This window comes from Falco punctatus, assembly GCF_963210335.1.
Source record: "Falco punctatus genome assembly, chromosome: 3".
Lineage (NCBI taxonomy): Eukaryota > Metazoa > Chordata > Aves > Falconiformes > Falconidae > Falco > Falco punctatus.
In genome coordinates this window covers 115,691,463-115,973,442 of record NC_137582.1, presented here as the reverse complement: position 1 = coordinate 115,973,442, position 281,980 = coordinate 115,691,463, and the positions used below count along the sequence as shown (strand labels likewise).

Here is a 281,980-nt window from a genome sequence, read left to right as displayed (position 1 = left end):
GTTTGTTGTTTGCTTATTTTGAATGTTACGCTTGCGTTGGGAGAGAAGCAAAGTTTTGGTACCACTTGGCATTACAGTGTAAATGCATTTGACCTTTTTTGGCCCTCATTGATCACTTTGGTTTTGGCTTAGGTAAACGGACCTTAATGAAAGCCACAGTTTGGTGCTACACCTTAAATTTTAAACAATTTTTCATTCAGTTCTGTGATGTAAAAGTAGCTTTGCCTTGGGTTCCTGATGGGCTAAGATTATTTTTTTTTTAATTAGAATAAACAAAACTGCCTTCTGAATTTGATTTTGGTTTATTTCAGTGGCAATTTCAAAACCTTCCACTAGAAATAATAAAGCTTCATGGTGGAATTATATTGTATGAAAGAAGGCGTGTGGTTTAATCCAATACCCTAGCTTTCTTTCAGACTGTATTGTTGTTGCAGTTGATGGATCCCGGGAAGTCTGTCTGATATAAACATGTTTAACATCTGTCATTAACATTAATTTTTTTTTCCTGTGCCCTTGGAACTTTGCTGGTGAAGGGTCACTACTTTTCCCTATCACATTGACAGGTGGCAAAACCTGGGCAGCCTTGATGTTATAACTAACTCCTGAGTTCAGGAAGAACCCTGAAGTTTTGTAATAACAAATCTTCATATTTGGTTCTGTCTGCAAAGAGTTTATTTTGTGCATAGGGGAACCATTTTGCTTTTTCATCTGATGCTATCACAGAAAGTATTTTGGTTCTCTGCTTCTGAGTAATGTCTTACTTTCTGTATCTGGTGATGGATCATAGATCTTAAAAGCTCTTGATCAGCCCTCTGCAGTGAATTTTTTAATTCACAACTCACAAAGGAACAGCGACTTGTAAGAACTAGTTGTCTTCCAGATGCATGCCTATTTTACATTAGGACACTATTCATGCATTTTCAAATATTGGCTTGAAATTAGTGGAGCTGACTAGGTCTTATCTAACTTAATATTCCCCTCAGGCAATGTCTCCATTATGTTTGTTGATGTTATGGTACTGAAGCTAAGCCTCTGGACTTCATTTGGTGCTGAGGATCATCTGTACGTTTGGCAGGCAGTTACATCCCAATGATTCTTTCTTTATTATTTATTATTTATATTATTTATTATGATTACATGCCTTTATTTTTTTCTATTTAAAGGTTTCCTTAGTCTGTATCAGATGAGATCTCTGGCAATGTATGTCATATGGCTTCAGCTCTGGCCCCTGGTTTTGCGGTCAGAAGTGCTAAATAAAAGGTGAAGAGAGAGGAGAGCTGATTAGGTCATGTACTGACTCCTGGAAGCATGGCTTGTGCGAGCAAACAGGCTGAGGACCTGCTGAGTGTGCCAGCTGGTGGCAGCTCCAGAGTCGCTGGGGAACAGCAGTGTGAACAGTACCAGTGAGGTGCCTCAGGGCTTTATGCTCTTAGGGTGTTGCACTTCGGCGAATGCCCACATTCTTCCTCTTACATCATAGTAAATGTGTGGGAGCTTTTCCATCCGAGGAAGTGAGGTAAAGCTTAACTGAATGGGGACATGCATGCCTGTGCCATTACTGCGCCGTAACTCATGTGCTTTGGTTTAAGTAGCATTGTTGAAGTTGCCATAAAACTTGAAGACTGAGGTCAGTTCTGAATCAAAGAATTGTTTCCGCTTCAGAGTGTGAATTAGCCCAGGCAGTACAACACGTATTTTCCTTAGATGGAATGAAGTGTTGTTTTTTTCAATATTGTTTTTTCAAAGGTCGGTAAGATCTTGCATGTAGTAAAAAAAACCCCAACCAACCACCAAACCAAAAGAAAAAGTAGATAGATGACTATAAATCTACATTGGCATAATTTACCTGCAGGAAATGTTTGTTCCAGTGTAAACACAGTGATGTAACTATAGTGGAAAATTCTAAAATATACATTGCTATCTGGAGGGATGGCATTGCAGTTAAATATTAACATCCATAAAAGCATACAGCTATTGGGAATAGACTGCAGAGTGAAGTCTTTCCTTATGTGAGCATCTTGTGAGGTAGGAACACATCAATCCATATAGTAGCTAGAATCCTTACAGCACAATAGAAAATTGTGGACTGAGCTAGTATAAATTACAATGCCTAGAGTAACCAAACTGACTGTTTTATCCTTTTTATAGCTGCTTTTAGAATTTAGTCTCCTGACCACTTGAGAAGTCACATGTCAGTTTTTAAGTCAATCTAGTATCATTAATCCACTGCAAGTTTTACGTTCCTTTCCAAGGACAGAGGTTGCATTTTGAAATTCATGGCAGAAAGACAACTTCTTTTTTCTTTCGGATCTTTGTTAATGACACTAATAAAGGTTTGAAGAAAAAAGTCTTATTCTCCACAGCAAAGTATTCAGAAGAATAGTCAGCTCTGACAGGAGGGATATTTGTAGAAATGAGACCGTAACCTTGAGGCAACATAGATCAATTTATGAATACTCATTTTCTGGTATTCATTGACAGCTATTAAGGAAATCAGCCTTATCTGCAGAAGCACCGTGAGTTTTTAAAAAAGAAGTTTCTGAATTTAACACAGTTTCATGGAAAATCTTTCTGTTTTCCTGGTTTTTGAAAATCCTGCTGTTAGAAAATCCTACTGTTACTCTTCTTAACTTGCAAACTTCATTCTCCTCATTGTGGTTCCCAATCCGTGTGTGGCTGGGAACTGGCAGAGAACTGAAGAAAAAATGGAAGAAAAAGTAGTTCCTTTGCCTGAGTGTCTAGGCCTTTCTCTGGTTCTGGTCCTAAAGCTTAGTTCTTGTAAACTCTTACCAACCAGATACTTATAAATAGTCTGTGCTTAGTGAACATAATTGTTTTCTGTCATTTCTCTGAGGAGTACAGCCAGCATATCCTACAATATGTTTTAAAATGGCCTAGGGAATGGGTAATAGTAATGATAGAAGAATTAGCAAGGCTTTGAGAATTGTACTGATAAAAATTATTCCTGGAAGTACTCTAATAAATAAAATGCTTTGAAACTTGCCTAATGTAGAGTACATGTCAAGATAATCTGACATACGTGGCTGTTTTAACTAGTGAACCGGTTTTCTTTTCAGAGGATTGAATTTTATAACAAGATTCAATGTTTTGCATGTCTAATTCTAGCCTAAAAACTAAGATTTTCCAACTCAGCAATACATACTTCATTGTCAGAGCAATCATGAGATGCATGCCATCACTGGGAGCTCTGGAGCGGCTTACTGTTGCTATGTATGGACCTTTGTTGTGGTAGGACAAAGACTTATTGATAAATTGCCTATAAAAAGTGGCTTTGGAATATAACTTTATTGTCAGTGAAGTCTCTATGTACTTACAGTTAATGTCTTTCCTTACAACACCTGCAATACAATAAAGATTCATAGTTCCTGGTTGCAGTTGGCTCACTGTAGCACTACACAGCAAGAGATACAAGCAATAAACTGGAAGATGACTATGTTTAATTAGCTATGCTTTATAGAAGGAAAAAGAATAGTAAAGAACAAAGAACAACATTGACATTGGAAAACTGCCATCAAAAGGTGGGGCTGCTCAGATGGGTACGATTAGCTGCCCTTTCTTGACTATTAAGAGCGGTTGGATCATCTTCAGTGTGAAAGATAACTTTGTCTGAAATGTTGTTTTGCTACATTTTCTGAGCAGCTGTTGGAAGACATGACAAATAGGTTAGTTGACTTCATAAATATGCAGACTTCACTGTAATAAAATCCTCATTGTCTGTAGCAAAAAATAATTAGAAGGTGCAAGTATTAAAAAAAACCAAAACAAAACACTGCAGAAGTCTGTGCATACCTTGAAGAGTATTTCAGTATTCTGAGGATGTTCATCATTGTGCATTATATGGAGATACCTTCAGGATATCTGGTCTAGATGTGTCAGCTGGACTTTGAGAGCAAAGGAGTGTTCCTGCAAGGTGATACTAGGTTTGGCTATAAGCTTCTTAGGTCTTCAGAAGAGTTAGTGATGTGAAGGCTGTACAGGCAGTAAAACCCATGGTCTGTTACTGAGTCTGAGTCTGTCTTTAAAGATCTTTCAGTAATTGTAAGCATGTGTAGGTGGCACAGTCCTGCCTTCTAATTAATGATCTGTTCTCTTCTGCAGGCTGGCAGTGATGGTGAAAGCATAGGAAACTGTCCTTTTTCTCAGAGGCTGTTCATGATTCTTTGGCTGAAGGGAGTGGTGTTTAGTGTCACAACGGTTGACCTAAAGAGGTAAGAAATACCTAGTTTATCTGACAAGCAAGAGCACATGGCACACTTGGTGTAACAAATGTTTGTCTGGGGCTTTTCAAACTTGCGTGGCTTATTTTCTGAAATTGAAAAGAAAATCTGTCCTCATAAATACTAAGAGGCAACCTTGATGTAAATGGGGCATTCATTGATGGTTGTTTACAAGTATCTGTAACCAAAACGAATGGGTCTGATAAATTCTCTTGAACTTGTTAAATACCTGTACGGTTATTTAATTCCTGTAAAACTAATAGCTGACATGAAGTCCAATAACTGAATACTGACTTACTAACTTCACACCGAGATCCCACAGGTGAAGACTGCTAGATCATCCAATCTTTGATCAAATCTCCAATGAATATTGGATAACTGTCGCAACTAATGTACAGCCTATTCATCTTGAAAGATTTTAAGATATTGATTATTATGCAATAAGAATAAAAAGTGTGAAAACATCTGTCCATGAGGTAAATATGAATGAGACAGAAGTGAAAAGGGTAGGAATAAAATCTAAAATATTCTCCCTTTGTGTAGTGTTAGCCAGATATGTCACAATGCTGTGTGTCACCTAAATTGGAACTTCTCCATCTAAGAAATGAATATCTTGGTGGCTAAGAAGGGTGAGATGTTAATCCATGAGTCTTAATTTCCTAAATTGGGTATACTTTTATTAGAAGTGGTAATGCTAAATTCAGCAGAGGCCTTGTATTTGTTTTTTTGTGTGAAGTAATGTTTTCACAGTGCTAATGTAATGTTAGTTACTGAACTCTGGAGAGAGGAGAGACTGCCAGTGCTTACAAACTTCATTTTCAGAAATAAAGCCAACAGAAATATACAGTGCTCTCCAGTGAACCAAGCGTAAAACGTGTTAAGAAAGAAATCACCCTGCTAGACTTAACCTTTTCTTGTAATTTTTTTGAAGGAGGTGACTTGTTCCAATTTTTAAAAATCACTGAAGTTGCTGCTTCAGTGCTGGCAACTAGTTTTAAATACTTCCATGTGTAGTAAGGCTGAGGCAGTCCACTCAAACGGAGAGGGAGAAAGCAGCTTTTGTCAACTGTGTATGCATTTGTAGCAGCTTAAAGATCTTCTCTGGCCCATGTGGGATTTTACTGCAAATACAGTTGTTGCTGCCGGCGTGCACAAACCAAATATATCATATCTTCCATTTAGCACTGCATGTGGTGTGTGGAAACCTCAGGAGTAAAACTTGTGCTTGCGTACTGTTTGTAGTTTTGGACTTCCGTTAATTTTAATGATGGTGTTATTTAACCTATTGCAGTTATTGGGGGGGTGGGGGTGTGAGAAGAAGGTTGAAAGAGACATTTTCTGCTTGGAAGCATTTTTACTGCTGAATAGTCTGAGAGATACCATTAAAATGCCAAAGATGCCTGATGAATTGGTTTTATTTGTGTCCCTTCGGCAACTTTGAGTTAATTGGTTGGGGGCATGGGATGTAAGACTGACTTTTAGAACTTAAATTAGTTGCAGATGTTTTAAATTGTCCTTTCTTACACAAGGAAAGCTAGCTTTTCTTTTTTTTTGTATTGAGGAGGGGAAAACACAAAATAAGTACAAAATTAACAAACTTCATGGGAATAGGTCAAATAAACTCTTTTGTTGTATACTGAATGTATTTTCGGGTGAAGGACTGCTGAAGCTAATTCAGATTTGAATAGATGTTGATACAAACTTAATTTCTTTTAGACTTTATTTAAAGCTTCATAAATACAAATCCAACCTTCTGGATTGTCTTAATACCTCCTTGTAGTGTTGTTTGTAGAATATCCAGTTCAGCCAACTGCTCAAGTGGAAATGCTTTATACCAGATGGTGTTTCTTTCACCTGTTAGGATTAACAGAATGATAAAGGTACTAGGTGTTGCCTTATACTTCTAATAGTGTCACAAGGAACTGCTTTTACAAGTACATTATTCAATCCAATTGCCCTCTCTTCTTTTTGTTCCTGTTAAAGACACAAACTTGTGGAAGAGCTGGATATTGATGGTTTTAAGCATCTGAATTTATTTTGCTAGCCAAAAAAAAAGAAAATGAGCTTACTTGGAAACCATGCTTCTGCCTTATAACGTAATTTCTACACAACAGTAAGGCAAGCTGTGTGAGGCTTAAGGTCATGGTTGGGTACAAAAGTTCACAAGCAAGTAACTTGGGCACAGGAAAAACTGATTCTGTGGCATGTATTTTCCCCATCTATAATTGCATTGGACATCATACTGTGCTAACAAAAGAACATTTTGCAGTTCTCAGTTCTACTCTTAAGACGCAAAAATATGCACATAGGCAAACGAAGTGGGATGTACCGCCCTTTCAAAGAAATCAGGCATTTCTTGCTTCTGTTTAGTCAGACAGAAGCTTTATTCTTTCCCTGTTCAGAAGGAGCATTTCAGTGCTCAGAGATTTGACTTGTTCTGGTGACTAGAACAGAGTTGCAGTACATAAATCATTTGTTGGGCTTGTTACAATATTCAAGGCCAGGCTTGCATTCAGTTAAGTTTTGAAATCCCATTTTAAACATATTGATTGTGTGGTTTCACAATTATGTTGACAGCCAAAGATTAAACAAAGAGATTAGTAAATACCAAAGACTGTCCAGAGGTGAATACAACTTGAGCAGTATAAAATACTGCTTAGGAACTGGCAACGGTTGTTTTTTATTGCTGGCATTTCACACACACACACACACACACACGCCCCATGTTATTCTTCAGACACTCATTGGAGTACTTGTGTAATTTATAAATCACTCTAGAGCATGTTACGTTTGGGAGCTGGCTTTTATCTGATCTTCAAGATAGGATTTGAATGCTAGTTGCTCTTCTGGTTTGTGGTAAAGCCATGAAATATTTATACCTTAACTCTGGTGTTAAAGAGCCTGCCCACTTAATTAATGGTAGTCAGATATTTAAGTATGTGGCCCTGCCTTCAAATACTCCAGTAAACTTTGGGGCAGGTACTAGTTATGGAATTGTTTTGAGTGGTTAGGGAATATTCTTTTTTTAAACAAAGCTGTCCAGCTTTATCTCTGAAGTAAACTTCACCATAAAATTTTTAATTGCCTTCCTGTTTGACTGTTAAGGGAAGCTGTACTCTTAGCCTTTTAAGGCTATTCCTGTGTACTCCTGGTACTCCAAAGACTGTGGCTTGTTATGTGGTAAACCAGGGTTTGTTTATGATCTACTGGCAGCAGCAGCAAACTGGAAGTCAAACCCTGTATTATGTTTGGGCTTTGGCTGTGGGCTGTTAATCTCTACTTTCTTTTTCTTGAAAGACACAGGTGGTCTAAGTGAAGTGTCAAGAGGGGTTAATAAAATGCTCTGGGATCCTTGAGATGAACTCTGATTCTTTGGGAAACTTTTGGTTAGTTCATTAGTCTGTTTCTGAAATAAAATCTTTTCTTTGATAGTATTAGTGCAAATCTGGTAGTCTTGCCTGTGTTTGTTTTTAAAATAACATTCCTTTTGAGGAATTTTATCTAGCCAACATGCGAAATTGGAAGTGAGCCACGATGACTTCCTGTAATTGTTGTGCGTTACAACACTCTATTTAAATGAAGAGTTTAAATTACTTAAAGCATTAACTGATGGCAGACTTTAAATCCTAAAAGTAAGAGGTTGATGGCAACTATTAGTGAGAAATAACTTCTTAGAAGCTTATTGAAAATGATAAAATTCTTGTATTAATAATAATTCTTGTTGCCTGGCCAAAAGCAGGTGTTTAACACTGTTACATACGAGATTCAGTTTAACATATGCTGCCAAGTGCTCCTATCTGTTGTTGGTACACTTTGGCACTATAGGCTGTTGCTGTTTTTCCTGCCAGTGGGCAGAACATGAAATTCTGGCAGGGGTTTCTTAATTTTGTAAGAAATGGAGCATTTCTACAAGATCAACTTGTAAACTGTGCTTAGTTTATGGAGCCTATGAGTGCTATCCCTGAAAAGACTGCTTTCTCATGCTACCCCAACTGACCATGTTTGTGCTTATTACTCATCTAGTTTCCCTGTCCGGTACAGTCAGGAGGCTTTCTTGAACTGTAGTTCCAGTGTCCAGTAAATCCAGTTTCTGGATGCCTGATGCTGGCTGACAAATGTGGCTACGTTGTACAAAGCACAAACCCAGCTCAAAGGTTACGGTCTGGTTTGGATTTGTTCAAACAGTAACAGAGGGGCAACTTCCACCCTGGCAAACTTTCTGCAGGAGCTGATATCTTTTGTTGTTCCTCACCCAGTGTAATGTTAGCAAAAGGTGGCGGTCATCCTGTAGTGTGTGCTCTGGTCAGCTTGACAGAAATGTAATTGTACAATCGTGCCTCACCTGGATCGTGTGTACTGTCGGATGTTAGGACACAGGGGTGGCTGGGGGAACTAGGAATTGCAAACTGTCCTCTAAAACGTGGAGAGGTTCTTGGAGAAGTCAGACAGGCTGTGTCCTTCTGAGTAGTCATCCTGGACTGCAGTTAATAGCTTCATCAGAGGGAGATTTTAAGTGCTGCTACTGAAGAAGTGCCAAGCAGTACTGTAATTTTATTTCTGCTTGCACTGAGGCAGTTGCACTAGCATGGGACTAATACCATGATGATGTACTGGGGAGAAATTGGCTGCAGTTTTTTTAGATGGTGCTTTAGATTTTGTAGCTTGTAATAGATCCTCATCTCATTATTGACTTCAGCTTTGAATCTGAATCTGCTGAGGCAGCAGATGTGAGAGCTTAACATTAAAGAGTAAGTTAGGCATTTTGGGATGAAGGAGTAGGTAGGTGTATACGCGCAGCTAACACGTAGGCTCCTAGATAAATGCCTACAGTGTTGTTCCTTGTCACTACAGCATCAAGACACAACTAGAGAAGAGAAGCCAATTGCTTATAAAATAGACTGGCTTAGCTTGCTAAGTATGAGAGAGGAACTGGAGTGAACAACGAGAGGTATTGCGAAAACTGACTTAAGATTCAGAAACGTATGAGTATTTTAGCTTGATTCTGTTTCTCTTGCATCTAGTCATACTAACGTCGAGGATTCCCCTTTGCCCAGGTATGCTGCTCTTATTTGTCAATAGCTTTTTTTCACTGGAGGAAGCTTTAAGCATCATTTTTAAATGCTTAATTTTAAGCATCTTGTCACCTTGTCTAGAACCAGATTCTGTGTGCACATAATAAATGGCTTATACATAGTGCTCTGTATCAGACTTGCTTATTTCCAGAGAAGCTCTGTGTAAAGGGGGAGGATTATCACTGAGTGCAGATTATGCTATATATAAACTGTACTACAGATCTTGGGAGTGTGTTTGTGTGGTATGTGTATCCTCCCCCCCCCCCCCCCCCCCCCAGTCAACAGTAAATTGACTTGAGAAAACATATAGCCAGAGATAAGAGGAAGCAGTTGTTTTTAAGTGTTTGAAATTAATTGTTATCAAGTATATATTGAAAATGCTAATCAAGCTGTAAAGTCGCTTTTTAAATAGAAAACTGGTGATATCTTTTTTAAAACTGCAAGTATGTGAAAACCTCAGGCAGTGCTTTTGTGATGGTAGCAATGAAAGCTAGGGTTGTGGAAGTCCCATGCTTACTTTTGCATTGGTTTGTATTTCACCCTAGAAAACCAGCAGACCTTCAAAATTTGGCTCCAGGCACTCATCCGCCCTTCATAACTTACAATGGTGAAGTGAAAACAGATGTGAATAAGATTGAAGAGTTCCTGGAAGATGTTTTGGCTCCACCCAAGTAAGTGTTAAAATGATGATTTGTCACCTTAGATTTAAACAGAGTGTTCTCTCAGGGGTTTTCTGCACTAATTAAGATGTTCTTCAGCATCAATAAACTGAAGATAAGACATTGAAAATAGCTTGGAGTCCTTGCTTGTCATACCCTTTCTCCCTCTAGCTCCCTCATCTTTATGTTAAAAATTTTCTTGTAAAGATTATTGTAAAATTGGCCTTTGTAGAGTTCTGTCATTCTTCCTGCAGTTTTCAGAGTAAATGACTTTTCCTTTTGATGACTGGGGCAGGCTATTCTGATGGTGTGTCTACGTAATATAAATCAAGGTGAGCGTGCTAGGTGAAACTTAGGCCTAACTCCATAATAAACTGTTGTGGGAATCTGTTTTAAGGAGATATGTGGTGTCCTTTTGGAGACTTGTATTTGCGGTCATTCTCCTAGAAGTAAGGAGTTACTTAAGTCTTCAAGAATTTGGCGTGTTCTCACCAGGAATATCAGTGAACTTTGTATTTAATGTTACATTATTTTTTTAACTCCTTCCAGCTTTCTATAAGCAGAGGGGCAGTTGATGATTGTACAGAACCAGTGATTACTAAATGCAACTTGGAAATAATTTTTTTAAAAATTAATTCCTTCATACTAGGAATAGTGATGAGTCCTGGAGATTGATTATGTAGTTTTTGGAAATTATGGTAGAATACTGAATACTTTTTAAAATAATTAGATCACACAGCACAAGCGTGAGAAATGTGTTCAAGCTTTCTCTAAACTGTTGGCTTTCTTCTTCAGCTGGCAAGCAGTTGCAAAATGTGGACACTGCCTTTAGCAGACTGAACTGTTTTGTCTTTTTAGTGTGGCAAGACTCCAGTTTTTTTCTTAAAAGATTTGGAGCCTGTGATATTCTGGGAGAGCTGATATTAATTTAAATGAAAAAAAAATCTCCAGTGAACAGAGGATGGACAAGAGTATTTAATTTGTTACGTGTTTGGTCCCTAACTATATTTTTGTTTACAGAACTGTGATGAGTCCCCTTGGCAGCACTGCTGTGCTAAAGGGAGCTTGCTCCTGTGACCCTGGGCTGTTTCAGACCCTCTGTGCTTGAAACAAATGCCTGATTCAGAAAGCAGAAACATGCTTTGGTATTCCTCTGAAAAGTGATTGAAAAGTGCTGGGCTTAAAAAAATCTTAAATAGAAGTCTATGATACTACACTTAAAAACTGAGTCTGAAATGGATAAATTGGTAAATACGTAATGTAGAATATTTTTATTTTTAAAAAGGGCCTTTTTGTGCTAGTTATTATATTGATGAACATCATTCTGCTAAATGTGCTGTAGATCTATTCCTTTCTACTTTTTAGGTACCTAAAACTTTCACCAAAGCATCCAGAGTCAAACACTGCTGGAATGGATATATTTGCCAAATTTTCTGCATTTATCAAAAATTCTAGACCAGAAGCTAATGAAGGTGAGTTGCCTGGGGGCTGATAGCTGTGCACACGTTGTTTCATTATTTTGTGTTTTTCAGAGCAGCTTTACCATGAAGTGTCTCCCTGGCAAATTTTGCTGCCTGTTGATGGACACTTGAGGAAGTGTCATGAATTAGACCTGTGGTTTAAAGTTAGTGGTCAGAGACAAAGATTTCAACGCTTCCCAAGAGAACTTCAGTTAGCGTTCAGTTTCTGATATGGGAGATAGCCAGCATAACAAACATGCAGGCTAATAATTGTGTCATAGTTCTGTTTCCACATCTTTTTATACCCATTTCTCAGCTCTTGTCTCAGATAATTTTGGGACAGGGTCTGTATTTTCTGTGCTTGTTAGAAGAGCACTGGCCATTGCAGAATTCCAACTAGTGTATCTGTGCTTTATTTAGCGTATGTCCCATGTTTCACACTCAAGTCTCAGTCCTTTGATCTTCCTAGCTACATACATGTTATTTATCACCTGAGATCCCACTCTGGGGTTGTGTTGGAAGGGTAGGAGCCTAAATGGTTCTCTTGTGAAAAAAAATATGCTAAATTTACTAAAATCCTTTTTAGTAGGGTATGCATGGTTTGTAAATATTCCTGGCATTGAAACTTAGGCAACAGCCACTCAAAACTCTTGAACTAAGTAGAAATTATTTTAATGTCCAGAGCCAAATCCCACGCAGAATTTGTGTCATGCCCCAGCAGTTGAGTTTCCATGCATTTGCTGCGAGGCCTTTCTGCACATTTGATTATTTGACCTTTCTAGGACTGAGGGCTCCCATTCAGAACCCTGACATAAGCTTAGTTCATGTCACTTTCTTTAAAGGATTAAGACCTTTCTGTGTGGAGACCACATAGTAGATGGATGTTGGGACATCAAGGAGAGAGAAAGGATGCACAATTAGACTTTGAAATAGTTGAGTACAAACCTTTTGTCCTCAGTGTACTTGCAGGGCAAACTTAAGTCAGGGAATCGAATGTCTTTCTGCTGTATTTCAAATGGGGAGATGCAAAATACTTGTAAAAATTCGAGAAATGCTTTTGCCATTTTGTGGGGTGTGCTGCCCTCTGCCGCTGTATTCCATAAACCTCCTTGGTAGTCCGCCTGTTTAGTTGTGGCTGTTAGCTGAGCATGTGACATTAAACAGATTATGTTTAAATTAATATAAACCCTAGCATAGCTTAATTCTAATTAGTTTAAGCCAGTTAGGAATAGTCTTAAGAAACTGACATAAGCCACTTTTAAAACCAAAAATAAACACTTGTGGACAGTCTTAGAGTATATTAAATTAGTGCAAACTCATGTATAAACCAGATTTTAAATGACTTGCATCTGTGTGATACTTAAAGGGATTCTAGTTCAGTTTCAGTGTTACTAGTGTCCATGAAGGCAGCTCCAGCAGGAGTGTTGCCACAAAAATTATACAAGGGTTAAAAATCCTTCAGTATATGGTCTGTTCTGGGCCGTACAGTGATGCGGATTTTTTAATATTTTTTTCCAGATCTGTTACTAATATCTAATTGTAATTGTACACTAATATGTAATTGGCTCTGAAAGTTGTGTGCTGTGGTTTGGCTTTCTTTTTGGTTCTTAAAAGTGTTCCTTCCTCTGTAGCCTTAGAACGTGGCCTCTTGAAAACCCTCCAGAAACTGGACGAGTATCTGAACTCTCCTCTTCCCGATGAGATAGATGAAAATAGTATGGAGGATATTACAGTTTCTACCCGCAAGTTTCTGGATGGCAATGAGATGACATTAGCAGACTGCAACCTGCTACCCAAACTACACATTGTCAAGGTAAATGCCTAGTATATCGCATAACGTGATAATGAAGGACAAAATGTTTATGGTTTATGACATTCTGGAGTCCAGCTAATTTCAGCTGTTTGTAAGCTGCCATGTAAATTTAACAACAGTATTAACAGTCCATGAAATGACAGAAGATTTGGGTAGTTCACAAGGGCTTTAGTTTGGGGATAGAGCAGCTGAGTTCAGTGAAGGTGTGAACCAGTGGACAAGTTGGGCAGCAGATGATAAAACGGCACAAGCCAAAACCCATTTTATTGCACTGACGAATGTGGTCACAGGAAGTTGCAAAGCTTAAAAGAATGAGGGCGAAGAAGGAAAGTGAAAATCGTGTGACCAGGAAATGTTTGAAGCAGATGTCTTCTCACATCTGTCTGTTAATGACAAAGTAAATGACACAATGTGAAATACTGAGATTGCATTATTTTTTTTTTTAAAAAAAAGTAGTCTGAAGTCTAGAAAGAGGTAGCCACCTAGAATAGCTACAGGAGTGATGTGCCTATATAATCGTGGTTTGATTTCTTTTCACTGTCTCCGATGATCTTTGTCAGTTTTGTACTGCAGATGGAGCCACAGATTAAGTTTCTGCCTGGGTGCAGAAGTAATTAGTTTGGTGAGGACAGTAATACAAATGAAGCAAGGCAGTGTGCTGCCAGGTCCGGGATATCCCAGAGGGGCAGGCAACTACTGACTTTAGAAGTGACTCTTGAGTGTACGTGTTGGAAGGATAACTTAGCGGGAGTGTGACAAGGACTGGAAAAGTGGTTTAAGCTGATTAATGTAAATTCATAATATATTTCTTTTTTTCTAGGTGGTGGCCAAAAAGTACCGCAACTTTGAGATTCCCAAGGAAATGACAGGGATTTGGAGATACCTGACAAATGCTTATAGCAGGGATGAATTCACCAATACCTGTCCTGGAGACAAAGAAATTGAAATTGCTTACAGCGATGTAGCCAAGAGACTCACCAAGTAAACACCTGCAAAAGAGATGACTTCTTGCATATTCCATAACAATGCTTCTAACAGACTGCTCTTTTCATATAAGATAGCAATTTTTTTTGCATGAACTTGCAGTTATTCAAAGTTATGGTGGATAGACCAGGTACAGTAATTACCTAAAGTTTTCAGACTTAATTATAGGCTTGTTTTTCCTTACCTCCTTTCACAGCAAGTTTGAATATCATTAATGCAGTTATGTTAATATTGCACTGGGGTAACCCTTCAGTATGAAGGGTTATCTTGCCCCTACTGCTTTCCTTTGCAAACATTTGGTCCCTGTCTACGAATTGGTTTAGGATGCTGTCTTGCTATATGGTACAAGGAATATTTATGTATTTTGGAATTTATTGCTTTTCCAGAAGATCTGTAGACAATTGTCATATCCATGACACGTTGAACTGTACCTGCTTGTCTATCCTATTTACATATAGAAGGGAACTTATTATCCAAAAGAGCCATTTGCAGAATATTTGGCAATGTTTTTTTTTAAAAAAAATACTCTCTTGGATTTGAAATCACAGTAATGGTTGAGAATGGACTCAAATGTAAAGCTTGGATTTGAATGACCTCAGACATCAGGAAAGTTTGAATCTAGGCTTTAGTACTATAGCAGGCAGCTTGCAGTTCAGAGTTAGTGTTTAGTTGTGTCTTCAAGAGCTTGATGAGATTAAGAAAAACAACCAATTTTAAAAAAAATTGGCAATCTATGTTTGTCCCCAGTTCTGAGTTGCAGCAGATGTATAATTGTCAGGATGCCCTTTACCATCATGAAATCAGAAGAACTGGATGCTTGCCATCTGTTCACCTTAAAAATTGCAAGTGGCTTCCTTTTTGGTAGTTAAGAGCCTTTATTTTGTATAGGTCTTTCCGGTGATATTTACTTACAGAATCCGTGCTGTCATAAAGTACATGTAAACATTAGTGTCCTAGTTGATAAATAGCTACTGTATATGGTGAATAGCAGTGCAATGATTAGTGATGCAAGACTGAACGCTGATAGCAATTGAAGTGGGAGTCTTTCTGGGAACTTTTTTAAGCTGTTTCTTTCCTGAAGAAAGCTAAAGTGACCTTCAAAGATAACATTTGCCTTAAATTATAGTATGCATTTTTTCCTGAAAGGAAATCTATTAATTACCGTTGTAAAGAAATGGTGTGTGAAATCCAGTCTTTTATGTTGAATTTTTCCTAATTGCTTGTCTGTGCACCTGGAATTTTGCATAATCGTAATCATTGCACTACTATCATCTTTTTACAGCAACACTGAGGAATAGCACTACAATCTTTTTAAAAGCAATTTTCAAATATTTCTAAACCAGGGAATAGTTTTCTTGTTTAAAATCATTGATTTTGATGCATGAAATAAACTACTAGGTTATTTTTAAAAGACCATCATAAACAACTCCAAAGAATGCTAGACCTTATATGCCTATTTTTTTGTAAAGATACTTTTATATTTAACTGATTTTAGAAGCTGGAAAGTGCTATTCCTGGTAGGTTGTTCTTGGAATATTTAACATTCTGCAATAACATGGAAATGCTCACGTAAACACTTTTATACACTAATTAATTTTTTTTGTAAGCACTGGCTTTATGAAAACCAGCCTGACTTTTCTAAGCATCCTGCTTTTGCTACTTTATATACCCGTGAAGTTAGTTTGACATAGAAGAGGTACAGTACAAGATCCATATTTGTATAACATGGCTTGTGGTGCCTTGTCTTGCCTTCCTAGAGCTAGAATTCCAATATAAAGGCAGTTAGCAATCCTGTTACGTGTCTTTTGAAGACAACCATAGATACACTTAGACCCTATTATGATTTATTACAGGGGTGGTAGGGCACAGAAAGAAAATTCTGCAGAGCGACCTGGTTAGGAAAAACTTAAATGTAGCCTTTTAATAATTACTGTATTCTAATGTCACGTTCTCATCCTGAATAAAGTTTCTCAGCCATAATAATCCTCTGTAGGGGTTCAGTCTTTGCTGCAACGTGACATCTAGAAGAAGGAACAACTTCTGCTTTTTTTGTTAGATAACAGCATTTTTAATGACACAAAGTGAAAAACTCCAGCCCTCATTGCTTTGGTGCTCTTTGCCATTGTACAGTTAACCTTTTTTTTTTTTCTTAAAAAAAAAAAAAAAAAAAGGAAGCAATGTGATTGTGGGCATATCTTTAAGTTTTTAATTCTACTTTAAAACCTAGATCAGGATGGCCCTTGGAAGTTGTCTGAGGTTGTGATAATTGCGCCTCATTCCTTTTAAAAGCAAATTAGCCATTGCGTGCACACTTTAGTACACCAGGTGATTATGTGCATGTGAGCATGAAAACACTTTCATGCAGTTTTCTAGTGTGTGCGCTGCCTGCATATCAATGCACACAAACACTTAACTTGTTAAAATACCAGGCTTGTTGTCTTTTATAGATAATATATTCTCTCTACTTTTTAGGCAATCTTCAAACAATTGTAATACATTATATTCAGCATTAAGTATTTTAATGATTGTGTCTGAAAGCTTGTAAACAAAGTTAAAGCTCTCGCTGGAACTAATGTATTTCTTATCTCAGTACGATGGAGTATTGAGCGTCGGAGGCTTTCCCTTATGGGTGTAATTCAAATGAGGACCAGGTTAGCAATTTCTGAGGCGGTTACCATATGATAGCTGTTAACTGTCCTGTGTGAAAGGAGTTGGTATCTCTTAGGCTTCCTATAGCACAGTTCTGTTGTGTTGTGGCAGAAGCTGGCCAGCCTCTCGCTGGCTTCAGCAGGGGCCAGGAATCTAATGGAGAACGAGCGGCTTTCACCTCTGTAGGTGATCCCTTCAGAGCAGCAGAGTCGAGCTAGGGTGGTGTGTAAAAGGCTTAGCGTCTGGTGTGGGTAGAGCACTTTCATCTGGCCCCAATCACCAGCGTTACGTTAATTAAAAAAGCCCTTTCATAACTATGTAAATTTTTGACTTCTGTCAACTTGTTTACAATCTGATCTTTAAATGCATTTTTAATTTCATCAAACAGCAATTAATCTACCCCCTGTTTAAATTTAAAATGATGCTTCTAGCCCCTTCTACAATTTAAAAACAGCAGTTACCCTTTCAAGTAGGCATTCCAGTTTGCAAGTTGGTTGCATGTATTAGCATGCTGAATAACTTACTTTATTCTCAAGCTGAAATATGCTTAAATTCCCATTAAAACAGGTGACTTGTGTATTTCCTGAACATAAAGGGAAAACCCATCATCTTCACCCAGTTTTTGTGTGGGAGAAGAGATTATAGTATATGCATGATTATTTTTTTTTCCCTCCTTAACAAAGCTTTCCTTCTTGATGAGATTCCTTACACATAAGAGCTGCCTGTTGAACAAGAGGCATGTGAACTCCTGAAACAATTTCATGCACTCCAGAGCTTTCCCGTCCGTCTACTGTTCGCTGCTGGTCTGTGTAAATATCCCACACGGACAGTCACAGCCATGTAGCTTGTACGTTTGCATTTTCCCATAAAATTGGTGTTTTTTCCGCAATGGGCATGTCTAAACTGATTGAGAGTTGCATGCAGTTCCATGATAAGAAGAGAGATGTAATCAAGTTTTTATGCTAAAATAGCAAATTAGCATTTCGTATCAAAGGAACACAGACATGAATAAATTGAAGATGCTTGAGCCAAACCCACTGATGCCTATCTCAATGTAGAACAAAAAGTGGTGAAGTACAGTCAACTTTTTTTTACTCTTTGCCACTCAGAGTACTATCTGAATACATCCAATTAATATTTTCAGAAGAAGGCTTTATCCCAAGTGAAAAATATTTAATCTGCCTCAGAACCTGTGCCACCAACATTTTATTTCTGGAGGGGGTGGGGGGGGATGGGAGAATAGTGGAGCAGAACAGGATATCGAAACTCCCATGACAGGACATCAAGAATTGGAGCGTTGTTTGCAGAAATACTTGAAGAGTTCATACAATTTATTGTAGTTTGCTTATGTCTTTCACTCTCTGGAACATCTTTTACAGATATACCAGTATACTGCTGGCAGCTATTGTTAAAAATAAAATTATATTTTCACTACCAAGCAGATCTTTCTCTTATTTCTGAAGACTACGGTTCTCTCATGTGTAAGTTACGACTCGAATGTGGTGTGCTAAACTACAGAACAAAACTTCTTAGTAGTAATTATATTTTCAATTTTTGGCCTTTTGTTTTTTCAGTGGTGTCATGATTTGAGGCAAATACTTGTTGTTTCTAGTAATACAGCAAACTGTTGTGCCCCTGAAAGTTAAGAACGAGTTGAGAAATAATGACTTCTCCCTCCTACAGAAATTATGAAAAGTGGGTTTTTTCAGATTTTAAGTGGAAACTCTTAAGAACATTAATTTTGGTAGCTGTTTTTTCTGTGGAATACTAGGTTTTCGGAGTTTAACTGTGAAAATTGATTAAAAAGACATCAGAAAAATTCTCATGTTTGGTTCAACTTGTTTCCACCCAGGTAATCCACTCAATCGCCATTTCAAGAGTCAAGACTGAATTGGTCCCATCTCCAGGTTTTAGGGATTTCAGACTCGGCGCCTTTATTCTGAGTTTCAGCCACGTTTCCCTACTGTCTTTTGCTTTCAAATATGTCTCAACTAGCCATGGTAAACACCATACACCCTTGCTTTTAATATGAGTATGTTAACTAGGTACTAGGTCTTCAGAGCAAAGACCACCAGCCACTACTGGAAGTTTTCTTTAAAACTTCCTAAGCATTATCATGTCAATCTCTTGTCTGTCTTAGGAGTGTTTGAGGTGTATCTGGGGTCTGACTTTTGTTTTTGAAAGGAAATTTGTGGAATCCAGGAGACATTCCTGGAGCTTGTAATCAGGGATGCCATCGTCTGAGTTTGAGAATGTGCAGGAAAGTAACAGACGTGCTTGTGGTAGTAGAAATCCAGCAATTAAGCTCTTGGTAAGCGTACATACTTGCAGCAGTATATTATTTTATTGACTGCGAGGCTTGTGATCGGAGGTGGGTTTTGCAATAAGATTTGCAGTCAGTTTGTATGAGTGTGGTCACATACTTCCATGAAATGCAACGGGGTAGACCAGAAGGTAACGTAACACGCTCTTCGGGTGAAGAGCATGCTGAGAGGGAGTAGTCTTGAGCTGTGAAGATGATGCTTGTCCTGCCTGGCAAAGGCAATAGTCTTAGGATATGCGAGAAGTATTTTATATAATGGCAATTTGCTGCAACAGCTGCTTTTGACTAGGTAATCACTTTTATATTTTTTGCTAGATCATGTTTTTAAGACATCTCAAGTGACTTCCAAGTCTGGTGTGGAAGTTTCCTCCTGAAAGTCCTAGTGAGAAACAGCTGGATTTTGACTTCAGTGAAAGTTACGGAACCCCCTCCCAAACAGTTCCGTTGAGCTGCTGACTGTGAGCAATGGAAAGAATGTAAGAGCTTGAGGGAAGCTAGGTGAGGCTGAACGTTTCGTACTTGTTTCTGACCTCTGCCATTCGCCCTGTTCTCAGGGACAGCGCTGATCCAAATAATTTTGAGCTTGGCTTGATTCCAGGTTTCATAGTTTTGGCTTACCTCTCCAAAAATGTTGCCACATTCCCAAGGAAAACTGATCTAGATACTTGTAATGAACTTCAGTGGTTTAGGATCTGGACCACCTAAACTCTGATAAGTAGTAATTATGAAAATAGTTGATACCTGTTCACCTCAGTTGTAAGGACTGCGAGCAGCGCAGTGTGAGAATTGCAGTGACTACTGTGAAGTGTTGTGCCACCCTTCTCCCTCCTCCCAAATCAAAAGCTTTAGCTAGATCACAATTATATTTAAGGGATCATTTTCCTTTTGTTTGTACTCTGCCCTCTGCCCTGTTCTCAGCGTAATGATACATTGCAAATTGCTGTCAGGCTCTGGTACCGAGGGGGGGGGGAGGGCGGCGGCGGCGATTTAGTGATGCTGAGTGGCTGATTCACCTTGAGATGTGTTTTTAATGGCACTAGGTTTGAGGTATCGGCACTGTGTTTGGAAATACCGTCTTAGATCCTTAGATACTTATCAACTTATTTTTGTGATGTTTCACTAACAAGATCCTAGAAATTAACTAGCATTTTGTTAGCATAGTTCCATATTTTACATAGGGTATTACACACATTTCAGAAGATTGATCTGATTTCTTTTGGTTCATTCCTTTAGCAATTGGTACACTTTATCAGAACTCCAGTTTTCTTATTGCAAAGAGGCTGAAACATACTATTTGCCAAAAGCTTCAGTAGTGTTAATTGTGCTGTGGAAATTCCAGAAACTATTTTCTAATTGCTTCCTCAACTCAGTTTTCATATAAACAGCAGCAAAATACCATTGCTAAAAGGGTGAGGAGACCCTGGAAGTATCGCTGAGTACTCACTGGTGTAGGAATAAATCAATTTGTCAGAGAGTAGCTGAGATTTTTATGGAAGGAAAAAGAAACCTGGACAAACCTTTGTATTCAGTGGGATAGAAAAGGAACTCATTTGACGTGGTTGCCCGAGGGCTTTTGGACACTTGCTACAGTGGAAGCTAAGTATGAGCTGAATGTCTAAACATTTTTGCTGTCTCTGAAAGTCTCCAGGAGAAAGGGTGGATGTAGTGACTCATGAATCAAGAATAAGTTTAACTGTAGTGGTTCCCAAACCCTTCTGAGTGCATCACAGGTGGTCCAGGAGGCCAAGGAGCGCCTTTGATGGGCTTACATGAAGCCGGGGATAGTGTTAACAGGCTGAATGGTTGAACTTCTCAACATGAGAGGTTGACTGACCTTTTAATCACAAGCGTTTAGAATTGTTGCTTGAGGGCTTTACTTTCTTCGTTGAATTCATTCTGCAAAAGCAAGATTCACCTTAAACTGGTGAATAGTTCACACCCGAATGCTTGGTTTTGCGGTGGTCTCCAGAAGTCAGTAGGCATAGCGGTGAGGCTTAAAGCAGTTTAATCTCTGATGAAAAAAATGCAGGAGCACTGGCAATAACAAAGCTCTTTAGTCTGGGTTAGTATTTTTCCAAGACTGCCAAAGATGTGTGGTGGCTGAGCAACTTAGGGTTGCAGTCACAGCGTTCAAATGTAACCAGAGATCGGGGGAGGTAAGTTAGTCAAGTGTCCTAATTTCTGAAAAGTATTAGCTCAAGATGACATAAAGAACCTAGCTTTTAACCGAGAGAGAAATGAAAAGTCTGGAGGTAAGCAACCCTTCTCCCTGTGGATCCTACTGCACTTGGTCTTGCTGAATTTCTGATGAGCTCTCAAAGCTGGTGCTGGATGGTTTCCAGAGCTAGAAAAAGAGAACTCATGATTCTTTGACTCAAGAGAAGAACTTCTGTGTTCTTACCACTGGACAGAGAGATGAAAACAGTTGCTAAACAAAGATCAAACGTGAACTTTATAAATAAACAAACAAAATTGATGCTAAGGGACGTCTCAACTCCTTTGCCTACGGCAAAGGGCTTGGCAGGACCTAGAGAATGACTTTGTCAGTTTGCACATGGAATTCTTATTTTAAAATGAGTCTGATTAAAGTGATACTGCTGCTCTTGATGAGTTTGAAGGTTATGCTGGTTAAAATGGCATTCGCTGTCCACACGCTGCTGAATGCAGGTTAGAGGAGAAAGTATTTACAGTGCTGAGCTCTCTCAATGTTGAATGTGGCAAAAATTTAAATGTGTGATTTAAAAAAGCTGATTGTGAGAAGCTACACTCAAAGGCAGCAGGTTTGATAGTGTGCCGAAAAGGAAGCTTAGTCATCTGCACAAGGCGCCAGTAAGGCAGAGCTCGGCAGCGGAGCGGTTTGTGATGTGCATTTCAAGCCTCCTGTTCTAGTCCTTCCCCATAGGAAAATGGGACTGTGGGTCGCAGAAACGGGTTGGCTCAGCGACTTGTAAGAAGTGGTGGTTGGAGTGGGAGCAGAACTCAGAAGCAGATAGCCATTATTTTTACCTTTTTTCCTTCTCAAGTTTGAAGAGTGACGTGAACTGGGAACAGGAAGCTTGGTCAGACTCTTGCCTGGCATACAGACCTAACAGTCTTGACTCCCCTTCCTGATCCTGGCAGTATCTTCCATCCTTGACAGCTTCTGCTCCTGTTTCTCCTTTGGTTCAATAACCCTACTGCCTGCCACAGCCTTTGCTGTGTGATGCTTTCATCTGGATGTGGAGCACAGCTGCAGCTGGCTCCTGTTTTTAATTCAGAGCAGCCCGCTCCAGCCAGCTGCAGGCAGCCCAGCGCCCGGTAGCTCCCAACACAGCCTTCTCCCAGAGGCCCCGCTGCTCTGTACATGTCACGCTGTGTGCACACAGCTTTCTGAGGCAAACTTGAAACTCCTGGATACTCCTGCAGTTGTTGTGGGATGCTGGGCAAAAGACGAAGATGCCGGTCGTCTTCCCCAACAATTTACTGCCCGAGGCTTGAGTCTCATTACAGACTTACTGCCTTTAAACAGAAAGCAGTAGAGCTGGGCCCTGTGAGCAGCTGACAAGTCCAGCTGTTGCTCTGTAGCTGTACAGCCATTGGAGGTTGTTTCTGGGGTGAAGTTCTTGTTGGGAAGAGTCTTGAGAAGGGTGGCCCTGACTCCAGGGGCCGTGAATTCATTTCTTGTCTGTTGGGCAAGCTGTTCCCATTTGTAGTGTCTCAGTTTTGCTTTCTTGAAAGGCAGATGATTTCCTTTAAAAGATTTTGATAGTGTTTTCCATCTGTAGTTACCAACAAGGAAACTGAAAGACGACAGTATCGTGGACTATCTAAACGAAGACCCTTTGGAGGACAGAGCTCAGCTGATGTGCTCGCTCTCTGGCAGCAGGGCTGGCCTGAGCACACGTGCAGCTCCAGACAAGTCACGGCGCTGCTGCGCCGTGCCTGGTGTCAGGAGGCTCATGGGGTGAAGAGGGGAGCTGAGGTTGCTGTAGTGGAGAGGGGTGCTTGTGGACAAGGACATGTGGCCCTAAGGAAATTGGCTTTTATTAGCTCTGCTGGTCGCAGTGACTTCTGTTTATCTACTTTGCTGGCTCAGGGGGAATGAAGTTACATCGGTGTAACAAAGCTACGTTAGCGTTCATACCGATTCTGTGGCTTGTAGCTGTATTTTCTCATTTGATCTCGATGGACTGATCTGTATCCATGGGCTCCTGCTGTGGATATGTTTGAAACCAAACTGAATGATGAAGCTGGTGCTTTTCTTCTTGTCATTCAGGGCACTCGGACAAATTAAATTGCTGTTGGCTTGCTGGGTGGCATTACCTGTGACAAACAAGCAAGTGAAGCCAGGATGCACCAAGTAAGGGCATCGGGTAGGAAAATTATGAGCAGCTCCTACTCGTGTATGTTGGTTTAAGGTATAGGCAGGCATATGCTGCTTCAGCTACTTCATAGTTTTAATTTCCTCAGGCAATATTTCTTATAGGGACTGGGAGTTCCTATAGTTTGTGTTTTCTTGTTTGTGTTTTCTGGTGGGTTTTTTTTTTTTCTTTAAAGCAGCGGTTGGCTCTTCATCTTGCTGCACCCTCTCGCCTAAGAATCAGATATACAACAGCACATGCACATTTACTGCAGGCATCATGCAAGAGGTTGGTGGATTTGAAATGTTCTGTGTGATATTTCTTCAAGGGGGTCTGACTAATTTCAGAGTGTGTTGTGGACTTGGAGCCGCAATGCAGTACAACTTGCCATGGGAAGGAGCGTGAAATAATGCTGCTCTGGCCATTGGGTGAATTCTTCGCTGCTGTGTTGCTTAGGGAGAGAAATTTTGCACACTCAAAGGCAACTGACAGGATGGAGGTTGTCCTGGGTCCCAGCTGCCCGCCCTCCAGGCATACAGTCTGTGACAGACCAGTTCAGTTAGTCTGAGATCCTTTTGTACTAGTGGGCAGTGAAAGATGCACATGAGCAAACTTTCTCACAGTGTGACTAGCCCACAGGGCAATGCAATCCACAGATATTAGTGTGCAAAATCCCGTCTCAGGCTCCCTCTGTCCTTCCTCTCCAGATGAGACTTTCCTTATGGCTAGTTACTCGTTAGATCAGAACTTGCTCAGCTTTCCCATGAAACTTCCTGGTGCAGGCTGAGTTTTGTAGTGGCTACTGCATCGGTCTGAGCCAGCCGGCGTCTCATAGCGTCTTTGGGAGTGAAGGATTTGGGGAAGTCTGGGGTAAGGAGGAAGGTGCTGCTGTGTAACGTGCTGTAGGTGAGGAGAAACCTGCTGGGAGCAGCTGAACGGGGGCTCCTCAGGGCAGAGCCCTGCCTGTGCGCCTCGAGAGCGGAGACGCAGGTGCTTGACTATGGATCCCAACGGTTAAGCCTGTGCTTAAGGAGGGAGAGGCTCCTGAAAATGTTGGATGGTTGTAAGAGAAGGATCCTGAGTATCATAGTGCGACTCAATGTATTGGAAGTCTTTGAAGTCTTCTCCTGACATCCATCCCGTACCAGCATCTTTCATCCTTCGCCAGCGCTTCCCCAGCTGAAGCTATTAAAGGGAAACTACAGAAGCCATAAATCCTGGCTGTTAACATCTCCAGTGGTAAGATTTCACAATGAGCCCAAGTTGCTGCAAAAGATAAGAGAAGGCCTTGAAACCAAGGCAAGTTGTGACTGGTTCCAAGAATAGCTGAGCTTCACAGCTTCGTTGGGGGTCCCTCCAGGTTACTGGCTTCTGGGTGCAGTAGCTGGCTCTGCTGCTGACTCTCTGGGTGCCCTTGTGTGAGTCACCCAGTGCGCGTCTACGCTGTGCAGCGCAGCCTGGAGGAGAGATCCCCAGCTCTGACCTGACCTGAAGGGGTAAAGCTGTGTCTGGGGTGCTGTATCTAGGTTAAACCACCCAGCTGCAGCGCTGTCCTGCTGTGGTTACGCCGCTTCCAAGGATTGATTTTTATCACATCCACAGGGAGCTGAGCTTATGCGCACCCGTTTCAATGGAGCGTGGGCACATACCATCCCCCCCTCCCTCTCTGCATGCAGAGGGTGGAGTACCTCTCCCAGAGTTTGCAGAAGGGCCAAGAAGGAATTCAGGAGTCCTGATTCCCCAGGATCCCTGCTTTGGCCACACCGTCTGGTTGGAAGAGGCAGTGAAAGGCGAGGTCTCTTTGTATCTTTACGCTGCGATAGTAGCCGGAAGGCTCCCTGCTTTATCGGGAGCGTTGCTTCCACAGGGGGAGAAAAACGCAGCCTGAGCTGCCAGACAGCAAATAGGAGTGATTCCTGGGAACGTTTCCTTGAGTGAATGGGAACGTTGTTAGTGGGCAAACTGGAATCAATGTTACACTCATAATTTTATTTACACCCTTGCTGTGATCCTGATCTCTGCCCAGCCTAGAGTGTGTATCTGTACAGAGTTCACTTCAGTATAAACACTTGGCTCTGCAGAACGTGTCAGTACATCAAATTGTCTGCCAGGCGCCTTCCTGAATGATTCTTTTTATGGGAGACTTTTTTTCTCATGTCTTCTTCACAGCACTAGTCTAGCAAGTCTCCTCTTTCTAGCAGCAGGCCAGGAAGGAGCGATGGGTCTGAAGGGCAAAAAGTCCAGCTACCCACATGAGAGGGCTGGTGGCATCGTGGCAGAACGGTCAGAAGGTCTTTGACCTCTCCATGGCAGAGGCACTGTTTTCCCATTGGCATTGCTTGTTCCAGCGGTTCCCACCCGCAGCGGCGTCGGGAGAGAGAAGAACCTGCCTCTTGACGTGCCGAATGTTGTGCTGTGGACGCAGCTGCTCCTAAGCCTCCAGAGGAAGGTGGTTGTTACCATCTTGGTGAAACAGCTTTGGCTGGGTAGCTGTGAGGGACCCTGCCACAGCATCCGTGCTGGAGCACAGGGCTCAGCAAGACCGCAAAGGCTTGGGCTGGACTCGGAGGGAAAGCAGTGGCATGGGGGGACACACGCAGAGCAGCTCATGTCACATCTGGCCAACGTCCTCATATAAACGTCTCAGACCTGCAAGCCACTCGCTTGGTCCTGCCAGCTTCGTTGGCTTTGCTCTGCTCGCTCTCCTCCTCCAGGCATTAAAATGAGCCTAATAATCATCCTTTTGATTTTCTGGCTCTGAAGTCTTCCCCAGCATCACCGCCTTAAAACTACCCTTCTTGTGGGGAAATTGCCCGCTGTTCCGGCCACGCACTGCTCCTTGGGGTCATGCTCTCCTGTTCCTGTCACATGCTGTGCTCTGGGGGAGCTGGTGGCTGCTGCTGTGTGCGGAGAGCAAAGCAGATCCACTCGGAAGCCGGAGAGCTCTTGTGTTTGGCGCTAACACCCAGACAAACCCAAGGCTTTGAGGAGGCAAATGCTGCGTCTAGGAATTCAGATCAGCAGCTGTTAGTGAAAACCTCAGTCAGGCCAGAGGCTTTGGAGCTGCTGTTGCCCTCCAGGGATGACTTTGCTCTGTGTCAGGGCATTCGCGTTGCTCACTCAGACCTGCTTGGAAAAGGAAGCCTCAATATCAGCTACACTGATGAGATACTTCGTTTTTTTGTTGTTTTCTGAGCTGAAACCCAAATCCTCAAGTGTTTGCTGCCCTACTGATTAACTGGAGATAGGATAAGCCCTTCCAGGCGCTGTGTTAGTGCAGAGGTGCAAACAGTCCCTGCCTGTTGTTGCCTGTTTCGAGTGGATGATGTGGATCTTGGGGAATCGGGACTCCTGGGTCTCCTCCTGGCCCTGAAGTACTGCTTTATCTTCTGCGTGCAGAAGGGGTCCTCAGGGCTCTGGAAAGCCCTGTTAGACCAAAAGCTTAATGAACTGCTGTGAACTTTCCTTTTCTGTAGCACCCATGCCTCTTACAACCTCTTAATTTCTGCAACAAGGCAAGGCAGCAGTAGTGGGGACGCGCAGGAAGAAGCCCTGGCTATATTGGGAAGATGGAGAGGAGAAACAAGCCCTGGAGCTCCTGCATCCTGAGCTGGCAGCGTCCCTACAGAGCCATCCTTGCTGGGACATGGGGCAGACAGTCCCACATCCCAGAGGTGCTCGCTGCTTGGTAACATCGGGTTGGTTTTGGTGGGGAAAGGGCCCTGTTTCTGTGTGCACGGATAGGAAATATTTTCCTGGTTCTCCTGGTCCAGAGGAAGAGCTGTTATGATCCAGCTGGCCTGTGGAGGTCAGCCTCAGCTCAGGGAATCTCTCTGGCAGCTCCCAGGGACCAGTAGGGTGGCCCAGCTCCTGCCCCTCTGCACCCTGCCAAAGTTGGGGGCCATCTCTGAGGCTGCACCTTTCCCCCCACCCAGGGTTCGGTGGCTCTCGCTGCCCTCCTGCGACATCCCGCTGCTTTTTCTTGGTGGTCTAGGCAGGACAATACAGAGACACTGGGGAGTGTTTCTGGAGAATGGATTGAGAGCGGCCCTGAGGAGGACTTGGGGGAGCTGGTGGATGAGAAGCTCAGCCTGGCCCGGCAGCGTGGGCTGGAAGCCCAGCAAGCCACCCGTGCCCTGGGCTGCATCCCCAGCGGCGTGGCCGGCAGCTGGAGGGAGGGGATTCTGCCCCTCTGCCCCGCTCTGGTAAGACCCCCCTGCAGCGCTGGGTCCAGCTCTGGGCCCCAGCATAAGGACACGGAGCCGCTGGAGCGGGGCCAGAGGCCATGAGGATGCTCAGAGGGCTGGAGCATCGCTCCTGTGCGGGCGGGCTGGGAGTGGGGCTGTCCAGCCTGGGGCGGGGAAACCTCCGGGGAGACCCTCGATTGACCTTTCGATACCTCAAGGGGGTTTGTAAGGAAGATGGGACAGATTTGAGTAGAGCCTGTAGCAACAGGACAAGAGGGAATGGTTTTAAACTGAAAAAGGGTGGATTCAGATGAGACACTAAGGATAAATTCTTTGCTGTGAAGGGGATGAGACCCTGGCCCAGGCTGCCCCGAGCAGCTGTGGGTGCCCCGTCCCTGGCAGTGCCCAAGGCCAGGCTGGACGGGGCTTGGAGCACCCTGGGCTGATGAGGGGTGTCCCTGCCCACAGGAGGGGGCTGGATGGGCTTTAAGATCCCTTCCAACCCAAACCCTTCTGTGGTTCTATGATTGGCTTCTGGAGAGATGGAGAAGACAGGCAATGAAACAGCCGTAACGCTCTGTGCTGACCCCGTTTTAACAGTGTGAGTGCATTTGGGTTTGACTTAAACATTTGTCCCCGTGTTGTAGGATCTGTGCTGCATCTCCAGTGACTTCTGAGGGTGCAGGTCAGAGACAGCCACAGATGGACATCAGGACTCTTGGTGTTTTCCTGCACTTCTGGTGTTTTTCAAGGTCCCTCTTCATCCAACAAGCGAAGAACACTGGGCACAGATGAGTGTTTGCTGTTGTAAGAGTCCCCGTTCTTAAAATGCCACAAACCACTCAGCTCTGTAGCCAGGACAAAACAGTTCTAGATGTGGGATAGTTTTTGAAGGACCCTTGGGAGCTGAAGGCTGTGTGATGCCTCACCCCAAAGCCTACCCAGCAGGCCAGTGGGACAAGCGCCTCTTCTTATGGCATTTTAAGACTATCTCTTTCCCACAAGGCATTTCCTTGGCCCACCCCTAATGGATCCCCACTGAGGATCCTGAAGTATGGTTGGATACTTGGGTGGTTCTTGCTTGTGCTGTCTGTGCGGTGCCCGGTGTTAATTAGCAGAGCTGAGTTTAGGCTCCTGAAATGACCTCTGCTGCTGGGCTCCAGTCCTGCCCACGGGATGTGGCTTTTGTGCCACTTTAGGCACTAATGACAACGATTGTGGTCATTACGGGAATTGGGTTGCCGGAGCTCTGAAGCAAAGGTCCCTGTTGCAGGTGTGCAGCGAGGCTTTAAGGGCAATGGAGAACCGATGGAAAAGTACCTCTCACTCCTTGATCTTTCCCGTGGCGCCTGTCAGCCCCTCCTAGGAAGGCTGTAACAGCGAGATCTGAAGGTTTCATGTCTGTTTGCCTGGCAGTAGATGGGACAGGTACTAAACCCAGCTTGAGCTGGCACCTGATGCTGCACCACAAGCCTGTGCTGCCTCCTCCACCTCACAAGGGCCATATGGGAGCCTCATCCATGCAGAAACACATACTTTATTTATTTTTTTTAGATGTTGTATTAGCCTTATCTATGGCGATACACAATTATCTGACATGTCAAGTTTGGAAAAACCAAAGACAAGGAGTCTATCAAGCCTTTCTCTGATTGTGTTCAATGCTGGACATTGATGGTGCCCTTCAGCATCATATCGTGGAGGATAAGAGCCCAGTGTAGGACGGTGTTGACAGTCCTGGCTGGCCCATGCAGCAGTGGTTGCTGTCGATGCCCTTTGCTCTGGCCCCAGCGATGATTAGGGATACCAGGTTTTCCTCTGGGTGTGTAGTGAATTCCCCTGGTGAAGGTCCAGGAGTTTCCCTGGAACTGGGCACTCCGGTGTTATCGAAGCAATAATTTTTCCCACTTCCCACCTAATCAAGCAAGGAGAGCTTATAGGATGTGGGTGCTGTCAGTAACTACAGCAGATGCTCCAAGACTCCGCTGCTCTCCGGCTGGGTGACTGTCCTCACTTGGTGCTCCCCGGGCTCCATCACAGCCATTAATACATGGAGAAGTTGGATTCACGTTTTAGACGAGCTCATATTCTTTGCTATTAGCAGGTTTCTATAGATGCCACAGAAAGCATGTTATTAAGGCAGATGAAAGGCCAAGGAACGCGTTTGCTGTGCTTGTGCATGCCCACGGGGTAAGCTTTCTGCCCCTCCCCCATTTTTTTGATTGTATCCATCCTGCATCAAAGTCGCTCGGAGAAGCGAGCGAGCTCCCCAGAAAGGCCCTGCCGTGGTGGTAATGGAGCAAAACCACAAAGCGTTTTCGCTGCTTGTGAAGCACCAGACTGATCGCCGGGCTGAGCCAAGCTGACAGGTTGATCTTTTGCTTCCTGCAGCCTGTTGTTCCACCAAGAAAAAAAAAAAAATAGGCAGCCCCCCCTCCTTCCTGGAGACTCCTCCACCTGCCCTGCTCCTTTGCTGACTTGTGCATTCCTCCTTCCACATGTTATAAAGATTAATCGCGCCAGTTGGAGCTTGGTGCGACTGGGCAAGGCGAGACATTCCTCTGTTGACATCGCTGCTTTTGGCTAAGGGAGGCCAGGGGGTCTGGGCTCACCCCGGCCAGTTGGTGTGTGGGCAAGCTCCTGGTGGGGTTTGGCCGCTCCTTGTCTCGGGCACAAAGGGAAAGGAGCCCCCCAGGATGCACCCGGTCCCTGGTGGGAGGGGGTTCTCTATGCAGGATGCGCAGCTGCCTGTTGCTGTTGCAGGTCCCGTGGTTTTTGCTCTGGAGAAGGAAGGGGCAGCCGGGCCCTGAGCTGGGGGGCAGCGGTCTGGGAAGGTCTAGAGATAAATGTGACTCTTCCTGCGTCAGGAGTGGGCAAGTGTGGCTGTGCCGTGGGGCAGGAGCAGCTGCATTTGGGCAGCAGGTAAAGCAACATTTCCGTAGAGCAGCGGGGAGCCTTGGTGAAACCATGGCCGAGGGTCTTGGGTCTGCTGCTGCGGCGGTGGCCTGTCCCCGTCCCCCGTGATGGTTTGTGCTGGCTTTGTAAGTGCTGGAGGCTCTTGTGCAGGCTGAGCATCGCTGCTGCAGCTCCCCCGCACCTGAGAGCTTTGAGAGCTTTTGGCTGAACCTCTCTCCAGACCCAAATCAAGCTCACGGCTACACTGGATCTTCTTTCAGATCCATCCATTAGGATCTCCAGCCCTAAAGAGAGGAATGTGGCTCCTGGGAAGAGATGGGAGCAGCTGTGCTGGAGCTTTGGGAGAGCGGAGCCTTTCCCCAGGGTTTTCGCTGCCTCGCACTATCCTGCCCTGTGCACATCTGCCCCAAGCTAGGAAGTCAGCTGGAGGCTGCAAGGTCAAACCTCAGAGGTAAGTGGCTACTTCTGGAATTTCATAGAAGAGAGAGCAGGAGCCTAGAGTGGGATGCACAAAGATGCACGTCATCTAGAGAAACAAGGACCGGGAAGAGGCGCAAATCTCCCCCACACAGCTGGAAGCCACAGAGGCGAACTGCTCTCCGGGAGAGGAAACCTGAGGTGCAAATCCAGGTTAGATGTTAGGAAAAATCTCCCGTCATCTCGGCAGGCTGGGGAACCGCCACCACGGAGGGTGAAGGACATGTTAGAGCACTCCAGACAGATGTTTGTCTATGTAAACACCAGCGTGCCTTGGGCGAGGGAACAGGTTCCGCGGCTCCCTGGGCTCCAGCCCTGTTTCTCTGGGATTTGTATGCACATAGTCGCTTGTGAGCCTGTGTGCTTGTCCCACCATAAACACGCGTTTTGGATCTGGAACAAAAGTTCACATACATATTGCTTTTGTTGCGTTTTGTCATCTATTTCTAGTCTCGTTGAGTGCTGCAAAAACAGCTTCTGGGTATGAGAAGGATTATACAAATGAAGCTGTTGTAGGACTGTAATTTCAGAGATTTTTTTTTTTCTTACCATTAGATTTTTTTCTTTCCTTTTCCCTTTACTAAAAAAACCTTCTTTTGTGCACTTTGGACTGAGCTTGTCATATTTCTTAGAGTCTCCAGTGACTCCTTCATAGTACAGACTTTCTGGAGTCCTCCTTGTTAGACCAAGAACTGCATGATTCATTGTGTGCTGGAGATTTAATACTGCACGTAAAACATTCCCGGTTCAAATTTGTTTTCTTTCTTTCCCCCCTCCCCTCTTTTTTTTTTTCTTTCTTTTTTTTTTTTTTTTTCTCTTGGCTTCTCACTTACATCCTGGATTTTTTTTTTCATGAGATATAAAATAAATACCTTCCCAAATATGTCCAGTAGGAAACAATCCACTTGGATTTTTCAGCTGCTGTTTTAAGGCCTTTAAACCAATTTGGTGCTGTTCAGCTTTCTCAAGGGATGGGTGTCTGTGGGGAAGCCCATCTCCCACCTCTCGTGCCCCTCTGAAGATGCACGTCATGTCGTGAGCAGCTCGGCCTCTACGTGCAGCCGGGCTCCTGCGTTTGGAGGTGTGTTTTGATTACTGAAGACTTTTGGGATTGTTTTTCCAATGGTGAGATGTAGATTTTTAGTGCCAAAAGGGATCTTCTTGGTTATTCAACCCGGCTGAATCCTGTCCTTTCAGGTCACCAGCCCTGTGGTGGCATGTCCCATGGTGGCGTTAATCAGCAGGTGGTTTGCTGGGTCTGTCTGATGTCACCTGTGTGCCCAACGCCATTCCAAGAGCGGTGGCTGGGATCAGCTTCTTCCAAGGACAAAGTCCTCTGATGGGCGGTTTAGTGATGACCTGAACCTGGGAAGAATTAGTTAAACCCTTTAATTACAGGATGCCTTAAGCTTGCCTGTAGTGAGGTGTATTTGTCCTGCCCAGGCTCCTCTTCATCTGCATTTTTGAAATGTATGGTAATGAATTCAAGTCCCTCTCAGCCATGACCTGAGAATCAATTTTTCGAAGGAGCCCAAGGGCGAGTTTCCCAGGACTTGGTGCTGACCATGGGCTCTTGGAGTCGCTCTTGGCCCTTCCCAAAGCACTCGAGAAGCCTGATTTCCAAAGGGCCCTCAGCACCCCAGCAGTTCCCATCACCCTTGCTGTCCAAGGTGCACGTCCCCAGGGCACAGCATGCTTGAAACAAAGTCCTGCTCGCTTCGCTGCCCAAGGACGTGCTGCCTGGAGCAGTGCTTGCAGCAGTGATGGAGCCAGATCCCCTCTGGCTGGGGCAGGTTAGCTGGGTGGAGCAGCACATGAAGACACTCTGACTTCTTGCAGGCCAGGAGCACCCCTGGTTCTGCACCGTGCCCTGGGGACGCGTTAGCCCGCTGGGTGCCGATGATCTTCTGCTCTTTCCTGGTAGGCGCTTGCCTCCATCCCGCTCGTTTCCCAATGGAGCGCTAGTTTGCATCGCAGTTTGGTCTCGGGATGTAAATCCCATGAGACTTCCCTTTAACGTGGCGATTTGGGCCCATGGCGGAGCTGTTGTCTCTGTGCTTGGGTGACTTGAGCAGCTCCTCCGTGTGTGTGGAGATATTTGTACGGCCAGGCAGCGTTCCTGCTTCTATGCCTTGTGTAAACACCTCAGGGGTCTAATGCAATTCCTGGCTGCCATCGTTTCTCTGCTCGAGGAACTGCCTGGAAAGGCAGTGATAATTGTGCAGGTTTTGCTTGACTGATGTGTGCTGGGACAGGCTCAGCTTGGAAACCAGGGCTGTCTGAGCCAGCTCACAGTAGGATCACAGGGGATGCTGCCATCAGCCCCACATCAGGCACCGTCCCAGGTCCTGGGCCAGCTGGCACCCAAAACCGCCTTTGCAATGTGGATGTCTTTCCATCCAGGAACTCCTCTCCTGGCTCTCCTTCTCCAGGTGACCCCAAACAAGGCCTTTGCAGCACCTCAACCTTAGAGAAGCGGGTTGCCATCCCTCTCCGAAGGGCTTTCGGCCACCCTGTGTGACCCCTGACACCCCTGTGCTGGAAAGCCCTAGCTCCTGGTCCCACACCAGGCTCCGGACACCTAGGGAAAGGGGGGTCCTGCCCCACGGTGCAACCCAAACCTGCAAAAACCAGGGGAAGGAAGGGAAGGTGATGAGCGGAGACGTGGTTTGTACCAGGTCAGTGACGGACCAGAGGCGGTAGGTGCCGTTCCACTTTTTTCTTTAGCTTTATCTGGGGTCTCGGCTTCTCGTTAGCCGAGGACAGGGTGATCTCAGGGCCAGGGCCACCCTCAGTACAGCCAAGAGGTCATGGCCCAGCGTGGTCCTTCTGCAGGTGCATCAGCTGCATCCCTGCTGGCCTCACTGCCTTCTCCCGCGCCGGCGGGACCTGGGGGCTGCAAACCCCGCCGGCCGCCAGCGCAATCAGCCAGCCATCGCGCCGTGGAGCCTGTGGATGCGGCGGTTCGCGGGCTGGCTGGGTGCAGGAACCCAGCGCCGCTTTCATTCACCAGCCTGTAAACACGGTGGTTCAGGCGTTGCTTCAAGTGTGGTTCAGGCATCGCCGCTGTGGGGGCTGCAGCTTCCCGGCTGGGGTGGGGCCGGCAGCTGGGGGCTGTAATTGCTTCAGCCACCCCACTTCAATCCAGCCCTGCTCGTGAGTCAGTGCCCCGAGGGGCTCGGGGTAAGAGCCTGGGCTCACTATATATAGTTGGTGGGGCTGCTGGGAGGCGATTTGGGAACCTGTCCCTCCCCCCCCGCCCCCCATTCCCGAAGTAGGGAGAGATACCCCAAGACGGGGAGTTACACAAACCTGTTTTCCTCACCACCAGCCCCAGACAAGGAGCCCGTCTGTGGTCACTTGTTGCTGTTCAGCCGTGGCTGAGGCAACTTCTCAACCCACTTGAATTCGCACTGAAGACGGCGTCTGCCGGCGCTGTCTCGTGGTGCGCGGCTCGCGCGTTTTGTCCTCCCACCCCCGAGGTTCACGCTCTGGTGCCAAGCTGGGGGGGCTGCCTGTGTCCCCCCGCTTCCTGCAGCCACGTGGCTGTTCCCGTGGCCCCACAGCAGTGCTGGTGTGGGGGACTGGGTGTCCCCATCATCCCCTGCCGTCACAGCTGCTCTTCATCCCCTGCCATTCCCACTTGCAGAGGGCAAATATTGGAGCTCCTCCACCAGCCGTGGCTCCTGCAGGGCCATCGCCGCCCCAGGTACTGCTGCCCTTTAGGGCTGGAGCTCCTGAGCACCAGCAGGGAGGACCCAAACCTCCACCCCACCAAGGTGATGGAGAAGGTGGCTTTAAACCGGGGCTGCCCCTGTGCCCGGCTTTGCTGCGTTGGTTAGCATGCCTGGCTGATGGGAGCGATGTAGCAACTCCCCAGCACACATGTTAGTGGTTTTGAGGGCTAAATTGGACCTTGAGAATTAGCAGCCTTGTAAGTCAACAACAACATGTCCTAATGAATGCAAGATGTCCCTAGGAAATGAAGGCCCCTCCGCTCGACTGGGATCCTGTGACTGGGAGAGGACCAGTAAACAAGAAGGAATGCTTCAATGGGAGATGAGCAGGAGATACAAACTCGACATCTCGATATTTCCAACACGCCCCACATGTGGGTGGCGGCGAGGGGAGCGCAAGCCATGTTTAGTTGTGAAACACAGCGGTGTCTGCCGCCCGGCCGGCCCCTGCGTCTCCCTCAGGTGGGGTGGGCTCCCCAGCCCGGGTGGGAGATGCCAGATCGCTCCTCCTGCCCCTCACCGTCCCTGTGCGGAGGGGATGAGCCCCAGCAGCCCCCTGCCCTCCTGCGCAAGGGCCGCCTCTCCTGCTGCCCCTCTCCTGAACCTGCCTTCGGAAACAGCCATGGCCACCGTGCCCGTCCTCGGGTCCGTGGGTGATGGGGCAGCCCTGGACGCGGCTGGTGCCATACGAGAGGGCTGCGAGTGGCCGCTGTGGCGAAGGGGAGGGGTTTGTGTTTGGGGATGGAGTTGCAGGGGTCTGGGCATGCTGGGGGGAGGGGGCTGGGGTGCGGATGCTGTGGTCGCTGCCCTGCTGGCATGGGAGGGAGCGGTGGGTGAGCTCTGTGGGGGGGCACAGCCTGCAGCAAGGTTTGGGGGCTGCTCCTGGGCCATCTTCCCCCCACCCTGCTGCTGGGGGCGGGGGGACAGGGGTGGTGACCAGGGCAGAGCATTGGAAGCAGCGGGCTCAGCTCAGCCCTCCCCTGCTGCAGGCTGTCCCCACTGGGGACAAGAAGCTGCCAGCTGCTGCCTGTCACCCTCAGCACCCCCCCGAGCTTGTCTGGCCGTTCCGAACCCTCCCACCCCCAGCCCCGACACCGTTTTCCCCATTTAACTGCCCCACATGGGAGCGCTTCCCCCTCCGCAGGTTTGCAGCCTCCCTGGTGCTGGTGCTGCTCTGGATTAGGGCTTTAATCCTCCCACCGCCTCGGCAGAACATTTTGTCGGTCGCCCGATGGCACATGCCCCGGACCCGGGGCTCTGCTGTGTTGGGAAGCAGCAGGGGTGTCTATCTGTGGCTCTGGGCCTTGGAGCGTTTGCTGCCCCCGGCACCCCCCGCTGTAACGCGTCCCAAGTGTGCCCTGCATGAGGGCCAGCGTGTGCTGGCGTCCTCGTGGCGCGACGATGCTCGCAGGCATGCCAGCTCGCTGGGGTTTGAGCCTTGCTTGCAAGCACAGGCGATGCTCAGGGGTGACCCCGTGCCTCGAAGGAACGGGCGCCCTCCCCCCGCACCCCCCAGGGCAGTGGCAGTGGGGTTTTGGGGTGTGGGTGGCCCCGAGCTGCCTGGGAGCGCTGGGGTTCATGCTCTGCACGTGCGGCCGGGGCGAGCAGGTTGCAGCAGCCCAGGCTGTGCCGCCTCTCCGCGTGTCGGCCTGGGCCAACCGCCCCAGCCTGCCCGGCCAGTCGGTGAAGCGGCGACGTGGGGCTCTGCTGGTAAAACCGCTCCAGGAGAAGATCGAGGAAAAGGCCAGCTTGGTTTCACCGCCATCTCCTCCTCCTTGCCGTGAAGTCACTGTAGTTTCAGGTGGGTTTAACAGGTGATTTATATTCACCACCCATTGAAGGCAGCAGTTGCTGCTCCGTCCTGCAGGCTAAGCTGCCTCGCAAACCCCCGTGGGTGAGTGCACGCTGCAGGGAATTGCTTGTTGACCCCAAACTTTCCTCTGCTAAATGCTCCCGGTTGGCTTGCAGGTTGCAGAGGCGCTCGTCCCCCTGAATGCCCACCCGCCCTGGTGCCCAGGGTGGGCTCCTGGCCACTGTTGGCTCACGCCAACCCTGAAGCTGGTTGGGAAGAAAAAAAGCTCTGAGTTCCTAATGCCTCCCTTGGTGCGGGCAGGCACCGACCGGCCCAGAGCAGCCGGTGCCGAGTGCCCCGCTCTGGCTCATGGAGCGTGGCCAGCGGTCGCCCCGCACCAGCAGGTGACTTTCTGCTGTGGCCATTGGCGTGAGCAGCTTGTGGTCCCTGTGCCGACCGCGTGGCCGGAGCAAGCAGCTGGACCTGAGAGGTTCCCCTGGGAGATGGGACCTCTTGGGTCTCATCCCTCAAACCAACTCTTTTCCCAAAACCCGCAGGAGCCTAACACCTTCAGGACCTCACCCAGCTCCACCAAACCTGGAAATGGGCTGAAATTGTCCCATCGCTTGGTGTTTCCCATCCCGATGCCTCAGGATGGTCGTGGGGGTGAAACCTGGGAGACCCAAGAGCCGGCAGCGGGTCGGGATGCTGCCGCCGTGCAGCCCATGAGCGGGAGCAGGGAAAGGAACATGGGAACGGCGGCGTTGCCCAATCCACGCGCATGGAAATGAACTGCTTTGTGTGCAAAAAAAAGTCATCGTTTTGCAGAGGTGCTGGGTGTGTGCGCGTGTGGGTGTTCAGACTCTGCAGAAGCAACCTTGGATGCCTGGAAAAATCTTCTTTATGCATTTAATTAGTGGTAAATCCGATTTACATGTGAGATGCCTCTTGGTCTGAATCTGCTCGTTGATTAGCAATTGCAGCCAATTTATATTGTGGACTTTGTTTGCCTTAGACCACAACAGCACTACCTGAACGTAACAGATCTTTTTGCCTTTGCATTTCAAAGCCAGGCTGGGACCGGGGTGTTCTTGCACAATCTGCTCGAGCTGCCCCGGGCTGGGCCATGTGCCCGGGCGGGTTGGCCCGTGCTCCCCCCACTGCCGGTTTTGCCCCCCTGTTTTTCCGAGTTGGGGTCGGTGCAGCCACTCGGTGACAGCTCAGCTCCCTGGTCTGATGGGTGGTGGGTCTGGCCAAGGAGACCCAGACCACAGGGCTGTGGGCATCAGCAGTGAGAGGGGATGAATGGGGACGGATGGGGACGGATCGGGATGGCTGGGGACGCTGGGGACGGATGGGGATGCTGGGGACCACGCTGCTCCCTGGGTGCCAGCTGATGTCTCACGCAGACGTGCCACTGTGCTGTGGCCCTCAAACCGCGCTGGTTTTGCTGTGAAATGGTGGTGCTGGGGGTAGTGGGGGCTTCTCCGAGTAGAAGAAGTCTTGCTGAATTCTGGTGTGTGCAGAGGGGATGCCAAATCATCAGTGCTGGGACTGCATGGTTGGAGAGAGGAGGGGAACGAGGATGCTCCACGGCCGGGTGTACGTGGGCACAGCTGGAGCGGTGGTGCTGGGGTCGGTGCATCCCTCCTGTCTTCCCACTGGGATCTCCGCATCCCTCCTGCCTTCCCGCTGTGCCTTCCTTGACGGTGCCAACCCTTCCTTGGCCACAAGCTGGGCTGGGCTGGGACCCCCTGCGGCTTCTGCCCATCTCGCCTGCCCGAGCGCTGCCGGCGTGGTGGTAATGGCCCTGCAGAAGCTGCCTGGACGTGTGTGTTATTTCCTGTGGTCAATGCAAACCATTCCCAGAAACCAGCAGCGTGTGGTTTTTGGTTCAGGTTCCTTTTTTCATCCTCTCTCCCCTCCAGTGCCTGCGCTTATAAGCTGGGTCCTGACCCCAGGTCACGGGGGGGCAAGGGGGGGAGATGGGCTGCCCTTTCCTCTTTTCCTGGCAAACACCAGCAAGTTGTTGGGGACACCTGGGGACAACCTGGCCACTCTCCATCTGCCCCATCCACGTCTGGGTGGTGGGGATGGGTCCCTGCGCTGGGAGGTGGGGGTGGGCGAAGCATGGCTGGTGTGGACCGAGGTGCAAATGTGAGCCCCCAGGCGCAAACCCCTGGGGTTTAGGGCCCAAAGGGTTCTGCTCTGCCACCAGCTCCTCGTTCCACTCCTTGATGTAGCCGGCAGGGTTCTGCAACTGTTTCTCCATCCCTTGGAGCTGGAGCGAGGAGGGGGCTGATGGTCAGCAAAGGAGCCAAGGAGCTCCCCTTTGATGCCCGGTTTTCCTCCTGCTGCTGAAAAGCCAGAGTCAGGATCAATTCTGTATTTCCACCTTCTTTTAGAGGAAACAGGGTTTTTTTGGGGTGGTCCCAGAGCTGCGCAGTGAATAGATGTGGTGTTTTGGGATGTCCGAGCCCAGTGGCTACTGGGTCTAATGGGACCTGGAGCAGCTCAGCCTGGCCACCAGCCCTACGAGGACCTGGGTGACAGCGCGTGCTCCAGCCCACTCAGCATCCAAACAGGCGAGGAGGAGAGAGGGGAGCGTTTAACCCAGTTCTGCAGAGACAGAGTGAGATGAAAGCAGTTGCCTGAGGTCATTCCAGAAATCTGGGGCAGAGCTCAGATCCCAGCGTGCACCTTCCCCATCCTTCCCCCAGCCCCAGCATGGCCAGTCTGGGGCAGGTTTGTGTCTGCTCATCCTCTCCCTTGGTCTTGTCCATCGCTTTGAAACACTCGTGGGCGCTTTCATCTGCACCGTGCCAGCTCTCGTCGCTCCAGGCCAGCATCTCCTCCGCTCCCAGGAGCTGGGCCGGTGGGCATGAGCCCTGCCTGTCCTGGCAAGGGCCACCAGCTCCTTCCAGCCACGGGAGGGGTCAGCCCGCACCTGAGCCAAATCCTGCAGTGCTCTTTGGGAATGGGTGGGAAAGGCGAGTCCTTGTCGCCTCAGTTAAAGGGGTGCCCGAGGTGGGTGGGGGGCAGCCCAGGCCCTTTTGCTGAGCTGCAGAATGACGGGGCTTTCTCTGGCCCCGGTGTTCGAGCGCTTCAGGCACTTCTTGGGGACATGGCGGGGGGGTGGGGTGTCAGCACCTTGTTTGGCTCCTGTTAATTGCCCCTGCTAGGCTGAGTGGGGCGATGGCTCACGAGTAGATGTGCCCCTCTCTGCCCTGAGCCCACATCCCCTGCAGGGAGAGGTGGGCACCGACAGGGAGATACCGGGCTCCCTGTACCCCCCGAGGGTGATGATGCTCAGGGTGGGCACCGACAGGGAGATGCCGGGCTCCCTGTGCCCTCCCGAGGGTGGCGATGCTCGGGGTGGGCACCAACAGGGAGATGCCGGGCTCCCTGTACCCCCCTGAGGGTGGTGATGTTTGGGGTGGGCCCCATGTCCCCAGCTTCAGCGCAGTGCCTGCACCCGAGCGGATTGTCCAGCCTCCCATCACCACCACGATTCTCACTAGACGTGGATATTCCCGTCGGCTGGGAGCTGCTGCCTGCCTCCTCCAGTGGAGCGGGTGCCGGTGCGCGGTGCTGACCCTTGCCCATCTCAGCACAGCTCTGCTCGGCAGCGATGCCCCACTGGCTCCCTCCGTGCCAAAGCCACGGGAACCGGCTGCATCCTGCCTGCCTGACTCAGCGAGGTCCCAGCTGGCCCCTGCCAGGCAAACATCCCTCCCTGGTGGGAGGGAAGACTGGGGCAGGGGAGGGAAAGAAGCCTTCCTCCCCCGGGAGCTGCAAACCCGGTGGAGATGAGTAATCCCCTCCCTCACCAGCTGTCCCCAGTCTCGGCGTGCTGGGAAATGGCTTCTCTGCCAGGCTGGTGGCCCTGGGGTCAAAGGGACCAGCAAAGCCACCGTGGTCCAGAGAGGATCCCTGCTCCTGACTCCACATCCCTACTGGCTTCATTCCCGTGGGAGGTTTGGATGCTCCTGCTCCTCTGGGAAGGTGGTTTGGACCTCCACGACACGCATCCGTCCCTCAGCAACGTCCTGGCTGACAGATGCAGATGTCCAAGTCCTGTCAGTGTTTCTGTCCATCGCTCAGGCGAGGCCAAGGCTGCTGTCTGGGCTTGAAGGGGAAAAAAAAGAGACGAAATGGCTGGTCCCAGCCCCACCATCCTGGCACGGATGTGTCCTTCCTGGTCAGCCGAGCCTCTGCAGGGCAGGTTTCTTACCAGCATCTTGCTGGGCACCTCCAGCATCCTCCTGCAGTGGCAACCAGCGCAGAGGGGCTGGAATTTTCTCCTCCTTCTGGGTCCAGGAGGTTGGTTCCAGGTACAGGGATGATGCTGGCTCAGATTTGGCCCCTACCAAAGGAGCAGGGCTGCGACAGTTGGTTTTTTTTTTCCTTCCCCCCACTTTTTCTTGTTTTAAACAGATATTTATTTCCCTTGTGGTTTTGGCAACCCAAGCGTTATTGTACCGAGCTCGCTGAAGCCTGGCTGACCCAGGAGGGAAAGGCAGAGCCAAGCGAGCCAGAATCTCCTGGGCATCAAACGGTGGCTTTTTGGGGCAGGGGCTGAGCCGGTGTCTTGGTCCATCACCCATGCACTGTGGCTACGTGGTCCCCGAGCATGGCTTGTAGCCGAATACATCGCGACGTGTAACGTGGGAAGCGAACCCAAGACTCTGATTTCGGTGACAGCAGCGGGGTGGGAACAGGAGCGAGTTTTGTCTCTTGCGAAGCTCCTCATGCCAACACAAGGGTAAAAAAATTCTTCATGTGCGCCAGAGCTGGGCTGTTGCGCAGCAAAAAGCTTGTCCTAAAAACCTGCAGCCTAAGCAGGTAGGACGGGGAGGGCTGTGTGCTGCCTTTGCACTCCCGGGGAGGGAGAGCCTTGTCCAAGCCCTGCGGGAGGTGGCTGCGGAGCCAGAGCTGCCTTCTGCCTTCGCCGAGGATCCGAGGATCCAGGGAACGTGGTTGATCCCTGCCTGCCCCTGCCCTGCCTGCGGGCAGCACCTGAATCCCGGGGTCGTGGGGCAGAAGAAAACCAGAGACCCCCTTGTACCTGCAGCTCCCGGGGTCCCCTTTGAGCAAAAAGCCTGGCTGGCATTTTTAATACATTGTTTTGATTTATATTTTTTTCCAATTACTATTATTTTATTTGCATTTATTTTGCTCTCCAGACAAGCTTCACTCAGTGGGGTCACTGGTATTTGTAGGCTGCTCTGGTGGAAATGAAACTGGACTTTTGGTGTCTGGCTTTTCCTTGCCAAAGCGCTGGCTCTGGGCAGCACAGATTCCTCCCCGACGCCTCACCTGGGGCTTCGGGCTGCATTTCCTTCCAGCCGCTCATTTTTCATCTCCAGAGCTGAAGCTCTTAGTACTTTTGTTGGCAAATGCAAAAAAAAAAAAAAAAAAAAGAGAGAGGAAAAAAAATGAGTCCTGTAAAAACAGCTGATTCAGATCCGTAGTATCTTGATGTGGCAGAAAGAAATTAGTTCTTGCATGTGGGCTAAGAAAGGCTGTTTGTCCAGGAGAACGGGGGCGGGGAACGGCTTCCTTGATTCCTTTTTTTAAAATTTTTTTTATTTTATTTAAATGATTGAAATCTCCCTGCTCACTCGATGGGCAGGAGTTGTTTCCTTTAGCAAGGAGACGGTGCTGGGGAAATGTGCTGGGACAACTGTGCTGGCAGCTTCTCCCGACCATCATCGTCCCTGGCCCCCCCCAGCCCCGCTCTGTCCCTGGGCACCCATGGGTGGGCTTGCCCTTCCCCCCCAGCCCCTTTGGTCTGAGAGTGGAGAGAAGCCAGCACCAAGAGCCCCAGCGGTTTTGGAAGAGCCCTGGCAGCATCCGAGTGATGGATGGAAAGGAAATAACCAGGAAATATTAGGATTAGTTATAATATATAATAAAATATAATCTAATAGGTCCAAGCCTCGCAGTCCCGCAGGGATGCAGGTGCTGGCTTGGGGCGGGGGAGGGTCCCGGCCAGGCTGGCACCTGGTGGGCATGACCCTGCCAGGCCACTTGTCACAGCCAGCGGCTGGGGGCACCTCGGACACAAGCACCTCGCTGAGAGCGAAGCTCTGCCCCACGGAGAAAGGGGTCGGATGGTTCCCTGGGGAGTTTATCCTTCTCCAAAAGTCAGAGGCGGTTTGGTGCAGTGCCCTGGGCAGGTCAGGCCCGTGGGGACGGGGCAGGACGGGGTCTGCCCACCAAGGACCACCGGCACTGGCGGATGCCTCCCCATCCTTGGGCTTGGGAGAGGTTCAAGCCCAGCATCCCATAAATTATTATTATTACCCCCCCTTTTTTTTTTTTTTGAAACCAAGAATAAAAATTCCTTTGCAATTGTGAAGCAAGAGCCTTGCAGGGCTTCTGCAAATGTGAGTTAAAGTGACCCCAGCTGCTGCCGGCGGCGAGAGGCCGTTCCGTGAGCAGGCAAACCGAGTCACCCAGCGAAGCAGGGAGTCTCTGTCCCCTCCGTCCCGCTTGTCCCCAAATCCTGCGCAGCGGGAAGCTGGGGCTGAGCCTGATTTCCAGCTTTTTCCTTTAGGCTCAATTCTTATTTCTCCCTCAGCCCATCCCGGAGCGGGGATTTGGTCCACAGCCTGGACCACCAGTCCCTTCCCAAGCAGCCCCAAGCTCTGCGTTAGAGCAGCAACTTTGACTCGGAGGGTGAGGTTGGGGAGCAAAGAGTTAAAATTTATTCCATCCACCTGTATATTTTCACAAGCCTTCAGATAGCAATCAAGAATGCAGGAAACGGTGTATTTAAGGGGTCTGAATTTGCCAAAACTGTGCCACAAGTCAAATTTTTAAAGCAAAGTTTATTTGTAAAGTTACAGAAGGCTGAAGTATCTCCTGTGAAGGGGTAAGTCTCTTCAAAGCTATGCTTTTTTTTTTTTTTTTTTTTTTTTTTTTTTTTTCCATCTCTGCTTCTTAAAATGATTGGGCTCAGGAAGAGGGAGAGGATTCATGAAGAGGGGCTTGGTTTTAATCTAATAAGTATTTTTTTCCCCCCCTCTGTAGGCAAGTGCTAGAGCTCATCAGATCAGCCCTGCGCCGGGTTATAGAGGGGCCTTTGACTTTGACTTTGACCCGTTTCAGCTTGTTGGAGCCACGCAAGGGACCCGCTGGGGCTCCAAGATGCCCCAGCCCCAGGGGGGCCCAGATCAGCATCCCCCTCCGCTGGCTGGCCAGTGGGATGCTGCTGGGTGCAGGGCCAGCACATGTGCAAAGGCTTTGGTGATTAACCCTGCGTGCTAATTAACAGGGAGCCTCGCATCTGTGAAGGCTCCGCAAGGGTGTTTTACAATCTCTTTACGTGCAGCGTTGAAGTGGCAGCCACAGAGGCAGTAACTGTGCTCCTAGTGCAAGGGTAACACGTTACAACTTCATTATATGTATAAAAAAAATTAATTATGTTTGTATTTCTTGTGGTAGGTAGGAGCTGGGCAGTTTTTATTTGGCCGCTTGTTGCCCGGGGGCTCTCTGGGGGCGGGTGGGGGGGGGTGGGGTGGCTGTCAGCATTCACATCTTACAACGAGGAGCAGCCACGTCGCCGTTTGACGATGCCTTTGGCTCCCAGCACTGCCCATGGTGCAAGGGAAGGTATCCGTCCTCTCCCGCTCCGGAGAGGAGGCAGCCGAGGTCGGCGGCACCTTCTGCCTACGTGAGCTCCGGCAGGCAGGCACGCCTGAGCCCGGCTCCCCCCCCGCAGCCCCAGCACCCTGGGCAGGGCGCTGGGATGGGCAGGGACCACCACCCCCCTGGGCAGGGGCTGGGGGAGCTGGGGACAGCCCGGGGAGGGGGTGGGGGGCAAGGTGAAGCTTTAACTCCATGGTGCTTCCCACCCTTTGATGCGCTGCAGCCTGGCAGCTGCCTGCAGGCAGAGCGGGCTTGTCCCTGCCTGCAGAAGAGCCGGCAGAGCCCCGTGGCCAGGCGAGGGGCCCACATCGCCGCCCCCCCCGGACTGCTGATCGGCCGGACCCGCCGGCTGTGTAGGGATGCGACTGGGGGAGCACCTACAAAACCAGCCACAGCTGCTTTTCCAAAGGCGTCGGGTCAGCGTGGCAGGGCTGGAGTGACGATGTCCTCGGGGTTTGGCATCCATCGCCCGCGCGGCGGCGTGTGCACGGCTCCCTCGGGTTTATTCAAATCCCTCGGCTCCCTCTAATCCCTCTGGAAGGAACGGCTGATAAACACGGGCCGGGAGCGCTGCAGGTGATCCCTCGGCGCGAGGCAGCGGGGCCGGGCACCCGCGGTGGCACCCTGCCACCACAGACTGGGTGGCCCTTTCTTGGGTGGTGGCTAATGACTCTGGTAATTGAGATGAGGCTTTAATGCACACCAGCAGGTGAGCTGACATAAGGGGATGAGGAGGGGGGAAGAAGCAGCGATAGGGGTGAACGCGGCGTGTCTGGGTGCAGCGGGCGCTGCTCAGCCAGCCCGACCAGTTGAACCAGCCCGTGCCGGGGCGCCGCGTTTCGGCACAAGCCACCCAGGGCTGGGCTCGCACCTCCCTGCTGCCGCGTGCCCTAACGTGGCACCGGGATGCTAAGGTGCGTGGAAGCTTTGGGGGTTTCTTTCCCGCAAGAGAAAGCACGAAGCCACCTGAAATGCCAGCTTGGCTGGGGTTTGCATGGGGACGGTGGTGCCAGCTCCCGGCGAGGATGCTGTGACGTGGCCCGGCTTGGCCGCAGCCAGCACCGCGGCACAGCCCCCGAGGACCCGGCTGGCTGAACCGCTGGAAAAAAGCTCTTTGCAGAGAACAATGTGAGCAGCCAGGCCCCGGGGATGCGGGGCACAATGGGGCTGCGCTCAGCGGGGACAAGCCCTGGCTCTGGAGGGGACACGTGGCCGTCCCAGCCCAGCACCGGGGTGGGAGCGCGGCATCACAGGGCTTCGTGGGCATCGCTGCGATGGGAGGGGGCATCTCCCTACGGCTGCCTCCAGCCCGTTAAACCTCACCTTCCAAAATGCAAAGGCCAGAAACTGACTTTACAGTCAGTGCAAAAGAATTAAAACAAAAGGCTGATGCCACGTAAAGGGGAGTTTAGAAAAGCCACCAGCTGGTGCGTCCAGGAGCAGTGATGTAACGCAGCAATAAAATAATCTCTTTCGGCAAAGACAATGATCTCCACGAAGCCAGCGATGACTTAGAGGGTTGGAAATGCCTCTGTGCTCCCTAACGATGGTGCTTGGGGAGGTACGTGGGTGCCTGCAAGTGCTGAGTGACCCTGCTTTCTCTCAATGAAAAAAGATAAAAAAAATAAAAAAATCCCCCTTTAAGAAAATTCCTGCAGCGTTTTCCACACATTTCTCTTCCCCGCCCCCCTCCCCGTGGATTATCTCCTCTGATTCCAAAGCCACAAGAAAATATCATCATATTTCTAAAATGAAACCTCAAGGTAAATAAAGGCAAGGGTTTGCATCTGCACTCAATGCTCACCACTTCTATCGCCCGGGCGGGGGGAAACGCCAGCGCAGTTTTCTGCCGATATAAGATAGAAAGGTGGAGAACATTTTTTAAATGTTCTGAAAACATTCCATCATCTATAGGAATCAAAGCCCCATTGAAAGCTACAGAACCCCTCACATTCAAGGTTTTTAATGAAAACCAAATTTTTTTTCATGCTCTGTGTTTTTCTTTGCGAGGACTTCCAGGGGAATACAACTGAAGCGGGGGGCAGACTTGGGGAACTTGGCTGGATTCTCTCCTGACCCAATAGGGCTTTCTCTGTGGTATTTTTTTTTTTTCTTTTTAAAATGGTTTAAAGATAATATGGCCTTCGTACTTTTGGACTTGTCAGAGTGCTCTCTCTTGCCCTGGATCAGGGCTGGGTCATTTTTCACTGGAAAATAAATGATGGAGCAGGGGCAGGAGGGGAGATGAGGGTCTCGGTCGCTTGCTGGGAGAGGAGGGCTCCCAAGGTCAGGCTGCCGGGCTACGGGCAGGAAAACAAAGACCAAATTTTGGGTTTACTGTTTAATGGTGTGGAGCTGGGCGAATCCTGCCGCGGTGAGAACGGCCAGGCAGCGCCCGCCTTCCAAACCTGGGGAAAACATCCCACATGCTGTGAACTGGCCAGCCCTGGGAGCAGCAACCTCCCCAGAAAGTAGCGGGGTTCTGTGTCCCCCCCAAAAAAATTCCAAGTAGGAGCCCAGTCACTTTGGGTCAGCCAAAAGGCTACTGTTAAGAAACACCTTCTTTTTGATTTGGGTGGGTTTTCCCCATTTGCTTTTAGTCTAATGCCACTGGAAGCGAGCCCTCCTCGTGCTGAGGATGCTGGTGAAGAGGGGCCGGCAGAGCTGCCCCGACACCCCCATCCCTCAGCAAGCACCTTCCCTTGGGTCTCCCCTTGGCCACAGGCACGCCAAAACCCCTCCAGTGCCGCTCTGTGCCCTCAGTGGGGTGCGGGGAAGGCGAGCGGGCGCGGCGTGGCTGCCCACCCAGGCAGAGATGCTGGTGGCTTGGCCGGGGGCCGCGGGCGCTGGACCACACAGCTCCGCAGCCGTGGGAGGGGGGGGCACGGGGAGCCCTAAAAGCACCCGGCAGCAGGCAGGGCCAGCCTGGGGACCCCCAGGTTTCGCAGAAACATTTAATCCCCTCGTTAACGTCCCCCATTAGAACAATCCATTCTTTCACTCTGGCTTAAACACCCAACTTTACTTTACAGCTCATTTCATTTATGACTGAGAAATGAAATTACTGTATCGATTTCATGGCAGACAGTGAAAAAAAACCTGGGTGTTCCCAGTCGTAATAAACCCACTGGCTGCAAAGACAAACAGCAAAACCTGCCAAGGGAGCGGGACGGGGCTGCAGCCACCCCAGGGACGGCCCCAGGACCAGCACCTCCAAGTCCCCTCTCTGCAGCCAAACCCAGGTCTGCTACGGTTATTTTCCTCCCCATCTTAAAAAATTAGCTATATACGTTTGCAGGGACCCGAGGGGCTTTGCAAGTCGCTAGAATGGAAAGGAAATCTGCTGCCTGGTAGCACCGGTGTGAAATATCCCTCCTGGAGCTCAGCCAGAGCCCAGGCGGGGGCTGGGGAAGGGGTTCACCGGATCACCGGAGGGGAATCACCAATGTGTAGTGATGGAGAGCCTGACCTGGTCCTTGGCCACCCACCTGCCCGGCATCACCATGTGGGCAGAGCCAGAATTTGGGTAATCCAGCCCCAAAATGTCCCTGGTGGTTTATTGTCACTCCTGCGTCGCTGTGGGGAGGGGGGATGCAGGCAGCCCCATGCCGCGGGCAGGAGTTCAGGGCAGCATCCCGGTGCTTTTGCTGCTCTCCCCATGACCGCTTTGCTCTCCCTGGTGCCATCCCAGCGTTGGTTTGGTTGCCCACCTGAGAGATCGGTGGGATTCCCAGCCCCGTGCTCCTTGGAGTGAGGTGTCAGGCCGGAGGTGACTGGTGCTGCTTGCCAGGAGCCTGGGGCAAGTTGTAAATGTTTAAAAGCAGCACCCATCGAAGCACCGGCAGGACTGACCCCGCAGGGGCTGGAGCAGCGGCGGTTGATGCTCCTGACCCGCTCCCAAGGCCAGATCCTGCTCTGCAGGACCACAGCATCCCCAGGACAGCAGCACATCCCCGCGGGGGTCCGGCCGGCTGGAGATGCCTGAGTGGGGCTGGTGGGAGGGGGTGGGTGCCGCTGGGTGCCGCCGGGCACGCGTCCCCCCGCCACGCCGACATGCCTGGTCACGCGTGTGCACGCTGCCCACGCAGGCAGGTGCACGCCCAGGGGCGCTCACCTGGGGGGGGGGTGCGCCGAAACGGCACCGCGCACACACACGTGCTCCCGCCGGGATGCAGCCTCGGCTCCCCTGCCTGCCTCGGCTGACCTAATTAAAGCCCGCTATCGCCCCAATCTAACGCAATTCCAAGGTTAATGAGTCCTCACTCTCCATCCTCCTCTGCCCTGGCCCTTTGAAGTCGAGGTGCTTTCATTGCCCGGTGTCTGACGGCGGCGGGAGGTGCTCGGTGGAGCGAGCCGGGATCCCAGCACCGTGTCGCTACCATCGTTTTTAGCCTCTGTGGGTTAAGCCAAGAATAAAGACTCACCGGGCATGAACCTATTTTAATTTAAACTCTTCTGATCTCCCAGCCCAGCCCAACCTCTGCACAAGACAACACCTTCCCTGCATCTCAGCCTGCTGCTGTCAGGGAATTAACAGTTATACACGCAACTTTGCTTGCATGGCTTAAATAAAAAATAGTGCAGGTTATTAAGCCTCGTGCAGAATGGCACGTCAAGTGCTTGGGGGGGGGGGTTTGAGATGTTGCTGCTGCTCTGGGTGCAGCTGCTGCCCCGTGGTGCAGCCAGCACTGGCGTGTGGGTGCCGTCAGGATGCTGTGCCCAGTGACATCCCTGCAGGACGGGAGGGATTCAAGGAGGCTGATGGGGATCCAGGGAACCGGGTTGAACTCTGGCACTGGGAAGACTCCTGACCTGTGCAGAAGTATTTGGGTGCTGAATTCCCACCAGCTTTTTTGCCTGTTTTAGCCCCAAGCACAACCTCCATCCCAAACCGGCTTTAGGGAGCCATTTCCAAGGCGGGTACCATGGCATGGCAGAGGTGCCCCAGCCCCACCACAAATAAACCCTAACTCTTCCAACTGGACCATTCCCCAGCCAGGAGAGCCACGGTGCACCCCGGGATGGGGATTATCCCTCGGAGCCCCAGCTCCCCTTGCAGCCCTGGCCTCAGCTGCCCCTTCCTCCCCACAACCCAGTGTCTGAAGCCGTGCCGTGCCATGCCATGGGGCCAGCTCTTACCTACAGCCATGCCCCAGCCTTGTTCCCTGCGTATGGGCTAGGAGCAAGCAGGCGCCGGGGAACACAGGCGTCCTGGCACGAGCCGAGCAGCGAGGGTTTGTTGTTGGAGTCCTATTTATGGGAAAACACAGCCTGCCTTTTTTTTCTTTTCTTCACACCCACCCACCCACCCCCCCACCCCCACCCCCCTTTTTTATTTTTTGGAATTGGAGAGTCTCCTCTGTAATACATGGAAAGATTTGGGGTTGACTTTAGCTGAACAAGCTGTGGTTCAGGGCTGGATGGTGGCACCGGGACTGGCCGAAGCTGGGAAGAAAGAGGAGCTATAGCAGATCTGAAAAACGAAACATCCTGGCTGCAGCCGAACAAAACAGCTCTTGTGACCCCAGTGAAAAAACCCCAGACCGATGTTTTTATTGGGTTGTTTTTGTATTGCACCAAACTTGAGAAATTCTGAGCGATCAGGAATGAAGGATTGTTTTTTTCGGGTTTTATAGTTTGGGCATGGACCCAGCCCTCCACCCTGCCTGCTCTTCTCCCAGCTCCCATCCTCGCCAAGCCTCTTGCCAGCCAGCACCGAAGCAGCAGCCAGCCGGGGCTCGCTGCCAGCAGGTCCTGGCGTGGCTGCGTGTTTGCCCTTTACGGGCCTGGGTTTAACTGCTCCCACCTTTTCCATGCGGGTGGGAACGGCAGCGGCCACCTCGCAGAGATGCTGAGCAGCAGGGCTGGCACCGGAGCGGTGGGATGGGGACAGTGCTCAGCCAGGCCAAGTCAAACGGGGCAGCTCCGCTTTGGGGGGGGGGGGGGGGGGGAATTCTGAAGATTGAGAAGCAAAAGGGGTCACTTTAGTACCTGTCTGGGAATTGAATGGAGAGAAACCCCCCAAAAAACTCCTATATATAAAATATATATATAAATACATATCTCCCCCAAGGCGCGAGGTCCCGCTGAGTAAGTAGATGTGAATGACATGTAACCTAACACTTTCCCAGACACCCTAATGAATTTTCCATGTTTTCCTCCATTTAGCTTCTAAATAGGCAGTATTCAAACAAACAAAAAAAAAAAAAAAAAAAAAAAGCCCAAACCCAACAAACCACCCATCCTTTCCAGCAGGACAGCCCTGCGGCAGGATTAACCCCCCCGTGGGTGCCCAGGCGAGGGTGCCAAACTGGGAGCCGGTGGTTCTGTTTCACGCTGGTCCAGGTGATGGGTGTCCACCGGGGTTGTTTGCAGGTTCAAGGGGTCCTGGGTGGTGCGGGAAGGGTGCTGAGCACCTCACAGAGCCATTTGGCCCCACTGTTTCATAGGAACATAGCCTTAATGATGCTGGTGGCTCATTTGTGCAAGGTTCATTAAGGGCTTGATGACGGATAGGGCAAGGTGAGACCCTGCGACGGCAAGGCAGGCTCCTTCCCCTATGTCCCATGTAGCTTAGAAACTTTTTGCAAATTAAAAGTTTATTTACTAAGACAGGCAGTTTGGACACAGCACAGTCGTTAAAACAGAGGCTGGGATTTAGAGTTTGGTCTGGAAAGAGAATGTAGTAAGATTTTTGCTGAGACTTTTGTTAGCTCTGTTCTCAAAGGAAATATTCTTCATTTTTCCTAGGAGCTTTTTTAGCCCAAACTCCACTCAATTTAATATCTGAAAAAAAAAAAGAAAAAAAAAAGTCATCCAAGCTCCAGTGATGTTTTTTTTTTTCCCCTTTCAGTTTTCATTTGCGAAAGAATCCCCAAACATTTCTGCTCTGAGTGCCCCACACCACTGCCTTCAGCCCTGTTTTACAATGGTCCCCTGGACCAGCGGGAGCCCTCGGGTACTTGGCTTTGCTGTCTGGCACCCAGGGCCGGCATCTGTGGCTGCTCTCAGGTCCCAAAGGGCCTGTGGGAGGAGCTGATGCACCCCACATCCCACGCTGGGCTCTGGCTTTCCCGTTTAAATTCATTAAACTGGTGCAAAAATTGTGTATCAGCAAGATGCAACCCCAGCATCCCCTGCATCCTGTGCTTGGTAGGTGCCCATATAAAAATAATGCCCATATAAATAAAAATAACACCCATATAAATAAAAATAATGCCCATCTGGCCCTCAGGTGTTGGGTACATTTAACACCATCGGCTCGCTGAGCTACCTGGGCCTCCCAGTTACATTTTAGCCGCTGTCGTGGTCCCCCCCGGCACTGGCTTGGTCCAGCATCGCCTTGACTGGCAGCGCCTGCCCCATCCCCAGCCTCACTGCCCCGACCAGCATCACCCAAACCCACTTTGCAGAGGGGCTGCACCCCTCAAAAGCCCTTTTTCCATGGGCAACCCAGTGCCTGTCGGTAAAACAAATCCCGTTTTATTTGTCTTTTTCCTTTTCTTCTCCTCCTCTCTTTTCATTGCAGGCCACGGGTAAAGCGCGGATCAGTTTGGAATGGAAAGTTCCTGTAAATAAAAGCTACACCTCGGGGGTGTTTCCTCTCCCAGGAGCTGTGAAGAAAAGGCGGGTATGTCTAGGGTTTGACTTGAAACATATTTCCGTTGGCCAGGGCTGGGGAATTAGCATTTATTGTGGTTTTGTCTGGGCTTTTCCTTTTTTTTTTTTTTTTCCTTCTCCTTTTTTTTTTCCTCTTTTCTGCGCTTACGGAGATGCTGCAAAGAAAAGGAGAAGCACCAGCTCCAGCGTGCCTACCCGTCTCCATGGGCAAGGCGCTGGCATCAGCTCGGCACGCTGCGGCTGCTGCCTTTTCCAGGCTCATGAATAACGCCTGCGTTGAGTGCCTTGGCTCCTTGGGAGCCCCCAGCCTACAGTGCACTGGCATCAGGCGCTATTGTAGGCTGGGCTATTTTTTTTTTTTAATTTATTTTTATTTTATTTTCTGCTTTTCAGCTGTCATTTGGGTTCTGGAGGCGAGTGGTGAGTGCTAAGGGGTTTGGGCTCGCACCAGCTGGGAATTTGGGTCCTGTTTAATATTTGTCTCAGAGTTTTTGTGTCTCGGGAAGCAGCGCAGCGATGACAGGAGGCGGTCGGGGTGTCGGATGCTTGGCTGGGGATGCAGGGATCACCTTGTCAGGTCTAGCCCAGCGCAGCGTTTGTGGCTCAGACTCACCCTGCCACCCTTGGAGAAGCCTAAAGAGGTTTTCTCAGAGCCTGGGTCGTGCGTCTCCATCGTCTCCCTGCATCCCACTGCCTGCCGTCCTCCCCAGACAGCCCCGCAATGCCTGCTCAGGCCAAACTGTGGGCGAGAGCAGCTGTGAGCTCCCCCACACATGGGGTGAAGGCACCGGGATGAGCCCCTGGTGAAGGAGCAGCGTGATGAATCTTCTCATGTACCAGGGCACAGACCTGCTCCCCCCCCGGCGAGAAGTGAGCAGGCGGGAGGCACCGGACAGACTTGTAACCGTATGTTTATTATTCCACATGGAAAGTCATTAAAATGATTACACGGAGGCCTGACGATATAATCACGTACATTGGATAAGAACATCGACACCGATAAGAGAAAAGCAGAACTGACCACTTTGCTGTGGCTTCGTACCAACACGATTTCCAGCCGCTCACCAGGGAGCCCAACTCTGTTCTCACTGAAGCCAGCGCAGCAGAGACCCCTCCAGTGAGAGCTTCTTCCAATGACTTCAACAGGAGCAGACCCTCCTCTTCCTCTCCCTCCTTCCCCGCCTCCCCCCTCCCCAGTGACAAGTGCTACAGGTTAAAAAGATGGGCTACATATTAAATATAGGGCATTACCTTCAAGTAGGGCTGGTATATTACACAAATAACCACATTATTTGGTATCACTAGCATTTTTTTTTAATGTCCATCATCAGACACCATTAAAAAATCAACAACTTTAGCCTTCTTTATCTACAAAGATCTTTGTTCTCACCTCCTTGGTTGTTTGTTGTTATTTTACCCTGCACATACAAGTATTAGAAGCATTATTAAGAATCGGATCCTTCAACACATTTAAGAATTATATTATTATAACAAATAAGACCAAAAATTAGATTTTATAGTTAAATATTCTGTGAGCCAGACAAAGGGGTTTTACTGTACAAGCGATTGTGCATTTTTTTAAAAAAGCAAATTATAGTGCAAAGCAAAAAACGTTGGCCTGTCTCGTGACCATTTGCATACAATAGAGGTGCATATATTTACACCTTCACATGACAATATGTCATAAAAATAACATCGTTGCCATTCTTTTTATTATTATTTTTTTAAAATTCACTACAAACAGTCTTAAATTAACCTAGTACTACGAATGCCTTGTCTTCTTTGTGCTTTCAATCAGTGGCGCGATCGGATGATAAACGTAAATGCATCAAAACACAGGCTGCCGTGGTCCAGTTTCTACAGCTGGCGAGCACCAGAGAGGTGCTCGCTGTTGCTAAGGCAAGTAAAGATTGCAGTTTTGCTGGGGTAGGGCTTTTTTTTTTTATTTATTATTATTATTATTTAAAAGAGTTGTTCTTCTCGTTGCTTATGTAACTCATGAGTGGTCATTGCAGCTTTCCAACTAAAGCCAGGATGTCTTGCTCCAGTCTTGACGTGGTAGTGCAATTACAACGCTCTGTACCTCAACCGAGTGCTGACAAGCTGCCAACTGAGATTTGGTGATAGGCGGCGCGGCTGTGATGGTGTAACTTAGACAGAGGGGCCGGGAGGGCAGCTGTGGGGGTTCCATTTTCTTATGTTCATGCAGAAAAAAAAAAAAAAAAAAAAGAAAAAGAAAAAGAAAAAAGGTTTGGTTACTGGTGGCACTGGGGGCTGGGGACCGTCCGCGTCCCCTTGCTGCAGGGCAGGCTCCAGAAGGCAGTGAGTACTGCAGTTACACGCTCCCTGCAGACCTGCCCATGCACCCTCAGTCCTGCCAGCACAAGGAATCCCGAATCCTGCCCGAATTCCCACGCCAGCAGAAAGCACAGCCGGCTTGCGGGAGGCGACATAACCCTGCAGTGTGTGTCAGAGCCAGGCGGCTAACCCAGCCTCGGGGGAGCCCCTGTGCCTCTCCTGCTGCCTGCGAGCTCCCGGCACGGTCCCGCTCAGGTTGCAATCTCTTTGGTATCAGCTACGAGGGCGTGTGGTGCCTGGGAGACCCGGTTCCTCCAAATGCCACATGATGCAACTGGCTACCGATGGGTTGGCAGGACCTTGAGTGCCCCTTCTTCAGCTTAGTCATCTACAGCAAGATACCCGTGCTCTGGGTCACTTGGGGGAAAGGAAAGGGGGTGAGGGGCCAGAAAAGGCTAGATAACATTGCTTCACCATATTCCCACCACCAAGGGACTGAGTAGAAATTGCTCCTTTCTCCAAATCTCAGTTAGAGCTTTCAGTATGAACTGACAAGTGTAAGTTGTTTCTTAGTAAAAAAAAAAAAAAAAAAAAAAAGTCATCGTGTCAATCCACTCTGGGTGAAAACATGGGAAAGAATCAGAAATATGATGCTTTGCCACCAGCTGCGTGTGTTGCCACTCAGAGAGGATGAATGGAAGAACCAGAGAGCGGTGGCAGGGTCATGCCAAAGGCTCCCGAGTCCCTTTTGCAGCTAACGCGCTTGGAAGTGCATCTTGGATTGTCCTGAACGCCGCCTTCACTTCAGCCACCATCACTGAGATTTGCTAAGAGGAGCAAAGAATTGAATGGTGAGGTCAGGACAAAAGAGCAAACAAAACAAAACAAAACACGTCTCATAAAAAGTACATCTCATATGTAAACATACAGGAAAGGGGGATCTGTCAGGCACGGGATCAACCACGTTACTGTTTTAAAAATGACGACAATGACAAAAATGAAGAATACAACCTCTGTCGTCAACAACAAATAACAACAATCACATCACAGCTCTTGTTCACATGGCTGATGCCGGCTGAGCCACGAGGAGCACGCAGCCCCCGCGCGTGCCCGAGTCCCCGCGGTTGTGCTGTAAACCAGACTCTCACGTGCCGCATGTGGCTCTGGCGTCGTCCCGGAGCTCTTTGGTGGTCAGGGACCCTACACTGGTGGGGAGGGAAGGAGACGAGACGATGTTTTTTTTTTTCTTTTTCTTTTTTTCCTTTTTTTTATAAGTTCAGTCTTCCTGCATTGACAGAGAGGTGGCTTGGACAACTCCCTGGTCTTTTCTCTTCTCTGAAACATTTTGCAGAAGAAGGGTGAGCTTTTTGTAACGTTTGAATGCTTTGTGTGAGGAAGAGGAGTGAGATGACTGAGAAGTGTTCTGTAAGAAACAAACATCTGATTCCACTCGTCCTTTTGTTTTTCCCTATGTACAATCCACATACTTAAAAACGTACAAAAGGAACCACATCAAGCGACAAATTCAAGCCTCGTGGATGTTCATCTTGAAATGTAACGTAGGTCCTGGTCCGTCTTCGCTTGATGTTTGCCCACGCTTGCATGCAGAAGATCCTGGTTTGCTTTTGGTTTGGGAGACTTTGGTTTACCTTTTCCCTAGGCATCATTTTGCTTTATTCACTACGAAAAGGAGTAACGTAACAGTGGCTGATTAAGTTAAAGATACCGGTGCCCCTTTGAGTTCCTCCTAGTAGGGTCTCCAGACCGACTCATCCATTCTCCCAGTAGTCGTCATGGTCGTTGGCGAGTTACTGTGGCTCCCGTCTGCATCCACCCCGTCGTTCTGATTGCCCAGGTTGGGATTCATTAAGTTGTTCCCCGCTGAGGCACTTGTACAGGAAGAGAGCATCCGGGTGGGCGAGCGCTCGCCGCCCGCCACCATGGAGAACTGGTAGGAGCCCGAAGACGTGCCATAGTACAAATGGTAGGGAGAGGGGTTGGCCTGGAAGGGTCCACTTTGGTTTTGCGTGGAGCCGGGGTAAGGGGGTGGCAGGTAAGTGTGGTGGAAGCGCGTCGTGGTGGGCATGCTGGTCATGCTGATGCCCCCGATGCCCGTGGCGGAGGGTGTCGCAGTGTAAGGGAAGGCAGCGGACATGGCACCGGGGTAATGCATCCGCGGGTCGGAGAACCTGGTCTCGGTGAGAGCTGGCAGCGTCGGGAAGGAGCGATCGAACTGCCGGGGGTCAGAGAAGGGGCTCAGATCTGACGTGCCTGTGGGGTGGAGGAAGAAAGTGGGTGGTTAGAGCTCTATCCTCGAGGCTTGGCGAGTTTGTCGTATAGCCTGGGCCATCCCCTGCCCAAAGAATTAAAGTCAGAGGGTAAAGCATCTCTTGATCTGCCAAGGAAGAGAGCTGGGGAACTTAAATACAAAAATCCTAAACCCATTTGTTTAAGTTGGTCCCATTTCCTGTTCTAAAATTTGTTGTTTCCTATCCAAGAAGGGACATGACTAAGCTGACTTCTCTAGGGGTCTATTAATCTCTGGCAGATTAAAAAAACACACCCCATAAACACAGAAAAAAAATGTTTAGCCATTACATCAGCTGTGTAGTAAATAAATGGATGCAGGCCCCAGACGGCCGGTCCCTGGGATAGTCGGTGGTGTATATACACACACACGGAGACAGAGAGGAAAAGCTGGAGTCCAGACCAGCCTGCTAAGCCTTCTTGTGGGTGGCCTGCTCATGCTGATACCATCAGGGGATGGAGCTGATAAACACACGGCTGAAAACTCCCAAGCTAGGAGCCACAATATCCCTCTGCTTGATTTCTCTGTGTATTTTTCTCCTTCCAAGAGGATAAAGAGAGTGAGAAATCCAGGCTTTCTTCTGCTGGGGGAAGGGAGGTTTGGGTCAGCATGGTGGGGATGTTACCCAGCTCCCTCGAATGCTGGACCCCCCCAGTGCCTTTTCTTGGGGGGGAGGGGGTGGTGTCTAAACCCACAGGGGGTTGCAGCCAGCTTGTAACTGCAGAGGGATCTCTGCCCGGCGCTGCCGAACCCCAACCTCCTGCAGAAAGCCCAGGTTAGAGATAAGAATCCGCACCAGCAGATCCTTTGAGGACCTCAGGGCTTTTCAATGGCTCTCTCAGCTGTCCTGAGGCTGGTGCCGTTTCCTTACAGAGCCCAGCACACCTCTGGCCTGGGCACATCAGAGATGGAGAGGAATGAGTTTTGCTCTCCAAGGAGAGATACGAAACCTCTGTTCTTGAGACCTCAGCCCCACATCAAGCTCTGGTGCTGGTTATGCTGGAGGGCGCGGCTAGAAACGCTGTGACTGCGCCTTTCTCAGCCTTTTAACACCCCTCATGAGATAGATGTCTCTAGAAACAACAGTTCTAGATCAAAGTGCCTGGCTGGGGGACCAAGCTCAAAGCCTCGGCTAGCTGGAGGTGGCTCCTCATCCTTTCCGTTTACTCCCAAGACCTTTTTTGTTCCCTTGTCAGGAGCAGGGGGATTGCACCCTTCTGCTTTGGCGGTGGGATGCCACCTGGCCTCAGTGACTTCTTTTTGTCACATCGGCTGGATTTTGAATCGACTCAGAGCAAGAAAATGTGAGGTGAGTGTGATAAACACTTGGGGGTTTTTAGATAAAAACTAAAAGCTTGTTGCTTTTAGATACGCACATATATATATATATATACACGGACACACTCATTTGATTGTATATTTGCTATGCGTGCACAGGGATGTGTGTTTTATATATATTTATTATGATGAAGCATTTTTTAACATCTCAGGGCGGGTGTTCCAGGCCTTACAGCGTTTCCCCAGGAAAAAATACTTGAGCTAATCCCTTCCAGCTAACTAGTGGCAAGGGCATGCTCTGGAGGAGCAGATAGGGAGGGGGGTTGATCTGAACCCTCTTTCTCATCCCAGGTGAGTCCTGCAGCCATCAGCCGCTGGAAGGAGAAGGGCAGGGGAGGCTCCTCCCTCCCCTCCAGCCATTTTGCGGGCAATCGGCAGCGCCTGCCTTCCCACGCAGGCTCCACGGAGGAGAAAGGTGGGGGAGCACCTGGTTTGTGAACGTGGCTGCGGCTTTGGTGTGAGATAAGAGAGGAGCTGCTCAAAGCCGTCACGAACCACACTGCTCTGCACACACCCGGGGCTGGATGCAGCCGAGCCCAGCGTGGAAGCGGCTGCCGGGCCACAGGGCCTTCCCGGTTGCATGCTGTGCAAAGGGGTAGCGTGCTTGGGTTGGCTAGAATAAGCACAGCGCTGTGAAAAATGCTCACAACTGACCAAGCCAACCTGATTTCACACCGCAACCTGCCAGCAGGACGCTCTGCCCCATCCCAAAGCCACGCTACTGCAAAAGCAGCACCACAACTCCAAACCACAGCATCGCAGGCGCTGTGAGCTGAGGTCTGGAGACCAGCTCTGCAAGCAGCAGCTTGACCGGAGCCTGTAGTTTTAGCAATCCAGCAGCATCACAGCATAAGGTAGGATCATGGGACAAAAATCCTGGCTGACCCTGGACTGGAGAGGAACAGTGCTATTTTCTGAATGCCTCCTCCTTACACGCACGCAGCCCTGCCACTGCAGCCCCAGCAGCTGGACTGTTTTGCCATACACTGAGAGAAAGCAGTCTTGAATTCCCTCCCAGCCCCCAGAAAACACAGCTCGCTGCTCACTACCTTCCCAAAAGCAGATGACAATCTCCGGCGATCAGACCGCGCTCCTTCATTAGCTTTCACATGCCCATAAATAATATTCCATAAAATGCAAATCGAAATGAAACGTAAGTGCTCAGGGCACACTTCCCTTTTCCTCTATAACACACTCAAAGGAGTTCTTTTTTTTTTAGAGGCCACGTTTTATTGGCTTGAACTTGCAACGTTTGGCAGTGGGTCCCTGCTCCTAATTTAGACACAAGTGTGTAAGAGTGTTAATTACAGGCTGCGTGCGTGGCGAGCAAAGCAGAGCGATGCTGGCGGGTCCAGAGACACTCCAGCTGTGCGGGCAGTGGGCAAGCTCTCCCGGTGCCAGGCCACATCTCTCTGCAGGGCTGGGCTCCTGTAAATCGGAGAGTGTGGGGGTGCGGATGGATCCCTTGGAAAGCAAATCCCTTCCAAAGCCGATCCCTCGGCTGTGCCGGAGCGCATGGGGCATCCCAGCGACTGGCACCGACTCGCTTTCATCTTCCCTGGGCCCTGGGCTTAAAGTCTGGGCCGGAATAAAGCTCCAGCTTTCCCCCACCGGTCTGCGGCTAAACCAAAGCCCCAGACAGCCCCAAAACCACATGTGTGCTTTGCCTCTGTGTTATCTGAGGGGGTTCAGCCTCCCCGGGCTGTGTGGGCTGCCCCGCCGTGTAATGTCGGCCCCCGGCTCCTCGGGGCCCTCAGCAGCCCGGGGAGGGGCAGCCCGTCCCTGCCCGCTGCCCGCCGCCACCCCCGGGGCCAGAGCCGCCCTGGCCGGCCGGGCACGGGCACAGGCACCGAGCTGCCGGCCGGAGAGCGGCTCCCGTCGGGGCCCGCAGGTTACGCGCCGCCACGTTGCCCAAGGCCGGCGGGGCGCGGAGGGGCCCCGGCTCCCCGCAGGGCCCAGGCCGGGGCAGGGGCCTGTCCCGCCGCCAGCAGCGCCCGGGCCCGCGGCGGGAGGCGGCCGCTAGAGGGAGCCGCGGCCGCGCCGGCCTCGCTGCAGCCCGCGCTCGGCGTGGGGAGCCGCCAGGCGGGGACCGGGACCGGCACCGGCCCAGCGCCCGCACCGCGGGGAGCGTCCTGCGCCTCAGCCCAGCGCTGCGGGGCCGCCCCTCCGCCCCGGCTCCTGCATCTCAGGGCCGCCCCTCCGCCCCGGCTCCTGCACCTCAGCGCTGCCCGTCTATCGCAGCCCCTGCCTCAGGGCTGTCCATCCTGTCTCCTTCACCTCACAGCTGTTCCTCCATACCAGCTGCCTCACCTCAGGGCTGCCCTTCCATCTTGGCCCCCTCACCTCAGGGTGCCCCTCCATCTTGGCCCCTTTGCTTCAGGGCTGCTCCACCACCTCAGCGCCCTCGCCTCACGGCTGCCCTTCCATCTTCGCCCTCGCCTCAGCGTTTCTGCTCCATCCCATCTCCCTCACCTCACAGCTGCCCCTCCGTCTCAGCTCCCTCGCCTCAGGGCTGCCCCTCCACCTGATGGATCCCCACAGGTCAGAGCCTCATGTCTGCCGCCGCAGCCAGGGCCATCAGCCCTCCTGCCCTGCGTCCAAGGAGATCTCTGCTGAAACAGCTCCAGCAAGGTCCAAATAAACCATCGCCATCAATACCCTCCATAAGCACCTAACTCCGCAGCAAAGCGACCCTCCATCACACTCAGCCAGCCATCAAACAGCAACCTGGAGCAAGAAACGTGCTAAGCAAACACCGAGGAAATAGGAGCGGGTGAAGCAGTGCCCTCGGGCCCCACGCTCCCATCGAAATCACGGCTGACAACGGGCTTTAAAAATCACCTCTCTGTCCCCTTCCCCAGCGCATCTCACACACACATCTGCGTGGTGGTGCTGCCTCCGAGGATTTACTACGGTTTGCCTCGCTTACTTGCCGTCCAGCCCCCATTTGCTTTTTTGGACCCTGGCAATCTGAGCTTGAGTATTTCAGTTGTCCAGTTGCCAATCAAAATATTTGAAGGAAATGTTTATTTTCTTCTCGAAATCACACCAGCTGCTGCACTAACTGAATAAGCCCATTTAGCTGTAAGAATTTAACCATTGTAAGAGTGAATTGAGTCCCCCAACTACTCCAAAATCTGACCCAATCTATCAGCGGAAATGTCAATGTTTTGGATGGGAGTTTGGGGAAGTGTGGAATGTGTATTAAATAAAAGCCATGTAAAGGTCAAAGCCCTGATTAGTAATGCCACTGTCTCCTCGTTAGGGCTGTGCTGCCCAGGGGACCGCGGAGGCTGGGACACACCCCGTTATTTAATTGTGCAGCTGCAATTTGCACCTTTTGAGGACCCCCAAGCCCCCCCCACCCCGCATGTGGAGCTGGATAGAAACAGGCTTTCAAAGCCGCTCAGCCCCTTTCCAGATAAAACAACCGTGCTCAAGTGACACAGCAGCTTTCTTTTTGCCTTGGAGACAATATGGGTCTTTTCTTGGGTGGACGGCAAGGAGATAAATGCAAAGAGCCGCCTCTGAGCGCCTGCGCGGCGATGGATGGGAGCTAAACCTCGGCTGGTTTGCGGCAGAGCCAGGCAGGGTGGCGAGGGCTGGTCGTGAGCATGGAGGTGGGGAGGCTGGTTTGCGAGGCTGCCGACCACAGAGGTTTCTCTGGGTGTGTTCAGCCGCCTCCCTTAAGACCATGGATGGAGTAAAACTGGTCCCTGCGCCCTTGCCGGGCCAGGGCTGGGTGGATCTGCTCACTGGAAGCCTTTGTGAAGCCACGGCAATGGACCCTGCAAGAGGTTTTAGGGACTACGAGCACTGATGTGCATCCATCCCAGCAAAGCAGTGGGGGCTTCCACTGCCTCCTAACCCAGGAAAATATCTGCTCTGCCTGGAGAGAGGCAAGGGCAGCAAAAGCGACATCAGGACGTCTTCAGTGCTGCAGCACAGAAAGAGCTTTGAGGGACAACTGAACAACAAGCTCACCTAGGGCTTGTGTGCAGAGCACAGCACTGGGGCTCAACGTACATCAGGAGGAAAAGATCATCGGATCATCTGGGGCTGTGCAGTGATGTATGGAACCTGAACAATTCCACAGCACCCATGATATTGCTCTCTGGTCCCTGTTTTAGAAACTTGGGGAACATGCAATGGCTTATTAAGTCAAAACCCAAGCATGTGTGTACATTACACAACATGCACAAATACTCACAGTGTGTGGTACATGCAAAGAGAATAAAGGAAATTTAAAGGGAACCTGATAATGTGGCACTCTCCAAGTGTACAGAATACATAAATATCTTCAGCCTGGCCATATATCACCATTTTATTTATATGCATATACGTGTCTTGCAAAATTGTCATGAAAAATCTAGCCTGGGGGGGAAAAACCCTCCTTTCCTGTCTTATGCCACGATGATTGATGACATTGTAAACACTAATGATACTTTATGCTTATGTATATAATACGCATGCATGTGCGAGGCAGAGCAGGGACAGAAATTCTCGCTGTGTATATACCTATGGCTATTTTTTCTCTACTAGTTTCTGTGATGCTTGGACCTCCAAGTTGTCTTTCAGCATTTTTCTGACCTCTCTTCCTCTCTGCTTCCTTCCCCTGGTCATAATGGCTCCATCTGGGAGCACGGTGAGGCAGGTGGCCAAAGATGGAGAGAATCTGCTCTGTACGGGAAGGTGCACGAGATTCATTTGATCTCTGAAGACCCGGCTCATCTCTAGAGTAAGCACCGCTCTCCACCCCACCCACGCATGCAGGCACGCTCTCACGCCTCTGTCACACATGTTAACAAGTTTGTTCCTTTCCAAGTCAGAGCCAACTAAAAAAGAAAACAGCCCCTTCCTCCCACCCCACAAAAAATAGAGCAAAATTTATTTTGGGGGAGGAGGGGAGGTGTTGAAAAAAAATGAGGGTGTGAACAGCATCCGTTGTTACACGCCCATGGTGCAATTGTTCTGTATCTGATATAACCAGCTCACAAACTGGGTGCAAGTACTTCCTCTGCAGTTTTTTTTTTAAAAAAAACTAAAACCAAATCAAAACACAACAACACACACACACACACACACACACACACACACGTCGCTTATCACAGCATCGCTAGGCACCACCTCAAGATTGTCGAGCATGTTTGCTGCTCAGTTTTCTAATACTCTTCAAATACCATGTGCTGCCGTGCAGACACACACTCAGCCCGCAGACCTGCCCCACTGAGCATCACAAATCTCAACTCCACTCGCCGGGGTCCTCTCCCAGCACCTTCAATCAGATATGCTGGGCAACAGCCTCCCTGTCTATACAGGCAGGGAAATTCCCAGATATTCCCAGCTCAGTGAATCATGCACCGCATCTCACCCTCCCCTGCAAACCCTTCCAGGTCCATTGGGATGCTCCTAGCCATTTGTTGGATCCATCCTGCCCTTCTGGGCAGGACCCTGCTTCCAACATCCAGTCTGGATTTATTCAGGGCCAGTTCAGCCCCATCTCCTGTGCCAGCACTGTCCTTCATAGCTTACATTAGCTCCTCTCCCTCCCTGATGTTTACCCCCTGGATGTATTTATACAGAGCAATCAGCTTCACCCCCAGCCTGCCTTTTGCCTTTTGCTAGACTAAACAAGCCAGGCTCTCCCAGCTTCCTCTCCCGTGACAGCCTCTCTCTTCCCCGCACCATCCCCAGAGCCCTCCTCTGCCCGGCTGGTACCGCATCAGGCTCAATCCCCACCGATCCATCCCACAAAGCTAATGAATAAGCTAACGGTGCTAATTGGAGCAGGTGGGTGGGCTGAACGGGAAACGCTCCCTTGATTGCAGACACTCCCTCTGGCCTGCCTGCGCTTTGCTCTTTACCTGTATTCAAAGGGTATTAAAAAAAATTAACAAGCCCTGACTACATAAAAGGAAGTTGCTGAATTTACAACCCAGCCTGCAGCTAGACCACCTTGCCTGCCGAGCAGGTTTGGACCAGGCCAAGTCTGCCATGGGAAACCCACTGCGGAGTGGCAGGCTGACAGGGGTGGCCGATGGGGCGAGAGCAGAGGGCTCCAGCCCTGCTCTGCCGCAGCCCAGCAGCCTGGCAATGCCAGCAGTGCCCTCCTGCAGCGGGACCCCGGGCTGGAGGCTCCCCAGCGGCACTCTGGATCTGGCAGAGCGAATCCCAGCACATTTGATAATCCCAAGTCAAAGGCAGGATGGCATCCCTGGAGCCTCAGGCAAATTCAGCCGGGCTTGTTGCAAGCTCGTCTGCAATTTCGCTCGTCTGCTGTTTCGTCGGAACTGCAGCGCTTCGGCCCCCCGAGCTGTGGCTGGGAGACGGAGGCGGCTGCACGTCAGTGGCAAAAGCAGCGGTCGTGGGTGCTTGGACTCTGGCTTGGGGGATGCTCCCATCCAGCACTGGCCTGCGGTTCCTCTTTGATGGTTACAAGCCAAATTCATTTAAGGGACATCCAGTGTGCAGCGGGCAAATGTAATTGAGAGGAGCAGAAAAGCAGTTTAAAGATAGGCACAGCAGCCTGCGGAGCCGGAGAGCAGGCAGGAAACCCATCTCAAGCGTGTTCCTTCCTTTGAGGCTGAAGCTGAATCCCACAATATGTTTTCTTCCCACTAATGCTTGCCTAGCTTCCTTTGGAAACAATTTAGTCTCTGCCCATGGTAGAATGTTTTTATCCATTAAGAAACGGATATTTTAAAGAAACCATAAGTCAATCTGGACAGGGATTAGGAAGCAGCAATTCAGTGTATTTGCTGGGCCCATAATTCAGGACTTAACCTCAGAGCAGCCACGTTGCATTTCGGAAACAATAGGGCACTCACTGCTTATGCCAAGAGGCTTCTTAAAAGTAATGTAATACTTTAAAAATGTATATTTAAAAAGAAAGAGAGAGTGATATTTTGCTTTAAATGCGTATGGTGAAGCATTCTGCTGATGACTGGCCTACATTAAAAATGCTGCACTGGCTTTAAATAGTGGACTGGAAATCAAGCTGGTTAAAGCTGAGCAGTTTCCAGATCAGGAGATCTGAAAGCTCTTCACCAGCAAAGACAACGTCTCCCAGACCATTTAGCAGACACTAAGGGCAGGAGAGGCAGGATGGAGTTTGCAAAAGGATCCAGCATTTACTGTTCTCCCTGTGAAGTCAGGGGAATTCGGTTTCGCTGGAGCAATATGAAGAGTGTGCAAGGGGATGTTAAGTGCATTAATCAAAACAACTTGCTCTGTTACTGAGTAGATCAAATTTAAAATCACTTTGCAATTGTCCTCGTGCACACAAGGCCCCTACATGTTGCCGGACAATGCACACAATTGCTTTTGAGTGGTTGAAGATGTTTCCACCACAAAGCTAGAATGCAGGAGCCGGCTGCGTGGGGGGTCCCCTTCTCTGTTGCAACGGGAATAAAATGGTTCAGCATGAATCGCTGCTGAAACACGGGCAAGGGCAAAGCGTCGCGTGGAGAATTGGGGGTTGCTAGGACCATCCTGGTTCTCCCCAGGAAGACGTGTGTCTGTCACCATCCCATTTTCCCAGAGTAAGGGGGCCCCGAGAAGCAGCCAAAGGTGGGCAGAGGCAAGTTCCTTTAACATCTTGCTTCACTTTTGAGAGCTACTTGATTTTTTTTAAGCTAGGAGACAAAACTTGAAGCAAGCACGCAAGGCTCTGGCTTCGCGTGCCCCGTAATAAGGAACCATTTCAAGCCATCCTAATGACAGCTTGGTGTCTCGCTGTGGAGACGGGAGAGCCGGGATTTCAAAACCTCAGATTTTCCAGACCTCGCTGGAGAAGTATTGGGCCAAATCCTCAACGGCAGCAAACAGCTCGGTTCTGCTGAAGCCAGGGAAGCAGTGCTGGCAGAGGCGAGACGAGGGTCTGCCTGTCCTACCTGCCTGGCTACCAGGCCAGATTGTCACCACCGCTACACTGAGGTGAACCCAGAATTACCCTGTTTTCCCCGCAAAGAGGTGTAATTGGGAAGGAAATGGGGTGTGTGGAGGATTGCAAATGCCCATCCATTTGTGGACAGCCAAGGGAAGGGATTGATTCTCTGCCCGTCTGCATGGGGTAAGGCAAGACCGAAGCCACTGAAATGCACTGACACTGGGCAGTGGGAAACCAGGGAGAGAGCAGGATCTGACCCGCTCAGCCACGGTGCTGAGCACGCTCTTCTCCCATGTTTCCTGGCATGCCCTTCAGAAACGATCAGTTTTCTCTTACCGGGAGGTTTTTGGTTTGAGACCATTTAACCTCAGGATGATCGTTTTACACAGGGGCTATTTATAACCTCGAGGGGCTGCTTTACTGAAAGTCTTCTGCAAATGGCTAAGGGCCAGATTCTTCTCCCATTTACACCAGCGTCCTTGCTGTGATCTCCACTGTGGCCACAGCCTTCGCTCCGAGGAGGAAAGGTTGGACTGGGCCAGAGCAAACACATCTCCAGAGGACTGCAATTCCTCCCAAAGATAAATGCTGTCTCCTACGTGCCTGTCTGCTTCAAAGTCCCAGCTCCACGTGCTGCATTCAGGAATCTGAGGTGCCTGAATCCCCCCCTCGGTGGCCGAGGCTGTTTCTGAGTGTCTCAGCTCCCCAGCCTGGTTTTGCCAGAAGTGGATTAGGAAGCGTTTATGCAAACTGCTCAGTCAGCAGAACTGGGAGGCCAACCACCTCCAGCACACGAGCGGAGGGATGCCGGGCGTAGGTGACCGTGGAGGGAAAACTTGCCTCTCTGCCTATGACTGGCCCCCTTTTAATCCCTGCACAGGGATGCGAGGATGCTAAAAACATTTGGGAAGCACCTAGGTAAAGGATAGCGGGGACCGGATGAACTCCAGCCTACCCCGTTCGTCCCTCCTAACCGATATCTCGTTATGCTTTTTGCTAATCGTCTTGTGTGTGTTACCTAAGAACGTGCCAAGTCGTGAGAATTACAGGCCTGTTAACTCCTGTGTTATTCTTGGCACAGACCAGGCTCCACTTGCTTGGGTAAAAATTATGATCTTTGTGAATAAGCCATGTGTGTGTGAGAGAAAGAATATATTTTTAAAAATTATTATCATTATTATGATTATGATTGGTTATAGTCAGTGTTGTGTCAAAAGGACGGGGCTGAGATTAAAATTACTGAGCTGATTCTGCTCCCAGTTACGCTGGTAAGAACCCACAGTAATTTTAAGACAGTGCCTCCGACTTGGGAACAAGGAAGCCAAGAGCAGAGCGTGCATGAACTGCCTTTTGCAGCATTCCTGGTACTTTGGATTTACTCCGCAGGAATGATTTTAGATGGCTAATTTTGTGTGTCTCCACTCCTGCTGTCACTTGACATTTGGGAATTTGGCACGGACAGCAGATTGTGGCCAGTTTCATTTTTTTTCTTGTTGAATTTGTGTCATCACCTGATTCTTTGCTCCAAACAGCCGCTCTTTGGGTTTCTGGCACTACAGGGGACTGAGCTAATTTAAAATACGCATCTTTTTTTCTTCTCCCAAGAATCTCTTTCTTTATTATGCAGCCAATGGGGTGAGCCTATAAAACTCTTTCTCTCCCTCTTGATTCTTTTAAACAAAAATCAAATGATAATCCTACACAAAATGCCCGGGTTCTTCTCATAAACTGTGCTAATATCAATGAAAATTCCAAGCATGCAGATTTGCATTTCAATGAGAAATAAATTAAATTTTCACTGTAATTTGGGGTTGGGAGGAGTGGGGCAGCTTTTACAGTTCAGGTAACGTTTTCAAACATGTTTTTGCACCTGAGACACCCTCTTTGCCAATGACACTGAGGTTTTCAAACATCTACAGCACTTCTGAAAATGCAACCCAAAAGCTTTTCGACCTTTTCATACGCAGCCTTCCAAGAAGGGCCACTTCTCACCAAAACTCAAAAAGCAAACAGCTTAAATACTAACCCCTAAATCCCCGTTAGTAATTCTGCTGATTTTCAAAGAAAAACACCACTGAGATTACAAATGCATGGAAAGGGAGCACCTCGCACGCATGGACAGGAGAATGGTCTCCGACTATATCCTTGTGGCGTCTGGCTGGGCTGAGAAGCGTAGGAAGCAAGTGCACGGCACTGGGTATTTTCAAACGCAATGCTTAGTGTGGGGCTGGAATTCAGGTGACTGACCTCTCTTGGATAGCTCCGGTGGCAATTCCTACCTCTTTCCTGGCAACAAGCTACAATGCAGATTCCCAGGGAATGCCCGAGGGCTCAGCTATGCCGATAGCAAATACGGGAAGAGCAAAGCCTCTGTGTGTGTGTGTGTGTGCGCGCACGCGTGCGCCCATGCAGGTGTGCATACGTGTGGGGAATTATGCTGCAGTTGGGTGATGGATCACCAGACTTGGCATAAACACAATGCAACAAGATAAGAAACCATTTGGATTAGCATGTAAAGTATAATACACCCTTTCTAGTTGATGCTTAACCGTCTACGCGGGTGCCTTCATGTCAAAGAAGCTACTGGATTCAAAGTATGTTGCTCTGATCTCCCTCGCGTTCCTGCTGAAACGGCTCGGTTTTTCCTAAGACCCTGTATCTAATGGTGCACAAAGCGAAATGGCCTGGGTTTACGATTCAGCAGCCATCTGATGATTTAGTAGGAGCAAAAAGGCTTCCAGGGTCAAGAAACTCAAGCAAACCTCTCGCTGGCTTGTCCCCCAGGCAGGGCTCTTCACCCAGGGGAGAGCTGGACTCCAGCCCTAACACACGCCCCGGGGGGGAGCTCGCTCTGCTGGGACGACTCCAGTCCCAGCCCAGCTGTGTGGGGAGCACAAGGGTTCAGGGTGCGACGCCAGGCTGGGACACCCAGCCAGTTACCTTGTATTGGAGTTTGAGCCTGGGACCCGAAGTGGCTTGGGGTGCTGAGGGATCCACGGGGGTTGGGTGTTGTTGGGGTGACTCTCATGGACTGGCGCAGCCGTTCCAGCTCCCCGTAGCGGTCGGTGAAGGGTTTGGCTTGGTCTTCTAGCTTTTGTCTGTGCCCTGGAACACGATAAGAGAGTCTGATATCTAATCAGTTACCCTTTGGCTAGAGCACCCTGGTTACACACAAAGTCAGCACAGCCTCTGTATTCGTGGTTTGCTATTATTCGCACAGGGGTAATGCGTGGCGGCACCGGCAGAGCTCGGCTCCCTGCGGGGCTTTGCACGGCACACACACGTGGGAAGACCTCGGGGTTCAGACAGATGAAGCCTGCCAAAGAAGGGACACAGACTGACCCAGTGCAGGAGGCCCCAGATCATCTGGCAAGTCAGTATCCGATCACGGAGCGGGACGTGGGGGCCAGCGTCAGGATGCCCCGTGCCGTGCCCAAGCGACCAGCCTGCACCAGCCCTCACTCACTCTGAACAAGGAGGGGAGACAGGTGCGAGGCAGGAGAAACCCCATCTCCTGACAGAGGCAAAAGAAACACTGAATTTTAAGTCTTTTCTACAGCATTTGCTCAATACACAAAGAAGAAACGCTCGTCCTACTCCAGTCCCCTCCCCAGCTCTGCCCACCTAACAGGGTCAAGGCCAGGCAGGGCTGGAGAAGGCACAGGAGGAGGGATGGGAGCAGCCCGCCCTGGTACCACACCTTGGCCATCTCACTGCTGCTTTCTGTTCCTCTTTTCCTACCCATAAAACGGGGAGACTATTCACCTACCTCCCCCAGGCAGGGTAGCAACTAATAAGCATTTGTAAAGCACTCCCAGCTCCTTAGGTAGCAGCTGCTGGCACAGGGCAATAATTATTAAATTTATGCTAATTGTCCCGAGGCAAGAGGCGCATGAAATACACTTGATACATAACTTTTGCATTTTACTATATTAATCATCGCCAAACGGCTTCACTCTCTCTGGGCCGGATTCCAGTCTCAGTTACACCCGCACAAAGCTGGAGGGACTCCAGAGAAGCTGGAGCTGCTTCGGTTTTACACCCGTGCTGGGTTCAGACCTTGGATTCTCCTTGCTCTTTACCTGCCGCAGCCAGACAGCCGTGCAACACCCCCAGCTCTTTGCACCTGCCATGAAAGGACCTTCCCAAGGTGGCAAATGCCTTATCCCGGCAGAATCGAGAGCAGAGCTCGGGGGCACTGGAGGTGTGCAGGCATGCCGAGGAGATAGGAGAGGAGCTGGGAAGAAACCCTTCTGCAGCTCTTTTGAGAGCTGGGCCTTATCAGATCCAGCCTGACGGCCTAACATCCACCAAGTCAAGTTCAGCTCTTGGTGGCTTTTAAGGAGAAAAGTGACACATTTAAAAAGGCGAAAAATGCAGCCACCTCTTGCTCGCACCCTCTCTTCCCTCCCCCCTCACATCTGCGTAGCGTGAGCTCGGTGTCAATTTATAGCGAAGTCACAGAAAGTCCCCAGACTTCCCCCTCTTTAAATCTGATGTCTGGTATCTTCTGATCTCGCATTCGCTTGGCTCATCGCTCTCAGGCTGCCCTTGCCAGGCTGTCTGTGGAGACGCTGGACGGCTCAGACGGGAGACGGGAGCCCTGACTCAGGAGGGGATCTCGTGCTCCCCACTGAGCTCCCTACCACAGCGTCGCTCCATGGGTACCCCAACAGCAAAGTGCCCCCAGCCACAGTTTTTGAGGGGCTTCTACCCTTCTCTGGGACTTCCACATCCAGGTGAGCCCCACCATCCCCCTCAAACTCTACAGTCCCCCAGCTCCCAGGTGTGTAAAAGCCCAAACGTGCTGACGCCAGAGAGCAAAACTCGGTAAGGACGAACTCCCAGCAGAAAGCAAAACCCAGCGGTATTTTGAAAATATATTTTCCCTGCTGTGTGAAGTAAACCAAGAAAACCTCAAGTTGACACCATAAACAATCTCTTTGAATCTCTGTGTGTCCCTAGACCTCTGGCATCTCTGCGTTATCTGAGGGCCTTCGGAGATGCAAGCGGCATCTGTCACACAGTATTTGTGCTTTCCCCAGGGGGGAAAGCATGTGCAGTGAGGTATCTTGTTTTGGTCCACATTTTGTTATTTCAGTACACGTTTGAGCACAGAAAAAGAAAAATAGGTTCATGGTTTACCTTTAACCAGTTTTCTCAGGCAAAGCTTAGCAGAGGAGCCAGAAGAACTTCAAAGACCAAGTTCCACAGAAATTTAATGGCAGTGAAATCCTCTATCTCAGCTGAAATCCTATCCTGCAGTAGTATCTGGCATGTGACAGAGAAAATCCTGAAAACTATATCAAATGATGCCTATGCTGATAATGTTTTTAAAGATTATTCAGCTGTACGACTTAACTGAGGGCTTCATGTGGCTGCATCATGCTGCGCTGTGGTTGCCCTGGTCCTCACGCTGTCTGAACGCAGGCACAGCCCCATGGGGTTTTTAAGCCTCAAGTAAATAGCAGTGCTGTACTTACACCCTCTAGAAGGGGCTGGTTTGCAGGGAGACCCAGGAAAAGCCCTCAAATCCTAAAACTATCCCGATAAAAAGAAAGTAGAAAACTTGAGGCAAATATAAAGTCAAGGCAAATGCATTTAGAAGTGAAAACTCAGGAAAGCAGTGGTGGGATCAGGACCCTTCCCATACTTCCCAGCCCAGTATCCCACCCCATCTCCACGGGTGGGACCTGGCAGTGCTAAATCATACGAAACAAGGCAGCGAATGAGTTAAAACCCAGCAACTTGGGCTGCCAACCCTCTTTAGCACAGGCTGTCTCCCCAGAACTTCCTGCCACTTGTCACTTAGAGCTAGAGACGTCAGACTTTGTCACGCAAGAGAGAATTGCTATTAATGGGTTTCTTTCATCAGAACAACCTGAGCTTTTTAATTTCTGCAGCGGTTGGCTTCATTAAAAGCCCTTCCCCATCTACCCACAGCTGTCACGGAGAGGAAACCAATGCCGTCAAGTGAACAATAGCTCATACCTTAGAGAAGAGGAAGGTGGTTTCTAGCTTAACCCAAGGACTGACTCAAAGCCTCCCGAAGCCAGTGGGTGGATTTTCAATCAACTTCAAACAGCTCCAGACCTTATCCCAAGAAATCTGGCTGAGAAGTCTTTTCATCGCCTTGACCTGTGAATTTCGGGGCATGAAACCTGCTGTGGGCTTGGAGATCCTGCACTGCAATTCCAGCTGTGCTAGCACTGGCTTGCAGGTCAATATTTATGGAAACAACAGCCCTTAGTACTATAAAACGATGGCAGCTAGTGACCTGAGGCACTTCTTGTCAACAGCGCAAGGGTTTTAACGCTGGATCGGGTTTCTGCATCAGTTAAGTCCGATATTGAACATGACATGATGTAAACGTTGACAGATCACCTACGATCCTGATGCAATAACAAGATCTGTATCAGCATATCAAAGGAACGATCCCATTGAACACTTCCCAGCTAGACGAGCCGATGTGAATTTGAGACTTTAGGCCAGTAATAAGAAGCATACTGGAAGTTTTGGGTGTTTCCTTGGAATGCAGACAGCGAAACAGTGTGCACCGCACTGAGGCTTAGGCCCTCAAAGCTATGATTTAAAGACATGTTTTCTGCATTAAAACATTTCAAAGACCAAAAAGACCCTGCTCTTCCTTCTAGGAGTGTGCAACCTGATGTGGCTTCCAGAGCTGGGACCCTGGATGGGGTTTCCAGGCAGTGGGGGGGTGTGTGTGTCTATGGTGTTCACCAAAAGCAGCTTATTTCTCCACATTACTGGGATGCAGAATATAAAGTTGATCAAAGGTAGAAAGGGGCTGCAGGAATTTAATGGCTTGAGTGATACCAAAATCTCAGAGCTGGCAGATTTGATTTGAAAAAACACTCCCTGGGGTGCCCGGGGGTCCCAGTCCCCTGATTTATCTGTGTTTAGGTGTAGCTGAGGTTACAGTCAGGAGAGCCAAGGAGCTGCACAGCCTGCTCTCTGACCTCGGCGGGCTTGGATTTGGGTGTCACGTCTGCCTCCGTCCCCCACCACAGCACCGTGCTACCAAAGGACGGGCGAGCAGATGTGGGAAGTGGCTTGGCTCTCCCCAGGCGTCTTGCTGCGAAACGCTGGCGGCAAGCTGGAGTGAAGGAAACGCGGAGCGTTTCAGCTCGGGCGGGATGTTCATTAACACACACATTTGCAGATCATTTCCTCAGCTCCGCTGAGGGGACGATGAGAACCAGGAGATGGTAGTGTGGGCTGGGGCAGCAGCTCGAGCAGAGCTGTCAGCGGCCACAGAGGCCTCCATTTGTCCACCTTCAAAGCAACCCACCGGCAAGCTCCCCCCATCCTCCACCCGAGACTCTGCTCAAATAGTAACAGCCAAACTCCACGGCTTCACCACGAAGGAGCTCACCAGGAGCAGCCCGCGCAGCCACGCTGCGTGCAACCCAGCGGCTCAGTCTCTACACGTCTATGAGAACGGACCACAAGAAAGCAATCAGCAGTGGATAAAACTCCATCTCAATGCACAAAAACACCTTTCAAATCCCTCTTGTAGCCCTCAAAATAGGTACTTCAGAGAGACGCGCCAATCCTCTACAGAGGGTTGAATTTTTTCCCAGTCTGAGAATCGGCGAGACTATCAAGTCCCAGCATGTGCTCCAGAAACAAGCCACATGTGAAACGCCCACGTTATGGGAACAGCAGGTCTGTCCCTTACAGCAGATGTTGGGGTGGTTTCATCTTTGCATACCTATAACACAACACATGAGCATCCCTCAGGTCTTCCCTGGAAACCCACCTCTGGCTCGAGACTCGCCATAGGGCATTCCCAGCCGAGAAGAACTTGGTGGAGCCCCATGGCCAGTGGAAGAGGGAGGGGAGGACAGCGTGGAGATGGGAACTGGGCTGTCCACAGCTGGAAGGAACTCAAACATGATGTCTCCACAGAGGATGGTGGAGATCTCCACCGAGCTCCAGTGAGCAGCAGCAGCCAGCCAGTGCCAACGCTACTTCAGCCGGCTTCGAAACGCTGAAGCCCAGAAGTTCACAGGAGGAAAACATTAGAAGGAACTGTCTCTTCTGCTGCCGAACAAAGTCAAGCACAGATAACTCGTTATTCACATGTTTGAAGTTGGCCTGCTTACGCCATTTGGAAAGAGAATCAGTCACGGCGAGGCTTTGCTTTGGTTTCCTCTGGCTTTCGTGAGACACTACCGCTACTGTCTTTCTCCAGCTTGGAGAGAAAGGGGAGTGTGTCGCAATGCGCCTCGGCTCGCATGTCCTGGCAGAGGATTTACACCGACTTGAACAACGAAAGGAAAATAATATTTAAGGGGGTGGGGGAGAGAATTACCAAAAAAAAAAAAAAAAAAAAATGCAAGCTGCTAATTTATAAAGCTTTTTTAGCTGGTGGTGGTCTGAGATGAATTGGCTGCCTCTAAAAGGATGAAAATAAATATCCCTCTTTTTGAAGGAAATAGGCTGGCTCCCAGCCAGCTGGCAGGAAGCACAGAGATATGTTGCATTTACAGTAGGTTTTTTACTGTCTGAAGCTCCAGCAGCGGCAGAGATGCTCGCTCTAGGCAGCCTGGTATTGATTAGCTGCCTTTGCAAGCCCCTAATCTCCTCTCGCTTCTGGGTTAGTCCCTTGACTTTGCCTCTGCCTCTCTCCCTGCCCACCCTGCCACGGGAGCCCTTGCAAGTGGGGCAGCTCCTGCTAAATCCTGTTGTGGTCCTTTATTGCACTGGGACACCCCAAAACTAAGCCCTCGGGAAGGAAAACAAAGCAGGGCATTAATTCAGTTATTTAAACAGAAATCTAGGGTAGCAGTTCCAAAAGCTCCTGGGATGCGAGAGCTGTGGCCCATGTTCAAATCAAAAGGAACATCACGCCCAAATTTCCAATCACCTTCGGCACAAATTCCTGAAGGACACGGCTCCCCATTCCCAGGGTTTCAGAAGGGAGACGGAGTCTTTCTAGATATGCAAAGATACCTAAAACACTTTACAGCACAGGGAAAGCTGGGGGCACTCTCGGCGATACACTCGGTAAAATTTGTCAGGTTTAAGCATTTAGCCCACTCATGCCTTGCAGAAAAACCCCTGCAAGTGCTTTCCTGCATCCTTCCATCCTTAAAGACCTCTGAAAGCCTGACGCTGAGACAAGAGAGTGAATTAGGTGGGTTTTAAAAGTTTTGATTTGCAGACCTGAAAATCTCACGTCGGGTGTCACAAACCAGGAGATTGGTGCAGATCTGTGGGAAATACAGCAGCTTTCATACCAGGGTGCAAAAACCACCAACCTCGCTGACTTCTCTGCAGTTGCTCCCATTTCCAGGAAGCAAAATTCATTTATGGGCTGTGGTCCAGTTCTCATGGAATTAGGCAAAACCCCCCGATTCAAAGATTTCAAAGCTGGGTGCTTGGGAGAAAGGAGACGGATCTCAAGTACATCCATCTGGTATTGCCTCAGTCACGTCTGAGATCAGATTTTCAACTGCATGTATTAGCTGTCACTACCTAGATCAGTGGAGTGATGCCAATTTACAGTGAGTTAATGCCTGCTATCTAACAACTTGAAATGGGACCTGCGTGGTACCAGTATAGCTGGTTTTTCCCAGTTAATAACCTGTTCCATTAGGGCAAGCACATCAAATTCCTTCGGGTGACACTGGCTAAGGATACTCTGCCCAGGATGGGGAGGACCATCTGCTGGGTTCAGACCTGTGCAAGGAATGTGGTACAGCTAATGGGTATGAGCTGTACCTGACGCCGCGAGGCTGCCGGGCAGCCAGCTGGCTATGGCAGCTCTCAGTAACCCAGATCAGACCCAAACTTTCTCAGGGTCTGAGGATCTCGAGTGCTGGGTTTCCCCTTCACCCTAGGACAGAGCTGGAGCTGAGCCCTGACATTTGAATGCTAATATCCCCCGATCCCAGGATTAAGCTCCAAGCTCCATCTCCAGAGACTGGCTGGTATGTCCGATAATTACGGCTCCTGCCGAGCTTTGCCAGCATGCACAGCACAACGGTGGAAGCAAGAGCCCAAGAGCAACGTGACCTGCACAGCACCCTTCATCCTTTCTGCAACACCGCTCTTCCAAAGCCAAAAAAGCGGAGCTGTGCATGAGCTAACTGCAGGCAGAGGGGCTGTGCCAGGCTCCGGGGCTGCCGAGCTGTTGCCGGCTCCTGCACGCAATTTCGGGATGTGCTCAGCTGGGAACCTCCGTGCGGGGAGGCACAGCAGCACGGGGCTGAGCTGCTCAGCACCTTCCTGCTGCCATCGCCTTTGGTGCAAGGGCTCAGAGGATGAGACAGGCACCGGGGATGCTCTCTGCTTGCTCGGTCCCTCTTCTTCCTCCCCTGTCCCCTCCTCTCACACTACAGCGCGTAGATTCACTGGAAAGAGTAAAATAAAATAATGCAAAATCATGTCTAAGCACCTTCCGCTGCAGGATATGATTTATCTCTGGCTGATTGTAGAACAGGTGACTGGTCTCCGGCAGCGGAAGAGAAGGGTCTTAGGAACTACATTTCGTCTCACTCTGAGTCAAATCCTCTTCCTCCCTCTGCCACATCATTAAAGTGATTGGTTGTGCTGATAAGCCCTTTCGAGAGGGAGAAACAAGATGTGTCCTGCCCTGACATCTGATGTGATCTTGTGGTTTTGTTTGATAGTTCTGGTCCTTTAGCTGTTGTCTTCCCTGAAATGAAACTTGCCTTTTAGCACTGACTTCCCCCCCCCCCCCCCCCCGCCCTTTTCCAATCTGTGACCCTTCGCACCGTCTCTCCGAGCTTGCAAATCCCACCCGAGGGAAGCAGGGCTGCACTTCATTGATAACCCTGCCGCATGCAGCCTCAGCTACAGCATGATAAATTCTCACTGACAACAACCTCCACACACATGCAGTGCTCCTGCATCACCTGTTGCCCACCAAATTATTAGATCTGCTTTACAAACGGGTAAACTGAGGCACGGGGTAAAACATTGCCCCTTTGCAAAGGAGCGAAGCTCACCAACATCCTTGCCGCAGTGCTTACAAATACTGTACTAAAATACAAATTTTAGTGCTGACGTGTCCCATCACTTGCAAGCCATCCCAGCCCATCTGCCCCTTTGCACAGCTCCCTTTGGGCCGTACCGCTGGACCCAGCGGGAATTTCTTTTGCTATTTATTTGTACAACACCTGGCACAACTCACCCTTGTGCCCAGCATCGAAACACCACCGACATCCTTCTGGAAGAAGCCTTCAGTGAAATTTAATTCTCCAGACATTCCCCATCTACCACAGGATCCTTTTGCTCCATTTTAACCTCTTCCAAATACACTATCAATGCCCACTTCTTCAATTCTGATTTATTTTCAAAGCCAGAGCAGAGGCAGGTATGCTTCTTCCACCCCAGCTGAGAATTGTGCCCTGGGGTTTTCCCGAAGCTTTCAAAAGCGGGAGGTGTTGCAACCAATTTCAACAAAGATTTCTTTGTACAATGCAAGCAAAAATAATTTCCCCATTCTGACTCCCAATAGCGTTTCACTTAGAAAATACTGGTCATTTTTAAGTGAAATGATCTTGAAGTTATTATGCACCAAGTGATTATAAAAGGAGAGGTGGAATTTACTATATGGGGCAAATAAAATAATTAGAGGAGTGAATTTACCGGAGCCCATATAATTTTGGTTGCTCTATTAATACTTCTTTTGAGGCCGGGATGACAGCCTGGAGCTGTAACACCAAAGGCTCAGGTGATGCACACCCATTGCTTTGAGCACTGTCGGGCAACCTTTGTCCCTGCTCTGCTTTCCCCAGGGAATGCTGTGCAAGCCCCTGGCACCTGAGCATCCCCTGGGGCTCCCCGAGCCCTGCCAAGGGGCGAGCGGGTCCCGCATGACGCTGGGGGGTCTTGCAAGGCCCGACCCACACAAACCCAGTGCTGGGCTGCTTTTCTCTCGGGGGGATATTTATCCACCCACCCCTAGAGCCCCAATTCCCCCTCGCCTTGTCTTTGCAGGACTGGACCCCGAAGGGGTTAACTGGATAGCAGTGCCTATAAGAAATTAGAGGAGGAGGTAGTTTAACATAATTGCTTTCGATGCATGTATCAACAGCGTCCGAACTGCCTCTGCAAGAAAACAATGCCCTGGACGTCTCGGCAGATACACCAACGTCTCGGCAGATACCAAAGGGTGCAAATTTCCCCGCTGGGATCAAAACACATTAGCGATGGGAATACAAACAGAGAAACCCTCCTTCGCAGCAAGTACCGATTTGCAAGGGCTCCTGCACCAACGCAGAGCCCCGAGCCTCGCGCCGGCACCTCCTCATCGCTCCCCACCCTGGGCCAGCTGCTGCCCCACCACCTCTGGGCCTCCTCCGTGCTCCAGGAGATGCGGGTTCAACCCTGTCCTCTGCCTCCTGCCCAGCCGCTCACTGCCAGGGCCCCGGTTCACGGGGTGTTACGGAGGTTTTTCAGGGATCTGGCAGATGGGGGATGAGAGCAGGCAGCGCACCGTGCCCCCCTCAAGCTGCCTGGTGGGGTGCGCAGTGGTGGCACCGATGCCGTGCCACCCTCCCAGCCCGCCCACGTTTGCTTTTCATTTGTCTCCATCCAAAACGCAAACGGGACAGGGAAAGGTGAGATGGAGCTGAACAGTCCCCGTGCAGGAGGGACGGAGCGGCCGGGGCTCGTGGGCACCGTCCATGCAAGTGCCCCATCCCGGGCGCCAACAACCCTAATGGCAGCTGAAGGGATAACACAAAAAACAGTGATAAAATTAAAATATTACAATCCCTGGCATTCTCACTGAGAATTTCCTGTGCCTGCCTGGTTTCAGCACACCCCCAAAAAGCCTATGGCCCATCCAGAGCCCGTTGCTCTTCCAGGTAGGGCCCCCCACAGGGCTGGAACAACGTGGGGAGAAGCAGAGACCCACAGGCTCCATCTGGCAAAACTAAAGGCTGGAGCACGGCTGGGATTAGCCTGGTATCCCCACGGATATCACGCCTGGGCCACGGCGGGGAAGCACCATGGCAGGTCGCCCACCAGCCCCCAGGAGTGATGCCGAAGCCCCCAGGCAGTTGTACGGAGCCCCCCGGGTTTCTTCAAACACCCACCTCAGACGGCTGCAGCACATCCAGGGCAGAGAGTTCACGAGGAAGTGAGAAAGTGTCGCTCAGGATTTCCTCCTCTTCCTCCCCAGGGAAGAGGACTGATCTCCAGAAGTGGGAAATCAGCGTATTTTAAGCACCGCATTTTAAATTAGAACAAATTATAGTAATTTTACATCGACAAATAACTGTCCAGGAAGTGGTGAGGACATTTATTTATTTAAATGATCTTGTTGGTTTGATTGATTTAGCTGTATTTTTTTTCCTTTTTTTTTTTTCCCCCTTGTATTTTTCCTTTTTCGTCACCATTTTCCCCCCCTCCTCTTTTTTTTTTACTAATTCCCGGACAAACTGGGAAATGTCTGTGTATTTATATCTAGCTAAGGACAAGCAGGGGAATAAAACAAAAGACCCTAATAATACCCAAAACTATCACCCCACGGGAGCACTTCAGCACTGAGCCTGCTTTTAATTACAGAAACTTCTCAAGTTCAAGTTTTATGTATCCCCACAAGGAAGCCTTTTTGCCAAGATAAAGATCTGAAGTCGTACAATACTGGCACAACGCAGCCCCCGTCCTGGGTCTCTATTTGAGCTTCTGAGAAGCACAAGACCCTCTAATAATTTATTCTCCCTTCTCCAAGCACTTGCCAAAGCCGTATCAAATCTCTGAGGGTAAAAGGCGCAGCAAAAACAGGATGTCAGTGCCCTAGGCACACCACAGCCTGGGGGGGGGGGTGTCTCAAAATTGCCTGTAGGACCACGGCAGCAGGGGATCATTTTGCCCTTGCTCCTCTTTGGCTCCCATCCCATAATCCCACCCACCTGCCCCACTCCCTCTTCTTCATCCTCAGCTATTTTAGACTGTCCTTCACTGACTCGCACCTGCGGCTGCTGCTTGGTAGATCCTGATTTCCCCGTGTCCCTGGAATGGGAGAGCTACAGATTTTACTTTATTTCTCCAGATTCATGAAGCTGGCATCCTGGAAAGCCACGATGCATTGCCCCACACCTTCCCACACCCCACCGAGCTCTTCCAGGTCCCCGTCTCCTCTCAGAGTTGTTTCAAATCATAACAAAACTGTAAGACAGCCTTTTTTATCCCCCTCCTCCCCTGCCCTGCGGAGGAAGCACGGTGTGGATTTACACAAACCTACAAGATTTACGCAGGTCCACGCAACAAAGCATCCTGAGACGGGTCGGACAAAACCCCCACCAGGCTGCGGGGGCAACCGACAGCTTTGCCGTGGGGTTCCCGGCATCGGCCCTGCTCCTCCCCGAGAGCGGCTCGGTCTTTACCAAAAGTGCCACAATTTCCCCTCCGTGAAGCACAACGGCAGGGCCAGGATGGGAACTAATGGATCAGTCACTTTCCTCAAAGGTAACGGGCATGTTTCTGCTCCATCTTTCTTTTTCCCCCCCTCAAAACGGTGCAAACGAGAGAAGCCCTAAAGAGATGCTCTCAGTTACAAGCAATTACCAAGGAGGCACAAATCTCCCCAGAATCCATCAGTGCTTTTAAAGACATTGCAACCCCAAAGTGAGCAAGGAAATAACCACTGCTGCAATATATTAAACACATCATTTTATACTTTTGATGGCATTTAAGCCACGAAGGCATGAAAATACGATACTGCTAAAGGAATCCAGTTTGCTGTATCCCAGGAAAAACAAACAGGAGCACAGAAGTCCATGCCACGGGGAAGCCCCCACCTCTGAAACCCCCCAAATCTGAACCCTGCCACAGCGAGAGGGGCCGACTCTGCTCTTCAGCCTCCCCCAGCCACAGCACAGCCTCCGCTCTGGGCAAGCTGCCTTCGCCTCCCAATAAACACCCCTGCCACGCTTGGGGGCTGCGGAGCAGAGCAGAGCTGGTTTGGGGGTCGAGCCCGGTGCTGAGATGGTGTTGAGGAGTGACCGCTGACCGCGTGGATCAGTTCCACACGAGCTGACCAATTCCACATGTGCAACTGTCCCGATTAAAGCATTGAAGCATCCCAGCACATCCCACAGCAAATGCAAAACCCAGGTGCTTGGCCCCACACCTCCGTGCCCCAAATCTGCAGATTATATTTGGCAGGATGGGAGGCTCAAACTAGGGCAGCATCATCTTACAGGGGATGCCTGGTGATTTCTGGTTGTCAGCAGCATAGTGGGGTCTCTGCAGAGCTTATTCTGATGAACGGGGTGAAATATTGCACCTCTTTTCCCTTCCCTAAGTAAAACGGGGTTTCAGTTTTTGCTGTTTCTGGTAGTAAATCTCAGACTCATCTACAGCCACGAGAGATGGGGAAAGCAGCGGGGGGACCACTTGCCTTGCTAGCACGGTCCTGCGCACCATTTTTCTCTCTAGCCTCAAACCGGAGCATCCACTAGGAGTAAAAGGAAGAAAAAAACCAAAACACCAAACCCACCGCACAGACTCCTCTGAGCTCAAGAAAAATGAATTCAGATACACCTTAAATAAATTAAAAAAAAAAAAAAAAAGTGAGGGAGGCTTTTCAGGGTGGTTGGCAGATGCACCTGGATGCGGGGAGCTGGGGCCAGCGAGGCGCTGGGCGTGGGATGAGAACAGAGATGGAGGCAGCGAGATAGGGGTGTGTGGGCAGCGGTGCCGAGGTGTGTCCGGGCTGGCGGGTCCGACACAGGACCGGGTGGTTCAGGGTGCTGCTTTTATCAGCACGGCCTCGAGATGGATAGAGAAGCCACAGCAAGGTATGTGTCATCCCCAGTAAGTGCTGATACAACGCTTTCTCCTCCCTGATTGCCACCTGGGCAGTGCAAGCGCTGCTGGAAGAAATGCCGTTGCAGCAGGTGCCCCAGCTCTGGGTGCCCCCTCCTCCCGCAGCCACCCCAGGATGCTGCTGTTGAGTGACAAAGCTATTTTCAGGCTGGATTTACGGACAGGACTTTCCCCTGTACAGTCAATCTTTCTTCCAGGTTTGTTTTTGTTTGTTTTTTTTTTTTACCCCATACTTGAAGCCAAGACCCCCAATGCATAAGGCACTCAAGGGCAGCCAGCACCCAAGCCAAAGCCTCGCACCCACTGCCTGCCAGCACCCTGGGGACACAGATATCACAAACACCTTGCACAGGCACCGACAAGGGAGTTTCCACCCTTTGCAAATCCCAAACTCTTAATTTCCCAGCCGAGAGCATGGGGCCAGGCTGCAGCTCAGGCTGATGTCACATGCGGGGGTCAGGTGGGGAGGGAAACCCTCACCCAGCTGAGGCTCTCAAAAATATGAAAGCAAAAAGCAGCGGTTCTTGGAAACGACTCAGAGCCGTGGGAGGTGAGAAGCCTTTCTACCCACTGGCTACGTGCCGCGCGAGGTGGCAGTGGGTGCTCAGGGCCACGCTGGGAGCAGTGGCCGCTGGAGTGTCCCCTGTGGGGTGGCACCGCTCCTGGCATTGGCCCCATTGCTCCCTCCCCAGGGACATGGAGGGGAGGAAACCTACTGGGGAGGGAAGAGCAGCACGGAGGGGATTTGTGCCTGTGGAGGATGGGGACCCACCAGAAAAACCCTGCAGGGACAACACGGTGGGAGAAGGGATACGAAATGCTCTTGCCTGGCTGGTGGTAGCCCAGCCACAAGCCCCCTCCATCCTGCTGCCCGAGCCAGCAGATGCTGCAGGGTGGGGACACACCGCTGGTCCTGTCACACCAAGCGAGGACACGACTGAAAGCACCAAATCTGGGACACACACCTGAAACAAGCAGGGCAGGAAGAGACCAAAACCCAGCACCGCCACAAGCATTCGCGCTGCTGCTGTGGCCAAGTGGGTGACAAGGGGGGGATACACAGGGACCCTACTGCCCCATGCTCTTCAGACAGGGAAACCCAGGCTACAGCCCTCCCTTCCTCACACCTGTTTCATCATTCAGGACAGGACAGGAGAAAATTAAACCGCAACGTAAGAGCGGGGAGGTCCGTGGTGCCAGGCAAGGGCTGCAGCACCCAGTGCCTCGCTCCAGCATCCCGCTCCCTCCTCCACTCTCCTTCTTTGCTGGCCAGGGGAAGAAAACCAGCTCTGTTCACACAAACTTCGGCAGCACTGAACCTCAGAAAGCAATTTTAAACTCAATGTGGTCCAAGCCCTCACCGTGTAAGCAGAAAAGACTCTGCATATCCTAGCGCTGCTGCCTTGCACCCCTTCCCACCACACCGGCATCGGCACACAGGGCTCGGTGCATGCTCGCAGCCAGAGGGATGCGTTTAGCCCAAACGAGTGCGGCTGAGTATAGATGTGCTTCCCCACAAGGGTTATGGTGAGTGATCAAGTCCTCCTGCTCTGCCCTTCCTCCTCAACACAGCGGCCAGGACAGCAGGGATGGGATAGAAATCAGAAACAAGGGGTTAAGGGAAGAAGAGATTTCGGAAGGAGGGAGAGAGGTTAAGGAAGATGGAATGGCAGAAAAAAAAAAAGAAAAAAAAAAAAAAAAAAGAGTCAAGGATGGGGGGAAAGGCATTTAAAGAGAGGAAAAAAAAAATTAAGAGAAAGAGACTTTGCACAAGAGTTCCCAGGAGATGGGCAGAAAGGGGCTGGTGCTGCAAAGGGGAGCCGGGAGGAGGAGAGCAGAAGTGACAGCAGAGAGAAGGCGAGAGCAGTGGGAAGGGAAGGAAAGGGAAAGGGAAGGCAGCCAGCAGGTGGGTGTGATGGGGGAGGCCCTGGAGATGCTCCCATTTACCCAGGAACAGACTAAACATCCCTGTATAGCTTCCAGCTATTCATTTTTCCATGTTCTGCTTCTTGTGGATTATTTTGCAAGCAGCTGTGGATGCGAGAGGGCTTTGCACCAGGGCTGCAGCTCGGCTGAGTTGGGTTCTTGCTAAATAAAGAACTGCAGAGAAAGGGGAAAAAAAAAGAAGGAAATTCCACAGGAAGTTCAAATATTTTATTACTTCCTGTTTGTACAAAGTATGTCAACACTTGGCACCCGCTGCGCTATTTGTTTAGAGCTAAGGTGCCAACTTGACAGAATGTCCTTTTTCTCTCCAGATCTAACCCAGAAAGAGCTTGAGCATGCAAAAAAAAAAAAAAAATTATATCTGGGAGGGAGCAGGACTCTGGGAGGGAGCTGCTTGATGGCTTGGGGATGCTCAGGGACTGCGGCAGCGCAGCCGAGAGCGGCTCGGCCAAAGCCACCACTTTATCAGCCCTGGCACTGCTCCTCGCTTGGCCGTGGGTCCTTCAAAGGAATGTGCTTGGGGGTCCTCAACACCATGGTCCAGCTCTCCTGGTCCCCGCCCCCCCGGCTTCATCCCCCAGCCCCACAAGGGGCTCTGGTTGTTCTCCGCTTCCCTGCGATTTCTCCCCCATCTCAACTCAATTTAAACTCCTCAGAAGTTTTTCTGGGTGCAGCTTTAGTTAAAAGACTTGCTCAAGGGCTGAGATGAAGCGATGGGACAGGAGTGGAAGATGAATGGGATGCTCAGAGGTGGGGCGTGGAGCCCAGCCGCCTTTCTGGCCCAAAAACCCCACAAGAACGTTTGCTGGAGGAATTTCACTGCATCTGAGAAGACGATGCCCAGGGCTTTCCCAGGATACCAAGACAAATGGCCAATTCTTTCCACATTAAGGGTGCTTCTCTGCCCACTCACGCCAGCCCCACATCCAGCCTCCAGTCCCAGCCAGCACTGATCCTGCTCAACAGGAGCCAACACACACTGTGTCCCACTCATTTGAACACTACAGCCGAGAAGGGTGAAAAAAAACACATATATTTTTATGCACACACATATACATGCAGATATATACACACATACGTATGCATTTACATACGTATATGCTTAAAAGTGTATACAACATATATATACACACACATAAAAATTGCAGTTCTTCCTGGCAGCTCTCGCCTCTCAAAGCCAAGCAGGGGATGGCAGCGCGAGCCATGGTGTTTGGCCAAAGGTGGTTATTACTGGTTATTACTGGGCTCTATCGGCTCCCATTGCTGGCACCCACCGGCGCACCAAGGGGTGCTATGCCGGAGAGCCACCCAGTGGCAGGATAACCAGGAAAACCACGGTGGTTTTCCATGAAGGAGCCCAGGTCATCTTGCAGCCGGTATTTCCACACCAAGGGTTTCTGCAGAGGACTGCAGAGAGGGAAGGGCAAAGGGCATTATGTAATTATATGTTTTAAAATTTCATGTTCATTAGAAAACGCAAACCAAACTGTGGCACCAAAAAAAAAAAAAAAAAAAAGACTGTTTTAAATTATTTTTTTTTTTCATCCGGTGCAAGACACTGCATTTTCATCAATCACATAGTCAAGCCCCAGGGACAAACTAAAAGTCAAAATATGACCTTCACTGCCAACAAGTCTATGATCATCTGAAAAAATACAAAAAGCCCCACAACTTGGGTCTAAACTCCTTCAATCAGCAATTTATGGGCTGTAGGGATGGGGGAAGAGATCAACCTTTGGTGTCCACACAAGCTAAGGGCATAAGCAGCAACTAACCACCACACAGTCCTCCTCAAGGTGCCTACAACCCCAGCACAAACATTTTGAGGTCCACAAATCAGAGAAAAAAAAAAAAAAAAAAAAAAGAAAAAGAAAGCAGTAAACTGCTGACCTTGCAGGGCAGGACGGCATCCCAGGGAGGGCATCCCTCAGGCACACCGAGGCAGAGGCAGGGCAAGCTGCTCCATCCTCCAGTTTTGCTTAATTATGCCAAACAGAGGCATGGCCCCAACCCAAAGAGCAGAGGGTGAGCATGCCCACGGCTCAGCCCCCCAGCTCCCCGTCTGGCTGGGAAGCCGTCGCCTCTGTATCAGAAAATGTAAATGAAAGATCGGGAGCGATCAGCCGAGCTGTTGAAATTCAGGAGGAGCAGGTATGATTCAGCAGGGGTTTGGCGAGCACTGGCTATTGGTGAAGTCAGAGCAAACCAAACGCTCAGAGTAGCGACTATCTTACCTTGTATTATTATTTATGTATTCCTGATTATTATTATTATTAGAAAGGCGATCTGATGCAGCAGATAAAGGGCTGAGCCAAGAGTCAGGAGACCTGGTTTCTATTCCTGACCTGGAAGAGTTGTGAAACTCCCTGCCCAACCCTTCCCTGCTTTCCCCTCCCAGCCCCAGGCTGAGCCCATTCCTGGTGGCTGCAGCACCCACCACGACCCACGTTTGCCTGTTGCCACAGCCCCACAACAGGGACCTGCCTTGTGTTTCTGGCTTAAAAGAAAAACCAACAGCACAGCATCGCCTGGATTCCAGCTTTGCAAATCCAGCCCGGCGGCTCGACAGGCTCCTGTAAAGCTTTTCACGCTCCAAAATAAAAATCAAGGGGGAAGAAAAATCCAACAAACCCCGAAGCAAATAAAACTCCCTCACCGAGGTAACAACCTCCACCTGGCCTGACATCAAGGGGCACCGATGGCCCAACGACAGCATCAACAGAAAATATTTTCTAAAGCATATTTAGAACGATCAAACAGTTTCCCTTCAATTTGGGCACTGACAGCTTTACACGCAAAGGGAACAAACTCTGCTTTATAGTCCCCAGGGTGGTGCTGAGCGAGCAGGAAGGCAAAGTGGGAGCAAGAAGCCGGAGACTGAGGCCCTGGGGACAAGGCCCCACCACACAGGAGGTTCCATAGAGCAAATCCTACTTGTGACAAAAGGAAAGCTCCCTCACTGATGCCACCGGAGCCTTTCCTTGCACTCCTCGGATCACGGGCGATGCCAAGGTGAGCTCCAACCAGCCCGATGCCAAAAACCAACCCAGCGAGGGCAATTCACAGCCGCTTTCACCAAGAGCCACCCTCAGCCAGGAGGCACCGTCCTGCACCCAGGAGCACCTACTCGATCAAAACAGAAAGACATCTCTGCGGTTGACTCGTCTCTTTGGTTTTCTCAAGCAGCGCAGCCCCCGGCCGCGGGCACTGCCGGTCAGAGCCTTTGACAACCCAAAAACGAAACCACCGCTAACCAAAAGGGGAAGGTGCTCTCCTGGGCCCGTGCGGACAGACAGGCAAATACAAGCACAGGACGGAGGAAACCTGCAAACATTTTTAGCTTAAGAATCAGCAAACCAGCCTCCAAAGCCAGGCACAGCACCTCTGGCTTTGCATCCTCGCCAGCGATGCCCTGCACGCCACCAGGTGCAAGCTCTTTGTATTTTTGCTGTTGAAGCCCGAAGCGTTTTCCCTACATCCCACATCCCACCCGTTTATAGCAGACTGGACCTATAAAACCATCCCTCCACGATGGGATACGGAGTGCAACAAGAGCAGGCAGCAGGCAGGGACCCACGCCATGCTCTGCCATGCAGAGAAAATAAAAGGAGCCGAGTCACACGGGCTCTCTCGGCCACGCCAATGCCAGCTCATTAGCCCTGCACGCTGCAAACGATGCCTGCCCTGCCTGGCTTTGCCTGGCTGCAGGGGCATCCTGCATCCTTTGGCCACAGAGAGCTCAGCCCCCTGCACGCCCCCTTCGCTGCTCAGCGGCTGCCAAATAAAACACATCACTTACTTCGTGGCTCCCGGGGTCCATCTACGGTCACTTTAATGGCTCGGTGATAGGTAGCGACTTGGGTGGGGTTGGTGAAGACGGTGATCGTCAGGGTAAAGCTTTTTCCTAAGGAGGGCGAAGGGGGGAAAAAAATAAAAACACAAATCAACGAGAGAAATGAGGGTATTCATGTGGGTTCAGCCCTTGTGGGAGCGAAAGGCTCCTGCTGGAGCAAGCTCAGACACAAATATCCACATCCACCGAACTCCAACACACACATCATTTAATTTTATGAGACATTATTGCCGAGACACAAAGCTCGGCCGGCTCCCGCTGGGGTTCAGCTGGCTGCAGCAGAGACAGGCTTGGACCCGGTTCAGAGCGGGAGCCAAGACCTTCCTGGATGGAAAAGTCACTTGTGTCCCCAGTCCCCCCTGCCCTGTCCCCATATCGACCCCTCCACCCACAGCAGCTTCCTGGTGCTTTCCCGGATGCTTCCCCTTTTCCCATGGGAATCCGACACACAATGCTGGATGCTGGACCCTCTCTGCAGGGGACTGATTTGGGTCCTGGCACCCATGGGATGGTCCTGCAGGAGCAAGCTGGTGAGATGGCATTGGTCTGCAGGTGATGGGTGCTGGCATCCGCAGGGGAATCCTGGTGGCTTTGGCCCTGTGGCTGCACCCACCCTGGGGACGTTTGGTGGGGAGCTGCGCCGCGGTCACATGGGCACCCACAACCCATGTACGGGGGCCAGAAATTGGAAACAACAAAACCAGAATAGAGCCAGCCAGCTTTGGCCACCAAAGTGGCCACCAGAGAGGTGGTCCCGCTGGCTGCGGGGACCATCCCCTGCTCCCAGCCCTGACGAGAGAGCAGGAACCTACTGCTGGGAAAGAGTTCAGATGCCATCATGGGGGCTTTTGGAGATGCTTTTGAAGCACCGAGCTTGTAATCTTTTTTTTTTTTTTTAAATAAAAAAAAATATAAAAAAATGGTAGAGCAGCTAAAGGCTCTTGGGAGCCCAGTTTTGCAAGAACACAACAGTGACCCCAGTTTTGCAAGAACACAACAGTGACCCCTTGCCTCAGCAGAACAAGTTTCCACCCGCAGCCTGAACACAGTTTTGGCACTGGAGGGTGTTATCACACCTGCACCCTGGTACCACCCTGCTTTCCTCTCCCAGCACCCACCCCGACCCCAAACCCATTCACCTCCTGCGGCCTCAGCACCCCCACCCCAGACCCTCTGCCCTCTCCTTGCCCATCATCGGCTGCCATCGCCTGCTCGATGCCTCTGCTCTCCCGCAGCCTCCAAGGTTCAGGAATCCCTTGGTAAAGTAAAGGGTAAAGGGGGAAGGTTGCAAACGCCAGGGAGCAAACCACTCTAACCAGCCCCCCAAGAGCAACCACTGTGGGATTTCAAAGGTATCTAGTATTTCAGAGGTATAAACCCCAGAAGGAATCCGGCTGGAAATGCCCGTGCAATAGCCCTCAACTCCTCCAGCCTTTATTTCACAAATATATGCAGGAAGAAACCACCTCCTTTCCCTTTTCCCTAAAGGGATTAGGGGTTTTCAGATCCTGACCATCACCTATCTACAGAGTTGAACCTGAGAATACCCATAGCAAAACAAAATCGTATTTATACAGCTAGAAGGAAAAAAAGAATACACATAAAAAATGAAATTATCTCCGCTGGAGAACATCCTGCAATTATCCCAGGTGGGAGAGTCATGGGGAAGGGAGTAAAACAGCAAAAATCGAGCTTTAAAGGAGAGAGCAAGCATCAATCCCTCCCTAGCCTCAGCATTTAAACCAGGACTAAACAGCGCACAAACCTTCAGCTCATTTTTCTGCACAAAAATGACTTTTCTTTTTTTAACCTTCCCAAATACAATTTTAATCCCCACTGTCACGCTGACAACCTGCACGGAAGAGCCGTGCTGCCACAGCCTGCGGAGCACGAAGTCTCCCAGGCGCCTGCACGGCCACATAAAACCCAACCAACACGAAGTATTTGTTGGCAAAACGTTTGCAGAACCAGAGCACAGGGATGAGGATTATTAGGAGCAATTATTTAGGAAATTCCGCGGGAGGAGAGGCAAGGGAAGGAGCCCCTTTGCATGCGAGGGAGCAGGCAGCGTGCAGGCAAGCCCAGCGTGAGACACAGAACACGGAGCCCAGCAGCTCTGTGCCCGGCTCCCCTACTTGCTGCTGCATCTGATTTTTTTTTTTTAATTTAATTTTTTCATCCTCCACGTGAAATAATTTCCCTGCATTTCTGTTCCCCACCCCTGCTCGCTGCAGACAGGAATCCCTCTCCAGGGAGGACGGCCGCTCCGTGGAGCCAGCCAGGCCGTTTCTGTGTCTCTGAACAGCTCTCAAAAAAATCCTCCCACGAATCGAAAATGACAATTATTACTTAGCATCATTTTTACTCATTTCCCGCCTTCTCGGGAAGCTGGGCTGAAGTTACTCATTCCCACCCTGCCCCGGCCGCAGTTCGCTGGCTGCGTGGGGCTGGATCCCAGCTCCTGGGTGGGTTTGGGAGGACGCACGACTCTACGGGATGCTCCGGGGGGGTGGGGTGGGGGTGTGTGTGAGGTTATTCCAGCTGGGAGAGCAGGTGGTGGGGTGCAGCAGCATCACAGCACCCCGCTGGCCTTGGCTTTCATTTTACACAGTACAATGAGCAGAAAAGGGGGGTTAATTTTTTTTTTTTTTTTTTTTTTTTGTGAAGCCAGGGGGGAACTGGTCCTTCTTCCCTCCCTTTGTCTTCCACATGGAGATGGTAATTTTAGGGGTGGGGGGGTAGGGCGTAAGGACTTGTTCTTCCCAGCTCACAGTGCCGGGGAACAATCCCAGACACGTTACTACTAAAAAATACCCAAATCTGAACTATTTCAAGTCCTGTTTTCAAAACGAGAGCCTCGCTGCTTCCAATTTTCCAGGGCTCCTGCAGCTCAGGCACACGTACGGGCTGCTCACGGCGGGCAGACCGCATGTGTTTACAGATGCACACGTCCACACATCGGATTTACACAAACATTTCTACCCAGACACACAGAGCTCTGCTCCACCAAAACATTTTGCAACGAAGCCACATTTCTGCCAGAATAAATTCAACCAGCACCAGGCTTTCAGAGATTAAACCAAACAGGGGAAAGCAAGTGTGACACCCAGAATAAAAATTCAATAAAAACGATTTTTCACACTAAATCGGTTTGAAAGAGCCCGTTCTGGGCCAGCACGGCCGTACGCGGGGAGCTAAGCACACGCTTCACGCTGCGAGAAAACCCCACTGCGCCGCCTTCACGCCAGCCCCAGGGAGCCCTGACAAGGTTATGCCTTCGCAAATATTACACAGCCTCATCCCACAAGAATATGTATATATAGATATATAAAAAAAATATTCAACTCAGCACTTGAGTTACGCTCCCCACGCCAAAGCCTGTTAGCGGCAGCGGAGGTTTTCCACTGCTGTAATGAGTATTTGCCCGGACTCTGCCCGAGGAAGGAGACTCTTCACCCAAGTGCTTTCCAAAACTGTAAACTACTGTTAATTCAGAGCTTGGGAATGCAAAGGAATTAAGTTAATAATGAATTCAAGAATCAAGCTGAGATTGGGTTGCATTCAGTTTGGAAATTTGTGTAAGGAGGATGAAAAAAAAAAACCAAAAAACCAACCCAACACACACACAGAGAAAGAAAAGAGTCTAAGAGAATAATTGATTACAGAAATGAAAGCTTAATTCATAAAAGAAAAACATTTTCCATCCATCAACCTGCAACCAGTTAAGTGCAGAGTTTTAAAGAAACTGCAACATGGAGAAGGAGCCAACAGGAAAAAGGAAATGTATGAAAGAATGTAAACTATTCAAGTTTCATAAAGAGGAACAAGTAAACAGTTATTACATGCAAATAATTCCTAACATCACTGCTTTTAATTAATGCAGAGAAGTCAAAATATATCTGACATTGTGCGTGTATGTTCGAAGCCGTTGAGAAAATGCTGCCACATGGTCACTGAAACACAGTATTCTTATTTTGGTTTAAATGAACAATTAAGTGCTTCGAGCTGCAGCGTTTATAAGGCCGATGAAACGCTGAAATTCTATTGATACTCATTGAAATTCAGGTCTGCGAGGGACCAGTCAGGAGGGAAGGGCACCCCGACACCCATTGGCGTTCAGCATTTTGGGGATTTATTTCCCTCTCCCCCGATGGCACAGCCCGATCCCCTTGACGGTTTGTTTTGAAAAACCCAGCAGTGTGACCCGTTCAAAGCTGGATGATAGAGCCAACCTCTACAGCCCCAAAGCTCCGTTTCTGTCCCACTTCTCCATGCAACAAGCGTGGAGAAAACGAGTGAAACTGCCCTGCGCCCGCATCTCCCGACCGACCGAGCCTCTCCGCACCCTGCCCACGGCATGCCCCTCATGCCAAGCACCAGGCTATTATTTTACTTGAAAAAAAGTGAAAATCAAATTAAAAAAAAAAATAGAAAACAACCAAAACCCACCGAGCTGCCCAGGTGGGTTATTGCCCCTGAGCACATTCACCTGCGGAGGGGACACACCGAGCACACACCGCCTCCTTTTACCTCGCTGAGGAGAGAAATTCGGCAGAATTTGAGTTTGGGCTGCCTCGCCCCACCGCCGAGGTTTTATTAATAAGGGGGTTTTAAGTTTTTTTTCCCCCGCACCACGGCAGCAGACGAAGCGCCGCTCCCGCATCCCTCCCGCATCCCGCGCGGTTCCTCCCTACACAAGCCCAATCCGCAACAACGAAACCACCCGCCCTTAAAATAAAACAAAACAAAACTCAATATTGGTTTTCTTTTCCAAAAAGGCAAATAATAAAAAAAAGCAACCATTTCCTGGCCGGTACCTACCCCTGCCGCTTCTCCCAACAAATCTGAGGTCGTTAAATCTTGCTACTTGGTTTTTCATCACGGCGGAGGCGTTGCGGAGCTCTGCCGAGTAATTTTCATCGTTCCCTGCCATCACCGTGACCACGGTCCCATCGGGCACATCTCCGAGGGCTACGACCTAGGGCAGGACGAAAGAATTTTAGGCTAAAATTAACTGCGGGCAGAACTAACCTGCCCTACGGTGTGCGTGTCTCCCCCCCAGCCCCGTCTAAAACCTCCCCCTCAAAAACCAAAGCAAAACCAAAAGCAAGCCGAACCCCCGAGAAAGGCTGAAAACTCGGAGGGGAACGGGGAAAACGAGTTAAAAAAGGGGTTAAAGGGAGAGAGGGGCTTCCGCGGGAGAGGGCGGGGGGGTCAGGCCGCGTTCGGCCCCGCTGGGGGTGTTTGTGCTTTTATTTTTGTTTGATTTTTTGGGGAAAAAGCGCTGCCAAGCGCGGAGCTGCGCGCCCAGCCCGGCCGCGGCGGGGAGCGCGGAACCCGCGGGTGAGGGGGTGGGAAAGCCCTCACCCCCTACCCCCCCCCCCCCCCGGCCCGGGGAGCAGCCCCGAGCCCCCGGCACCAGGACCCGGTGGGCAACCCCCACCTCCGCAGCCCTGCCGGGCTTCCCGGGCCCCCGCTGCCGGCCTGCCCGGCTCCCCCCACCGCTGGGTTTCGGCTTCGCTCCCCCCAGCCCCGCTGCCCCCAGCCCAGCCCCGGCAGCGCCCGGCGCGGGGGCGCCCCGTCGGGTCACGCCGTCCCGCGGGAGCGGAGCCGGGGAGCCCGGGCAGCGCAGCCCGGTGCCGACGCTTCAGCTCTTCGCTTTCTTTTTTTTTGCAGATTAGATCTGCCTTCCCTGCCTCTCTCCCTCTCCCAGAAAGGTAATTAACCTCCACTCTCATTAAACTTCAAAGTTGCCTGAGAGCTCCTAACTGTACGGAATATCTAAGATGCTGTGACCGCGGGGCAATGCGGAGACGATTAAAAATAATAAACCGAGCTCCCTTGAAGGTGATGTCAGGAGCGAGCTGAAGCGAAAGGGGTGGAGGGAAAGAGGCGAGTGGGTCGGGGCAGAGGGCAAGCACAGAGCCGGTCCCTGCGAGCCACCGGGGCCACCCGCCCGGCAGCAACTCGCCCCGGAGCTCCCGGCTTACCTTGAAGGCGACGGGCAGAGTCTTGTTGCACCTCCAGTGGGACGGCAGCACCGAGCACAAGAAGTTGGGGCTGTCGGTGCGCACCAGCTCGCCGGCGTGGTCGGCCAGTACATCCACGACGGAGCGGACCTCGGGGCGGGCCCGGGCTCCCGGGGCGGGCGCCCCCAGCGCCCCGCTGTTCTCGCCCATCTTACCGCAGGGGAAGGCCGTGGAGGGGGGTGTGAAGCGCCTGCTGGTGCTCGGGTCTACGGGAATACGCATCACAACGGCGGGCGTCAGGGAGCCGCCGCGGCCGGGGGGGACGAGGAGGGACCCGGCGGGGCCCGGTGCCCACCGCTCGGCAGCGGCGCGGCTCGGCGGGGGGGCGCGGCGGGGGCAGCGGCGGCCGGGCCCCGCGCTGCCTCGCTCCGTCCCGGCAGATCGCCGTCCTCGGCGGGGCGGCTCGGGGAAAGCGGGGCGGGGTGTCCGCTCCCGCCCGGCTCCGGGCTTCGCTCCCGGTGGTTTCGCTGCGGTCCCGTCCGCCCCGCCCGGGGAAAGGCGGCGCGGAGCCCCGGCAGAGCCACGTCGCGGCCGGGCGCCCTCGGCTGCAAGCGGGTCCCCTCCTCCGGGCGGCCCCGAAACCAGCTCCCAAGTGTCAGCCGCGCCGCCCGGTACCGTATTTACTGCCGGCCCCGGGGGGGCGGGCCGCGCCCTGACGGACGGGGCGCCACGCCAATGGAGGGGCCGCGGGGGGCCTTCTCCCCGCCCACCACCCTGCTCCTGAGGGGCGAAGGGGCGGGGAAATGCGGGGAGGGGCGTGGTCTCCTCGAAAGGGGCGTGACCAAAGGGACCCACGCCCTCCCCCTGAGCTGGACCGGCGGGGCGGGCGCACGTCGGGGCCCCGGTGGCTTCTAGCCGCCGCCGCCGGAGGGCTGTGGGGCGCGATGGGGCCGGTTTGGGGCCGAGGCCGAGAGCGGCCGGGGATGCAGCGCGGCCCCACCGCCTCCCCGCCGCGGAGCGCTCCTGCTGCCGCCTCCCGCGGGGGCTCGACCGTGGCGGGACGGAGCGTGGGGGGATCGGGGGCCGTTGGGGCAGGCACTGGGGACCACCGGCACACGCGTGCCCGACGGAGGGGGAGGGGGGGCGGCAGGCCCCATGGCCTGCGCTGAAAACCGCTGCTCCCCAGCTTGCCCCCCCCTAAAAAAACCCCAACCGTCTCCATCCCCGGCCGTCCCGGGGCGCCCGCAGCGCCCAGCGCCTCCGGCAGCTCCACCGGGGCTGCGGCTGCGGGCAGGGCCGGCGGTTCCGGCCGGAATCGTTGGCGAGAAAATTCGTGGCGAAGCCACCGGTTCTGCGGGAAGAGAACGAAAGCGGCGGTTCGCTCCGCTCCGCGGCTGCCCGCGGAGCCCCGGCCGCGGCACCGCCGAACCAAGGGGCGGGCGGGGGCAGAATCGGGGGGGTGAGGCGGGGGCAGAGCCGGGGGGGCCCCGCTGCCCGGTTGCTCCCGGCGGGGCTGAGCTCCGCCCGCCCCTGCCGTTCAGCGACCGGGACGGCCCCGTCTGAGCGGAGCCGGCCGGGCTGCAGCGTTCCCGGCTGCGCGGTGTGAAACGCAGTTTTCCTTAAAACAAGGAAAAAAAACCCCAAAACCCTAAAACCAAACCCCAAACCCCAAAACCCCAACAGCAAAAATATCCCCCTTTTTCCTGAATTCCCTCCACAAACTAATGAAGCGTTTTCCTCCGCAAGCCGCAGTGCCCGGAGGGGCCAGCCCGGCCCGCGCTCCGCGTCCCGCTGCTCGCCAGACCCTGAAAAAACTCGGTTTTGTAAAAAAAAAAAAAAAAAAAAAAAGGTAGATATATCTATATATTACTATTATTTTTACCCAAGAGGAGGGGAGATTCTCTGGCTGCGCCCCCCCCGGGAGCAGCCGGGCCCCCGCGGAGCCGCGCCGGGCGAGGCGGCTCCGTCGAGCCGGTGCCGGGGGCAGCGCCGAGAGCAGGCGGCCCCGAGGGGGCGGGGGCCGCGGCTGCCAGCCCCGCACGTCGGGCGGCCCCCGCGGTTACCGGCGCTGGATCCTGCCCTTTTTAGGTGAAAGCGGCCTCGGGTTTGGTTCTATTTTTCGCCCCCCTTTCAGCAGCGGGACGGGGGCACACAAAACCTAGAGCCTCGGGCGGGGAGAACCGACCCATGGTCCCACGGCGGGCTTTGCCGCCGGTTCGGCACGTCCCTATCCCGGTGTGTCCCCCCACCCCGCGCCGGTGTCCCCCTCCCCCCGAGGGAGGGGACGGGGAGCAGCACCGCACATGCGCGGCGAGGGTGTAGTGCGGAGGCGCAGCCGCTAGTTGGCGCCAGGGGTCTGCGACGGGGCGGCCCGGGCGCTGCTGATCCCCCCACGGGCTCAGCTGAGCCCCCCACGGGCGCTGCTGACCCCCCAACAGGCACTGATGACCCCCCCACGGGCTCTGCTGAGCCCCTCACGGGCGCTTCTGACCCCCCCACGGGCGCTACTGCCCCCACCCACCACGGGCTCTGCCCGCCCCCCCCCCCCCCCCCCCGCCGGCCTCTGAACCGACCGCCCTTGCCCCAGCTGCCCCCCTGGGCAGCCCCAGGGGTGTCACCCACTCCTCCCCCCCCCCCCCCCCGAGATGCAGCCCTGGGGTGGTACAGAGTGGGGGGACGACGCTGGCTGCCCACCCTGTCCTGCAAGCATCCATGGGGTGGTTTCGGGCTCGGTCCCAGCAGCGCAGCTGTCTCCCTGCAGTATGATGGTTGCTTCCAGGTTTAAATTCCCTCCTTCTCCTGCTTCGGTGGCTTTGTCCATTCCATGTTCACTCACAGCCCTGCTGTCTACAAATCTCTCTAACCCATTTTTTATACTGGGAGCAACCTGTTGGAAAGGGCCCCTCATTACATCGCCTCGGGGTCCTCGAAGCAACATAGCACTCCCTGCCAAAGTACCCTGGCTGAGGATGCTCCTGCATCCCCAAGTACCCACGCAATCCCAGGTGTGCAGGGTACCGCATCCCGCTCTATCCAAAAGCCGCCCTCTCCAGCAACCTCTGGCCTCCCACCCCTGCTGCTTCTTGACTTCAGGGTGCTGGGATGCAGACTTACCCCCATAACCTGCTGCACAGCCCCCTGCTTCCCTGTCGTGTCGGTGCAAAGCCAGTTGCCAGCTGGCAGCGATATAAAACAAGACGCCAACCACACCGAGCAGTGGCAAACTGGGCTTCCCCCAGCCCCAAACTGGGTGGTGACCCCCAGAGGTGCAGAGCTTGCTTCTGCAAGGAGGGGTTGAGGTGAGCAAAGCTACCCCAGAGCCACGGGCACCCATCCTGCTGTGCCCTCATGGGAATTAGCTTTCCTTCAGATCATCCTTTCCAGCAGAGCTGGAGTCAGAGACTCGGGCAGGGGGCAAACGTCACACCGCTCTGGTCCTCCACAAACTAGGAGACATCGACACATGGGGATTATTCCTCTGCTACCCTCCCCGTGCTCCAGGGGAGGTTAGTAAGAGGATAAGACCCAGGATTTGTATGGGCCTCTTTGCAAATACTTAAAAGCTACTGTTCGCATTGCGGGGAGGTCAGCGGCTCTTTAAATCATTACTCACTGGGACTGCTTCCCTTACAGGCTCCTCTGGAGTTTTTAATTCATTTGAGCTGCTCTTTAGCAGCAGAGCCACTCGTTTCGACGGCAAGGAAGTGAGCGCAGAGGCTTAGAGGAAGCTTTCTATTAAAAATTCATCGCAAACCCTGCCTCAGAGCTCTCAGGAGCACAGCGCTCAGTAGGGCCATGCGGGTGTCTGGATCTGTTTTGTAGCGAAGGGAAGGGGATCTGAGAGCAGCACGCAGGGAGGGAGCGTGCTAGTCATTCATAAATCAAACAACAGATGCTGGGTCCAATGGGGTGCACCATGGTGACAATTTTTAACCCCTGAGCGTCGCCGCTAAAACGGGCTCCCATGGGGCAATTATGGGCGCCGCAGGCAGAGGTTCCTGCGGGAGGAAGCTGTGGGGCTCAAGGGAAGAAATAAAGGGAAACGGGGGAGGGGGGGAGAAAAGGCAGTGGCTGCCCCAGACATAAATCAGGGGAAGCCTGGGCTCGGGCGAGCCACCAGCAGCGGGAGCAGCCTGTTGACGACTCCAGCAGGGCTGCACCGGGCTCTGCTCAGCACTGCTGGCCCCGGGGTTGGGTGATGCCCGTGGTGGGGGAACCCATCCCAGCACCCACTCCCAAGGCCAGGGCTGCAGCATGACATCAAATCCTGAGCCGGGACATCCATTAACCCCACGGGAGCTGCGGCTGCCAGGTTCCACCTTGCTGTCTGCCTACGCAGCCCCAGCATCCAGGATCCTTGCTTGAGGCAGCAAGAGGAGGAGGAGAAGCAAGACTTTAGCAAGAGTTTCAGATCCTGGCATGAAATGCTGTCACTGGGGAAGATCAATGTTAGATTCCCACCTGGTTGCCCGGGGCCGAGTTTCATTCAGCTTTGTTTGAATGACTAGAAAAGGCCATCTCAGGAGAAGTGCCCGTTGACTCTTCTTACAGCTTTGGGGCTTGCCTGTCCTTCCAGTTCTCCCCATTTTATACCAGTGTACTTTATTACCAACCCTCATTTCCATCAGCGTCCCCAGTGGGACACTCCACGTGTGTTGCACCTGCACCCGCATCCTTGGCCACGCAGGGACTGGAGCGGTGAGCCCCAGGCACAGGCGCTGGAGTGGACCAGGAGCGATGCTGCTGCTCTGGGGGGATTTATCCTCCCTCCCACAGCGTGCCCAGGGAGCTGGGACCCACACTGTCCCGGCACCAGCCTTTGGCTGGCACCCTGTGCTCTGGGTGCAGAGCAAATACTCGAGCGTGTGCGGCACCGACGGGATGAGACGGCGTTTTCACAAGCTGCAAAGTGACTTAGGAGCACGAGTGCAATTGACGTGAATCCTGCGGTTCTGAGGTCACCAAAGTGCCATTCTTCATTGTTCAGGACGGCGATTCTCCTCTCCCCACACCGGCCCGACAATGAGGACCATGCTCAGGGCTCACATCCTCTGTGCTATTGATAGCATGGACGAGCTTTTTGGAGCGTGGGTCCCATCTGCCACTTCCACTCCTTTTTAAAAGATCCTAATGACTGTCAGATCCTTTTAGTTCTTAATTAATTTCAGAGTTCAACTGCAAATAGGAAACAAGGCAGCTTTTGCCCTTACGCATATGAATATTACTGTTCCATTTAATGTGGTTACTGGTGGAATGCTGTTATTCATTCCTGCCTGCAATAAAAGCCACATGTTTTTAAAACTTTGCACTTGAAAAAACTTTTAGGAAAGAAATCAAGTATGTTTTGTATGCATGGCATGAGATAAAAACTAGTCATAAATATTCAAAGAACAGTTAGAGCTTTATGCTTGATTTAAACAAGTGAACAGAGAAGTACAACGGTTGGAGTAAGTGGAGAATGAAAGCCCAATGCTCCTTTAAGAATGTGCTTATGCAGAGAAAAGGAACTATTCATGCAAAGGTTATGGAGCACCTAAGGACATCCCATCTCCTCCAAAAATGCCCAAAGGTGGATAGAACAACTGGAAACACTGGGCTTTGTTCAGAGCTGTTCAAGTTCATGGGAGTTTTTCTCTCTTCGGGGGTTTCAGAGGGGTTTTAAGGGGGCACGACACCTCCTACCAGACCCTACGGGCAATGAGGACTCTTCTTGCATCGAGACATCTCCAGCGTGTCCGTTCCCTATGCTGGAAAGCAGATGGTTGAAGTCATGGTGAGCATTTTGTGGGGCTCCTGGGACCCCTGGACAGCCCCTTCCCCAGAGCCCCTGGAGCCCAGCCCAGCCAAAACCAGGAGGGAAGGGACTGAGCACCGGGGCCAGCGGTCGCAGCCATCCCAGGGCGGTGCCCAGCCTTTCAAAACCCAAAACGCGACAGGGGGAGAAATAAAAAAAATTCCAAAGGAAAGAAAAAGGGGAAACGTCTGGATGGTGGAAAGAGGAACCGAAAGGCACATGACGACGAGAAAAGTACAACGGGGTGGATGCAGGAAAACACGATATAATTTCTAATTGCAAGGAGAGACGTTCACAGGAGTTGCTGTCACGGAAGGGGTTCCGAGCAGAGCGCAGAGAGCCAGGGCACAGGGAAATCCTCCTGCACGTGCTGAGCAAAGCACTCTTGCGACACGAAAGAGGCTGCAGAAAGCCGTTTCTTGCCTCGGAAAATCACTGTGCGTTCACTAAACTGCCCCATCGCTTGTCCCCATCGCCAGTGGGGTGGGAAAACTGACCTCCCGTCCCCGTGCAGCGGCTGAACATCCAATGGTGTTTCCCTAAGAGCATTTTTCAATGCTGTTCCCTACAGCCTGGCCCAAAATGTTGGGGTGATGGTGGGTATCAAAGGGGTGCTCAGCGCTCCCTGAGGTTTGCAGGACAGCAGGGAGCATGCAGGGACTCTGGGGAAGGGTCTTGCATCCACACACAGAAACAGTGGCTGGGATACGTGCTTGAGCCCTGACGGGGTGAAGCGAGGCTGCACCGGGCACCGGCTGCCGACGGGTCCCTTTGGGGATGTCAGACATGACTAGAGAAAGCAAAGCTGGGGAACCCCTCACGTTCCCACACGCCCACCTGCCACCCTGCGAAGGGCACCCAGCTGTGGGCAGATCTCGGCCGAAGGTGTAGCTGCTTCAGGGCTGCAGCGTCAGCAAATTCCTCTTGGATGTGGGGACAGAAACGGGGCAGGAGGGGGCTGGCAGCTGCCTGCGACCGCCGCTGGCATCAGACAGGGAACTTGTTTCCTTTTGGGGTCAGGTCTGATAGAGCATCTTAGGGTCACGTCTCAGCAAAAAGCAGCTTTACAGGCAAGTGCGAACACACCGTAGCTGTTTAACTTCCCTGTTGGCCATCAGCACTGCAAAGAGAACCAGCCTGGTCACCCCGAGGGCACCCCACTGATTCCAGACCACACCGGACACCCCTTTAACCAGGCAGACCATAGATGTGCTTTCTGTAGTAGCCTCGTGCATCATTTGCATCTTGCTCTGGACAGGATGACGGGGTTGTGCCGCCTCACGCTGACCGGCCACAGGGCAACGGAGATGCCTCACGGCAGCTTTGCTGAATTTCCCAAACCCTCCCTGGAATGCCTTCTTGCTGGAGGTGGAGAGTTTCCCCCCAAACCTCAGCCTGTGACACCTTGCTGGGAGAGCTGCTGGCATGCCTGTGGTGGCTCTTGGTGACACCAGGGCATCTCCTCCCCACCTGCCTCAGCCCCAACACTCTCCCCATCTTCCCCCCAAGGTGGTCACCCCATTTCTTTTCCCTGGGATGGGTTGAGCCCTGACAGTGGCAAAGCCGGTGGGTTGGGAGGAACGCAGATCACAGGAGGTGCCTTATAAATGAGCCGTTTATAAACGTGCCTAATCCCGCAGCTTCCATCCGCACGAGGGTTTTCCCCACCTGTCTGCAGGCAGATGAGCTTTGCAGAGTGGTGCCAGCACAGGATGGCTGCTAGTTGTTCTCCAGCAAAAGAGTGGTTTGGAAAAGCCCCCCAAAACTGCTATTTAAAGGGAGGGGTCAGACATGAGAAGAATGGGACCGACTGGAGCAAGGGAGTGCGATGCAGCTGCGGGGTCTGCACCAAGCGGCATCGCATACAGCTGGAGAAACGCAAACAGGAGTGCCAGGACTGCACCTCCAAATTTACAAATTGTCCTTCAGGCCTGCACCATTTCTTCCAGGTTCACGTGCTTTTTGCAATTATTCAATACTTTCACGTCTATGAATAACTCTGGGTGATGCTGTTTCGCAGCAGGGCTGCTGTTGGGCTGCTTTGACCAGCTGGGCTCTGAGTTGCGTTCCTTCTGCTCCCTCCTCAGACTATTTTCTCCAGTGAAAACATTTTCTTTCATAAAGACTCTCATCGATGTGAGTTTGCCTGACACTCCCCACTAACAAGTCTGGCGGTTGTAGAGTTGCTCCAGAAAACAAGCCCCCAAGAGGGTTCAGCCTGCAAATTCACCCGGCATTTACGCATCCCTCTAGGCACAGAACAAATCCTCGACTCGGAGGAATTAGTCAGAGGCCAAAATCGACGCAGAAGGTACTTTTCTGGTTTCTGGCGATGAACTCAGACAAATCAAACGCAACATTATTTAGGGACTGCTGTTAAATCACTGCTCCTCATCCATCTCCAGCAGCCTGGAATGGGAACTGCGCCTGCTTGCCTCCATCAACCCCCCAGCCCTGCGCTCACTGAGCTCATTTTTTGTCTTTTTTTTTTTTTTTTTCAGAAGATTCTTATAAAAGTTCATATGCGAGCAGGAGGTGCTTGTTGCCTGGGTCAGCTGGCTGACACCACCAGCAGGCTCCTCGCCCCAGCCCAGACAGCAGCCCATGAAGCTGGAGCAGTTTGACAGCAGGCTGGGGCTGGAGACGAGAGAAATGGAGAACTTGCCCAGACAAAACGGTAGCGGCTTTCAGCCTCGCAGGAGCAGCCAGCTCTGTGCGGAGAGAGGGGATCTTATCTGCAAAACACAGCCTCAGCCATGTCCTGGGCTCTAAGCCACTCTGTGCCTGCCTGACCCTCCGAAACTGGTGGGTTTGGAGGATGTTTTTCTGTTTTCTCCTCCCACCAAGCAGCAGCCCCCCGCTGGCAGAAGGGTGGGCTCTGGGAGAAGGAAGTGGGGCAAGCGAGACGTCTGGGTTCAAGCTGCAGCTCTGCCTCTGCCTTCCCCAAGGACCCCAGCCGCGCTGCGGCAAGTGCTTTGGGTCCCCCATCTGCCCCCCACCAGCCGTGGCAAACCCCCCGCACCAGGCCCTGCCACACAACGTGGTCCCAGCACTGTGTGTGCATCCCAGCTCCAGCAGTGAGGAGCCCCTGCTTTCAACCAGCCCCCCAAGACGTGACGATAGCCCGAGGAAAGCCCTGCAAGCCCTGGCAGGCTGGCACTCGCATCCTCGGCATCTCAAAATCCAATGGGAACGAGCCCATCCTGCTGTAGCCGGCACTCCCTGCGTCCGTTGCCGTCGGTGGGATTCAGGTGGGGTGGATCTAGGATCGGGGTCTTCTCATCTCCCAGCAGCGAGGGTCGGCTTTGCTCACCCGCCGAACTGCAGGAGACGGACCCCAGAGGTGGTTGGGGGCGGGAGGTGGGATCTCTCCGGTGAAAGTTTGGGGAGATAAGCTGTGAATTCCCCAACTCAGGAGCATATTCCCATGCCCCTGCTCTTGTTGGATGTGTTAAGGGTATTTCATCTCCTCCAGCACAGGGTGGGATGGTCAGACCACCCGCCTGAGCAATGATTTCTGCAGTGTGTTGGGTTAGTGCCTGCTGGCTGTCGAGGTAGAAGGAGGTTTGAAATGACTAAAAGGTGCCACCTTCAGGGCTTGGCTAGTCTACCTCCTACACCAAAGCCTGTGTTGACTTTCCAGGTGGGACAGGAGGAATCCCAGCACTGCCAGTCCCATTTAACTCCCCCCTGCAAGGGGTGTTCTGCTCCTGGTGCAGCCAGGATGGAGGTGCTGGCAGCTGGCATCACAGGTGACCTGCTTGTCCCATCATGGACCCAGGGCTCTGACTTTGTGGGTCCCAATCCCTCCCACCATCACAGATACAACTTTTTTTGTGGGCTCCTTTCATCACCGTTAACCAACCCCAATTGTCTTCCACCTGGCCAGATCCGACCACAGCATGTAGAGCCACATTTCTCAGGGCTAACACCCCTATCAAGGCTAGCAGCCCCTCTGGCATGGACTAGTTGGGCAAAACAAGCCCAGAGGCTGGATGGAGAGGAGAGGAAAACCCCAGGAAGGCCAGAGCTGCTCCCAGACCAGGGATCATCACTGGCAAAAGCTCTCACAGGATAGGGAGCAGATGAGGACACTGCTGGAAGCCGTGTGCTCTACAAGGTTGCTGCACATGAGGGACATTTGTGGTCTTCCCATAAAAACCTAACCCCCTTCTAATAAACATGACCAGTGTTTTTATATGTTGCTAATATCTTATGTTTAAATAATATCCTATACTGCTGTCTCGGAGTAAAGGAAGAACTGCAGTGCCACAGCAGGAATGAGCCCCTGCAAAGGACAGAACAGCGTCGGTGGTGCTGGCTAGCACAGTTTGGGCTCAAAAGAGTTAACCAAAGCAGGGCCTGATCCGGAGCTCTGTCTTTTTGCATCTGTTATCCCACCGACCTCCATTTGAGGGAGGAAGGTGCTGGGCAGAGTTACAGGATGGAGGACTCAGGACCCAACACCCAGCCCCAGCTCCCAGCAGCACCCTGATGCCCACTGAGGTCCCGCCAGTACCCGCTCCACCAGGTGACAGCTCCGTCACCCCCGCCCAGGCTCAGCCCTTCCTGCAACAGACCAAAAGTCCCCAAATGGACAAGGGCAAGCGAGCGGGGATGGGGTTCAGCAGCCCTTGGGCTTGCTGGTGACCTCAGGGCTGCCACGCTTGCTGCAAGCAGAGCTAAGGAAGCCACGGAAGCTCTGTGCCCAGCTCGAGCGTAAAAGCAAACACATGACACTAATACGGAGGAAATTTGGGTCTGAAAGGCTTTGCCACTCAGAGGTCCCTGCTAGCTGCAGGGGTGGGGAGGTTTAAAGCACGTGTGTGGGATCCCAGCCCCACCGGAATGCGGCTGAGACACGGGTGGGTGTCCCACCGTCCCGCTCGGGGCTGGGGCTGCTCCTCCCAGCCTAGCAGTTTTGCTGAGTTTTATGGAAAAAAAAAATAAAAAAAAATGGTAGGCTCATTCATTCGAGGAGATTTTTTCCAAACCAACCCAGGGCTAATAAAAAAAGGTGTTTAATTACAGGGTTCAAGGTAATTGGGCACAAAAGTGGCCAGTAAAATGCAGCGCGGTGCAAAGGAGCTGCAGAACAAGGGCTTAATTTTGGAACAGCACATCTGATTTAGTCTTTACATTCTCTGGCCGGCACGTTCTCTCTCCTAATGAGGGGAAAATGGCACGACCTTTTGCAAATCCCCACTAAAGCAGTTTATTCCCCACTTCAAGTCAACTGAAATCACAGCACCGTGCTCTGTCCTTAAATTATCTCCATGCATATGCTTCCAGTTTAAAGGGAAAGAGCGCAGCCCGTGTCTGGCATTTAATGCCTGCCAGGCTGTGAGGGAGCAGCCACCCTGGCTTCTCCGTGCACCTCATCGCTGCGCGGCCCCGCTCCCAGCCCCAGCATCTCCTTGCCACTCACTTGCACCCACCGGCACCGAGCACGGGATGCAGGGAGCAATAGTCTTTTCAATATTTTGTAAGCAATACGACCAGGCATGGAAATAGGCAATTTTTGCAGGAGATTTTAGTATTTGTAATTTGTAGCTTCCTCCTGGGTTTTTTGGCTTCTCGTTGGGGGAGGGATTGAGCTACAGCTGGGGATATTCCTGTAACAGCCCCGCTAGTGGCAGCGGCTGGACGGGAGGCGTGCGCGGGCTGCGATGCTGGTTAGGAAACGTGCCGCTTCTGGGAATAACCCACGTGCTTGCTCCAGAGATCAGAAAGCCACCGCCTCAGTCGCTCGCTGAGGTTTTCCTCCAAGAAACCTCCCCTCCAGCCGCCAGAGAAGCACTGTGTCACCAGCACCCATCTAAGGGACACGTGGACCCTGTGCTGGTGGCCCCATCCCGGGATGCTGGTGCTGCACCTGAAGCCACATGCGAAACCTGTTGCAAAGCCCTGACCAAGGTTCTTTAAGACAATAACTAGCTTTTAACGACCAGCTCACCCTGCCCTGCAATCGCAGGCACTGGCGGGCTCTCCATCAGTTCGCAGGGGGTTTGCAGCACCCTTTGTCTGTCTGCCTGTCCCCGTGCCAGACTGAGCCCTGGCCAGGACCCAGGAGGCACAGAGGGTGTGAGAAGCCAGGGCAGACTTTGGTCCAGGGTTGTGCCGCTAACATCATTCCTACCATTTTGTTTTGATTTTTTTAGAAGCTATTTTAACAAAAAACATGCCGCCTTGTGAAATCACATCCCAATATAGCTGCCATACACACACACACACAGAGACACACACACACAGAGTGACTGAAAAATAGTAAAAAAAGCAGCCCCAGAGCCTAAAATCCCATCATTACCAGGAGAAAAGACCCTTGGAAGGTGTCTCCTTGCAGTCAGGATCCTTGTGGAGCTTCCCTGCGCCAACAGCTTGCGGCTACAAGGTCAAACCCCACCATGATGCCAAAGGCACTGGTGGAGCCCCAGCGAGGGCAGTCGGGGCCCCGGGTGGGCTGGGGGGAGCGTGGCCGGTGCTGGCGATGATTTGGGGCACCCATGGGCCCCGAATTGTGGCTGTGGAACTGGTGGCACCTCAGGGATGCAAATCCCTCGTGGGATTCTCCTCGCTGGGGAGATGGAGCATCCAGGGTGGTCCCTTCTCAGCTGTCCCTTCCATCTCCCCAAGCGCAAATACAAACCCAGGAGCCTCTTATCCCTCCATCCAGGATCAGGTCCCCATGGGCTCTCCTGCACGACAGAGATTGTTGAACCCCCCCCCATTTTTCAGTGTCTCCCTTCCCAGCTGAGGGCTTTTTTTCTTTTTTAATCTCTCCCTTCTCCTCCTATTTTGGTTGTTTTTATATTTTATTTTACAATAGCTTGAGTAATATGTTCCTCATGTTCCAAACGCACTCGCTGCTTCCAGTGGGAATGGAAAATCATTGTTTCTTTTTATTTTCCCTTTTCTTTTTCTTTTTCTTTTTGCTATGTTTATGTTATGGAAAATACCCCCAGATTGCAGACGCGTCGGCTGTCCTGCTTTCTTGAAAAAAAAAAATTAAAAAAATTAAAGCAGTTTTAGAAAGACAAGAGCCAAGGAGGAGGATAATGCTGCGGTCGGAGGCTGTGCCTGGCACCCCCCAGACGGCTGTCGGGGCCAGTCTGAGTGTTGCTTTATGCTGTCAGTGAGTTGCAGCATCACGATGGTCCCTACAGCACCCAGCGTGCTGGGGCCGCATCCTGCCCTCCCACAAGCAGCCGAGTGCCCTGCGTGGGAGGTGCGTGCTCTCCGTTCCCCCCTTTCCCATGCACCCTTCTCTGCTGGGGTGCCCAGGAGGGAGCTGCCCCCCAGGGATGCTTCTGCAAAGGGCTTTGCTGTCCCTACCAGTTGGGAAACCACATTTGCCACCAGCACAGCAGCTGCCCCATCGAGGTCAAAGCAGCAAAAGGAAGACACAGAAATGGGTGGAAATGGAGAGAAATTTTCCCAGACAAGGCACAGAGCAGCAGCAGGTCTGGACAGTGGAGGAGGGTTTGTGTTTGCAACCAAAAAGGCTGAAGCATCCGTGGTTTTAGTCAGTGCTGGAGATGCTGCCCCGTGGTGCAGCAAATGTCCATCACCGGCGTATAACCGGGGACAACACCAGATCTGTGGCCGGTCTTCACTCATTTCTCCTTCCCACCCTGCACCACCACCGTTGGCACCCACCAGCCGGGTGCACTCCAAGACCCTCACAACACAGGCACATCCCCCCCAAAAAGCAGCTCTTCCTCCACCTCCCGCTCCCTGCAGCTTCCCCCGCAGCCGCGCATCACAAATCCGTCTCCAGCAGGACACTCAGCCGCGGTTTTGGAGCGGTGTCAGCAGAAGCCGACCGGTGGCATGGGCTCTCCCCTTGCCCACGGTCACGGGGGGGGGGGGGAGTCCGCAGAGCCCCCACGGCTGTTCACCGTGGATCACTCCTTTTGCCAGGGCAAGGGTGACAGGTTTTTTTGGCCAAGAATTGAAGCTAAAGGCTGCCAGGATCTCCGGGATGAAAGGGCTGGGAGCGCAGGTTCAGCCCCAGCCGTTGCACTGGCTCGGCCCCTGGCACGTCAGGGATGAAGCACCGGAGCTGAGGAAAAGGAGGGAGCGATGGGAAGCCCTGGGGGAGAGCTCAGCCCTCGGCACCCTGCGCCACTCGCCCAGCCGGTGGCCATCACCCACCCCTGCATCAGCAGTTTCTTCACACCCTGGCCATACCCACGAGAAAACCCAGGTGCAAACGCACCGTGCAGCAGGAGGGAGGGGACACGTGCACCCGTGGGGCTGAGCCCCAAGCCCCCCGCCCCCCCCCAGCACCGCTGGAGCCCTCCTGGCAGGTTGCTCACTGTTCTCCCCTCCACCGCTCAGCCTTGCTCGGGGAGCATTTACGGTGCAGCCCGTGGTTCGGGCTCATCCCTTTGGATGCGAAATCACATTCTTGCTCCTAATGCCAACCATGTGTGGATCGGAGCCGGCAAACATACAGCTCATTGTTTGTTTCCCAAACCGTACGCGGCCAAAACAGTGGACCACAAACACTGACGACATATCGGAGGAGATCAAGTCTAAGAAATCATCATGAATTAAAGTGCTCAGCAAAGGGGAATGCCACTGTCTCTCTGCCCCTATTAGATCATAACAAGGTGATGAGAGACAATGGATTTATACTCGTTCACACAGACACACACACACACACACACAAATATTAAAAAAATAAAAATAAAAAAAGACATGCCACCAGTCAGCGGGGTTTCCTTGGAAAAGGCAAAGCCACTGACAGTCAATCAGAAGCCGATGAGCTCCGAGTGCACAAGCCTTCCCCGGGAGGGGAGGATGAATGGAGGAAAACCAGATTTTGTGGCCATGTGGTGCTGTGCACCAGGGCCCCGGCACGTGGGCAAGTGCGTGGGCTGGGGCGGCACTGGGGCTCCCCATGGCCTCCACCCCCAGGGAGCTGGGGGGGCAGGCAGAGGGTTTGCACAAGGGTAGGGGGGTGAAGGGACAGGGGCTGCTGGGTGGAAGTAGGGTCTGGCTGCGTGGCTATAGGGGAGCTCCTGGGTATGCAGTGCTCAGGGGTGTGCAACGCTCAGGGGTATGCAAACATCTGCAGGCATTGCAACGCTCATGGGCATACGAACATCTGCAGGCATTGCAACGCTCATGGGCATGCAAACATCTGCAGGCATTGCAACGCTCATGGGCGTGCAAACATCTGCAGGCATTGCAACGCTCATGGGCATGCAAACATCTGCAGGCATTGCAATGCTCATAGGTGTGCAAACATCTGAAGGCATTGCAATGCTCATGGGCATGCAAACACCTGCAGGCATTGCAGTGCTCACAGGTGTGCAAACATCCATTGGGAGTGCAATGCTGATGGGTGGGTAAAGCAACCATGGGGACTGCAGTGCTCATAAGCACACAAACACCTGCAGGTATTGCAGTGCTCACAGGTGTGCAAACATCTGTGGGTATCACAATGCTCATGGGCATGCAGGCATCCTTAGGGAGTGCAATGCTCATCCCTCCTCTCCCCAGCACGCAGACTCTGCCTTGCTTTTCCCTGCAGACACAGGTAACATATCTGGCCATGGGCAGGCATGGTCCATACGCTTGTCTCTCCCACCTCAGCACCCGATCACAGCAGACCCCTGGTGCGATGCACTGTCATCATGCCGGTGGGGGGCTTAGCTATCCATATGTTAAAACAAAACCACAAAAATCCCAAAAATAAATTACATAAGACAAAACACTTCAGGGAAACACGATGGCAAAGCTTGGTGATGCCGTTACACGCGCATGGTGTTACCCAGTGGCGGCTCACCCAGCCTCAGCTTGCCGTGGTTAGGAAGAAACACAGAAATCCATTAAAAGGAAGTTTGCTGAGCAGGAATCCTGTGGTGGCCAGTTATGGGAAGGGTGGAAAAAGAAAGCTCTGCTTGGGGTGAGCCGAAGCCATCACCTGCACCCCACAGGTAGGAGAAGCCACTGGTGACTTGGGGGTGCAGCGAGGAGAGGCAGGGTGTCGGCTTCCCTGCACCCCAGGATGTGCCAGCCCCAGAGCACAGCCCCCGGTGCAGGAACAGTGCAACTCTGACAAATGTGGCAAGTGGGGAGAGGCGCGGGTGCAGCGACCTTCCAGAGAAGAAGTGGTAGCCACTCACCACACCAGGGCAGTCAGCATCACCCGCTTTCAGCGGCCAAAGGCCACTGGCACCACAGGGTTTCATCCTGATCTTTCTCCAGCATCTGCTGGGGCAGCTCCAGGGCCAGGACAAGCCAGTTTGTCCATCCAAGCTGCCATGTTTCGGGGATGTGGTGGGTTCCCCATGGGATGATGGCTCAGGGGGATTTCAGATCCCCCAGCAAGGCTGCCCGACGCAGACCCCACTGCCTTTCCTGGGGGCAAAACAGCTCTGCAGGGACCCTCCAAGCCCTGACGCCTTCCCCTTTAGGCAGAATGCCTTGTTCATTAGGCTAATGAGGCCATGGGGGACCCCCAGGCTCCCCACACCCACATGGACTGCCTGCTCCCTTTAGCAAACCAGAGAAGAAGGTGCAAAGACAGGAGGAAATTTGCCACCATCACCTGGCGGTGAGGACTGGAGAGCCCAGGAGAAGCCACAAATGGGGGCTAAACCCCAGGCTCAGTCCCAGCAAATCTAGCACAGCACCGAGTGCTGCGTCACGGCCAGACAGGGCTGAAAGCCTGCCTACACCCCTGCGACTGCAAAAGAAACAGTAAAATTCCCTCCTTGGATGCCAGGGATGAGGCTCAGTGCCCTTCGCCTCCCGTGCAAGGACATGAAGCCACCTGGGGAAGGCAGGGGAGGGGGGGTGAAGGCAGCTGCCCATGAGGACACCAACAGGATGGAGAAAGGCAAACCCAGTGATACAGCAGCGTTTCATTTTCACCGGGGAGCATGGATGGACGGTGAATTTATGAACAGTTCCTGCATGTTTTCAGATTTATGGAAACCAAGGAAAAAATGTTGAACACCAGCATCCTGAGCTTGGAAAAGGCAAAGAAGCCCAGCATGGACACCCCGCGCAGAGGAGCCAGCTGGTGCCACCAGCCCACTTTTGCAGGGCTCCCCCTGAGGCAAAATAACTCCCAACCCTCAGCCAAAAAATCTGAGAGCATCTGAGCTGCCAACATCTTGCTCCTCCCTCGGTGGACCCACGGAGCATCACACCCCAAGTCTGTCCCCACAGAGCATCACAACTCCTGGCTGTCTCCATAGAGCATCACACCCCATAGCCATCCTCATGGAGCATCACACCCCATGGCCGTCCCCATGAAGCATCGCACCCCATGGCCGTCCCTGTGGATTTCCACTGAAGACACAGCGGTGGCTGTTGAGAAACCAGCCCCATGGCTGACGCCTTCCCGTCCCGATAGCCATCGGTAATGAAGAACTGACTCACGGATGTGACATTTGTGGTTTGATGATTTAGAGGCAACCAGCTGCCACCAGGATGGTGGCTCCAGAGGTCTCAGGAGAGCATGGCCAGACCCAGGAGCCAAGCCACAGGGTACTCGAATGGAGCAGAAAAAAGATGCAGTTATTTTTTTTCCTTGCAAAAAGGGGATAGAAAGCATTCGGCAGCCCCACAGAGGAGCGTGGCCATGGCTCGGACCAGTCCCATGTGTTGTGCTGGGCACTGGGGACGTGGGGTTGGGCCATGGGGAGCAGCAGTGGAGAGTCTCCCTTAGCTCAGCCCAGTTTATACTACAACTCAGCCCAGTTTATCCTACAACTTCTGGCTAGGCTCTGGGAGAAGCCAGGAGACACAAAGACAGCCCCCAGGCTGCGCCAGCGCTGGGCACCAAAACTGGGGTTTATACCCCCAAACCCATTGACTGGAGGCAAATTTATTTCAGCCCCCACCAGACATTTTACTCTGATATGAATCCGACAGGCGAGCGGGGATTGGTGCCATTCTCCCACGTGGGGTTCCTTCGCCCGCCCCATTGGAAAGCTGAAAAATCCCTTTTCCATTAAAAACAAAACAAAAAAACCCCAAACATCTCCAGATTAACTAGTGAATACCTTCGGGATTTTTTGTTTCATTCCTTAAATATTTGTGCAAACAAACACCCATTTTCATGGATGTGCCCAGAAAAGCAAACAAAAACTATAAATGCCGTTGAAGCCCCCAAAGCCATGAGGAATTTAAATGAACGTTCGTGAATATTTTGCAGTGCTCACCCAAATCTAGCCGGGCAGGAGAAGACACACTGAGCTCCTTAAAGAAAAACAAGGATTTCTTGTCCTAACACTAAACAAATGTTTCACCATTTGGCCATATTCCATCCTTGGTGCAATCATTTAATTCTCCCCCATTTAATAAAAAATTATGTCTGAAACAAAGATGTTTATTGCTTTTATGAGTTCCTATTTGTATGGAAATTGCATACAAGACGTGATATTTCTGTTGCTCGTTCTCTTTTATTTTTAAATGAGCAAGCCCAGTTAAAGCCCAACATTTCTTCATCTGGCTTGTGGAGGGAGAAGTATAGATTAAAAAGAACCGTGCAAATGTTTTTTATAAACTTCTCCCATTTCTTTGCCATGGGACTGCCTTTAATTAGCTGCACGGAGTACAAAGGACACATTTATCATGCCACCCTCTCTGAGCGGAGGGCATTAAGATGAACGTGGCTATTCTGCCCTTTTGCCCTGGGTGTATCTGTGATGGGGCTGGGGTAAGTCAGTATGGATTTACCCCCCATCCCATCTCCATCCCATCCCCATCCCTTTCTGCTGCCTCTCCCACACCCGCTGCTCAGAAGACAACTCAAAGCCACGGTGGTGTCGTGATGCAGGGTGACAGAACTGACCTGCCTCAAAAGGACACGTAACCTTCTGTGTTCTCAAACCCAGGCCAAACCCTGGTCTGCAGCGGTGTGTTTCGGGGTGACCCACTGCATTTTGCCCCTTGGGTTGAGGCTTTGGGTTCCCTTCCCTGATTTGCTCACGTTCAGAGCCACATGCCGAGCCATCGCGCAGGACCTGGCTCCTCACGGCCGCGATCAGCTCAAGCTTTTGCTCCTGAACTGCACCAGGAAGGGGAAAGGCAGCGGTCTGCAGAGCTCTGCCTGACGCCTTAGCCAGCACCCAGCTCCTTCCCAAAAAGATCTCGGCACACGCCTGGGATCCATGGTCCCAGCAGCTCCAGCCTGCCCAGGTCACCCCCAGCCGCCTGGCTGCAGAGGAATTCCGACGAGTGGACGGCAGTTGTGAAACGAAGGTGGGTTCAATTCTGGGGACACAAGACCCTGCTGGGAGCTGGGAGCGAGCGCAGGAGAAATTTGGGGAGACACGGCCCCTTCTGAGGGGCAGTTTGCCCATCCCAAGGCAGCCGGGTGGGATGGGAGCGGCGTGTCCTGGGGTGTGCAGAGAGGCCGGGAAGAGCAGATTGAAAAATTCATCACCCAACGGAGCTATATATTTAGCCAAGCACTATATAAAGTCACTGCATTTTCATATTTAGATTATTAAATATAAGTAAACATATAAAATGGTAAACTTTCAAGCAGCCCTTATCTCCCCCAGCTCTTCTCCCCTTGCAGACCAGTTTCTCTTCAGAAATAATTTACATTTCTGCAGATTTTTGCTCCCTCCACGAGGCATCTCCAGCTGCACACACCCAGCACCCAGCTAATGACGAGGACAAACACATCAATTAATCCCAGCATCACCATTGCATGGGAAAAGGGGGAAAAAAAATCCCTGGGAGCAAATGTGCCACCAGAGCTGGGCAAACACCGTCGCAGGGCTGGCAGCGGCGAGGAGCGAGGTGCCAGAAAAACTGTATCCCAGCCTGCTGCTGCTTTGCAAAAATAAATAAATAAATAAATAAAATAAACACAAACCCCAATGACGTTTCCTGCTGCCGAGGAACAAAAAAGCTCGGTCTGTACTCACCACGCAGGAAAGCGGAGGAGTAGGTGGTGAAGGAGTCAAAGATGCTGTTGGATGCCATCCCCCTCATCCCGTATCCTGGCTCCCGGCAGGAGGAGGAAGAGGAGGGATGGGAGAAGTGACAGCGAGGGGGAGGAAGAGGAAAACCCCACCGGTGGCACAGGTAGCCTCGGGCTGGCTGGTGGTTCTGTGGTTGGCACGGCAGAGCCGCCGGCTCGGCATCCGCTGGGTGGGAGAGCGGCGTCACCTGATCCATGGCGTCAACGGGCCGGTGACGGCGCTGCGGCTTTGGGGTGCTGGGGTTGGTGTGGGTTTGGGTTTCCCCTCTGTATTTTTATTTGTTTGTTTGTTTAACTTGTAATTTTATGGTTTGTAGTTGGTGGTTCATGGAAGGCTCGCTCGGACTTGCGGCTTAGTGACAGACAGGAGCAGGGGAGACATTTCTCTTTAATTAATTATATTGTTGCCTTAGAAGAAAACGAAGGCGAGAGCCCATAGATCCCTAATTGGGTGAAGGAAGTCATAACCCATTTACATGCCGTGGTTTTCTCCTTTTAACTGCCTTTTCTCCCACATTCACCACTTGTCTGTATCCCAATTCTGGGCTGTACGCAGCTTTCCAACCCCCAGCCGGCTACAGGACTGCGTGCCGAGACTGCTTCCATGTGTGTAGATGGGTGGTTCTTCTTCACGAGGATTTTATGTGAATTAGTATTAAGCAAAAATATGAAGCACATGGGGCTGAATAAACAGTGCTGGCTGCGGAGGGGGGACTGGGGAAGGCGGAGAGGGCTGGCGAGCAGGAGGAAGGCAATGGGTACGGCTGACCTCCTGCTTTGCTAAATTGATAGCAGATTAAAAAAAAAAAATTAAGTAATAAAGCCAATCCAGAGATACAGGCACAGCAAATTTCCAGGAGCACCTAAAGATGCAGTTTCTGCTGGGCTAGGGAAATGCCGGCACCCAACGGGTGCTTGCGCCTGGAATGGGAGCCACCATCAGACCCTGCCTTGCCTGGGGCTGATGGGTTTTCTCATAGAAAATTGCTATTATCACTCTGGGAAACGAATTTTCCCTAAATGGGAAGAAATGTAGAAATGAAACATGAGATGATATTTGTCCTTTTTTCTTTTTTCCTCCTTGTAAGAAAAAGCAAGAGGAGCTCTCTGATGGAGTAAAGCAAATACAAACTAAGCCTAAGCGACCAAAACCCACCGGTGAATGGGACCCCAGGCAGAAGACACCAGCCATCGGGGCACACGGGCACCATTCCAAGGCGTTCAGCGAGGTGGGCATTCATCGTGCCTTGCTGTCATCCTCAGTTGAGTTTTTCATCCCATGGATGTTATCGGCGGAGATGCTACAGATTCCTGCAGCATTATTAGAGACTGGAAAAAAAGAGCTGCTTGTGTTTTACTGCAGCTGCAAATGGCTTGTTTGCTGCTTTTAAGCAAAGAGGAGGGGGGAAAAAAGTGGCTTCAGAGCAGCGAAAGGGGCAGAGGTTGTGAAAATGCTGGCACAAAAGGGAAGGGAAAAGCAGCCCAGCCTAGAAAACACCCGCTGCTGCCCGGAGCGGGGTCTGTGACACCCACCAGCATCGCCTTGGCTCGCTTGCCAGACACCCACCGCAACCACAGCCCCAACACAGGACGTGAGGCCACAGGCACTGAGGTGGCTTCTACCAGAGCAGTGGCATCACTGCCCTCCGGCTCCCCAGCAGTGGGGGGATGTGGTCCCCTGGCCCCCGCCATGGTCCTGAGGGGAGCGGGGTGGCTCAGCCTGGCAGCATCCCACATGCCACCCCTGCCCACTTCAGCCTTACAAACCTCTCGGGCAATATTCAGGTTTTTCAGGCTATTTTTAGAGTTCATGACGCCTTCTCTGCAGAAACAGGGGGAAAAATCTCAGCCCTCACCTGGCTTAGGTCCTGCTGGGGTTGGTAAGGAGAAAAGTCAGGATGAAGAAGAGGAGAAGGAAGAGAAGGGGAAGGTGCTTTTAAGGCGTCTTCCCACTCCCCACATTGTTAGTGCCAGGCGGGAGCTCTGGTTCAGCTGCCCTGATTTACACACTGACCACATCCTTCAGCAGCACTAATCAGAGGAGGCTTGGGGTGGGGCTTTTCTTCTCCATCACCCTCCCACCACCCCTTTTACCTAAATCAGGGCTGTACCACCCCACAGACGTGGTCCTGAGCCCCTTTGGCACAGCCATGGCTTCTCATCCTGGTCATCATCCTCGTGTGATCCACACAAATCAACCTTTACCATAAAATTTTTTCCTCCTGCCCCTTTAAATCCTGTTTTTTTTCCTCAGGTGGAGCTTTACATTGAAATGTTCCCAATTGCTCCTGCAGCCAGATGTAAGGGGCCTTATGGGGCTACAACCTGCTGGGCATTCCATACGTTATCTGGGCACCTATGGGGTGCTGGCACTGCTTGTCAGGGAGCTTTAATGACCAGCACGGATGTCGTACTTAATTACAGACATTTATTTGCATCTAGGTAAGAGTCACAGGCATCCCCAATGATAGTGTTTGCTGATGCTCGTGGAGATGCAAAATTCTTCCCCAAAGCACCAAGAGTGATTTGAGGACCAAATCCATGTTAAATTCTTGCCCTTTTGCACCCATTTCCAAACCTGGGTCCTTTTCAGCAGCGGTGTCACCGCAGGGGCTGCAAAACGGAGCCAGGATGTGGCGAGACACCTACCCTGCAGAAAGCACAGGGGAATAGAAACTGCTCAAGGGAGCTCCTGGGATTAAAGACGCTGTTCTATTTGTGCTTGCAAACCACGGCTGGGGAGTGGGCATGTTTGAAAAATAACTGATTAACAGCTGTCGTGCAATTAATCCGCTTGTGAGATGATCCCCCTTGCTCAGAGCCTGGTGCACAGTTCTCCCCCCGCAGCTGCAGTGTGGGGTCTGCTTTTGGGTGGGTTTGTTCCCTGCGTGTCCAGGGAGAGCTCCGTGACAGCTAGAGGCATGTTGCAGGGGATGAATATTTCCTGCCAATAATTATATTGTTAGGAAAAAAAATTAAAATATTAGAGACCCTAGGGTGACCCCAAATCTTCCGCCTTGCTCCCACCACCCCGAAGCTCTGGGTTCATTTTGTGGGTGTTGCTGCGAGTGAGGGGTAAACCTAAAAATCCCCCGAGCCTTAATGTTCCCCTGCAAGCAGAGCCCCAGCCTGGAGCTGCAGCTGCACGCTCCCAACCAAAGCACAGGCACGGCAACCAGCGCCTGCACCCCACTGCCTGCACCCCACCGCCTGCACCCCGTGCAAGCCGCAGACCCACCCAGGCAATTCTGGTTTTAGCAAACCCACCAGTTTTACCCCCAGCAAAGAGCTGCTTCTAAGAAAGATGTACCAGTGCCTGCAGCTCGTGGGTGGCTGTATGTGCAGCCGGCGCAACGCTGCCATGGCAGGGGGGCTTCACACTTCAGCCGCTTCCTCCATGGCTCAGCCGAAACCACGGCTTGGTGCAACCTCCTGTCTCACCCCACGCCGACAGCTCTCACCGCTGGGAATGGGGTGGCCAAATTCAGCTCCTGAACATGCAGGCAGCAGGGCCGGCAGTGCCATGCACACACACACGTGCACCCACCCTGTGCAGCCCAAGCGTCAGCACCCAGACACGGAGAAATGCAAAAATAAGGGGCTTCAGCACCCACAGGGCTGCTCTGCAGGGAGAGCGGCTGCAGCACTCAGTGCTTCCCAGACAGCTTGGCTATGTGCAAGGCAGGGAGGCGAGATGGGGATTCCCATCACTTGAGAGATGGGAATCAGAAGCATGGGGCGATGGGGACTAAACCGTCCATTCATCTGGGGAGATGACTGAGCGCAGATAAGCCATGCCCTTCGTGGCACACAGCCTGGCAGGGCTGCGCCACGTGGCATCGTTTCAGCACGCAGCATGTTAGCCAGCCCAGCCGTCAGCATCTCACCCAGCCACCCCAAAACAGGGGGGCTGCTTGTGACCCTCATGACCACCCTGGGCTGATGGCAGTGCCCAGCTGAGCCTGGCTGGGGCAGGACTCGCTCGCCTGAGCCGTTAGGCCACCACGGCACATCCTTGCTCCACCATTAACCCCAGCACCCAGTCCCACGCTGCCTCTGCCCGAAGCCATGGGAAAGGAGGCATGTGATCAGCTCCATAAAAACTGTCGTGACCCAGGAACAACTCAGGGTTGTGTCCGAACTTCACCCTGACCCTTCCTCGCTGGCGCCAGGATGCTCTGGGAATGCCCACGGTCAGTGCGCAGCACCCGGCTGTGCGGAGCCACGCGGGCACACATGCGTGGCGAGCGGCACAATGCCAGCGTTGTAACCCCAACGCCGGTGGAGCCATGCCTCCCGACCCCGGAGCAGGGACCGGCCACGGGATCTTTCCTATCACGGCTGCCTTGTTTTCCCTGTGCATCCCAGGGATGCCAGCCTGGGAGCTGTGTGTGCCTCTGTGGTGGTCCAGGGCGCTGGTGCTGAGCTGCTGGCGGTGCTGGAGCTGGGGAGCAGGTGAAGCTGATGCGGTGGAGCTGGTGGTCTGGTGGAGCTGGTGGTCTGGTGGAGCTGGTGGTCTGATGGAGCTGGCAGTCTGGTGGAGCTGGTGGTCTGATGGAGCTGGTGGTCTGGCGGAGCTGGTGGTCTGGTGGAGCTGGCGGTCTGATGGAGCTGGTGGTCTGATGGAGCTGGTGGTCTGGTGGAGCTGGTGGTCTGGTGGAGCTGGTGGTCTGGCGGAGCTGCCGACCAGTGCCCGCAGGAGCAGGAGAGGCAGTCTGCAGCGGGTCTGGGTGGTTGCTCACAGAGGTGACCACAGCCCTGGGTCAAGGCAAAAAAAAAAACCAGAGAAATGAATAAACAAATTTAGGAGGGGACCAAGTGTCCGAGGCAACTCAGTGGTGCCCTTGGGCACAAACCCCAGCGCCAGCCTGGACACCAGAGCCTGGAGGGGCTTTGGGGACAGAGGTGTTGGCAGGGCAAGAGGGTCAGGACAGGCTGACTGTGTTGCTCCCCGCTCCCCCAGGCCCCCCAGACTGCCGGGGAGGGGGGGCAATGCCAGCAGCCCCGTGGGATGATGAGCAGCACCTTGAATCAGTTTGCAACACCCATCGGCGCCCCAGCCGAGCCGTGGGTGACCCTCTGCCCCCAGAGCGCAGAGACCTGCCGGGTCCAGGGGCGCTTGGTGGGGCAAGGGACATGCAGCCCTTGGAGACCTCAGCCAAGCAGAGACATTTCTGCACGAAGGAACCCAAAGGGAAAACCCCGCAAGGGTTGCACCACGCCGGCTCACACAGCAGTCACACGCTGGTCACACCAGCACCTTGGTCTGACCCTGGTGACAGCCCTGTCCTCCTGCAGGCACTCACAGCCAGCCCCGCAGGGGGAGAGAAGGTCCGAAAATCCCCCAGACCTCAATTTTTCCCTGGAAGACAAGGAAATCCACTTTCTTTTTTTGGGTTTAAATACATCTGCCCATTCTGAAACACCTCAGGGACCGTACGGTGATCACCTGCCCATTTTAACCCGCCGCTCTCGCAAAGAGGAAGGCAAAACCAAACAATTTGTGGCAAAGAATGTGGATTTTTGTGTCTGGTCTGTGGTCTTGGAGCATACGTTCTCCAAGAGTTTCCTGCAGAAGCCGATGAAGCCAGGATGGTCGCTGGTGGGTTCTCACTTGACACGTCTCCCACCAGGGATGACCCCGTCAGGAGTCAATCCAGGTCTGCCAGCACAGAGGAGCCCAGGAGCAGCCTGAGGGTCGTTCCCATCGTGCTCGGTGCTGCGGTCCCACCACGACCCCACCGCACTCAGTGCTGTGGTCCCACCATGACCCCACCATGCTCAGTGCTGCAATCCCACCATGACCCCACTGCGCTCGGTGCTGCAGTCCCACCATGACCCCACCGCACTCAGCGCTGTGGTCCCACCACGACCTCACCGTGCTTGGCGCTGCGGTCCCACCATGACCCCACTGTGCTCAGTGCTGCAGTCCCACCATGACCCCACCACACTCAGTGCTGCGGTCCCACCACGACCCCACCGTGCTCAGTGCTGCAATCCCACCATGACCCCACCGTGCTTGGCGCTGTGGTCCCACCATGACCCCACCACACTCAGCGCTGCGGTCCCACCACGACTTGCACCAAGAGCAGGGTGGTCCTTGGAGCCCGTGGAGGGAGGCCCCAGGTGTTTCTTTTTAAGAACGTATTTTGCAAGATCGGGCATCAATAAGGAAAACCCACCAATTCACAGAGGCTGGGAGGAACTGCCGTCACCCTGCAGCTTCCCCACCTCCCCTCCCAGGAGACAGGGTTGGATTTACTTCGTTAAACAGAAGCAATAATTCACATTTCAAGGGGCACCTGAAGCAACTGGGTTGTGAGCAGGTGGGGGAGGCTGGGGCTCGTTCTGGGGCAGCGATGAGGATGGGGGTTCCCAGGAGGGTCAGGATCCCACTTTGCCCCCCATGAAGGACCCTCTGCCCTTCGTGGGATGCGCTGGGTTTGCATTTCGCGGCCGGCTGCTGCATCTCTCCCCGCTGGCGAGCAGGCAGCGCGAGGGCACGCGTGGGCTGCAGCTCGTTATCAGGGAGCTTTTGAAGTGGTTAGAAAAATGAGTATTATCTCCACAGCCTGTGGGCAGAAGTGGATTTGGAGATGGTTTCCACCTTGAAAAAAAAAATAAAGAAAAAGAAAGACAAGAAAAGAAAAGAAAAGAAAAGAAAAGAAAAGAATAAAATAAAATAAATAAAGAAAAAATAATAGAAAAGAAAAAAATAAACCCAAATCAAGATGCAGGGACTTTGCCACCCACAGGGGAGCTTGACAGAGCTGCTGGGCTGACACGGCCTCGGTGGGTACCGAGCATCCGTCCATAGGTGATAGAAACTGCCCCGCACGCCCCGCACTGCCTGGAGAGAGGAGGATCGTGTAAAATACTGAAATAATTAGTCTGGACTTCAGGGAAAAGGTGGAAATTGCAATCCCTGAACACTCAGTAAATCAAGGAGGCAGTGGAAGGGGGACCCCTAAACATGCACATATAGATACACACACACACGTGTACATATATATATATATATATGTTTGTCCCAGTGCCCCCCATGCTCCTGCTGTAAGGATCAGATTTATCAGGCTTGTTCTTTCCAGTTTTAAGGTCCACGACTAAATCATAAGGCAAAGATGTGCTGGGAAAATTTTTGATGGATGGTCACAAAATAGTAGAAAATACTGGGATATTGATATAGGCATGGAATTGTGGAAAAGGGGACCTTGGGGAGTCACCCAGCTCCTTCTGATAGTGCATATTTATATATATATATATATATGTACACACACATGTGCATATGCATGTGCACATATCCATCTATCTATGTATAGGGTTGGTTTTTTTTAATTTCCACAGATTATATAAGTAAGCCAATTGGAATTATTACCTGGCCTTTATAGAGTGTTTCATAACGAAGGGTATCTCCATAAATAAGATTCCCATCTTTCTTCATTACAAACTTTTAGCTGAAAATGGCTCATTTAAAAAAAAAAAAAAAAAAAAAAAAAAAGCACAAGTTGTAGTTTGGCTGAGATTTGGGTTTTTCTACAAAAACCTCACCACCACCACCACCACCACCACTCCCTTTTTTTTTTCGCTTGTAAGTAGAAAGTTTCACCTTTGTAAACTGAAAACTGAAGTTATTTTTCGTTGGTCTGAGAAAGTCAATTAGCTATCCCTCAAGTCATTAAGGAAACCAAGCCCCCCCCCCGCAGGAGGACACCCCTCCCCCCGGGGGTGCTGCCTCCTGCATTTGCAAGCCCAGCCCAAGGCAGAGGGGCTGCAGAGCCCCCAGCTCACCAAGCTGGGGAGGGGGGGGGGGTGGGCAGATACAAATCTGGCTTTATGGGTAAACCTAACAGAGAAACCTGCCCCCGACCAAGGTGCTTTGGAGGGGGGGCACAGGTCTGCCCCCCCTAACTGCCCAGGGAAATCCACCGGCGCCTGCAGGAGTCCCCTGGGGTTTGGGCAAAACATTGCTCCTGCTTTTTGTGGTGGGAACAACCCGGGAGCAGAGACATCCCAGTGTGCAGAAGAGGCGCAGCTGGGAGGAACCCCAGGTTTTCCTGTTCCGTGGGGTGATGCCTCCCCGGGCAGGGTGTGCAGAAGGGCTGGAACAACCCGACTCTGCTCCTGACAACAGGAATCACGGTCAGGCTGGATCCCCATCCCAAATCCAGGCACGCCACAAGTACTGGTACCGCACCGCGGGGAATGCAGCCCCCCCGAGATACCCAATGCGGTGGACTTGGTGTCACCTCAGTTTTACTATCTCCAGGTTTATGGGTACTCCAGTAAAACCAGTATAGGAGGCAAGCACGCTGGGAGAAGTGCCCGGGCTAAGCCACGAGGATCCTTTGGGATCCTACATTGCACATCACGCTCTTGGCTCACCAAAGGGGCTGTCCACCAGATAGTGCCGTTATTTTGCCTTCCAAAATACGGCTCAGCCCAGTGATGCCAAGGGAGGAGAGCGCGGTGGGGCAGGGAGGTCCTCAGCTGCCCTTCGCCGTTGGAGTGCAGGGGTCTCTGCTTTTAAGCTTAAATCGGGGAGTTTGGGAGGTTTTCTCCTGACCTGCTTCAAAAGCAAACCAGGGTGAGCTGTTATCAGGGTGGTGGGCAGGGATTCAAGGAACTGGGGTCTGACACCCAGCCCAGCCGTGACCTCGGGCATCTGCTCACAGAAATAAGATCCTCTTCCAACCCAGCCTGCAGAAAGCAACAGTGGACGGGGACCGGGATGGGGTCAAAGCCCTGAGTCTCAGGGGGGGTTGACCATGACCAGCTCCGAAATCCCAGTATGAGCCTCCACCACAGCAACTGGCTGTGCCGGGGGTAGGAAAAGACCCCGACCCCTCCTGGGTGGGGGTAAAAGCTACTGCAATGCCAATAACACATGTAATTTATTACCAGCTGGTCACCGATTCTCTCCTGCCATCCATATTGCAAGTACTGTGTTTTATTTTAGAGACAAAAATCTTTATTAGGATTACTACTGAGTTACTTACTTTCCTCCAGAGAGAAGAGATTCAAACCAGAAGAGCTAATGGCTTAAAGACCAGGGATGAATTTAAATGGCTTCGTTGTGTTCTGTTCCCATTCACGCGACACCCCTTTTGCTAAACAAAATAACATTGCCTCTGTTTCTTACTTTTTTTTTCCTTTTCTTGTCCTTCTTTTGCTTCCCCCCCCCCCCCCGAGGCAGCTGTTTCTCTTGATTACATCTGTAGCAAATCTGCACTTAATCTCCCACTGACAGTGCAGATGGAAAAATTGAGGGGCTGATCCCAGCGCCCGGGATGTGGCAGGGAGGGAGGGAAGGGCCGTAACAGGAGCAGGAGGCTCCAGCCGGGGTGGGTTCCCAGGAGCGATCCCCACTCCGGACCCCGTCTCCCCCCACTCCATCCTGCCCTGACTCCCAATCTGCGGAGCGGTGGGATCCAGCTCCCCCTGCCTCAGGGAGCCCCGGGGCCCCAGCTGGATGCTCCGAGAGATGCAGCTCGAGGTATTTACTCACTGCTTTCATTTTATTTTCCTTTATTCCACCTTTGGAATGGTTTTCCACTGGGCCATGCCAAACACAGGTGGGCAAGAGGTCCCCCTGCACCTCTTCGCCACAGTGGGAGGTGACGTCCTGGAGGTGATGGAGAGCCACCGCTGCCCAGAGGAGGCACCCTGGGGTGACCCACGCTGCACCCCAGCCCTCAGCCCTCTGGGGCACCCCCACATCCCACCGCTCCGTGGTGATTGCTGCATCACCTCGGGCAGGGTTGGGTGGGAATGTAGTGCCTGGGGCTGGTGACCCAGCGGTGGTGGTGGGGGTCCTGGGTGCTCTTTGCTGGGTGGCTTCTGCAGAGACCTGTTCGCTTGGCACCGGGAAAGCATCGGTCAAAGCTGCCTTTCCCTTGCGCCAGTGCAAAGTGGCCGTAACGGTGCTGGAGGTGACAGGGACCTGCTGGCACAGGCAAAGGTGACTCCAACCCAAAAAGCATCTTTTGACCACAGAAAATAAAAATCAAGGACTGAGTCTGTCTGCTTAGAGGATGCCAAAGCGTGCACGGCCAGGGTAAGGAGCTACAGCGGGGGCAGCCCCCGGGGGGTGCAGGGATGGCGGATTTCACTGGCTCCTGCCAGCCCCCAGGGATCTGCCCAGAGCATCCCTGCCAGGGAGCAGCCAGGACGCAGTGACACCAGGAGCGGAGACCTGTTTGCAGCGGGACTTTGGCACTTCATCACTGTCTGCCCAGTTCTGCAAAATTTCTCCCTCTGTAAATACATGTAAAGTAGTTTGTGGCCCAAGTTGTGATTTTTATTATTGTTATTGTTGGCATCTCGCTGTAGCCAGCGCATGGAAGGTTTAACACTTCAGCTGCAGCATCCCAAGATGTGGGCACAGGTAACACCCCAAGACCCCCCAGTCCTTCCCCCACGACATGGGGGGTTTGCATCCACACCACGGCACGTGGGGCAAAGGGCCTTGGAAGGGGCCGGGGTACCCGGGGAGGGCTGGGAGTCCCCACGAAGGGCTGAGGCCCCTGGGAAGGGCTGGGGGTCCCTGTGGAGGACTTGAAGGTCCCCATGAAGGGCTGGGGTCCCCAAAGAGATCTAAGGTCCCTGGGAAGGGCTGGGGGTCCCTGTGGAGGACTGAGGGTCCCCACAAAGATCTGAGGTCCCTAGGAAGACCTGGGGGTTCCCATGAAGGGCTGAGGGTCCCCGTGAAGGGCTGGGGGTCCCCACAGAGATTTGAGGTCCCTGGGAAGGGCTGGGGGTCCCCATGAAGGGCTGAGGGTCCCTGGGAAGCACTGGGGGTCCCCGGGAAGCACTGGGGGTCCCCAGCACCCATTGGGGGAACATCCAAATTTTACCTTTCATGCCCAAAGAGCTTCAGAAGAAGAAACGGTGATGTCGGGGGGGCTGTTCACTGGCAGGAGGGGGCACAGCCACCCCCACCTCCCATCACTTGATTTCCCCACCGGCAGCTGCTTTCACAGAAACCCTCCAGCCCCCGGGTGCCCCCTCCGCCTCCCCCAGCACCACAGGCTTCTCAGAAGGGCCCATCGCCCCCCTTTGCTCACCGCTCTTGCTTACTGGAAAGAGGTGCGGAGAGGGCCCCTGGCACGCTCTTTCCTTTCTCACCGCTTTTTTTTTTTTTTTATGGCTTGCTTTTTTTCTTTCTTTTTTTTTTTTTCTTAACTTTTCGAGCAAGAGCTCAGCGGTGTCATGAGCGAGCCCCTGGCGGAAGCAGCACCGCAGGGTGCTTGTCACGAAGGCAGTGGCAGGTGATGGGGATGCAGGCAGCGCTGCAGGCAGGATTTGACTGGGGATGGCTGCTGAGCACCGGGGCTCGGCCACCAACTTGGGCTGGAAACCTCTGGGCAGCACCGCCTGGTCCCCAGGGGGCTTCAGGGCACCCCTGAGGGTTTGGGGATGAGGCAGTGGTGGGTTTGCACCAGGAAAAATTCCCCCATGGGGTGTTTTGGGGGTGATGGGGAGAAAGGGGAAGGCATGTGGGAGAGGAAGAGGATGGGGGAAGCGATGCTCGAGCACCGTCGTGGTCCAGCCACGGCTTGCGGCAGATATTTCAAGAGCAGACCGTGGGAAACTTCTTCAGACGTGCGGTTTCTCTAAATGGAGGGACTTGTGTCTTCAGTGCCGCTGGGTGAGTCACAGTCAGAGCAAGAGAGAAGCAGGGGGGGAAGAAGGAAAAAAAAAAAAAAAGAAAAAGAAAAAGAAAAAAAGACCAACCCCAGCCCCCAGCAGTGGCAATTAGTGCCGCTGCCTTGGAGGACTGGCAGAACAATTATCTCCCAAGCAGCAGATCAAGGTCAGATCTTTTAAGAAAAGGAAGCTCCAAAAAGGCTTTCCCCCCCCCCCCCCCCTCTTCAAACAGGAAAACTGTCCCTGCCTCAAAAAAAACAAAAAAAAGAAACCCCAAACTCCTTATCTGAAAATGTATCACAAGGGGGGTGGGGGGTGGGCGGGCAGGAGGGATGCTAAGGGCACCTCTATCCTGGAGGGAACCCCTGGGGGGACCCTGGATGTTTCTGGCACCCTGGGCAGCTGCAGAGGTCGAGCATCCCCATCACCAACCCCCCCCCTCCCCCCCATCCCCATCGAGGTTCCCTGGAGGTCCTGGCCACCAGTGTGGGGCTGCATCAACTCCCTGAGCCGGGAGGCCCCCAGGTGTCCCTGGAGAAGCCCCAGACCCTCCGGGAGCCGAGCAGGGGCAGGGGGGATGTGCACCCAGATTCATAAAGGCCTTTTGCTCTTTCCTTCAGAAGTTGCACACTTCCCCGCAGAGGGTTTCAGCTGCCGGCTTATAATAAGGGAAACTGAGGCATGACCCGACTCACGTTCCCAGTTCATCACGGATTAGCAGCAGCTTTAGAAACCCGGGGTGACTTTAAGCCGGGGTGATCCGGGCATATTTCTGGGTGAAAAATACACATTTCTGGCTCCCTTGATGCCATCCCATGTGTAATGTGAGATGTCTGGAGCTCTGGAGCCTGGGAGCAGGATCAAGCAGGTGGCTTTGACCAGCGAGGACCATGGCAGGAGCTGGGAGGTGGCTTTTCCTGGGGACAATGTCAGCACAGAGACACCCACAGCATCCCCGGGGCTTCAGCAGATGCTGCTGACACACGGGGGGGGGGACAGACACAGGCAGTGCTGGGGGGGCTCCCACCTCCCCCCAGGCATCGCCAAGTCCCCTCCTGAAACCACAGGGCGCTGAGATTGAAGTTTTGAATTCTTGTAATTTGAATCATTTTGGAACGGCCTCTGCAGGTGACTCAACCTGGGGGGGAAAAACCTAAAATCAATCACAAAGTCACATTCATCCATGTTTGGGAGGTGCCAAGGGAAGAAGGCCAGGGCACAGGCGGTGGCAGCAACGGGTGACGGTCACCCCAGCGTTGCGCCAGGGCAGCAAACTGGCGCTGGTTTTTCCCCAGCCGCTCTAGGTACAAGAATACACCCAAAATACGTTTTTTTTTTCCCAGTTCCTGAGCAATTTTAGGAACTGCAGAAAATATTGAGGGTCCAAAACCAACAAAGCAGATCAGAAAGGGAGAAAAAAAAAAAGACAGCAAGGTTTGCATTTGGGCTGGGGAGGAAATGCTGCATTTCAGGCACCAGTTTTTCTAAGGTTTTAATTTAGAAAGTAACAAGTTTTAGTGTTAAAGCTACTTCTCCAGACTGTCCCACCAGGCTAAAGGGAAATCCAGCCCCTCACTGCAAGCCCGTGGGGCTCGACCTGCGCATCCCACTTGGCACCGGCAGCTGAGCCACCCCAAGGTGCCACAGGGCGCTGGGGGGACACACTGGGGACAGTGGCACGGCAAAGAGCAGGCGTTGTGTGGGGACAGGGACGGTGGCTCCAGCTCTGCGCTGCTTGGACAGATTCAAAACCCAGTGGCCGCAGATGCTGCTGAACTTTGCAGGAACCCTGCGGTGACACAAAGTCATGGGCCAAGAGTCACCGTAGCCGTGACCCAGATAACTGATGTGAAACCAGCCTGGTGCAGGGGCCGTGCAGCCATGCAGCCCCCCGCAGCCATGCAGCCCCCTGCAGCCATGCAGCCCCCCAGCAGCCGTGCAGCCCCCTGCAGCCATGCAGCCCCCCCAGCAGCCATGCAGCCCCCCAGCAGCCATGCAGCCTCCCGTAGCCATGCAGTCCCCCCGCAGCCATGCAGCCCCCCACAGCCATGCAGTCCCCCCGCAGCCATGCAGCCCCCCACAGCCATGCAGCCCCCCAGCTGTGCAGCCCCTCTGCAGCCGTGCAGCCCCCCTGCAGCCATGCAGCTCCCCCGGCTGCAGGCACACTCCCTGCAATAGAAAAGGGTTGTGGGAACCCCAGCCCTCACCCAGGGTGTCCCTCTGGGGTGACACAGGTGCCACAGAACCAGTGAGGAGGTGGCTTTGCACCATTTCTGCCCCAAAACCACCAGGGGTTTTGCTCTGGGGACCACAGAGAGGAGGTGAAGGGGATGGGGGAGCACCCCAGAACGGCGGCACGCAGGACCCCAAGGCTGAGCATCACCCCCCGCCCCAAGTGACCTGTCACCCGCTGTCCTCACGGCCGGGAGGGAAGCGGAGGAGGGTGTCTCCCACCCCCCTCCAGCAGACAGAGCTGCTACATGAAATCATGAAATGGCCTTTTTTTCTCAGCCGTGCAGCAGACACAACACGCAGCAGCTTCCGGCAGCGGGGGGGCCATGGCGCAGCAGCTCATGCACCCCGGCTGCCCGCCGCGCTCCCCAAGCAGAAGTCTGCACCACGCTGGGGAAGTGGCCAGTGGCCAGTGGCCCAGGGTGGTTTGCAGCCCCCCAACGTGTCGGGGCAGCCGCGTGGGAGAGGATGCTGCTGGGGTGGTGGTGGGGGGGGGGTGGTGAGAGGGAAGGAGACGTGGCTTCCAGTGACCCCCGCTGCCACCTGCAGCTCTCTGGGGCTTGAAGAAAAAGCCGGCATTGCAAACCCCACGGGGGATTTTTCTTTCTAGCGAGGATTTGTGCTGAATTACCGGCTTTCAGCACTTTGCTTCTCTCTTCCCCAGCGCGTGGTGGGGGCCAGTGGTTGCTGTGTGTGTGGGGGGATGCCAGCCCACTGCCCTTGCTGGCCAGGTGGATGCGGTGTTGTAGCCCCATGGCACTTGGGGTGGCCCTTCCCAACCACTGCAGGTCCAGAGCTTTGGGCTGGCTGAGAAGTAGGGAGGGAGGAACAAAACCCCATGCAGCATTGGCTTTGCAGGAAAAAGCAAAAGGAAAAAAAAAAATCACAAAATAACCCCCACCACCACTAAAACCAACAAAACAACAATAAAAAGAAGCCCAAACAAAGTGAAATAACAGTTTCTGATGGTTTCCAAACCCAAGAAATACAGCAAGCCTGGGCGTTCTGCTCCTCCTGTGCTACCCAGGAGCATCCTGGCGCTGCATCCCCATCACCAGAGATGGCAGGAGCCAGGGTCCTCGGGGTGGGCGCTGGGGCTGGCTCCGCTGTGGCAGTGAGGACAAACCCACAGCTTTTTTAGCCCAAAGCACAACCGATCCCAGTCAGCTCCAGTCCCCGTGTCCTCTCTTCGGACAGATCCCCAGTCAGGCGACACGGATCGTGGGTGAGGAGTTTTTCCGCCTCGGCACAAGCATCCAGCCCAGCCCGCCCCTGCACCACAGCTGCAGCCACAGCAGCACGCCAACACCGTAGGAGTAATTCACTGAGAACGTCATCAACGCTTGCAACCATGGTCAGTGCATTTCCTTGGTTACCAGCCCCAAACTTTTCATTAGAAATTACTTATTAAACAGGGATCTAACCTTTCTCCCAGCTGGCAGGGGATAATGAGTGTTTTATTAAGTCGTCAAGAGCAAGCGGCAGCTAATGCAAGTTGCATCCGCTGCATCCGCAGGCCTCTGTACTTCATTAGCCACAGATTATTATGCCATTTATAATTAAACGTTCAATGCTTTAAATTACGGTGTAGCAAACAGTGGCGGTAGCCACCGATCAGGCGGAAGGGTTGGGGAAGGCTCCTGTAAATGGCGTGTGCCGCGCTGCCGAAAACACCTTCCCGTGGCTTTGGCTGCTGGGCAATGTGACTGATTCTCCAGTTTTTCCAGCTTTTCCTCAGCAGCCAGGGAGTCTCTGGAGATGCAAGGCCCACGGGCTTCTCCAAAGACCATGGCCGTGAACTCAGCGGCCAAATCCCCGCTGGCTGCTGCGGCAGCGGGCGGTGGGACGACACGGAGCGAAGCCCCAGCCTTCCTCGCCCGCTGCACCAAGGGCTTCGCCCCCAAACCCATGGAGCAGCCGCTCTCCGGCAGCACCATTCCCACCACGCAGCCGTTCCACAGCAGCGACCCCCTCCAGAGCAGCCTGATGGTTTCGCTTGATTTTAGCCCCAAAGAAATGTCTCACGGCTGACATAACTGGAAGCACGTTTCCCAGGGCAAGAACAGCCTTCTCTGCCCCACCACAAAAAGACAAACTGTCTGGACAAGCCGATGGCTCATCCCGCTCCAGATTTTGCCAAGCCCTCGGCGCTGTTATTTTGACCTAGAAGTAGCTCGGTGCTCGTGCCCAGGGACACTGCCAAGGGTGAGGACAGCCCAAGGCCAAACCCAACCTTTCCCTTGACGTGGGTCCTCGCTGTCCTGGCAGCTGGCTTCACATTTGGGGCTGAAAGTTGCATCTGGACCAGCATTTGTGGACACTAGACCCTTCCCAAGCAGTGGGCAGAGCAGCAGCGGCCACAGGGACAGTCCCGGCACGTTCGAGAGCAGCAGCAGCTTAAGAAGAAACAATGAGGAAGGGGAACTGGGGTAGGCAACAGGCTGAGTTTTTCTCTTGCCTGGGAGTAATCCCAGAAATTTCAGCTGGGTGGATTAAGTGCAAATTGATGCTCAACTTGTTACCCAGCTCCAGTGTTTCAGTCTTGTGAAGAAAGAGGGTATGTGAGAACAGAGGAGGGATTTCATGATTTTAAGGCAGGGAAGGGAACGAACGCTTCCCTGGTGGAAGCTGAGCTGCAACACGTCAGCACTCACCACGGCACAGAAACGAACCCAAACCAAACCCAGACTCATCCTGGTGCATCCCAGACCGGGGCAAAACCTCTCGGAGGAGCCGCTCACCCCAAAGGAAGAAACCTCTAATGAAAAGCCCAATTAATAGAAGACTTTATCCCTACGCCAGTAATTTAAACCTGACGAGCGAGGAAAGAAAAACCACACTCCCATTATTTCAGCCTCGCTAAGTTTGGTCAGTTGTGTTGTGCTTTTTCATTAGGCGCTCTCTTGCAATAAGTAATTTTCCTTAATGCCTCGAATCACTCTTGATACCGCTGTGGTGTGCCTGTGGCCAGCGTGAAGTATGAGGAGGTCACAGCTGATGTGTCTTCGTTGGGATGGGGTTTCATTAAATGTGAGTGACCACAGAATTTAACGGTGGAGCCCGGCAACACTGCCCACTAATTGCTTTAGTGTGCTTCTGGTACCACCACAATTTCCCCTCCTCGGTATTGGGATTTGTCTACTTAATCCAATGCCCTTCGCCAGGATTATAGGGAGATGTGGCCTCATTATGTAAATATGGCTTTTCCTGAGTCTCCCATATTTCTTTGGTGTTGGGAAGAGGGAGACAGCCCTGCGCAGGGAACGTCTTGGTGCCAGACGAGCATCAGTGCCTGGAGGACCTCCAGTACTTTGAAGTAACCTGCCGGTGATGCCGCTCGAAAGCGTAACCCATCGCCAAGTGTCACTGAGCCCATTTCACAGATGGGGAAACTGAGGCACTTGGCAGGGAATCACCCGAGGTCACCCCACAGCCCGAGGGGTGTCTGGGAAAAGGCAAAAGCCAAGGAAGCACACCAAAAATTGGGGCATCTTCTGGGTGCTGGCAGCACTTGCAGAAAAGCAAACGCCTTGCAGGTGAGCGGAGCTGAACACCCCGCAGCATCCCCCCGAAGCAGCAGGGACACCAAGCAAAGCCCCATCACAGCCAGGAAAGGGGCGACCGAACTGGGGAGCGAACCCACCCCCCTGTCCCGCATCTCCAGCGGCTTCAGCCCTGCTAGCGGCTGCTTGGAGTTGTCTCTATTGAGCGGCGTTACGGCTTGTTTTCCTTTAACTAAGTAAAATCCATCTGCTCTATTGTGCTATTTCTATTCCTAAACCTTGCATTACATTGAAGGTCTTTTAAACCGTCTGCACAAGAGACTCTATGCGGTTTCTAGGGCATTTTCTGTTTAACTTGCATTAAAGTGTACCAAAGAGTTACAAGTGCATTAGTGGTCCTGCTCCCAAATTGCTGTTATAACCTTTGCCCCCGGCCAATCAATCTTGCTGACACCCATTAAAATGAGCTCATGGTGCCGTTTTTATGGCCGGATTAAGTGGTATATCTGTAGCTCAGGCGGTTCGGTAAGGGCGTCACACTGCTAATGATTTCTTTATTGATCTTTAATGATTTCCTACATTAGTACAAGCAACATTAGCCTCAACAACATGCTCCAGGACAGATTGACTAAATAATTCACTGCAGCAAACTGTGATCACATAACTGCAGCTTCCTCCTTTGTGTTAAGGAACAGGGGGTGGAAAGCACATAATTATATTCTCTGAGATAAGACAGAAAGCCGTTGCCTCCTCCCAGATTTATCCCAGCCACCCCCTGTGGTGCTGACCCACCAGGAGAAGAAACTTTCCCATCAGGGGCCAGTGATTTGCCCCAAATCACTTACCAGGAGAAGAAACATCAGGGTGGTCGAGGCTTCCTTGAGCTTCTGCCCGAGGAAACGCCGCGCCTGGGGGGCTCTGGTGGGTCTCGGCATCGGGGCTTAAGGAGCTGCCACTTCTCCGGCCGTACCCTTCCCCACAGGACACCCCATGGTGGGCGTTTAATGGGCAACTAGTGTTGAATCTTAAATATTAAGATCCCAAACCCCAGGGCTTGGTTTGCATCCCATGCGGGTACTCAGCAGCTGGGAGAACATCACGCCGTGGCTGCCTGCCAGGGCAGGACCTGCCAGACCCTGTGGAGGCAGAGCTGTCCCTGCCTGCTCCGCTTCACCTCCGAGCATGCCTGGAACAGCAAATGGGACAAGAGATCCTCAGTTTTAAAATCTCTGGGATGAGTCTGATGTCCATCATTACCTGGAGGATGGATGGATGGATGGGTGGATGGATGGGTGGATGGACGGATGGACGGATGGATGGATGGAGGTCTACCTGTGCCACCAGCACACACAGGGTGGATGGGATGGTTTGAAGGAAACCTCTTATGGAGCCCAGCCATGGAGGAAAGCCTGGGGCCATGGCCAGCACGGGCATCACCTCAGGCAGAGCACTCTGCCCTGCGGCCAGGAGCAAGAGCAGTGCCAGGGCCGTGGCAGAGCCCTGGCACTGGAGGATGTGTGGAGCTGCCACAGGGCTGGGAGCTGCGCAGCACCAGCCACACTCCTCTCCATCCACCTCCCAGCTGCTAAACCCCGGGGAAGCCCTTCAAAAGCTGATTTTGCAGCATCACTTCATTATTTCCTTGGTTCATCCTAGCCGGGAGCTCCTCCCTTTAACGGCACGCAGAGGACAGAGGACAGGACGGGGACGGCTGCTCCCTGCCAGCCACCGGCCACGAAAGCAGCCTGCGTGGCTCAGGATGCGTCAGAGGTCTCAGGTGCCGCAAGAAACTTGTCTGCAGCCTACAGCCTCTTCCAGCTGGGAGGGAACGGGGAAGCGCCGGTCCCGCTGCCGCACTGTTTAATTGGGGAAAGCACTCAGTGGCGTGGGTCAAATTCTCCACGGGTGCTGGCGTGGAGCCAGATGAGGCTGGGCATGCCACAGTCTTCATTAGCGTAACTGGTTGCAAACCACAGCTCTTGACCTGCAAATAGAAATGATTTCTTCATTAATGGAGATGTCAACAGTGGGGAGAACCTGTGGTTTCTAATGACACAGCCATTTTCATCAAGTGTACAAACAAACTGTGAAGAAAAGAGAAAACCAGAGCCTTCTCCCCTCTCCCCCAACTCCGCGTGGGAATTTTTTCCTTGAAATGCGAGGTGATGCTGCCGAGGTCTCGCAGCGCAGGAGCTCTCTCCTACAGAGAGGCTGAGCTGAGCATCACCATGACCGACTGGAGTCAGCTGGAAAACCCCTCCCTGTTATCACCAGCATGTCGGCAACAGGAAAGACTTCTGGGTGGCACCTGCAGATGTCACAGCTTGGCAGTCCCGTAGAACAAGAGCAGAGGGGCACGAGGACATGGCATAGTCAATTTGGGCTGCTTTGGGGGACCTTGGGCTGTGGCTAATGAAGTGTCTTAATGATGCTCCTAGCCCCACTGCCCCAGAGAGGTGCTGGGGGAACCACCTGTGTGTGCTGCAGGGACCTGGGGCTCTCATGAGGCTTTTCTAAGTGCCCGAAAAACTCAGAGCTGGCAGCAAGTGCTGGGGTACCGGTGCTGGAGCAGCCGCCACAGCCTGTGTCCTCCCCAGCCAGCACTTGCCTGGCACTGAGCCCACAGGAGCTGATGGCTTCGCTGGGTGATCTCAGCGCCTAGGAAAAACGTCCCAGAAAAAAGATTTTTTTTCAAGCCTTGGTACAGATGGGCCATCTAAACAAATGAGGCTGCTCATACGAGTCCAAATTAGAAGCCAGAAAAAGACAGACTGTGGCTCTAAACAAATAAACAAACTAAAGCAAGAGCTCGTTTGCATCCCTCAGCCCCCAAACAAACCGCAGAGGATATTCTCGGCTGAAACGCAGAGAACAGCATCCAACACCTGGACCGAACCCTGCCATCAGGGTGCCCCACGCTCCCACACCCACCACCCCAAAAATCTTGCTGAGGGCCATTTCCACCTCTCCTGCCTGGATGCCGTGGCACGAAGGACGTGCTCGTTGCTCTAATTATTATTTGCAGGAGTGAAGCCCCATCAGCAGTGCTTGGTTTCCGTCATGCCAAGCAGAGCGTCTGCGACCTGGTGCTGCAGGCGGTGGAGCAGGATTTTGCTGTGGAGCCAGAGCAGAGCATCACCTGAGCATCTTAACAGCAGTTCAGAAATAAGAGCCGGATTCTGGCTTTGTGGTCATGGGCAAAGAGTGGAAAAAGGAAGGGAAAAGCCTCAGCTGTGCTAAGGAGAACAGCCTCTGCTTGTTTCATTTATTCTGTTTTTTCTGGGTGATTTTTTTTTCTTTTAAGGCCAGCCTGGGTGGCTGGGCGTGCAGGGTGGCAACGCTGCGGCCTCAGGAAGAGAAAGTGGGTTTTCTACGGAGCAGAAATAGAGCAAAAGGCAAGAAAACAAAGCGACCCCAGTGAGACAGAGACAGAGACAGGCATGGGACGGGCTCAACCCGAATCCAATGCTACCAGCCCTCAACCCCAAAGAGATTCACATGGAGAGCTCAGAACAGAGACATGACCCTGATTTCACGGGGTGCAGCTCCAGACATCCCTGGTCCCTCCGGGAGCCTTTTCCTGATGGTATCCCGGCCCCCCCCGGATCAGAAAATGGGCTCTCAGGAGCTGGCTCTGCTCCTTCCCAGCCCAAAACACATGTGGAGCTGAGCCCTGCCCGTGGCTTCTGGCAGTGGATGTCCCCGCAGACACGATTCACGCCTTGGACCTGCATAAAACGGGCTGCCGGCACGCACCGCCCGGTGAGCTCATCAGCAGGAAGATGTAAAGGATCTCGTTAAAGGATCCAGCCGGCAGCCAAGGCCTCCGCTGGGAGGAATCAGCATCCCCCCCGCCTTGAAGTCAAAGCAAGCGATGTCCAGTGTGGCTCACTGAAGCTCTGGATTTACACACATGCTTAGGGGGGGCCAGGAGCGCTGCGGTTGGGAATGCCACCTCCTTGAGGAATTCCAGATTGGGCTTTGGAGTTGTTGGGGTTTTTTTGTGGGGGGAGACACACAGAGTACAGAAATAATGACAATTGCATTTAATCGCATGATCTACGCACAAGCAAACCAAGCGCCGGGTAGGTGGGCAGCCTCGCTGCGCCGGGGGGAGGTGATGGGTGGAGATGGAGTACAGCAAAAAATCAAATATTTTTGTTCTCACCCATAGCCATTGCATTTATTCGGAAAAAAATATACTCTGGAAGAAGAGCATCCCCTTGGCAGAGCAGTCATAAACCATCGCTAGGGGACAACCTGCTGCCAAGGGACTGTCCCATGGGCTGAGCAGAAACCCAATGTGTGTGTTTTCAGCCCTGTAGATCCCAGGAGAACCTCACTGGTGTGCGGGCAGGACGGGCAGGGTGGGCAGGCAGGGATCTGTGGCCTGGGGGAGCAAGGATGGCTCTGGTGGCTGTGGGAGCCCCAACCGCGCTTCCCATGTGGCTTCAGAGCCCTGAGCCACTGCCGGCCACGGCCAGCGTCTCCCACGGCGAAGCCACCAACGGCCCCATCTCCCAGCCCCTAAAGCCTATTGACTGGGAGCCCCGTGAGGTGCCACCGTGGTTGGGGACATCAATCGCCATTGCAGCAGAGCAGCAGTCAATGCTGTGCAGGGCAGTACGGAGAGCACAGCCCAGCACCAGCACCGCAGTCTGGGCACCAGCACCACAGCCCAGCACCACAGCCCAGGCACCAGCACTGCAGCCCAGCACCAGCACCGCAGCCTGGCACCAGCACTGCAGCCTGGGCACCAGCACCGCAGCCTGGGCACCAGCACCACAGCCCAGCACCGCAGCCCAGGCACCAGCACCACAGCCCAGCACCGCAGCCCAGGCACCAGCACCGCAGCCCGGCACCAGCACCGCAGCCTGGGCACCAGCACCGCAGCCTGGGCACCAGCACCGCAGCCCGGCACCAGCACTGTGGGGTAAAGCTGTGTGCCATCACGAGTCCTGCCAGGGGACCATGGCAGCGGGTGCTACACCGTCCCTGTCCCCAAAGGTGTGAAGAGGCCAGGCCCAGCTCACCCACAAATCCAGACCCGAGTCCTTGAGGAGCTCCCGGCCCCAGGCAGGAGCATCCTCGGTGTATCCATCACCAGGTGTTTCATTACTGGCGTAAGCCCCAGCAGCGCTCGCCATGTGTCTGCGGCAGCAGGACTGGGGGTCCCACCCCATGGGGCACCCCGTCCCACCGCGCACCCAGCGGAGCGTGGGGCTTTGTCTCCCTCTAGTGCACATCGCTCCGGAGCAGCTCAGCAATGGGACACGATGGCCAGTGCACCCCTGGATGTGACCAGTGCCCCAGGGCCAAGGCTTGCCCACCGGCTGGCCACCGCACCCATGCTGGTTGCGTCCCGCGGCACCAGCCGGCAACGCCGCTTCCCCAGAGCGGCGCTTGCAGCAGCGTAACAGCAGCATTCATGGGCCACCCACTGTGTCCCACTGGTCCTGACGCAGGGGAATGCATCCCAGCAGTGGCTGCCATCCTCTCAGGGCACAGCTTGGACACAGGACCCCAAGAAATCGCCTGCCTGAAGCAGCAGCTGGGGTTTGTTGCCTAGAGTGACGCAACCGGGAGAGTTTTATCATGTCCCCACGCACCTTCTGCATTGACTTTCCCAGTTTGTTCAGTTAAACAAATAATCTGGCGGGGTACAGGGTGACTTACTATCCCTGCATTGCAATATCTAATCCACTGATATATCTATTATTCATTTATTTTTCTATTATTCATTTATTCACTGGGAATTTAGAGGCAATCAAAAAGGCACTCTTGGTCATTTTGCTATAAAAGCATTTTTGATCCTCCTCTCTGCCAACGCAAACTTGTCTCTCTCGCTTAAAATACATTAATGACCCATTACAGGGATGGGATCTGATGCCCTGCTTATATATAGGAACGTCTTCGGAGATTTTGAAATTGATATAAATAAACAGGGGCTTGTTGTTAATGCGTTCATTAAGCAAGGGGTGGGCTGGGATGAGGAACACAATATTTTCCACTCCGAGCTCCCCGGGGGCTCTGCGATAGGAGATGTTAATGTCTAAACCCAAGCGACAAGCCAGGCTTTGCTGCCCTGACCAGATCAGTGCCGGGGAACACCACAATCCCTTCAAACCCCCAGGAATCACTCACTGGGTGCTGGGGACCATATCCAGCATGCCTGGAGGATGAAGTGATCACCCAAGTGAGCAGGAAGGTCCAATCCTGCTGCTGTCCTGTCCATCTGGGACCGGCAGCCATGGTGGTGCTGCAGCTCAACTTTCAAGTGCATAATTACAATGACACAGGTAACTAGCAAGGGTTTCTCGCCAGAGAGTCCAAACTTTACTTACCCAAAAAAAAAAAAAAAAAAAAAGAAGCCAAAATTCACAAGGTAAAATTAACAACCACTGATGATCTAGCCAGTGTAGCTCTGCCCCAAGTGCTGAGCGCTGCTCCATGCTGGAACCCTGCCTGGTTGTACTGGGACCAGTACCTTATGGTGGGTTGTCTGCCAGGGCAGATGTGCCGGCTGGCACCGTCCCCGCCGCCGGTAAGCAGGGGATCTTGCCATGGGGGAGCCTGTCTTCAGCACCTGGGGAAGCTGCAGCCACGTGGGAAGGTAGAGAAGCACCTTATGAAGAACCAGCCTCAATATTATTCTAATTACAGAGTGAAATTGTGTGCAACAGCACGAAGTACGAGTGCCAGCCTGTTTGTACCGGCTGAGAATCATCTTTATTCACCGGCACGGAGAGCAGGCAGAGCCCATCCTCTTCTGAAAGCCATGCACAGCCACGGCCACCGCTTTCTGCCCCCCCTTCAAGGATCACACATCCCTCCAGGGTCCACATCGTGCCCTTTTCCCAAGAGCTGGAGGCCCTTTTGGATAATTAGGGGTCGGATGTGAAATGGCATCACCTGCTGCTGCACGGATGCCCATCTGCAGAGGGCAGGGCCGGGTGCACATTGTCACCAGGTTTGGAGTCGTAGGGACTTGTAGGGGAAACATCAGCCAGGAAAAGCCAACGGCAATGGGAGAGTGAAGAAGAAGAACCAAATTAAACAAGGACTGTCTCTGCTTCTGTGCCACTGCTCCTATTGCCTGTCCCCAGCGGTGCAGGGTTCCTTCCCCAGGGCTGGGAGAAGTCACCAGGATCACCGAGCTGGACCAAAGGCTGCCCTCAGCCCTGGGAAACCATGGGAAAGAGCGTCAGTGCCCACCTGGCACCAACCCAGCCTTGCCACCACACTGCTCCTGGGAAGGGCTGGCCACAGCCACGGCCACTGAGCTGTCCCAAACCCCATGCCCCGTTTGCTGGAGCAGGGAAAGCACCGGCACGGGGACTGGGTCCCAGCAACCCTCACAGCCATGCAATGGCCCCTCACTTCTGTTTTCCTGTTCCCAGTAGTGGTCACCCCATGGGGTGGCTTCTCCCCCCTTCCACCTTCACTCCTGGCCTGAGATGATGCCGGTCCCCAGCTCCACAGGTGCCATGACCTGACGGCTTCCCTGCTCCCAGCAGCTCCTTCCGCACGGGCGAAGGGTGAGTGCCGATGGCAGGGCACCCTCTGCAAAGGGCTTGTCTCCTCCCTTTGCAGAGCTCCCTCCTCGGAGCTGGCCCTGAGCATCACCCAAGGCAGCTCAGCAGGGCAAGGGCACAACGGGGCCACTGCGAACCCAAAACCTGTCCTTGACCACCAATGCGACTTCCCTCGGCTCCGCGGCTGAGCACACGGCGTAGAGGGTCACCATCGCCCACTGCACAGCCATCCCTTGGGGCCGCGCTGTGAGATGAAGCCAGACGAGGTGGTTTGCCAACATCCTACTTCTTCTTTAGCGTCTCAGCTCTTCTCCCACTTCCATAAGCAGCCTCCTCTCTGCTCACAAGGAGAAGAGGCTCGGTGAGCGCCTCGACCCACCATCTGGTCCATCTTCTGGGAGAGCAGCAGGTCACATCTGAACATCCCTGTGTCTGGGAGGAGCCCCCCTCCCAGGAGGAAAAATAGAAGCAGGGAACAGGTTGAAAATGAGGGCTTGACCCAAGCCCCTGACATCAGCTGGAGGTTTTCCATCTCTTCCAAACGGTGCCGGATCAGGTGTCCCCACGCCGTTGCCATCACCCGGTCACAAGCTCTGGCAGTACCAAGCCAGTGGTGGAGCTGAGAGCAGCTGAGCACCATGCCGGGGGACTGCCCAGGTTGCGCACCCTCCTGTGAGCCCACGGGATTTTGAGATGAAAAGAAGCAATAAAACCCCAAAGAGAGAAAAAGCGGCCGGGTGAGAGCCAGGACAGGCGGCTCCCTCTCATCCCAGCTATTAAACGGATGCAGAGCCCTTGCAAAGGGCAAGTCCTCCGTGGCACAAAGGGCCCAGTATGGATCAGGGACAGGAACAGCTTGATCCTGCAGGCTTCCCAGGGACACTGAGCTTTCCCCAGGTACTGCATGCTGACCCCAGCAAGCCCAAACCTGTTCTGCCCACAGCGCCGTGCCACGCTGCAGACGATGCTGCTGCAGAGCATCCCAGGGGGCTACCCACGGTGTAGCTGGCGGCACAACATCCCCACCAGCATTTCGATGGCAGCTCCCAGCAACTGCAAACCCCAAAACACCTGACATCTTGTCTTTACTCTTTTCCATATAATCATTTATCACCCTCCTCTGAAGCCGCTGAAGGGCACAAAGGCTACAGCAGCAAATCCCTGCAGCAGGCACAAAGCCTCTGGGCCACAGGCAGGGCCAGGCAGAAGATGTTAATTACAACATTAGCGAAACACATTTAAAACAAAATCACCACCAACAAAAAAACAGACCATCACCAAAACCCCTCAACCAAAAATGAAAACAAGCCCAAACCCCCACCAAACAAGTGGCACCGGCATTATGGAAAAAATAAAGTTATTACTGGCTGCAAACGTTCAGGCTCCTAAGCAAGGTCTTTCATAGGTAATTTCTGTTCTAATTAAAATCTCTGGGGTTAATGGATCTGAGTTTCAGGGGATAAAGAGCCGCATTGTTAACAGTCTGTGCTCCTGGCTGCGTCCATCCAGGCTGGGGCTGGACCGACCAGGAAATCTCTCCTTTCATCTGCCATTAGCATCAACCTAGCTGTTATACCCAGGAAATTAAAACTATTCACTGCAGTAAAGTTTTAACGTCCGTGGTTTTATTTGACATCCCATGACTTATGGGCTGGACTGGATCCCCCTGCTCTGATCTCTTGGATTTACGAGTCTGAAAAAAGCACCAAGCGATGGCCCCCGGCACTGAGCCACCAGGCAGGGAGTGACACGCGGCCCTGAGGTGCTCCATGGCTCCTGGCTTGGCAAACGTGGGGCCGGAGGCAGCTCGGTTTGCAGCTCAGCTGCTCGGTGCTGTCTCTGTCCTCAGGAAACCTCCCCGCTGCTGGCCACGCACCGGCTGGGGCGATGCTCGGCTGCAATCGCCTTTCACATCCATCAGCACTTCTGTGCAGGGCAGCTGACTCAGAGCAGAGCATCGTGGGGACACATGGGAGAGGGGACAGGGATGCCTGGGGAGAAAGGATGGGGATGCCCTGGGGACAAGGGACAGGTTGGGGACAGCCCACTGCCAGAGAGAAAACCCCGTCATGGAGCTCATCCCTGTCTCCAACTGTCCCGTGTGTCTTGCAGCCTCCTGGTCACAGGTACCTCCCCGCAAATTTCCCTGCTGCTCCATCCATCAGCGATTTGCACGTTTGGGAATAGAGGGAACAGGCAGGACCCTGCACCAGCCTCCACCGACCAGCGTTTTCACTGCCAGCAAATCAATACTGCATCCGAAACCTGGGGGAGGATTACACTCAGTACCCGCTCTCCTCCCACAGGGACAATGAGCTTCAAGCTGCCGGCGGGGAACATGCGGTTCGGGAGAGCCGGAGCAGCTGCTCGGTGCTGCTGGCCACGCCGTGAGAGCCGCTGCAACGGGAGGCTGGAGCTACTGCAGCAGCATCCTGGATTTCAGCAGGCAAAGAAATGCTTAACGGATGGATTTTGCATCCATCCTTGTGGCTCCTAGAATACCTTCATAAGCCACAATGTGCCCTTAATCCCACAACAAAATCAAGTCAAAGAGCAATTAATATTCTGATACCTGTGGCTAGCTGAAGTGATATAGAGCTGAAGATTTCTTTTTCCATTTCACTCCAACTGTGGTTTTGTTTTTTTCCAGCCATTCTCTGGTCAGTGGTTTTAGGGGCACCAAGGTTCACTTTTGTGGGTAACCTCCACTGTTAGCTGTTGATTTAATTAACTCAGGCTCCTCTGCCTTCTTGACCATACCAACCCCAGCAGGCTGGATTTCAAATACAAGTCCTGAGTATTTCTCAAGGCTTAAAAAAAAAAAAAGCCCTGAGAAATTAAAAAAGGCGACTGAACGACTGGGCTCTGCAGTTCCAGGGTAGTAATGTTGGTTGCTTAGTCCTAAACCCAATTAGCAACAAGCATTTGTGACTTGTTTAGCTTAAACTTGAACCAAGAGTTAATGAAAATGTTCAGCAGCTAAAAGTCAAGGCACAACCACGGGGATGCTCGCGGCATCTCCTGGAGGCAGCACTGAAGGGCAGCTCCTGCTGCTGTGCAGAGACCTCTGATTACACTCCAAAAAAATAAATAAAATGAGGAAGATAAGAGTTTCTGGGCAGGTCAGGCAAAGAGACAACCCCAGAGCCTGGGGAGGGACCCGTATTGCCCCAGCACAGCCCCACATCTGCAGGTCCAAGCCCAGGTGAGGTCTGCAGGAGGAGAAGCTTCTGAGACCTCTGGGTTTGGAGCAATGGGATTTTCTTTTTTTTTTTTTTTTTATGTAGTTATTATAAAATTACTACAACAGTATTTATCAAAGTCACCAATCTGGATGCCAGTGAGAAACCTGGTCCGCAGCCTCCGGGGAGGGGTCAGCACCAAGAAACCACCAGCAAGACCCAGGGATGTCCTGCATCCCTTGCTGAGCCTCCCCGACCTTCGCCAGCAGCTGAAACCCCGGCTGAGCGATTGGCCCAGGCAGGTGCTGCCTTGTTTTTAGCAACCTTGTTGAAATCTAAATTGATTTGTTATTTATCCAACTGACAACAAAGAGAGAAAAAAAAAGTCCTAACTCTGTGCGCGGGGGAGATTGGATTCCTGTATCACTGTCAGCTGCATTAACTTACTTCCTGGACCTAAATTCAATTAGGGCAGCATTCCCTAGCATTAATAAATCAATACCAATGCCATTTTGATATATTTTGAATGTCTTTCATTATATATTTCAGGGCAGGGATTAGTGCTGAATTCGAAGTTAATGGGACGTGACAAGGCAAATCGAGTTGGGGAGGTAAAGCCTTCGAGCCGTTAGCTGTAATTGCTTTCTGTTGCAAAAGATTGTGGCGGCGAAACAAAGAGCTGCTCAACTTTTCTTGCCGGGGAGCGATCCCAGCCCGGGACTGTCTCTCCCTGCAAGGGGGAAGAGGAGTTAAACACCAGCAGAAAGTCCCTGGTGGGGTTTGTGCTGAGCATTAGGGCTCATTTAATAACATGTAACATATAATAATGTGTATTGCATTAGGGGTACGGCATCGCATCCCTCCCGCAGCAGCTTTTGGGATGGATTTGCACCTCGTGCCTCTGCCTGGAGCTCCGGCTGCAGCACCCCCGGCTACGGCACCCTAGGCTGGGTTTTAATTGAGAGGGTTGTGGGCAAATCAAACTGGTTTCAAAGGCTCAGTTAAGAAGGGTGAGACAATGGTGCCGCAGTAAAGAATGTGTCCCCCAGCCCCTCTGAAGCAGTCCTTCGAAAAATCAACGTGAAAATCCAGCGCCCGGGCACGAGCCCAGCCCTTGGGTCTGTGCGTGCACCCCAGCCCGCTCGCCCCAGCATTTTTCATGGCAACAGGGCACTGAAAATGCACTTAGTGGCTACCACAGAGACTCGTTGCAAAGCAAAGCGGAGATCGTAGAGGCGATGGAAAAGCCTTTACCTGGGGCAGGGAGAGCTGATGGGCAGCAGGAAGAGCACAAGCAACAGGTAAGCACAGCGGCGCTGCTGGCGCGGCTAAAGACATAGCAGAGCATCCTTAAGCTTAAATATAAAAGGCAAAAATCCAGCTCCTCAGCTGGGATTAACCTCACCGACTCCCGCAGACAACCTGGCCCTGGTTTTGGCAGCTCCGGGCAATAATCCCTCCGTAGCTGCTGCAGCGATGGTAAATACCCACATCTCCTTCTTGCTGCACATGAACCCACTGCCTCTCAAATTGATCAGGACAGTCCTGATTGCAGATTAAGTGACTGCCTATCAGTGACTTGAATCCTGTCCATCAATCACTCAGTTCGGTCCCTTGCAAAACATTAGTGAAGTAATTTCTCAGAGCGACTCTTTCAGACAATAAACCAGGCACCTTGCAAAATGGAGTTTGCGACTGTTAAAGGTCTTAAAAGCATTTGCCAATTATGAATGGCCTGAAGGGAGCCATTCTTGCTGTATCTGGGGATGAATAAAGATGGAAAATAATAGTATATCAATGGTATTGCAACTTTGCTGTATTAATCTTTTAAGAATTAAAGTTGCTTGGCCCTTCAAAACAGGAATGGCGCAGGATACCTCTGGATTTCGGTGCATCGAAAGTGGGAAAATGTATAGTCTGAGATGACTTCTGACCTGTCCCCACTGAGATTGTTGCGGTTGTGTCCCTGAAAAGATGCTGCAGCTTGTACAGGGGACAGAGACACGCAGGGAAGGGCCCTGGCTCCTCCACCAAAAACTTCCCTAACTCAGACTTCAAAGCATCAGAAAAACCCAGCATTTCCTTTGCCAAGCAAGCAAGCCCCCAAGTTGCATTACCCTGTCCATAAAATCAAAATATGCTATTAAGAGAAATTAAGAGTCAGGATTGCCCTTTGAAACCAGGTGTTTCCACTTTCAGGGGCACCATAAGCTGCAAGAATAGGGGATTTATATAGATTTTCCATAGCTGACTTGGAAAATAAAATAAAAATGGAAGGAGCCCACTAAAGTGCAGTCCTGAGAAGGCAGGTACAGTCGCATCCTTTTGCAATTCATTAGACCCTTCATCCTCCGGAGGCAGGTGCTGATCTCCCCCGCGGGTCGACCGAGGGAAGGAGGTATAAAAAAATGCCGTGTTGTTGATCAAAACCATTTAGCCCCAACAAAAAACCAAGGAGCTCTTTTGCTAAGTGGGCTCCAAAGCCTCATAAAAAGGCACTGAAAGTGTAATGACCTTATAAACCTCAACCCCAAGTGCAGTTTGGCTTGGACTGTGTCATCCGAGGTGGTACCCAAAATGGCTTTACCCCTCAAAATCAGCAAATGCCACCCTCCAGGTGATGCAAAAACCCAGATCAGGCTTGACCCCAGCAGGGGATCCAGGTCCAGAGGCAGGATCCAGCCAGGGTGGTTTCCCAAATGCCTCCGACAGGGCTGGGCTGCCCCGAGGTGCTTTCGGCTGGTGGGGGCTGGCTTGGTGGAAAGCTGAATGGAGACGTTTTGGCCACATCTGCGGCTTGCCAAATTAAACAGGGCAGTTTCTGCCCACTTCTGAGCGACTGTAACGTGGGTTTATAACTCCTGCAGGGCGTGGAAAGTCGGCTATCGCAGGCTTTTATTTAACTTGGCCATGGAAACTAAAAATACCAAAATAGATGTTCAGTTAACAGAAGGATCAGTGAGGATTTTTCCACGTTGGTCACAGGCAGCACACCCTCCTGGACGGGCTCCACTTGTCAATTTGACGGTAGTAACTAAATCTAGACAACACGGATCCATAACAAGATGCAGACGTTTCTAGCATCATAGCATCACACCCCCCCGGCTCCCCAGCAAGGAAAGCTGAGCGGGTGGCGGGTGACGTGCCACCCTCGCCCACCCTGCAAGGATTTATTCTCCCACTCCAGCCTTCAACTCTTTTTTTCAGGCTCCAAACCTTTCGCAGCCACGTACCAAGCAGCCTGCAGCACTCGCAGCCAGCGCTGCCTCTCTCCGTACAGCCCCGTCCTGGCTCTACCTGCCTCCCCCATCTTCGTGCCAGGTGAGACCCCAAAAGCCACTACCAGCTGGGCTGGTTTCCCCCGACTTCCTCATCCCACCCCAGTGTTTAACCCACTCCAGGGAGAAGAAGAAGAAGCATCAAGAATGGCTTTGCCCAGATGCATTGCACAACCTTTCAAAAAGCAGAAGCCTCACTTGCAAAGAAAAATGCTTTGAGCAGCCCAGACAAGCCCCAAACCTCTCTGCCCACAATCTTGAGCAATAATTTATCCCAGCCACGATGGGGATCTTCTCTCCCCACGCTGCAGCCAGCCGAGCACAGCCCGGCCCCGGGGATGGCTCCCGGTTTGCTGGTGCATCCCACTGCTACCGTCTTGTTAAGGAAGCCTTCATCCTGCAAACAGGGCGTGATGCTGCCGGCTTGCTCCTGACCCAGGGGAAGGGAGGAAGAGATGCAAAATGGGGGTTGGAAATCTGGAAAAGCCCCACATCTGCCTTAGAGATGTTTGGTTTTTCCTATTTTTCATCAATTAAACATGTAAAGTGAACAGCAAAGAGAGCCGGGGCTGCCAACACCCAGCACAAGCGCGAAATCCCACGTAGGAATGTGAAAATTAGACAAGGTGTTTGATGACCTAAGGGGGGAGGGAAATAAAAATTATATACATATATATATATAAAAAAATACATATTTCAAACATTCCAGAAATAACACGGGCAGTTCCTGAATTACCACCGCGTTAATGGAGACTGCTCTGCTGGCAAGCCACCGAAATCTGCCGTAATCCCACAAAAATCAATGTAGCGAGAACACTGCCAGCCTGCCATCACGGCCGCATCTCCTGGGACTCCCGAGCAGCGTTCCTTCGAGGATGCCGGTGCCGAGGGGGGTCTGCGTGCTCACCTCTCAGCCCACCCCTCCGGCCGCCACCACCAGTAGATGCTTAAAATCAAGCTAAGAGCGTTAACTGCATCAAGAACCATGGGATCCAGGACGGAATCCAGCAGGAGGAATCTGGCAACCTGCAATCCAACCGCTAACTCTCCTTTTTCTCCCAAAGAAAGCTCTTATTTCCCTCCCTGGAGAAATTTTGGAGCCTCCCTTTCAGCAGGGTTCGAGCCCGGCAGGACGACGGCAGGACTCATTTCACGGACAAGCCCATCTCCCTCTACTTCTTGCCTTTACTTCAGACATGACCTTTTGATTTCTCGGGTAGAGTGTAAATTACATGTCGCCAGCATAAAATATTAAATCCAATTTATATTTAATTATTGATGTTATTATGTATTCCATAGTAATGGCAGCAGGGAAAAAAAAAAAAATCCACCCCACCATTAAATAGCTCGGTTGCATTAGCAGCTTCTTGAGGTTAGATATCTTCCTCCGTTCCTTCTTAACGGTAAGATTGATGGGTATGGGGGATTTTGTAAATAGTCTTCCAGAAATATTTTATCTGATTATTGTACCTATAAAAGGGAGCGGGGAGGGGGAGAAAGGGCCTTTTTAAACCGCTACTAATTATTTGTTCAGCTAAAGGGCAAACAGCTCGGTGAGCTGCGTGCGTCTAATGCTCTCCAGCAACCCCGCTGGAGGTCGGCAGCTCCAATAGCCCCTGTAGGCAGAGACGAGGCCATGGAAACCAGCCTGGGTTTAAGAAAAAAAAGCCGGTGGAGAACCACAGTGGTTTTTTCCAGCTGAGATTTAACCAGTATGTTAAACTTGAGTTTGACGTTTTGACTAAAATATTAATCAATTCTGTTTTGACTTGATTAAGCCAGTTTTCTCCCCATATATATATTTCATGCCAAAGCCACCCAAGGTGTGCAGGGCTTCGTTGGGTTGGGTTTGCTGCTGTGGTCCTCACACGGGATGAAAGGGATTTATGGACATCCAGCACAGTCCGGGCTCCCAGCAGGGAAAAGCTCATCCCACCACCCCAAAGCGCCCCAAGGCTGAACCACCCCAATCACCTTCACCCCCCGCCACAGCAGCTTCACGTTCCCCATTACACAATAATAATTCAATTTATTTCTGCAGCGCCCACGCCCCCCACCAGCGTCCTCAGCTCCCTGCTCAGCACAATAAAAACAACATTATCCCCCTCACTTTAAAATTCAAATCAATAGACCAAATGGAGAGAATCCGACTCAAGAAAACTAAAGAGAAGTAATTCATCTGGGGACTGATGGCAGGCCACTAAGTGCTCGAGTGTCACCGCGCTGGGTGACAACCTTTGGGACCGGCCAAGCTTGAAGGCAAGGGGGAAAGTTTCTCTAGCCCAAGTAAATCACGGAGCTGCTCCCGTAAAAGAGCCTCATTCAAACAGATAAGGGGGTTCCTTGATATTCACCCCCTCCTCAGCTGGAGGTTTGGCAGAGCCAGGGATGCTGCTCCGCACAGCCCTGCACGCCGGCTACGGGTGCTGCTCGGACAGGAGCTGCTGGGCTGAACCTGTCATTTGGTGGCATCCCAGCACTCTGAGGTTCTCTCCATCTCCTGAGCTATTGTCTTAAAAGTCATCAGGCATGTTATGTCAGCATCGCAAACTAAAACGCTCCCAATTTTTGATGGAAAAGGCTTTTTTTTTTTTGCTTAGAAACACTCCTCAGCAGCCTCATAAAGCAGCCCAGAAACCTTCTCCACCCAGCCCAAAAGAAAACTTTTTTTCTTTCAGTTGGCTGAAGAGCTTTGCAGGTGCTTCCAGGGAGCCAAACACGAGGTTAGCTGCTGGCCACCCCCTCCAGCATTGTGCAGAGACCCCCGAAAGCTGCTGGAGCAGAGACCACAGAGAGGGACCCGATCCTTCCCCTGGTCCCAGCACCCAGCCCGGGCCAGGGCAGCCCAGACGTCACCTCTCGCCGCCATCCAGCCCTCGCTTTTCCCAGGGCTTCCACACACAGGGACCCCGAGTGTACCACCAGGTATTTCAGCATCACGAAAGCTCCAAGGAACAGCAACAGCTTTTCAAGACTCACGTGTGCCAAAGCAGCCCCCACGGTTTGCAGCACGGGAGCAGGTGAAAGCCCCTCCACCAGCTCCCTGGAGAGATGCTGGTGTGCAGCACAGCCAGGATCCTCAGCAGCCATCGCCTCCCCTCCTTCCCTCCCACCGGCTGCAGCTGATTAATCCTTAATTGCCTCCACCCTGTCCTGCTGCAGCTGCCTTGCAGGGCAGCTCAGGTGCCAGGCATTGGACCCTGCCTCTTGTCACCCCCTAGACTGTGCCAGCTCCAAACTGCAGGTTGGTTTAGGCTTCATTTCTGAACGCACAGGACCCCAGGGGGGGTGTAAGAAGGGGCCAGACTGCAGGACACTGCTGGCTTTACACCCTTCCTACCCTGCCGTGATGCATGAGAAAGGAAAATTTACGCCAAAGGGATCAAAGGGTTGAAGCTGCCTCGTGCAAGCCCAGGGATGTGGTGGCTCCTGGAGCACTGGAGCATCCACCCATGCCAGGTGGCTCTGCAGGGGCTGCAGGGTCCCAGTGCTGTGGTGGGGCTAGAACCAAGGGAGAAAACAAGAATGTTGCCTCTTTACATTTATTTAAATGCTCGTAACTGGGCTTTTCCCAGGTTTTCATCAGCATGGAGCAGCTGGGAATTTCAGGGTTGTGTGTCCCAGCATCCAGATGCTCCCACCAGCGGCCCCTTCCCTTCAGCAGCTCCTTATTTCAAACACAGGTTATCCCCCTCTCCCGGGGAGCCCAGCCGAGCCCCCCACCGGGGGATGCAGCTCTGCCTGCCCTGGGCTGAGCCACCAGCGATGTGCCCGGCTGCGGGAAGGCGACCGATCAAGCATCTTCCTCCTGCCCCGCACCATCGGCAGGGTCTGCCCAGCTCCTTGCACAGCGCATCCTGGATCCAACCCCTTCGTGCTGCTCATCACAAGCATCCACTCATTGTGCTTTTACTTTCCCCACCCCACACCCCTTTTTTTCTTTTTTTTTTTGCTATTTTTTCTCCCCCTTGGAGCCCAGCAGCAGCAAATCCTCCACTACCCCATCACCCAGCCCCACTTTGGTACCTCCAGTGCCGAAACCCTCCCGTCCTGCTCGGCCAAGCGGTTGGTTGTGTTATTAATTAAAACAAGCTGTCACACCCAGATTTATTTTCTTGGCCATATCTTTAGCAGTAAATGCCACTCAGAGAGCTCAGAAGATCATGTCAGATGGAATCAGCTTCCGAACAGGCTTGGTTTGTTCCTTGTCCCCCTCGATTCTGACCCATCCCTCTTTTCCATTCCCAGGAAGGAAGCAAGTGCTGTGCTCTGCCCGCGCCGCTCCCGCTCCCACCACCACCCCTGCACCCTCAGCACCACGATGCCCCCCAGGCACCAGCCTGGGCACCATGTGCCTTTAATTACCACCACCCTGCTAACAAGCACGGACTTTTTATCCTATTCACTTACTCCCTGTGATGCCTAAACCAGTTCCAGTAGAGCTCTCTGCCCGGACCTCTGATCTGGCAGCATCGATTTCCTAATCGTGCTTGTCCATGTCCTAATTTCTATATTTACTTTAATGGACATTTATACATATAAATAACAGCACAGCCCATGATGTTTCTCAGAAATACTCGGAGATCCCCACAGCAAATGCCGCACACTGGCAACAGGGACCAGCACAGCCCCACGTTGGGGACCCGCAGGGATTTCTACACCTGAAAATATACAGCCTGGATTATTTTCTTCATTTCATTTTTTTCCTGAAGGCCCAAATCCAAGCTGCGTCCATACGTGCCACAGGCACACACAGACCAACCCCTGCTCAGTTGTTGCCCAGGGACGGCCAGCCGCCTGCGGGGATGCAGGGGGGAGCCCACTGCCGATGGCACGGCGGAGCAGCGGGCACAAGCGCGGTAACAAATGCTGGCTGAACCGACTGATGCCTCCTGCCAAGAGGCCGTTTGTAAACAGCAAGTGAAATAACTGCCCCGGGGGGCTGAGCCCTCCCTGGCATCCCTGTCCCCCCCCCCCCCCCCCCCGGCATGGGCTCCCCCCACCCCAGGAACACGGGGGTCCAGGAGAGGTGGATGTGGACGCACGGCTCCTTCCAGGAGCATCCATCAACAAAGGGATCAAGCTCGGGGGGAGCAGCCAGGGAACTGCCACAGCTCCGAGGGGAGCAGAAGACAACCAGCCCTGCTTGGGCTATGAAGGGAGGGAGCTGGCGAAGGAAACAGATGTAACGAGCAGAACTAAACGCTCAGAGGGGACTCGTAGATCATGCTGGGGCTCGGCTCGGCCCTGCTGCAAGGGGTGAGTGCAGTCTGCATCCCGCTCGCTCCATACAAACCCATCTGGGCTCCGGAGGCTTCCCGGGATGAAGATGTTTCCCCCTCTCCCGCCTCCTCAGCTAATTTTACTCTGTCTGGCCGGAGCTTGCAGCCCCTGGTTCTCGTTACGCCCCCCGCCGCGCACCAGCGCAGGCACGCAGCATTTTTGCAAAGTTACAGGGTAGCAGAAATATCCTTGTTTTGTTTTTCCTTTGGCCACTCTGTCGTGCTTCCAAAGTTGGGAAAAAATTACGAAGTAGCAAGAGGGGAAAAAAAAACCCAACCAACCCCAAACACAACCAATACAGATTAGACAAATGCATAAATAACCTCTGTTCTTTGGGGGTTGATCGTGCTCCAGAGCGGAAGAAGGGGGAGGACAGAAAGAGGGAAGAAATTAAAAATCTAAAAAATTGGAGTTTGTTAAAAAACCCTCCCAAATCCACACATGCAGTGACGCCAGCCCCAGCCAGCCCGTCGCGCTCCATCCCTGTGGAGACGACCTGTTGGCTGTGGCTCCCCATCACCAGCCCCAACCGGGGGTCCCTGCCCTGCAGCGGGGGCCTGCTTGGGGGGAAAACCCCCACATTTCCTTCTCCTTGCCATTCCTGGCAGATCCAGCCCAGCACTCGCTTGGATGGGGCACGAGAGCACATCCCCAGCTCGTGCCACTGCGCTGAGCCCTGGAGCGGGCAGCACAAGGGAGGGAGGTGGGGATGAGCTGAATGTGACTAAGGGCATCTGGGAGAGACGGGAAACATCCGTACGAGGGAGAGCAGCGAGGTCAAGGAAAAGGGAAGGCGCTGGCATGAGTCCGGCCCCGAAAGAAGGGCAAATGGCACTGGTCAGAATGGCTAAATACGTGCTTGGAGCAGTATTTACTCCAATATATGGTGCAGGAGCGGGCGGGGCAGCAGCACCGAGCAGGACCAGGAGCTGGTACTGGCCCTGGATAAGAGCGTGGGCTCTGTGGAGCTACTGGGGCCACAGCAGCGCACATCTCTATGCAAACCATGTCCAAAAACCCTCGCCCCCAAGGCCCAAGCGGGACCCCGAAACCGAGCTGTAGCAGAGGTAACCAGGGGCGATGCTCCAGCCCTTGAGATTTTCACCGCAGCCTTTTCCCTAAAGGAGAAACGTATGGAACAGAGGGTCTAGAGCACAAACCACCACGTTTTTCCCCAAAACCTAAGCGCTGAAGCTGTCACACCCCTGGCTGCCGGGCGGACGGGTGCAAGGTGGGTGCCGGGAGGAAATCGTCCCAGCGGCGGGTGAGGAAGCTGCGGGGCTGGGGCTGGATCCGGCACACAGTCCTGGTTAACACATGTCGCAAAACTGAAAGCCAAATGCAGAAGGAAACAGAAGGTGACAGTAAAGATACCGTGACTAACGGGATCTTCCAGGGCCGGTTAGAGGAACTGGCTTTGCCTTGAGGTGGTCGGGGATGTGCTCGAGAGCTCTGCACGGCGCCGTGGATACCAGCGAAATGCCACCCAGGTGGTTACGAGAATGACAGATAAAGGCGGCCGAGCAGGAACAGATTTGCAGAAGTGACACCCGCTGGGGCTCAGCACCAGTTTTCAGCCAGGCCTGGTGGTTTCTCTGTTTACTCGCCCAGCAAACAGCTACACTCCAGCTCCCACACAGCCAGAGAACCCTTCCCAAATCCAGCCCTGGACTAGCACACACCGAGAGCGTCCTAACCCTGACCAAGGTTTCGAGGCAGAGCATGGGTGCACGGGATCAGCACGCCTCTGAGGTCTCCTGTTGCCAAAAAAACCCAGCAAACACCTTTCGGTTCTGCAGTTAGATGCCTTTTTCCTACGCTTGAACACTCAAATGCTTTTGCATCAGCACGTTTTTTGCTTTGGTGCCTTTTATCACCTTGCTCAAAGGAGGAGGCAACCGCTCAAGGTGCCTCCCAAACAAGGGGGAAAGTGTTCGCACCCCCCAGCAGGGACCAGCATCACCAACCCTCCCAGCCCCTACGGGCATCCCTGGGTGAAGGATGCTCTGGGCGGCTCTCGTGGGAGCATCTCCCCCGGGGTGACTGCAGAGGACTGAGACGGGCCACGGCTCGGGGGGACTCGCAGCCAGAGGGGAGCGGACCTGGCGTCTCCCCACGGGACCCAGCGTCCCCGCGCACGAGCATCCACTCCTGGGTTTGATCCTCCACAAGAGCTGAGCAAACCCAGCTTGCTCGCAGCCCCTCTCTGCTCCTTTCACCAAAGTTTCACCATATTAAGCAGCTGAACTGCATCATCCAAGGAGTGTCAAATTGGTTTTAAATGGTTCTAATTATAACCAGGAAGTTTTAAAGTGTGTGGGTGGAAAGGAATGCAGCAGATTAATTTAATAGCAGTTACCACGGCACAATAGTCCTTCAATTAAGAGTTCTTTCTGGCTGGGTTTTGGGTTTTTTTCTTTTCCCTGTTAATAATAAATGTCACAAATGAGAATAGACATATTACTTCATCAGATGCTTTGGCATATCTTGTCGCCGAAAGCCTTTTGTGCAGAAATAGTAGCTGAAAGGGTAATTTTATAGGGCTTAGCACTCACTTAACACTTTAGGGGCCAAAATCAGGCCTCAGAAGAAACCCAATAAGCTGCACCTGTTTACATCCCAGCAGAATCCGACTCCACAACCACAAAAAAACCCAAAACAAAACTAAACAAAAATCCTTGTGTAGTAGCAGGGATTCACTCTGGTGTGTCAGACACAAGCCTGGCTGGGGAGGATCCTGCTGCCAGTGGCTGGAAAGAGCAGGGGGCTGGGGAGCGTAGGGAGCTCTGCACCCCCAAAATGCTCCCACTCAGCTCCTTTTGGTTTTCCAGCCCCGTGAACCCAAATCCTGCGCCAGCTGTGGGGCGGCTTGGCAGGGCACGGAGGGAGCAGGACCCCACTCAGGCTCCCCACGGTCAGGGAAGGGGCCGGCTTCTTCCCCTCTCCGGCTTTGAACAGCGTGAGGGTTCCTGAAATCCAGGTGTGGAGATGGGAAACGACACATTTCCTAGTGCCACTCTGCAAAGAGAGTGGCCGTGTGCAGGGCTCGGGGGCTGCAGGGCTTGGGGTGTCCCATGGGAACCAGCCTGCACCCCAGCTCCCTCCCAGTGCTGGGTAGCCAGTACGGCGTGCGACGATGCCCGTGAGCGATGCACCCCCGTGTACCGCATCACCCACCACTCCCTGCTCTGCCACCAGCAGTCGCGCATCTCACGTCTCCCTGGAAGAGACACTGTGGCCCTGTTGCTCCTCTTTGAACTCCTCCCGTTAAAGCCATCAGACCCCAACCCTAATTGCTTCACACCTAAAATGCAGACTGCCCTTCCAGCATCCCTCCCCGAAGCCACGCAGTGTGCCAGAGCAAGCTCCCGCGCCCCCGGCCATCCTCCCCTGCTTTTGCAATCTGCTTTTTCCTCCCAGTCTTGGCTGTGGTTTCTCTTTGCAACTGGAAGTTTTCCCCAGATCTGGCTCCCAGTGCTGTGGAAGGGAACACACGGGCCCTGGCCCTGCCTGTAATAGCCTTTACCATTCTTTTTTGCTTATTTGAAAGGTTTATTCTGGTGGGTAATGAGGGGAGAGACCACTGGGATGGGGGAAAACCACGGAGCAACCCAAGCAGGCAGTTAATGATGAAGGAGGATGCAGCGGCCGTGGCCAGGAGACAGAAATACTGGGATGAGCGACCAGAAGCATCTTTAAAAAGAAAACCTGTGGCCGGCAGGAGGGGAAGGGAGGCTGGGGGGTCAGAAGACACCCCGACAACTCTAGGCTGCCTGGGGTATGGGGCAGAGGGTGGGTGGGAGGGAGGCACAGCCCCTCTGCTGCTATGGATGCCCCACGGACCCCCAGCACCTCTGGGTTTGCACCCAGGGGCGGTGTACTGGGAGAACTGGGAGCCCTGCAGGGAGCTGGCCCCTTTTCCCCCCAGCATTGCTGAGGAACCACAGCTTGTGGGTGAGATGCCTGCTGCTTACCAGCACCGGCTGTCCTTTAATATTTAATGATGGCTAAAGTGTGCTTCCCACGCAGGGGGGCTCGCCGCGGGGTTACAAGAACACGATGATCAGACTGGGAGAGCCCAACCTCTGCAGCAGCAAAAATGCAGGGGTGAGGGGACAGCAGGGAAGGGGTGAGAGGCATCCAAAATGTTTGATGGGGAACACACAGGACAGGGACACGTCCCCAGGAGCCACAGCAGCATCACCCTCACCCAGCACCGCCCCAGCCCTGCCCAGCGCTGGCCCTCCTGTGCTCGCCACTTGGTCATGGTGCCCGGCAAGCGCACAGAGGCTTCCCTGCCCACCACGAAGTACTGGAAAACAGCAAAGATTGACTAATATTCCCCAAAATCCAGCTTTGTCTTTGTGATTTGTGTTTGCATTTGGCCGATGCAGTATTGAACAGATGCCTGGAGGGACTTTGGTACTTAAAAACAACACACAGGAGGTAAACAGGGAGATTTATTATTTTACTTTTGTGGTTTTCAGATAGTTTATGACACCGGGCTAATAACTCACAAACCAAAATCTTCATTGATCGGGGGAAACGTTACGCTATCCTCCCTCTGCGCCCGGAGAGGCTGCTCCCCTGCAGTCACCCCCTGCCTGCTGCCCGCTGGGGATGGGTCCATCCTGGCACATCCCTGGGGTTCAGCCGGTGGGATGGCCATGCCCGATCCCCGTGTCCCACAGCAGGAAGGGAAACAGCAGGATCCCCCAAAGTCCAGGGCAGCCTCTTGGGACCCCCGTGGTGTTGTGGACTCAATATTGCTCATGCTGGGACTGACAGCAGGAGTGTCCCCCACCATGCTGCCCAGCTCACAGCATCCCTCCCTCCAGCCTCCTTCTCCCTCCTAATTGCAACAGCAGGACCACAGGTCCCATCCTTCCCCTTTATTGACAGCTAATTAATTGCCACTTGTCACATTCCACCCCCAGGGAAGCGTCCACCCCCAGCGATCGATCCCTACTACTGCTGGGTTTTGGGAGCCTCGAAGGCATCCCCATCCCGCAGGGGCCGGTGGAGAACCAGCCCCGCACCTCCCGACATGGTGAGCACAGCGTGCGGCCCTGCGCGGTGGCACCGGGGTGGCTGTGCCGGCGGGCGATACTCGAGGGTGGCACATCAGCCGGGTCACTTCCCAGCCAGATCCCAGCGAGGGGAGAAACGCAGAGGCAAGTGCCCCGGGCCACTCTCCCGCTGTCTCGCACCAGTATATTTCTGTGATATATACTGTAAATCTGCTTCATTTGAAATTCACGGTTAATGACTGAGGTGCTCTCATCCAGGAAACTCCGCGAGGTTCCGGCTTTTAAGGGAAAAGATGTAACCAGGCAGGAGTTGACAAGCGCTGCGGAGAGCTGCCCCGCTCTCCAGGCACTTAAGAAGTCTCCAAAAGAAACATCAACCTCCCTGGGAAGGCTGTGATTTATCAGTCCTTAGGGCTGCAACTCCCAAACCATCCCACCCTACATCCCGCAGCCCATTGTCCCCAATTCAAGCTATGATCCCGGACTGGTGGGTTGTAACGTGGACAGGGACAGCTTGGGCGAAACTTGCCCACAGCCCCTCATTCGGCTGGCACCGGGGACACCCAGCGGGACCCTCCATGTGATCCCGGGAGGAAAACGGGGGGGATTTTCCATTTTGCCCACACGCTCGCTGCTAGCATTAGAGGCAAACCATTGCCATCATTTGAACTATATGATCAGGAGCCTAATTCAATACAATCAGGCTCATTGTTTGAGGGTTGAGCATTTAGCTTGAAACCCTAAGCCAGCCCTGCAGTAATTTGGCTGGGGAGGAATTGATTTTGACCATCAGCACTTTCTCATTTTCAATAGAGTACGAACGTAACCAGGTTAATTTCTGTTAAGCACATTACCCAGGTACTTTTTGCTCTCCAGCCCAATGATTATGTGTCTGATCTGAAAGATTATAATTGCAACCCAACAGGACACAAACAGTAGTCTGTGATTGAAAGGAACCGGGCTGTAAGAAAACCAGCTTCTATTCTTACCTAAAAACCAAACAGTCTTCATGTTTCCCCTCTCTCCAAATTTCTCCATGGTCAATGACTACAGGCAATAAAGCAGTATGTTAGACCTGTTCCATAAAGCAAATATGCTGTGATGAATCTTATCTTCCAAAACACATCACCCACCTCGCTAGATTAATGCAGTTATTGCAAGTTTGATGTGGTCCTGTCCAAGTTTTAGGTCCACTTTTCCTTTTCTTTACTCAAACCAGCACTTCTGTTTGCTCCGGGCTGCCCAGCATGGTCAATCCCAGCACCCTGCCGGTCCCAGCCCTGAGGGTCCCAACCACAGCGGCATCCCAGGCGCTGCCTCTTTCCCTGCCCCCTGTTTCCACCCCGGTGACAAAGGAGATGTGGCCATGTGTCTGAGATTCCCAGATGTCAGCACGCTACTGGGATGGCCACCCGGCAAACCAACCTGTACATGCCACCCATGCTCACCCCTGTAGTTTCCCCCAAAATCAGAGGTGGGGAAGCGTCCCCACGCCGCTGCCTGGCTGATGGTGTCCATCCCCCCGCCGCCACCACCCATCCCAAGGGCTGGGACCGGGATGAGCGCAGGCTTGCCTTGTCTCCAGCCCTGCCTGTACATTATTTCTCCTGATCATCATAACTTTCTTCCGCTTCTAAAGCACCTTTCATCACGAAACAGGATGGAGCGCGGCAGCTGTTGAACAGCATGGAGCTGCGCTGCACAGGCAGGGACGGGCAGGAAGTGGAAGCGGCTCCTGCAGCTGCTGGGACCGCGCAGGAGAGCTGTACTCACGCCACCGCATGCTGGGGCCTTATCACATCCCCCAGCACGCTCACGGCTCCCTTCTGACACGCAAGAGGCCCATGTGGCAGGTTGCACGTGATGGCACCGATGTGACACGTGGCGGCTGGGGAGGGGTGAGTTCCCTTGGGGGACCGAGGGGAGAAGAGCTGTCCTCGGGCGCAGCCCAGCATCGCGCCTGCCCGCTCCAGCAGCACCTACACCCGGCGCAGGGACCCGCGGCGCTGCAGGTCCAAGTTGTGGCATTGCACACCCAAGCCATGGCATTGCACGTCCAAACAACGGCATTGCACATCCAAACAATGGCATTGCACACCAAACCACAGCACTGCACACCAAACCACAGCACTGCACACCCAAACCACAGCATTGCACACCCAAACAATGGCATTGCACACCCAAACCACAGCACTGCACACCAAACCACAGCACTGCACACCCAAACCACAGCATTGCACACCCAAACAATGGCATTGCACACCCAAACCACAGCATTGCACACCAAACCACAGCACTGCACACCCAAACAATGGCATTGCACACCCAAACCACAGCACTGCACACCCAAACCACAGCATTGCACACCCAAACAATGGCATTGCACACCCAAACCACAGCACTGCACACCAAACCACAGCACTGCACACCCAAACCACAGCAAGCACATCCAAACAATGGCATTGCACACCCAAACCACAGCACTGCACACCCAAGGCATGATACTGCCCGTTCAAATCACAGCACTGCACACCCAAGCCATGGCATTGCACACCCAAACGATGGCTCTGCACACCCAAACCATGGCACTGCACACTCAGACCATGGCATTGCACATCCAACAATGGGACTGCACACCCAAACCATGGCACTGCACACTCAAGCCACAGCATTGCACACCCAAATGATGGCACTGCACATTCAAACTGCAGCATTGCACATCCAGACCATGGCCTTGAACACCCAAACCACAGCACTGCACACCCAAACCACAGCAAGCACGTCCAAACAATGGCATTGCACACCCAAACCACAGCACTGCACACCCAAACCACAGCACTGCACACCCAAGGCATGATACTGCCCGTTCAAATCACAGCACTGCACACCCAAGCCATGGCATTGCACACCCAAACCATGGCTCTGCAGACCCAAACCATGGCACTGCACACTCAAACCATGGCATTGCACATCCAACAATGGCACTGCACACCCAAACCAAGGCACTGCACATTCAAACTGAAGCATTGCACATCCAAACAACGGCTTTGCACACCCAAACCACAGCACTGCACATTCAAACCATAGCATTGCACACACAAGCCATGGCATTGCACATCCAAACCATGGTATTGCACACCCAAACCATGGCTCTACAGACCCAAACCACAGCATTGCACACCCAAACCATGGCACCGCATGTTCATACCACAGCATCACACACTCAAGCCATGGTATTGCACACCCAAACCACGGTACTACACACCCAAACCACAGCATGCACATCCAAACCACGGCATTGCACACGCAAGGCATGGCACTGCGTGTTCAAAGCACCGCGCTGCACACCCAAGCCACGGCATTGCACACCCAAACCACAGCACTGCACACCCACGCTTTGGTGTCGCAGGTCCAGCCCCAGCACTGCACGCCCAGCTCAGGCTGCTGCTGCCCCCAAGCCAGGCACTTCAGTGGATCAGCCCCAGCGGGTGGAAGATGGAGGCCACAGAGCAGAGGCAGCGAGGGTGGATGTTTAGAGAAGACACACTGATGGATGCCCCAGCTCAGGGCAAAGGACCAGCCATCCCAGTGTCCCGGCTGTTGTGTTTAAGAGCTACCCATGCAGAACAAGCTGGGCACGCTGCAGCACCTCGCTTCAGCTCCAGCTGGGGTTGTCCTCCCTACTGACCCTCCCTCATGGGTGGGAAATATCCCCAGGGCTGAGGCTCGCTACCTGTGGGGGCTTGGCTCACGTCCTGGGGAGCATGCTGTGGCCTCTGTCACGCTGGAGCCACAATTATTTTTCTGAGAAATGACACAAACCCCTCCCTTCCTCGATGCCCCGACTGTCTGAGCAGCCCAAGGAGCTTCACACTGCAGGGACACCCAGCTGCCATCACAGGGGCTCTCAGCCGTGCGTCCTGCAGACCCCTGGATAAAATCATCACCTTTGCTGCGGTGGATGGGAGATAACCGGAGCTGTTCCCCCACCACTCCTCGGCCAGGATCTTCCCCTTTGAAAAGGACAAATATAACTGAGATGAGTCAGTTCCTCCAAGCTCCCAACCCCTGTACAATATGTCACTGGAATTTTTCATTTCGGCACTGCAGGGGAGGCATAACTGGAGAAGACAATGGAGTCAGCTACGACCCAAAAAAGCAGTGCCAATTCTGTGTGCATGAGAAATAAAAACATTTTTTAATCTAAAAATAAATTAACTGTAAGTGACAGCAAGAGCAGATCTGCATGTACTCACTGTCAGCCCGCGCAGGACCAGTCCCTGCTCCTTGGCACAAAGTGGGTTTGGGAGATTTCCGTGCTCTTTCAGGCCAGGTTGGGATTCACAGTTGTACCACTGAGCTGGGGAGACCCTCAGCACCTGCACCAGGAACGGGCTTCCTGAGTTGGCATCGGACCCAGAAGCAAATCCACAGAAGCCAGGGAAACCTCTCGGGTTTATTTTCTAACTGCATTACGGCAGTGAGGAGGGAAAAGAGGCTCCACCAAGCTCAGGGCTTGGCTGGGCCAAGGCTCTGCACAAACCCATAAAAACCATCCAGCTTCCCGTGATTAAACAAAAGGGTAGTGAGTATGCAAGCGGCTGATGGCCCCACTCTGCAGCTGAGCTGTGGCCACCCCCATGTCCTGGAGCAGAGCAGATATGTGGGGCAACCTCTGCCCAGAGCCCACCCTCCTTCCCTCCACTTGCCCCTCTGCTTGCTCCTAACTCGTCTGTGGAGGAGACCAGGAGTGACTGAGCGCTCAAGCACTCAAGTGTCACAGGAGATTGTCTGGAGGCTCCAGAAAATAAAAAGCTGGTCGAAGGACCGCAGGCAGGAGCTGCAGAGGGGCGCAGCTGATGCAGCGTTTCAGGCATCTGAGAGCCAGGCTGGCATCCCTGTCTGCTCCCGGAACATCTCTGATCCCAAGTGTGGTGACCAGCTCCCACATGAGGGACATGGAGACAGCCCCTGAAGCAAAGCACTATCTTAGGGCACACGAGCAGGGCTGCATCCTGCTACTCTTCTTTACAAGCACCAAGACTTTAGGATTGCTGCTGCAGTGGCAGCAAGATGTTTCTCAGCTTTCCTTTGCTCCTGTCATGCACTGATCACCTTTGCTAACAAACATTTCCATGGGGCCACCTACGCAGACGGTGGGACACCCCTTACTGCAAAGGGCTCAGAGCCAGTGAGGACAGGACCTAAGGGACAACCTCATGGCAGAGGGGCCAGTAGCTCCACATGGAGCAGAGATATTGATAAAGCAGCAGCCCAGGCACGTAACTCAGATTTTGACACCGCACTGCACAACACCACCAACCACTGCGTTTTTCAGAACCGCCCCCCTCCCCCAGCACCCATGGTCCCTGTCCCCAGTGTGGTGGCAGCCCACTCCATGTGCATGGAAATCCAACAACTCCCAGCCAAGCAGCGAGGATGTGGAGGAGGCAGGTGAGGGGAGATACCCAAAACCCAAACCATGTCAGGACAATCCTCTCCTTTCTCTTAAGATACTGTCAACAGGGCTATGTAAAAGCCTTCTGCCTCCCATTCTTTGCCCCAGTCTGCTCTGTTTGACAGCACTGGCTTCACTAGGTTGGGTTTCTGGATTTTTTTCCCTCTGACTTGACTCCTTGCTGGGTAACACTGTATTTGATATTTTTAATCACTCAGCATGCATCAGAGTTTGGCAGCAGAAGAAAGTGGAGTTAAAAGAGAACAGAGATAGATCCCGTTTGCCAGGGCTGCCTGCCATTGCCACAACCCCTCATCGCTTGTGCTGCGTTTCCCTCTGCTGGAAAGTCACGAGCCGCAGCTGACAAGATCGATTTAATAAACTTACTGTCGGCTGGCAGTTAGTAACCTTACAGGGTTTGGATCATTCCTTCAGAGGAAAACAAAATTTCTGAACCCTTCTACCTTTACTGTATAAAGACATTAGAAATGCGTACGCATGGATGCATTTGTACGTGCGTGTCAGTGTTGTTGATAAACCCTTACAATAAATCTACATTTGGCTTTGTAAGGCTGGAAGATCCAGGCCACGGCAGCAATATGGTGGAAATTTTTACTTTGCTCAGTGGTTGAAGCAAAACTTTCCCTTTTCTGTAAGAACTGCAGCTTTCTCCCTGAGCAAACCTGTTGCAGGTACCCTGAGTGGCGCTGGCAGGGCCGAGCGGGCAGGCAGCGCAGGCAGGGATGCTGTGGCTGGATTCCCACCCTACTCCACGCCCGGGCAGCGCAGGCAGGGATGCCGTGGCTGGATTCTCACCCTACTCCAGGCCCGGGCGGCGCAGGCAGGGATGCCGTGGCTGGATTCCCACCCTACTCCAGGCCCGGGCGGCGCAGGCAGGGATGCTGTGGCTGGATTCCCACCCTACTCCAGGCCCTGCCCTGGATCCCGCTGGTGCTTCCAGGTGAGCCCCGGCACAGCAGAGCTCAGCTGGTTCAGCTGCTTTCTTGCTTTGCCTGTAGAGTGCGCATCACCCCATCGATTCCTCAGAAGGAGAAAAAAAGGTTGATTAACAGTGTTTATTAAAGCATGGAGGCACTTCCAGCCCGCAGGAGGCTGCCGGCCCGGCCATTGGCATCCGGAATACAGGGGTAATGTAAAGACTGCTTTCCAAAGGGCTCCAAGATGCAGCGACAAGGCTTTAAATCTGCCTCCATAGGTTAAAAACCAGGAGAGTCAGTGTTTTTCATCTTCTAATCCTTGGCAGAGAGGAATGCGGCCCGCAAAGCCCGGTGCGGAAGGCCGGGCCCGGCCGCCCCAGCGCGGCCCTTAGTGACGGCGCGCTGGGTTCCCTTCCGGCCCAGACCCGTTGACGAGGGCGGCCATCGCCCCGGCGGGAGCGCAGCCCCGGGCCTCTGCGGCTCCCAGGGGGCACAAAGCCCGGCGAAGCGCAGAGCGGCCCGGCTCGATGGGAGGCGAGCCCTTCGGCACGCTGCCGGCCCTGCGGGAGGCCCGCGGCCCGTGGCAGCCCCAGGCGCTGTGCGTGCCCCAGGCGCTGTGCGTGCCCCAGGCGCTGTGCGTGCCCCAGGCGCTGTGCGTGCCCCAGGCGGTGCGGGGAAGGGGGCGGCAAGGGGCAGCGGCTCCTCCCGCCCGCAGGGTGGCGCCCAAGCGCGGCGGCCGCTCCCCGGCAGGAGGCGAGTGCGGCCCCAAGCGGAAGCGTCTCTCGCCCGTGATGGCGGCGGCGGCGGCGGCGGTGGGGCTGGGCGGGTTGGAGGCCCCCGCGCCCGAGGGCGAGGTGAGACGGCGGCGAGGGGGAGGGGGAGGGGCGGCCTGACTCCTGCCCGGGGACCGGTGGCTGAGTGCAGGTTGTTTCAGGGCTCCTCGGGCTCGGAGGACGAGGCGAGGCCCACAACAGCGGCGGCGGCGGCAGCGGCAGCGGCGGCAGAGCAGAAGCGGGAGGAGCGGCTGCGCAAGTTCCGCGAGCTCCACATGATGCGGGTGCGGGAGCGGGGCCGGGATCAGGACCGGGAGTGGAGCCGGTTCCTGCCTGCGGTGCCGCAGGTCCCGGGGAGGCTGAGCCGAAGGGGCGGCTGGGGTGGCCCGGCCCGGGCGGCGCTCCCGGGGGGAGGTTGTGGCGCCGGTTCGCTGCTCCCGGCGCATAAGCGCACCCTGCCCGGTCCCGGCCCCGTCCGGCATGAACGGGCCCTGGTTGCTTCACCCCTTCGCCAAATGCAGCGTTTTGCCTGGCCTGGCCCCCTCCGGGACCGGCCCCCCGGGGTTCCCCTGTCCGTGCCGGGGGTGCCAGGGATAACGAACCGTTCATTCCCAGAACGAGGCCCGCAAGCGGAATCACCAGGAAGTGGTGGAAGAAGATAAAAGACTGAAATTGCCAGCAAACTGGGAAGCCAAAAGAGCCCGGCTGGAGTGGGAGCTGAAGGTGGAGGAGAAGAAGAAGGTAACCAGACTGTTACAGCTCCCTGCACTGACACCGAGCCCCCCTCACAGTGGCTGGACAGGCTTGGGAGCTTATACAGGTGTTATCCCCCCAAAAAATCCATTTCTTAGACTTGCGATTATCTAAATGACTGTCCTATGCTGGAGGTTGACTGGACCGATCTAGGTAGGTTAGGTTTGATGCTTGGCCGTTATAGTTAAAACTGAACCGTTTTTTGTGCTGGGTTAGGAATGTGCAGCGAGAGGAGAAGACTATGAGCGAGTGAAACTGCTCGAGATCAGCGCTGAGGATGCCGAGAGGTGGGAAAGGAAGAAGAAAAGGAAGAATCCAGATCTAGGATTTTCAGGTAATGGCTTACCTATGGAATGGTCTGTGTTCATAGTGACAACCTTTGTTAGTCTTTAGCTGCAAACTGAACTATGAAATAAAAACCTTCACCCTGACACCAATTTATTTTCTTCCCAAGATTACGCAGCTGCTCAGCTGCGCCAGTACCAGAGGTTAACCCGGCAGATCAAACCTGACCTGGAGCAGTACGAGAAGCTCAAAGAGCAGTAGTAAGTATTTATTTCAGTCATCCGATGCCATCTGTGGTATTTCTAAGTTAATTAGCAAACACTGAAGACTTAACTAATAGTTTCAGAACGTGTATATTCTCACATATACTGTAACATTAATTAAGTCTTTAAGATAATCATAAAACGCATGGCCTGGTACATCTACTCAGCAACCCCTGCTTCAGCAGTTGTGAGCAGTAGTGGTGTAATCAGTGAGTTTCATGTCCTCAAACTCAGCATTACTGATTTGGAAGAAATACTTTGTCAATTACATTATACTTAAATGCATGAGTAGATTACTCGTTTCTCTGAGTGGGTTTGGGGGGGTTTTAAGCAGCCTGGCATGATTTAAGAACAGACTGACTCGCATGAGAACTCACAAAGTTTGCATTCAGATGGATTTAGCATTTCAGTGGGTTTCTGGATCTTTTGTAGACACGTGCTAGTGTCAAAATAACAAAAAGAGATTGAGTTAAGTATCAGCACGTTCTCACCTGAACCTTGGATTCCCACAGTTCAGTATGAGTTAAGTGCCTTGAAGGGTTACGTTAAAAATCAGACAGAAGCAGCGAGCTCTCAAAGTGATCAATACAGCTGTGTAAAGTGCTGCCCCTCTCTCTTGTCCAGTGGTGAAGCACTTTATCCCACATCTGACAGTCTCCTCCACGGAACTCATGTGCCATCTAAGGAAGGCATCGATAGAATGGTGGCAGATCTTGAAAAACAGTAAGTAAATTCTAAGATGATTACACAAAGCTGCTGTGTCACACAAATCCACAGGATTCACCCCCAGCTCTTCAAACACTGCCCTTTGTCTTACAGAATCGAAAAGCGTGAAAAATACAGTCGACGACGTCCCTACAATGACGATGCAGACATCGACTACATTAACGAGAGGAACGCCAAGTTCAACAAGAAGGCAGAGAGGTTCTATGGGAAGTACACGGCCGAGATTAAACAGAACTTGGAGAGAGGAACAGCCGTGTGAACTCATGCCTCAGGCAGAGCACATACTGCATCCCCCAAGCAATGTTAAGTTGTATCAAAAACCCCACTTTGTAGTCCTTATTAAGCCATTTTTAAAACTAATAAGTATATTTAATGTAAAACAAGTAGTTTGCGTAACAACTTTAGCTGTATACAGCTTTTACTTGCTGTAACCACCTTTTCATCTGCAATTTCATGTTCTCAATAAAGTTCTCTGTTTAGAATAAACCTTGTCTTCATTCTGCAGTAGCTCAAAGGCCCCAGGAACACTTTTTTTAGTGAGAAGCAGCACGTGGCCTTTGTGAAGCAGCAGCTGGCTGTGCCTGAGGTGGGAGGTCAGCACAGAGCAGTGCGTGCACAGCACAGCCACCCCGTTACCGGCAGCAGAACGGCCCATCCTTCCTTACCAAGAGGGCAAGGGACTCTCAAGCAACCAACTTGCTGCAGAACTCCTTTAATTCTTACATGCATTTGCCAGGCTCATCTTAGCAATTTCATAATTTTAAGTTTCCAGACTGGAACAGTGAAATTCCATTTTAATAGCTATTTCTAGGAAAAAAATCCTTTAAGCGATTGCTCCAAACGCATGCAGCAGCCCCTTTACATGTCTGCGTGTTTTTCTCCATAGACCAGAGGTCACAGGCACAGCACAGAGCCCAGTACGCTGGGCCACTAAATTCGGGTGCTCTGAAGCTACCAGCACCGTAACTTGTGTGTTGATGTCACATGAAGCCTCTGCCCATGTCACAACTGGCTTCCTGCCTTACACAGCCAGCCTGGGCAGGAACCGTTCCAGTGTAAGGGCCCACTTTCAGAAAGACATAAAAATTACCTTCTGTTGCACTTGGTGGTAACCACACGGTAAGTGAAAGCTAAGCCCGGACACAAGCACCCTGGGGACAGTCCGTACTGAGCACAGATCCAACACTCGACACATTGAGAAGCCAGTGCAAAAACTAAACTTTATTCACTTGAAGTAAACAGTTACACAATGTAAATCAAGAGTTCAAAATAACAGCTACCGAAACTATTGTTTAGAAAAAGTTACCCACCTGTAAGTTCTAGTCCTTTAAAGCAATACAAAATATTTACAAATATACACAAGATTCCCACCTGTGGCTTCTGGATCATTGTGCTCTATATCTGAAAGAGAAACCTAAGATTCCAGAATTAAGATCTCAAAATAAATACTCAGTATGAACAAGTTTTTAACCTGGTAAGAAAATTTTGTATCACTACTGAAGTGTGCATAATGCTGCAGTCAAAGACAGTGAGAAAGACAGGTTAGCGTGCCCGGAACAGTGCACTTTTAGGTGAGAAGTTTAGAAATGTTTTCTTCTCTTCCTTCTTGACAGGAACCCACTGCCCATAGGGACTTCCCTTTCTGTCATCTTCTCTGCCTGGAGAAATGGCTGGTTCTTTAACATGGCTCACTGGTTTCTGTAGTACTGGCTTTGCCATTGTATTCTGGAAAAAGAAATTTCCTTTAAAAATCACAGAACAAGGAGGAGTGTACTAAAACCTGTCAACTTCAAGAGGTTTATCTGTACTGGTAAAACATGTTTTCTTTCCAGTTCATGGGAGACTTGATGCCTACCGAGTATCAACTAACAGACACAAGATTTGGGGAAGTTGCTTTTTCCTTAATCTGCATTACTAAAACGTGTAACTTAAGTCTGGTGTAAACTAGTTCTGCATGAGTCTGTAGCACAGTGCAGATGTTCAACATTATTAGGTGCTGAAAGGTCAACATTTTAAACACACTACAGCAGTGTGTTTACAGCGCTCTATCTAACCCCTCCAGGAAAGTCATTACAAAATCATTAAGATCTTTATTTTGGCAACCAATGCTGGGAAAAGGCTAACACAGGAAGGATGAAGCACTGAACTTCCATCTTGGGAAATTCACACTTACATTAGGACTGAAAGAAATGCTTCTCGGTATGGTTGCTCTCTCCACTCCACTCTTGGTCGTGTCTTCTGCTAGTCTTCGGGGTTGCTAGAGAAGAGCACGCACAGCTTAAGTGGGAGGATACATCATTCCATGCAAGTTAAGGCAGTTACTAGAGAGTATGATCTTTCTAGTAGAGTTGTTTCAGAAATTTACATCAAAAGTAGCTGGTAAGCTACTAAATATGCAATCCGATCGATGTTGAACTCAATTCAAAAAGCATTCAGTATTTTTACTAATGGCATCGACCAATTCACACGTGACCTGACACCCATGCCCCAGTTACAGTTTTAAAAAGGATTTAAATGATTCAAAGCATGGAGTGCCATACAGCACAGTCGTGGCAGAGCAAGCTGCATAAGTTCTGCATATCCATCCTGCAGAGCCTGGGATAACAACAACAAACTTATCTGCAAGTGGTGCAGGCCTCTTCTTCTGTACTCTCTCAACATCTGGAATATATTGCATATATTATGAAAGGGATGCCTGTACCATTTGTCTAAAACCCTTAGTTAAATTTACTTCCATTTGAAATAGCAGTATGCAACTGATACAAGTTAATGCAGTTTTGTACTAACCATGAATCAGATTAACGCACTGTAACAACACAGCCAAACTAAAATTCAGGTTTAAGCTGCTCAGGTTTCTCCCTCCCTTAAATTCACAGCAGCTACAGCCCACAAGTCCCTTAATTACCAACAGATTTTCTTCATCATGTCTGGAACCATAGTCATGATTTCTATAAGACAGAAATAAAGTATGTAAAATGCATTGTGTGCTTGGGTATGTAATTTCTGGGAAACAGTTTGTTGCACATGAAAAGCTTTTAACAGTTAAAAAGGGAAAAAAAATTTAACCTTAAGAAAAACTCCACACTAAGTCTGGTAAGAAGACTCCTTGTTTTAGGTCAGAAACACATGAACTAGTGTAATTAATGGCCAATATCCTATTAGAAGAACAACTCAAAAAACCAAACTACATTCACCTCTCCTTTCCAACCTGTCAGGACTGGAAAGCCTGCACGTACTCAGTGGATTAACCACTTCTTAAAAAAGAGTCGATAGTATTTTCAGCTTATTGCAAAGTCTACAGTGGTTTCTAGAGCAGATTCAGCGTTCTGGTAAATCTGCAGGTTTTGTTCAAGGGTTTGCATTCATAACCACAAACCCAACACTTAAAAGCTATAACACATCCATGCAGATGACAAGTTTTAAGAAGTGTTTACCTTTTCATTGAGAATACTCCTGTTCATACTTACCTCAGCTGACTCTCCAGGGTCTTCATGATCTTGTTTTTCATTTTTTATCTCTTTGGTAGGATTAACAATCCTCAAGCTTGCTGGCAAGACTATGTTATCGGTTCCCAGAGCTTTTGCAGCATTAGCTTTCGCAATTTCCAGGAGTTCCCTCTTGTCTGCAGAGGGGAGGAAAAAAAAAGCATCTTCTGTTTAAATCAGTATGTGCCTACTCATACAAGCCTAAAAACTGCAGGTTTACTATCACTACACCTACGTAAGCATCAGCTGTGATGAAATTTTGTAACAACTTGGGAGATTCAGCTTCAGTTGAAACACAAAGAATATGCTCTGAACTATTTTTTTTAGACAGATAACCACGCAGATATTTTGTTCCACATCACCATTACCAGTTATGCTTTATAAAGCAAGTAAACAGATGAGAATCTGACAGGTTAAAATAAATTGTATGTTCTGAGGTTCTCACACAAGAGTCAAGAAAGTACCTTTTTCACTCAAATGGAGAGGTGACCTACTCCGAGATCTTGTTCTTGACCTGCTTCTCCAGCTCCTGTAAGCTTCAAGATATATTGTTCGCCCAAACCCATAGTATCTTCGGCCTCTTGATCGTGATCTGCTTCTCGAATAGGACCTTCTGTAATACGATCTTCCACGGGACCACGACCTACTGCGTGATCTATACCTCGGAGGAGAGCGGCGGTACCACCTGTAGTGCCTGGCATGGTGCCTTCCTCGGTACCTCGTAGAGCCGCGTGATCTCGACCAGCTTCTGGAATATGAACGAGAGTATCTTCTGTACCTTCGGGAACCACTTCTTCTAGCCCTTGATCTGGATCTGGACCGGCTCCAGCTCCTTGAGGAAGCTGAAGAGGTACTACTTGAACTGGACCGTGAACTGCAAGAGGATCTGCTAGATGACCTTGTCGATGACCTGTCACAGCTCCTCTTGGATCTCAGAGACGACTCTCTTTTCTTTGGTGAGCTCAGGGTTAAGTCATCCATGCAGCCTGTCATATCATCAGTTTTCCTAACCACTGTTTTCTGCACGCCAGTACTTTCAGAAGCTGGTTCCGTTTTTATTGTTGTTCTGCAACACCCGGTCTCTGTTCCTGTTGTGGGTGGGGAGGAGGAAGTTCATCATTTATATGCATCAAGTCATTTATACAGCAACAACATACATTGTGACACACAGGCAAAAAGGTCAAGGATAATTAAACACACCAACAATTGTCATCCAGTTTATCAGCATTTTTTGCGCGTGACAGTTAAGTTTCCTCATTTCCTGTAGCCAGTCTTCTATAGGAGATTTAAAAAAGGCTTCACTTTAAACCATGGGTAGTTCTGTGCAGAGTTTTGAAGAGAGGTTTGTTTGTGATACCCTTCATTTGCTAGGTGAGCACACACCTTTTGTAAAAGGCGTATAAGACAGTATCTTTCCTCCTCCGGACAGAATTTTCAAGGAATTTTATCTTCCATCTATTCTAAATGCAGCCTGTTGCATCTACAATGCAATGTAACCATTTGCCTTCCAGACCAGTACAAATTTGACAGTTTTGGTCTGCAGTTGTATGTAAGTTTTTTCCCCCCAACAGGGAGGAAAAAGAAAAAAATAGTACCTTCGAGGTACAAAGCAGCCACTTCCATTACACATTACATGTATCACATTACAAAACTATCTGCACAACGCTGCACGCCTCCCAGCAGCGCATGGAGCAAGCTCCTATTAAAAACATTCTACGTAACCACTGAAAAACACAGCTAATGGATTCACTGGACGTGACCTGTACAGAATCTAAGACTTGTTAAGGTTATATATTAATAAATAAAATGGCTGTCCCCCTAGCGGCAGCCATTTTATAACTACAAAGGTTACTGTAATCTAGGGCGTAATTATCTGATCATCAGGACTTAAACCCTGCACTACGTCACCACTTTACAGTTTAAGGAAGCTTGCTCTGTCACAAAATTTGTATTTAGCGTTCACTGTAAACCTAAGTTACCAAATCATTCTTAATGCCTTACTGAAATCTGTAACTAGGTCCCACAGACGTTTGCAACAAGCATTCCCCTTACTGAAGGGAAAGTTTCACCGCTTCACCTCCACAAGGGCCAAGGTCACGCAGAGGGCACAGGTAAAACAAGACAACGTGGCCTCCAACACCCCCAACAAGTTTCCAAGCCCGGGAATACCGGGCACCCCAGCGCACCCTCACACCCCCGGCCGACCCCACCGGGCCGGCACCGGCCGTCAGAGGCGGTTTGCGGGCACTTACCGCTGGGAGCCGCCGGGCACCCCCGGTGCTGGTTGCCGTGAGGCGTCTGCGCGCTTCTGTAATAAAAAAAACCAGCGTGAATAATGCGTCCCCTCAGCGCGGCCAGCGGAACCGGCCCCCCTCCCAGCACCCCGAATAACCGCCGGCTCACCGGCCGCAGCCCGCCGGGCTCCCCCCGCACGGGTCCTGCTCCAGCGGCGACACCTGAGGAGACAGCCCCGCTTCGTGAGTCACCCCCATAGCGAGCGGCCAGACCCCTCCGCAACCGCGATACAGCCGCAACAAGACGCAGCCCTGACAGACCCACCGCCCGCTCCCGCCACCCAGCAGCGACTGAGAGCGGCCGAGAAACTTCCAGAAACCGAACCACCCCCCCGCTCCCCCGGTTACGTAACGGGCTCAGGGCGCACGCGCAGCGCCTCAGCCCCCGCCCCGCCCGCCCGCCCCTCCCCCCCCCCCCCCCGGCGCTGCGGCGCATGCGCACCACGAGCCGCACGCCGCGGGGGGGGCGTGCGCACCCGGCGCGCCTGCGCGGGCGGCCGCGCGGTCTCGTGACTGCGCCGGGGGGCGGCGCATGCGCGGTGCGCGGCTGGCGGCGGGGCGGGGGGCCGGTGCGCGCACCGGGAGCCGCCGGTTGTTCGCCGCCCTGAGGTAAGCGCGGAGGCGGTGTGAGGAGCCGGCCCCGGGCGCGGCGGGACGCTTGGCCGCCGCCTTCTCCTCTTTCGGAGTGGTCGCGGCCCCGCTGGATACCCCCGGCCTGGGGTGCGGGAGGGCGGTGGGGCCCCGTCCGAGGGCTGGGCGGCGGTGCCTCCGCCTCCGCTCTGAGGCCGCCGCTTCTCCAGCGGTTTGGTGGTGGGTGCTGCTGGCCACGCTGTCAGCTGCTCCCTTCCCTAGGGAAGGGGCCTTGGCTGTGGGATTTTCAGGTGGCGTTGAGCAGTTCTGACCTGCTTTGCGAACTGCGCGTTGTTGCGTGTCAGCTCTTGATGTGTGATGAGTTTCCCCTTCGAAATATAAACGTCTCTTTTTCTTCTGTAGTTCTTCAGAGCCCAGAAAAAATGTCAGGTTTTCTTGAGAGCTTGAGGTGCTCGGAGTGTGTTGACTGGGGAGAGAAAAGAAACACGATCGCTTCTGTTGCTGCAGGAGTGCTGGTGCGTACGGCTTCTCTTACATTGCTTTGCGGCTTTTTTAGATGTAGTCAGCTGTTGATGAGCTAAAAATTATTAGCTGTTTGAAGGTAAAAGGAAGAACAGGGATACATTGTCCTTGTGTGTAGCAGCACGGTTAAGGATGAAATGTGTTCTGGATGTTTGCATCTGTGTATTCCTTAAGTTTTGTAGCTCCAACCCATGTAATAACTGTTGGAGCAGGTAAATCTCTGGCTTTGCATTTAACCTCATTCCTAAGTTGATAGCAAAGTTAGTTATGCTATCAGTTGACACTGGGCTGGAGACTGTAAGAATGATTTTATAAATATTTTTTTCTAGAGCAGTCTTATACGTTGTTAAAAGCCCGTATTTTAAGCTATTGTGCTCTTTTTTTTTCAATAGTTTTTTACAGGTTGGTGGATAATCATAGATGCAGCTGTGAAGTACCCTAAAGTGGAAGACTTCAACCATTCATACCATGCTTGTGGGGTTATAGCCACTATTGCATTCCTAATGTAAGTGTAATTTCTTGATCAGAGCTGCATACCCCTAGAACTTATTTTGCGCAATTAATAAAAGAATGTATAGTCTTTAAGTAGAGAGGTAACCAAGAATAACAAATCAAGCTACTATCAGAGTATCTCTAATATTTGTCTTACACTTACTGATACAGTAAGGAACCTTTTTAAAAAATCAAGCGTGTTGTAGAAGTCCAAGTCTTATTAGCCTCTGGAGAAATGCTTTTTTAAGTTTTAGTCTTGTCCCTTTTTAAAAAAAAAATACCAAAAAATACAACATCATCCTTTTTAGGTAGGTTTTTGAGAAGTCTCATATTCCTCCTGTTGTTTTATAAACATTTACTTCTGGCTTTACCTGTGTTTACCCAGTTTTATCCTGGTTTGCTTGTACAGGATCAACGCGGTGTCTAATGGACAGGTACGGGGTGACAGTTACAGTGAAGGCTGTCTGGGACAAACAGGTACGGTGCTCTACGCTGTTGTGTAGCGATAGATACATTCATAGCCATTCAGTCTTGGAAGAGGGGTAGGAGCTGTACCAGTGCACGTGTTGCGTGTCTGCACGTAGCTTTGTGTGTCATGGAAGGTGCTCTGAAACAAAAGCACGCTGAAAGTCACAAGCATCTGTACTGGGGCAGAGGCACAGAACATCCATATGTCTTTTTTAAGGTGCTCGGATCTGGCTGTTCATTGGGTTTATGATGGCTTTTGGATCTCTGATTGCTTCCATGTGGATCCTTTTTGGAGGCTATGTTGTTAAAGGTAAGATACAGTGTAGAATGTGACCTGATTCATTTTTGGAAGTTCTAAGTATTTTAAATTACTAGTGAATTTTAGAACTTATTTTTAGATCATTTCTAGGCAGGCCCAGTTTTAACATTTTCATTGCATGTGCACCACTATTCTATACTATCTGCTATTACGTGGACTGATTTTACCTACTACTGAGTCACAACTAGCCTTGCTACAAACACCGGTCTTGGTCAACTGGGAACTGTACTGATATAATTAAACTGCTGCAGTTACATGGGAATAACTCCCTGGGTGAACACTAATTCCCAGAACAAAAATTACTGATTTTGTGCGAATTACTCCCAAAGCCTGTACACCAAATTAGCAAAAAGGAAAAAAATAAATTTAAATTAATACTTCAACACGTACCATGGTAACAGTTTTGAGAAAGACATGAAAAATGCAGTGTATTATCTTTGTTTTTCAAAAGGAAGTTAGGTTGCTTAAGTAAATGTAAAAATATTACTTGTACCTGGAGCTGAAGTGAATTTCAGACTAGTCAGGCCACACCGGTAGTTTTGTTTAATTTACATTCTCATCAGCTTTGGCCTTACTCAATTCACAGAGGATTTTCAAGGAAACCTGGGTTCGTTAGTTGCATTGCAGTGCTAATGCGCAAATATCTGTATGTAAATTAAACCGCCCACAGCAGGGGGGCTAGAACTGGATGATCTTTAAGGGCCCTTCTGACCCAGACTATACTGTGATCTTTGATAACATGGCGCGGTTTAGTGCTTCTGAAATGTTGGAGATGGGCTATGCTTGAAAATTACTTCAAAAAAATTTATGGCGATTTTTTTTCTTTTCTTAGAAAAACCAATAGTATACCCAGGAATAGCTGTGTTTTTCCAGAATGCGTTCATCTTTTTTGGGTAAGGCTATCTTCCTTTGTTCATTTCTTATCTGAAACTTGCTGTAATCTGCTTTGGTTTTTTTTCTTAATGCCTGTTTTGTAATAAGACATGTGTGAATAAACTGCTAGTAAAGGCAGTAGATCTCGGGGATCTGTCTGCATAGGTTTTGTTGCAGGACCAGGAAGTGGCTACAGACACTACAGCTCGCTCCCTGAAATCATGTATTGAAAATACTGGGCATTTGATTTGCTCCATGATGTACTCATGTCCCTTTATTCTGTTTTAAACAGAGGACTGGTCTTCAAATTTGGTCGCACGGAAGATTTGTGGCAATGAACACGCCTGTGGAAGTGCGTTGGCCATCCTGGTTTTTTTAACTGCATGCTCCCAGAATTTTGTAAAACCATTTTGTAAACGGTGACCTTCAATTATGTCTAAAGCTAAACCAAGGAAACCTAAATCACAGCACTAGAAATTCTGGTTCTTCTATGTTTGGGGTTTTTTTTTAAACTCTTGTATGTTGACTTAAGTGTTGTAATGTTTTTGACAAATGTAAAATTGCTACAGCAATGAAAGTCACTTTTATGATACCATGTTTGCTACAGGTAAATAGTATAGTGGAAAATGGATGTATTTAACCAGCTGTTTCTATGACATTATTTACAAACCTTACAAGACTTACTAAAAATGCTCTAAAACAACTTTTTAACATATATTTATTAAATACTTCCTGTATCTGGACAATATAACCATTTCTTCAATTTAAAATTTACTGGTGTGTGGCTTTTCTTGCATAATATGGAACTATGCTGCTTTGAGATTATTTTTTTTTTTGCTCCTCTCCCTGAATATTTAATCTATCCTATGGCGATAATGAAGGAGTCTCTGGTGAGTAACAACGTACTGTTGCTGTGGATAGTGTAGAGGCACGAGTACAAATGACATAGTGGCTCTAGATGGAAGTAGCTCGTCCACAAAGCTTGCTGTCAACTATTGTCTAACTCCTGTTAAAAAAAAAAAAAAAAAAGGAAGAGTGCTTTTCAGATCAGACTTCTCTCTTTGCCGAAGAGTACTCCTCAGACCAGGCACGGTCGCTTCCAGGGAGAATTTTGATCCTGTACTTACCCCTTCCTCTGCATTCACCTGGGCTAGTTGCTCAAGAAATCAGTGATGAGAGAGATGGCGGGGGGGGAAGGGAGGGAGTAAAATACGATTCCTTAAAAGCAGTCCTGCTAGAAAGCAGCCATTTCTGTTGCAGAAGTTGTGTTTGGGTGGTTGCTGGGAAGTTAAGGAGCACAAACTGAGCCTGGATTACACCGCTACACAGGTCACAGCGTGTTAATGGTCAGGTAAGGTAACTGCGGAGGTGTGTGTCCAGGCTGAGCATCACCGCCAGCCCGTGGGAGCCGCAGGCAGCTGATAAATCAGGCAGATCACCAGCTGGTTTGTGTCTGGGAATCAGAACAACTGTCTGCTCCCCTGCAAGTCATTTTTGGTTACATGAAACGTGTCTCACACTTCTTGAACTGTTCTAACTTTGCTGCATCCCTAACGAATGAACGGCGGTCAGCATGCCTTGCTGCAGTGAGTGGCAGGGAACTCACGCCTTGTCTTCAACACCGTGTTTTTCCTCATTATTTTTAAGCCAAGTGTGCTGAATAAATAAAAACAATCAAATTTTGACTTTTTTTATTAGGTAAGCATTTTGGAAAGAGATTTTTTATGTCAATTATTTTCAAACGAAGAAACACAGAGGACCACAATCCGTTTAGAAACAAGGGTTCGCTTGCCGATTGGGCCCTAGCTCACGCACCAAAGGCACTGCTCATCTCTGAGTAAAACGTTTCCATGTACAACACTTAGAAACTGGGTCTTAGCACCGGCATGGAGCAGCACCGAGGTCCCACCTTCACCTCCGTCCGACCGCACCGTAGGGGCAGCCAGAGCCTTTTGGGCAGCTGACCCATGGCAGCACAACGCAGCACTGCACAGACAGGCTGCTCTGAGGTCTGCTGCCCAAATCTTAAATACGAGTAAATGTTGATTTCAGGGGCGCTGTCGGCAAGAAAAACAATTTTAACTTCTTGCCATTTGAACTTCCAAATTGCCAGCCTGAGCCAAGTAATTACAGATTTTTCTTTACGCAGTCAGATAACTCTTAAGTTCAGCCTGGCAAGATGCAGAATTCTGGCCCTGATCCAGCTCACTCATCAAATTCTTGCTTAACAAGGCCCTCAACAGAATTAATTCAGCTTAAAAACAACTACTTGAATGCTTCACAAGATAAGAACAAGTATGTACTCCTTGAAAAATTAATACTTTACATATTTTGGCTTTTAAACTTGGAAGCTAAAAATAGTTAAAAGTTCCCAAGCATTTCGATCAATAAGCCATTACAGCAGTGATGCAGCCAGCTTTTTTTTACATATCCTACAAAAATATACTTAAGGTAAGATAAACAAAGCAGAAAAACTAAATCCATGGTAAATTTGTATCTGTAAATTTACACCCTGTATTTTTCAAGAAGAACTGGAATATTTTATTATTCATTTTTTGTGTGTCCATTGGAATGGCTTTTTTGAGCCTGAGAATTGATGCTTAAGTGCTCTCTCTCTACCCACCACAGCTATTCATTTCCTCTAGTGACAAACAGGAAAATCTTAATCTGGGTCAAATCTGTCACCTGGGTTCCTCCGTTCAAAATCCGACAGCCAAATGGGGAAACTGTGAAAACAAACATTCTTGTATCAGAACATTTTATGCAGCAAATCATCATGCAAAAAAAAAAGGCAATGGAAAGCCTTATTAGAAGCTTCTTTGCATCCGTTTCTTTTTTCTGTTCAGAGCATCACATAGAGCACCTAAAGGTGCCCAAGGCCTGTGTTTGTGCATTGGACTGAATAGCCACTCTGCACCCACAAAGGCCAGGAGGCTTGGTCTGTTTTCATCAAAAGCACCCTTCAGTCCGTTCACTGGCTCCTAAAAATCCCCCTCAGGCGCTGCTCAAGCTTCCTCAGGGGCTGTGTACGCAGCACGGTGGCCAGGGCTGTCAGTCCCAGAGGATTTTGGAACCCCTGAGGTGATGTGCTACAACACGATCGTCTCAGACTTCGCCCTGTGCCCACCAACGGCTCTGCCAATCCTTGCTAAAGATTAGGATTTATCACCGATTTATAACGTTCAGGCTGTGAATCAGCTGCGGGAACAGTTCATCCATTTCAAACAGGCCATCCAAAATGTAAAGTGAAATAGAACGAGCTCCCTTTGGTTTTTTAATTCAAATACCTACAGTTCTTCATGCAGGTCGAGAAGGTGCTACATACACTCCCACACATTTAATTTTACGTTGAAACTTACCTCCCAATAAAACTGGTCATCAAAGTACTTTGATACAGGGATGGTCTTAAACAGTTTGAGGCTTAAGATTGATCCTGTTTGTAAAAACACATATATCCAACATAAATACAGACATCAGGGAAAAGGTAAGGTTGTGTGTAACTGGAGGTTTCTTAGTAACACACACCCAAATGTAACAGATTAAAATACAAATTCAGAACTAAATGCTTCAGCAGAGCCCCTTGACTCAAGCTGACCTTAAATACAAAGCGAGAAGCTTGCCAGGATGAAGGCTTGTGTTATTAAAAATTAATTACTCTAGGTAAAAATGCATTAAACAGCCTGCCGGATTCTAAAAATACATCCAAAACTATTAACTTCTGGCATGAAAAATGCTTGTGTATTTAAAGCAATCGGGCTTATCAGCACGGTTAGCTTGGGATTTCAGATGGATACATCTAGATTTTTAAACAACTGGTTAAACACTTTATGAATCTTTTAGCTGAATCTTTTTTAAAAACCTGCTTGATTAGCTCAACTTCTTAATTACGCTTAGGGTAATGCAAAGTTTTCAGATCAATTAAAGCACCAAAAAAAATAATAATAATTTTAGAGTGTATTGCACAGCAATTTTCATTTGCCATTTTTCTTTTATTCAAGACAAAATTAACTACAGAAAACCAGCATCTGCCATAAACCAGAACGTCACATGGGAAACACATGAGCCCTGACGATCCCAACCCACGGTGATCAAAGGCCCGAGGCTGAGGCCAGCGAGCTACTGTTGTTAGTGAAACAGATTCATACCAACTGGCCTAAAAAGCGACAAGCTTTAGATAGTGTTTTTCTGTCACTAAGACGAGACCCAAATGTAAAAATATTTTCATCCTCACACATCTCCTGTCTGAAATTTGAAGGCAGCCGTTAAACATCTGTTAAACTTCACCAATGAAAGAATGGTGCTACTAGGTTATTCATGTTGAATACATCTCTTCTTCAAAACAGGCTTTGAAGAGTTCCTGGCACTCATGTTTCCCATGGCTGCTTCTATGAATAATTTACCCATAGAAACATACTTCAGAGCCCCAGTTAAACCAGCTTCTTTCTGCCAAGGGCTGCACTGACACACTACCAGGTGCCATAAGGTGACATCCCCCTTGTCCACAGGAAAAGAGGAAGATAGCACTGAAACATGGTTTTCAGTACTGACCTGTAATAAAACCCGCGATCAAGGCAACACTGATGGTCAGGCAGAAGGCAGCAATGTGCACCACAACAGCATAAACCAGTCTGAAAAGCAAAACAAGTGTTTAACCTTTTACAGTTGCTGATTCTAGCATTAAGACTGTGAATGTATCTGTATCTACATAGCATTTTACATCAAAAGCTGTCATAAAAATTCTGTTATTCTCAAATCTCGCTGCAGCTGCAGTTAGATGTTTTAAGAGATCTTATCAGAATCCTAATACAGACATCACAGGACATATTTTGCCCTTAGAAACCATCATTGTGGTACTAAAACTTAATTATGTGTCTGTTTTCAGGAAGAACATGATGAGAAGTGTAAGGCCCTTAATGCTGTACTGTGATTCATTCCTCTGTAAACTGAAAAAATAAGAGAACTTCCTCTATCACACAACACTGCTGTATTTAATATGAAACAAAAAGGGAGACAGAAAGCAGGACCAAAACCTAATGTTAAAGTTTTGATCCAAAGTCTGCTCAACTATGAGAGTCTGGTTTAGTGACTCTTGGACATCAGAGATTATTTAGGTGATCTGGTATAAAATGATTTATCTGTGATGATGTTCAGGTTTTCTGTATGTATGAGGACTTTTCTCAGAGCACACTACAATAATGATTAGCTAAACTACTTAAGAGCAAGAATTTATGTACCTTGGTGAATTAGTCCCGTTGTTTACTATGAAGAGAACTTCCTGGACAAAAGCTCCAAGCACACTAGGCAAACCAAAAGTGAAATGAACTCCAGAGGCATCATGAATCTTGAAAGCAGGATTCAAGCATCTCTGGGAAGAACGAAAGGTTTAATTGATACACAGAAACGCCAGTTGATAACAGCGTACTGTCTATTGCAGACCTAGAAAATGAACTTCAGTCTTGCGAGCTGCAATCCTGCACTCTGCTTTAATCTCTTTGAAAGAGGAGTTTCCCTTGAGGTATCCTAAATTGGAAAAGAAGTTTATATAGCTTATACAAAAACAATTTCAGGTTGCGAGTACTACCTGTAAACAGTAAGATCCCAATACGGTTATCACACTGGCAAGCTGACCCAAAATCATGGCAATCCAAGGATACTTGATACTCTGTGCTGTATAAGCAACAGCGACCCCGCCAGCTAGCGCTGCACTGCGGATATGAGTCTGTAAAATAACACAACAAAAACCTGGAGTGAGAATTCATTCATCACTTATAGCAGCCAAATATCACAGACTGCTATTCTCGTGCAAGTGTGATCTCTGCAGAGCAAATCTGGGCCTCTGAATACTGTGATTTACAATCTGAGAACATAATTTCTAAGTTACAGCTTCAGCATTTTGCTTGGGAGGCTAATGATGGCCGTCAGGCTGAAAACCTGGACTTGTTTTTACTTAACAGCTATTATACTTTCAGTGTATTACTGACAGTAACAAGAAAATACCTTCTCCACGCAGTCATTTTCTCTCATGTCTTACCATTCTGAATCTCCCATCCTTCGTGGTCAGAGCAGATAACGCGAAGGCAGTTACAGTACTCGCTGCCAGGGCGAAGTAGGTGTTGCAGATTGCTCTCTCGTTGTGGTTCGCAACTAGTATGGAATTGAAGCTTGGCCAGAACACCCAAAGAAAGAGAGTCCCTTGGAGACAAAGACAAGCAACTATCATTACTGGCTCTAAAACACCGTGAATCCATCACCGGCTGTCTCAGGCAGGCTCCCACCCACATTTTGCATTCACTATCGTTCCCACGCTGTAAACAGCTCACATGGTACAAGTCACTAAAGAAACCCAAAGTGCACTTTGGAATGTCTTTTACCTTGGCTGCCAGCATGACTGGTACTGATTGTCTGTCCTCCTGGCAGCGTTTGGAGAGACAAATAGGATGGGCTGGATCATAAGAAAGGAATCCTCTCTACCTCTGCAAGGGTTACTCCAGAGGAGGGCTCAAGGCCTGAGCTGAGGTGATCGTGCTTCACCAACTCAGCTCTACACAGCTTAACTTTCTTGTTATTTGTAAAAGAGTTATCCACCAAAAAGTGACTCTCCTGCATACGGGTCCAAAAGAACAATTCCCTTTCCTCCTGTAAGGTCACTGCACAGTGTCCCACTCACGGCCACACAGCCTTCACCACCAACAGGAATGGAAACAGATTCTTCTGCTTCTGTGACCTAACTGTCGGCGTTTAGGAATCTCAGACTCCATAAAACAAGTTCACTGCTTAGCAGGATAAATCTTTTTGTATGTGCATATGGGTACGTGCACAGATCAACTTCCAGCCAGCAGAGGGAAGTAGGTGGCCTCATGCTCAGTCAAGTTGGACCACACATGCCCATCTGTGCCGCTGGCCCCTGAGCTGTGCATAGCTCTAACTGCACAGACGACGCGAACAAGCAAAAGTTCGTTTTGCCTTGTCCAGTCATTATTTTTGCTGCCCAGCCAGCTTCCATAGCTAATCTTCTGTTCTCCATGCCACAGAGATACCAGACCCTTGTGTAATTCACCTGACAGTAAAATTTGTAGTGTTCTAGTTCAAGTCAAGTCTAGTTCAAGTGACACAGCCATTGTCACTATAAAGCACAATGGTTAAATCCAGCTTCTAGAAACCCTGACAGCTATTGATTTTGTACAAGCTTATCTTGGCTCCTTGCAATCCAATTTCCATTGCTAATTTTCACCCTTTCAGTGCGCTAGGGTGGTGATAACCACGCTTCTCGGACAGGAGAGGCCATTTTGGCAATTCAAAACCTACGGCAGCAGTGAGGACTGGTGGAATGAGCTGTACTATGACAATCTTATTCCACTGACTAGGTAGCTAGTCAGTCATTAAAAAGAAAATTCTACTAATTCCACTGAAGCATTCTTATGAGTATTTGCTCAGCTACAGAAATAAAACAGTCACAATGTGAGTCCAAATGTGGGTGAAGACCTCAGCACCCTTCACACAACCCTCAGAAGCAGGATACAAAAAGGAACTACAAGGGATCTGCCTGTTCAGTTGCTCCTTTCTACCCACACTACCTCAGGAACTGTTAAAGATGTGGCAATATAATTAACTCCAAATTGCAAGCACTTGGTTATAGCAAGCTGCACTGAAATTATAATGAAGGCGTAACAGTGTCTCTATGACTTAGATTAAAATATGGATCTCCTTGAATTCTCCAGCAAAGCAAGAACTCCAAGAACTCAAAAGAGCAGCATTTAAATATCTCTTTCCTTCAACTGGGCAAAGACTGTCCAAGAATTAGACTCTGTAGGCCTCTGCAGAAAGATCTTAGTTCAGACAGCGGCCGCTACATAACAGGAGCCATGATAACAAAGAAACCAACCTGCTTCTTTAGGAAAATGGACAGAACTCCTATACATTCAGCCTATCATCACTCGGTTCCTTTCTTGCGTGCCTGTCTGTACCATATTCCCCACCCTTCATCAGGCTTTTATCTTTTCGTTTACGTTACTAGGCAGGGACTGCCTCTTTATATCTCTGTACAGCACCTTGCAAAACAAAACTGAGCCTTGGCCCCAGCTGGGAACTGTAAGCTCTACTGCAATACCAGAAACGACCTCAACTTGGTGCAGAGGTCCCCTACCAACATGCCTACAGAAACCCAAAGGGGACAACTTAGCTGAGAGAGGGAACGGTTAACCAGGCATAGCCTTTATGCTGAGACTGACAAAGCAAACTAAGCCACAGCCGTTGCAGGAGTGGCTTATATGCCTGGTAGGAAACATGCTGAGACTCACCAACTCATTGTCAGAAACCACGAACCACAGCAGCAGCAGCTTTCTATGCTTGGCTGCATTCAGACCTGCATTTTGGACGCAAAAGCTTCAGCATGCTGTGGCCAGCCCCCAAAAACCTTCCTTATGTTCTCACGGCAATCTCTTCTTCCAACTGAGACATTAAAGCAGATGCCTTACCCAACATTGACAACAAATCCGACTTTGGGGTACTCGCATTCTTCTCAGACCTCGGTGATGGCTCAGAGAAACGTGAGGAGATTGCCAGACCAAAGTAAGCTCCAAACAGGGGAGCATGCATCACGCTGATTTTGCCCGGAACCTATATCAATAGAATAACCCAATTTGTGGTTTATTTCAGGCCACAGGAAGCTTTTGATGTAGTTCCCGATATAGTTGCTCACGTAACCTCCCTATAAACAATTTATTTTCACAGTCCCTCAGTTTATGCACAAATTATTTATGCGAGATTAACTTTGAATTCAACACATTTCATAAACACACAATTCATATACAGAGTTTAGGGTATGTTTACATTGTACGTAAAAAGCAGGTCTGACTCTGCTGTCCAGACTGGGCTGGTACACCATTCACACTGGAAATCTTCCGGACTGAATTGACACAGGGAGGGGGTAAAATTTGAAGGCAATTAGTGCCTTAGCATAGGTCAAGGCTTCCATTCATGTGTTGGGGATGGTCAGGCCACGGGCAAGGCCAAATGCTCTACATCCCAAATCCATCAGATCAGATCAGCTTCTAAGGCCAAGAATATAGATATAGGCACAGAGTACGGAGGGTTTGGAGTTCCATGTGCTTAAGCATAGCCCCATAGTCTGACTTAATCTCTTAATGAAAACATAGCCACAATCTAACTGACATGAGATAAAACACACTGATGTTCCCGTCAGCAGAGCACTAACAAAACACCAAAAGGCAACATTCTGAAGTCCCAGAGAAATTTCCCCCCATGTGCCTGGAAATCATGCTACAGTACCTGCAGAAATGTGCTGTTGATCCATCTGCTTGTACGGAAAACTATCATCTCCACAACTGTCATCAGAATTAATTGCACAGGATTGGTCTTCCCAAGAACAGTTCCAGCAGAGATGACCACAGCAGTCACACTCACAGTGGCCTCTGCTACTCTGCAATAAAAGGAAGGAAAAAAAATAACTCTGTATCAGGACGCCAGGGCCAATAAAGGAAGAACGACAGACAGCAAAAGTATTTAAAACTGAAAGCCTTCTAAGAAGTCTGCAAATGACTATGCTAATTCACAAATAGGTCCATGTAACAAGGCATTATCCTCCACAAAGAGCAATCAGCAGTTCTAGATTATTCCAGTTCTAACATGAACTAATTACCTGTCCAGAACATTTTTGTATGGAAGACGGAAAATTAAATCTATCAGCATGGAGCACTGGACACCAAGTACAATGATCAGGAGGTTGAATCCAGTGCTGCTAAACTCATAACGTTTCAGAAATGCCAGGAAAAAGCCAAATCCAAAAATCACCATCTGGTTGACATCTTGAAAAGCTGCACGACAGAAAAGACCAAGAGAGCAGTGAAGTTATTAATGCAGACTGGTTAACAGGCATTCTGGTTAAAAAAAAATAATAAAAAATCACAATTAACTGAGAAACCTTCAGATAAAAAATTCAGGTGCTGTTATTATTTAGTACTTGTAAAGAATTCCAGAGCTTTCCTTCCAATCCATAAGTAATCAGAAAAACAATACCCTTGACCCTGAATTTAATTTTAGAAAATGATCAGAATGGATGCCATAGGATGGGGGTTGAGGGGTCAAAAAGCACAATAGAAATGAAGCATGTTTAGCAATGAAATTTGGACATTCCTTTTTACCTGAGGTGAGTATAAAGATCTTAAGTGGACTTTTTAGGGAGAGTTACTGTTAATTAGTGCTGACGCTTTCCTTGAGGGCATTGGGAAAGAAACGAGTTACAAAGAGAAACCCGTATGATGTTCTCATCTGGGTACAAGGACCAGAAATAGCAGTAGGAAGAGTTTAATATGGAAACCAGCACCATTGCATGAAAGGTAGAGGCTGTCCAAGACCCAACCTCTTGGATCTGCAGGCCGGGAAGCCTCCCCCGGGACATGCTAACAGTCATATTCTCATATGGTTGTGCTGGCCTGCACCTACAGCAAAATATCAAACTGCTAGTAAGTAGATGTCATATTTTGAGCTGTAAAACAGGGAGGATAACACAAGAATGTCATGAGGATCAATCAGCTCATATTCACACAACACTAAATACGTTACACATTATGGCTGTAACATAATCTGCTAATACATTCCTTTGATCAATGCCCCAAATACATCTCCAGAATATAGTTAAACCCTTAATTCCACTGTATTAACGTCATCTATTTACATCAAGCTTTCAAATGGAAAATACTGCCATCATACTGAAATTTTACTTTGTAGGACAACAACGCCGTTGCACACCAAGACCTCACAGAGGCAGACGCTTAACGCAGAGCAGTGCCTGCCCTCAGAGATTTGTTACATTCATAGCAGTCAAGATTACCACAAACAGGCAGCTGAAAACAGATGAACAATGCCACTTAGCATCACTTAGGTCTTTGTTCACTGTTTTTGCTTTGATACAAATAAAGACACACTATACACAGCAAGGTATGTAAGAGTACTTAAAGGGCAGTAAAAACATTCTACTTCTCACTAACAGATCCACAAACCCACTGAACCCCATCTCTATTGCACTGTAAAATAAAAGCAGGCATTAACCCCTACTTTCACAGCAAGGCTGCTGATCTTACCTGGGTAGATTTCTGACTGGTCTGGTATCTCCTCTGGGAGGAAAAGGAAAAAGAGGATGATGAAAAAAGCTTCCAGAAAAAGGAGCAGCCACGGCACGTTGATTCGGAAGTTGCGGTAATTAGAAGGCATTGTGCACTAGACTACATTAAGCACAAACACATTAATATTTTTTTCTATAAAAACAGCCCAGTAACCTCAAACCAATAGAAAAGGAGGTATGGGGAGAGGGAGGCCAGGAATAAAAACTCAAGAGAGATAAAAAGCCCAAAGAGGCGTCAACAAGGAACAGTTTCTTATCTGTGGCATGTCAGGAGCCCCAACTTACACAACTGACATGGACTGAACTCAGCAAGTACTGATGAACACAGACACATCAAGCTGTCAAGACTGTAATGCTCCAGGATTCCACACATCCAGTACTTCAGCTACTGTTCAGCCTTATTTATCAGCTAAGTGGCAAGAAGAACACGGACTCAGAAGAGTAGGATGTTGAAGATTATGCAAAACCATTATTTATTTCCATTACTTCTATCCATCCTAGACTCAAGTGCCTTCAAATTAAAGGTCGGGGAAAGTCCTGTTGAGATTCTCGGTGATGCTCAGGTTGGTTGGACTATAGCTCTACACCCATGACCCATGACAAACGTTCTCGTACATGAGCAATCCAAACCAATGCTACAGAATCGAGAACCTCTGGACAGGTAAAGGAGATGTACTGTTTCCTGGGTCTGTTGGTTACAGTCTGGCTATGGAAACAGCTACAGCAAAAACTCTGAACGCCCTTTGGAATCCCCAGCCCGGGAGGTTGCAGGCAGATAGCACTGTTCACAGCACTGCAGGCTTTTAATTGAGAACCAAATCGCAGACCTACACCCTCCCAATTCTTTAATTCAGATCTAGCCTTCATCCAAAGGCATATCAACTTCTATTACCGCATTGTGGCTACAAGCCACCTGTTGCCTTATGGGTTCTGAGCCTTTGGGTAAGGCACAGGCTTTTTTTTATTTGTTGTTGTTTTTTTGAACCAGGAGCCACTAGAGCAAGCATTTTGGGCATGTGGAATTCATGGTGGAAGCTAACTATGCTCAGTATACCCCTGTGCACAGACATCATGATTTGTTAGATAACGATTATTTGGTTGTTGAGGCCAACTTCTGAATCCATCATATGGACATTATTATCTACTCTGTATTCACCGTGCTTTTGGTAAACCGAACCACCTTTGTTCAGGTAGTCCAGGAGATTCAAGTACTGTAATTACGCCTCAGACTTTCTGCTCTGAGGCCATTTCAAACGGAGCACTGTGCTCGCATGCTGGGGTTTGAGATAGTAAGAGTGCATAGAAATGGGTAGAAAGCCACCTGCTGGTGACAGAAATATGTATCAGACAAAAACATATGCAGAAAAATTCCAGTTCACTGACATTTCAGGACATTCCTTCTGCAAACGCAGGCTTTATGGCAGAATAAGTTTTCAAGCCATCTACGAAAGGTCTGCGTCTGTGGTGATACCTTCTTCACGTGCAGTATCAAATTGCTCTACCAGCTTTTATTTAGGCCTAGTAAAACCATAACTTAAATATCCTTACTGTCATTTCAGAAACTCCTAAACAACATCCAAAGGACTTTCCCCAGCCAGCACTGCTCAGAAAAGTCCCGATGCAGAAAGATCGATGTTCATTTCCTTTTTATGGGAATTCTGTGATCACATGCATAATTCAGAAAGAAACAGAACACCTGGTAAACTTTTTTTTAGGCAAAAGAAAGGTAAGAGCTGAAACAGCAGTTTATAAATTGGTGTAGCTAACTGGTGCAGCATCTTTGCATAGTTTATAAACGCAATGTATCTGATTAGCTTTCATGTTTCCTGCAAGGCAAACCCCTAGGACACATACCCAGGTATAAGAGTTGGTCTAAAGAGAACAATATTGTTTCAACATTGCCAACAGAGACCTGGAGATGGAATATGGTCTTCATGGACACCAAGACACAGAGACCCTGGGAAAGAGAACTGCACGGTACGAGGAGTACTATGCCGCTCCTTGCAACCTGGGATTGAATAAGGCCACATAACAGCCGTCCCGAAGATGGATCACAACTGTGGTCATAACAACGAACCAGAAAACAATACAAGAATAGGCCTCCTGGTCTGAAGCTACCCGCCACTGGAGCAAGATAACCTGGCTCGAGAGGGTGGAGACTGGCGGAAGTCCATGGACCAGAGGAGGAGCAAGGTGTGTTGCTTGGCATAAAAAGATGCCTTCTTAGCAACTGAACTTTGGAGATCCTCCCCACCAAGGATCACGACAATTGGAAGGACTGGCAGGACGCTGCCTGGACTTGGGACCGTAGGGACGCCTTGGGCCCGTGGTGGTAGCTATAATCCTCTTTTCTTTTTACTTTACTTTTTATTCACTTTCTGTCTTTCTACCTATCGCACGCCGCTTTACGGGCAAACAATAAAATTGTGCTGTTTGATTGAAGCATAACCCTTGGTGTGGTCGCCTTGATTTTTGCACTTCGAGATCACATTTAACGAACCATCACGAGTCCACTGAGTGGACCACGACACCAGGGTAGGAATGACCCAGAACTCCTTCCACCATTTTGCCATGGTCAAACGAGCACAATTAGCTCTTTTGGCACTTGTCAAGTGTTAACACTCAGAGAAAACACACCGAGAGCTAGGAATTTACCTGGGTTTTCCCTCAGGATGACGTGCCACACTGTAAATGCTGATGCTCGGGTTTCCAGCTTAAAACTCCCTCCCAAACAGAAGGACCTAAGCTCCATGATCTCAGACAGCGTGAAGTACAAAGTAACTTTCAAATGAGAGCTCGGACACCAGCAAGCCATGCCCATGGCCCCAGCACGCTCCTCCATGCCAGCTTTAGCACCAACTGGGCCCCACGCTCCTCAGCCTGCCAGTACCGAGTGACCCCTGTTCAGGGAAGCCCGTTATCCCCCCGGGAGGCCGGGCAGGCTCACGGCACACAGCCCCGCTCCGGGCGAGGCCGGAGAAGGCGAGGAAGTGATTAGAGGCGCGGGGTGCGCCGGGCACCACCACCCCCGAGTCGGCCAACGGGCGGGCGGGGGACCCAGGCGGGCCTGGCGGCCTTCCTCAGGCTCAGGCGCCGCCATCCACAGTCCAAGGCGGGCCGCAGGCCTTGCGGCGGGGGCTCTGCTGAGCGGCCCCGGCATGCGGAGGCCCGAAGCCCCAGCCCCGGCCCGGCGGGGCTGCCCAACCGTGACTAGGCAGCCCCGGGCGGTGGCGGCCGCAGAACAGCCCCACCCCCCGCCTCCCATTGGCTGAACACCGGCCCCTCCCAGCAGTCCTTCCTTAGGGACTAGCCTCCCATTGGCTGAGGACTCGCTTCCCTCATGGCTTCTGATTGGCCCATCCCCAGCCACCGTCCGTCTTTGGGCCGATCGGGGAAAGAGAGGCCAAGTCGCCCCGCCCCCTCCCGTTTCCTGCCTCGCAATTGGGCCGGCCGCTTGCCACTCTGTTGTATGTGTCCTTTATTGGCTGGAGGAGTCCGTCAGTCAGTCTGAAGGGGTTTTTTTACCCTCCGATGAGCCGTCAGCACAGGGGCGTGTTGTGGGGGAGGTACTTGGCGCGACGAGATGCGTTCACCTACCTTTGTATTTAAAGTAAGCTTTCCCAACAGCCCATTTGCCAGCAAGGCTGTCAATCTAAGGTGATGGGCCGTACTTCAGTATTACGGTGACAGAGGAAATTGAGCCCTCCTTTTTCCGTTTCCGAATGGATAGCTGAGCTGTCCTTTTATTTTTATTTGTCTCTTCTATTGGGCAGTTTCTGTGTCGATCACAAGACAGGGCGGGCAGTAGCCCAGAAGAGCAGCAGGCGGGAGGAGAACAAAACCCGCTTGGGGACTGGCCCGCAAGCCATCAATTCACAAGTCCTTCTCTTTGACGGGCTCTCCCGACCGTCAATCAAAGGAGTAGGCGGGCCACCCGATCGGGGGGGCGGGACCGATTTTCTGATGCCGCGATGGGCCTCCTCGGCCGCCCGTCTGCCTTTCCTCGCTGCCGATTGGCCGAGCACGCCGTCATTCATGCGGGGTCAAGCGTTTGATTGGGCAGTCCTGGTGGAGGCGGGGCGCTACGCAGCGGCTGCGCAGGGGGACGCGGCGGGGAGGGACGGACCAGGAATTATTTTTATTTCTTTGTTTCCCGGGGAAAAAAAAAAAAAAAGAAAAGGGAAAAAAAAAAAAAAAGGCCCGCGCGAAGGAACCCCCTGCGGGGGCGGATGGTGCTGCCGTGAGCGGGGCGGGCCGGGGCAGCGCGGGGCCGGGCAGCGCGGCGGGGCCGGCCGGGCCGGGCTGGGCCGGGCCGGAGGCGGCCGGGAGGATGAAGCGGCGGAGCGCGGACTGCAGCAAGCTGCGGCGGCCGCTCAAGCGGAACCGCATCACCGAGGGCATCTACGGCAGGTACCGAGCGGCCGCCGTGGCGGGGTAGTGGGGTAGTGGTGGTGGGGGACGCGCCGGCCAGGTCCCCTCGCACCCCTGGTCCCTTCGCACCCCCGTCCCCTCACGGCGCCCCGCCCCCCCGGCCCTGTCAGCGGGGGCCGCGCACGACATGGCGCCCCCGTCTCCCCTCAGGCGCTGCCCCGCCCCGCGGCCTGGTCCCGCCGCCGCTAGGCCGCTCCGCCGCCGGCTGCGCCGGGGCCCCGGGGCCGGGGGGGAGCGCGGGGGGCGGGGGGAGCGGGGGGGAGCTGCTGGCCAAGGTCCTGTCGGCGCTGCTCGCAGGGAGCGGCGAGGAGCTGGCGGGAGCACCCACCCCGCCGGGCTTATCCACCCCGCCGGGCTTCGCCGCCGCCCCGGCTCCCGGGGGAGGTGTCCCCAGCGGCTCCTCACGGCTGGGTTCCCCCCGAGGCGCTGAGCGGCGGTGCGGCAGCGCAGGCCGGCACCGGGCCTGCGGCGGGCGGGCGGCAGCCCCTCACGCTCGGGCTGAGAAACTGCGGCTTCAGGTGGCGGTGAAGGGCCCTGAGTCGTGGCCTCTGCAGTGGGAGCGTGTGGGAGCGATAGGTGCAGGGGGGTAACGGCTGGAGCAGGACGGAGGGTGGGGGAAACGCGGCCGGTGTCTGGCTCGCCTCTGACCTGCGGAATGTCATGAAGTGGGATCCACGTTCCCAGGCACGGGACGTACCTCATCGGTGTCTTGGAATAAAGGCATGCTTCCACATGCAGGACGCGCCAGAACGCAGATTCCAAAATGTTCTGCTTGTTGGGAGCATATTTCAAAGAGTATTTTAGAGCTCTGCCCTCCTGAGTAACTAAGTATACCAAAATTTGTATGAAATACAATAATTATATATTTCTGTATGAAGAGGAGTTCTGTTTTAGTAGGGGCTGGGAAGCTGGCTTTTGAAAGTTGTAGTAAGTGTAACATCCCATCTCCGTTTCTAGTTCATTTGAGGTTTATAGATGCAGTGGCTGGAATCGAGCAAGCTCATATAATGCAGATGTTAACCTTTGCTAAGGGAAACAGTTGATAAGTGAGGTCTGACTGTAACAAAATTGTCACAATATAGTGCTTATTCTAGTTGTAGTGAATCTGCACGAGAGTGGAGAATATCTTGTTGCTGTAGAGACTTGGGTTTTGAGAAAATAGTGCTTGGAACGTTAAAGAAAAAAACACCCCCTGCTTAGAAGTTCTATTTAAGATGACTAGTCTTAGGAAAAGAATCAAAATATAAGCAAATCCTTATATAACTACTTAGTTTTCAAAAGTAACTCAAAATCACGTGCTCTCAATTATCTTTGAGGTGACTGGCTGGAAACATGGGGTGAGAGAAGTAGGGGAGACCAGAAAAAGATGAGAAGATCACCAGATGATGAGTGTGTTCAGCATGTAGAGCTGTTGTAGTTGTGTGAACAGCTGAGACAGACATCTGGCTTCTTGTACTAACTTCTCCTGGAATGCTTTAGTTCAGAAGTAGGATTTTTAGCCGTTGTTTCGCATGACATTTTGATAAACAGTAGTCGGTGGCTTCAAAGTATTGTCCCACAGAAATAAAAGAGAAGATAGTGTGAAGGCTTGCCTCTTGGGAAATTTAACCAGCAAGAGGTACTTCTACACGGATTGTGGCTCGTTTCTTTTGCTCTCCTTTCTTTTTTTTCTCTGCCTCCCATAATTCAAACAGGTAGCTTCTCATATAACTTTAGAATTCTAAATTCTTGTAATTACTACAGTTATTTACTCAACTTATCTTAATTGTCACCATCAGCTTACACAAACCCAGTAAATACAGTTATCAGTAGGCAGCATCATAGTTCTATAAGCAAAGCAGCTAGGCTGAACAAACAGTATGATTGAGTTACTCAACTCCTGTAGGATTTTTGTTTGCTTTTTAAATTAAGACCAATCTTCCCATCCTTGTTCCCTCTCCTCTTTCAATGCTGAGCTAGACACAGCTGTTCACTAATAAGACACATGTGAGTGTAGTTGAGAGCTGCAAAGCTGCAGTGTTTTGGAGCAGGTAAAGCAATGAAGGAATTATCCTGCAGTAAAACTCTGGTGGCAGGGTTCATGACATGTAAATCTGAAGTGTGTTATAAGAAGTGATAGAAAAATAATTTCTAGTCACAGAACAGAGTTAGAAATGTAAAATCCTGGGTTGCATTGAAAAAATGTGTATATCCTGTCTCCCTGATTGTTAATTTTTTTGCCAACTTCTGCAGCATCTTTTTTAACAAGTTGATCTAAGGGTTCACAGCCTTTCTTATTTGAAATTTTACATCTGTAGCTCTTTACTTTCCCCAACATTCACTACCTGAATTAAATGGACTCTTTGGCTGCAGCCCTTCACAAATGCTTTCAAAGTTATTCCTGACGAATCTTCTCCCCTACCCCTTCCCCACCAAATTTTTAACAGTTGCCCTCCCTGTTCTTCTTTAGACTGCTTTTTTCCATTCTGCTGTTTTTCCTTTGTTCCGCTTCCTGCCTTTTTTACTCCTTTTTTCCTTCCAGTTTAGTTTTACTCACCACCTACAGCTCTAAGGTACTTCAGGCTGTGTGTGAGTGCCATGTAACACGGCATGCCAGCGCTGCCGTTAGCAGCTTTGCTCCTGTGTACTGCGACTGAAGCCTTGAATGCCAGTGGTGCAGTGTCAGAGTTTCAAGTGAATATTGCTACCTGTACTCCAAAAAACCTGATGAATCCCAATCTAATATTATGTGCAAGCATAATGAAGACTTGTGCTATTTAGAAGTATTACAGTGTCTGGGGAGAGTACGTTATAATAATTAAAACATAACTGTGCTTTCAGTAGATCTCTAAACCCAACAAACTAATGGTAGGAATCGTGAAATCTCTTGGTTTTTTCCACAATGTCCGTTTAAAACTTGGCCTCTTCACATTTTAAGCTATCAGTTGCCATTGTTTTACAATGCTGGAGTGATTAACATCTTATACCTTTGACACTGTGCATACATTAAAACGTTAATTGTTAATTGAAGTATTCATTGCAGCTTGTCATCAGTTAAGCAATTAAAGTTTACTTGTTACTGCTTGTTTCTAAGTCTTGCTAGTCCTCATCCTTGATCTATTTAGAATCCTTCAGCTTTATGGCTGATACTGCTTGTTTTGGCTCTCCTGAGTCATATTGGCACTTGGTACCAATCTTGTAGCTGGTTAAGTTTCAGGATGAATTCCTTATGTTACTGGCTTAACTCAGGCGGTCACACCAGCCGACTTACGCTGTGTATCATGGATTTCCTGACAATAGACCTCAAACACTGCATATTCCTATAGAATAAGAATTTTTTTAGCCCTCTATATATGTTGCCCTTTATCACAGGCATTACCTGGGCTGGCAGCCAAGCAAATGCCTGGGAGGATGTGTATGTGTTGGTAATCTCCAAGTGGTTACTGAGATACCCAGTGATGGGATAAAGGCACTCGGTGCCCCTGGGCATCTCGTGCTGGGCAGCGTTTCTCGATACCGTGATCCCTTTGTTGAGGTACTCACGTGGTTCTGCATGCCACCCAACTTCTGATATGGCTGATTTCCAAGGACCTGGGTTTTGACTTTGCTGACAGCCAAATAAACTTTAAGGAAGAACAGTTCATTACTAACTCCAGGAATGTGGCCTTTTTTTTTTCTTTTTCCTTTTTTTTTAGGCCTTTTCTTTTTTTTTTTTTAAATAAATCCATAATGATTCTTCCTACTGACTAACTCTGGCACTTTTTTTATAAGCTTCCTATATGGGGAAAAACACTTTATTCTCAGCCTGCCCTGGAGGTCTGCAGCAAAACAGCAGTCCTGCCTTTTATGAGTTTAACTTAAATTCAGGTCTCAAATCTAATCTAGCTTACATTTAAACATGTTCTACTGTGTCAGTCCCAATGGTACATGTAATATTGCTTCCCCTTGCCAGCGACTTTCATTCCTTGCACACTACAATTCCTCTACCTTTATTTGATGTGTTCTGGACTCTGGTGTTTTCAGCTGAGTTACCACAGTGGTCTAACAGTTTCTCTTGTTTCAGTACTACAATACTGATTGCTGATTATATGCCTGTGGTTCAGTGATCTATTATGCTTGCTTCTGGAATTACTGTAAGAGTTTTCTATTTTGTCTTCCTTTACTTACATTTCTATAGTTCAGTGATTGATATATTCTATGCCGTATCAAGACACTGAATAAGTAGTCAGGGAGGTTTCCTGGGATTCTTTACACTTCTTTTCAAAAATTTAGTTGGTGATTATTTTACATAATAGTTTCCAATATGCATACCACATCCCAGCAGTCATGTTTTCGCTCTTGCGTGCCTGCTGTGTTCATTCTGTATTACTTTTTTTGCCCACTAGTAGTATTAATCTTACATACATGTTTGTGTGCTTACATAGATAAAGCTTTTTTTATTTGAAAATCTCTGGTGATGCTCAGTTGGCATCTCCAGTGTTCTGTCTGGCATTGGATGGGTAACCTTGAGATGGTGGTTGGTGACTATTTGGTAGTTTCATGCACATGCTAAACTTCACCTTTCTAAAGCCTACCTCTGCATTTGGTGCCCTGCCATCCTCAAGATGCCTTCCACTCCATTGTGTGAGTCAGGCTGCAAAACAAAACATGGCATCAGTACTGTTACGATTCACTTTCCAGCCTTTGGGACTTGCTGATAATAGTGGGACAGAATAGAGGCTTAATTTGCTACCAGTTTGGATTTCAGGTACATAATTGGGTTTTTTTTCTAGTGATTTTTCAAAATCTATTTTTTACCTTACAGCAGGCACAGTATCTGTTTCTGTGGGGCAGTAAAAAGAGAACAAAGAACAAGGGAGGGGGGGAAAGGAGGATAAAAAAAAGAAAAAAGAAATGGCATCTGGCACTTGCCGGGGGGGAGGGAAGAATATGGAGGAAAATTATTTGTTTGAAAATTCGGAGGGGGAGTGCAGTCGCTGTTGGGTTATGAATAAATCTTTATATTCAGTATGCATTAGCAGTCAATTGACCTTTCACAGAATTTGCAGCGCTGTAATCACTGCTTCTTTCCTTTCAGTACCCTGCTCTTCTCATGAATGTGTCCATCCTTCCCCCTTGTCTTGTATTACCCTACAAGATTAGATGCCATATGCTAGTTTTATAGGGAAAGCCCTGTCCTCTTTAAACCTCTGTCAGCTCAGTGAAGTCAGATTTCTTGACATGTGTCAGAAAATTGGATAACCCAGATTTTAGGTATTTATCTGCAACAATCTTCCCCTGTGTTGAGAACAACCTTGGAATTATAATTGGCATCGTGGAGTATATTTGAGCCTTTCTAATATAAGGGCTACAGAGGTTAGAAGGCACTTCTACCGAGTGAATATTATCTGTAAGTGAGGATACTGATGCAGCAGCTATCAACATTGGAGAGATGTGTGGATGTGCCCAGAAAGATCAATGACTATCAGAGCTTCGCAGGCACCAAATGGCTGGTGCTGGATTCCGAAGGAGTGCCGGCTGTCTTAGGATGAGCGTATCAGAGGGGAGGCGCAGTGGGGACAGAGACTAGGTAACAATAGAAGCACACTGAAGGGAAGAACAGTGTCTGGGAGGAATAGAGGGATTGAAGAGCAAAGATGAAGTAGAAGTGGCTGGTACAAAACAGAGAAAGGGAGGAGGGTTACTGCTAAATGTTGTTAGTCATTTCATTCATGTGATCTTATTTGAATGATCTGTCCTATGAAACAAAAGAGCAGAAGAGTGATTAGCCTGTCCAAATAGGAGGTCCGTTAGCCTCGTTTTCTTTGGGTTTAATTCTTGCTGGACGTTTTTCAGCTATCGCTAATTTAAGTGTTCACTGAAGAGGTGTCTGTTCGCTAAGCAGTTGTAAATTAACTGATGAACTGTGTGCTCGCCAGGAACAGCAGCTCTCGGTGTGCAGCATACCTCTGTGGAAGAAGGGAAGCCGAGATTTTTGTTCCTTTCTTCCTCCTACAAAGAGTCATTGCCATCCACAGACTGCAGTGTGCGGCAACGACACCCGAGCTGGTTGTAGCCCAGCTGTGTGCGTACCTGTGGCAGCGTGGAAGCTCAGCAGTTTGTAAAACCAGCCTGTTTAGAGGAGAGAGCTGATGTCTGTAAGCTGCTACCGATACCGATTAGTATAGCTGGGGCAGAGTGTTTAGTTATGGATTGCAGTCTCTGACTTTGCAGTCCTGCATGCTTTAATTGCGTGCGTCAGGGGGTCCTGATGTTCAAAAAAAAAAAAATCCAATTGATGGAGTATAGAACCTTTAAAACATTTTCTAGGAGTGTGTGTATGCACGGGGACTCATGCAGTTAGGTACGTATGTAGAGTACGTTGCACAACAGTGAACTTGATGCTGAGGCCAACATGAGTCGATGAAGTCTTTTATAAATGGAAATAACTTTCTTCTTAGTCTTGTACTCAATTCTTAATTGCTTTTCAGTCCTTCAGATGACTTAGAAGTAGGCTCTTGAATATTGTTGGGAAAACCTTATTACAAATGTTATATTGTTACAATTCCACTTTAAAAGGTGGTAAATGTCACCATGGCCTTCGGATTGATATGAATTTAATATTAGAAATCACTTTAATGGCAGTATTACAGAACTCTTATTCAACAAATGCTTTAACTTGGAGTGGCACTTAACAGTTCAAAAGCATTAGTTCTGACAACCCTAATTTGCTAGGAAAAAATGTAGTCTCTTTATGGATTTCAGCAGCAGAAAAATAAACAATAGCCATAATGTTAACCCAGGAGAAAGTGCCTACACAACACAACTGCTTTTCCAGCGAAACAGGCAGAATCATGGTTGCCTGCATGTGGTGCCTTTATGTATTTTTCTGGATCTTAAGAGCGGCACATGTGTAATTCAGCAGCGTGGTCAAAATGAACACAGTGGTGACCGCATACCCCAATGTCTGTCACCTTTTATGTCTGAGTATTCTCTGAATGCAGTTGCTTTTTACAAATTTCTGTTGAAGATCTAAACTTTAAATAAACAGAGAACAGCAGCATATGCAAGCATATAGTCTACCAGGGCAAGCATGATCATTTAAGGCTTTTTTGTGGGGTTTATTTTGTTGTGGGTTGGTTTGGTTGGTTGTTTTTTTTAAATATTTATACTGTACTTTCATTCTCAAGGAGTAATTTTTGACTAAGTGGCGATGGTTCTGTAGAAACTGAAAAAAGCAGTACCTCAACTCTTCTAAGGGTATGCGTTATTAATTTTGTTTCCATTAAAGCACTTCTGTAGCCTCTTTATTTGCATTTTTTTTCAGTCCCATTAATCTCCAGATACAGAACATTTAAAAAGGTGGGCAGGGGGGAGGGGGGGGCTGAGGTTGGTTAAATATAGGAATAGTTGCTTATTTGTCTCAGACTTCAAAAATGTATTTTCTATGAAGTCTTTCTTTAATTTGTGTGAATTTAGAGCAGGTACTCATGTTAATACATGGGAGAGCATTTATGTCAGGATTTCCACTGAAGCAATTCCCTTCAGGGGGTCTAGTGACAGTGAAAACCTTGGCATTGGGCTTTTAAGGGAGAGCCTGTTAGCATACAGAAAGTGAGAAAACTAAGCAAAAACTCCTCCACTGGGGGAAGCTATAGGGCCAGGCCAGTTGATAAGCGTCAACTTTCAGGCACATGCAATTAAATTGCGATTTGGAAGAACTCAACGTGTTTTCCAAGTCATGAGGTTTGGAAGTTGACCTCATGTGACAAGTAATGTGAGTGGTAATTGAACAAGTAGTTCATTGGCCTCTACGTACTCTTGTTGGTACTTCAGACTTTTCATAGAAGTTTTCTGTTTTGTATCTTCTCTGAAGCTCTGAACAACTTCCTAAAAAAGCCATGTGTCCATGAAGGGTGCAGAAACTTGACCCTACCTGGCACTGTGCATGCAAACTGTTGGCAGCCTACCAGTAAACATTCCAGGGCAAAGTTCTACTGGTTTTGTTGGCAGTACGATAGGGAAGAAAAAATAAGTTACTAAAAGGGAAAACTGCCCCTTGACTTTAAAAAATAAAATCCTATTAAAAAAAAACCCCACCTTTGTTATAACCCAATACCGTGCAACCAGGTAGTTGTGTTCTGGGGAGCCGGAGTAGCATACTAGATCCCTGGGTGCTGGGTCTGGGGAGAAAAGGGATTTTACTTCTTCCTTTTCCACAGGATGGATTGGGCTCATCCTTCAAGCGCTCCTGTGTTAGTTAGATATGATCTCAAAATATTTTGAGTTCTGTAGCCAAGAAGGATCATCAATGGTCAAAATGCAGGGCTAATAATAAGGGAATGTGGCTTTGAAATAATTTTAAAAAAAGTAGAAGTTACGACTGCCTGGTCTCAAGCCTCATGTGCTTCTGTTTCTGTTGGTGGTTGTTATTGGTTGGGGTTTTTTATGGATGCATTTACTTTAATATGGATGTTTTCAAATAAAACACTGACAACTCAGTATCAAAACAGTCCTCCTAATATCTATAGTTATAGGCTTAAAAGATATCTCGGTTTATTGCTGTTGTAGTTTGTCTGTGTTAAATGTGGAAAATAAGTGAACATGAGGAAAGGGAACACAGAAAATTCTGAGCTCCGAGTACAAGAGTGCAAACTGGGAGGGAAACGTTTCAGCTGTGACAGCATACCTGTTGGGAAGACTTCACTTTGTAAAAATGTGCTGGAAAGCTAAAGGGGGATTGTTGCTGAATGTCATGCAAGAGCAGCGAGCCTTCGGTTTCTTTGCCACTTCAAAAACAAATGCAGTTAAATATCATTAATTTAATTAGACCAGGTCTGATTTTAATGTAGTAATAAACCAACTTATTTTGTACAATTATTTTGCATGAAGTTTTCTTATCTGTGTTATAGTGGTCTATAGTTTTTATTCCTGAATTTTTAATTAAAAAAAAAAAAAAAAAGGAAGAAATTATCTCTGTTGGAAATACTGACCTGAAGTTACCTTTTTTATTTCAATAGTACTTTCCTGTATCTGAAGTTCCTGGTAGTGTGGGCCCTCGTACTGTTGGCAGATTTTGTCCTGGAGTTCAGATTTGAGTATCTGTGGCCATTCTGGCTCTTCATCAGGAGTGTTTACGATTCCTTCAGATACCAAGGTTTGGTAAGTATAGCACAAAATTACTGTCCCTTTGTAGGGAAATCCTGCAAAGTTTCAGGACCTGTTCCATGTTATACAACTATAATCTAATGGCACTGATGTTCATCTTCCAAAGAGGAGGAATTTTTAAGTGACGGGGTGACCTGGGCTTAAGTCTCTTTTCTCTGACTGCCTATTTTTTTATCTGTGGCAAGTGGAAGTGAAATGTACAACTATCAATTTTTCACCATAGGAAAATATTGTTTGAATTCCTGAGATTAGTGAATTGGTGTAGATCCCTATATAACAGTTCTCTTTAAAATAAAACAGAAGCGCTTGCCTGTTTAGATGTTTACTAGTCTTTTAGAGAGTAAATGACACGGCTGGTTGGTTGGTTTTTTTTTTTCCAGAAGGAGAATATAGTAATGATAATACTACATCAACAGTGTAAATGAAATGAAAGTCTGCAAACAAAATAATAAGGAATAAATACAGCTGTTTGGAGACTTGTTGGAAAAGTGGATGGGCACAAATTCTCAAGTTGTGCCTGTTCTCTCTTAATTGGCGAAGTTTCTACTTTTGTTGGCTAGACTGCTCCATTTCTTGGCATTTCTATAAACAACACTAGTGTTTCTGTGTTGAAATCATTGTGATGTCACCATTAATAAACTGGTAATATTTGCTGAAATAAACCAATACACTTTTCTTTTCCCCTCACCCCTCCTTTCTTTTAGGCCTTTTCAGTATTTTTTGTTTGTGTAGCATTCACATCAAATATAATATGTCTGCTCTTCATACCAATACAATGGCTGTTTTTTGCTGCCAGCACGTATGTTTGGGTACAGTATGTCTGGCACACAGGTAGGTCGCTATTCTTTATTTACAATTTACTGATTTGAATATATATCTTACAGCTTTTAGTAATACACAGAAACCCTCTTCTATTTGTTACCACATTTGTTTTAATGCAGTTTTGTTATAGTTACAAAAATGTTCTTTTGCTTTCATGAGTATGCTGATTTGCGCTCGGTACATATCTGCGTGCACCTTGCAGTAATCACTAAAGCTTGACCAGTGGAACTGAAGGTGTATAAACAGGAATTCCAAAGCAGTAAAAATATACATATATTTTTCTGACTCCAAAACACTTCTGCAGGAGTTCAGTAAATTCACAAACTTTTTATATGAGCTTTGTAAGTGTTACATTCTTCCTACCAGTCGATTAGTGTGCTGTTAATTTTTGATATTATCATAGTTTAAGTTTGTATTATTCAAATCTTTGTGTCAGCTGGATTCAGTTTCTGAGCAAAAAGGCTAATAATATCAATGGCTGCCCCAACAGTTTGAGACATGTATGGAGAAATCTCCCTGCTCCCAGCCTTTTTTTTTAATCTTTGTTTGAGTTTGTTTTAATAAATCCCAGTGTTCTGGGGCAGCAGTTGGACTCAGGGGAGGTGGTTTAGTTTACGTGAGCACTAATACTTGATATAGGTTACATATATGTGTTTCCCTCAATCAAAAAATTTTAGAAATAAAACTTTATTTTTTAGAGGTAAATTTTCACCACCCAAGTCCTTGGGATTTGGGTCTTTTCTAATATTTTGTGTTAGAGTTGCCATCAGATCACGAGAATTTGCAGGATAGCTTGGATCATTTCTCAGCTTACTGGTGAAAGCAGTCATCTTTCTGATGAGTTAGTCATTTGTAATAATGACAATGTGGGAGCTAATGGAAGATACATCAAATCAGTTGTTGCCCAATTTAAAATCTGGAGTTATTTTTAGGATTGTATTAATATGTTAAAGTGTTATCTGAAGCTGCTCTCAGGGTTGATGTTTAGAAACCCTAACAGAAATACCTGATGGGCCTGTTTTAACTATAACTATTAAGCTTGTTTAATATTTTAATTCACTGCAAACTTAGAGATTCTTCTTTTTAAATGCTTATCTAAGTTGATGGAAACTTGTTTGGGTTGTTGGTTGTTGGGGTTTTTTTGGAAGTTATGATCTTTTTAGGTGTTATGTCTACCTAACTGAAATGTTGAGCCCCTTTTAGCTGACGGTTTCTGCTGTAGGTTTCTCATTTATGCCAAGTGCAGCTATTCAAGAGAGACCAAATTAGAGACCACAGTAAATAACATCACGGTCTCAGAGTAATTCTCTTTCTAGTTTCAAATTTGAGACCTGTTTCCAAACCACCACATAATATGTTGATGTCAGTATGTAATCAAGAACTTTGTTTATTTTTATGAAACTTGTGTAACTTGTAACTGGAATTGATTTGTGGAAATGTACGGTGGCTATATTGCAAGCAAGAGTGGTGTTTTCTGTTGGCCAAGAGGTTTAAGACCTTAGTTTTGCTTGGCTACTATTTTACATTCTCACCAGTAGTGCTGGAGTGAGAAATCAATACAGCATCCTCGGTGTGCCCCTGATGTTGAGTTTGGAGTCACAGGCTGTGGTCTGCATTACTGTATATGGAGTAACTAGTACTGTGCTTACTGTTTTCTCAGCTGATCTTTTCACTGCTGCTACCAAGATATACCTAACTTGGAGTGAAAAAGTAGTCCAAGCTTACCACTTCTGACTCAAAGATCATAAGCTGTAACATTACCTCATCTTCTGCAATTTCTTCCATTTGTGTTCCCTCTCGGTATACGTTTTGTGCCAAGCTATTTCATTAGCTGTGCATCTGTTATTTTTCACTGATGCCTTATAAAAGTAATTAAGCAAGATAAGGAGACCAAAGTTAAGAGTTGGTTTAAAATGAAGACATCCTAGATATCTTATTCTGACAAAAACCTCTTACAACTCTCTATATGTCTTGTCTGAAAATTTCCCTTGACTTCTGGGATGTTTTAAAAACAATGTTAAAATATTTGCTGCTTGTAATATGTTACTAAGGTGTTTATCTTTTTCTCTTCTCTCAATAGAGAGGGGTGTGTGCTTACCAACAGTATCACTGTGGATACTTTTCGTTTATATTGAAGCAGCCATTAGATTTAAAGATTTAAAAAACTTCCACGTTGATCTGTGTCGTCCATTTGCAGCACACTGGTAAGTGTTTGCGTTTGGGTCCCATCCTCCCCCCCTTTTCTTATTAACCTTTATTTCACCGGGGAATTTAATATTTAGGGCTTTTTATTTTGGTTCAGGGTTTGGCTCTGCAGTTCTCCCCTCGCATGTCTGTCATTAAATATTCCATGAGCAACGTATGCTAAACATTGACCAAGTGCAACCTTTCTGAAGATTCAGGGCTTGTGAGCTGTAGGGAATTTGTAGCATGGATATTCCTAGCATTTCTTGACGGTTCTTGTCATCAGTTTATGAATTTTGTATTCATGTGATGAATAGATGGTAAAAGTAGCAAAAAAACAGTTTCACTAATAATTTATGTATCCCGTTATGAAAACTCTTCTTCTGTAACAAAGCACTCCTCTTTTTTTCCCCTCCAACAAGCAGAGTTCTCATGAGCATCTGATTTCATTATTCACCAGAGTAAGTGAATAAGCTTCAGGTTGAAAATTGTGACAAAAAATAAAAAACACTACTTATTACACCACTTCTTTGGAAGTGGTAAGAGTGGCTTCAGGCAAAAGACTTAACTACAGAGTATCCATATCTGGAAGAAAGGCACTTTTATTCCACAAGGTTTTGGCGTAGTATGCATTGACCAGGCTATGTTTAAAATGTGTCCTGTTTCTCCTGGAGTCATTTGGTCCAGTTCCCTGTGATACAGCCTCCAATAAATTAGACATCTGTCATTTTAATTTATATTGCCTACATTGTGCAATAAACCCCTTAAACACTAATTGAATTCTATAATAGGTTACAAAAGCACTTTAGGAGCTGTGAAGAAAGGTCTTTCTGCCGCTGAATTGGATGCAAACATTTCAGCTTGTCATCAGAGTGTTAGAACTGTAGCTACAGCTGGCTTTACACAGTATTACAAAAGAAGTATTGGCAGAGATAATGTCAGATGCATATGCAAATGATGCTTGCATTCTGGCAGCTTGCTTAGAAATGCAATCTGCACAGTGCTATTACTGATCAAAGAATGAGAAGATTTTAATGGTTAATAGTCATCTGCGTTGTGAGTTTTCCCCTGATCTAGGATACTTTCAGTGTTTAAAATGCAACTTCACTGTGCTTTGTTAAAATTGTCAAAGGTATATTGATTTTTATCCAGGGTTGCTTGCTTTTTTGGTTATTGTTGTTAATAAATACAGAATGCTAACAAATCATGCTAGTTTATTGGTGCAGTTGTCACAGACTAATAAGAATACTTAAATTCTGTGTGATGAAGGCGATACGCAAAAAAATAATTCCGAAGTTCTGTTACACTTCTGTCATCCCCATCAACAAATGGAACAGCAAAGTCGGGCTGAAAGTGAAATTCTTCGTATCTTATCTGTCAGTAAGATAAGTGGAAGAACTAAGTTTAGAGATTAGATGTTTTTCACTTACAGCTCAAGGTCAGTCTCCTAAACAAGGGATTTCCAAAGGCAGTTTGTTGCCCACAGATGAGATTGCCATCATCGAGTGGCAGATGGCTATTGAGGCTTTACCTCCAGGGTCACTTCTCGTTGTACCAGGTGCGGGTGGTGGCACTTTGGCTCACAGCCGTGATCCCCCCCTCCCTGGAATGTAGTAGCCCCAAAGCTGTATGTTCCAGCGGCTTCTCAAGCTCCTGTTTCTCAGCCTGTGGTGCAGTGAGAAGGTATCGCAGTGGCGGTATTTTGGAGAACCACTGTTTCTCGGCTTTAAAGAGTGGTGGAAAAGGGATCTGCTCTTAATTTCTGAGTGTGAAAGGATGGGGCTAAGGACTGTTTTCACCTTTCACTGAGTTCTGGGTGAATGTTGTTAACACATTTCCCGGTTTAATCTCTTAATATATTACATGGCCCTTTTGTAACAAAAACTTGGGAGCTTCTGCTACATTTGGCTGTTATCTTCTTAAAAGATGCATAATTCCTAGTCTGGTGCCTATCTAAAAGCTGTCTTCGCTATGCATAGTGCAATTGTATTGTCGTAATCCTTTAATCTATGCTACAGTTAATTGTTGTCTATAAGGAACTGTAATTTTATCTTGATAAAGAGGTGCTTATGTTTCTGAACTGTAGCTTTACTGTAGCACAGCAAAAAATGTTTTATATATAATTTTCTACAAGAAGTTGTAACCCAGATACTTTCACAGTGATATAATTTATTATAATGTATTAATTCGGTATTATTAAATTTGGATAATAATGTTGGTTTTTTTCTTAGTATTGGGTACCCTGTTGTGACTTTGGGCTTTGGCTTTAAAAGTTACGTCAGCTACAAAATGCGTTTAAGAAAACAAAAAGAAGTGCAGAAAGAGAATGAGTTCTACATGCAGCTTCTCCAGCAAGCTCTGCCCCCAGAGCAGCAGATGCTACAGAGGCAAGAGAGGGAGGCAGAGGAAGGCAAGTTATACTCATTACTTAATGTGTTTGCTATTAGCTACTATTTAAAAAGGAAAAAAAATAAAAGCCTGCTAAGGAAGAGCTTCTTTAGTCCATGTTGTTCTGATGAAAGTACAGTGAACTCAGAAACAGAGGAGCCAGAAATAAAATTATTTTGGCAGTGGTTAGTATGACAGTAGAAATGAATTATGTTCTCACTGTTTAGTTCTTTATTAGCAACTGCATCAATCTAGTCAGTCTGTGCTCTATGAAGCACTAGTATTTATTATTAAATCCCTTGGTTACTGTTTCCTGCCTATAATGTGAAAAAAGTCTTACAATACCATGTCACTTCTTATTTTCTTTGCTAGATAGACTAATAATGACTGGTTTCTGCAGAAACACTTGATGTGTATTGTATGTCACGGTATTGATTGATTTAATGAACTAAGTATTTTTTTTTATTTTGGTATTGCAGCAGCCAAAGGATTATCTGATATGGATTCCTCAATACTTTTGCAGCACAATGGAGGCATTCCAGCCAATAAAAAAATATCTGCAACATTGCCAGAGCTAGAATATAGAGAAAAAGGGAAAGAAAAGGACAAGGATGCGAAGAAACACAACCTTGGAATAAATAACAATATTTTGCAACCTGTAGACTCTAAAATACAAGAAATTGAATATATGGAAAACCATATCAATAGTAAAAGATTAAATAATGATCTTGTAGGAAGTACAGAAAACCTCTTAAAAGAGGACTCATGCACTGCCTCATCCAAAAATTACAAAAACGTCAGTGGAGTTGTGAACTCCTCGCCTCGCAGTCACAGCGCAACTAATGGGAGCATCCCTTCCTCATCTACTAAAAATGAGAAAAAACAGAAGTGTGCTAGCAAGAGCCCAAGCACACATAAGGACTTAATGGAAAATTGTATTCCTAATAACCAGCTAAGCAAACCAGATGCACTGGTAAGGTAAGTTTGATCTGAGCATTGTGTAACTATCCTCCTTTCGTTCCAGTACATAAGATCTCTTTTTCTTAGGAAAATGTAACTTTACGGTCCCATAAAGAAGACAGAATTGTCTAGCAATGGAATAAGATAACTAGAAACTGGGTCTTTTGGGTTCTGTTCCTGATTTTTGCCTCTGATTTGCTATGCCGCCTTGAACAAATTGCTTCCTTTCTACCTCAGTATACGCTACTTACCTACCTCACAGGGGTGTTGTGAGGCATTTTAAATAGCTTTGACTATCATTCGATAGAGAGCATGAGAGAAATGTGGAGAATCACTATTACAGAGCTCAGTGGATGTGTTCTTAACAAACCTTCCATGGAGTGACCTTCACGTCTCCAGGGAATTTAGTGGTGTTTGATGGTGCCTGAACAGGTGTTTTGTCTTAATTTTTCTTTTGTTTTTCCCTTGAAATGTTTGGCTTCTGTTTTTAATCTTGTATTCACAAGTATAGATGCAAAGTGTCAGCTACTATATAACTCCTAAAAGTGGTAAGTTCAGACTCTTGCTTGCATGCCTGCTGCCTTATTCGTTTAAGTACAGGTCATGATCAGATTTAGCTGCCTTGTACTGTAGAGTGAGGAAAGTCACATCTTTACATATGCTTATCAGACATTTAAATGAAGATGTATTTATGAAATGCAGCTAAATAATAACAGCGTGTGAGTCCTGAGACGTATGGTGTTGTTGTATGTTACCAGAACAAGAAAGAGATAGTGTGGTACTGTTCAGAATGGGGATAGATGTACGTCTAGAACAAACTGTTGCACAATTATGCACTTTCCTACCATTCCTGGCTTATATCTCTCTTTTTCCTTTTCTCATGTGCTGAACACTCTTTGGCTAACAAATCCTTGTTGGCTAATTTAATTGGCAGATCAGGTTCACTTTCCCTGCAGGTACCTTTTGATAATTGGACTTTTGACTCTGGTCCGCCTCTGAGGATTTGTGCTATGTGAATACAGTTACTTCAGTGAAAATACTATTTTTCTCCTCTGATATTCACTCTGCCACTGATTGGTGTACCTCTGCCAATTAAATATCTAGATTAATTGATACCTAATGTCTGTAGAGAACTTGTATGAAGCAAATAAGAAACTAGATAATCAATCTGATCTGTGAATCAAATTCAGCTAAGATTAACGGGATGCAGATGGCTCTGTCTTCAGCAAAGCTGTGTCTAAATACACATATACGGGACTGCAGCGTTCGTATGTTGCCAGTTTCAGACGGGCATCTCTACACTCCTTATGTGGCTTATCCGCTCACTGAAGAAGAGAACAGATCAGTTTTGCAGTGGTTCGATGTATCATTCATAAGTCATGAATGATGGCTTCTCATCATGAGAAAAGAGAAGGGAAGGGCTTTATGGAATCGCCTGCCAGACTAAGAATTTTGTCCCGCGTAGCTATGGCAAGGAATGAGATTTAAACCTTGTATGTTTTAAGTTTGAAATTACACCTTGAAATTTTTATATGCTGTGGTGTGAGCTCAGACCAGGTGGTCACTGTAATTGTCCAAAGCAGGTTTTCTAATGCAGCAGTGAGTAAACAATAAACTAGACTGTGTCCTTACAGAATTCTAGCTCCTCTAATTCCCTGGGTAGGGATGGAGTACACAATTAGTGTACTCTGAAGGTGCCTTTATGCAGTGTAGCCTTACTCTGCCCTGAAAGTGAATTAAGCTGCTTCAGTCTTTTGTTTGTCAAGTGTTTCTGTGTGATGCGTGGGTGTGATGTGGCTGTTGTGCTCCATATTCATGTAGCTGCTTATTGTACACTGATTTCCCCGTGCAGGCAAACCAGGAGCACTTAAAACACCAACATCCTGCGTGTTGCTGCTCACAGCTTCTTACAAACACAGATGACTGAAATCATTCATGAAAACTTGTTTCTATTCAGGTTGAGTATGTAACTCCTACAGTAATGGAAGCATAAACGTACCTGACAAATTGGATGGGATGGAATGCACTTAAATTTAAAAATTCATGTTTATTTTTTTTTTAACTTGTCAGTTATCCTGTCCCTGGAGTGTAAGGCATTTGTTCATCATCTTTTCCACTTCCAGTAGTATTACTCATTCCCATTATGAAACTTTTAGTCTGCATCAGTGCTGTACCCTGAAAAGGGCTGTGTGAAGCCCTGTATTTGTGTCTGACTTTCAGATCAGGTCTACTCAGCTTCCAAATAAAGATGCTTTTTATAACTTTTTGTCCAGCAGACTCACAGCAGGATGTCAAAACCAAGCTGCTTTCCTTTTGTGTTCACGAATGATTTCCCTGAGCTGACTAACCAGTATTAAATGTAAACTATGCCTTATGACTGCTAGGGACTCGGGATTAACAGGGGTTATTTGAGAGAGTAAAAATTAGGGGGTTTTGAGAACAAGACAGTCTTGTACGCTTGTTAATTTTTCTGTTAAGTACTTGATGTGACATATCTGAAAGCATACTGCTAATTAAGTTTATGTTTTATGTATACAATATGATTCTTACTTGAAACAGTAGGGGTTTATTTTTTATTTAGTGCATGTGTGTTTAGCTTTCTGGAGAGGAAGTTACTGATCCCCATCTCTAGGTATTTCAGTGAGTATTATGTTATGTTATTGTCATCTTGATAGCTGGAGCAGAGGGATTCGAGAGGCTCTGTCCCTGCTGATCAGCCTTGAAAGTAATCTCTGTCTTAGGTTTTTTGTGTTCCTACAGTTGAAATGACTATCTGCTTCTAATGGATGCTGAAATCTGCTGTGTGTTTGTCAGGCACTTAATAATTGAATCTCTGATCTTGAGCTGCATATTTCCCAACACCATGGTAGCTGGGCCAGTGGAGGGATACATCTGGTATCCAGTGGAGGGATAAGCATGGTATCCCTTTAGACTTAATATTGTTTGTCAGTAGGTACAGAGCAAGTTGACTTCTTTTTACCGTTTCACTGTCACTTCTGAGGTGCAACAGGTTTTGTTCATGGTTTAGGGGCTCAAACAAGTCTAAGCTGTAATTGCTGAAGAATTGTGTGTGTTGCATATTACACAGTAATAATCATGTCCTGCCTCTAGCTATTTGTACCCTTAGAAAAAACAAAACCAAAAAAAACCTGGCACTGCAGCTTGGCAAAACTGTTTGTATCCATAGAGGTCTTGCCTTTGGCACAGGAGGTGTTGAAACAAGCTGTCTTATGTACTAATTATTCTCAGAGATAACGATGACATCTTCTGGTAATTGGACAGAGAAAAATATTTGTGAAGGAAGGGCTGGTCTACCACGTATTATTTTGCTTTCCTAAAACGTAATGTTACCTGCAGACGCAGGCTTCAAGGTTTTAATGTGAATTTATGTCCCTTTGATGCTAATTATTGGTAAATCTGTGGCAGTGTTGATGTCCTGAAAGTGATTGCTGCTTCTTCCTTATCCCCCCTGCCTGAAATGGCATTGGTATACCAGAAGGCTTTCTGCTGTCAGCTGCAGAGGGGGAGGTGGTCAGTGTTCCGTGCAATATGATGGGAATGAAGGAAAGCATTGAATAGAAAAGCAAAGCAATTGGGAATGTAAATTAGAAATCTGGGAGACGATTCTTCTAGCAGACTGTTTTCAAGCCACCGTCAACATGGTGTTTGGACTGTTCAGAAACAGAATAACCTTTCAAAATGCCAGCTACTTAGATCAATTCTGTGTAGGAGAAAAAGAAGTAACTCTGCTTTCTCTGTGTGGATTACTGTCTTTTTGGTAATGAAAAATGCTCTGAGGAAATGCTAGTAACACTGTATTAGTTACAGCAGGAGAACCTCAGTGCTGCAGGATCAGGTTGGCTACTTTAAAGTAGTAGGTTCCCTGCAGGGGTTGCTTATGCCAACAAGATTGGGCCAGAGCAAAACAAAGGAAAAAATAGGTCTCTTAGAAAGCACCTGAGTGCCTTTTGGGTCTTTAATTTTTACATAAATTGTGTGTACTTTGTGTGCAATTGCCAGGTGATTATGGAATTGAATTAATTGAATGAGCAAACTAAGCAACAGAGATATGTTATTCACCAGTTATCAATACTTCGGAGGATTAAGCTGAATTGGGTTGGTTTTAAGTTGATCCATCAATCTTCCCTGGAGCATTTGGAAAAATACTTAAGTCTTGGAGGTGATTACTGATTAATTCTCATCGTCAGTGAGATCAGGAATGATACGAGGTAGTGCTGGGGAAAAAAATGGGTAAATCTGCATTTATAATAATGACAAACCTAAAGAAATTTGCCTTGGTTGTATAAACAGCACAATGTAATAACCTGCAGCTAAACCCTCATTTTAAAAATAGTTGAGTGTCAAAATGACTTGTAGTTTGTGCAGCAATACAGAAAAGCATCTTTGAGAAGTCATGTTTTCTTCACTACCCTTTGTAAATAACTTTTCCAATAAGCCTGGAAATAAGAGACTTAAGCAGAAAATGAAATGGTAGAAAGAATAATTTAAAAAACACCGTCTTATTGGGTCATCTATCATTGTAACAGTAGTGCAGACTGTTATGGAAGGGGGGAGGGAAAACTCCATGAGCTAGTCGGTGCTTGTAGCAGCAGAACTTTCTTTTATGACATTATATTGGTTTACCTTGATGATGTACTTTCCTTTTAGAAAGGGGGCAACAGAAAGGGTGTTTTTATCTCCTTGTCTCTCTGTGAAACTGATGGGTGCCTCTCTGCCTAAATACAGAGAAGTGACTTGCTGTTCCACAAGATGAAATTTTTAGGCTGAAAATGTTTGGCCGGACTTTGTAAGATGGGTAAGAGCATGGTTACACACCAGAGGATGCAAGGAATACATGTGGTTTTGAGGGAGAGCGAACTTCATGTCTATTTTTGTTTTGTTTTAAAATGAAGTTGTATCTCTAGCTAATTGTGGCAGGTCTGGGAGAGAAACCATATGGGAAACATTTGATCCTTGCAGTATGATGGATTATTAGTTCCTAACTCATTTTAGATGGTGAGGAGCACTTATGCGCTTTATGGATTGCTGAGAACTGGTAAGCTATTTAAAGCTACAGCAAAAACTACAGTATAATGGACAGGAGTAATTAAAATCTGGTAAAATCTTACTTTAAAACTTATTTCTAAACAAGTCCATTGACAGATAAATTTCCAATGGTTTTGTCTGCCATTGACTTGCAAGAGATTAGTTTTCTCTGTATTAATTCTCTTCTGCCCCTTCGGAATTGCACTGCAATGGTTGATCGTTCGCTGTATGTAGATTGATCATGTTTTACATATATTATTCTGTCTTTTGCCTGTTTAAGTTGGGTCATCTGTACTGATAGGAGTGATGGTTTCACAACAGAATAAAACCTCTTAACTACATGGTGGTTTGAAAAATTCAGATGTGTGGCATACTGGAATCCTGTGATTAGAGTAAGTCAAACTGGTTAAGTTGCCACTCTGTCACTCCTGAGCCTACTCTGAGCTCATTTGTGGTGGCTAGTAAATTGGAGAGTTCTTGTGCTTTAATGGACACACAAGGTATATAGCTCGCACTTCACAGCTGCTAGCAGATTCTAAGAGGAAGAAACTCCTCTCTGCAGCGTTTAGTGAATTAAGATTTTTTTAGTGAACTAAGAATTAAGCACCAGCCGCTCAAAGGCATGTGATGTTCTCTTGGTACGTGGTCTGCCTGGATGCGTTCAGTGGTGTGGCTACTGGTTTTTCATAAACAATGGAAGCAGCGAGAGTTTGATCAATTCTTGTTGAGTTTAATCCTGACTTTTTTGTGATTTACAGTGAAAGTCATAATGAACGGCAGGTCGGTCTCATTTTCCTGTAAAAGTTACCCGAAGTCCCCTGTGGTCCTTCAGAGTAAAAGGATGAATATTTGACACTTGGAGCATGCTTGGAAAGTTAAGGCGGAAAGGACATCCATGAGGCTTTGGCTGTGTTCAGGCAGGATTTGAGTGATGTGTCATGAGTGTGCAACACTTCCTGATCCTGATTCTCACAAATTTAATGTACGCAGCTCTGGTTGGACTCTTTTACCTATGCTGAGTAAAAAAGGAAGGCTGTGGCTTGTGGCCTCTTATATTTCCTCCTGGTTTGGAAAGTAGGCATCTTTTCTGCTCACGTTTGTGTGCGCTCTGTGGATCACACGGGTTTCGGCTTTCTTTACAGCACAGCCTGGACCAGCCTCATGAGCACTGCAGGTACAGAGCCCTCTTTGAAACCGGCAGGAATGCCATGAACCAGATGGCTTAAGAAGTTGGAACTAATGTCAGTGTACGCTGTTGCCAAAAATATAAATTCAGCTTGTCCTGTGCCAGCGTCTCTGATTTATTCGGGCTTTACCTGATCAGTGCTGCTTTTCCTGGAATGCTAAATACCCAAAATAAATCCTGGTATATCTTATTTGAGCAAGTTTGACATAATCTTAGATATAGGGAAAAGTATGTTTACAGCTGGTTTATTTTCATAGTAATCCTTTTATCGTAGACATGTATGTTGAAATAATTTATGGATACTTGTCAATGTAAAGAGTGTGTATGTGCATTCCTTTACATTGTCCTACCAACTGTTTGTTCGCCTATTTATGAAAACGGGTATTAAAACCAGTCAGCTGTTGGCATACAGCAGTCTGTTAACGCTTCCTACAGCATCTCGCTTCCTTCAATTAATGTTCACTTCTTCTAAAACACTTCTTATTGGAAGATGAAATTGAACTCTTTTATCATTGCCCAACCAACTGTCCAGCTCTATCACTTCACATAGTGAACGCGGTGAAAATACACACCTAATAACGTCTGCTGATGGGTTTTCCATTTTTTTTGTTTGTGTACTATGGTTACATGGTTGAGTGAATATTTGGTTAGGTTTGCAAATTCTTTTCCTCCTACAACAGAGTACAAGGTGTTGAAAATATTTGTGGTCTTCAATATGAAATGTGTATTTGCTTTGTACTATTACTATTTGCCTTCTAACTGTAAGTTGGGGTTTTTTTTTCTTTTAAAGGTACATTTGACCACAATTTATACTATATTAAAAAGAATTCATCTTACCAATAGGGCAATTCAGGTATAACTAGTATAACATAGTGCTCATAAAAAGTGGTTGATTATTCACCTGTGATGCGTTTTTATTCTAAGAATCACTAATCTTATTCTGGAAATGTGGGGAAAAAATTAGGTGAGCTGGGTGCCTCGCTTTAGAAACTTGTTTAGAAACTTTATTTAACCAGTTTTGATTGAAAATACTTTAATTAATAAGCTTGCATAGGTCTTCAAGAACTTTCTAAAGCTACAATTAAGTGTATAGCAGATGGTTTCTGTTCAGGAGCAATTAAAACTAAATATACTGATTCCTGAACTGTGGATGACTTAACACGTACTCGTTATTCAACATGCACATCATCATGTGCTTCCAGGAAAAAAACCCACGTTTAGGTGAGAATTCATCGGCATGCTCCATAGCTCAGCTATAACTAACAAATGAAACTCATATTTTGTTGAGAAAAGTAAAAATTGTTCATATGTGCACCTGTCCTTGTTTACGAGTTCTTGGACTTAGAGAAAAAATATAATTCCATAGGATTTGTTTTAACAACCGTGCAGTGCATTGGAGGGAAAAAAATTCCTGTGGGCGGTTATGAAGTGTGTGTATAGCTACATAGAGCTATATATGTACAGTTATATAAAACTTTATTATGTAGCAAGGACAGGCGTAATTTCTGAGAGCTGATTATTTAAGAGTGATGGGGTTGGGGGGGTGGCAGGTGGTGTGGTGTTTACTCTGCTAACTTTTATATAACGTGCTTGAACCTTTGGGTAACTGGGAAGTGAAGTTGAAATTGTCTTTTAAAATTGTCTTTCTTAGGTTGGAACAAGATATTAAAAAGTTAAAGGCTGACCTGCAAGCGAGCAGGCAGATCGAACAGGAGCTACGTAGTCAGATCAGTTCTCTGACTAACACAGAGCGGGGAATTCGATCTGAAATCGGACAGCTCCGGCAAGAAAATGAACTGCTTCAGAACAAGTATGTGTTTCTACACAGCTGTGTAAATTAGCTGCTGCTGACTGTAGCCTGGTAAAGGGGAAGGATTATGTTAAAGTTCTACAAAATTTGAGGCATTTGTCTGCAAATCCAGCAAGACTCATTCGGGACCTTTGACAGTCATTTTTTTGTAGAAAGTAAAATTCTCCGTTAAATCTCATACCTGTTACCTTCCAGATTACACAATGCTGTACAAATGAAACAAAAAGACAAACAAATGATCAGCCAGTTGGAGAAGAAACTAAAAGCAGAGCAGGAGGCACGGGCCTTTGTAGAAAAACAATTAATGGAAGAAAAGAAAAGAAAGAAGTTGGAAGAAGCAACTGCTGCACGTGCTGTTGCATTTGCTGCTGCTACAAGGTACTTGCTTCTAGGGTAGAACAAAGCTCAGCTCCAGAAAATTGCTAAAATGTAGCTGTGGCTACTGAAATGTGTTTGGGGGGGATTTGGGGAGACAGTTTTCATTCTTCTGTACGTAAAGGAGTAGTCTGTATTTGATTACTTTAAAAAAAAAAAAAAGAAAAAAAAAAAGAAAGCTTTATTTCTGTTAAGAGGTTTATTTGTGTTAAGACAGTGGGAGGACTGGAGAACTCCTTCCATGAAGCTGAGTCTCAGTACTCATATACATTACATTTACAGGATGTAAAGAATGAATATGGTCTAAATGACCTGCTGTACCTAGAGTGTGCTAACAGAGAGATGTGGTACTGTGTGTAGGTCAGTCTGCTTTAAAAAAAAAAAGGAACATCACCTTTCATGTGTGGATTGTGAATCAAGGATTCATGCAACAACACTGGCCAAAATACTGTCCGGGTCTCACATCTGGAATGTTTCCTGCTCTAGCCAGTGGTGGTTCAGTAGTAACATAGGTGTATAGACAGGAAGTTTTTCAAGATGAAAGCGTGGCACAAGTGTGGGTGACTTTAATGTGCAGTGCTCCAAATGTCTAAAAAGAATTATTTCTGCTTTTGTTCTCCATATTTCATAAATATTCCAAATTTCCTAATACTTGAGGCGTAACATTGAATCACTTTTTGCATTGTTGCCTTAAGGGAAATGACCTTGCTGAAAAGAACAAAGTTAACTTCCTCTTTTTATCCTTCAATATTCGCATTGATTTTCATGTTATAAACAGTTTGGGAATGACAGCTTCTTTCTTATTTCATCATCTTCTCTTTTAATGTTTTTTCTGCAGAGGAGAATGTACTGAAACTTTACGAAATCGTATCCGAGAGCTGGAGACAGAGTGCAAGAAGCTAACAATTGACATAAAGCTGAAAGAAGATCAGATACGAGAACTAGAAATGAAAGTTCAGGTAATGAGAAAGCACCAGGGGCTTAGATCAGCATCACAATGAGTGCTTTCAGCCCTCTGAAATTGGTGGATCTACATAAAAGGCAATCAACACCTTCAAGAATTATGCTTTTCAGATGTCTGTCTTGCATGTCTTGCACCAGGCTTTGGAAGAGCATGGGTATGAGAAAGGTTAATAGTCTCAGCTCCACACCATTCAGTCGTTTAATTTATTAGAATTTTTTTCCCCGAACCAATGATCTGAGTAGACTGAGAAGATAATCCCCTCAACAACATCTACTATGAGAGGCTTGTTGCCAGTCTGTATTGTTATAAATTTCACTGCTAGCAAGTAAGTTTGCTTACTCTGTGCAGTCCTAATCACTAGCCAGATGGGGTTTTTGTGACAGTGCTTGAATATTGAAAGTACATTGTGGCAGACTTGTAGCAGACACGTTGTCTGGCATGTTAGTGTTTTAAGAGCTCAAATGTGTGAGTTGATGTTGACCTTATTCCTTTAAAATATCTGTTCCTAAAGATGTACTCGGACTGTCAACTGACAATTTGCATGAATGTGTATTTTTAACATCTTGTGGTTTTTTAGACACTCTTCAAAATCCACCTGGTGTTATTGTGAACTTGTTTCCAAATAACATATGCAGCCTTGTTGTTCCTGGGTTTACCAAACCCTTGAAAACAAGTGTGGCTTATCCATGGAGAGTATGAGCATGGCTTCCAAATAATTAAAACCAGCTATAATCAAGCTTTTAAGTTTTATTAGCATCTTCAAACTGTTAGAGAAGCTTTTTGTTGCAGCCATGAATATTTCCCCCATTGTATTACTGTTTCTTCATTTAAAAGTATAGAACTTATTTTGTATATAATATTTTTTTTCCATAGTCAGAATGTTAATGCATACTTCCCAGCCACAAGGTGCCCATCTCTTATGTGCAGAATACTTGCTCCCTTCATTTCTCTTTTCTAAATTTCTGGGTTTGCAGCACAGTTAGGTTCAACATGGGAATTATTTGAGATAAAGAAATCCCTCTCATCGGCCTACTGAAATGGCTTAAAATGCTTATGTAGGATCACTTTAAACTGTCTAGCAGGAGATCAGTCTCCACTGTAGCTGTTTTTGGGAAGTGTTTCATATTCCACAGCTTGGCTAAGAGCACTGTGTGGCTGCTCAGCTGGCACTTGGCCGTGGTGAGGAGGGTTTATGGGTGGAGGGTCTCGATACAGATGATAGAGGGCTGAGAAGCAGAGTAAATGGTACTTGCTCACCGCACTGTAATTATGCGTTGTACAATATGGTTTTAATCACTTGTGTGATGGTCATGTATAATTACTGGAGGTAATATTACAGTGTCCTTAATTAACCATCGTTTTAATTTTACAGTATTAATACCAGGCCCAGTGGTGTGCTGTGGGGAAGGGAGAGACTTCGCAGTATATCTCATGTGTAAAGTCGATGAGAATAACATTTGTCCTAATTACTCCTACAGGAACTGCGGAAGTATAAGGAAAATGAGAAGGATACAGAGGTGTTAATGTCAGCACTTTCAGCCATGCAGGATAAAACACAGCACTTAGAGAACAGCCTGAGTGCAGAGACAAGAATCAAGCTGGATCTGTTCTCTGCATTAGGAGATGCAAAACGGCAGCTTGAGATTGCCCAAGGTAATGTGGGGATAGTTCAATTCAACACGTAGTGCTGACTGAAATCATGAAAATATAACAGAAAGATTATCCTGCGTCTTTATTTAGGGGTGTGCTACAGCCCGTACTCAGCATTTCAGTTTTCAGTGGGTGTTTGTCTTTTACAACTTTGTGAACGTGAGCCTAAGCCGTGCAGCTGATCAGCTGACCTAATTTCCCCAGGCTATTAAACTGAAGACGATAAATGTCAGGATGGGCGTTAATTTAATTTATGAATATTTTCTACATTTTTATAAAACATTACCTTAAAGCTGGAGAACTTCTTTTAAGGAGCTAGAAGATAAAATAATAGCTGCTATCTATTAAGCCCCTGTCCTTGAATCCTAACGGTATTGTATACTCCTGAATAAATACAACCAAAGTGTGGCACAGGGGGGAAATAACCCAACCTGCTTTAAACTGCACACTGGTGGGGTAAGCGTGGACACTGGTGTCTGTGGTGGGCTGGTGTCACTGCCACCAGAGGGAGTGTGACACCAGTATAAAACCCTGCCCAGCCTGTCCTTTGTTCAGCTGTGCAAACCATGAAGCGAAGTTTAAATAACCTTTTAATTTAGTACCCGCTTAATTTCCTTGCAGAAGTTTGCTTGGTTGCAGGAAAATTTGGTTAGAGCGAGAAATACTCTTTTGTTTCGTTTCTTTTTACTGAGTTTCATAAATTGCTGTAGTGACATTGTGAGTGTGCACAAAGGGGGGTTAGAAAAATGGTGAGAATAGGACAGTTTTGAAAATAAAGTAAATAACACATTTAATAAGCAAATGCTTGTGCTCCTGTGGGGTGGTTGTAAAATGTGAACAGCAAAATGCAGAAAAAAGTTGAGCCATAGAAATAATCTTCTGGTATTCGGCAGCCGTGAATCCAAACAATGCAAAATCGCATGGGAGTGCTGTGTCTAGGTGTGTTACCTGGTAACTAGAGGTAATTAAACATCGTTCCTCAACACCAGCCCGAGTTAAGTGAGTTGTGGTTTTACTGGTGTCGTGTTAGAGCGCTAATTGTCTTCTGGGCGTTCAGCTTCAACAGCTCTAATCATTGAACAGTTGGTGGAGGGTGAAAACACGCTGCTGGTTCTAAGTGATGTTATTTGCTGTTTTCAGGGCAAATCATTCAAAAAGATCAGGAAATCAAGGACCTAAAACAGAAGATTGCAGAAGTTATGGCAGTAATGCCCAGCATAACATACACTGCAGCCACCAGCACTCTGAGTCCTGTTTCCCCACATTACTCTTCCAAATTTGTGGAGACCAGCCCTTCTGGACTTGATCCCAATGCCTCTGTTTATCAGCCCTTGAAGAAATGAATGCCAATTTTCTTTTTGCCCAGTAATTTTGTCATGCTGAAGGCATCACACAGGAGTGTCTCTTGCAGTCAAGATGAAATTGTATTGTGAGACTGTATTCGTTGTCATTTAAAACAGGATAAAAGAACATCTGGATTGACTAGAACTGCCCATCAGTTTTTCTTGTAAATTTTTAGAAAACCTCACAGAACTTTGCAATTTATTTTCCTTGGCCAATGCATTAAAAACAATTCTTGGTTTTCAAGTAGCCAATTTTGCCTTTTTATGTACTCTTGCATGGTTTCCTCTTGAAAAATACAGGGCTTTGCTTGATTTTGAACCCTTTCTTCTTTTTTTTTTTTTTTTTTTTTTTAAATAATCAAATTGAATTTGCAGATTCATTCAGAAATAGTGAGGAAAAACCTTTAATTTTTACAGTGAAAGGGTTAAATAATCTAACAAAGCTTTGATTTATAGATGTATTAAATACAAATATGTGATGTTGCAGAAGATAATTTGATTACCCCTCAAAGGACCAAACAAATTTCAGGGGTGTTGTTTAAGGGAAAGAATATGAGAATAGATGATGATGTGACGGTGGTTGTTGTGTGAAATATTTATATTCCCATTGGTGTTTTTAGTCATTGAGAATTGCTAACAGTCTTGTTCACAGTGCCTTGGGAAAAGACATTTCAAGAGGAAACTTGATAGTTTAAACTATTTTTTCCCCCTTCACTGTCATCTAGCTTATATATCAAGCTCATTACAGAGTCTACTGCAAATTGTACATGGTAATTTGGATGTTCATTATAAACCAATGTTACATCTTCTGTTTATTTTGATATAAACTCAGCAGTGTTCTGTAACTTGCCTTGATTATACTGCATCGTGGAAGGCACAATATTAATACAGGAAGCGTTATTGTGAAGGCGGAACTGTGCAATGTACTGTATACAAGAGACTGTAAAGCTGGCTAATAAAAGCTGCAGTTCTGGGTTTTTTTATTTTATTCAACTGTGACTTACACTTTATATCACCTTGTGTTTGACAGTTTAAGCGGAGCTGAATATTTTTCAGCTGTTGTGCCAAGGAGTTTTTAAAGAGTTTTAAAGGAAACTCATAAATTGCACAAAGGTGTAAGTTAAAATGTATATTATACATTGATAGAAAATGTTTGCACTGGCAACTTCTGAAGTCTTTCAGACTTTTTGAGGGGGAGAATTGGCGGGGTGGGAAACAAAATTGTACTGGAAACTAGCAGAATTACAAACCCAACGTTATGATTTTGCAAACATGCAGTGGACTCTGAAAGGACAAAGTTCTTAAAAGAAAAGGATATTTTTTTTTTAAGTTTCGTGTTAATTGGCATGTACGCCTCATTTAAAAAAAAAAAAAAGGTAGGACATGCAAGTCAATAGAAGTATTAAAGTTTCATCATTTTAATCACAGATATTATTTTGGGATAAAACTAGCTTTAGCCAGGTGTGCATGTTGCTGTCATTTGCATTTTTGAATCATCTTGTGTAATTGTCACCATAAAAGTGTTACTCAGAAATGTCATAGGTTTTTCATCTTTGTGCAAAACATGAAATATTGTCACTGAGTTTTTGTGTTGAAGTTCCCCCATTTTGCTGCCTACTTTGGCACGATTTTTGTTCAATACTTGGTCTTGGCTGCATTCTTTTTTTCTGTGGGGTTTACAAAGAATAAACATTTTCTTGCAGATAAAAAAAAATAAATTTTTTTTCGCCTTTTTAACTGACCTGATTTAGCCTGGTATAAAGAATACATTTTGTTAGAAGAGCACTTTGTTATTCCGGGTAAGTCTTCTCTTTTACAACAGAGCTTCTGTGAAACAGAAGGAAGAACAGATGTTTTTTGTACTCTATGTATAAACTTAGCAAGTTACCCTGTCTGTGGGCTCTAAAAAAGAAAAGGAAAAGAAAAACCCCAAACCCAAACAGGTAAATTTCTCGAGAATTGCAAAAGTATGTCTGTTAGTTTAGCCTTTGTTCCTTTCCAGCTATTCTCCTTACTGCAAAAGAAAAGCCGAGAGGATGATTTGGAGGTTTAAGCATTGTCCTTATCTAGACCAAAAGAAAGAGCAACTTGTTCCTGGTTAATTCTCTTAGCAGCCACAGTTCCTGTTGTAAAAATTTTTACTGGGAATCCTGCAGTTGTATTCAGGGTAAGTGAGCTGTCTTTTACATCTTCGCTTTGGTTGTTGCTGCCGCTGGTCCTGGCATGGGTGGTGTTCTCTGCCTGCGTTAAGCCTCCAGGTAAAATTTTTCAGGTACCAAAAAAATCCAACCTCAATTATTCTGTGATTCTGCTGCAAGCACTGCCAGAACCTCCCAGTTCCTTGAGGACACACATTTTTTTTTTTTTTTCTTCTTCTCGAGGCACTACTAGCCTGACATACACATAGATCATTTCCTAATCAAAATACATTATAGATAAGTTTGCAATTTTAACAGATCACATTGCAGTGCAGCAGAAGTTGTGTTCTCTAGTCCCCTCCTCAGTTCAAATGGAAATGTTCCTTTAGGAAATGGGAAAGTATCTGCGGGCAGCAGTCTGCTATGCAGGATAAGTGGAGTGAGTGCAAATAGATAATTTAAGCACTTGGATCTTTAAATATTTAAATGTCTGAAATGGAAAATATCTTAATGACTCATCATAAATTGTACTTGCAACATTAATGTATGGGGAATTTAAGAACATAAGACTGCAGAAGGGTCACCTAGGATATTTTGTTTTTTCTACAATCAATTTTGAAGTAATACTGTGGAATAAATAGAGAGATCTGCCAAAGAAAAACTGAAGTATCCACAACTTTCTCCAGCTAGCATAAGTCTAGGAAGAAAAGGTAATGGAAAGACAGGACCTCTTTGTAATGGTTTTTAAGCACCTCGGGGTTTATCCTTACTAAAATTTTAAGTAGAGCGGAAAGCAGTATGTAATTTTATTTTTAATATTTAACGACAAGTTCCTTTATTCATAGAATCTATTCTTTAACTGTGCTAAGATGAACTGGCTCCCCTATCTTAGCATATTTCATGATGATGGGGAAGGGAAGGCTTAAATGCCTGTATTGAACTCAGGCTTGCATGATCAAATAACTTCCAGAAGGTAAGAAAATTGCTGCTTTGACTGAAATGTCCTTGATGGCCAGGTGGGAATGAAGTGGGAGATACCGACGTTGGTGCGGGAAAGCAGACTGGAATCTGCCTTAAAGGAGCTATTTCCTCTGAAGGGTTTAAGCAGAAAAAAATTTGTGGTTTGTTTTTCATTTTCTCTTCCGTAATTGCTAAATCAGATTTGGAAGTTGTTTGCTTACCCCAGCATTGCCCTAAGCGCGCTGGAATCGCACACTGGAGTAACTGGCTCCAAAACAGTTTCTTAGACCAAAAAACCAACGTACCTTGTGGCATTACCCGATCCTGCCGTTACTGTGTCCAGGAGCTGGCTGCTCCAAATAATGCTGTTATTGATGACGTTTGTATGCAACAGATGGATATTTTTTTTTTTTGCAGTTCAAGATAAAAATCAGGCTCCTTCCAATAGCATTTGATAGAAAATGCGCTATTAAAAATTTTAACACTTTTCTTTTACCGATAGTGCCTGCTTTTGAGAATAAGATTGTTCCCAAGATTAGCATCCGAGAGTGGGAGAGCCTGACCCAGAGCCTGCTTTTGACCTTGTCCGAAGGGCTTTGTGCACCACTGGCACTGAGCACCACTGTGCTGTAGCAATCCATCATCTGCAGCAGTAAGTTGCTGGGTTTTTTTAGTTTTGTTGGGTTTTTGGTGTTTTTTTTTAAACTTTTAGTCTGTTATTAAATACTTACGTAGGAGTTAGTGTGCGGTGGGGGATGGGTTCCTTTACCGCTGGACACTTTTCTTGTATTGCACTTTGGAAGTCAAGGTCAGAAATAGACCTTCAGCAAGCTAATACATAATAGATTATAAAAATGAAATCTGAGATGCCACGGTATCTTAATTGAATCAGCTTCTATGATGTACTAAAATAATACACAAGCATATGACTAAAGCATTTCTAATAAAGGAGAATAGGCAGAAAAAGGGGCAAGAATCCATTTCAATCAAGTTCAGATGTAAGGGGCTCATTTACCTATAATCTCTGAGTGGTAATTACGCTGTTCTAGAGCATGTTGTCAGATTCAGAAAATACTAGTTTTTACTGCTGACAATGAAAATCTTTAAACTATATGTCTTACATAATTAACAAGAAATTCTTTCCCATCAAAATTTAGCTGGTATGAACAATAACAGTTTGATTATAAAAAAAATAATCGTGACAGTTAGTGAAAGTGTAGCCTGCTCTCTTTACATTTCTGGAAATGCTCCAGGAGTAGTATATTTTTTTGTGGGGAAATGCAGCTTTTTCTTGCTCTACCCCAGAGCATGAGCTTAACATCCTTTTCCAAACACACACAGCTGTAACACCATGCCCTGGTCGTAAACCGAGTGTCAGCTTCAGGTGAGTTTTCTTATCCTTGGCTTTCAAGCCATTCCGTTCAAAGTCTGATTGAAACATTCCTTATGCAAAATGCATGAGAAGCATTTTAAAGACAATTTAAGATGGTGCTAAAACCAAGGGATTCTTACAAGATTGAAATAACCACCATTTTACAGTCTTTATCTCCATAATTGCTCACTTAATCTGGTCTGTTTCCTCGTGCGTTTGCTGCTATATCCTAACTTTCATTAACCTTGACTAAACAATTTGGTCTCTTGATGATCTTTTCAGGCAGTCGCTCAATTTTTTTGTAACCTCTTCAGGTCTCTTGTCACTTATTTTATCTGTAATTCTGACACTGTTTATCTGTAATATTATTATTATTTTTTAAATAGGCTTAGGTGTTTGGGTTTTTTTCTAAGACCTCTCTGTGAATTAACTGCCATATAGAATAATTGCAAGCAGTTTTTATCATGAGAAGATTTATGCTTCATCTGCATTTAGTCCCGTGTATCAAAAGCAAACTGAAGCGATTATATAGGGGGTATCCATTCGTTACCCATGGGAATGCATTTCTGTCTGCAAAGTCCCTGGGACACTGGAGGGCCCCACAGCTGTAAAGAAAATGGATCATATGCCATCCTTGGAGACTTAAGTTTTAAAATATTGAGCTGTTTTGATGGGAAAAAAGATTAGAAGTCTTTTTCCTTTTTACCTTTTTTTTTTTTCCTTTTTTTTTTGGTGATTAGCTTAAAGGAAAAAAGTATCAAACTACCCCTAAGTCCCAAGTAAATTTGGTTCTGAAACTAAATGTTGTGGTTCGGAGCAGTTTTCCATGAAAATACTTGAGATCTGAAGAGCCCGAAGAGAACAAATACATCTTGGAGTTTTCTGAAGGTGAGAACTTAACGAAAGGGAAAGTACTTCGTGTCCTTTCCCAAACAACCACGAGAGGGCTCAGGATGCTCGGGATGCTCAGGATGCCTGGAGTGAGCTTAGGGAGCAAATCGTGACCATTAGTCACCAACATACTGAAAAAAAAATGCCGTTTCTTTTTAAACAGACATCAAGATGTTATTTCGTACTCTTTGCTGTGTGAAAGAATAGGAAATTCATCTTGGGAAGCCCGGAGAGCTCAGAAATAGATGGATTTGTGTGATAATAAAAATATAATTAATATGCAAACATTCTTTCCGTGTAGGACTACGTAGATTCAAAGAAAGGGAAGAAAGAAGTCTTTGCTTTAATTCTCCGTATCCAGAAGCCTTTCTGTTGCAGAAACCGAAGCAATATAGAACCTTGGCTGAAGTTTGATGCAAAGACTTTCCACACCTATAGCATTTCATCCATGTTCTGGCCATGGGGACAGTTCTGAGCTGCCTTGGCCGGGTGTCTGCCTGCTTCAGCTGCAGCTTCCCGGTAACTCTTTTCCCTCAGGATCACTAATATTACAGCTTAAATGTTTTTCAAAGGCTGGTGGCTATTCGTGATACCCTGCAAGCCATGATGTGTTTGCTATCCCAACGTGTGGGATTGTGACCTCCCATAAAAGAAAGGTAGTATTTAGAAATGCAGGTGAAAAACATTTATGTCCTGGACCAAAGTCTGCTTTCTGACCCAGTAGGTGATTTCTTAGGGCTAAGAACAAGTTGCTGAAATTCCCAATTTGCAAATGGGTACGGCATGTATCCTGACTCAGGTGGCGGAGGTGCTTTAGATTTCTGTTGAGAATAATTATTCTTTTTAAAGTTCAATTTCTAGTAAAAGATGCCCAGCGTCAAAAGTCACTACACTAAAAATACTCTCTGTTTACAAATACTTTTTTTGTAAAAAAAATCTTAGAAAAATTAACGCTTCATACCAGATTTTAACATGGGGCAGGGAGAAACCACGCCAGTGCTGTAAGATGTACTGTTAACACCCTGTTGTTGTGGCGCTGACCTTCGTTTGCTCATTCCTTTGGCTTCCTAATTCAAATGCAATTCTCTGCACCGGTTCCTTCGAACTTTGTGCTGCCTCGTTGCCTGATGTGTGCAGCAATTGCCACGCAGCTGTGCAGCAGGGCTGAGCGAGCCCATGGGTGGGAGGTTATTCTTTTCAGATGAGGAGGAGGCTTACGGAATGAATTTGCTTCCCTCTTTCCCACCTCCCCCTTCCGTTTCGTTATTTTTAGGTTTTGTATTACTACGTTAGTAGTCTATAAGTAGCGCTAACAAGCCTGGACTAAGCTTGAAGCGGTTGTGCCTTGTGTTCTATGCATACAGACAACGAGGGGGCTTTTTGCCCTGAAGTGCTCAGAGGCTTGACTGGACTTGCAAAAGAAGAGGGAGAAATCAATCAAACAAGAAGCCCAGCAGCATTCCTGTTTTACAACTTGGCCAGCAAAATGCAAGTAAGCGGGGTTTGCTCCCCCTCCTCCACTACATCACAGCCCCTCTGCCGGGGCCAGGTTTGCAGAGGAGCTCAGTGCACAGGCTGGTGCCCAGATGGATGCTGAGCTCTTTGCAAAACTCACCGTGTGAATTTCGGCAGGTCCGAGCCCTTGGCAAGAGTTGGAAACTTGACTAAGACCCAGCAATGCAGCCTTAAACTGCTGCTGCATCCAAAGATTCATGTCCGCCGCTCCGAGGAGTCAGTGTATCAATGTGAGTGCAGAGTATAAAAATGGACCTGCCCTTTCGTAATGGCATTTTTACATATCATTAGCACAATTTTCCAAAACCCACTTGCAGCGAAGCGAGACCTTAAGGCTCTTTCCATCAGTGGACAGCTGGCTTACCAGGTATAAATGATCCCTTTAATGTTTCGCAAAGACACGTCTTTTCCAGATGCCTGTTTGAATTTGCTGGATTTGGTTGAGTATCATTCACTTTTTTTTTTTTTTTTTTTTTTGTCACTGCACTAAAAAAAAAATCTGTACAGTGCAGGTCACTTTTTTAACATGTATTTCTGAGTGCCAGTAACTGTGCCTTATGGGTGCAGGTTGATGCAGCTTGATACTCTTGATTTCGTGGCTCTAATAGTGAAATTTTAAAGGGTATTTCCTACTTTCTTTTACTTGGTCTTCATATGGCAATAAAAGTGAATGGCTGGATGTCTGTCTGCTGCGGCTTCATTTTTAAATCACTCTGCAAATTTGAATTGAATTGGCAGCAAATCAGTAATGCTAACGATATACAGGCTCCTACAATCTTTGAGAAAACAGGCGGTTGAGTAGAGGAGGGGGAGACCGTCAGCTGCTGCGGGAAGAGCTCTGTGTAGCGCTTGAGTCTTCTCCGCCTTTACAGTTAATCAGGAGACCCGTATCCACAGGACTGCAGGTCCTACGAGTTAGTGTGTTTGCCCAACTGCTTCGCGGTGAAGCCTATTTAAAACAAACCAAGTTGTACTTGTTAAAACAAAAAGGCTTGGCTGACAGCAAAGGAAGGTTATTCCTTCTCGGGCAGTAGCCTTGCCATTCCTGGTTTGCTTTTCAAGCACCTAATTTGCTCTGATTTGCTGCAAAAACTTTATTTTGTATATTAGGCTGTGGAGGGTCACGGCCAATTTTGAAGGATGCCGAGGAACTAGGATCATTTTAACTTTAGTACCATCTCCCTCATGATGAGTATGTATCCTGGAGGAAATCGTTTAACTTCTTCTCTACTTGCTTACCCATCTGTAAAATGGGGTTTTTGTTTCTTGGCTTCTCAGGGAAATATTTTAAAGCTCGCTCCATGTTTATTGCTTCTTTAAAAGTTTAGAGCATTGTTAAAACGCTCAGTATTTCTGAGGGGGACTTCACTGGGCTCAGACATACAGGAATGCAGAGGGTGCATGGAATACTTTACAGGTAGGAATTGCTCTGGCAGATATTTTGTAAAAATATTTGGCTTCCTCCCATGTCTTACCTTGCCCGTAGCAGCAAAACTTTAGTAACAAGAAAAGGAAAACTTAAATATAGGCATATTTTTAACAAAAGAGTTTGATATCTTCTGGTCCCTCTCTTTTTAATTTGTTTCTGATTTACCATAGCTGAAGAAAAAAGGAGGGAAATGCAGTAACGCGATGGAGAACAGCAGGACCCCCACTTAGGCATTGACAGGGAAGAAGCTGGAGGAACTGAAACCGTGAGTTTTACTACATATTATGGCACAAAGTAATGCTTTAACAGTCTGATTCTCACGCTGTGTTTCTAAATGGCAGCAATACTTAGAAAGTCAAAACGCTCCTCAAGTATTCAAACAGAAAGGCAAGAGTTACTCACTGCAGAGAGAGCCTGTTCAATTATCCACGTGTATCAAACCACTCAAAATGATGGTGCATTATGGTGGTTCAAGCAGAACTTCGCAAAGCCCTGAGCAAGACTAGATTCTGCTCTCAGCCCTGTCGCTGTGACTTGCTGCAAAAAGGGGTTTTTAAACTGAAAATAGGTAAGGCAGCTCCTTGGCTCATAGCAACTGATCTGGGGAGACGTAAGAGGGAGAAGACTTAAACAGGAGAATTTTCTCAGCACTTCTTCCATATTTTTTTCAGTATTGCATGTTTAATAGTGGTTACATTAACTAACACTTACCGATTCCCTTCTGCCCTTAGCTGGGTTTGCTTTGCAATTTCTTTGTATTTCAGTTGCGCCGGCTGTGTGCCTGCCTGCCCTGCTCTTAAATAGAAGGTGATCCCAGGCAGCAAAAAAGTAAGGGTAAGAAACCCTGGTGAGTTCTTCCCAGCTCGTGTACGTGATCTGGTTGACTCTCTAGTGAGCATGTGAAACAGCATGTTTATTTGTTCTGTATCACCTAAAAGAGATGTTGGGATTCAAAATCGTCCCTAGCAACTGAGCAATGGCATGCTTTGCGGTTCCTCTTGATTTGTTTGGGGGTGTTGAGTGTTTTTTTTATCTTTAAAATTCCTGGGCCTCTCGGCACAACTGCAAAGTCCCACGAGCCAAAGCAACCGCGGAGCTGGGATATCTTGCCTGACAGGTAGAAGTTATTCCCTTCCAGCTGGGCTTTCTGTGCAGCACAGCTCTTCGTTCATTACTTGGCTCTTTAGAGAAGCAGGTGCCTCATTCTAAAGGAGTTAATTTGCTTAGCTGGACCTCTTTCTTCATCTCCTTTGCCTTTTGCAGCCAATAAGCACTTGACAGAGTTTCAGCCCGTTGAAAGTTTGTGGTCAGTCTTGATTGGATTTTGGATTGCACGGCTGCCAGTAATACTATTTCTCAAAGCCCAGGCTTTGAAAATTACTTAGCCTTATGTTTGGCAGTTCAGTTAATAAGTTGCATAATTACAGTTCTAGGAGCAGATCCAGTACCTTTTAGAAAGTGCAGTGGAATCTAAATACCTTCTTCCTTCTCTGCCTTGAAATGGTATTAATTTCTTTCTCCTCTAAATGGCAACAGAATTAATTTTGGAGAGACCTGTTGCTTGAAGTGGAGTCAGTGGATTAATAAAAGCGTTAATTATTAAAGCCTGCAAACGGTCCCTAATGATTGTTTGCTGCAAAGTTAATGTTTGATTGGAGAAGGTCATCTGCAAGCTTGAGTAGAAAACCTGCCTCTCTTAATAGCAGGGGAAAGCACAATTACCTTCCCTTCATGATACGCACTGGTGCTCTGTACTACACTCCATCCGATCATCCTAAACAATGAGCTTGGAGGAAGAACTGTTTTGCCATTGGACAGCTGCAACCCAAAAGGTCACACTTTTTAATTAAGTGGGAGCAATTACGTCTGTTACTGTGCTTCCTAGAAGGAGGCAGGGGCACCTCATTCTGTATCCCTGCCTGAAAACCACCCTCAGGCTGAGTGAGGGTGGTGGCTCGTGTTTTGCAGCCCAAATAGCTGCACTGCACCGTTTCCTGAGAGCTCAATTAACATGTGGCAGATATGCAAAGGAAACGAGTGGATGCTGTGGTTTTGCACCCCTGCTCTGTGCTGAAATGATGTGCAGTCAGAAGTGTCTAGCAATGACTGGTGCTGCAAAAACTCAGCCTGCTGCGTGGCTGGGGTGGAGGGGGTCATCCTGAAACCTCTGTGTGCAGTTGCCTCTATACGAGCTTCAGGTGTAATGGAACTGACTGGCACCAGCAGGTACCTTCCCCAAAAGAGATGGGTATCCCATTGCTCCAGCTGAAGAACGAGCTTCTCAATTAATCCTGGGTCTAAGGCACGCTGCTGAGCCTTTCTGCTCTGATCTCACAGGGCAAGGTAACTGCCCGCTTGCCAGAGCCGGTGACGGCGCTTCGGCACTGAATCCTGCACTTCGACTGTTTTCCTCTACGGGAAGTTAATTGGAAAGGACATCAAGAATCTGGCTTAACATTCTGATTCTCCTGAAACGATGGTTGGTGGTACGAAGGGTACTTACTAAGGGTGGGGAGAGACCTCAGTTGTTGCCAGCCCTGTCGCTCACTTTCTTTGCGGTTTTGGGCAAAGCGTTTAACCCCTCTGTGCTTTGAACTCTTTTTTTTTTTCACTCTTTTTTTTTTTTCTTTTTTCCTCCTGTTTAAAATGATGATAATGTGCAACCTTAAGAAAAACCCTCGAGAGCCTTGAAGGAAGGGCGTTGTCACAGTGCTGCCAAGTTCTGTAGTTGTTAGGAGAACAGATGTTTAACTTTACAATTTCAAACAAAACAAAACCCTCTTTGAATAAAGCATTGCATGTAGCTGCTGGGGTTTAGGCATTAATAATGTTTCAAGTCCTTGCAGACACTCCCTAGTTCATTGCTTCGTCAGAGGGATGAAACTGGTGTGTTTTGCAAAAGGAAGAGTAGTAAGAGGGGGAGTATCAAGAGGTGAGTCTCTGCCAGAGGTGAACAGTCAGAAACAAAAAGGAAGCAAGCAGCCAGATGCTCTTTGGTGCAGCTACACCTCAAGTGAGCAAGAGACGCAACGTAAGAACTTTCTTTGTAGTAAACAATGCAGTCAGCATGTAAAAGCAGAGTCGGAAAGGGTGGTTGCTGACATGAAGAAATACGAGCTGCTGCTTTATCTTTCAGAACTAACAAGGGCTTTGGAAGTGTCTGTTATGAAAGCACTGTTCCCCAGGAGAAAGACAATGAGGATTTCCGAGATGTGTCCTGTGACACGTAGCACCAGGAGAAGCCCTGTCAGTCTGATAAGGGATTGTGAGAGATCATCAGGTGGGAGAGAACTGAAATAATTCTGACCTTTTGGTATAGGAAAGCTCTTGCCCTTCATGGACTGTCCATGCAATTGTTGCAGCTTTGAGGATCTCTTCATTAACCTCTCAGATGTCCAAGCAGGCTAAAGGAACAGCTTCTGTCTCCTGGGATTTTGGCTCTTTGCTTTGCAGCTTCAAATTAGCTGATGAAAGGGGATTGAACAGTATCCAGGCTGCACGTGCTCCCATCGTAGTGAAATACAGAGAGAAATCTCCTGACAGATCCTGACAACAGGAGCCAGAGCAGCGAGAAAACAAGGAGCCACAGCAGCGAGAAAACAAACACACACTGTCTGGGGCTTTCAGGGGGTTTGTGTCTTCAGCCAACTGCAAGTTATCAGCCCCCTTTTCACCGTAATTCACAGGGACATGGGAATGTTTCGGTTACAGCAGCGCTGCCAGGCAGTGCATGGCTGTGTGGCTCCGGGAGCTGGGGCGGTTCCTGCTCATAGCTGTGACTACACCAGCACGGGGTGAAGCAGCCCGTCTGCACTCTGCCAGAGCCTACAATTAAGCCTCTCAAGCCTGTTTAAATGATACCGAGGCACAGCTCCAGCGAGCAGTCTCTGCCTTCCGCTACCCTCATTTACGCTTGCTGCTGATCACTCAGTATCCCCTATTCGAGCGTTTCCCTCTGCAGAAGAAAGGTCAACGAGGAAGAGCAGAGTTCTTGGCTCGCACGTCTGCGACGCCGGGCTCTCCAGAGCGTGCGGTACTTGTGGGTCTTTACCACGTCTGCTGAAGGATGTCGGTGTCTGAGCCACGGAGCAGGTCAGCGTCGGTAAGCTGTCTGTGGCACAGCCTCTTGCTCACGGGAGGATGGGAACAGCAAGTGACAGAGGGACCTAGAGTTCACATATGAGTGCCTTTCAGCACCTGTGAATATCACCAGTTCCTTCCCAGACTGATGCTGGCCCGGTACAGGCCAGGCTTCCCGCAAAAGGTTGGTGGGGGCTTGCGCTGGGTTTTTTGTTTTAAGAGTCTAGTCAGCAGGAAAAAGGGGTAGAAATACATCTGAGCAGAGAAAAGCCTCCAAATCTCATAGCTAACTGAAGCTGAAGGCGCGAAGGTTGGCAGAACATAATTACCTAAACTGGAGTTCAGCCAGGACACTGGGGCTCACCCTCCTCCTCCAGCGAAAACGCCGTTGGATATTTGATCACTATGGTGGGTCCCACCACTTGGTTTTACGTATCTCCTGAAAGATGGAGTTGCTGGAGCAGGAACCTCACCCCCCCGGCTTCTTCCTGGAGCTAAGACCATGTAGCAGCATCCACCGAACGTTTCCTAGCCACAGCTTGCAGCACCTGAATTTTCTTTGGCAATCCCTCTCCAGGTTTTGCCAGCTGAGAACCTGCTCCTCCACGTGTGGGATGTGGCAGAACCGCAGCCCAGAGGCAGCACGTCTGCAGGCTCCGCTCGCCGCTTTGTCTTTATCGCTGCTGTGGCAGGTGACCGCATCCTTGATCCGCTTCTCCCCTGCACGTTCCTGCATCCAGCCGAACCCCCTCGGAGCCTGCAGCGGGGAGGGAACGTGAGGCATGCAAGTCACCCCGTGCCTAAGGATTTTGCTGGTGCAGTTCTGCAAATTCCTTCTGTTTTGGCCACACCTAGACATGCCGGTACGGCGTGGCGAGGGAGGACAGCTTGTGTTTGGCAGTGCACGAAGAGGAAAGGCCTGGATTCATTGCTGTGACTGTGTAACAAGCCCTGCCTCGTTAGGTTCTGGGGTGATCAACAGGATTGGGGCTTCTCTGGCTGCCCTGCCGTCGCGTGGGGGGGTGCCATTACCACCTCTGTCAGCAAACGTGCCCCCGCTAGCTGGGCTGGCAGAGGGGGCATCCCATGTCTGTGTGCCCCTGCTTTGTCCCCATGGCCAGAACACACCAGAAAAGTTCTTCCTTCTGATTCTTTGGCATAAATATTTCATGCGACCCAGGAACGTCCCAGCGGGGGCCGTGCTGTGCACTCTGAACGTGGGCCACGTGCGTGGAAGCGGTGTATTAATTATTATGAAACAGCTCCGAGAAACAAATGCAGGTTGCCATGGAAGCACCAGCAGCGACAATGTCACCTCATTTTTAAGATGCTTTCAATGTTCCAAACACAATTTCCCTTCTTTTTCCAAACAGACGATGACAAAATAGCCCTGGTGGAGGGGAGATGAGGCTGCGGCCGTCGGCTCTGTAAAACTTGACTCCCCATTATTACAGCCGAGGGATCAACTTCATGCTGAAGCCCCAGGGAAGGGAGGAAGGAAGGGAGCAGGAGGTGGAGATGCTGACCCAGGAGGTGAAGGACAGCGCAGGCTGGAGATGGGGGGAGTAGGTTGTTCCTTCCCCATCCCCGGCTGTAGGGGCTGGGGGTCCGCAGGGCAGCCAGTCTGGTGTCTCCTGCTCCTTGGGAGGGTTGGGATGTGCCAGGAAAAGTTAAACATTCACAAGGGTTACAACAGGGACACAGGAATCTGTCTCTGAGGATTTGGATGGAATAAATTGAAACCTTGCGTGAGAGAGGAAATGAGGCAAGCGGTAATGTTAAGAATTGATAATGCTGATTTAATGAATGCGAAAATTCAAATTATTGGAGAGGAATGAAAAAAAATACGATAGTAAATGCCTGGAAGCTGGGTTCTTCTTGCCCCTTCCAGTCATCTATGCAAAGCAAAACTGTGACCTTTTAACCCCCATCATTTTAACAAACCTTTTGTTGCCTGACTTGCCCCAGGAGCTTGTAGTTTTAGTGGATGTAGCCAGCACCGGCAAATCTAAAGGAATAATCAGTCGTGGCCAAGCCCTGCCCTCGGCTAGTCCCACCCGCGGGCTCCGCGCGGGCACTCGAAGGCAGCAGTGTTTCACTCTGCCCCCTTGCCCCCCACCGCCTGAGCGTGTCACCTCGCAGAGGGGTCCCAGCGAGCTCAGGCAGCTGCCGTGGCACCGCTGCTGGGCACCAGCTGGTGGATGTACTGAGCCCTGAAATGGGGTGACCTACGCGCCGGTGTCCTGCGCACTTGGGGGTGTTGGTAGCAGAGATGCCACGTTTGTCCTGTTCTGGCTGCGCTGCTTCTGTGACAATGTCTGCCTTTGGTTAGTCTCTCGCTTCACGTTTGTTCTCTTGCAATTACCCATTTCTTAATTCCGTCTCCCCTGCCTGGGTTTTTGGGGGTTGTCTTTGCTGAAGTACCGTGCATGCTTAAAAACCTGTGCTGTTAGCCACCCAGGCAGGGCAAGAGCCTTGTGGATATTTCTGCAGTGCTCAGGGCATAAGTAGAAACAGATTTACTGGACACGTGCTATTCAAAACTGGTGGAGAAAAAAAAAAAAACAAACACACATTAAAATTTCATAGATTCCTAATACCCGATATCCCTGCTCTGTGAAGCCTTTCAGTGCGTGGATATCTGCTGCCTCAGAGGATCTCTACAGAGATCCCGGTTGTTGACGCTGAGGGCAGCAAGGTACATTCAGGAGGGCTGGAATCGTGGAATCGTGGCTGGGGAGCTGGGGTCTGGCTCTCAGCCACCTCGTGCTCACACAAATGGGGTTGTGTCCCTGCGTTTTTCACCCAGACCTGGAGAGGGGCTATGCCACCATTCATGCTTGGCCTTAAAATCTTTCTTGGATTAAAAAGGAACGCTGCAACTCACTGTGTGTTTGAAAAACTCACATATACTCAAATAGAGTTACAAAAAAATGCATTTTAACCAAGTAACCTCGTAATGTTTTTCAGCGACCTCGGATGACCACTTGCAGAAGGAAGACTGCAATATTCCAGCTGTTAAATCAAGTGATTGTGGATTTTGATTCTTTGTGGAAAGGCAGCGATATTTCCCTGCAGTAATAGCGTGAGCCAGAGCCAAGCCAGCGGGCAGCAGACGGGCACAGATGAAAAGTAAGTACTCTCCTTAGATTCATTTTAATTCCCCCTGTTATCTTATGATAACTGCTAAATCATCAGCATCAAGAATAGCATTTGCGGTTATTAAAAGCATCCGTCAGTCCACTTAGCCACTGTAGCTGGTACTAACCCCAATCTGTCTGTTTTATGCTCCTGCTGTGTTGACTCTGCACCTCTGCGATGATAACAGGGATGGCTGATTTAAAGGGGAGGATGGAAGGCAGCAGCGGCTGTGCCAGAAAGCAGCAGAAGATGCGCAGAGACTTAGAAATCCTCTTTGTAAAGGGAAAAAAAAAAAAAAAGACTAGAAAATGGATTTCTCAAAAGTTTAGCCCTGCCAGGCCTCTGCCCTCATCCAAAAGTGAGCTGTGATGCTGCTGGCTGGACTTCAGCTGCAAGCGCGTTGCATTCGCATCGGCGGCTGGCCCGTTTGCAGGGTGGTTTTGAGGAGTCCCTGGCCCGTGGGCTGGCGTACGTGGGAAGTGGGCTTCACAGCTGAGGTTTTGGTTGTCTGGTCTCTGCCTGGCAAACATGAGGCAGTGGGACCACAGCAGATTGTACACAAGTGAGGGAATATTGCTGGAGCTGTGCTCGTAGGAATCTGCTTCAAAAGATGATGGCCAGATGTCTGATACCTAAACCAGCCGTGGGACTCTGGAGAAATCACCTGAAACCTGCTTGGCTCCAGCTTCACAGACCCAGCCCTCGACCATCATCCTTCCCTTGGACCTTCCTCTCCCATCCACTCAGCTTCCCTCCCCAGGGAAGCTGCATTTCTGCTTCACTCCCAAATCCGATACCCAGTTTAGCGCTGGTCCCATTCCTGAGGTGGGAGATGCTTCACCCCAGGCTCCTTGCCGGGAACAGCACAGCAGGAGGAAGCCAGCAATGGTTTCATGTGGCCTTCTCCAGCAGAGGTGTAGAGCATCCTCACATCTCACCAGCTGCAGTGAGACCTAAAAGCTCCCAGCATCCCTTCGCAAGCAATTTTGATGCTTTGGCAGCTGGGCTTGGAGGTTTTGGGGTGAAATCCCTCCTCCCAGAGTGATGAAGATGGCAACCTCCTAGAGAGCAAATGTCAGCCTGAAGCTCAGGAAAGGGAGAAAACCACCCCCTGATGCATCAAAGGGGACACAGATGGTCAAAAATTGATGGAGAGCACAACTCGCTGGCAATGCGCCTGTGGGCATTAATATGAAAGCAATTGTTCCACAGATGCACAGTTCTTCTGATGAACCAAGCTCTAGCAGCTAATGACAAGACAGGAGCCATTTAACAAAACAACAGGCAATACAGATTTGCCACTATATTTTTGATGGATTTTTTTTTTTTAATAATGAGGTTTGTGGGTTTTGTGTGTGTTTGTTTTTTTTTTTTTTATTTTTGTCTTTTTAAAAAAGCCTCCTTTCATGTGAGTTGATGAAAAGTCCCTGTGTTTCCTATCCCTTCCATCTCCAATCTTGCTGTCCGGCAGCTGCTGAGAAGTCCAGCTCAGCGATGCTGTACACGTTTGCAGCGCCAGCAGCGAGCTGTTCCTACCAGCCTGAGCAGTCAGTGCCTTTTCTGTCTGGTCCTCGGTCGCTGGCCGTGCCCGTGATGCTGTAATCCTGCCTGCTGCTCACGCCAAGCTGGACGTGGAGCAATGATCCATGTGGGATCCGTGTGGGAAGCCAGCTCAGCACCGAGCTGCCGGCAGGGAGAGGCTTTGGGCTCACCCCAGCCAGGGGGGTGCTGTGGGCTGAGGGAAAACAGCCTGGAAATCTGTACCCTGAACTCTTGCCGTTGTTAATTAACCGTGTAAGCTCTCTCTTAGGCAGCCCTCTTCGTCGGTTCATTTGTCTTGCTCCTCATTTGGCAGATGGAGAAGCTGAAGCGCGGAGGACCAACGTTCTGGCCAGTTGTCATCCATCGAGTCCATCTGTAGAAGCCAAAACAAACCAAAGTTCCCCAAGCGCTGGACCAGCGTGCTGACCATGAGGTAATGCTGCTTCCATACTGTTCTCCTGATAAAATTTGATTAAATCAAATTTCTCCCTTTGATTCCTCTTGAAGTGCTGGAGTGCTCCACTCAACTGATTCCTAAATGATTCCCCAACCCACCTCAAAACTCTGTGCCTCTTGCTCTGTGGCAGAGCAAAATATCTGATGTCCACACAGTAATGCGGCGCTGGCAGAGCTCCAGCAAGCCTACCTGGAGAGTGGGGTGGGGGATTTGACGCTCCGCCACCAAGAATGGGCAGCTGGGGCCGTACCGGTGGATCCGTGTGTCAGGCTAACTGGTGCTGAGAGCATCCTTGTGGAGGAAGGGCTGTTCTGGCCACAGCAACGCTCTCAATTTCTGCTTGCTCATACCAGACAGGGACCAAACATGGATTTCTCACTGGGCTGACGGTGGGCTTGAGGAGAAGCAAAATATCCCTTCTTGTGCCCTGCACAGCAGCTGAGGGTGTTTCTTCTAGGCTGGCACCCTTCACCCGCCTCCTGGAAACTGCGTACAGAGCGCGGTTCCTGAAACGCGCCGTGATGCAGAAGGAGACCAGGCTTCTCCGCACAATCCCTCTTCAGCAACTGGAGAAAATGAACAATGACAAAAGGTGCCCTTAAGGGTATTTGCTTCCCAGTGGAATGCACTTAAGGGCTCTGTGAAGCACACTGATGTTATTAAAAGGATGTGCGCGGGGGAGCGCTTGTCAGCCCTAAGTGAAATTGATAAAAAGATGTTTTATGCAACAGGCTGTATTTAAATCTAAGGACAATTTAAGCTGCTTTGTGGGTAATAGCATCTCTTTGATTGAGAAGCCGTGTTTTAAATATGGAATTAGTGATAGTGAGCGTGTTGGTGACCCTGTTTTCAGGGAAGGCACTGTTACGCGTGTTGCAGTGAGCAATAGGACTTGAGGCACAGTGGAGTGATTTTAACCCTTCAGTGGCTCCATCCAGTTAAGTGCAAGCCCCTCTGCCCTTTCCTGGCACGTCAGAGGTCTGCGTTTGGTCCCTGACCACTGTGTGGTGACTGCGCTCGGTCGGGAGCACCAGATTTGAGAGGAGAAGTACCAACGTCCAGCCACGGGCTTTGCAAGGGCTGACAGTGGAGAGGCATCTACGCCAGCCTCATCTGAAACCCTCTCCTGGTTAATTGCCTTCTGCCGGTGCAAGATCAGCCTCCGTTGCAGACAGCTATCACATTCGTTATCGTTCCCTTTCCGAGCTGTCATCCAGCGTTACTGTTCCCCACCGCACTCACCCCAGACCTTGGTTGCTTTTCAGTGCTCCCTTGATGCAGTTTGGCATCTCTCTGGGCGAGGAGCGCTATCGCTGCCACCTTCCCCTATCGATATCGCTTTCGTGTGGTGCCCTCCTGCCTTGGAGCTCAACACCACCAACCCAGTAATTAGCATCACGTTATAACTGAATTGTCAAAAGGAGCTTGCGTCAGAGCTGAGCGAGTCAGCAGGATTCCTCCTGTCTCCTTTGGTCTTTCGTCATCTTTTGAACATCTTTTCTTCATCGCTTTAGCATTTATTAGTCATGATGGCACGTAAGGATTAGCTTGGGAGCCTTTTGCGGCAGGCGCTGTACTTCCATGCTCCTGCAGCGCTGCGGGCAGCTACAAACCCGTACCGAGGGCTGCCGCTCGGTCCCTGCCCCAGCCCTGCTTGCAGCCTCTCTCCTCCTTCGGGCTGTGTGCTGGATCTCCAGCGGGACCCAGGGGATGTTTCCAGAGGAGCTTCAAGTGGCAGCAGACGTGTGTGCGTGTGGAGGGGGCTGTCCTGCCCCGCCAGGTAAGAACCAGCCGCTAAACCCGCAGCGGGTACGTGGTGGCAAGCAGCTGAAGCGGTGCTAAAGGGGGTTTGAACAAGCTCTTGCTCCTCCCTGCTGCTGCCCCTCGGAGCTGCCCCGTCCTCCTCCACCAGCCGCGTTTGTCCTGGGCTGTGCTGTGCGCCCCGGTCCTGCTTTCAGCACTGACCCTCAGCACCTGCCAGGAGGGTGCTGGGTGGTAGGAACCTCTGCACCTCCGCCAGGGCAGCGCGGCCGCTCCTTCAGGCAGACAGCAGCATGTACCAGCCTCTGGTGCAGCAGGAGGATGCTCAGAGCCTGGCGCAGCTGCTCGGCGCAGGAAAATGCAAACCACCTTCTCTGCCACTGCAACTCAACCTCTTGGCCGTGAATTTTGGGTTTCCCTTTTGGCAGCTTCACTAGAGAAATTGCAGATGAAGAGCTGCGTGGGGCTGGAGCAGGAGGAAAGGCCACGCTGCAGATCACCAGATCCCACTGAACAGGCTCGCCTCTTGTCTTGCTGCTGTTTCCTACAGGATTAATGCAGAGAGCACGTAGAAAACGCCTTGGCAGAAATAAACATGTTTTCCATTCATCTGGGAATCCCAGCAATCTCTGTTGATGCTCCTGCTTGTAGCCAAGCCACGAGCTTTCAAAACACCATTAGGACTCATTTTACAGTAGCATTTCCAAATAAAGGCGGCAGCTCTTACACAGCAGTTTGCAGGGCTGAGAGAGGAGGAAAAGCCGTGTGTCATCTCATTTGCAGGTGCGTTGACCTGTGGTGTTTTTTGTTTTCCCTGAGCCTGTTTTGCAGCAATGCTTCCATTCTCCTCTCCATCTCCCCACTCGGGGATGCTCTGCAATTCCCCGGAGAGATACTGTTGCTGTTCACCAGTAGCAGGATTGCAGGATGTGGAGGAGAAGAGCACCAGGACCCGTAAGGCAGGGAGACTTGGGCATCTGGCTGCAAAGATGGCTTGGGCACGGCTGCTTTGTGGGCGAGCAAAGTTTTCCACAAAGCAAGGCTCTTCCAGAAGTAAATGGACCAGGAAGCCAGCCTCATCCATGCTGACTGAGGGTGGATCTGTGGAAAGCAGCTGGGGAGGTCGAGATGCCCAAGGGCCAGAGCAAGAGATGGGATCCAGGAGCTGCTTCCTGGGCCGGTGGCTGGCAGGCCAGGACAAGTCCCTTCAGTTCTCCTGCCTGCACAGGCGGGTGCTGAGTGCCCTGGGGGACCTGCGAGGAGGGGGACACAGTCACTCCTAACGCAGCAGGAGAGGCTGGAGAAGCAGAGCTCCAGGAACCTGCCTACACACTGCACACCGGCGGGGACCCCTCTGCTCATTCCGGGGCTGGCTCTGGCAGGACAGGTCTGTACGGCCCCTTCCCTCGCCGTTGGTTGCTGAGAATTTGAAGAAGTCCTCTTGCAGCTAGGATGGGCGCAGGGCTTTGGGAGCCTGTGGCACCCATGGGCTCCCTCCGCACAGCCCCCGCTTCGCGCACGGAGCAGCAATTCGGCAGTCGGTGACAGCAGCGTCACCCCAAAGGCCATGCGGGCAGGGGTTGATGCGCAGAGGTGGTGGCACTCCTTCTGGTCCCACTCGCAAGCAGACGAGGCACTTTGCCCTGGCGATCGTGCATTCCCCCTGCCCACACATCCATCACCCGGTGCCCCTACAAGCTTCCCAGTGGCTGTATTTCTTTCCTCGTTAAAATTAAACCTCCCAGCTGGATGTGCTTCAAAGCCATTCCTGTTCCCATGTTCACGGAGCTGCCTGTCCCCGTGCTCCCGTCCACCCAGCAAGGATTTGCTCGGGAGCAAGGGCCTCCCCTTGGCTGCCGCCTGCGGGAGGGGTGAGCTCTAACTATCTGGAGGACAGGAGTGTGCTAAGAAGAATCAATATTTTATGAAGCCTTCCCAGCCGGCGGGTGGTCACAGCCTGGAGGGAGACACGCTGCCTGCCCCTCGGCTCCCTGGGGAGATGCTGTGACCCTCAGCAAGCAGCGCTGCCCCATTGGGACACAACAGAGCGCTGCGTGACGTAGGCAGAAGGGAGCCAAGCGCCCCCGTCACCCCCAGCTGTCTCCGAGAGCGTGGACTGAACGGGAGAGACGTTTTCCTCCGAGATAGCGGGGAGCTGCTTGGATTTCCATCCAGCACCGGTAAAAGGAGCTCCCTCCTCCTGGATACAAAACCCACCAGGCCCCCGCCAGCCAGCCCCGTGCTCCCTCCCCGGGGTCGCTGGGGGAATGTCCCGGCGTGGCTCGGGGGGTCCCCACTGCTGGGGCCACCAGGGCATGGCTCAGGCTCAGCGCTTGTGCCGCTGCCGCTCGTGCCCTGGTTCCCCAGGGCTTGTGCCCCGCTGGCTCCAGCTAGTGCCGGGCCAGAGCCGACGTCCTGCTCTGGACCAGCTGGGCTCGGCCCCGCTGGTGAGCACAGGGAGCCGGGGGGGCGAGGGGATTTGGGGTCTCACTGCTCTGCCGGGCAGGGGTGGCACCAGCTGCTGGATCCAGACATGCCGCGGCACAGGCAGCGGCTCTGCACATCTTCCTCAGAACAACCCCCTCATCCCTGAGGCTGCACCGTGCGGGCATTTGCGGTGGTCCTGAGCTCGGGTGCCTCTCGCTGCAGGGACTGTCCCAGCCCTGGTGTAGCCACTTACGCCGGAGCTGCCGGCTGGCCGGTGACCCCCTGCAGCCCAGGGCTGATGGCCAGGGAGAGGAGAGCCAGGGCACAGCTCCCACACCTCTCCCCTCCAGCTGGAGCCTCTGAGCACACAGCTGAGGCCCTGCCACCAGCACCCTGCCGAATGTATTTCCCACATTATGCTGCATCCCCATTTACATGTGATCAATTGAAACCTCTTGTTGCTATGGGACTGACATCTCCCTGCCTCACCTTTGCTTTCACTTTTTTTGTTGTTTTTTGTTTGTTTTCCAGGTAATGCTCTTTGTTCTTTTATTTTCTGCTCAAATGTAGTGGAAAAACTAGTGCTGGAGGAGTGGGGTGGGAAGGGGGAGTTGGAGCTTGCAGTAGGAAAGAATGGACTTTTGTAAATACATAGGCAGCTTTTGCATAGGGTTCAGCAGAAATAACCTGCTTTCTGTGGGTCAGGAACCGAGGGGCTTCCCAGAAGAGAGGCAGCAGAGGGGACCTGATGTGCTGGGAGGTGGGTATGGGACTGGGGGCACCCAGAGCGTGCACCAGCCCATCCCTCTTGTGCTCCGCTGCATCCCCAAACCGCCGAGGCAGGCGGCCTGAGCGATGCGGGGAGCCAGCATTTGGCACCCGCCAGCCCCAGATTAAAGCTGCACGTCAAACGCCACGTTTGCTGTTGGGGTGGTCACACGCTTGTCACACGCTGTTGTTATGAACTGTCCTGGAAGCAGCAGCAAGCAGCAGGGTTCAAGGCATGCGTTCACTGCCCCAAACTGCTTACGGCGGGGCAGACCCTCCCTTCCCCGCAGGACCTGTCCCAGGGCAGCGCATCCCCCAGGGCTGCAGGGAGCTGGGGTGAGCCCTGGGATGGGACTCGTGCAGGGTGGCCGCTGCCTTAGCGCGGTGGCGGAGCTGAAAGCAGCAGGGGGGACCAGTCTGGCTCCCCTGGGTGTTAGTAAAGCTCTTGCTGGTCTCCGTGCTGGAGGGGAGGGCCCAGGGCTAGCTGTAGCCTTTGCCAGGGCAGAAGCAGAACAGCAGAAAGCTCCCCTGTGCCAGAGATGCTCATGAGGAGCACGGTAATCCCTGCCCCAGGGAGATAGCTGCTATAACATCGTCTGTCTTTGCTCAAGGAGAGTTATCTTTCATTTTTTAAGTTATTAACACGAAATTATCGATACCCATATTCTGGTTTGTTATACCTCCTAGCAGAGTTGAAAGCAGATAGATTTCCGAAGAAACAGAATTGATTCGGTACTGACGAGAGCAGAACAACATTCAGCAGCGCTTCAGGGCATGAATCGATGCTCTCCGAGGCGCAGGAGGGGAAGGTGATGCAGGTACCGTCAGGAGCAGCTCAGGGGATGGGTGGACGCGTGCTCCTGCGGTACGGCCGGGAGAGCAGCAGCCATGGGAAAAGGAGGCTGGATTCACCACAAACTGGTTTTGCAGATGCACCCGGCATGAAACAAGCTGAAACCCAGTGTGCAGCCAGTTTAGCGAATTAAAGGTCAGAGGGGAGGGCTGGCATTGCCACTCTGAATTCCTGAATAGTAGAAGCCACAGGACTTAATTCTCCTTTTCAGCCCAGCATCCAGGCTTAGCTTCAGTTTTTCCACTGCTACAGGATCCAACCCAATTCTTGATAAATTGCTCTAAGGGCCAATAATCCGCGTTCTTCAAAAACAAAACCAAAAAAAAGACCAGAACAACAAAAAAACCCCCACAATCTATTCTGGGTCAAATGTATCCAGCTTTATCCTTCAGTAATTGGATATGATCTTTGTCTCCCAGGTTGAAGAGCATCTTTTGGTCACGCTGCTGCTCCCTGTAGCGCTGTGCTGCAGGTCCAGGGTGGGTGGATTTATCGCCAGCTGCGTCCACAGGCTCTGCTTGAAGGTGCGAGAAGGGAGAATTGGGAAAATTATTTTGCTTTGCCATAAAAAAAAGAGGCCAGTGAAGGCCAAGACTGTTTCTCAGAAAAGGATTTGGTGACTTTTTAGAGCAGCCAGTGCCTGCCCTTCCCTTTGCGGTCAGCTGAGACCCGAGCACCCAGCCTTGGGAGGGCCAAGCTCATCAGCCACGTGGCCAGATTCCAGTATTACTATTAAAAGCTCAAAACCCCAGAGTCAGCTTCTCTCCTGGGTCCAAAGATACATATATATATTAAAAAAAAAAAAAAAAAAGTCAGATTTCTCTGCTTGCTGTCTGGATTTTTGAATTTCTTCCTATTTTCAACCACAAAAATCTAGAAACCTCACGTTTTAATGGAAGGGAAGAGTTGTAATCTGATAACATAACCCCAGGGGCTGCATGTAAAACAGGGCTTGTAAGAACTGGCCACTCCAAAAGCTACAAAGCACATCCAGAGCAAAACCAGGAATAAAATGTGACCCCTGTTCTCTGGATGTACTCATTGTAAAATGTTTATTTCTTTTTTTGAACTGGCTGGCATTTTCCAAACTGCTACAGCCCTGCCTGCCCCTTCTTCGTGGGAAGTCTTGAAGGATATTTTGTTGGGAAAGAAATTCCTGATGAAGCCTGGGTCTGGATGCTGGGTGCACCTCACCGGAGGCGATGGGCAGCGCATGCCAGCCTGGCAGAGACGTCCTGGCTGCAAGGAACAGTCTCGGCACACAAAGAAAACAACAGTCTGGATCGGAGGGTAAGGAGATTATAAGGATTAAACAAGACGGAGAGGGATGTTTACGATTATTATTAGCTTCAAAATCTGCCCAACCAGAGCGGCAAGGCACTGCCCATCTGTTGTTTGACGTCGACAAGACCTCGATGGGTTTATTCCGGCCTGCACCTTCAATTTGATATTCTGGTACAACCTGAACGTAAAGGAATGCCAGCAAGGGCCAAATGGGACAGCGGTGGTGCAGGGCTGGAGGTATTGAAGCTGGCTGCGGGGAGGCAGCTGGGGAAGAAAGGCCCTGCAAAAACCGCTTGGAGAGAGAGAAATAGCATCTTAACCGCTGCAATGTAGCAGGAGAGAGGACAGAGACACTGCCGGGCAGAGACAAAAGGCAACACAGAGAGTTTTCTTAAGCAAACGCTGAAAAACGGTTATAATTAAGAACACATTAAATTGAGCTGAGTGGTAATATTACATGAGGCGGTCGTGGCTTTTCACACAGTTCAAATTAACTCCCTTGGCATCACTGTTATAAATTCCCTTATCCACGTCTGCTCTAACCTGACAGAGAAATGTTGCTCAGGGCTGCCACACCAGCAAAGGACATGAGATGAGGGGGATGGAGAACCTGCCAGGAGCTTGCTTTAGGGGATGGGAAGCAGATGAAACCTTTTTCAAAGGAAATACATAAAAATCAAGGGATGGATTTTGCAGGCTCTTTCCCAAGAACTCCTCATCTCAACACTGGGGCTATTTCCTAGGTGCAGATTTGCCTGTGAGAGGGAAGGATGCTGAACCCAGAGCAGTTTTGAAGGGTTGTGTGTGTGGAGCTGTGCAGAGGGGTGCGTGTCTAAACCATTCCTGGGACATGAATTCATCACTGTTCTTCAGCTCGTGATATTCCACTCTTTCAAAACGCGTAAACACATCCACGTGGGCGCTGGGTGCGTTCGCCTCCCTGGGGCACGTGGCTGCTTCATCAGGGTGCCAGGCGCTAACAATTGATGCCATGGGGCACAACACCAACGGTGACAGCTGGCCTTTGGGGAGCAGAGCGTGGGCAGCCCAAAATCCCATCCAGTCCGGGAGGTGCCTGCAAGCATCCTTCATCCCTGGGGCTGAAGAGGGGGAAAGGTTTCTGCTGGAAAGGATGGGGGACTTTCAGTGCCTGGATGGGTTTTTTGGATGCTTTTGTGGTTTTAAGCAGGGTAGTTCAAAGTGTTGGGTCAAAATAGAAATTTTTTGCTTTGTTTTGTTCCTGGTGGATAATTGGAAAGGTTTAAGGAGCTTAAATAGCCCTAAGAAAAGATGATTCTGAAATGACCGTTGTCTTTTTCTTTCTCCCGAAAGTCACCAAAAACCCAAGTGAACCTGAGTTGCATTTGGGAACTGGTTGGATGTTTTGGCTCAGCCTGACCTGGAAACCTGCTCCTGGCGCATTTGTAACCGCAGGCTTGACAGGCAGAAGCGAAACAAGCAGTTCAAGTGACTCAGAAAAGATCACCTTGCAGGTAAGGGACAGAGCTGGAAACGTATCTCCCGTCTTCTCTCTCCCCTCTCTGCCAAGATCTTTCTGTCTTTAATCAAACAACTGAAAAGCTGTTTCTGTGGCAGGGCGATCATCAGCCGCGCTGCTGATGGCAGTGAGGTTTCACCACCCAGCAGGACCAGGGAGGAGAGATCCTTTCAGCTGCTGTAAACCGGCACAGCATCCCTTGCCGTGCCAGAGAACCACGCTGATTTACCTTGGCCTCACTGAGGTCCCTGGCAGGCACGTGCCGGGGGGTCACAGTCGGGCGGTCGGTGTCCCCGTCCCACCGATGGATGTCCCAAGGGGAGGCAGCGGGTTTGCGGTGCCTGGCAGAGGGGCAGGGCTGGGGGTGGTGGCAGCTCCAGGGGCCCAATTTTAACCTGCCACCAGGTGCCGGTGAGAAGCCAAGCGATGTTGTGCAGCCTTTAATGTCGCAAAGCTCCGGTGGGATGGGGAGCGATTGCCTGGGGCTGGGACGCTGCCCTGGGGTCCTCTCCCTGGTGCACTTGGTGCAAGTGTCTTTAGCAGAGGAACAGACAGAGCTGAAGTGTGATCCCAGCGGGCAGAAAGTCTATCGGGGAATGAGGAGTAAACATCCTCCCAGGATAAGAAACAGGCAGCGTGGTTTGGATTTGGTAGTGGGCTCAGATGAGCGGTGGCTGATGGGGTCTGTTGCCCAGGAAAGCCCTGCACCATCCCTTCTCCCTGATCCTCTGCAAAGCCCCGATCCACTTGTTGAAGAGGTCGGGGTATTGGATGGGGGGCTCAAAACCAGCAGTTCCAGGGGCTCAGGTTGTCAGCACGTGGATGCAAGATCCTGGAAAAAGGGTCTCCGTGTGAACTGAACTCTGGAGCCTTGGCAGGAGCAAGCCAGCCTCCCCCCGCGGGGCGCGGAGTGGTGCAGGGAGTTACCAGGGGGCTTTGAGGAGGGTTTAGGAAGGAGCATCTGTTAGGAGGAGGCATCCTGATATTGCAAAGTCTGTTTATTTTCTCAAATCAAATTGAAAATTCACAGCAACTTCCCCCAAGTTATGGAAGTAAATACTCGGAGCAGTTACACTTAGAAACACGCAACTAGCCAGAGCAAAAAGAAATATTTAGCTAAGGTCGGCCACAACTAATTACACGGGATGTACACATGACATAGTAAACCCTGAAATAAAGTCTCCAGCCCCTTTCCCACATATTGACTGCGCAAGATCCCATTTTGATGCTGAATTGCTTTGAAATTGTTCTGTCAAAAACTTCCTTGACATCAATATGCTCCCGCAAAACGTTTCAATCTCGGTGAAACAGCATTTCCCACTGGAAACCTCTTTAGTTTAAATATTTCCTTGTCGCTGCCGATGCTTCCTGGGTTCATGCCCTGCTTCCAGCTTTGTTCTCTTCTGCGACCAGCATGTGACAAGGCTTAAATAAGTAATGATTTGTAAAGTGCTTTGATATCCTCTGATAAAAGATGCCCCAGAACACTGTGCATTACAGTACCATGATTTCTCTCCCCGTTTCTTCAGAACGCATTAAATGTGTGGGCACTCTGGTTATTTCCTCTAACGGTTGATATTTTACCCTGATGTATTTTTATCTTCGCTGTATTATATAACTAAGTTGTGTTGGTGTCAATCTGAAAGCTCCAGCGCTGTCAGTAAAACTAATCCAGTTTAACACAAGCCTAAGAGGAGGACTGAATTCCTTGTGAGAAAAAGCAGAATTAACCCAAATGAGTGAGTAAACTCCTCAAAGAGCGCCTGGTCCCACTGTCCTTACATTGGGAAAATTAATGAGAATCAACATGAGCTAACTTTCACTCTCAGCTACATCCTCAGCATATGCCAGGGGAATTTGGACCCTGCCGTTTGCCTCCTAAAAGCTTTGAAGCTGGAGAAGTTGCACGAGGAATAACTTCCTCTCCACCTGCGTTAGAGCCGAGCAATCTTTGTGAAGGATAAATGTATTTTGGTGAAGAATAAATGCAGCATGAAAGAAGCCATTTCCCGGGGAACTAAACTATTTGTGAATTAGATGCTCATTTGGCAAATGGCTTTGGCCAAACAAACCGCCAAGAACAGAAAGCATGTGAGAAGGGGGGGGCGGGGGGGGGGGGGGAGTTCCCAGCTGTGCCTCCGGAGCTGGGATGTGCCCCCAAAGCTGGGATGTGCCCCCAAAGCTGGGATGCGCCCCCAAAGCTGGGATGCGCCCCCAGAGCTGGGATGTACCCCCAAAGCTGGGATGTACCCCCAAAGCTGGGATGTGCCCCCGGAGCTGGGATGCACCCCCGGAGCTGGGATGCACCCCAAAGCTGGGATGCACCCCCAGAGCTGGGATGCACCCCCGGAGCTGGGATGTGCCCCCAAAGCTGGGATGTGCCCCCAAAGCTGGGATGCGCCGCTGGAGCTGGGATGCACCCCCAAAGCTGGGATGTACCCCCAAAGCTGGGATGCGCCCCCAGAGCTGGAACGCACCCTGGCGCTTTGGTTGAGAAGCAAAATGGGATGAAGCTCAGTGCCTGGCCCAGCTGCAAAGTCAACAGGAGAAGACAGAGACCCCTCCAAGGAGTCTCCACCAGGGTCTGGCTCACCCTCTGGAGACACCACTTTCTCCTTCACTACAGAGGGAGAGCAGATAATTAACTCCCACCAGCCTTCTGACTCCAGGCAGCAAAAATGAGCCGAGTCCTTCTGCGGTGGCTACAGATGCTGCTGCCACTGGGTGTTTTTTGAGCCAAAGCCCTGGAGTGCTCCGCGCTCCACGCCAGCTCCGCTCTTCGCAGCAGATCAGCATCTGCAGGGCTCAGATGGGCGGCTGCTGGTGCAGGGAGCCGGGCAGCCCCTTCTGCCCCCTGTGCCAGTGGTCCACATGTGTGACAAGGGCTCATCGCAAACGCTGTGATGCCAGAGCAGCGCGCTGTGCCTGGCCGGGGCTGGGGGACAAGCACCCTTGCCCAGCACCCTGCAGGGGCCGTGCTCAATCCCCTGGCACTTCAGCTGCCATCTGCTGAAAACTGGGGGAGCTCCCCGGGGGGACGCAGCATGCAGGAGCAGTGACCTGGAGATAAGCCATGTGGATGGGGAGGGACCGCTCCAGCCTCTCCCGAGGTGGCTCTCGGCCATTGAGATGGAGCTGGAAAGGATGCTCAGGATCCCTGTCGCCCTCGCCGCTGCCTGCCTGCCCAGATTGCTTCCCAGCACCCAAGGGCACACTCGGCTCTCAGGGCTGTGCCGTGCCACCTGAAGGAAGCAGGGGACGAGGCGCTGGGTGTGCAAACACAGGCTTGCGGAGGGAAGACAAGCAAGTCCACAGGGGAACAAACCACAAACACACACTGGGAACAAGCACGGCTTCCCATTTCCCTGAACAACAGCAGTGCTGATGTGGATTTTCCATCCCTCATCCCTCCCACCGCACTCAGCTCCCCAGCTGGGCTTCCTCCCCATCACGGGGGCCTTTCTTCCCTCCAGAGAAGGGGGACAGTGATGGGGCGTACAAGGCACCTGCTGCCTCCACCAGCGGCACAGCAGGGTGGGAGGGCGCTTTCCTCCGGAGCTTCTGCCTCATCTACAATTTGCCGTCAGGGCAAAGCCCCAGAGCTCCTTCGGTGTCGGAATTTTTAAGACCGGTGCTGGCCACAGAGACCAGCTGGGCTGTGGGACTTCCAGTGCAAGACATTGTTCAGACCCAAAAGCGTGCAGAGCTCCAAAAAGAGTGGTATTTACTTCTTGGTACCCAAGAGTCTGCAGAGCCAGGCTAATTATCGTATGAAATTTGGTAAGAGGCATTAAGTCTTCTGCTTTCAGGTTTAAGCCAGCCTGTAATTACATGGGATTGGGAGATTTTCTGCACCACCCTCTGCAGTGCCTGGCACTGAGCATCCCTGGAAGCAAGATGCTGCGCAGGTGGTACGCGTGCTGGAGCCCCGTCTCCGCAGCCCTCTCAAATGCAGCCCCAGTTTCCCGGGTGCATGCTCAGCTCACAGCCCTGGCCCGGCAGCCGCAGCTGATCGGGCACACTGACGAGGCTGACAGGCCTTGATTGCAATTAAGTTGTTGCTCCTCACCGCCCTGGGCCTGTTTTCCATTAGCACAGGCAGTTCAGTGCGCGCAGCCGTCAGCCTGATTTTATTGGTGATCCGGGCGAAAGCAGCCGGGCTATGGGGATGTGGGAATAGTTCAAGAGCGTGATAGAAAAGAGGTCACAAAAAATAGAAAATTCAGGTCATGGTGTTTGGGGGAAAAGCATGTGAGGATTGTGCTAGCAGTGGGCATAGTAATTAGTGTGTTAATTTGGCATTGCCGGGACTGAGCCCACCTGCTGCTCCTCTGTGTAAGGGAGGTGAGAGCAGCTGGGTCTTTGCTCTTTGTGCGTGGTTGTACGGAGCAGGGCGAGGAGCAGCACAAGGGATCTGGAAGGGGGAGAGCAAAAAAAACAACAACCAGGGACTCCTGGTTCTGGCCTGGATGCAGCTCCAGACTCCTTAAGGGTGCTTAAAACCCTTGCTTTGGGGGCAGCGGAAACTTCAGGATGGGAACGCAGCCCTGCTAGGACAGCACCCAGCTACACTAAAACGGGTGTTTCATGTCAGGCTTTGTTCCCCGTCTCCAGCTTGATGCTGCTTTCCGAGCGGCGCTGATCCTGGGCATCCTGGCATCGAAGGGGATGCTGGAGATGTCCCACCTGCAGCCTCTGGAGAGCCCTTTGCACGGGTGACACCACAACCGCGGTGACCGGTCCCCCGGGACCAAGCCGAGTCCGTCCGTCCCCTCGCTCAGCACCAGCTCCTGGCCAGATACCGGAACAGTCAGATACTTCTGCAATATTGGATACTATGCCTATTTATAATGCCCTTTCTCCATAGATCTCAAAGCATGCTAATTGACTCATTAACAAAGTGTTAATGACTCTGGCAATTTAAGTCCTAAGCACGCCTATAAATTAGAAGTTTTCCTGAGTTAAGGTGATTCTCTGAGCTGGGAAACCTTTCCTGCAGAGTCCTGGGACACTGCGCGGCCAGACGAACAGGAGCGTTGGCGTTCCTGGAGGCAGGGGACAGGGGACGGGGAACATCCCCCCGGTCAGCTACTCGCTTAATCAGGGCAACTCGCAACATTGCAGCCAACAACTGCCAATGAGAGCACATTTGTAGTTGCTGGTGTTATTTTCTCCTTAATGAAATGTCAAAGGAAGGGAAAACAGCAGCAAATGTCAGCAATTGGTCTTGTATCACATAGAGGGGTAGACGTGGGCCCTCTCAGCGAAGATGCCAATTTCTTAGGAGGCAAACCTCAGACGGATGTGACACAGCTACAGATTGCCATTATTGATCACCTTTTAACCAGCCCCAGATAGCCTCAATTGCTCTAAACACACTTTGCTATAAATACGAAGACAGGAGTGGATGAGGAAAGCCTCGGGAGAGTGCAGTGTCCCTGGCTGGGGGGGGACGGCATGGCTCTGCGAACTTGGTTAAGCAAAGCAGGGAGCAAACACCCACCCACCCTCGTAGTAAAGCAGAATGACCGTCACTGAACTGGGGCTGTGAGTGCGTTGTAGAGATTGCTCCAAAGAAATCGGCGATGGCTCGCTCGGCTGGGGCCCCGCCAGAAGGGAAAACGCATCAGCGTTACAAAAAACTGCAGAAATGTCAGTGAAAAGCCGCATTTATTTCATTGTGATATGTGGATGTCAACAGCGTGGCGGGGAGGAGCAGCGGGGAGGGTCTCTGTGTGTCCTGGGTAGGAGAGATGCTGCTGGATGTGAGAAACGGCAGAGCTGAGCAGCCCCCCTGCTGCAACGCTGGAGATGCCAACCTGTATGATTCGGTGACGCCGCCGAGCTGGAAATAACCTGGGGAGAGAACACGTGGAAAGGGCCGGTGGCTCGTCAGGAGAGATGACAATTAACGGGGAGATGGATGGGCAGCCACGGGCCGAGCACAGTGGTGCTGAGGAGGTCAGCTGCGCGGTGCTTGCAGCTGGCAGGAAAGCAGGGGTTCCAAAAAACTGCTGCTTTGCCACGCTCAGGTGTAAATAAATAGGGTGGGCTTTGCTTGCCGGCCCCCAGGATCCGTCCACCCATGGGGGGAAAGATGGGGCTACCAGTGCCGTGCGGGGCGGTGATCTGAGCTCCCTGCTGGAGATGGCACTTCTGGGTTTGGGAATGGGAATGGGAGAGGTTTACCATCACGGGGGGATTTTTACCATCACGGGGGTATTTTAAACTCAAATTACGGCTTTCCAGGAGGCCGGCTGGGATGGCACAGCCATTTGAGACCTTGGTGTGAGGGCTCCTCTCTCCCAGGTTGTTGCCGTGGTCCTTTGCTCTCCGGCTTGAGCCGTGACACTTGATCGTGTCATCCTGCACGTTCTGCTGCTCTCGCGATGTAACAGCCGCCCAAGACAGCCCAGTCAGCAAAGCGAGGGGCAAACATGGGTGCTGGGATTCAGTGGGAAAGCCCAGCAGCTGGGTCTGGCACCCTTTGCAGCAACGCCCAGAGGCACAGGAATACACCCCGTGCGCCCTGGAAGGAGCTACAGAGGTGGGTAGCGGCTGTAGCAGGGAGGGATTGGAGCTGCAGGAACCTTCCGGATCTTTTCCCTGTCGGGCTGGTGGCCGGTGAGTGCCCTGGCAGAGGAAACACCGGGAAGAAAGCGGCGGAGCAGGACGCGAGCGCAGGAGCCGCTGCCCGAGTGACCCGGAGCACGGCGTGAGAGATGGGGCCAGCGGCGGTGCGAAACACAGAAACAGAAAAATAAATCACAGATGTGTCAGGTGGGTGGCTTTCTCAGGCTAGTTCATCAATGAATTAATTGCAAAGGTGTCTGCCTGAACTCATCGGCTGTTGGCAAGCAGGAAGCTCTCCGGCGAGCGCAGGGAGCTGAGCGTCATCAGCGCTGGAGCGAAACGTTTGAGCTCGCCCTTAAAACCCCGAACGTCGCTCAGGTCTGAGCATGTGCGGCTGCTCGGAGTTGCTGCACGGACGTGGATCTGTGTTTATGCTGAAATTTGTTCCTAGCACGGCATTTTTCCAGGTTTTTTGTATTTGCGTGCTCCTGCCCTTGGAGAGCTGCTCTGACGTGGTTAGCCCTCGGGGGAAGTGTCTTCTTTCGAGTTTTGGTCACTGTCCCCAGCTCACCCCCTGTGTGCTCAGGTCCAGACTGGGCACTGATGGAGCCATACTGGTGGCACTGTCCAGACTGGGCACCAATGGAGTTGTACCATCAGCACCATCCAGACGGGGCACTGATGGAGTTGCACCATCAGCACCATCCAGACCAGGCATCAGTGGAGCCACACCAACTGCATCATCCAGACTGGGCTCCGATGGAGCTGTACTGGCGGCACCATCCAGACCAGGTACTGAATGGAGCCGTACCATCAGCACCATCCAGACCAGGCACCGATGGCGCCGTACTGGTGGCACCAACCAGACCAGCCATCAGTGGAGCCACACCAACTGCATCATGCAGATTGGGCACTGATGGAGACATACCGGTGGCACCATCCAGACCAGACACTGAATGGAGCTGTACTGGTGGCACCATCCAGACTGGGCACCGATGAAGTTGTATCATCAGCACCATCCAGATCAGGCACCAGTAGAGCCACACCAACTGCATCATCCAGACTGGGCACTGATGGAGCCGTACCGGTGGCACTATCCAGACCAGGCACCGATGGAGCCGTACCGGTGGCACCACCCAGACCAGCCATACCGGTGGCACCAGTCTGTTTCAGATGGGGCTTTTTGGAAAAGAGATTCTGTCCAGCCCTTCCACCACCCGCTCGCAGCCTCAGCCACTGCCACCCCACCGCCTGGCACCTCGGCAGGGCGACTCCTGCTACAAGCGAGAGAGTGGAATGTTAAAATTTGACTAAAAAGAGATTTTCAATTACACAAATGTTTCTGTGAATAATAGGCTTTGGAAGGCATTATTCTCCAAATCCTAAATATGGGGTTTAACCTCCTCGTTATTATCCCTTTAATTTCGGAAAGCCTTTGAGGGCCTTAATCTTCCATACAATTATGTTCAGGCTGAGTTAAAAGGACGTTGGTGGCCGCGATGACACGGAGGGGCAGCACGTGCTCAGGCCAACCTTTATCAAACATGATATTAAAATATGAATCAAATCACATTTTTTCATCGCGGGGTGGGGGCAATCGAGCACCTCTTGGGGCAAGTGCAACTATTTTGGTGTCACCCGGGTGTGCTGAAGCGGGGCGACTCGGGTCATGCTGCCATGGAGCCCTAGGAGGGGGTTCCTGCCCCGAACCTGTGTGTGGGGACCCCCCCGTGGGAAAGGTGGGGCCCCCGTGGAGCTGCTGTTTGCTGCCCCCCTCCACCCCAGGGGGTTGTAAGGTGGCTCTGGGGGTCTCGGGGGGTCCCCGAGACTGGGGTGTAGCAGATCTCACGGGGGTGGGGAGGGCCAGCAGCTTTCAGGGGACCCCCAGCTCTCCGCCGAGCCTCGTGGGGGGATGTCCCCAGCTCACCCGTGGGTCTCTCGGTAAGGGGGGGTACCGCCCGCCTCGGGGGGCTCCCCGCAGCCCCCACAGCCAGCCAGCGGCCGCCCCGCAGCTCCGCGGATCCCGCCCTCCCCGCGCCGCCCCCCGCGCCCTGCCCGGTCCCCCCCGCGCTGCCGGGACCCCCGGGGGCGGGGCCGGGTGGCGTCAGGGCGGGGCCGGGGGTTATGGGCGGGGTTTGCGGAGGCCCCGCCCCCCGGACGCCGTCAGCGCTGGCGCCGCAGGAAAGTTTGCGGCGGGGCCGGGCCGGGAGCGGGGCCGGGAGCGGCGCGATGGACGCGCTGAAGTCGGCGGGTCGCGCCCTGCTGCGGAGCCCCAGCGTCCACAAACCCGCCTGGGCCGGCGGCCGGCACAAGAGTGAGACCCGCCGCCCCGCTTTGCTGCCGCCCCCGCGGCGCCTGCCCCCCCGCACCCCCTTGCCCCGCACCCCTCCTGCTTCCTACTCGGCTCTATCCCGCCTCTCACCCCGCTGCACCCACTTTTCCCCCTCCTCGAGCTTCCCCCTCCTCCCCCCCGCACACCTTTGCACCCTGCTTTACCCCCTCCCCACTCCCCCTCTTTTCCATGCCCCCTGCCCCCCCTTTTTGCTTTACTCCCCTCTCCTGCACCCCTTTTTCACCCCTCTCTTTAGCCCCCTTTTTTCCTCCCGCTTTGCGCACCCCCCTTGCACCCCCCTTTCCCCCTGTACCCCTTCCCCAGCGCAGCTGGGGGGCGGCTGTCCGGTCCCCCAGCCTGGGGGGGGGGATGGGGGCTGGAGGCACTTTCTGGCTTTGTCCCAGTACATGCTCTGTCACACGATCAATGGCCCCTGGGCCAGCGGCCACTTGGCCAGTGTCGGGCGTCCTCCCACTGTGGCCGGGAAAGGGGGGAGCAGCCCGGCAGACCCCTGTGCTGCCCCCCCTGAGCATGGCAGGGGGCAGCAGGAGGGTGCCATGCCCACCTGCAGGCCAGATCAAACTTCTGGATTTTACTAATCTGATAAGACTGACCTGGCATCGTGACACCTTTTTGCTGGGATTAAGGGCCAACAGCTGAAGGACGCGAGGGGGGCGCCGGGCTGGGGGGCAGCAGGGGGCTGGGGGGGGCTGTCCCAGCATGGCCTGGCGGGACATAGAGAAGCCCCTTTGCAGCGCAGCAGCCCTCGGGCTGGCCCTGAGCCTGCTGCCGGGTGACCTTGCAAACTGCCTCTGTGCTCTTCGTGGCGGGGGGGACACATCGCTGTCACCCCCCGGACGGATGCACCCCTGGGTGCAGTGGTGTGCGTTAACGGGAGGGTGGGCGAGGTGGGGACGGGGCAGGACAGGGCGCATGGAGGAGCGTCTGTCTCTGCTGCCTCGGCTGCTCCTTCCTTTCTGAAAGCACTTGGGTGGCTGCCCTGAAACCACCCGTTTCCGTCCCGGGCCCACCAAGCTGTGGGTGCTGGGGGCCTCGCTGCCGCTGGCACCGTCCCAGGCAGCGTGGGGTGCCCGCAGGCCCCCTATGCTCGCAGAGGCTCCGAGCTGCCCCGCGCGGGGTACAGGACGGTGCCTGGCTGCCCCAAGGAGCGTGGGGCAGGGGGCTGCCTGCCCATCACCTGCAAACCACCCTGCACCCCGGGGTGCTCCCCTGGCTTCAGCTGCCACGGGTGGGAGGGCAGCGGCAGCACCTTGGGCTTGTGAGAAATGTCGGCTTTACGCTGGCACCCTCTGTTTCTAGCTGGAATGTGAGGTCAGTGCAGCATCCCACCTGTCCTGGGGTTTTCCCTTCCCCAGGTTGGGGACCTGCGTGTGGGTGCGGAGCCCCACCCCCCCTGCAAACCCTCCCCGTGGTCCTGCTCCCACCCGCTGCGCCGGTGCTGGGCTGGCCGGGGTGGTTTGCTGCCCGCCGCCGCCGCACCGGGTCCTGGGAGTGGTGCTGGGGTTTATGGCTTATCTGCCATCTCACCTTCCCCAGGAGGCTGAGTCACAGGGGTTGTGCCGGGGGTGTCCATCCCCCCCGCAGCCCTGCCCTCCCGGCGCTGCAGGTGTGCAGGGAGCTGCGGAGCTTGGCCCTGCTGCTGGGAGGCAGCTGAAGGAGCTGACTTCAAGGCAGCGAAGCCTCCAGGGATATGTTTTATGTGTGGCAAGTGGAGCCTCCTCGCTGGGAGCCCCGTTGCTCCCCAGGGCTGTGGGTCGTTGCCTCCTGCTCAAAGCAGGACCCTCCTTAAGCACACAAGCTGCAGATCCTGGGTCTGGAAGTCAGCGCCTGCGGTGCGATTTCAGGCTTAGAAATACCCACCCAGCTTTCGGTTTGGTCTCAGCCTTATTTCCGTGTTTAAGACCCTCCTTCCCATCCTTGCAGCACGCAAGGGAAGCGGCTGGTGGCCTCCTGGGTGATTTCCAGGGGAGAGCAGAGACCTCTCCTTGCCGAGGTGCCACCTGCGTGATGGGCTTCTCAAGGAGGTCGGTGACCGATGCAGTGAGTCACAGTGTGTCACCTGGATCTGTGCGCGGGCTTAGCTAGCAGCAAATCCTGTCTAAGCCTCCCTGGGTAGGTGATAGTAGCACAGGGTAAGGTCATTGCCGGGTGGGGGGATGGCACCAAGCCCTCCCCGGCACCTGGCTGGCGCTGGTGCGCAGGATCCCCTTGGTTAGTGTTGGTTACAGCGGTTGGGCACAGGCTCGTTTACAGCGCAGGATCCCCTGGGCGCTCACAGTGACGCTGAGGAGCTGATGGATCTCGGAGGGTTGCTGCCATTTGCTGTGGCTCCTGGAAAAAAATTGGGGGGGTTGTTTTCTGCTGCCTTGCATAGCTACACAGGCTGGCGATGACGTTGTGGTGAACACCTCGTGGTTGCCACGTGGTTGAAGCCTGCTGTCACCTCCAGCAGCCAGGTCTGTGCCCCATCTCCTTCCCCCAGCGCCTTGTGAAAGCTGTGGCAGCGCAGCGAGCTCCCAGCCGCTCGGGCACGGCGGTCCGGGCAGTAGCTAAACCAACACCCTGCTTGTTCCTGAACCCTCAGGGCCTGACAGGGGTATCCTTGTGCCTTCGGGAATCTTAAGAGCCTCTTGGTTGTCTCTCTAGAGCTCCCGGAGAACTGGACCGATACCCGCGAGACACTGCTGGAGGGGATGCTCTTCAGCCTGAAGTACATGGGCATGACGCTGGTGGAGCAGCCTAAGGGAGAGGAGCTCTCCGCTGCCGCTGTCAAAAGGATCGTGGCCACTGTGAGTGTCAGGGCTGGAGCAGGGCTCCGTCTGTCCCTAGGGAGGGTTTCACAAGCCGCAGGTCTGGAGGCAGTGCTGTCCCTCCGCAGGCTGGGGCTGTCAGGGGTGCAGGACCAGCTCACTGGTGGTGCAGGGAGAAATGCAGGCAGCGGTGCTGGGAAGCCCTTGGGAGCAGCCCCAGCCTGCGGGTAGGGCAGCTGGGGAAAGCTGCTGTTCTGTCTGAGCTCTGGCCTCTCTTGATAAGCTTGGGTGACCCTGGGTGTGGAAGAAGCCTGTGACCTGGTGAAATCAGCCTTCCCCAGGGCTGTCTCTCCTCTTGCAAGGCGCAGACAGCGTTTTGAGTGTGGCCAGGCGCAGGTCCGAGAGCTGGCATGCGCTTCCGAGTTTTCCTTCCCGGGATTTAGAGGGTTAAGAGGAGAAGGGAGCAGGACAGCTTGCTCTGATTCCCAGCTAATACAGCTGCTGTCCTGCTGTAACCTCTGAAGCAAGAGGGACCAATTTTCAGCCATCCTCTAGCACTGAGCCTCCCTGGAGCCCCTGCTTACCAGGCTCCAAGTAAAATTAACGCTTCTTTAAGCCCTTATAAAACTGAATAAGGCAAGCACCCAGTCGTACAGTTAACCGTCGTAAAACTCAATGGGGTGGCGAACTGCGCTGGGTAAGGACGGATCCTTCCCTGGCATGTGCTGTGGTGGATGGGAGGGGAGCGCTCGCATGAAACGGGAGCTACTGGCAGAGCCCTTCGTGTCTGCTCTGATCGACCCAGAACGGAGCCTTTAGATCAAAGCCCCGGGGCTGAGGTCAGCCTCAGCGGGGCAGGACCGGCTGCCAGCTGCTGGGGACATGGCTGGAGCGAGGTCCCCAGGGAGCAGGGCTGAGGATCCAGGTCTGCAGTCTGTAACTAGCTGGCTGCGTGGCGTTTGGTTGTTTGGGTTTTTTTAACGGAGAGAAGCTGGGCGGTGAGCTGAATGTAACCTGAAGGCTGAAAGCACAATAGTAGTAAATAAGAGAAAGTGGTGTTTAAAAGCCCAGTTACTTTTTAAGCCTGTGTCCTGACCTTGGCATGGGGATGCTTTGCCACTCAAGCGGGGTTTGGCAGCACAGCTTGAAACTGGCTGCTTGGGAGCCCATGTCCTGCAGGACCATCCTGCTGGCAGCACAGCTCCCTTATTCATGCTGGTGTCCTCCCTGCTCCAGCGCCGGCCCTAAAGACAAAACCCCCCAGTGTTTCACCAGAAACTCACACGGCCTGGCCGGAGCAGCCGCTGCTGCGTGTGGGTGGCCGTGGGGAAATCCTCGGGGGGTGCTGGGCTACAGCGTGGCATGGGCAGTGTGTGTCCTTGTCTTGTTAGTGCCAGCAAAAAGTCACTGCTTCAGGAAGGAAAAGTTTTAAAGAGTGCCTTCGCACACCTGGTAGTAAACTCAGTCCCTAGCACTAGCAAGTGCGATCCATATACGTATTAGGTAGTGTGTACCTGGAGTCTCTGCTCATGTACCTTTGGATGTATCAGTGTTAAAAGCCTGTAACTTTCCCCTCTCTCTTTTCCTTCCAAAGGCAAAAGCAAGTGGAAAGAAACTGCAGAAAGTGACTCTGAAAGTCTCACCCAGAGGGATTGTGTTAAATGACAGCGGCACAAATGAGCTGATCGAGAACATCTCCATATACAGGTGGGTTACGGGGCGCGCCTCAGTGGGTGCCATGCCCCAAGGGGCCTCATCTGCTCCGGTCTCCGCTCAAGCTGAGCTGACGCCTCACTGGCCATCACATCTTGATGGAAAGCAGAGGTGGGGGAAGAAGGGTCATTGCTAGATTTAAGGTAAATTTACATCCAGTGCAATAAGTGCCTGGCCAGGGGGAAGGAAAGACATGACAAGCCTAGAGTTGTCATGTGTGCAGACTGCAGATCCACAGCCAAGTGCTCCGTGGCCATACTTGGCTTTATCACCTGTTTTTGGCAATAGAAATGCCAAAGCACCTGGGGTGATGGCAAGAGTTGGATGCAGATGATGGTCAGAGCGTCACTGAGCAGGTGAGGAGACGAGTGCTGGAGCCAGGGCTGCCCTCCCTCGCTGGCTGCTCTGCACCTGATGCCTTTAAATAGCTCCGACAGAGCAGGGATGGGGCAGCTGTTGAGACCCAGTACCGGTGTGGGCAGGTCAAGGGTGGATTATCCCCTGTCTGCTCCTCTGGCTTCGGCACTTCCAAACATTCAAAATGTTTGAATTTTCGGAAACGGCACATTCAAAACCTTCCGAACAGGCTGGAGGCAGGTGCAGGCCTGGGGAACAGAGCTCAGCTTGGATCTGGCCCTTTCCATCTCCTCCATCCCTTCTCCTTCTGCATCCCCCACACTCTGCTTCTGTCCTTCACCTGCTGCTCTGTCCCCCTGTGCTAAATGTGGGGTGGGGAGCGCTGGGTGGGGGCACTCTCTCTAAACAGGCTACTAACCCGCTTGCTTTTCTCCAGTCAAACTAAGAGTCGCGTACAGTGCTGAGCCCCAGCCCTCCCCAGGAGATAAACCCAGTGCTGAAGAGCAGAGCTGGGTGAGGTGGCTGGGCCAAAACTGGCATCACTGCGCTGGTGTAAGAGCAGGCATAGCCATGGGGACAGGGTTTTTAGATGCTGCCTTAAATTCTCCCCTGACACTTTAACAGCTGTGATAAAGTGTTCCTCCCAGTCAGTGGTCGTGTACGAGCGGCCCCTCGATTCAGTTGACAAGTCAGCGCATCCTAAACAGGCTGTTGATCTGGGGGTGCTGCTGCTCCCCAAAGCTGCTGGCGCTGTGGGAGCAGGGATCACGGCAAAAGCTGGGGTCTGCGTGCACGGGGGGTCATCTCCCCGCTCCGTGGGCGTGCTCCTCTGGTGGTGGCCCCGAGGCTTTTCTGTAACACCTCTGCTGCCTGCTCTTCAGCTCTTCTGTTCACCGGGATGATGCTGGCTCTGAGCTCTCACCCCGGATCATGTGCCGGGGCAGGACGGGGTGGCTGCAGCTGAACCACAGCCACCGTCACCACGTCACCGGAGTGCTGCTGCCAGAGGCCTCGGTGGTAAAACGGGCTCGCTTCAGAGGCGGGTGTGAGTTATCTTTTCCCTGGAAATTAATGGCCATTGAATATTGAGCTGAGCACTGGGAGGTGCTGGAAGGGCCGTGTGCCAGCACAGACAACCTTATGCAGCTTTGTCACGCTACTAAAAGCGTGGCCACACTGTTTTGGGAAAAAAAGGGAGGAAGAAATGAACTTCTAAGTACCTTTTTAATCCAGAGCATGGCTCAGCTGTGGAAAACAAATTATAGGCCATTGAGCAAAGGCATCCTCACGTGCAACAAGAAACGAATGCGATGTAAATAGATTTTGAATGTGACTTTTTTTAAGTTGTAGCATCTGCTGGGAACTGGGACCTTCCAGTCCCCTCCCTGCAAACTCTCGGGGCAGTGAGAGCAGGAGCTGAAGGGGCAACATGGGGCCGTGGGAAAACTTTCGCCCAAGTGTCCCACTTTTTCCTTGGGTTTTCTCTTTCTGTAACACCTGTTTGATCTGTCCTGTGCTCAGGGAAGAGGCTTTGCTTGCTGCTAGCACCTGCCGCCTTGCACTAAACCTCTGGGGTGCTCCAGCCTGTGCTTGCTGGCTTCAGATGAGACACTCAGTCCTGCAGCTCCTGGCATGGATGGGCCCATGGGAGATGGTGGTGGCTGATGCTGAGGGACCCACTGCCCTGCAGAAGGGAGCTGAGCCCTCAGTCACAGCCTGGTCTCCTCGAACAGGTCAGCCTGTTGCACTTCCAGAGCCTTGTTCAGCATTTCAGAGTCAGCTTTGCCCTGCCTGGGGGCTGGGAGGGACACGGCCATCCTGGGAATGTTCCACTGAGGTGGCTGAGCCTCCTTCCCTGTGTCCTGTGTGTTCAGGGGTCTTGGAGGATCCTGTGCATCTGCTACTGCGGATCTCGGAGCTTGAATTTCAGCGTTTTCAACCGCCTTTCTTGGGCACCCCTGCATCAATTTCTTTCCCTGGTTTGAGCCTCAAGATAAAATCGTAGGCTGAGAACAAGTCCTTCTCTCTCCTTGCAAGCTTATTCTCCAAGGAAAATCTTCCAAGTCTCTCTTCTGAAGGCAGAGCATTTGTCAGGTGCAGTCCCAGGCTGGCACGCTGCAGAGTCTTTACCTTCTTTAACCTGTCCTTTCCCACAAGGCGAAACATTTTCTCTTCTCTCCTGCCTCTGCGTGTGATGCTTGTGGTGCACGCCATGGCTGCGGGAGTTGCTCCGGGCTTCTCTTACGATCAAGCCAGCCAGCGGTATCAACTCCTCTGCTTTGGGAAGGAGTTGCCCTGAAGCCTGGTAACGCTCCCGTGCTCCCTCTGCCTTCCCTGCTTGTCCCCAGAGCTGGAAGTCCTGGGGCAGGCATTGCTGGTAGGTCAGAGGAGGGGTTGGATGATCTCCCTTGTGCGCAGTGCCCCAGACAAGACATTTCATTCTGTCTTTCAGGATATCCTACTGCACAGCAGACAAGATCCACGATAAAGTGTTTGCCTACATTGCCCAGAACCAGCTCAATGAGAACCTGGAGTGCCATGCCTTCCTCTGTACCAAACGGAAAATGGTCAGTCCAGAGGAATAAATGGGGATGTGGCTGTAGGAGGAGGAAGGAGAGAGAGGCTGTGCCAGTGAGATAACAGCTCTGCCCCGAGGTAGAGCGAGGCGGGGGCCCTGCCCCGGCAAATGGCCACAGGAGAGCACCCAGCCTCCTGCTGCCACCGCCGCCTGCCCGCCCTGGCAGTGCTGCCCAGTCCCTGGCCACCGCTCTCCAGCAGGTGTAACTCCGGGCTGGATTCAGTCCATCGTCTTGGCAGGTAAAAGCCTTTCTGCCCCAAGGTCTGGGGCAGGAGTGAGAGGTCCTGGCCCTGCACCAGCACCTGAACCCCCCTGCCATGCTGTGGTCCAGCTGCTGGGATTCTTCCCTGCTCAGCATCCACTTCCCCGGGCTGCCAGAGGAGCCAGTCTGAGGTCTGAGCCCAGCGTGCCGAGAGGCTTTGGCAGGCAGGGAGGTCTCCAGGGAGGCTGGCAGCGAGGTGCCCAGGGGCAACCTCATTGATGGGAGGCATTTAGCCAGCGGTTCTGGGCTCGTCACCCTGGCTTCCTTCCATTTCTTGCCATTGAAGCTCCTTATCCAATTTTTAGCGGTGTCTTTCCAGACGGGGCCGTGTCCTCCTCACAGGAGCAGCGCAGGAGACCCTGCTGTGTGCTGAGGATGGAGCTCAGGGCAGAGACCTGGGTATAGAAAACAGTCTCTAGCTCTCGCTTTGAACCCGCTCATGGGCTTTTTTTCCTGCTGATCCAGTGCATCAGGATGGGCAGGGACCCAGCACTGATGAGCTGGCGGGGGAGAGAAGTGGGTCACTGGGCACCGGCTGCAAGTGGGGCCAGGAGAGCCCCGGGGGTCTCTCCAGTGGAGCCAGAGCTGGGGCTGAGCCCCCTCTGTGTGGCAGGAAGGGGAGGTCAGGTCCCGGGATCTCCTGAATCTGCGGGGAAACAAACCTCCCAAGAGCCATTCCCAGCCGGTGCACCCTGGCATGGGCATTCCTGGGTCCTTACGAGCATCCCTGTGCCCAGAGCGTGGCCACCGCAGCTCTGTTAATATTCTGTGCTTCTCCCGATTTAGGGATTTTTATTTTTTCTGGGGAGAGAATAATAGAAGCTACAAGTTGTCTCTCCTTTCTGTGGCGTACGCTCCCATCCTTGCACAGTGAAGATAAGCTTCTCTCTGCAAATTAAAATTTAAATCTCTCCAGTGCTAAAAGAATTATCTCAGTGGTATATCAGCTTAGTGCGTCTCCCTCCAAATAAAGTTCTCCAAGGCCTTTTGTGGCAAAACCTAGAAATATTTCTTTTTTTCCCTTGTCTGTAAAATGCAGGAACATCATGCTGGTAAGGTGATGCCCTGCTCCCAGACCAAGGACCGTCCCTGCCCCAGGGCAGGGTCCCTGAATGTATGCACAGCTACCAGTCACGGGCATATAATTAGTCCGTATTTTTAGTTCATGGGTAATTCTCAACGGTAGCTGGGTCTATTAAACTTGATTCAGATGTGACAGCTTAAATTGTAAACAGCTGTGAGGAGTTTCATACTTAATTACCATATTTAAGTTTTTGCCATAAAGCGTTTGCACTTCCATCAAAGATGTAAATAGCTCCAACATTCAAATGAGCTCTCCTGCTTTGCAAGGCTTAATTGCCACCGATAGGTTTGCTGGGTTTCCTCGCCCTTCCCGTGCGGGAGCACCTGGCTTTTGGGGGACGCCTGCGCTCCGTTCGTGTTTCCCCCTCATCTCCATCCTCCGAGCTACCAGGGGCTGCGGGTTATGGACCCGGATCTGTGTTTGTTTAGTTTGCAACTTCATAAAACAAACTCACGCCTCAAGGCTCCTGCAGCACGCCAGCCTTGCAGAGTGTTCCTCGTTATCTCCTTGAACTTAAACTGCTCGTGAGCTCTGCCTTCTTCTAATGAAACTGGCATTTATGTCACTATTTATATATCTCCAGCAACTCAGGCTGTTTAAGGTGGTGGGTTTTTTTAATGCTGCTCAAGCTCTTGGCTTGGGGAGGAGTGGAGGGACTGAAGGGGAAGGTGTCCCTCCTCCTGCTGCTGCCCCGGCTGTTGCAGAACAAACCCACGCTGTCGGTCAAAGCCAGCGAGACCCCGGCTTAGCTTGGGGGAGCCAGGGGAAGACCCTGGTGTCTCTCTTGTCCTGCTTCTAAGACTGCTCCCCGTTGGAGAGAGCTGCAAAGCCATGGCATTTTACCCTCTTGCCCTTGGAGCATCCTTGTGCATGTAGTTGTGCGTGGTGCTGGGGAGGGATGGACCACAGCTCTGCGCATCCCTCCCCAGCACTGGTGTGGCCAACAGCGGCGTGGTCCAGCACTCGGGCCCAGGCGCTGATTCCCTTCAAGATGTTGGTTGTTCTGGTGGGTGATGCTCTGTGACGGGTGCAGCGCAGCCGAGCCCTGGAGCAGGGAGCCACATCCTTCAGGGAGCTGCAGGGATGAGCCTGGGGCTATGCAGCACTTGCATTTGTTTAGGTCATACTAAGGTGTGGGGTGCAGGAAGAGCTGCGAGTGCCCGACGGTCAGGAGCAGCTCTTCTCTCTCCATCTGTCAGCATGATGGCTGTGACAGCCATGTCCCTGCCTCCTCTGTCTTCCCATTACACCTGAAGACGTGTTTACAATGAGCTGCATGTCCTACATGGAGCAAGGCTCTGCTTCCATCAATATTTGATTACCCCTCCCCAGCCATGCAGGGAGCGTGCAGAGCAGAGGGCTGGTTGGATCCAGGTTGACATGAATCTGCAAAGCAAAACCTCCAGATGATTTAAATCTACATGAGGACCGGTTGATTAATGTGCTGCCTCACCGCTGTCTTTGCAGGCACAGGCGGTTACCCTCACCGTAGCCCAGGCCTTCAAAATTGCGTTTGAGTTCTGGCAAGCAGCTAAGGAAGGTGAGGTTTTTTTCCCCTCTTTCCATGAAAGTCCAAGGGATGATTTTGATTTTTTTTCCAGCTTTCAAGTGCCTTTTCCTCTTGCTCTCCAAATTGCCAGGCTGCTATTAAGGTTGGTTCGACCTCTGGTGTGATTTAAGGCATCTTACGTGTTTCTCTTAACAGCCTTTTAAATCCACCCAAATTCTGGCTGCACTGCTTTCTTGCAGGCAGGGTGGGAAGGACCTGGGGCTTGTCTGTGGTACCTCAGAACCCTGCTGCTGTCAGGATTCTTGCTTTCACCTTCCATGAGATTATAAAACACATCCAGATCCTGGGCTGCTGTGGGCAGAGGAGACCTGGTGGCCTGTCCTAGCTGTCCCCCCTGGCCCTCCTCCCTAAAAGCCTGCAGGGGAGTACTCGTGGGCAGTGACAGGGTCTCCTTCTTTTGCAGAGAAGGAGAAGCGGGAAAGATCCATCTTGGAAGAAGGGCCGAGCAGCCCCACCCTGGAAGCCCCAGCCCACCCCAATGCACGTAAGTCACCAATAGCAGAACTTGGCTTCGGGCTTGGCGATGGGGAACAGCCTGAGGGTTTTTGCTGGAACGGGGCAGGCTCCTGGGAGGGGTAGGCTCCTGGGAGGGGTTTAAAGACCAGCGAGGAGCAAACATTTTTTGTCATAGCAGAGCTGTTGCCCTCAGCAGTGCGCTTGGGATGCAGTGGGTGCCTGCTGAGTCCTTCCATCTCCCTCTTAAATATCTAGTGCAGCCCCTTGTACAGCCGCTGCCACCCCGGATCCGTTTACTTCTGCCCTAGGCAAACTGGCCGTAAGATCCTTATGAGCTTAGCATGGACCCCCACGTCCCAAGTTTGATTTCAGGTTTGTCTTGGACCTGAAACACTTGGAATCCCATCAGCTGAAGGAGATGGACATCCAAGTGCCACCCTGCCTCCGGCTCCCCAGAGGAAGGAGAGGTGCTTGAAAATGAATAGTAAAGCCCCTAATTCAGCACCTGGCCATGGGTCCTCTGCTACCTCTGAAATGCAAGACGCGTGGCCAGGGAGAAGTGGGGCAAAAGGCTAATCTCTCTTCCATGCTGGCCACTGAGATAAGAGGATTTGGCACAGAGGAAAATAGCATTAAACTGGGCTTCCTTCCAGGCTGGCACATCTCGTTTCTTCATGTGAAGGCCCAGGACTGGAGGAATCTGTCACAAACGGTGGCATATTGGGATAAGCGAGGCCTGGGGCTGCCGCGGGTGTAAGAATGAGCTCCAACATCTGCCTGGGGGATGCTCCACACCCAGGGCTCTTCTGTATCCACCCGTACTGCAGGGGCATGAGGAGGATTTGGGGCTTCCCTGAAACAACCAGCCTGCAGTGTCCCAGCAGCCCCCGAACTATAAACTGTTCGTCACCCAGTGCAGGATTTGCCCTTGGTCCTAAAAAATAATGAGGCATCTGTAAGATGCTGAATCAGTGGCGTGGACTGAGCTGTATCTATCACCCAGGGTCTGTTCCCACCCTGGGGTTGGGATGTCCTGGGGTGGGATGTGTCAGCTTTGCCTGGGGCTGATCCTGACTCATCCCAAACGTAAGTGGGTACCCAGGAGCCTCCCCTGATGGCTGCTGGAGGGACGAGCTGGCTGATCCTCCCCTGCGTCACTGTCAAGAGGGTCTCGGGTGCCTGATCTGAGCATCACTAATTATTCAGGCTGAAACGACAGCCCCTGCTGGGGTGAATGCAGCTCCCTCATGCTAAAATCTGGGGCTATCCTGCAGGAATTTGATGCAACCCTTTGATTCCCCTCTTGAAGGGAAGCGATTACTGCAAAAAGGCTTGGTTTCGCGTCATCTCTGTTTTCCCCTCCCCTGCCTCATTCCCTCTCTGCTCTGTTTGCAGCAGCAGCCACAGGGAACTTGCTGGATTTAGAAGACTCTGCCAAATCACCCCTGACCAGCAGCGCAAACTCCCCACACTTGGACAACAGCATGTTTGGGCCCAGCTCCTCTGTAAATAACAACGTGGTGTGGGTAAGTGTGTGCCCAAGGTCCTGTGGCATTTGCCAAGCCAGGGGGGACGTGCGATGCCACCTCCATTTCATGTGCTCCAGATCCCGTCATGGGGCTTTTTCTTGGAAAAAATCCCTCCCCGGGAGCTCTGGGGTGGCTGAGCGGCTCAGGCAGGGTTTCAGAGATGCCCAAGCGAGCTGGGTTTCAGTGTCCCACTCAAAATGATCAATTAGTGTTCAAGTACCTACTGCCCTTTTTAGGCTCTGTAAATAAATGAACGAGATTGTGTGGCACTCTGAAAAATGCTGCTGTCAAGTAATTGAATATTATTTATTCTTGAGCTGCATTTCTCAGTGGTTTGTCACTTAATTGAGAGACCACCTAACTGCTCTGTTCAGGGGAAAAAATCATTATGTTGATGGTTTTTGTTTACTGTTCACTAAAACCAGGTTATATTTATGTTTGTTATTACTTGTATTTTTCCCTTGGTTTTGTTTGTGGCTCTGTCTCGCCTGAGCATGGATGGTTTCTCTAAAATGTTCTCGGTCATCTGGCTTAATTGTTTCGTGGACCAGTAATAGAAAAATAATTAGCCAGCCCACATGCCTGGCTGTGCATCTGTCCAGGAGCCTCCTCCATGCCTGAGTGCTCCGTCACCAGTCGGGCTGGGGCTGATCTTTGAAGCCCCACTTGACCTGGAACCTTGTCCCAGCCATGAGCACTCTCTGGAAACATGGTGCCTGCTGAATTTTGGAGAACTGAATGATAAAGGCTTGAGTCTGCTGGGTCTGAGCCTGAGGCTTTTCAGGTTAAACCTGAAGATCAACTCTTAAGTCGTATCAAATCCTTATCGGTGGTCTCTAATCCCTCCCTTGTTGCAGAATTTTCATACTTTACGTATTACGTGAAGTCTGTAAGTGCATCGCGCAATTGTGGGAATAGTCAAGTCTGTCCATAGCAAAGCCCTTGCACAGAGTCCATCTTCCAGCATGGGAAACCTTTCTCCCCCAAGCAACTCAGATGCTTTCCCTGGGAAACCTTAAGAGCAGCTCGGAGGTAAAGGACCCCAGAGCTTCTTTCAAGCAGCTCAGGTGCCCCCTGTGCTGATGCAGAGTTGCTCTCCAGGCTCCTGATCCAGAAATGCCCCGAGGGATGCCTGGAGCATCTTGCCAAGCTCTGTCCAGGTCCACCTCTTAGCAGAATCCTGCAGCAGGTGCCAGTCGCCTGCCGAGGGCTGTGGTTAACCCCAGAGGGGATGTGGTCCAGCTGATGGGCCAGATCCAGCCCATGCAGGCAGCGGGGCAGAATTAGCCCAGTTTGGAGGTGGTGGGAAAGGGCCAAGCCCCTGCCCCGCCCCTGGGCTGTGGGAGAAAGGTGGCATCCCCAGCCCGAGCCCTGGGATCTGCTCTGAGGAAACCTGGACCACCCAGAGTTATGCCTCTTGGCCTGGGGCGTGTGCAGGGAGTGAGATAAAACCAACCCAAGGAGGCAGAGAGGAGGCAGATTGCTGAGAGGAGCGTTGCTTTAGGCACTCAGGAGTCAACATACATATATTTTTTGTCTGCTGTGGAGCCGGATCTCTAAATACACTTTTGTGCGTTCTCTTAGCAACTACTTCTCTCTTTTTTTATCTCTTCAACAAAGGAAATGGATGATGGTCTCGACGAGGCATTTTCAAGGTAATTCTAATAACTCCCTTTACAAGTTCACACCACCAGGGACCAGCCTGGGAGACTTGACTAGTGACTGACTTTTAATAATGCTTCTAATCTAATCAACCACTGTGATCTGACCTAGGCAGCTGCCCCATCAGTGCCTCAGCTGTTAATTGAAAGATAGGCTTTGAGGCTGGCTGATAAGCCAAATATTTTGACAACCTTTTAAGGATGGAGAGAGGCTGTGTGTGATAGGGAATTTAATTTCCCAAGCAGTTGGCATGTCCGCTCCCGCTTGCCAGGGTGGTTTGAGGCTGTCCATGCTAGCTGCGGCAGTGCTGGTCCCAGCTTCTGGCACGGGGGGGCTTTACCCTTCCTCGCCCTTCTGTGAGGTTTAGACTAACCCTGAGTCTTCAACCGCAAACCAACAGCAACTGCTGAGGGCAGCCTGCCTGTTCCATCCGTCCCTGTTGCAGTGGGGTCACAGCAGGGCGACTGAAGCACCAATTTGAATTCATGCAGGTGAGCACATTCAGAGTTTGTGGCCACGGTTTCACATGGCTCAGTTTACTTTCCAGTCCAAATTAAGAGCTTCCCTGCACATGCCTGCCGGCGATCTGGCAGTGTTGAACAAATCCATTTTCTTCTGAGTGAGTTTTCCTGGCTGTCCTCGTGCAGGCAGGCCCCTGTGGGGTGATGAGGATGCTTTAGGTTTTGTGGGTCCCATCCTCCAGATCAGCTCATGAAGCCGCCCAGCTGCCATTTGGGCAGCACACCCCAGTTTGGGCAGTGAGCTGCCTTTGGCGCAGATGCCAGAGGCAGCAGAGAGGGAAGGTGCTGAAGGAGGGAGTCAGGCAGCAGCGGGGCTGAGCCCGGTGCTGTCACCTCCCCGAGAGCCGCTCGCCTCTGCCCGGGTTTGGAGCAGTGCAAAAACTGCGTGCTCAGCCCTAAGGAAACAGAACTTCACGTCTTGTGTTTAGCTCTCGGGAATGATTTACAGCTTCCACTTCCATGGTAGCCCTGTCCCAAGTCGTGTTTGATAAAGGGGCTGCTTGAATTTATGTCTTGATGTCATCTATTTTCCTCACCTCTGTTCCTTGCCCTATTGAATTAAGCAGATGTTGTTGGTTGCGGTCTTTTGTTTTGCATTGCTGGATGCCGAGCTGTCACATCACCCTTGGCCTTCTGGTGACTCAGTATTTGGACAGCTCATCCACCAAGGCGGATGCCTCTGAAAGTGTTCCTGCCACAACATCATCGCTGGACATTTTTCTTCTTTATTAAAAAACGTGCATGTGGCTGGTTCAATCTGAGGCTTATTTGACACCGTGCCTCCCCTGGATGAAAGACCAAATATTTGAGTAAACCTTTGGCCCTGGGAGAAATGATGCTGCAGTGTTACGTTTTCACAGAGGTACTTAACATAAAAACAGACTGGGGCTTGCTAGGTTTTGCAAAACATCTGGAATGTGCTGAGATGAAGACATCTTAAAGCTCGTCCTGTGGGCTATTAAACATCATCTGAGTCCTGCTGTGTCGTAACCCAAAGAGTTAAATCCTTGGGCCAGGGAGTGAGGCAGGCAGTGACTATGGCACAGCCTGCGTGTCCAGACACACCACCGTGAAAATTGAGTCATTGCAGCGAGGCTGCTCCTTTGGTCGGCAGAGCCTTTACGCTGAGATAAGATCCCAGCAAACGATGCACCCGCCAGCAGTAGCTCGGGGGAGGAAAACAGCAACGTTCTGCCAGACCATTAATATACGGGATGCCCAGACTGCAAATTCCCTGGATGCCTGTAGGGGAAATGTTAGGATAAACCAGCAGCAAAGCTGCAACAAACTTGAGAGAGCTGCAAATGTTATGTGCCAGCTCTCCCCTTACTAAATTATTTCATTCCATTGGAGGATTTTGAAATGTGGAGCTGCAGCTAGGGTTCGGCATTACAGATGCATCAGGCATCCAGGCTATAAACTCCATGGATTTGTGTTCTTACTTTCTGTTTTTCTCCCCTCTCAGACTGGCTCAGTCAAGAACAAACCCTCATGTCCTCGATACAGGACTGACAGCTCAAGATATCCAGAGTGCAGAAACACTCTCACCTGTAGACTGGAATAAAATAGATTCCAACGCAGGCGAGAAAGATGATCTGTTCATGTTTTGAGGTCAAATGCATCTGAGAGCTGACGAGAGAATAACCACTAAAAGTCTATGGACTGAATCGTGCTGTTTCGGGTGCTGTACGCAAGGGACTCTTCTGAGGGCTCTTCACCAAGTCAGATGATGTTGCAGCACAGTTTAGACCAAAGCTTTAGAAACCTAATGCAGAGTTTTGTACCTTGCTTTTACCTAAACCACAAGATGCTCTTGAGTATATTTATTCATAGCTGTTACAGTTTACATGTGTATTGGAAGGTGTGTAGAGCATCTGCAGTGTTATGTGGCAATATACCATGGAAGAACCTTCAGCAGTGCCTGTTCCTCTCCGAAAAAAGGCTATGCAACACCAAAGTCTCTCTGTATATACTTTTCTAGACAAAGGTCTGCAGATGGAAATGCAATTGCAAGCACAAACTGTTACTAATCCACTGTTTCTTGAACAACACATCACCTGCCTAGGCGGAGGGGCGGAGATTTGCAGCAGCTGCTAACAGCGTTAAAATCAAAGAGGTAGCAGAGATCTTGCTTTTGTTGTGAATGTCTGTGATACTCTCACAGTTGTCAATCACCCCTATGGGTTCTGGCTGTTTTCTTCGCCAGCTTTGTATGGGAATTGACACTTTTTTTTTTACCCAAAGACTATGAAGTTTTGCACTTTAAAACTTGGAACTGAAAGCAATGGTCCGAATTGTCAAGGTAAGCAGTGCCTGTAACTTCTCTTCAGAAGCTATTTACCCAAAAAAACCCCAACCTGGCAATGCTGCGGGTCTGTTTCAAAACAAGACTATTCACGTGCACCATTTCTGATGTGACACAAAATACTAAGGCTCCGTTGCACTGTTGGCTTTAAAAGCAAAACGGCTGGGGAGTAACAATTTGTTTTGCTAAAGCGTGTTGAAAATTGCAGGTTGGGTGAACCCAGTAGCACAATAGATCTGTGTTCTTAGCTCTGCTAAGTGGATTTGGCTGTGCATGCCTTTTTACTGTCTCAAAACCATTTGGTTGTTGCTCACTCAATAGACTCAAATGGAATTGGATTAGGCAAGACCAATACCTGGATGTTCAATTAGCAGGAGGTGCCCCTTCCAGCGGTACTCCGATCCTCTTCCCCCAGTCTCCTGTGAGGCTTGGGAAGCTGTCTTCATCTGCTCCTGGAATTGAAAATAAGTAATGGAGGTATAAAGCTTATGCTAATTAAAAGATTAAGTTTAATGATCCTAAATAGTCGCACTGACAGTTTGCAGTGTTTGTGGCCTTATGTGAAGTATACTAATCTGTTTTATAGATTTGTAACTTGGTTTTGAAACACTAATTCATTCCGCAGATAGCTCTTTATAACTCTTTTAAAACTGCTTGCAGGAAAAAAAAAAAAAAGAAAAAGCTCTTTGTCAGCTGTAAGAATTTATTAGGAAACAGCTGAGTGACTCTAACTTAGATTTGATTTTTTTTTCCCCCTAAGTGTTACTGTGATAAGGTACCGAGGACTTGTGAAGTTGACTCATCATGTCTTAATAAAACATGTGCTATGTTTATCTTGCAAAATTGTGTTTAAAGCAATTTTACATCTTGAAACTCTTATGCCCATGACTGACTTGATCTCATATGTAGCATCAGTCTCTTGCGATTGAAGGGATTGCTCAAAGTTTGCCCGTGCTACAGAGGCACACGTAGAGACGTGAACCCATTGTGTAAGCAATGCCAAAACTGCAGGAGTGGTTGTAGCAAGCGCCTTGTCCCGACCCCGAGGAGTGATGATCCTAGGAAAGAGCTTGGGCTGTAGGAATGGACTGTGAGGATTTGTCTGTACATCTTTCCCCTTTTCTAGAGACTCTAGGAGCATATACTGATGCACAATGCTATATATGTATGTATATAGTTTTTTTAAGAAAACCTTGTACTGTAAAAAATATCTGTACTAAGGAAAATAAAAGTTCTGCCATTTTTTGGAGCGTCTGTGCTGGGTGGCTTTATTTTTACCATAGTCCTTTTAACGTGCAGAGGCCTTTGTATTTCTAACTGGTTGAATTCTCCATCTCCTTTGATGCCCAGCAGTAAGTGATCGGAAGCATCCACGGGAAGTTTCTGTCCATCAGAAGGCTGTTCCCAGGGCCATCCAGGTGGAAGACGGCTGCAGTTAGACACTAGTCTGTGGTGCTGCCTCCAGGAAACAGTTATGGGACTGGATGCAGCCACACAGGGTGCAGGGGGACAGGCAGCAGCCGCTTTCCCTTCTGCGCTGGGCCACGAGGTGACCGTTGCAGCCGGCTCAGTAAATCTGTCCCTGCCTGAGCCCCTGCCTCGCTGCATTGCCCTCCAGGTAAGGGTGTGACAGCAGATGAGAAGAGGGAGGTTGGTGCTTTGAGCTTGTCAGCAGGTAAATGGGGTGTTGGTAACATCAAAAAACAAAATCTCTTAATTGATAGTGTGTCTGAGTCGCAGTGCAAAGTGCTTCTCCCTTGAGGGGAGTTTAATTCGTGCAGTTGCCTTTTAAATACAGGCAGCCCGGAGAGCCCGGCACAGCCTTGTGCACTTGGCCTCCCCCTGCAATTCCTGCCTTTGCTGGCTGCGAGCTTGGTGTGACTGGGCTCCTGCAGCTACCGGCTAATCACGCTGCTAACGCTTGGCTGGGAAGCACACAGAGAAATTCATTTGGGGATGCTGACAAAAAGATTTAACCTGCGTGTACCACCATGCTCCCTTTGTGGTATCAGAGCTGGGCTGCGGGCAGAGCAAAGGGGCTTTGCAGAGACACCTCTCTTCCCACAGTGTTAGACTAACCAAAAAAAAAAGAATTAATAAAAGTTCATTTTTTCTATTTAAATTGCCTGTTCAGTGTAAAGAGATGTCCCAGATTATGAGTACTGAGTACCAGCCGTCTGCGCCTTCATGCATAACTGATGGCGATGCTGAGGAACAAATTGATCTTTCAGTTTTGATGTGACCTTTTTTTAAGTGCCAGTTAAGAAACTTTCAGCATCCATTTCCTTCACCTGCGATGGCTGCGTGCTTGGGAGGGAGGAAGGGGCTCACGGTGGGAAGACACAACTCTGCCATGAAAAGGCAGCTGCTTGCACAGGGGCTGCAGCATCTGCTGTGAGCTGGGGGAGCTGCTGGCTGTTCTCACCCCAGACCCCTATTTTTTTTTTTTTTGGGGGGGGGGACGGGGACGGGGACATGGAGTGACTTCGCTGCCTGTTTTCCTCCCTTTCAGCAGCCACAGCAGCCGAAGTGGTGGTGTGGGCCGCGCTGTGAAATGCTGGTCTGTCACCCTGCTTTGGCACAGGGTGTATATAGGACATTAACAACTCCATCCATCCTACAGGCGGTAGCCAGCATGGGTGAGGAAACTAACTCAGAGCTCATCTTCAACCTCCCTCTCAAAATCACCTGCTGAAGAAACAAAACCTACAGCTAGTGCAAGCCATGTGGTTCAGAGCTAATTTCTTAAACTGCTAGTGCTGTAACTCACTAAACTGATTTAATGCACCCCCTGAAACTGCAACAACCAACCCAGCTTGTTGCTGCCAAGTTACTGGCTGGGTTTACGTGTAGGCATTAAGTTTACCAAGTGTTGCTGTTTCCTCTCTTTTCAGCGAGTGCTCCTGAGTGATGGTCATTTGTGTTATGTGAGTTGAGGCCAAATCCAGCTCCGAGGTTACAAACCGGCTGATTCGGGGAAACGCTGAGCTGTTAAGGACGACAGCGTGCACTGCGGCAGGTACTGAGCTCTGAACTTCTCTCTCCTTGGATCACTGAGAGAGTTTGTAAATTCGTGCCAAGCTTGAGCGAGAGCTGTAGGGCCGTCGTTACCCAGATCATTCTTTTTTAAAGTACAAATAAAGAGAGCAACATTTCATCTGAACACCTGAATGCTGTATTCTGGGTTTTATAGCCAGCCCCAGGGTGCCAGGAGCTGCGGGCTGCTCTGCAAGGCTTCCTGTGCTCTGAAGCAAGAAGAAATAACCGTCCTTGTGGAGAAGCACAAATGCATTTTGGCTCAGGATGGAGGGAGGTGTTAGTTAAGCGCTGCTCTCCTCCACTCTAACATGTCAGCGTTGCGTGACAGCTGTCTACAACAGCAACAGCAAACTGCCAGACCCTGAAGAGATTCACCCCTGTCGATGCCAAGGGGAGCTGAACCAAAAAAATCGCCAGGCAAAGGCGATGTTTGCTGAAAGTCCCCCCGCCAACCTCGTGGGGACCCCAGCAGGGGCTTGCTCAAGAGGAGCTCACCGCAGGTCAGCAAACGGTCCTGAAGGGGTATTTTGCAAACGCATCTCTGCCTCTGCTTTTGAACTTCTTCCAGGGGTTTGCAGCAGTTAATGGCAGGAGACGAGATTGCAGCGGGAGACCAGAGTGGTGATGCAGCGTTAGCAAATGGCTTTTGTCAAAGTTTCCATTGCAGGGAGCTGTGGAGCCGCGTGCCAACGCAGCTGCCCTCGGTGAACATGAACAACGAAGGGTGTGGGGTTGTTCTGCCAAATCTCTGCTGTGCATGAAAGTATCTCCCACTAAAAAAGCTGTAATTTGAGTGCCAAAACCCCTTAAATTTCCCAGAGTTAACTTTTTTATGCCTCCCTTCAGAGAAAATCTTGCTGACTGTCTGGTCCACCTCTCCCTGAAACCTGGGGCCTCGATTCATCATGTCAATGGTAACCCGGGGGTGATGGTGCCCGTGCTGTGGCCCTGCTCTGCTGCAAAATAAAATCTCCTAGAGCGGCTACTTCTGTGGAGGCAGCACAAACCCCACTGGACACCCAGAGCCAAACAAGATGCAACGTGGGCTTGGCAGGACCCAGAAGCTTTCCCCGCACAGAGCAGACCTGGGAGCCCACACCAGCACTGCAGGGCCAGAAGCTGATGAAATTACCCAGTGCAAACGAGAGCGAGTGAGCAGGGCCTCTGCTGCCAGCCCTCAGCTTGAAAGTCATTTTAGCAGCAAGCCGGCATCTGACTGCAAGCAATTTATCAGGAGTGAGTGGATACTGCTTATGACAGAGGGAGTCTTAATATTGCATTACTTCATTTATTTAGCACCTCTCCTCTAATGCCCAGGGGAAGGACAATGGGAAGGAGTGTTGCGGGTTGCTGGGGGCTGGTTGTGATTTTTCTTCCCTGCTAAAAGCAAACATTTTCCAGCTGGTTCTTGGCTCAGAGAAGAAATATTTGCTTTACAAAAAGAAGGGTTGTCAAGTCATTAAAAGCTGCAGGAAGAGGAAGTCTTCTGAGATGGGAGTGGAAATGGGGCCAAAGAGCTGGAGCCAGAAAGCAGATGTATGAAGAGCAGGAAGATTGGAGGTAGTGAATGTAAGGTAGAAGGTAATTAAGTGACCAAGTGCTGGTTAATTTACTGCCACTGGTATCTCACGCTGGACATGCACTTAGTCCCTTTTTTGCTGGGCTCTGATCTTCATCAGCAGCAATTGCTTCTCGCTCCTGGCTCTGGAGCAGCTCCCAGCACAGCGGCTCTCTCGGCCAGCAGAGCCAAAGGGACCCTCTGCTCTGCCCAGAAAGCGGATTAGCACTCTGCTATCGGGGCCACGCGCCGCCGTCAGCCTGTGCTGGCCTGCAGCCAGGCGCCTCGGAGCGGGGAGCCGGAGTCCAGGGTTCTCCATCCTGCCCAGCACCCAGCTGGCACCGCTCACCTTTGGCAGCATTGAGCATCTCCCAGGGCATCAACCTGCTGGAAAGCTGTTGGCCTCGGCTGTGAGCAGAGATGTGTCATTGCAATTGAGTGCTTGTACCTTATTCCCTGTAGTGTGGTCTGGGGGGCCCTTTGGAAGTCAGCAGGAGTCGCAGGAGGTGGGTTGTGCCAGCAAACCCAGCATGGGAGTGCAGGGAAAGCAGTGCCGGCTGTGCTCACAGGCAGGGACCCTGCCACCTTCCAGCCCTCCACTTTTCCTTCCAGGAGCCAGGCATGATTATCACCGATGTCACTGCGCCCACGTCAGGGCTGTGGGGTTGCTCCTCTCCCTGCAAAAGAAAATATCAGGAGAGGCAGGTTGTGAAACATCAACCCCGTCAAGTTTTGGCTCTAAAATCCCTGCTGACTCGTGTGATTTATCATTCACCCAGCTGCTACTCACAGCTTGGAAAAGATAAGTGAGGGGAGAAAAAATGGATTTTAAAAGCTTGGCTTTAAAGCCCAGGGCTCAGGCCAAGACTCCTGTCCTGGCTGAGGTAACAGGATGGGAAGAACATTACAGGTCACTGCTGAAATAAAACAGCCATCCACTTCAGGCTGCGGTACACAGGGGTAATTCTGCCACCTTCTCTTCCCTAACACATATCTTTTGAACCATGATGCGAGGAAAACAGTGTTTAGATACCAAAACCCCTGCCATCTTCCTTGTCTTTGGATTTATTCCCCAGGCATCTTGTTTGCCCCAAATTTTTGCCATCGCAGTTTCCATGTCAGGCGAGCAGAAGCAAATACATGCCCAGGGCATCACTGAGCCATCATCTCTCTGGTAGACAGGGTGATGTCCAGGGGATTCTTCTTCCCCTCCTTTCAAACCAGCCACTCTGCAAACTCCACTCCAGATCACTTGCTTTCTGCATCCAAGGGGTTTTTTTTCACCTTTCCAGCTACTGCTGTCAGCATTTTTTTCCCCAGCAAAAACTCCAGCCTCCATGCAAGAGTTTTCCTGACACTCTCGCTGTAAACCGCAATGGCAGTTTCTGTCTCGGCTGTTAATAATCCCACGGATGGTAACACCACTCCAGGCAAAGTTTTTGCTTAAAAGCTTTAATGATGATACTTTGCAGGGAGTTATTTGCCTTGTACCTTTGTGTTTCCATCTCCCTACCCAAACCTTGCTTAACAGCCCCCAAACTCTCTGCTTGTCAGGTCTTGTTTTAGCTACAACCCTCCTCCATCCCCTTGCTTGGTGGCACAACTTTTAATGCGACATCCCAGCACCAGGCCTGTCACTTGGCTGTTGCTTGTATCACACACTCATATGTACGAGCCCCAGGTCTAATTAATGTAATAAAATGTGTAAAAGTACTAAATCTCCTCAGACGTGGCAATTTTATCACTTCTATATACTGTCACAGCACAAGTAAAACTGACAGTAAAGAATAAAACAGTTATGTCGCTGGCATTTTTTATTACTTTTAATATGCTACCTTTTTTGTTACTGGAAATTTAAATTATAATGGTATGCTTCGCTTAAAAAAAAGAAAGTATCCATAGCAACAGGAACATCTAAATTATTACAGGCTGATCACTTCTCTCCTAGAGTCACATCACATGCCTTTCAAAGACAGTCCCAGAGGTGCAGGATTTTAATAGAATATTTTTTTTTACCTTTTTTTGCAAATAAACAACTGTATACACAGCACTTTCTCCATCAATATGCTACCTACAGAAAGATCTGAACCTAATAATTGCCAGCATGCTTCATTACCCAGAGAGAGAGGGTTTCAATCCTTACTTCATACGAGTCTTTCTCATCTGAGTCAGTTTTCCCTGGTTATCCCATGTGAAACTGGAAAATTACCATTCACTTCAGCTGATGTAAATTCTGACTTGAATCAGGGGGAAGTAGGAGGGGATGGGGAAGACCCCTGAGCCTGCAGCATCAGGAAGCCGCTTGTTAGATTAGAAGCTGGAGTCAGTTTTATTTGTATTTTATTTTTTAAAAATTCCTGGTTGTCATCCCCAGAAAACAACTTCAGCAGCTGCTTAACATTTAAAAGGCAATCAGTGGGAAAATACTCAGGTATTTTTCAGCCACCATCCCTACATCTGAGTCTCCTTGGTGACTTTTGGTCCAAAGCACTTACAGCTTTCCACTCTTGAAAAATTCCTTCACCTTATTCATGAAAGAGCCCTACCAATACATGCACAGAGCTGTAAAATGTAAGAAGCAAATATGCTGGAAGAAATAGAAGGACTTTTTTTCCTCCAACCTCAATTATAGGAATCATATGCATCATCTGGATCAATAATAGGCTGAAATTGCTCAGCCAGAAAGATTTTATATATAAAAAAGCAGCAGCTGATAGCCTTCTTCTAAGCTCATGTATTATTATGTTATAACTGAAATTATGGTAGTAAACCATGTTTACAGACTCTCTTGGAAAGCTCAGGTTAAGAACAAAGGCTTAATAAATGGATTTGTACATAGTAACAAGATCTCAAACCAAGGCTGTATGTATCTGAGATCTTATCATGTTCAGTAATAGCAGAGAATTGCTTTTTATGTCCTTTGTATCCCACTGCCGTGTGGTACATTCCTGGGTCATCCTTTCCTGCATTTTCCCCCAGAGGTGGCTGCAATTCAAGGAGTGTATATTCACCGAGCAAAACATGCAAATTACAGTGGAACGAGGCAGCCTTTAAAAACATAAAATATTACTTATCACTTAACCTTTGTAGAATAAGAGCTGATGTGCAGACAAGTGGTTGTGGTTCACCAAGGACAGCACAAAGCAGAAATGATAAAACCAAATAAAACGTGTCAGAGTTCCCTGGTTTGATTGGTTTGTGAGGAAGGGTCAGGGAAGCTCTACATCCATGGAAAAAGAGGGGTCTCCAAGGAGAGAGCTTGCAGGTTTTGGATACGGTCATCAGGGGCAATACCAGGCAAACACTATCACAGGAACCAGGTGTATTGTCTGTCAGTGACTTTCAGATCAACGTGGTTTCACATGTGAGTTACAAAAAAAGTCTGAGTGAGAGAAGGTGGGTGGTTAAAGAGGACAGAGAATGATGCAAAAAATCTGTCGGACCTGCAGATCCAGCTCACATTTGAAAATCACCCTCTTTATGGCTCCCGTGAAATCACCTTTTAAGAAAGAGTCTATAACAGGAACCTATAATTTTGTGGTTGATGCATGAGCCAGAAGACAATCTAGTTCACTCCCGCGTAGCTTTATAGCCATGGGTCCAGCTGGAGTCAGAAATATTTACTTACATTGAGCACACAAGATTGTACAGAAATACTGGGTGCTGACCTTTGTAAAGCTGTCATTGCCCGTCCCACCACCTCCCTCCCAGCTGTATGGCATCAGGTCTGGCAGGAAGGCTTCCCTAATCCGCAGGTGGAGCTCCTTGACTCACAGCTTCCCCGAACCCACCCTCTTGACTCTCAGAGTAATTAAATAAATCCCAGAAGCCACAGCCCCAGGTACCTGGGAGTATTTGTCATCCAGTGGGATGTCTGTGGGCTAGGGGGATGGGTCTGTGCTGCTCTGCTCGGCATCAGCTTCTTAAATTGGGCTGGATTGGATCCTCAGTGTTTATGTTGGGGGTTTTGGTGCATCCGTAGGTGTTTTAGGGCTGTGCAGCAGGTAGGAGCTCATTAGCAAAATGTGATTGTAAGTGCCTGAAAACAGTTGGTGCTGGGAGGGCAAGACCTTTGCTTTTAAGGGTGACAAGAAGGTGGACTTTGGTTTTTTTGTGTTGGTTAAGACATTGCGATCCAGGGGATGGCTGGTGGTGTGTGAGTCAAGGCTAAATTCTGGGGGAAGACTGTCAGTATCTGGGTTACTTGCTCCTTCATGGTCTCCCATTTATATATTGAGCTGACCTGACCTCAGTCTGTGGAAAGTGATGGGAGAAGGGGAAAAGCTTCTGGTGAATTTATTCAAGGACTTTAGACTGCATACAAGTCATTTTATAACTGTGACAGGAGAAACTTGCCTAGCATGCTAGTTATATTTCATAGGTGCTTCCTCCTGCCCTTGATGCTCTGTGCCTTTCCATTTCTGCTTTTTATGGCCTCAAAATGAGAGCGTGGTCTCTCGAGGCCGGGGTAAGATAGAGCCAGCACAGGCTGGAGTGGATCTTTTCAGTTACAAGTGTTCCCTCGTCTCGTTAACCAGATTGCATAAGGAGGTGCAATACTGCTGAGCTTGAAATTACATCTCTTTATTTCCTACCTGACACAGCAGTAGCAGATGAGAGAGACAGCTGCAAACAAGTTTAAAAGTATTGCTTCCTCAGAGCAAAATTCCGGAGATGAGACGTTTGGGTTTCATCTGGCTAACCAAAAGCCCATGGGGAGTTCTGGATGCCACTGCCTGATGCCTGTGACTGCCACGGCTGTGTGATATCGGCTCTGGGCTGGCCCAGAGCACTGCAGAGCTTTGGAGAGCGCCCACCCGTGTGTTTTGCAACAAGATGTGATTTATGGGATGCCTGTGGAGCAGCTGGTCTCTTTGTGATAACGAAGGAGAGTCTGTGATGTGACTTTCCTGAGAGCCAGGAACAGATTCTTCAATGCTGGGGGTCCTTTGTCTGTCCCCACAGTGCCACTGCATCCCAGCTGACAACATGATCCCACTTGTCAGCCTCTCTCTGGTCCATGATCAGCAGACCACGTCTGATGGCTGCAAGATGATCCCCTCATTTTACTCAGAGGGGGTGCAGGCTGGTCCTGCCCTTGTATTGTCAACACTTCCTCCCTCATGCTGTTCCTACCAGCTTTAGTTAAATGTCATTGAATCGGTCTCTTCCGAGTGACTAACCCCTCTCAAACCCTCGGTTTGAACCACACGCTGAGCCAGGAGTGATGGAGCTGGGAGATTTGTAGCTGGAATCTGGGAAATGTTCAGTCTAGAGCAAGGTGAGCCTAATCCTAACCTGCCTCATGTCTCTGGCTGTGGCTGCAAAGTTTGAAGCAGGGAGTGATAAAGCCTCCTTTAAGCACTGGCTACCCTGATGAGCTCGGGCTTTATCTGATTTGGGACCTACTAAGGCCATTTCAGGAAGGCGCTGAAGTGATAACATAATGCAATAGCTGGAAAGGTGGTTTCTGGCTGTGTGGTGAGAATAAGTGCAATAGATTGTAAAGCCAGGGGAAACCATTATCAGCATGTAGTCTGATTTTATACAGCAACACATGCTTTAAAGATGTCACTTAGTAACATCTGTGCTGGACTTTAAACTACCATCTGAATTACCAGATCTCTCTAAAACCACAAGCAGTCTTCGAACTTGGGGGAGGAAAGACAAGAATTTCTTATATCTGAAAGACCTTCCCAGCCCTGATACAATACTGTATTCCCTCTCGTCAAAAGTTTGATCCACCAGGTGCAAAAAGTCCTTTCCAAAAGCAAAAAGGTGGGCAACTAGTTCAAGAGGAGCATGGTAAAGCTTCCATGTAAAGCAGCATTCTGCAATCAACCATTTGATCATCTGTCCCAGGATTTTTCTTCTTGTCTCTAGGATGACTCTTGGCAATGACTATTTGAAGGCTGAAATTCCTCCTCCTTTTATCTGTCAGAGCTGATGCCAACACTAGGAGGATTTTCTCAACTTAAATGGGAAGAGCCCCAAGCAAGTTGGGGGAAGAGCTCTGGAAACAGGTCATTACCAAAGTATTAAAGGTTGAGCTGAATTTGCCTTTGGCAAATACAGACAGGCTTCCCTGGTTTCTGCAGGCTTCTTCCTGGCCCTGATTTGAGATGCTACTGGATGCCGCTGCTCCATCCATCCTGCAGGCGAGGAGCCCCGGTGAGCAGGGTGCACGTGTCCGTCTGCCCTCCTCTGCACCACACAGCCCACGGGCTGCCCTTGAGAGCCGTCACGGACTCGGTGGCTTGTGTCAGAGCGATGGCTGGAAAAACCACCTGACAAATTGAAGCAGACACCAAGCAACAACGTTCCAAGATCAGCGTAGGTGACATTGCTTTTCCCCTACCAACCAGCTAGAAAATGAGCAATTACAACCTCCCTACAGTGCTAGCTAACTCCTACAAAGCTTCTTGAAAGTACGTGGCCTCAGCACTGGTTATGTTGATTAACTCCATACCCCATTCAGCAGTTACAGTCTGTGGGCTTCTGCTCCAAGGAAGCTCAGCCTATCCTGCACCTCTCTGGCTTCAAAGAGCTACAAAACCTGGGAGAATATCAGCAGCATGCAGACTGTCAGTATTGCAGCTCTCAATCAGAAACCCATCAGCCAGGCTAGAAGACACTGTGTCCCCACAGGTCATGCATTTCATGTCTTGACCAAAAAATCATTGGCGTTTGGTCCTTTCTGAAGCTGGGACAGGAGGACGCTGCCCTGAAACATTAATTTCCTTAACTTGCCCTTCCCCCCACAACTTCATTTCCCCACTCCCTTGCGCTTCTGATACCTGCAAGGTATTTTTATAATCCCATATTTTGTTATTTTCTGCAGTTCTCATTTCCTATTTTACAGCCTGGCCACCTGGTCAGAGCCTTTTAATCTGTATGCAGTGTGCATGGCTGGTGCAGCCCATAGGAGACCTGTATTTAGAAATGCGTGCTAATATACAACAGCTCGAGGCACAGAAATACAAATGCTTTTTTCCCCCCTCTCTTTTGGGCACTGCTGCCAGCTGCGGAGTGAGCACACTCGCTCACACAGACATATGTGTTGGGAGAGGGAGAAAGCACCAACCTATACGAGGTTTGTTAGGGTCCTCGAAGGGGATCTGTTTTGTCTGGGTGAGGATCCAAGGAAGATTTTTCTTGTTCTTTGGGGTAATTGGGCATTGCCCTATGTACAAGCTTAAGGTAGAAAAGGAAAGACCAATGCCTCCTGAGTTGTAATCGGATCTATGGGTCAAGTAGATTTCTCATTCCGTGAGATCTCTTAGGTGACAGGTGGGGAACGATGGGATGGTGAGTCTGGGCTGGTACCACCCAGAGACATCAGGTGAGAAAGGCATTTTCCTGTTTCACAGGGCTTCAGCACTATAGAATTGTTTTATTTTGTACTGACCTAGGAAAAATTGAAAGGCAACTGAGGAAGACTCTTCTGAATTCCATAGCAACACGGAGGGTCAAACCCCAGTCTCCCACCAGTCCGCAGCAGGCTCCTTTGTATGGCACAGCCTTTGCTGGCACACTTCCACCAGCGAAGCCCCGCAGTCAGGAGCCAGTTGGTACTGGGAAAGGGAGCTCCTCTGTCAGCAGAATGCAATCGCCTCTCCAGTGCCGATGTGGGGATGATGAGGTATCTACAAGCTGTGTCTGTGTCAGAGGATGTGTTTTGCCTGCATATGCCATGACTTAGATGGGACATCTCTGTTCACCAGACTTACGCTGGCAAAATGTCAACAGTTTGGTGTAGACCTCCCCAGGCTCCCGTATAAATATAGTGTAGACAGTGATTCATCTGAGCCATGTGAGGAGTGACCTGTTTCTCAGGTTGGGACAGATGAATGTCACCCCGAAGGTGACTTAAAAGTTATTCTGGGCTATGCTGGGCCCTCCTCATACTCCAGTATTTAGCAGGGAGCACGGTGCAGTGCACAGCAGAAAGAAGGCAACTGGCTGAGGTGGATTTGGCCTTACAGGAGGATATTGGCATTCAGGGGAAAAGTTGGTTTTTTTTAAAAAAAGTGACAGCCCTGCTTTTCAGAGGGAAAAAAATAACCTGCAAAATAGGACTGTGACACCAGCATGTCTGCAAAGTACAGATTATTCTTCTTTTATGGCTTTAGCTTATGACTTCCCATGATAATTTAAAATCTTAAGTCATATTTCTTGTCTGGATACTAATGATCTGACACAGGAACTCCCACTCTGGAAATGTGAACTCCACAGTGTCTCTATTTTCCTGTATTGGTTAATGTCTGGACAGGGAAAAGGGTAATTCTATAATTTGGCAAAGCAATGCATAGCAAAGCGCTTCAACAACTTTTACTCCTCTCTACAGGGAATAGAAATATATTTAGCTGCTGGAACATCTGCCCCATTAACCTTATCTCTTTTTTTTTTTTTCTTTTTTCCTACGCACTATTGACCTCTTTGAAAGAGGTTTAAATTTTGCTTACCTTGAAAGTCCCTGGGGAGGGACTCCACCTGCCAGGCACCAGGATCCACGCAAAACATGTAAGGTATTTATCCCAGTCAATAACATGGCAGGTTCAGATCACTGCAGAAAGAGGCTGGGAATATCCAAGTAGTGCCAATAAAATACTCTGGAACTTGTGTATTAATCTTAATATAATTGCCCAAAGGGCATCTACTGACCTACTTTACCCTCCAGCGTAAGTTACTGTACAGTTGACAAATGATTTTAACAGAGCCTTAGTGGTCACCTGGGGATGGCCAATATATAGCGCTGTAAGCTGGAATTTTCACTGCAGCACATAGTTTAAATGACTTTTAACTCTTTGGAAGTGCTTCTTTTTCCCTATAAAGGAAATATTTACGTTACCCTATTCAAATGCTCTAAGGTGTCTTTATTTCTCTTGGCTTGGCTCGTAATGGCCTAGTTCAAAAGCATTAAAGTTTAAGGGAGATGAGCTTGGCACCAAGAGAAGTAGGAAAACATTTTTCCCCTCTGCAAGATGGATCTGTTTGCGTTCAGAAGATGCTTGTTCTGTAATGGTGCAGGGTTCTCATTTACCATGTGCAGGGGAGTGTCTCTGCAGCAGATTCAGGGTCCCTCTACATC

At 49.9% G+C, this 281,980-nt stretch overlaps 8 protein-coding genes and 1 long non-coding RNA gene across 17 annotated transcripts in view; 6 read left to right on the top strand and 3 right to left on the bottom strand.

Moving 5' to 3' along the window:
- Positions 1 to 18,313, top strand: part of CLIC4 (chloride intracellular channel 4) — a 33,161-nt gene extending 14,848 nt beyond the window's left edge. The window contains exons 2-6 of the mRNA XM_080379199.1: positions 4,120 to 4,229; positions 9,856 to 9,981; positions 11,335 to 11,441; positions 13,061 to 13,242; positions 14,063 to 18,313. Of these exons, the coding sequence (XP_080235325.1) occupies positions 4,120 to 4,229; positions 9,856 to 9,981; positions 11,335 to 11,441; positions 13,061 to 13,242; positions 14,063 to 14,227 (690 nt within the window). The 3' untranslated portion in view covers positions 14,228 to 18,313. The remainder of the gene's footprint in view (positions 1 to 4,119; positions 4,230 to 9,855; positions 9,982 to 11,334; positions 11,442 to 13,060; positions 13,243 to 14,062) is intronic.
- A 34,500-nt stretch (positions 18,314 to 52,813) lies between these two features.
- On the bottom strand, positions 52,814 to 114,201 carry RUNX3 (RUNX family transcription factor 3). Its single transcript, XM_080379198.1, has 6 exons — positions 113,054 to 114,201; positions 93,377 to 93,621; positions 92,208 to 92,364; positions 87,333 to 87,437; positions 68,693 to 68,857; positions 52,814 to 56,489 (listed from the first exon to the last, which is right to left on the bottom strand). Exons 1-6 carry the CDS (start codon positions 113,304 to 113,306, stop codon positions 55,966 to 55,968), a joined length of 1,449 nt encoding a protein of 482 aa, XP_080235324.1. The 5' UTR covers positions 113,307 to 114,201; the 3' UTR covers positions 52,814 to 55,965.
- LOC308060449 lies at positions 95,908 to 114,336 on the top strand. Its single transcript, XR_013926731.1, has 3 exons — positions 95,908 to 112,376; positions 112,736 to 113,213; positions 114,198 to 114,336. It is a non-coding gene; the product is annotated as an uncharacterized lncRNA (long non-coding RNA).
- Positions 114,337 to 161,362: 47,026 nt separating this feature from the next.
- On the top strand, positions 161,363 to 164,480 carry SYF2 (SYF2 pre-mRNA splicing factor). Of its 2 annotated transcripts, XM_080381009.1 has the most exons (8): positions 161,366 to 161,823; positions 161,860 to 162,048; positions 162,129 to 162,251; positions 162,583 to 162,708; positions 162,937 to 163,054; positions 163,175 to 163,265; positions 163,893 to 163,991; positions 164,088 to 164,480. In XM_080381009.1, the coding sequence occupies exons 1-8, from the start codon at positions 161,722 to 161,724 to the stop codon at positions 164,251 to 164,253; spliced, it is 1,014 nt and encodes a 337-aa protein (XP_080237135.1). In that variant the 5' UTR covers positions 161,366 to 161,721; the 3' UTR covers positions 164,254 to 164,480. The 2 variants fall into 2 exon arrangements, with proteins under 2 accessions (XP_080237134.1, XP_080237135.1); XM_080381008.1 differs by having other exon boundaries at positions 161,363 to 162,048.
- Positions 164,481 to 165,195: 715 nt separating this feature from the next.
- RSRP1 (arginine and serine rich protein 1) lies at positions 165,196 to 170,083 on the bottom strand. Its single transcript, XM_080380990.1, has 6 exons — positions 169,883 to 170,083; positions 169,732 to 169,787; positions 167,944 to 168,567; positions 167,462 to 167,616; positions 166,168 to 166,251; positions 165,196 to 165,719 (listed from the first exon to the last, which is right to left on the bottom strand). Exons 1-6 carry the CDS (start codon positions 169,969 to 169,971, stop codon positions 165,537 to 165,539), a joined length of 1,191 nt encoding a protein of 396 aa, XP_080237116.1. The 5' UTR covers positions 169,972 to 170,083; the 3' UTR covers positions 165,196 to 165,536.
- Positions 170,084 to 170,235: 152 nt separating this feature from the next.
- On the top strand, positions 170,236 to 173,808 carry TMEM50A (transmembrane protein 50A). The gene is made up of 7 exons (XM_080381061.1): positions 170,236 to 170,382; positions 170,767 to 170,879; positions 171,279 to 171,391; positions 171,788 to 171,855; positions 172,064 to 172,156; positions 172,998 to 173,058; positions 173,331 to 173,808. The coding sequence occupies exons 2-7, from the start codon at positions 170,787 to 170,789 to the stop codon at positions 173,374 to 173,376; spliced, it is 474 nt and encodes a 157-aa protein (XP_080237187.1). The 5' UTR covers positions 170,236 to 170,382; positions 170,767 to 170,786; the 3' UTR covers positions 173,377 to 173,808.
- Positions 173,330 to 184,769, bottom strand: LOC308061270 (RH-like protein). The gene is made up of 10 exons (XM_080380987.1): positions 184,138 to 184,769; positions 182,697 to 182,871; positions 182,327 to 182,477; positions 181,513 to 181,654; positions 179,070 to 179,230; positions 178,620 to 178,757; positions 178,273 to 178,403; positions 177,587 to 177,666; positions 176,398 to 176,471; positions 173,330 to 175,764 (listed from the first exon to the last, which is right to left on the bottom strand). Exons 1-10 carry the CDS (start codon positions 184,265 to 184,267, stop codon positions 175,738 to 175,740), a joined length of 1,209 nt encoding a protein of 402 aa, XP_080237113.1. The 5' UTR covers positions 184,268 to 184,769; the 3' UTR covers positions 173,330 to 175,737.
- Positions 184,770 to 188,235: 3,466 nt separating this feature from the next.
- MACO1 (macoilin 1) lies at positions 188,236 to 217,451 on the top strand. Its single transcript, XM_080378769.1, has 11 exons — positions 188,236 to 188,588; positions 197,588 to 197,729; positions 198,440 to 198,566; positions 200,638 to 200,761; positions 202,973 to 203,151; positions 203,609 to 204,107; positions 211,973 to 212,131; positions 212,327 to 212,509; positions 213,345 to 213,465; positions 214,949 to 215,123; positions 216,261 to 217,451. The coding sequence occupies exons 1-11, from the start codon at positions 188,509 to 188,511 to the stop codon at positions 216,461 to 216,463; spliced, it is 1,992 nt and encodes a 663-aa protein (XP_080234895.1). The 5' UTR covers positions 188,236 to 188,508; the 3' UTR covers positions 216,464 to 217,451.
- A 151-nt stretch (positions 217,452 to 217,602) lies between these two features.
- On the top strand, positions 217,603 to 269,541 carry LDLRAP1 (low density lipoprotein receptor adaptor protein 1). Of its 8 annotated transcripts, none has more exons than XR_013927139.1 (10): positions 251,241 to 251,466; positions 254,152 to 254,294; positions 255,850 to 255,962; positions 258,778 to 258,892; positions 261,717 to 261,789; positions 262,223 to 262,303; positions 263,671 to 263,801; positions 265,425 to 265,459; positions 266,554 to 266,849; positions 267,453 to 267,577. XR_013927139.1 is itself a non-coding variant. In XM_080381011.1 (9 exons), exons 1-9 carry the CDS (start codon positions 251,277 to 251,279, stop codon positions 266,717 to 266,719), a joined length of 1,044 nt encoding a protein of 347 aa, XP_080237137.1. In that variant the 5' UTR covers positions 251,235 to 251,276; the 3' UTR covers positions 266,720 to 267,596. The 8 variants fall into 8 exon arrangements, 5 of the variants coding, with proteins under 5 accessions (XP_080237139.1, XP_080237137.1, XP_080237136.1 ...); XR_013927140.1 differs by lacking the exon at positions 266,554 to 266,849 and adding an exon at positions 265,867 to 265,957 and having other exon boundaries at positions 251,256 to 251,466; positions 267,453 to 267,565; XR_013927141.1 differs by lacking the exon at positions 267,453 to 267,577 and adding an exon at positions 265,867 to 265,957 and having other exon boundaries at positions 251,256 to 251,466; positions 266,554 to 266,681.
- The last annotated feature ends 12,439 nt before the right edge of the window (positions 269,542 to 281,980 follow it).

What these genes read in the sequence shown, in the direction of transcription:
- SYF2 (XM_080381008.1), top strand. Translation starts at nt 161,722, where the DNA reads ATGGGAGGCGAGCCCTTCGGCACGCTGCCGGCCCTGCGGGAGGCCCGC. An exon ending in TCCAGATCTAGGATTTTCAG is followed by an intron (nt 163,055 to 163,174) that starts GTAATGGCTTAC and finishes TTTCTTCCCAAG; the next exon opens with ATTACGCAGCTGCTCAGCTG. An exon ending in GAGAAGCTCAAAGAGCAGTA is followed by an intron (nt 163,266 to 163,892) that starts GTAAGTATTTAT and finishes TCTCTTGTCCAG; the next exon opens with TGGTGAAGCACTTTATCCCA.
- TMEM50A (XM_080381061.1), top strand. Translation starts at nt 170,787, where the DNA reads ATGTCAGGTTTTCTTGAGAGCTTGAGGTGCTCGGAGTGTGTTGACTGG. An exon ending in TGGAGGCTATGTTGTTAAAG is followed by an intron (nt 172,157 to 172,997) that starts GTAAGATACAGT and finishes TTCTTTTCTTAG; the next exon opens with AAAAACCAATAGTATACCCA. An exon ending in AATGCGTTCATCTTTTTTGG is followed by an intron (nt 173,059 to 173,330) that starts GTAAGGCTATCT and finishes TGTTTTAAACAG; the next exon opens with AGGACTGGTCTTCAAATTTG.
- LDLRAP1 (XM_080381010.1), top strand. Translation starts at nt 251,277, where the DNA reads ATGGGCGGGGTTTGCGGAGGCCCCGCCCCCCGGACGCCGTCAGCGCTG. An exon ending in TCTGTACCAAACGGAAAATG is followed by an intron (nt 258,893 to 261,716) that starts GTCAGTCCAGAG and finishes CTGTCTTTGCAG; the next exon opens with GCACAGGCGGTTACCCTCAC. An exon ending in CTCGACGAGGCATTTTCAAG is followed by an intron (nt 265,460 to 266,553) that starts GTAATTCTAATA and finishes TGAATTAAGCAG; the next exon opens with ATGTTGTTGGTTGCGGTCTT.
- MACO1 (XM_080378769.1), top strand. Translation starts at nt 188,509, where the DNA reads ATGAAGCGGCGGAGCGCGGACTGCAGCAAGCTGCGGCGGCCGCTCAAG. An exon ending in GCATTTGCTGCTGCTACAAG is followed by an intron (nt 212,510 to 213,344) that starts GTACTTGCTTCT and finishes TTTTTTCTGCAG; the next exon opens with AGGAGAATGTACTGAAACTT. An exon ending in GCAGCTTGAGATTGCCCAAG is followed by an intron (nt 215,124 to 216,260) that starts GTAATGTGGGGA and finishes TGCTGTTTTCAG; the next exon opens with GGCAAATCATTCAAAAAGAT.
- LOC308061270 (XM_080380987.1), bottom strand. Translation starts at nt 184,267, where the DNA reads ATGCCTTCTAATTACCGCAACTTCCGAATCAACGTGCCGTGGCTGCTC. An exon ending in CCAGTCAGAAATCTACCCAG is followed by an intron (nt 182,872 to 184,137) that starts GTAAGATCAGCA and finishes TCTGTCGTGCAG; the next exon opens with CTTTTCAAGATGTCAACCAG. An exon ending in TGGGATCTTACTGTTTACAG is followed by an intron (nt 178,404 to 178,619) that starts GTAGTACTCGCA and finishes CGTTCTTCCCAG; the next exon opens with AGATGCTTGAATCCTGCTTT.
- RUNX3 (XM_080379198.1), bottom strand. Translation starts at nt 113,306, where the DNA reads ATGGATCAGGTGACGCCGCTCTCCCACCCAGCGGATGCCGAGCCGGCG. An exon ending in TGGACCCCGGGAGCCACGAA is followed by an intron (nt 68,858 to 87,332) that starts GTAAGTGATGTG and finishes ATCGTGTTCCAG; the next exon opens with GGCACAGACAAAAGCTAGAA. An exon ending in GGCTCAAACTCCAATACAAG is followed by an intron (nt 56,490 to 68,692) that starts GTAACTGGCTGG and finishes TCCACCCCACAG; the next exon opens with GCACGTCAGATCTGAGCCCC.
- RSRP1 (XM_080380990.1), bottom strand. Translation starts at nt 169,971, where the DNA reads ATGGGGGTGACTCACGAAGCGGGGCTGTCTCCTCAGGTGTCGCCGCTG. An exon ending in TCTCCATTTGAGTGAAAAAG is followed by an intron (nt 167,617 to 167,943) that starts GTACTTTCTTGA and finishes TCCCCTCTGCAG; the next exon opens with ACAAGAGGGAACTCCTGGAA. An exon ending in ACCCTGGAGAGTCAGCTGAG is followed by an intron (nt 166,252 to 167,461) that starts GTAAGTATGAAC and finishes GCTCTTCTCTAG; the next exon opens with CAACCCCGAAGACTAGCAGA.